Source organism: Gopherus flavomarginatus, chromosome 5, assembly GCF_025201925.1.
Source record: "Gopherus flavomarginatus isolate rGopFla2 chromosome 5, rGopFla2.mat.asm, whole genome shotgun sequence".
Classification (NCBI taxonomy): Eukaryota; Metazoa; Chordata; order Testudines; family Testudinidae; genus Gopherus; species Gopherus flavomarginatus.
Window position 1 is genome coordinate 98,906,581 of NC_066621.1, and position 288,358 is coordinate 99,194,938.

At 44.8% G+C, this 288,358-nt stretch overlaps 8 protein-coding genes across 13 annotated transcripts; 4 read left to right on the forward strand and 4 right to left on the reverse strand.

Annotated features, from left to right (window-relative positions):
• The first annotated feature begins 1,242 nt into the window (after positions 1-1,242).
• Positions 1,243-16,779, forward strand: PPP1R14D (protein phosphatase 1 regulatory inhibitor subunit 14D). The gene is made up of 4 exons (XM_050954909.1): positions 1,243-1,648; positions 9,867-9,962; positions 13,446-13,478; positions 15,965-16,779. The coding sequence occupies exons 1-4, from the start codon at positions 1,466-1,468 to the stop codon at positions 16,025-16,027; spliced, it is 375 nt and encodes a 124-aa protein (XP_050810866.1). The 5' UTR covers positions 1,243-1,465; the 3' UTR covers positions 16,028-16,779.
• A 4,530-nt stretch (positions 16,780-21,309) lies between these two features.
• On the reverse strand, positions 21,310-43,300 carry ZFYVE19 (zinc finger FYVE-type containing 19). 5 transcript variants are annotated; one of them, XM_050954847.1, is made up of 12 exons: positions 43,166-43,300; positions 42,031-42,345; positions 41,023-41,144; positions 36,943-36,996; positions 36,258-36,418; positions 35,047-35,192; positions 32,487-32,601; positions 29,594-29,803; positions 27,989-28,068; positions 27,243-27,353; positions 24,478-24,641; positions 21,310-22,421 (listed from the first exon to the last, which is right to left on the reverse strand). In XM_050954847.1, the coding sequence occupies exons 2-12, from the start codon at positions 42,082-42,084 to the stop codon at positions 22,349-22,351; spliced, it is 1,290 nt and encodes a 429-aa protein (XP_050810804.1). In that variant the 5' UTR covers positions 42,085-42,345; positions 43,166-43,300; the 3' UTR covers positions 21,310-22,348. The 5 variants fall into 5 exon arrangements, with proteins under 5 accessions (XP_050810804.1, XP_050810807.1, XP_050810806.1 ...); XM_050954850.1 differs by having other exon boundaries at positions 43,160-43,300; XM_050954849.1 differs by having other exon boundaries at positions 43,010-43,300.
• A 293-nt stretch (positions 43,301-43,593) lies between these two features.
• On the forward strand, positions 43,594-77,830 carry DNAJC17 (DnaJ heat shock protein family (Hsp40) member C17). Its single transcript, XM_050954869.1, has 11 exons — positions 43,594-43,737; positions 48,220-48,289; positions 49,772-49,830; positions 51,721-51,808; positions 52,194-52,276; positions 58,392-58,488; positions 63,645-63,694; positions 64,266-64,343; positions 65,090-65,170; positions 65,751-65,879; positions 77,622-77,830. Exons 1-11 carry the CDS (start codon positions 43,660-43,662, stop codon positions 77,742-77,744), a joined length of 936 nt encoding a protein of 311 aa, XP_050810826.1. The 5' UTR covers positions 43,594-43,659; the 3' UTR covers positions 77,745-77,830.
• On the forward strand, positions 53,486-55,930 carry LOC127051910 (uncharacterized). The gene is made up of 2 exons (XM_050954887.1): positions 53,486-54,139; positions 55,342-55,930. The coding sequence occupies exons 1-2, from the start codon at positions 53,947-53,949 to the stop codon at positions 55,833-55,835; spliced, it is 687 nt and encodes a 228-aa protein (XP_050810844.1). The 5' UTR covers positions 53,486-53,946; the 3' UTR covers positions 55,836-55,930.
• C5H15orf62 (chromosome 5 C15orf62 homolog) lies at positions 71,177-76,895 on the reverse strand. Its single transcript, XM_050954907.1, has 2 exons — positions 73,147-76,895; positions 71,177-72,698 (listed from the first exon to the last, which is right to left on the reverse strand). Exon 2 carries the CDS (start codon positions 72,608-72,610, stop codon positions 72,101-72,103), a length of 510 nt encoding a protein of 169 aa, XP_050810864.1. The 5' UTR covers positions 72,611-72,698; positions 73,147-76,895; the 3' UTR covers positions 71,177-72,100.
• A 313-nt stretch (positions 77,831-78,143) lies between the features above and the next one.
• GCHFR (GTP cyclohydrolase I feedback regulator) lies at positions 78,144-100,707 on the reverse strand. Its single transcript, XM_050954913.1, has 3 exons — positions 100,395-100,707; positions 87,894-87,988; positions 78,144-79,069 (listed from the first exon to the last, which is right to left on the reverse strand). Exons 1-3 carry the CDS (start codon positions 100,428-100,430, stop codon positions 78,946-78,948), a joined length of 255 nt encoding a protein of 84 aa, XP_050810870.1. The 5' UTR covers positions 100,431-100,707; the 3' UTR covers positions 78,144-78,945.
• Positions 100,708-114,163: 13,456 nt separating this feature from the next.
• Positions 114,164-188,171, forward strand: RMDN3 (regulator of microtubule dynamics 3). Of its 2 annotated transcripts, none has more exons than XM_050954841.1 (13): positions 114,164-114,252; positions 114,789-114,997; positions 120,753-120,948; positions 122,411-122,557; positions 136,673-136,940; positions 137,500-137,602; positions 138,545-138,605; positions 165,467-165,542; positions 166,145-166,222; positions 170,460-170,558; positions 172,236-172,289; positions 183,659-183,739; positions 186,571-188,171. In XM_050954841.1, exons 1-13 carry the CDS (start codon positions 114,245-114,247, stop codon positions 186,622-186,624), a joined length of 1,434 nt encoding a protein of 477 aa, XP_050810798.1. In that variant the 5' UTR covers positions 114,164-114,244; the 3' UTR covers positions 186,625-188,171. The 2 variants fall into 2 exon arrangements, with proteins under 2 accessions (XP_050810798.1, XP_050810799.1); XM_050954842.1 differs by having other exon boundaries at positions 114,185-114,202.
• A 27,239-nt stretch (positions 188,172-215,410) lies between these two features.
• LOC127051881 (cytochrome P450 1B1-like) lies at positions 215,411-218,558 on the reverse strand. The gene has a single exon (XM_050954834.1). It carries the CDS (start codon positions 218,556-218,558, stop codon positions 216,969-216,971), a length of 1,590 nt encoding a protein of 529 aa, XP_050810791.1. The 3' UTR covers positions 215,411-216,968.
• Positions 218,559-288,358: the final 69,800 nt, after the last annotated feature.

Consider the following 288,358-nt stretch of genomic DNA (forward strand, 5'->3'; position numbering starts at 1 on the left):
CAGTTAAATCTGTGTACAGATCTGTTCAAATGTACAAAGGAGTTTTTTCTGGCTCATCACGGCAATTCAAACCACATTGTGCAGCTAACGTTTACCCTAAGGAAATTTTTCCAATATTGCTTCTCCAAAGGGGCAACAACTGCTGGACAGCAGTTGAGATTAGTCCCAAGCAGGTCCTGTTAGTTTGGGGAGTGACAGGAACTGAGTTTGAGCCCCAGGGATACTATAACTTTTTTTTAAAAAAATCATAAAATGTTGATGTCAAATTATTTTTAAGGGTCTCGTGGGAACCCCTGGCTTAAATGACTTCAAATTTGGACTAGTAACTCTAGCCTAGACCTCTATGAGGCCCAGTAATTTTCAAGACAATCTGAATTAACATGTGAACTTTAGAGCATAGAAAAATGGGCTAGCTCAGGGGTTCGCAACCTCTGCCACATGGCTCGCCAGGGTAAGCACCCTGGCAGGCCAGGCCAGTTTGTTTACCTGCTGCATCGGCAGTTTTGGCCGATCGCGACTCCCACTGGCTGCAGTTTGCTGTCCCAGGCCAATGCGGGTGTTGGGAAGCCGCGGCCAGCACATCCCTCGCCCATGCCACTTCCTGCCAGCCCCATTGGCCTGGGATGGTGAACCACGGCCAGTGGGAGCCGCGATCGGGCGAACCTGCCGATGCGGCAGGTAAACAGACTGACCCGGTTCACCAGAGTGCTTACCCTGGCGACCCACATGCCAGAGGTTGCCAACCCCTGGGCTAGACAGTAAAGTAGTCTCAGCCTTACAGTGGTGTTACATCGTGCTATAATCCAGGACTTCTGTCTCCAGCAGAAGCTAATTCATCACTGCTGGATTCACTTTTAAAAAAGAAAAACATAAGATATAGTGTTTCAGCATCAGCTATCCATATAGGAACTGGGGTAGACTAAAGAGATCAATGCACTTTAAACACTATAGGAATCAATGTATTATGTAGGGACAAGTCCTGTGGAACTGTACATGAGGTATGTGCTCATCTACATACATATGTAGAGAAACTGTCATTTAAAACCTGCTTCTCTCACCCTCCCACCTGCTGGAACGGGCTTGTATTAAATATTAACAAACTTTGTCCATCAGTTCCCTGGGCCTCTTTTAACAACAGACTTATTACAACAGCTTTTCTCCCTCCCACATTGCTTTTCTCAGCACTGCCAATTCTGAAACCTAAGATTCTCTTTCCTGTAACTCTGTCTGCACTACCTTATCGCTGCTCTTGCTGTGCAGTTGCTCTTTACCTTTCTCACTCTCTCACTGGGACCACTGATGCTGCCTATCTGCCTTTGGCCATTGTAGGCAGCTTTTTCTGCCACAATTGCCCAATGGAAATATAGTAAAGGGGAGGGAGAAGAGAGTGAAACAAAAATACGAAGCCAGAGAGCCCCTGCAGTAGGAGTGGAAGACAGAAGAGCAGGTGGAAGGGGTGACGAGCATGGCCAGTAAGTCCAGAGATTTGCCTCGAGTAACCTTCCAGGCTCCAGAGAAGTCTGGGGAGGAATCATCCCACAAGAGACTGGGCAAGCTAACAGTTAAGTACAACCGCAAAGACCTTCAACGCTGGCTAGACCTGGAGGAATGGATTGATGCCCAGTTGCAGGAGCTGTACCAATACCAGGTAAATAACTGGGCTGGATCAAACTTTCCTTCTTAGGTATAGGGGAGCCTAGACCCTGTGGGCTATAAAATGTTATCTTTAATTTATTGGGGACAAGTTGAGCAACAACCCAGGTTGTGACGACTGGGGACTCTGTTCTCTATCAAACTTCTTCTTATCACATACTAGAGCTCTCTCTCTAAGTGACGCTGCTGTGTTAGCGCTCAGACTATGGGTAATGGCACGTCTGTCAGGGAAGATAATGGGCACTACAGGCAGAGAGGAAAGAAAGGGGAAGTGGGGATTCAGGCATTGTAGGTAAAGATTTTGTTTCCACCTCCCAGGCCTCCAAAGTTCTGTCCACAACATTTTCCATAGCAGCAATGTTACTTGGTGGGAGTGTATGTGAGCACATACCTATATAGATGGTAGTAAGAACAGGAGTACTTGTGGCACCTTAGAGCCTAACAAATTTATTTGAGCATAAGCTTTCATGGGCTACAGCCCACTTCATCGGATGTATGGAGTGGAAAATACAGTAGGAAGATATATATATGTATATATATATATATACACACACACAGAGAAAATGAAACAATGGGTGTTATCATGCACACTATAAGGAGAGTGAACACTAACCCAGGAACTTATCTTTGCAACAAAGCCCATTGCCAACTCTGTCCACATATAAATTCAGGGGATACCATCATAGGACCTAAATCACATCAGCCACACTATCAGAGGCTCATTCACCTGCACATCTACCAATGTGATATATGCCATCATGTGCCAGCAATGCCCCTCTGCCATGTATATTGGCCAAACCAGACAGTCTCTATGTAAAAGAATAAATGGACACAAATCAGATGTCAAGAATTATAACATTCAAAAACCAGTCAGAGAACACTTCAATCTCCCTGGCCACTCAATTACAGACCTAAAAGTCACAATACTACAACAAAAAAACTTCAAAAACAGACTCCAAAGAGAGACTGCTGAATTGGAATTAATCTGCAAATTGGGCACCATTAAATTAGGCTTGAATAAAGACTGGGAGTGGATGGGCCATTACACAAAGTAAAACTATTTCCCCATGCTTATTTTTCCCCCACTACAGTTCCTCACATCATCTTGTCAATTGCTGGAAATGAGCCATTTTCATTACCACTACAAACAGTTCTTTTTCTCTCCTGCTGATAATAGCCCACCTTAACTGATCACTCTCCTTATAGTGTGTATGGTAACACCCATTGTTTCATGTTCTCTGTGTGTGTATATATATCTTCCTACTGTATTTTCCACTGCATGATCCAATGAAGTGGGCTGTAGCCCACGAAAGCTTATGCTCAAATAAATTTGTTAGTCTCTAAAGTGCCACAAGTACTCCTGTTTTTTTGTGGATACAGACTAACACGGCTGCTACTCTGAAACCTGTCATAGATGACAATGTTTATCCTGAACTGTCTTAGAGCCATGGTACTTAATTCTGGCTGTGTCATTTGGGGTTTAAACCAGGATTTTTCATTGCCTTTGTACAAAAGTTTCCAGTACAGATTGAACACTGAAACATTAAACTGATGTCCCTGAGTCCATTCATACTTTGAACTTACGTGGCACGTTTGTTGGTGAATCTCAAAGTACTTTGACAAAATGGGTGAATATGTTTTAGTTTCCCTAAATGGGGCTAATACTAGAGAAGTTACAGGATTTGCCCTGATCCAAAGCCCATTGAAATGACTGGATCAGGCCCCAAGTCACTAGCAGACACAGGAGCAGAACCCAGCTCTCATAAGTCCCCTATCCAGTAGACCACTGTTGCCTTCAACAGAAAGTGTGGATGTGTTTAACCATTTGTACAAAATAAGACACACATCGTCACCCCACACATCTTGATTTAGTTGGGGATTGGTCCTGCTTTGAGCAGGGAGTTGTACTGGATGACCTCCTGAGGTCCCTTCCAACCCTGATATTCTATTCTTCTAAAAAAATTGGTTAACTCTTGAATTTCACAGTCTTCCATTTTTGAGCATCGTTGCATTTTCAGATAGGATTGAAAATGGACATGCCACAATATCCCTGTGGTAATTTCTAGGATCACTGGCTTTTCTATGTGCACTGGAATTTATTAGGTAAACTATTCACTATTTGAAATGAGAAGACAGCTCCTCTTGTATTCACACCATCCACAAAAGACAATTGAAAGAAAAGAGTATATATAGGCACTCTGTTTTGCAGTAAATGTGGCACCTCTAAGAAGGAATGTCTGGTTTCCTGCATTATTATTTCTGTATTTTTATTAAGAATGGTTTTAATCTTCTTGAAGTTAGTAAAACAACTATTAGTTAGACTAGTAAAACGATCACTAGCTAGGCTAGATGATCATAATTGTCCCTTCACCCCTTAATTTCTATGAATTTCCATTTGAAATTCAGTCATTTTATTGTTTATAAAATATTAATGGAAGCTCATCCCATGCCCTGGGTCCCTTATAATATATTAAAATGTACAACAGCACATTCAGTGTAAGTACATTCAAATACACTGCCTAAACCCACCCATCAGTAAAATCTGAGTCACCGTATCCTGAACGGAGCCATTAATGTAATGTTTACGAAAGGTACCAGATCGACGGCCCTGGTGAGCGAAGTCAGTTTATCCATGGAATAGGCACAGCAGCAGTGCCAGCTTCCCTGCCAATTTTCCTGTCCTGGCTTTAGGGGATGGGACTGTCTCTAGAGGTCATTGGTTAGTTCAGTATCCAGACCCTTTCTGTCCTGCACCTCTCTGCTGAGATTGCCAACAAGAATGATGATTCTTTCTGATAATTTTTGTGATATGGAAACTGGACCAGGACCAACAGACATCAAATGGTAACCATTTTTGGTCATGACTCTCTACCAACCAGAGCTGGATCTAACCCAGCAACCTAGAGATAAAAGGCTCTTCAGTCCATTAGCCATCTAGTTCCCCAATACTGACCTTCCTAGCAAGTCTATCCCTAGAACTTACTCTTTTCTGTTTCCATTTGCCAGAGATGTGCTGATTGGTTCCTTCTTGATCATGTGGCTTGAAGAGGTATTGAAGCTGGACACTTTTTGGCTTCATCCTATCATCTAAAATAATAATGAAACACCCCTATGTATGTGGTTTTACTTTCTTTGGCTTTAGTCAAGTCTTTGTTCAATGCTTCTTTGGCATTCAAGACCAGCAGTTCCAGGCTCATGTGACAATCCCATCATGAGAAACATGTAGAGCATGTCTATGCACGTGCCCAGTAGGTACAGCAATGTAGAACTGACAGTGGCACCAAGATGTCACTGTGCTCATGTGACAAGATCAGTGACATTTGATATCATTGGGCTCCTGAGAGCCAACACCTACGGTGGAGAAGGATGAAAGGAACCCACTTCCAGCCTAGAATATATAGACCCTTTCTGTACCTGGTATTTGTGGAACTGGTAAAAGTAGAGTTACAGATGGAACTGACAAGAGTATTTTTATGAAGGAGTTTGATGTAATGGGCAGGGCTGGCTCTAACATTTTTGCCACCCCAAGCAAAAAAAAGAGCACTGCCCCGCACCTAAGAGCGCCACGGCACCGAACCCCCCCTCCCCGAGCGCTGCGTCGGGCTGCCCAAGTCTCCCCCCCGAGCGCCGTGCCGCTGAAGCCAGCCTTCACGGAGCACCGCGCCGCCCAAGCCTCCCCCCCCCCCCCGAGCACCACACCCGGACGAACCAAAAACAAACAAACCTGAGCGCCGCCCCACCCCAAGGTGCTGCCCCAAGCACATGCTTTGTAGGCTGGTGTCTGGAGCCAGCTCTGGTAATGGGGTACTACTGTAAGGAAGCTCGCACCCTGGAGGATTAAGTGGAGGTGACAGGAGACATCGCTGAGAAAGACAGAACAATTGTTGGCTTCTTTAAAGAGTAAGGGTTTTTTACTACTCAGAGGAGCTAGTAACATTTAAAGCACCTGTTTAAAAAAAAATCACAAGTGGCCTACTGGCAGTTCTTGGTGGGACCATGTGCAAGACCAAGGTGTAATTCCCTCTCAACGTTGGGCCCACAGAAGAGCATTTTTAAAGGAGCCATAAAGGCAATACTAAAGTCCCTTTTTCACCTATGATCTCCTGAGAGTTTGCATTATGTAATCAGAGTCTGAAATCATTAACATTGCTGGTGGGTCACCATGTTCAAAGGTACAGATTCAGAGACTTGTTTTCCTTTCATTACTGCAAAGTCTTAGCAGGAAGAAGGTATTTCTGGAAGGTGTTGCCAGCTGAATGGGGCCTGTGCTGCTGGCTCCTCTCTTGCACAGGAAATTCCCTAGAATTTAGACATGCATTTCAGGATCCATAATCTCAGGCTAAGCATCCAAATTTCCATCCCTAGTTCTAACAAATTTTGATACCTGGTCCAAACACGCTTGGAACCAGGGCCGGTGCAAGGATATTTTGCACCCTAGGTGAAACTTCCACCTTGCGCCCTCTGCCCCCACCCCTCCCCCCAGATCATTGCTTATTATAAACTTTCAAAAATGAATACTGCATAATGTGGCATTGTTCATTAGAATTAATACATATTTGGCTTGAAAATTTATTAATTTCATTATCTAGCCTACATATTTAATGAAAATAATTGAATAACCTGACAGGGTGTGGGGCTGGCTGGCTCTGGGCAGGGCAGGGGCTGCAGCAGGGGCTGGATGGAGACAGGTGGTGTGGGGCTGGCTATGGACAGGGCAAGGAGTGCAGCAGGGGCTAGCTGCATGCAGGGCAGGGAGTGAGGGGCTGGCTGTGGGCAGGGCAGGGGGTGTGGGGTGGCTGGAGACAGGAGGTATGGGGCTGGCTGTGGGCAGGGCAAGAGGTGTGGGGCTGGCTGCAGGCAGGGCAGGAGGTGCAGCAGGAGCTGGCTGCGGGCAGGGCAGGGGGTGCGGGGCTGGTTGAGGCAGGGAAGGGGGTGCGGGGCTGGCTGCGGGCAGGGGGTGAGGGGCTGGCTGGATACAGGGGTGTGGGGCTGGCTAGAGACAGGGCACGGGGTGTGAGGCTGGCTGTGGGCAGGGCAAGGGGTGTGGGGCTGACTGGAGGCAGGGCAGGGGATGAGGGGTTGGCTGCAGTCAGGACAGGGGGTTCAGCTGCCATGGATGGAGCTGGAGCACAAAGAGCAGCTGCAGAAGGAAGAGCTGTTGGACAGAAGCTTCTGTGAGGAACCGGCTCTGTCCCATGGAGAGGTACCGCTGTGGGATCTGCATTTTAAATAGCAGTGGGGACGCCCCTGCAGCCCCTTGCCCTCTCAGCCTCCTGGGCACTGGCTCTCTGCGGCTCACTCCCTAGGGGCTCAGCCCTGCTCCTCTTGCCCCCAGTCCCTCATTAGGCCTGTGTGCACGGAAAGCATGCAGCATATCTTTGTACTGTGTTAATGACTCCTGAACTGGTGGGGGCTATGCCTAACTGCTGCCACTATCTCTTTCTTTGCTGGGCAATTAGATGACAATTAACTTGGAATAGCCCAGAGGGGTCAGAGTAGAGAAGGAGGGAGGAGAGACCTTTAGGTTTCAGGCCACGTCTACACTACAACATAAAATCGAAATTATTAAAACCGGTTTTATAAAACTGGTTTTATAAAATCGATTTTACGCGTCCACACTAGGGCACATTAATTCAGTGGTGTGCGTCCATGGTCCTAGGCTACCATCGATTTCCGGAGCGGTGCACTCTGGGTAGCTCAGTAAAAGAATGAGACCAATAACTTCGATTTCCGTCCACACTAACCCTAAATCGATATAGTAATATCGATTTTAGGGTTACTCCTCTCGTTGGGGAGGAGTACAGAAATCGATTTTAAGAGCCCTTAAAATTGATTTAAAGTGCCTTGTAGTGTGGACGAGTACAGCGTTAAATCGATTTAACGCTGTTTAAATCGATTTAACGCTGTAGTGTGGACCAGGCCTCAGTTCTGTGCAAAGCCAGTTAACTTTTCTTTTCAGCTGCCTATAAACAAACCTAGTAGAGAAAAGAGTTTCTTCCCCACATCCCCTCTCCCAAAAAATCGGTTATGATTTTAATGGATCCAGAAGCAAAATAATTCTGTAATCAAAAAGACAAGTTTCCTGCTTTCCCTTCCACAAAGATCTATTTCCAACCCAGGTAACTTATTATTTATTATCTGTAGTAACTTTGTTCTCTCGTTTGAATGATACACTGTAGTGGTGTCGGAGTTCTTTGGAAATCCCTCAGCTCTTTTGCGGTGTTGGGAGTGAATGCTAGACCCTCGGTTAATTACTTTTACCTTACTTCACATGCCTATCTTTTGGTCATTAATTTTTGAAGTTAAATTAGATTTTCAAAACCCAGCTTTAAAATGATGTTCATGCCGACAATTGCAATTTAATTGTCTAAACGGGGAAATCGTTGCCTTGAAATTATGGGATCTAATTTTAAAATTGTATTAAAAATGTGTCATTATAAAGGGGAAATATTTTAAAAGTTTTATCCAGCATCCCCATTACTGTTACCCAGGATTCTGCTTCAAGCAGTAACACAGGAGAGAGGGGGCAATGGACAGATTAGTGTTCAGTGGTACTTCAAAGAAAAAGACATTTACTCTTAAATTATCTCGTTGATGCCTAATTGACGATCTAATAGCATGCATCAAGTATATCAAAACTTCGCTGAATAAGCTTGTTGGCATTTCTAAGGGAGACACTGAATATTCCAAACAGTGATAAGTGGTGCCTGCGGGCGGTTGTGCAGGCATGACTGCAGCAGCTCAGACTCCCTCTCTGTCCCAGCAGCAACGGCTGCTCAACCATTTAAAAAAAAATTTGAGGGCGCTTTTTGGCGCCCTCAAATCTCGGCGCCCTAGGCAACCACCTAGTCTGCCTAAATGGTTGCACCGGCCCTGCTTGGAAGTACCACATCACAGTATTTGCAAGTTTAGAGATTGTTGGCACTGGTACAGCAGTTTCTTGTAAATGTTTTATGAAGGATTTAAAACACAACAACCTACCAGACAAATCCTAGAATCACTTGGGTCTGAAGGAGTCTCTAGTGGGCCATCCCATTCCGCTCCCAGCATCAAGGCAGTACTATCTTTGTTAGCCCTGATAGTTGTCAAAGTTAGACTCAGGACTCACAGTTTGTCAGACCACTCTGTTTTATTAGCACAGCGCTCTGCTAATAACATCCAGATAATGTGAGCACCATGCAAGACACAAACTATCTTTTTATACAGATAAAAGGGCGAGTACTTAACAAGATAACAAAGGAAGCAGAATCTGATAAGTTTACCTGGGCTAGGCACGCCTATCTTATTTCCTTACTAACTATTACCGATCTTCTGTTAATGTTTTGCCGTTAGCACCCTTGTTTATGCCTAATGTTTCTTTTCCTGGAACCTGTATTTCAACATTTCTTATTTCTGCTTAAAGGTACATACAACATTTCGTTAATCCATTCTTATTTTTACAATATAATTCATTTTACTTTCACATAGTCTAGTCTTCAATAGCTCATTCCACAGCCTCATTGGCAACTTGTTCCATTGCTCTGAATGTCCTTAGCATTATTCAGTTTCCTAATATATCTTAGAAGTCTAAGCATCAGGGCTGAAACAACCATGCTCCATAAAATCACCGGTTCAGATTTTAGCAGGATCAAGTCAGACAGTCATTTCTACTATGGGCAAATGGAGTGCTGCAGACTTTGTGTTTAGATCTTTCAAAGGAGAACTTAAAGAGTTCCATGTTGACATGGCCCTTTGGGACCCAACTCCCCTGACCTTTTGGGAAGGCCTAATTATTACTCATTCCATTTTGTAAAACATGGTTTACCCCAGCTGGGGTTCATCCTATTTCAGCTGCATTAGGTCCTTCCATAGGGTCTTCTCACAATAGCATCATGCTCCATGGGCAGGTATTTGGTGTTGTGGTGGGACTGTTTGACACCTCCGGGAGCTAAATCTGGAAGAGCTGAGAGATGTTGCTTGTGGCAAGCCACAGTCCGCGTGCTGGGATGTGGTGCTGCTAGAGATGAGCCTGAATCAGAACCCTTGTTCTAAATACCCTCATATTTCAGGAAGATTCATATATTAATTCAGTCTTTGCCACGTGGGCCTCTCTAACTAGAAATGAATCCTTCCTCCACCTCACTTTCATCCCCCCTGCAGTTCTCCACACAAAGTCCTCTTGAATGCTTATCAGTTGACAGGACAGGTTTATTTACTATGTATTTCTGCTCTAGCTGCAGGAGGAAGCAGATAGAGCAACTCCTGAACCAGAAATTGACATTGAAGATCTTCTAGAGGTCTCCAACGAGGAACAGAAATCAAAACTACAGGTCAGACAGACTGTCCGTTCTTATTTATATTAAATATGGGAGCTAAGACCTTTTTACACTCAAAAATTGACCTATTACTGAAAAAACGAGTCAACAGTAGGTCGCTCTGCATTGGTGTAAATGCTTATGTGGATAATACAAAACTATCAACTCCATTCCAGAAGCCAGGATTAAGGGCTGCTTTATACTCTGCTTTTGCACTGATTTAATCAAACTGGTAGAGAAAATGATTTAGTTCAATCCTAATGTGGTTGCCATAATGCTGATATAAATCACGTATACCCATATAGCCACATCCGCACTAAGGGGTTGCACTGATTGAACTAACTTGTTTGTTTTTTTTCTACCAAGTTAGTTAAATTGGTGCACAAACTGAGTGTAGAGCAGCACTAAGACTCAAGTTTGACTGCACAGAAACTTATCAGTTCATTCCACCAGGTGTCAATCTGTAATAGTTTGGAAAACAATTTTGTTCCTGTAAGGTAGAGAACTCATCACCACAGCACCTCTGGTGTCAGGGTGCAATGCTGCAAGGGTCATTATCTCCTGTGCCATCTGCCACTTGTCAAGTCTTCCACAGCTCAGCCCTCTGGCCCAGTCACATGAAGTTCAGTCCCCTTCCTGGTTAAAAAAACCCACAACCAAATAGTCTTACAACAAGAGAGCATTCAGCCACCTCTTGAGCTATTCCTCAACCTGTCCATTGGGCTGAGTCTCAGGGCCGCCCAGAGGATTCTGGGGGCCTGGGGCCATCGGCGGCAGGCGGCTCTGGTGGACCTCCCGCAGGCGTGCCTGCGGAGGGTCCGCTGGTCCCGCGGCTCCAGTGGAGCATCCGCAGGCACGCCTGTGGGAGGTCCACTGGAGCCGCGGGACCAGCGGACCCTCCGCAGCCATGCCTGCGGGAGGTTCACTGGAGCCGTGGGACAGACAGGGGGCCCCCCGCGCGGCGAAATATCTAGAGCCAGCCCTGTTCTGCGGTGGGGGGCCCTTCCGTTCTGGGACCTGCTGCTGAAGTACCCCGAAGACTCACGGCGGGGGCCCCCCGCCGGCGAATTACCGCCGAAGCGGGATCCGCCGCCGAAGTACAGCCCGCTCTTCCACGGTAATTCGGTGGCGGGGGGCCCCCGCCGCCGGTCTTTGGGGCACTTTGGCGGCGGGTCCCTGAACGGAAGGGCTCCCGGCCGCCGAATTACCGCCGAAGACCAGGTTGCACTTTGGCGGCAGGTCCCGCTTTGGCGGTAGTGCGATGGCGGGGGGTCCTTCCGCCCTGGAGCAGAAGGACTCCCCCGCCAGCGAAGACCAGGAGCGGAAGAAGCTCCGGGGCCCGGCCCCACAAGAGTTTTCTGGGGCCCCCGAGCGAGTGAAGGACCCTGCTTCAGGGCCCCCGAAAAACTCTCGTGGGGGCCCCTGCGGAGCCCGGGGCCTGGGGCAAATTGCCCCGCTTGCCCCCCCCCGAGTGGCCCTGCTGAGTCTTTGGCCCCATCTGGGCTCAATATTCCTTCTGTTTGGCTTGCATACCCCTTCCTCAGCAGCTGGTAGGGGAAGAGAGGCCCTCTCAGTTCTGGGTTCTGGTCCAAGGACCCTGTATTAAGAAGAACAGGAGTACTTGTGGCACCTTAGAGACTAACAAATTTATTTTGAGCATAATAATATGCTTAATTATTAGTCTCTAAGGTGCCACAAGTACTTCTATTCTTTTTGCTGATACAGACTAACACAGCTGCTACTCTGAAACCTGTATTAAGAAGCTAGGTCTAATCCATCAAACATGCTGCAATTTCCCTGGGCAGCTTCCTATCTCCAAGCTACATGTGCTGCTTCTCCACAGCTTGTATTTAACACAGCATCCCTTTGGTTCCGAGGCCTCTCACTTCTCCCTATATCCTCCCAACTCCTTCTTTGCTGATTTATTAGCTTCTCTGCCCCCCTTGGGTTCCGCTAAAGTGTTTTTTACTGACCCTACCAATAGGCCTCCCCTACAGGAGCATGATCTGCTCCTGCAGAGTTCTTCCTCTGCTCCTTCTGGTTTTAACAGGTTTCCCTCACTGCTGCCCTTCCTCAGGGACTCTGGCAATTTCCCCAAGGCTCTTCCTGCTCCTTTTAGGCCTTTGCTCAGGGTTTCCCTCCAAAGTAACTTGTGCTTCCTGTGGGTCCTCCTCCCTGACTTCTTGCCTGTTTAAGACATCTCTCAGGGCTCCTACCCTTGAGAGCCAAAGAATGACCCCTCCTCCTACCTACAGGATAATCCTGCCTTTTCTGCAGTCTCTGCCCTCAACTGAGTGCTTTGACTCTGTGTTGTCTTTTCCTAACCCTTTCACAGTTGGGATCACTAACTAGTCTCAAACTGCCTTGTCACCATCAGGTATGGGATAGCTGGTAGATCACAGGCAGGGCTGATCCTGGCTTATCTTAAAGGGCCAGCCAGCCTCTGAGTCCCATTCACACTCATTGTCAGCAACAAGTCCCTATCCCATTGTACGCAAGGCCAAAGTGTCCTATTTTTACGGCTTATACACTTCTCCCATTTAATATGTGAACTGAAAAATTTCTTATCCACACTAACTGTCCCCAGTGATTTGTTAGGGATGAGTGAGCTACTCAGAAGTAACTCAAACTTTCACACAAAGTTTGAACTAAACCTATTCTGAGATTAGAAAAATGCTGGTTACCTTTTAACGCAGTGGTTCTCATTCTCTCAGAAGGCTCTGTACTTCTGTGTTCCTGGCAGCAGCCAATGCAGAAAGGCCAGAAAAACCCAAACAGAACAGCTGTTCTTGAAGTATTTCTTGCCCAGACAGAAGTCTGAAGTAACTTAAAACACATGAGATTATGAGGCCTGTTCTTATGGGGTTTTGCAGCCCAGTTTTGCAGATACTCAAGACTAGGTTACGCCTCCAAATGCTTATGAGCTGATCCAAAATAACTCCTGAGAGTTTTGCAGTAATAGTTAGCTCTTATAGGGTTTGATACAAAGCCCATGGAAGTTAATGGAAAGAGCCATGCTGACTTCAGTGGGCTTTGGATCAGGGCCACACAGTGTTCTTCAGATGTAGGCCTCAGAATGAAAGTATCATTACTAAAAAACATACTGGCAGCAGACTCTCTACACATCAGACACCGTATACACTGTGATAGCTTCCGGAGCCCTCTGGGGTGACGCGATTGAAATACAGAACTGCTAATGCGATCCAGTACTGTGGAACAGGAACAAAGTACAGAGCTCTACATTGTACATAACAGTGTTTTGGTGACTGTGAGTCCTGGGATCTCCTGTGGCATTCAGTACAGAACAGCGGTGATGAGTATGGATTGAAGTCCCTGAATGGTGTGGCATGATGCAGGTGATGGTGATCTCAGGCTCTGGAACATCATTGGATCATGTAGCACACTAGATATGGCAGTCTTACATACTCTTCCTGTATCTTAAAAAGGAAAAACAAATAGACAAACTCCTAAGGAACTAACATGAGTTTTGCCTTCCAGGAAATTCTTCATGAGTGTTCCAGACCTACAGAGGTGAGTGAAGCATCATCAATGAGCATTTAGTCTCAGTCTCATACTGTGCTGTGGCAGTGTGGCTTGGCTCCATCTGGTTAAATAGCTGGTATGCTCTGCAGATAGTTGAAGCTTGAGTTACCAAGCTTGTTTACTCTCAGGAGGTTTTTTATACTTTATTCCACACGGCTATAAAAACTAATATATAGGAGTGAATGGAGAGCAGTGACCAATGAGGTTAATTTCAGATGTGTGTTTCCTATGGTGTTCTCAGTCTATTTCCTAGTTATGGAGTCAAAGGAAATATCAGAAGCAATAATGATCTCTGAAAGAATAGACCAAGTAGGCAATGTGGTACTGTTAGTACATAATTGTAACTTGCCTCTGTAGTGTATCTCCATTGTATCTTGTCCAGTCCTTGTAAATGGCTGCACAAAGTTTAATGTACAGAAAATAGGGCTGGTGAATGATTCACATGGAAATTAAACTTAACCAAACTAGTCTGCAGAAACCGAGCCAGAATCCTGCTAACTCAGGATTAGCAGGCTGGCAGCCCCACCATCAAGGCTGGCTGTGGGGCTCTAAGGGTCCATCTCCAAATCACAGGCAAGAGCACAAGGCTAATTGTGCCCACATGGATAACCAACAGGAGTTTGTGCAGTTCATGGGCTTAATGAATGTAATCACATGGCTGTTTAGTGGCTGACCTTAGCAAGTAGGACAGCCACCTAACAAGTAACTGAATTAGTGTTTTCCTACCCCAAGAGTCTGTGTTAAAGGTCTTGTTCAATCCTCTCTGCTGACCCCGGTGTCTGTAATCTATGCAGCCTTGTGTCCATTACATTCACATTTCAGGAGTCCATGTACCTAGCGAGCAGATAGAGGAAAGCAGCAGAAACATGGGAAATGGGCTGACTACGTGCTAGCTTCAGATGCCTAACTGCCACTTTAAGCACTACTGGTATTCACAAAACCATCGTTCAACTGCTGCCTAACTCTGTAGGCACATACATTTCTGCTCGTGGGATGCACAAAGCTACCCAACCCAAGCTGCTCATTGCCTAATTCATGCCTAACCCCTGAAGGCTTTGCAAACTAGACCTTCCCCTCCCTATTTTGCCTGTGGGGCTCGATCCTGTAGGCATGCTTGGAGCACGGATAGGCCCCACAAAACACAGCAAGGAGGAAGATATGGTGCTAGTGCCACCTCCCAATAGCCCAGTGGTTAGTACACTCACCCCTAAGCTAGGTGACCACGGTTCAAATCCACCTCTGCAGGATTCAGGGTAGCAATTTGGACCCAAGTTACTTACTTTCCAGGAGAGTTCCCTGTGTGTTAAATGGTCATTGGGCCAGAGTGTGTGAGAATGACTCTATTGGTTGGCTAGGTATCTCAGGGTGCTGGCTTCTGTGAATCCCTTTTTTTAGGCACCTCATTCTCCTCAGACAATGCATGAGGAGCCTGGGCACCTAACTCAGAGTTGTGAATTCCACTAGGCAGCAAGTCACCTAAGACCCCTCTGGTGAATCTAACCTTACGATATAGTTCTGCAAATTCACTGGGAACATGCAGCAGTAGATTAAGCTCAGCTCTGCGAAGTCAGGCCTCCAATACACCAGCCTGATTTAAGCAGGAGCCTTATCAGTCCACTGTGCGCACAGTGGTTTCTGCAGAATGCAAAGACCTTAGAGTGACCTGTTAGACAGGAGAGGAGTTTAGGTTACCTGATCTATTTTGGTCATGTTGGTTGTTATGAAGAGGGTGGAATTTGTGCTACTTACAGTGGCAGCCATGCAGAATGACCAGATGCCTCGGTTTTAAGGGATAGTCCTCGACAGTTTGGGTGAAACCTGAGTTTTCTTTCAGTGTTACTAGAACTGGTCAGGTAACTTCCCTTCCACCTCGTCAGCCCATCCTCACCCCCTCCTAATGTTTGTCCTCAAACACACAAATGTGTTATTCCCTCCCCGCCCCCCCCCCCGACTACTTCCTCACTGAAGCAAGCCAGCTATTATGGGTCACAATGTGGGATGCCCTGTAATCCACTACATAGTAGTATGGCCATTTCAGTGAGGAAGCAGCAAGCATATTATGGCCTAGATGAGAGCAGCAGGACATGGATGGGAGGTTGTGGTGGAAGTAGGGGACTCTGTGCAAAAACGATAGGAGCAGCTGTACCCTGAAGTCATCTAATGGTGGGAACAAACAGGCTCCATGGAGAGGAAGGGGTGGGCTGCCTGGGAAAGAGAGACAAAACGTGTGTGACTGCCCTGAAGAGAGCTGGAAGAGGGGGGAGGCTGCCCCTCCCTCGCTGACAAAAATATCCCCCTCCTCTCCCCTCTCCAAACAAAAGAACAGGATCTGTTCTGCATTCCAACATTTTGGTCACTGGACCGCTGCTAAATATGAAGGGCAGTAAGAGGGAATGCAGCAGGCATGTGACTCTTAGAACTAAGGCTGAGCACAATAAGCATTAAAGCCTTCTTCTGACTGACTCTCATTCCAGGACTTCATTACGGAACTGCTCAGTCGACTGCAAGGTCTCAGGAAAATCCCTCAAAGGAAATGATCCTATCCATCATGAGAGACACCCCCCTTCCATCCCGTATCGCTCACATGGAAGCGGGTGTCTCCCCAGGACAGAGAATCACATCGGAAGATCATTTTACAGTTTTTCTAGGACTTGGTGTTCTGAGAAGCATCTTAGATACTTTTAGCATCACATTCCAGCTTCATGTTCACAGGGAGGGGGCTTGTGTGTATCTTGCTGATATTTAAAGAGCTGTTACGTTAAGGGAGAGGGCAGATCCCCTTCTTTTTCATTCATTTTCTTTTTGAAGGAACCTCTCCTTTGGCTGAGGAAGCGTTGGACACAGCTCCCTTTGCAGCCATTCAGGGCTGCTCCTGCTGCCCGGTGACAGAAGGGAGAAAGAAGGCATTGGCTGTTATCCATCCTTCACCAGGGACAGGGATTTGCTAGTCCACTGCTCCCAGCCCCTGCCTGTGAACAGACCTCCTAGCTCTAGGCCAGCACATAGACAAAGGGTCACTTCTTATATTTTTTTAGTCACAGTTTTTATTAATCATCCCTCCCTGGTGGAAAGCTGGGCAGAAAATACACTCCCTGGAGCTTTTCCTTCCATCCTACTGCATGTCCCACAGCTTGATTAATATTTGTGGGGCACGGGACTTTTTAATGATCTAGCAGCACCTCAAACAAATACGAGGACCTGCAAGGGATTTTTAAAGAACTGCACAACTGCCTGTGTAAGGACATTTTGAAAGACACTCAGTTTGTGTATTAAAATGCATAGAAATCCAGACCTGCTTGTGATGTGAGGGTTTTTGTTCTGCATTCAAAGAGGAAATTCAGAGAGGGAAGAAAAATCTAATTAAAAGCCCATCAATCCAGGGCTGGCTAAGTGTACTCTTCGTGGGGAGTATTGAGGAAGGGAGAGGCTCAGCAACCCAAACGGGATGTAGCAGCTGGAGCCTTGTGCCTCTGTACCACCTCTTCTAGGTGTAGCAGGAGTGAGTCTCATAAACCACATTCAGAGAGACAGTAACGTGGCAAGAGTGGGATGGAAATAAGATAATAAATGAAGGAGGAACACTTAGACTCAGACAACTCCCATATGGTAGAAGAGACTTTTGGTTCCCCCCCACACACACAACTAACGCACATACACTCTCCTAAACAGAGGTGAAGCTAAGTCTCTGTGGGAGAGAAAGGCCCATGTCCCATTATGCTAGTGATCAGGCTACTAGGTTTGTCCTTGTGTTCCGATTTGTCATACAGTGTTACAAAATGAGGGACCAGGGCCTACAACGCAAAGGAGCCCTGCAGCGTTAAGGTCAGTGCTTCTGACAGCTAACAATAGAAACTGACTGAAAGTCTTGGGCTGGATCAGAAATTTCTACACATTTTGAGTCTTAAATTACATCAGTCCCCCGTCCTAGTTAATGACAGGGTGCAGACTGGTACATTTGTCCCCCACCCTAGAGTTCAGAGCACAACACTAGAGGGCCAGAGAAAATGGCTGTCTCCTGGCTGAGAGAAGCATGTGTCCCTGGGTTGGTTGGTTGGTTCTTGCATTTACACCCTTTTTGAAGCCGATGTGCCATATACAGGGCCGGTGCAAGGATGTTTCGTGCCCTAGGCGAAACTTCCACCTTGCGCCCGTCCCCGAGCCCCTGTGGCAACTCCCCACCTCCGCCCTGAGGTGCCCCTCTGCGCAGCTCCCCATCCCCCACCCTGAGGCACCCCCCCCCCGCCCCAGCTCACCCCTGCTCCACCTCCACCCTGAGCACGCTGTCGCTGATTCACTTCTCCTGCCTCCCAGGCTTGCGGTGCCTAAGCTGATTGGCGCCGCAAGCCTGGGAGGCGGGAGAAGTGAAGCATCTCACCCCTGCCCTGCCTCCTCCCCGAGCACGCCATCACTGCTTCACTTCTCCTGCCTCCCAGGCTTGTGGTGCCAATTAGCTTAGGCCCCCCCCTTTACTTGCTGCAGGCAGCCCTCCCCACGCCCCACTGTCCCAGCTCCCTCCGCCTAAATGCTGGAGGCAACTGGGGCGGCCGAAGATGCGGCCACCATGGTTGCTGCCGAAGAAAACGCTGCTCCCCAAATCCTAGTGCCCTAGGCAACCGCCTACGTCGCCTAAATGGTTGCACCGGCCCTGGCCAGTCTTGGGAGACTTATCCCACCAAGTTCATACCGAACTCTAAAGATACTTCAAGCCTCACCTGCAGTGTAATGAAAGCGTGGCTGTGCCACATTCACTATGTGCCAGCTGTATGCCCATCAGTATGCCCACGTGGGAGTGTTGGGTCATGGGTATGTCCTTCCTGTGCCAGTGTTGGGACCTTGACACATGCTTGGCAGGCCATCGTTTGGCCTTGGTGCACAGAATAATCTTGAAAACTTCCCTTCAAAGCTCAATTCTACAAACTAAATAAGTTAAAATGCTGAAAAGATCAGAGGTGATGCTGGGCCACAGCCTTAGCTGGTGTAAATTGGCATAGTTGCCTTGAAGCCGATAGATCTACACTGATTTACACCAGTTCTGTGTAAAGGTTCTGACCTTTACCATTTCACTGCCACTCAGAGAGCAGGGCAGAGGCTAGCCCAGCCAAAGAGTTCATTAATCCACTGAGAGCTGATAAAAATGTTGGAAGTTTTCCTGACAAAGCCAATTATGATCTTTCTTGCCCAACACCTGTTTTACAAGCTAGTCTGGTCTCTGCCAGGCCAGGAGCTTAGTCAAAAATAGCAAAGGATCAAACTGAGGTGAAGGTGGAAGATCCAGTTTTGACAAGGGATAGGCAATAAGCTGGGCGGACTGAACTAGAGTTACGACAATCCCCAGAGGTTCACATAGCTGCCATGGGAACAGAGATGTGCACTTGGGCAAGCCTTCGCTTGTATTCTACTGGCCATGGGTTCTGCTTGTTGAACCATATTTGACTAGGGAGAGCATGAAGGATCTGAAATGCCTCTCCCCTTGCACCATCCTGGATGTTATCCTTGTGGCTGGACCCACAACCCACCTCCTACCCCCTGCCTTTACTCTGGGTGCCATGAAGGGACTTGGGCCATGCTGTGGGTCAGGGATTGTTATAAACAGGTTCAGGAAGGTTTTTTAAAAATAACCCGTGTGTGTGTGTGTCCTGTTTACTTTGCCTTCGCATGCTCTCCTTAGCAGACACAGTCCAAGTGGGGAGAAGCAGTCAAGGCCTCCGTGCTGTAGTGCTGGTGCACCAGCCCCAAACACGGTAATTCTTGAGACCCAAAGTCTGAATGAAACCCCACACAACAATTCAGGGCAAGCCCTAGCATGAATATGGGGTTTGAAAAACCTCAGGGACTTGGCTAAGTAATGTTAAAATTTTGTCTCAAAATATATTTGCCTATCAGCCAGGAACTGCTCCAAAAATCCATTCTGATCTCCCAGATCAATACAAGAGAGAGGGAAAATTAAGAGGATCTGTTAAGTTCAAAAAATCATATTAAAAAAAATGTACAAAATTGCAAGTCTTTTTTTCAGTGGAAAGAATTCTTTAAATATAGTATGTTGTTGTTTATTGTTTGGATTTATTTTGGCCTGGACCTTGAAAATAGACTAGCCAATTTTCCTGTTGTTTACAATCAGTTTCTAGTTACTTTTATTATCCTGGTTCTCGGGCACTAGCTCAAGCCTGCCAGGGGTGAGTTGCAAGTACTGCATGGGAATGTTTGTATATCTTAGCCCATGCACATGAAATAAAGATTTCCCCCTGAACCATGCTCCTAATAACATCTCTGAGCTCCTCTCTCAAATATTCAGGTTTTAAACTCTTCTGATGTCATAATCATTCTCGATTCTCCAGCCAAAAAGGGCAAGATCTGATATTTCAAATGCAGAAAATCAACATGCTGGGGGGAGAAAACCCTCTCAGGCCCTTTCTATCCTTCATCAAGAAGCAAAAAAGGGCACAAGCCCAATTTTGTTTCTTTTGCAGATACAGTGCTCGCACCTTCATCTGCACAGCTTGGGATTTCATAGCTTTTGCTGAGTATTTTCAAAGCACTGGCCAAGGCTATAACCACACCAGTCCATGGGAAGCTGTTCAGGGCTTTAGCCATACGACTCTTTAAAAGCATGCTTCTTAAATAAGGGTCACATTATTTGTCTTTCCCAAAGAGAAAACCAAAAGGTTAGTCTGTCTACCCTGCTGCAAACAGCCCTCTTTCCCCACACTATAGAAGTTGATCAGCTAGTGATGGAGTTTAATGCATTTCAAGGGGAGGGTCACAGAAAAGGCCCATTATCACACAGCATCCACAAAAGTTCACTTTCTGTGGAGAGGGGAGGATCAGTCTGTGTGACGAAAGCAAGTAAAGAGAAGCTCCCACACGTGACTAGGTATTAAACGTCAGTTCCAGGACATGTCTTTCTGGGTTCAATGAGATGAGCCCACAGAAACCAGTTTGGAACCCTGGGCAAGCCAGCAGGCTGGCTCCAGCTGTAACCTACCCATTGTTTTCCTCATGAGATTCACTTGTTAGGGCTCACAGGGTCCCCCTGGCTGTATAAATAGCTACCCATTGTTTTCCTCATGAGATTCACTTGTTAGGGCTCACAGGGTCCCCCTGACTGTATAAATAGCTACAAGTTCAACTGTGGCTGAGGAATCCAGGAAGTTCAATGGGATGGTGCTGAGACTCACCTAGGCGTAATTAACCCACAGGTCAGGGTCAGGTGTTTAAGAGAAGTAGCTGTGAAGCAAATAATTGAATGCATATAGTCTGAATGTCTGGAGGGGAGTCAGGATTAAGACTTACTGCTGGAGCAGTTTGGACAAATACTACACAGAGACGCCTCTTAAAAATCAAACAGACAGCAGACATTTGAACAGCAGTAACTCCCCTCGCCCCCTGAAAATACTGAGCCACAAAGGGAACAAGGCAGAGCCTTTCTGTAAGTGTAGGTCGTTAGCTATCTGAGTAATCATTCCAGTCCAATAATTATGAAATGGCTCCCACTCCTATGCAGTAAAACCCAGAAATGAATCTTGGTTTTCCTCTTTTAGACTAACCTCCTCAGACCAGGAACTGTTTATTATCATCTTGTGAGTGCTGGGCTTTTTGTCAGCATTACATCATAATAATCCAAAACCTTTCCTACTCAGCTATCCCAAAGCTCTGTACTAAGGAGATAGGCACGGCCACTGTTAATATAAACAGAACTTCAGCCACCTATGGCTTACTCAGAACTGTATTAGAGAGAGTGAATTTTGCCAGGTCAGTGCATAACCCCAATGACTTTGGTCTTAGGGATCTGTGATTTGCACCAGGACAGGCACCAGAGATGGGCAAGAATAGAGTTCCATTTAATGTATTCATTCATAGGAACAGAAATATGTGGGGGCAGTGGAGGTAGCAGCGGGTAGTATCTTTAGTCTACCAGTGATTCTAATAATTGCATCAGGCCAAATTCTGCTCTTAGACAAATGTGTACAACTCTCATTGACTTCAACAGAATTCTCACATACCTATTTGACAACAGAATTCAGCTCATTATTAGTATTTTACATTTATAAAGCACCTTCCATCCTGACGGACTCCAGAATGCGTTTCAGATACAGGAATGACATCATCCACCAATAAAATGCAGCCACTACTGGGGAAGAACACAGCTGCTGTTTAGCAAGCCCCCAGCAACGCTATACTACAGTTTTAGGTCACCTCATGTCCTCTCACATCCAGCCAGAGTATGTCAAAAAACAGCAAGGCCTTTCATTTCATTTTTTGATCCATCTGGCATTAGAACTGAGGTCACAGGGCATGACTGCAGGATGACACCCTGTAAAATAATTTCAGAAATTCTCAAGAGCTTTCCCTACACACATTCCTTTATTACACTTCAGAGATCTTATCACCTATCTGATCAAGCCATGAAGAATTTTATCTTTTCTTAATTTAACTTGCCTTGTCATCTTTTTTGAACAAAATGTGTAAATTATTAGCAAAAGCAGGAAATTATTCATCATGCAGCCTCACAATGGCTTAAATTCATGCTCTTTCCCTAGCTTTACCATCATCCAAATGCCCCCTGTTTTAAATTCACACTATTTACATTTATATCAACTAATCCATTTTCTAACGTTCCACTGGCTTAAACTCTCATGTATGCAGAGCGTGCACTTCATTCCCAGCCATGTTTCCCTGGCTATGCTTGGGGAGGGGAGTCACATTTCGCCAAGCTTCTCTGGAATTACAGAAGTTCCTCAAATTGTTCAAAAGATCCTCTGTTTTGGTAGCAAGCACATGCCCTTGTGGACTCTTCCCAACTTGACAACTCCCTCTGTATCTCTGTTTTGCATCTTCTTCTCTTTTCACAGCTCAAGGACTCATTTCTGCTTACAAGGAGGACGATAGCTAGATGTGCAGTGCTCCTTCCGGTCAAACTCATCATGGCCTTCCCTGAAAGGCAAACAAGAATTGAAGATAGGTTGTGCAGACCAGCCTACCCAGCAGTAGCAGCTGCACAGAGCCTCATCCAGCTAATGCAAGCAAGAGACAATCCCCACCGATACTTTTGACTAACTATTGGCTTTATCAAGACTGACAGCTGAGTTTTTTTTAAAATTGCCCTGGAAAGTTCTTTATGAAGAGGAAGACTGCCTGCTAATTCAGAAAACTTCATTCTGTCCTCTGACTTCTGGAGAGAAAAATGACAAAGGGTCTCTCTGAAATATTCATGTTCATATAATTAGTGATACATTCTCAGGACAAGTTTCAGAGGGGTAGCCGTGTTAGTCTGGATCTGTAAAAGCTGCAAAGAGTCCTGTGGCACCTTATAGACTAACAGACATATTAGAGCATGAGCTTTCATGGGTGAATACTCACTTCATCAGATGGCTCATGCTCCAATACGTCTGTTAGTCTATAAGGTGCCACAAGACTCTTTGCTGCATTCTCAGGACAGTGGGTAAGAGGCATGTAATAAGAGCTGTGATTATAATCTGTTGCACATGGCACTGCAAATGAATTGCAGAGGGCAAAATCCCTGCTCAATTAATTTCTGCTCAATTTCAGGCAGGAAGGGTTATTTATTGACTGAAGACACAAACCTTGATCTTCAGCGTACAGCTGACTTAATGTAATACCCTGCCACTCTGCTGCTTTTCTCATCTCTGCCTCTTACTGCTCCGTTATCTGGCTGATGTGTTTCTCCTTAAACTTATTTAGTATTACCAGTTAGGTATGTCCTTATTATTTTAATATATTCACTCTCACCACCCCCTCCATTGCATTGGTTTCTGCAGAACCATCAATAGGCCATGAAATGACAGAATGAACATCAGAGATCATCTCAATCTACCATCTGGTTTCTGTTTCACACTTCAAGTTAGTCAGTGTCCATACAACACTACCCTCGGAAATCAAGAAACTCCAGTGCTTTAGAAAGAGAAATAATGATGAAAATAAAATTAGAAGCCAAGACAGAACAGTCTTGCACTGAAGGGAAATAAGTTCTTAAACCAGAGATTTATAACATGCTGACAGAATGCAAAAGCCTTAAGTGTTTAGAAGTTAAAATTGCAAATATTGCATTGCTCAACTGAGAGCTAGAAGCCTTTGGTACATAAAATATAAAAACTCTCCAATTTCAAGTGCTTCAGGAATCACCAAATTCAGGGAAAAAAAGGAAATTTTACATAGTCTAAGGCCACGGTTCTTTCCTTGTAGATCCCACACTTTCCTCCTAGCTGATCTCTCAGCCAGTGAGTCTGTTCTGACCCATTCTTCAAGGTCATTAACAAACCACAGTAATCTCCAAACCTGAACATTGGTCTCGCACATCTTGTCTTCAGCAATGGCTAGTGTAACTGCTTCAGAAAAAGGCATAACGTCCTCACCATGATACACCTAGAGCATGCACTACCATAGTATGAAAGGAACATTGTTTCCTGATCCCAGTTTATGCCCTGAAGCATGATGATAGTGCTTGTACTTCCATGCTAGCTAGTCTAAATTAATGGTGCTATAAAACTATTTCCTGAAAGAGTGAGGTAACAATCTGACTCTTGAGCATCTCAAATTTCTCCTTCTCTTCCATTTAGTAGAAGAAACATCCACTAAACCATGCAACATAAAGGATTGTTACAAGGAGGAGGGAGAAAAATTGTTCTCCTTAACCTCTGAGGATAGGACAAGAAGCAATGGGCTTAAATTGCAGCAAGGGCAGTTTAGGTTGGACATGAGGTAAAATTAACTATCCGGGTGGTTAAGCACTGGAATAAATTGCCTAGAGAGGTTGTGGAATCTCAATCATTGGAGTTTTAAGAACAGGTTAGACGAACACCTGTCAGAAATGGTCTAGATAATACTTAGTCCTGCCATGAGTGCAGTGGACTGGACTAGATGACTTCTTGAGGTCCCTTCTAGTTCTACACTTCTGTAATTCTAACTTGGCATGGAGAACTAGGTTTCATCTTGATGGGTATCTCTAGCCAAAAGGCGTTATCACAGTTACCGGAAGCATCGCTGGCAGTAGAGATCATCATCGCAGTCATGGCAGCGCAATGTGGCATTTTCGTTGCAGATACAGCACCATGGTAACTCCTCCTCATCACTGTCTTCTGCCTTAGCAATTGGGATGGGTTTCTTAGCACTAGCTGTGGCAGTTGGAGCTTGGATCTAATACAGGAATAAATCAGATAAATAAAAATCAGGGGTCAGATTGGGATAATTTAGGATAATTAGACTGAACTGTGCTGGGTGAGGATCATCTCACCTGGGACAGCAACTGGGGAGGGTTTTTACAGTGTGGTTCTGTCCAGAACAGAGACATACAGCACTTACATTCTAATACTGGGGTCAGCAACCTTTCAGAAGTGGTGTGCCGAGTCTTCATTTATTCACTCTGATTTAAGGTTTCGCGTGCCAGTAATACATTTTAATGTTTTTAGAAGGTCTCTTTCTATAAGTCCATAATATATAACTAAACTATTGTTGTATGTAAAGTAAATAAGGATTTTAAAATGTTTAAGAAGCATCATTTAAAATTAAATTAAAATGCAGAGTCCCTCAGACCCGTGGCCAGGACCTGGGCAGTGTGAGTGCCACTGAAAATCACCTCGCATGCCACCTTCGGCACCTGTGCCATAGGTTGCCTACCCCTGTTCTAATATATGCTGGTCATAATTACACATATACTACTTCTGTGTCTTTACATCAAGGATGTCCAACCTTTGCAGACGCCAAACTCTGCACAGCAAGCTTGCCTGGAGTCCAAGCACTTGTTTGCACACACATTTTCCTAATTCCCTAACTAAAAAATAAATGCTCCCACCCAGATTGCACATGCTTTTATCTTTGTGATAGGCAGATAGCTTCTCCTGCTTGTTTGATGTCACCAATATCCACCTACAGTTATTATCTGTGTTGTGGCAAATGGCAATGCTTAGAGGCCCCAGTCAGGATCTCACTGGGCAAGGCACTGTACAGGCAAGAAGAGACAATCCCTGCTGCAAAGAGCTTACAATCTTAACAGTCCAGACAGACAAGGGTTGGGGGAAAGGAAGTATTACTCTCTCTCCACTTTGTAGACGGGGAATCGAGACAGAGAGAGGCTCTGTGACTTACCCAGGGTCACACAGGAATTCTATGGTAGCGCTCTGAATGGAACTCAAAATCTCCCAAGTGCAATGCCTTAACTACAAGACCATTGGTCTCCTTAGATTTATACTGCCCTTGCTGTGACAACAGTGTTGTTGTAGCCATGTTGTTCCCAGGATATGAGAGAGACAAGGTGGATGAGGTAATATCTTATATCGGACCAACTTCTGTTCGTGAGAGACACCTGAAGAAGAGCTCTGCGGAGCTTGAAAGCTTCTCTCTTTCACCAACAGAAGTTGGTTCGATAAAAGATATTACCTCACTTACCCTGTCTCTTTTATGGTGATAAAAGAGTCACAGGTAGAAGCTTAGCACTCCAGAAGCCACATATCTATTTGGAGAAAGTGTCAGAACATTCTTCAAAGATTTCAAAAACTGTTTCCCAGCAAAACAATAAATGGACCTGGGTGAATAACTGATTTTTCTGTTTGGTGGCAGTTCCGAATTTATTTATTCTTTTAAATTGTATCAGGCTGATCCAAAGTGAAATTCTTTTGAACATTTTAGCAAAACCAAAACATTGAAAACAATCTTGTTTCAGGTTGAGTTAAATGTTTAATTTTACCTGAAACAAAAACTTTGGTTTAGATTTAGAGGTTTAAATGTTTTTATTTTTCTTAATAAAATTGAAAGGAAATTTCTAATAAAAAAATTGTTTTGAATCAAAAAAAATCAAAGCATTTCATTTTGAAAGTGTCAGAAAACTAAACTTTTCAATTTTCTGAGCTTTTTTCTTTTTTCCCCAACCAAAACTATTTGGCACATGAGACAAATCTGCAAAATCTTTTGGTCAAAAAAATTTGGCCCAGCCCTAATGATGTTTGTTTTTATAATAATATAATTACATTCACACTAATGATCGTGAAAGGTCAGGGTCAGAAAGCTTTAACACTGACGCATTGATAACATCTGTAATTAAAGATGTTTTCTCACTGAGGACAGACATTTCAATTACATGGAGATCACAGATTCATTTGATTCTTCTGACATGTAACAGAGATCGTGTACATGCTGCTATGTGACAGGCTGGAATAGCCATCAATATATGGCATCCTTTAACTAATTCCATGCACTGACATTATAAAAGAACATAGGCACTTGATTACCTACTGTTCTTTACAGACCTGATCCTATACACATTGGAGCCAGTGGAAAAGCTCCTATTGACCTCAGCAGTGCAGGATCAGGCTCTCTAGACTGTAGCTTATGTTCTGTGTAATTACACTGATGGGTTAGGAATCCCTTCTTTTGTATCTTCCTCGCTGACCAGGTCCTCTGATTGCAGAGGGTGCCATCCAGTCCTGCTGATGGCTGGTTTTCAAGGAGCCATGCTCCAGATAGAGAGCTCTGTTAAAGCTGGCCAGCAGGGGGGAGACGCAAAGTACAGTCAGTGTTGGATGGCCTTGGAAAAGCCGGTTGAGCCATTCACCTCCTCAGCCTGCCAACCCAGGGAAAGCAGGTTGGTAGCTCTTCGCTATGCTCTGGTTTTGGGAACTTACAGTACAGTAAGTACCACTGTAAGGCAGCCTCAGAGCAGGACTGAGATTTGAGTTACACAGAGCTGTGTTGTATCAGGAACTGGAACAAGTCATTTCAAGAGGGCTTGACTGGCTCACAGACCTTTAGCTTTGCTTTCTTGGCTGTGTTCTGCTGTGAGGTTGCTGGGTGGGTGGCCTGATCGGCAGGGATGTTGAAGCCGCTTGCTTCATCCAGAGCTGCTTCCTCAGTGAGCTGGGAACAAAAGAAAGTAAGAAGTCTTTTGTTTCAAACTCCTACGTGAGCCTCTCTCCTGGAGCAAAACTTCTTTCCCCTCCCTTAATCACCAAATTCTCTAGAGAAGCCCAAATGTTATAGCTGAGAGGTCTGCAGGGAGGGAGAACTGCCTTTATAAAGCGAGCTGCACTACATCATCTCCTGCCTAGGGGCAGGGATGTCAGATGTGCAGCAATCAAGAGAGAAAAGGGATGAGAGAGAGAGAGAGAGAAAGAAAGAATGTGTGCATGAAAGAGAAAAAACACAAGAGACTGTGTACTCCATGGCTGTCAGGACCTACGTTCTGTGGCAAACTCCAGAGATACATGGGGCTCTCGAGACAGGGAAGTCACATATCCACACAGGAAGGAACCAAGAAAGGGCAAGTCAGATGCACACAATGACAGAACATAGTCTGCAACCTTAGCCAGCTGGGCTACAGAACTGCTCTGCTAATCACTTTGAGGTGGAGTTAGCTTTAGATGTGAAAGATCTGAGAGAGCAAGACCCTGGCCCAGGGACAGACGACAGGGTCATTGCACACTAAATAGGTAATAAAAATGCTAGGATTATTTAAGAGGAAAGCAAGCGGAGTCCCAACAGCTGTTCCTGACCTGTTTTAGGACTCGCTGAATGGCTTCTTCCTCCGTCAGCTCCTCATCACTGTCAGGGAGCTTATAGTCTTCCAAAGTAACTGCAAGAGGAGTGGAAAGTTATGAGGCTACAGTGAGCTACACCAGAATAGCATCTGTTGCCATTTCACATCTCAAGGGACACTGTCTGTGCTCGGCATGGGGAGTTGAATTTGATCTTGCATCACAACCCTCAACCCAGTACTGGGTTTTGCAAAGTAAATGGTACACTGGAGGGAACGCACACCGGCATCTCCTTTTGGGATGGGTCTGGTTGGAAGAGAGAGAACATTTTTTTTCCAAAAGTTGGGGGTGAAGGAAGGAAAAAAATGCATTTAAAGGGGCATAATTAAACAAGTCTTGGCACGTTAGAATTAGCTGTTGGGTTGGGTATGGGGCAAAGGGAGTTCATCCACACAGCTTCACCCCTAGTGGGCCTTGTCATAACCTAGTCCCAGATTTGGACCTTAGCGTCCAAAATATGGGGGTTAGCATGAAAACCTCCAAGCTTAGTTACCAGCTTGGACCTGGTAAAGCTTCCACCACCCAAAAAATTAGAGTGTTTTGGGGCACTCTGGTCCCCCTAAAAACCTTTCCTGGGGACCCCAAGACCCAAATCCCTTGAGTCTCACAACAAAGGGAAATAAACCTTTTCCCTTCCCCCCTCCAGGTGTTCCTGGAGAGATACACAGAAGCAAGCTCCGTGAATCTAAACAGAGGGATTCCACCCTATTTCCAGTCCTGGAAACAGAAGTACTTCCCTCTTCACCCAGAGGGTATGCAAAGTCAGGCTAGTAAATCTAACACACACAGATTTCCCCCTGACTTCTTCCTCCCACCAATTCCCTGGTGAGCACAGATTCAGTTCCCTGGAGTTCCCCACTAAAGAAAAACTCCAACAGGTCTTAAAAAGAAAGCTTTATGTAAAAAGAAAGAAAAATATATCAAAATGGTCTCTCTGTATTAAGGTGACAAATACAGGGTCAATTGCTTAAAAGAAATATGAATAAACAGCCTTATTCAAAAAGAATACAATTCAAAGCACTCCAGCAACTATACCATGTAAATACAAAAGAAAAAAACAATAACCCCTATTGTTTTATGATCTCTGTACTCACAACTTGGAAACGGAAGATTAGAAAGCAGGAAACAGAAATCCTCCCATAGCCGAGAGAGAGACAGGCAGAAGACAAAGAACTCAGACATAAACTTCCCTGCACCCAGATTTGAAAAAGTCTTGTTTCCTGATTGGTCCTCTGGTCAGGTGTTTCAGGTTACTTCTTTCCAGGTGAAAGAGACATTAACCCTTAGCTATCTGTTTATGACAGGCCTCAACCCCTAGTTTTCATAATCCTGGACTACTCCATACAGCTTAACAACTGGACCCCAAATCCTGTCATCAAAGGACAGTCCAATTCTAGTAAAGATGTGATTCCCTCCAGCTGTAACATCTTCCCATTGCTAAATGGAGGTTAATCTTCATGTAAAAGCTCCAACTTCTCCCAGCATGACAAAGAGACGCTACCACCAAGCTAACACTGTCCTGTTCTTCTTCAGCACAACCTAGTGTTTCTTCCTATTACTCACCTTTCTCAGGGTCCTGGCCTCTGAGTGCTGCCAGTTTCTTTGCAACTTCTAGGATTTTCTCCTCCCTAGTGTTCTCCTCCCTCAGCTCAGCAGCGGCCTCTGCCAGAAGTTTATTCTTCTCCTCCTCCAGCTGTTTTGGGTCCAGATCAGCAGTGCTGCTGCCGCCCTCACTTCTCCGATTGAGATTATTCAGGGTCTGGGTATTAACAGCTGGAACACAGCCAGACAGAGCATGTAGGTGTTACAATGGCAACCCTCTCCAGGCATAGCCCATGCCATTAAAAGAATGGACTAAGAGTAACAGAACTCTTGACTCTTACTGTGGAGATGTCTGCTGTTCTGCTGCACAGCTGTCTCTTTTCCATAGCTAAAAGTACTGATGAGTTTCAAGGTAAATGAGTCACAGAGTAGAAGGACCCTTGTATGTGGGCATAGTAACGGAGTCACAGTGCAGTTTTTACTGGGGTCCCATGGAAGAAGACACCCTTTTCAGAATTACACATTACAGCAATCAAAAGAGTTTTAAGAAAACCACAGGGGATGCTGGGCACGGCTCTGGCCAGACTAGTGTCCCAAGATCTTACTACTACCATGTGAACCATCTAACAGAACATGGAAGGACTGGAAATTCTAAAAATTGTTCCTCCCCAGACTGGGCTACCATAAAAAATAGAGAAAAATAATCCAACAATATTACCATTGAAAAGGGAAACGTAACCACACAGGCTGGGACAGTGGCAAATCAACATAGGTCTGGGCTGCTGCTCTTGGTCAACATTGTGTGTTGGTAAGGGGGAGGTAGGGATAAGGCAGGATACTTGGCACACTTTTAATTCTGGTGTTTTGGGAGGTACCTACTTCCTTCTCATTATAACACACATAAGAACATAAAAATGGCCCTACTGGGTCAGACCAAAGGTCCATCTAGCCAGTACCCTGTCTTCCGACAGTGGCCAGTACCAGGTGCCCTAGGGGGAATGAACAGAACAGGTAATCATCAAGTGATCCATCCCCTGTTGCTCATTCCCAGCTTCTGGCAAACAGAGACTAGAGACACCCTTTCTGCCCATCCTGGCTAAAAGCCATTGATGGACCTATCCTCCATTAATTTATCTAGCTCTTTTTTGAACCCTGTTATGGTCTTGGCCTTCACAATATCCTCTGGCAAGGAGTTCCATAGGTTGACTGGGCATTGTGTGAAGAAATACTTCCTTTTATTTGTTTTAAACCTGCTGTCTATTAATTTCATTTGGTGACCTCTAGTTCTTGTGTTATGAGAAGTAGTAAACCATACTTCCTTATCTACTTTCTCTACACACGTCATGATTTTATAGACCTCAACCATATCTCCCCTTAGCCAGCTGTTTTCCAAGCTGAAAAGTCCCAGTCTTATTAATCTCTCCTAATATGGAAGCCGTTCCATACCCCTAATAATTTTTGTTGCCCTTTTCTGAACCCTTTCCAATTCCAATATATCTTCATTGAGATGGAGCGACCACATCTACACACAGTATTCAAGATGCGGGTGTACCTGGATTTATATAGAGGCAACATGATATTTTCTGTCTTATTATGTATCACTTTCTTAATTATTCCCAGCATTCTGTTTGCTTTTTTGACTGCCGCTGCACATTGAGTGGATGTTTTCAGAGAACAATCCACAATGACTCCAAGATCTCTTTCTTGAGTGGTAACAGCTAATTTAGACCCCATCATTTCATATGAATAGTTGGGATTATGCTTTCCAATGTGCATTACTTTGTTTTTAATCAACATTAAATTTAATCTGCCATTTTGTTGCCCAGTCACCCAGTTTTGAAACATTCTTTTGTAGCTCTTCGCAGTCTGCCTGAGTCTTAACTATCTTTAGTAATTTTGTATCATCTGCAAATTTTGCCACCTCACTGTTTACCCCTTTTTCCAAATCATTTATGAATATGTTGAATAGTACTGGGCCCAGTGCACACCCCTGGGGGACACCTCTATTTACCTCTCGCCATTCTGAAAACTGACCATTTATACCTACCCTTTGTTTCCTATCTTTTAACCAGTTACCAGTCCATGAAAGCACCTTCCCTCTTATCCCATGGCAGCTTACTTTGCATAAGAGCCTTTGGTGAGGGACCTTCTCAAAGGCTTTCTGAACATCTAAGTACACTATATCCACTGGATCCCCTTGGTCTACATGCTTCTTGACCCCCCTCAAATAATTCTAGTAGATTGGTGAGGCATGGTTTCTCTTTATTAAAACCATGTTGACTCTTCCTCAACAAATTATGTTCATCTATATGTCTGACAATATTTGTCTTTATAATATGTCTTTATTATAGTTTCAATCAGTTTGCCCGGTACTGAAGTCAGGCTTGCGGGCCTGTAATTGCCGGGATCACCTCTGGAGCACTTTTTAAAAATTGGGGTCACATTAGCTATCCTCCAGTCATCTGGTACAGAAGCTGATTTAAATGACAGGTTACAGACTACAATTAGTAGTTCTGCAATTTCACATTTGAATTCCTTCAGAACTCTTGGGTGAATACTAGCTGGTCCTGGTGACTTATTGCTGTTTAATTTATCAATTTGTTCCAAAACCTCCTCTGATGATATCTCAGTCTGGGACAGTTCCTCAGATCTGTCATCTAAAAAGAATGGCTCAGGTTTGGGAATCTCTCCCACATCCTCAGCCATGAAGACCGATGCAAAGAATTCATTTAGTTTCTCTGCAATGGCCTTATCATCTTTGAGTGCTCCTTTAGCACCTTGATCGTCCAGTGGCCCCACTGGTGATTTAGCAGGCTGCCTGCTTCTGATGTACTTAAAAAAAAAATTTGCTATTATATTATGGTGTATGTAGTGTCCTTAAGAAAAACTGTTTGAAGCCAATGATAACAAATACCTTGAGGCTGGGCTCCTGGACTATAACTCTCATCAATGGCAACTTCCTCAGCCAGCTGGGTCAACAGGTCATCAGACTGTTGAACTTGGGTTCTGGTATCAGGGGGCTGGTGCACCTGGAAAAACAGAGAGGGTGCATGGGAGAAAGCTGTAAGAGAGTGTTAAACAGGCGATGGAAGGAAACAAATTGAAAAATCTGAAAAATTGTGTAACCAATTATGAGACTATCCTAATTGAGACCAACATTTCCAAAAGCATCCACTAATGCTAGGTGCCTCAATTTCTGGGTGCCCAACTTGAGGTGCTCTGGGCCTGATTTTCAGAGAAGTTGAGCATGCACAGTTTCTACTGAAGTCAACCAGCTAATCCAAGCACAGAACTGGGAGCCAGGAACGGATGCAATCTAATTCCAGCTCTGATACTGATTCTTACTGTGACACTGGGCCCAACACTTAGGCACCAGAATAAGTGGTCCAGTTTTCACAGCTGTTTGGAAACCATGCAGCAGCTCCCATATAAGTCAGTGGAAATTGTTTTGAAAAAGGAGAGAGTGTGGCTAGGACCTAAACTGAGATTTAGAAAGATGGGTTCAGTTCCCCTGCTCCACCACAGACTTCCTGTGTGACCATGAGCAAGTCACTTATGCCTGGTCTACCCTAGAAAATTAGTGCAGCATAACTATATCGCTCAAGGGTGTGAAAAAACCACACCCCTGGGAGGGACAGTGAAGCCAATCTAAATCCCAGTATAGATGGTGCTAGGCTGACAGAAGAATTCTTCCATCAACCTAGCTACTACTTCTCAGGAGCCAGATTACCTGTGCCAAAAGGAGAATCCCTCATCAGTTTAGGTAGTGTCTACAATGAAAAGTTGCAGCGGCAAAGCTATACTGCCTTTGTGTTTTACGTGTTGACAAGCCTTTAATCTCTCTGAGCCTTTGTTTCCCCTGTAAAATGAGGATAATCACACTTCCCTTCCTCCCAGGGGTGCTGTGAGGATAAACACATCAAAGAAACTGCAGTGATAGAGGACCTATAAGTGCCTAAGATAAATAGATAGCTTTGAAAAATCAGGCCACTTACAGCTAGATATGGATTTAGAAGCCTAAAGTTAGTACCAATTTTTAGAAAATCTTGGCCGTAAAATGTAAATATCCTATATAGTGAAATAGTCCACTACAATTTATGTGGATCATCAAGGGGAACCTGTCCAGTTAAAAATAAGGTTTCTTTTTAAAAATGCCCATATTTATGTTTTAAAGAACACTTGACATTGTTAATAATCTATTTTGCATTTCTCTCAGTAGGCAATGAACATTTGCGATGAATGCTAACCAGTTGCACTTTAATTCCTGCTCAGTTTCACTTTCAAGTGTGTGTGTCCTATCACTAGGCTACAACATTTGAGCTGTCAATATTGTAGAGGAGTGTTTATTTTTATTCTGGTTAAGTTATGGAAACTTTTGCAAATGTCCTATTTCAGTTTTGGATTATTTTTTTTTTAAACATACAAACAACCACCACCTAAATTTGGGGTTAAACATGACCCAGCTGTGTCTCAATGTAAATACTGTTTTAAACATTTGGCGCTCTGTTCACTGTTTGGGATGTTGTGCCACACTCTTGGAAGGCATTTCTGACATCTCTCTATACAGAAGCCATGTTTTATCTTCATTGATGAGTTCATAAAAGTTAGTTTTCTTTTGACAGGTGAACTTCTAGCATAGTCTCGTATTCACAGTTCAAGAGGAAATATTTTCTTATCTCACTCCAAATTAGTTATTATTAATCTGTTTTTTTTAAGTTGCCATTCATTTGATCACTTCATTATTTAATAAGAATCCCTTGAGCTGATATGTCATCTTTCAAGCAAGAATCTAAAAGCACTAGTGAACATCACATCAACCTTCAGAAGTAGGCAAGTATTATCACCTTTTTTCATAGATGGAAAAAATACAGCAGAGAGAGGTTAATAGCTCGATATTCAGAGGTGGGGAGCACCCCCAGATCTCACTGACTTCAATGAGAGTTGTGTGTTCTCAGCACTTCTGAAAATCAGGCCACAGATTTCTTCTCAAAGTTACAAAGCAAGCTGATGGCAGAGCTGGGACTAGAAACCTGGACTCTTGACTCCCAGTGCCAAGTTTTAACCTCCAGACAATGCTCCCCCTCAAGCCAGGTCCACCCACATAAAACAGCTAACAGCCTAACCGTTAAAGTCTCACCTGAATCTCAGGGAGGGAGGCTCCTTTTCCAACAGTTTCTAGCACTAAACTAACAATCATTTGGTGGGCCATTTGTGGCACTGCCTCACATCTCTGAGTCCTCATCAAGCTGAAGAATACGTACCCTTAGTTCAATTCTGGAGCGTGACAATGGACTCTTACACCACAACCTGGCAGCTAATAAGGATATTTCTGAAGCAGCCAGGTGGACATGAATCAATGAAGCAGGAGGAAGGGCCTGATATGCCTCTGAAATCTCTTGGGACACTACAACTGCTGGGAGAGCTCAGATAGAGAAACTGGCAAGAACTGACACAAGGAGACCAGGGGATCTTACCGGTCTGGGAGTTTTGGATGGAAGGGCTCTTCCCTGCAGGGCAGCCAGACGGTCTTCCATTTCCCGTATGGATGGAATGGGTTTGCTGGGGTCATCCTTCAGTGCTGCAAGCCTAGATTCTATCTCAGCTTGAGACGGGATAGACTCTGCAATTCAGACTAACTCTGTTTGTTTACAGCAAGCAAATGACTTTTATAGTTTTGGTGTCTTGGAATATTTTTTTTTTTTTTGAGAATGGGGCCCTGGACAGCTAAGAAAAGCCTCCCTCACTTCACTGATCACAGCCAGGAATAATTGGCCAGAGCCATAACCAACATCCCCTGTGGTTTGCTTAAAACTCTCTTGATTGCTGTAATGTGTTCTTCCAAAAAGGAGGTCTCTTCCAATAAAAACTGTTACTATGTCCACATACAAGGGTCCTGCTACTGTGTGACTCATGTATCTTGAAATGATTAGGGCACTGGTCTAATGCTATCATCCACCACTTAATTCTAGCCACTGCCTCCTCCCCTGTACATCTCCCAGCCATGAAGTTTGCAGCACTAACCTAACTGGGAGTGAAAGCGAAAAGCATGTTACACTTCTCACTTTGAAGCCAGACAGTCCATTGCTGCCATTTCCCATTCAAGCATCCTAGAACTGCCTACTGAAGTCAGCTTTCCTTTGTTTGCTCCTGGAAGCAGGAATGGGCAAAGTGTAGTCCCATGGAGCCCTGCACTGGCCTTGGCAAGACCCAGTACTTCAGTCAAAGCATTCCCACGTGTGACCTCTGCACAACAGTTTGGCCACACAGTAACAGCACCGTGCGCAGTCCCCTGTTTCACTTTGTTCCTATCATTACCATGTTATCCTCCACAGGGACATGCCCAGGACAGATGTAAACATGCAGCTTATTTCACTGTGTCAAGACATGCAAGATAATGACTGCACTAGGCAAACCAGTGAGAAAGCAGAGGTCCAGGGCAGCAAAATGTGTGCGCTGGAGAGGAGCAGCCCAGGGAATGGGGCCCAGGTATCCACTGCTCTGACAGCATGGGCAGGACCTGGCTTCCATAGGCAGCTTTCTCCCACCAGCTTCCATGACTGGAGGCTAGTCTATAATGCACCGACTGTTGTGACTGTGCAGTCACCCTTGATATTTGTACAGCTCATCAGCAGCAACGGAACCTCTGCTCAGATGCAGGAAGCCTCCACCGTACTAGGAAACTCACTGGGCTTTGTTTCCTCCTTAAGCCTCTCCAGCCTCTCTGCAATAGCTCGATCCTCCTTTGACAGCCCCTGATATCTGGAGCCTGCCCCACCTTGGGGTTTCACAGGGCCTTTCTGCAGACCCGTCGGCTGGTTCTGCTTGGCCTCAAGAGCTGCTACACGCCTGTGACAAGGAAAAAACAAGCATAACTTGGAGCAGGTGCTTAGAACAAGAATTAGGAAGGCATCTTCTGCAAGCTACTCTACAAACATGCTATTTAGGGAAAGATGATATAGGACAGAATATGGAAAACTCCTTTATTCCTGCTCCTGACTTTGCTAGGATGGATTAGGGACTGGGGAAGCAGAGATCCTCCCAAGGACTAAGGAAAACCATTCCTCTCACAGCAGCACCAATATAAAATGGTCAAAAAGTAGACTGGATGACTAGTAAAGAAACATGGAACCTTTCAGTTCCAGATTACAGGTCTGAATTCAGCCATGGTCTATAGCAGCCAAAAGTTATTACCATGAGGTGGCTGTTTGGTGACCTAACTGAAAGAGCTGCTGTTCTCAGTCCAGTTCCAAGCAGAGACGGGTCCATGTCAAAAGCCCACCTTCTTTCTGGCAGTCTCAACACAGAGGCCAAGAACCAAAAGAATATCCATCTAAAGATTCAAATAGGCTGGACTAATTAGCAAAACTCACTTTTTGTAGTTCTCTGGTGGAGACCATCTAGCTGTACTAGTCTGAGACACTCCTCTGGAAAGCAAAAACATAAACATCTCAACTGTAAAACACAGACCTCAGACAGATGTCCAGATAATACTACAACCGCACATCCTCTGTCTTTCAAATCTAGAGAAATTATGATGCACTTTGCTAAGGCACTCATCGTCATAGTACCTGGGCAAAATTTACTTCGTTTAAAATGTGTCATCAGTATTTCACAATAAGAGGAGCACAGACACCACTCTCTGTGGCAGCTTGCAGTTAGAAAGAGGCAACGAATGGAGAGAGACTTGGAGATGAAGACTCTGGGTTCTCCTAGCTCACAATCAGTGGGAAGCCTTGGGAAAGAGATGTGCCTTACATCACTTTCAAAATACAAAATTATATGACGTAAATGTTTTAAAATGCAAACAATGATTATACATTATAATATATTACAGAAATGGTTATAGAATACAAACTATTATAATTATATTTTACAACATATTGAGTTAGAGATCTATGATACCTGATTATATGCTAATCTTAACTCTGCATGTCCTGATTTGTGTGCTTAACTATGCAACCTGCAGCTATGCATCTGAGGCTTTCAAAGCTGGAAGACTGTGAATATTTTTTCTCTTACAACAAAATCAATCCCACAAACCTTAAATCTTCAGATTATACATGACATCTAGGCCTCTGAAACAGTGAAGGTGGATTATTTTTGTTTTTTTTTTGAATTAGTGGCAACACTTCCAATCACCTTATCACCAAGCTGCTCAGATACTATACCAGGGGTGTCAAGTATCAGAGGGGTAGCCGTGTTAGTCTGTATCTGTAAAAGCAGCAAAGAATCCTGTGGCACCTTATAGACTAACAGATGTTTTGGAGCATGAGCTTTCGTGGGTGAATACCCACTTCGTCAGATGCATGTAGTGGAAATTTCCAGGGGCAGGTATATATATGCAGGCAAGCTAAAGATAATGAGGTAGTTCAATCAGGGAGGATGAGGCCCTGTTCTAGCCGTTGAGGTGTGAAAACCAAGGGAGGAGAAACTGGTTTTGTAGTTGGCAAGCCATTCACAGTCTTTGTTTAATCCTGAGCTGATGGTGTCAAATTTGCAGATGAACTGAAGCTCAGCAGTTTCTCTTTGAAGTCTGGTCCTGAAGTTTTTTTGCTGCAGGATGGCCACCTTAAGGTCTGCTATAGTGTGGCCGGGGAGGTTGAAGTGTTCTCCTACAGGTTTTTGTATATTGCCATTCCTAATATCTGATTTGTGTCTGTTTATCCTTTTCCGTAGCGACTGTCCAGTTTGGCCGATGTACATAGCAGAGGGGCATTACTGGCATATGATGGCGTATATTACATTGGTGGACATGCAGATGAATGAACCAGTGATGGTGTGGCTGATCTGGTTAGGTCCTGTGATGGTGTCGCTGGTGTAGATATGTGGGCAGAGTTGGCATCGAGGTTTGTTGCATGGATTGGTTCCTGAGCTAGAGTTACTATGGTGCAGTGTGCAGTTACTGGTGAGAATATGTTTCAGGTTGCCAGGTCGCCTGTGGGTGAGGACTGGCCTGCCACCCAAGGCCTGTGAAAGTGTGGGATTATTGTCCAGGATGGGTTGTAGATCCCTGATGATGCGTTGGAGAGGTTTTAGCTGGGGACTGTATGTGATGGCCAGTGGAGTCCTGTTGGTTTCTTTTTGGGGTTTGTCTTGCAGTAGGAGGCTTCTGGGGACACGTCTGGCTCTGTTGATCTGTTTCCTTGTTTCCTCGTGCGGGTATCGTAGTTTTGAGACTGCTTGGTGGAGATTTTGTAGGTGTTGGTCTCTGCCTGAGGGGTTAGAGCAGATGCGGTTGTACCTCAGTGCTTGGCTGTAGACAATGGATCACGTGATGTGCCCGGGATGGAAGCATGGCCCCATAATATGCCAATATTTTTATGGCCGACCTGGAACAACGCTTCCTCAGCTCTCATCCACTCATGCCCCTTCTCTACCTACGCTACATTGATGACATCTTCATCATCTGGACCCATGGGAAGGAGACTCTGGAAAAATTCCACCATGATTTCAACAGCTGCCACTCCACCATCAACCTCAGCCTGGACCAATCTACATGGGAGGTCCACTTCCTAGACACCACAGTGCAAATAAGTGATGGTCACATTACCACCACCCTATACCGAAAACCTACCGACCGCTATGCCTACCTTCATGCCTCCAGCTTCCATCCCGGGCACATCACACGATCCATTGTCTACAGCCAAGCACTGAGGTACAACCGTATCTGCTCTAACTCCTCAGACAGAGACCAACACCTACAAAATCTCCACCAAGCAGTCTCAAAACTACAATACCCACACGAGGAAATAAGGAAACAGATCAACAGAGCCAGACATGTTCCCAGAAGCCTCCTACTGCAAGACAAACCCCAAAAAGAAACCAACAGGACTCCACTGGCCATCACATACAGTCCCCAGCTAAAACCTCTCCAACGCATCATCAGGGATCTACAACCCATCCTGGACAATGATCCCACACTTTCACAGGCCTTGGGTGGCAGGCCAGTCCTCACCCACAGGCGACCTGGCAACCTGAAACATATTCTCACCAGTAACTGCACACCGCACCATAGTAACTCTAGCTCAGGAACCAATCCATGCAACAAACCTCGATGCCAACTCTGCCCACATATCTACACCAGCGACACCATCACAGGGCCTAACCAGATCAGCCACACCATCACCGGTTCATTCATCTGCACGTCCACCAATGTAATATACGCCATCATATGCCAGCAATGCCCCTCTGCTATGTACATCGGCCAAACTGGACAGTCGCTACGGAAAAGGATAAACAGACACAAATCAGATATTAGGAATGGCAATGTACAAAAACCTGTAGGAGAACACTTCAACCTCCCTGGCCACACTATAGTAGACCTTAAGGTGGCCATCCTGCAGCAAAAAAACTTCAGGACCAGACTTCAAAGAGAAACTGCTGAGCTTCAGTTCATCTGCAAATTTGACACCATCAGCTCAGGATTAAACAAAGACTGTGAATGGCTTGCCAACTACAAAACCAGTTTCTTTGCTGCTTTTACCAGGGGTGGGCAAACTACAGCCTGTGGGCTGCATCCAGCCCACCAGTCATTTTAATCCAGCCCTTGAGCTCCCTCTGTGGAGGGGGGTCTGGGGCTTGCCCTGCTCCGGTGCTCCAGCTGGGGAGCAGGGTTGGGGGCTGCTCCGAGTGGCTCCTGAAAGCAGCAGCATGTCCCCCTTCCAGTTCCTATGCTGAGGCGTGACGAAGGGGCTCTGCTCCACATACTGCCCGCACCCCAAACATCACCCCTGCTGCTCCCATTGGCTGGGAACTGTGGCCAATGGGAGCTGCAGGGGTGGTGCCTGCAGACAGCCACGCCTCCTTGTAGGAGCCAAAGGGGGGACATGCCGCTGCTTCCAGGAGCCATTTGAGGTAAGTGCTGCCCGAAGCCTGCACCCCTGAGCCATCCCCCTGCACCCCAACCTCCTGCCCCAGCCCTGATCCCCCTCCTGCCCTCCAAAACCCTTGGTCCCAGCCTGGAACACTCTCCTACACGCCAAACGCCTCATCTCCAGCCCCACCCCAGAGCCTACATCCCTAGCACAGCCCTCACCCCCACCCTGCGCCCCAGCTGGAGCCCCCTCCTGCACCCTGAATGCCTCATTTCTGGCCCCCCTCTGGAGCCCACATGCCCAGCCAGAGCCCTCACCTCCTCCTGCACCCCAACCTCAATTTCATGAGCATTCATGGCCCGCCATACAATTTCTAGATGTGGCCCTCGGGACAAAACATTTGCTCACCCCTGTACTATACAGTTGTATGGATACTTGGAACTGAAACCCACATGGTAACAGCTCAGTAAAGGACTAGTTTGGCATGTTAGTTTATGGACGGCATACAAGTGGCTATGTAAAGTGGAGTTATAAAAAGGGAAGTGGATCAAAATCTGCATTGTGACACCAGAGGCTGAAACAAAAAAACAACAGAGTATATAAACACACAGACTGTGCCCAAGTCTCCCATCTTACCTGCTTAGCTCTCCATGACACTGCTTGCACACCTTCTGCTGAGTATTCCCATAACGGGGAACAAGGGCGCTGAACCCAAGGCAGCCTGAGCAGAATGCCCTCCCACAGTTCTTGCACCCACACTGAGAAGAAGCAAGGAAGCACAAGGGTTTCACTGGCTGGCTGCAACAACTCTGTAAAATATAAACTCAGCAAAGAGTCCTGTGGCACCTTGAAGACTAACAGACGTATTGGAGCATGAGCTTTCGTGGGTGAATACCCACTTCATCTCTCTGGATATGCACCAGGCAGGAGCAACTTCCACATCAAAAGTACTTCAGAGATAAGATATGTGCTTGTTTGTAAGTTTAAAAAGAGAATTAAATATTTGTAAGAATAAGAATAGTAGTTGCAGCTACACTAGTTAGAATAAACAGCATAAGAGTATCAGCCTTTAGGACATAAGCTGATTACCTGCTGGAGTCAGGAATATCATCTCCTTCCATAGTATAGTAAGGGAGGGGGGGCAAAGCCCAAGGGCTTCAGCCCTGGACAGCGGGCCTGTGGCCTGAGCCCCACCACCCAGGGCTGAAGCCAAAGCCCAAGTCCCATCGCCCGGGACAATGAGGCTCGGGCTTTAGCTTCAGCCCCAGTTCCCAGCAAGTTTAATGTGAGCCTGCCGATCCCATTAAAATGGGGTCACAACCCCCAGTTTCAGAAACGCTGTGTTATAGCAATTCCTACATGTTTTAAACACAGAGAGGTTAACGTGTCTGTGTCATTAATATACAATTAAGGAAAACACAGACACACACACAAAAACACGTGCTTAGAGCCAAGGAAGCGCAGCAGGTTTGAACTATAGAATGTAAAGTGGAGAGTGGGAGGTGGGGTTACTATAAGGGGCCTCAAACTGTTGGAGTTTCAGATGGCATTGATCAAACATTGCCACGGGGAATCTCACTCAGCTGCCTGCCTAACTGGCTTTTTAGGGCCAGATCTTGTATCTAGTGTTCAAGAGAGACTTGCCTCTTTTCTGAAGAGAGTAAACTTGGATGCACAGCCATAACACCTTCTATCCATAGTGCTAATGGAGAACGCACGCTCACTCTCTCACAGATATACAAAAAGAAATAATTTATCTCCTGAAGCTGTCTATTTGACCAGACAGAGCCGTCCTTGAATATTCTTCTCCTTCAGAGGCAGGAGCGTGTTGGGGGAGATGATGAATTATGGCATTTCAGTTTACTTGCTGCACAGCTGGTTATAGAAATGATGGTCCCAGAGTCTTTCAGCAGAGAGAGAAGAAAGGATCTGATCCTTGTTTAACTTTTACAGACAATCCTTTAATGAAAGCATTATTGTTAACAATAAATAACATTATAATTTGCTGTTATCTTACATGACTGTTCTGACAGCTTAAGGCTAGGATAAGACACACCAAGTGCTCCCCCTTTCCTCCAAATCACCACCAGTCTAACTTGCCTTGTTCTGCAAAGCCAATCAGCAATAACAACATTTACTGTCTTTGTACTGAGTATCAGAGGGGTAGCTGTGTTAGTCTGGATCTGTAAAAGAGGCAAAGAGTTCTGTGGCACCTTATAGACTAACATCCAACAAAGTGGGTATTCACCCACGAAAGCTCATGCTCCAATACGTCTGTTAGTCTATAAGGTGCGACACAACTCTTTGTCTTTGTAGTGTACAAGTTTGCATATTTAGGATGCCACCTCTCCAAAGCAGAAATTTAAGTCCTGCTTTAGCATATTTTGCCATAAAACTATTATGTATTTGGCAGCATAGACTGCTCCACACCATACAAATGCACAAAATGACAAAAATCCCAGGTCCCAGAAGCTCCCAATCCAAATCAGTGTCATGGAAAGCTGCAATACTACACACATACTGTACCAATAGTAATCACAGCGAGAGTCTGGACTCAAGAGGCCTAGTCAGTGCAAACCCCACACAAATCAGCGCACGACTCCCAAACCACAAGGCTTTTCACCTATAGAGCCACTTTTGCCCCAGCACCTGCATGGGGTGACCAGATGTCCCAATTTCATAGTGATAGTCTTGATTTTTGGGGCTTTTTCTTATATAGGCTCCTACTACCCCCCACCCCCGTCCTGATTTTTCAAACTTGCTGTGTGGTCACCCTAACCTGCTGAGACCCTCGCATCACCGACTCTAGCGGAAAGGGGTTAATACACCCACTCCAGTTCACGGCTCGGAGACTTTGCTGCCCACATCCCATCAGAACCCGAGATAGCCAAGAACACAGCAATGGCAGCGCACGGCCCGATGGAAGTTGTAGTCCTTACACCCATCCAATCCCCTTCCGCAGAACGATATGGTTTAATAAAAAAACTACACTTCCCAGATAATGCGCACCCCCCTGCTGCGCAGAGCCTGCCGGGAGCGGTGATTTGCCGGTTGGCCAGAGAGAGCCCTTCCTGGTGGGCCGTGGGAGGCATTGTGGTAGTTGTAGTTCCGCTTCCCCGAAGGGCTCTAAGAACCAGCGGTCAGTCGGAGGCTGGAGAGACTACATATCCCATCAGCCAGTGGTGCAGGGTCGAGGGGGCGGGGATAACCAGGGCCAGCGGCGCAAAGGGTACCTGGCGGCCGGAGGCCCCGGGCTGTAGGGGTGTAGTGGAGATGGCGGTCGATAAGGAGCTGTTGCAGCTGGACCTCTACGCCCTGCTGGGGGTCGGGGAGAAGTCTTCGGACAAGGAGGTCAGGGCCTGACCGGGGAGGGGTCATAGGGCGCCGGGCTCCCGGCCCCCCCGCCCAGTTGGCGGACGCTCCCTGCAGCGCGTGGCCGCCCCGGGGTCTGACACCACGGTGACGGCGGCTGTGCGCTACCAGAAATACAGGGCGGCCTGGGCGCTCTCCCTGCCCCCAGTATGGGAAAGCACCTGTGGGGCTGCCCCTGGTGCGGGGTCAGCGGTAGAAAAGTGGCAGCCTCTGTAGTGACTCGTGTTCATTGCCACCATGAACACTGACCAGAGATGTTAGTCACATGTTGTGTGTGGGATGCTAAACCCTGGAGCACCTTTACGGGTTAAATAACATGGGGAGGGAACAAATTTCTCTCTGCTTCTGCTGATGTTTAAGAAGTGACAGTATGGGACTGGGGAAGATGTTTTGAGATGAGCTCTTGAGGCAGAGAGGTACTGTGGTGTGCCATATGGCAACAGCTACTGACGAGAAAGCTCTTAGAATGATAGAATATCAGGGCTGAAAGGGGCCTCAGGAGATCATCTAGTCCAGCCCCCTGCTCAGAGCAGGACAAATCCCCAAACAGTTTTTTTTGTGTGGACGGTGACAAGATGATAGGAAGGGCAAAGAAAATGCAGGTTGATACATGTAACTTGTTTAAAAAACCTTATAAAACATCTAGCTTGTCATAATTCTCTTTATGATGTCCGTAAAAATCTCATGAATGTTTGTAAGCTTCTGTCATTATACCTTCATCATGGGCCACTGGCTTTTCATGCATCTGTTCCATTCACAGCTGTATCTGGATTGCACTCATTCAGCAGAGCCACAACACTTGGTTCTAATGTCATGACACTCATCCCCGTGCTCCAAGATAGATACCATTTTCTCCCTCTCACAAGAGGTCGGAAGGCTGACTTAGTTACTGGATCACGTGTTAACATTTGTTTTAGTCATAGGCTGTTGAAATGTTCTAAAACAAAGATTAAGAATAGAGAAATAAATAGGATTAAAACAAAAGAAACCTACTGTATCTAGTCAGACTCACAAGAGTTAAACTCAGTAGATACATTTGGGCCCCATTTGGCATTCCACATAAAGCTGCTCAGTTCAGAGAGGGAACAAGGACTGCTTTCTGGTATCTTTGCATTCTGGGGCTGTCTGGGGGCCTGCTTGGACCCTGGTGTAGATTAGAGCTGCCTCAGGTCTTTGCTGATGATTGTGTAACTTCTTTATTTCCCAGTTTAACCCAGTATTCCTTGTTGTGTTCTCACTCAGTGAAAATAACAGGAACCTGTCATATAACATTTTTTTACCTATTTATAGGGAGTTGCTGTGCCTGCCTTTGCTCCTTTCTCTAGAGTGAACATTATTCTGTTATATTCCACATTTTTTATAATCTTCATTATTCACCTGTGAACTCTTCATTTGCCTCTCTTGAAACATGGTGAACACAATGATTGCATTTCCCCCTTATGAAGCCTAGTTAGTACCGTGGTTTATTATTTATGTAGAAAGGGTCCCAACTTGCAAGGTACTTTACAGATGGACTAAAACAGATCCCTGCCCTAAAGAACTTGCAGTCTAAATGTACAACACACATACAGAGAATGGGGGAAGGAAACCTTGAATTTAGGGGGATGGAGGGGGGAAGGGTGGAGAGGTGAGAGAAAAGAATATACAGACTAGGCCTGGTATGAGCTCTAATTTGGAACACTATGTAACGCATTGGTTCCTTGAGTTTTAAAGTTACATTTAAAGAATCACAGAATATCAGGGTTGGAAGGGACCTCAGGAGGTCATCTAGTCCAACCCCCTGCTCAAAGCAGGACCAATTCCCAATTAAATCATCCTAGCTAACTTTATGGGGAAGTCAGCTGATTGTTAATCGTGTGGACTAATCTTGCATGGGATACTCCTATTAATACCTAGTATGGTAATTGTTTTATTATACTGTTGCATTGTAATTCTTAGTCATGTTGCTGGTATTTGATAGGACAGACAATATTTGCTAGTTCACTGATCACCATCTCTACTATAGTCACTGTACTATATTTTCTGGCTTCTTGTCTTAAATATGTGGCATGAAATCCTGGCCCCAGTTTCAAAAAAGAGTTAAAAGTAGTTTCTGGTACTAAATCTGCATGAGTCTCCTTAAACCTCTGTGGTTTTGCAATTACGTTTCCCTTTTTTTCCCCCCTCATCCTGTTTTTTCTCTCTTGTTTTATAGACCCACACAAACAATAGGGGAAAGAGGAACAATGAAATTGACTAAATACCAAGTGTTGTCAATTAAACAAAATTTAACTTAACATAAAATAACTTTTTTCCTGTAATTTTCAGTTACAGTAACATTAGTAGGTAAAGTTTTAGCTGGATTATGATGTTTAAGTTGAAAGGGTCCTTTTAATTAGATAGGAGCAAAATTTAACACCAGGATAAGGAGGCAGAGCTCCATTGTCTTCAGTGGAGTTGCACCCAACTTCTCCAGGGCTGACTATGGTCATGAATTTCAATTTTATTGAAAGGAAGGATATGAACACCTTCTAAATAGTTTTGAATTATATTTCTTGAACTTAATGGTGAGGTCCTGTTGTTATATCATGTGATTTCCTTGTGTAGTCAGTAGATTATTTATGAGGAATGTGTATAGGAAACTTCATGGACATCATTGATGCTTTCGTATTTATAAAGGGTGGGGGTTAAAACCTTTAAGAAGGAAATCTATTAAGATGTTCCTATAAATAATATTCTTCAAAGGTTTGTGGAATGCTCTTCTTTATTTTTGTCATATATGCTTATCTTATCTAACCTATATCATTAACAGCTCAGGATTTCCACAGGGAATTCATTCCCAATCTATTATTTGAAACTTCTCAGGTCATCACAAATGTATTCATGATTTCTCACAAATTCGCTGCAATTCTCAGTTACCTGCAATAGGGAAACAGAAAGCTTAAGGATTTGTGTGAAGAGCAGATGCTAGTACCCTGAAAACTTCCATCATATTCTTTTGATGGAAGCTGTTTTCTGAGACTCTGGGCTTGCCATTGGATCCATGCAGGTAGCACTATTGGAATCTGTGCTTCCACGCAAGCACGAGACACAACCTGCATGGATCAAGGCTTATATTTACCAATTTGGCATAAACTAACCATTTGACTTGCCAGTTTGTATTACCAGTTGAAAATTTGATTATATTGAAGGTGCAGCACAGAAATGTGGCAAATCTGCAGGTGACATGAGCAACCTGGAGAGCAATGTCTTTACATAAAGTATTTGAAGCATTCCAGAGAACTGGGCAATCTTTGTACAGTGGAGCCAGCTAAGCATCACCATAAACTGTGACTGAGGGGGGAATTATTTTTCCCTGGGTCAGTTGTTCGGACGCCCTAACAGATGTCATCACATTGGAGAGTTCCTCTGACAGTTATCTATGTTGTGGATGATGTATGCCTTGAGAAGACGTCACTTTATTTTTAGTGGAGTCTCATTTACGGAAGTGCATGATTTAGGTTTGTTATGTTTTAGCTCTGGTTGCCTTTACTGTTACTTATATATGTCCACCAGGTGGTGTCTGAATACCACAGGTTCCCTCTAGCCAATTAATAAAATGATTCTTTGGCAGATGGATGGAAGTCACTCTTCTTGATTTTATACTTGCATATGAAGATTTCCTATGATAGAGAGAACTCAGATTTTAAAATCCTATTCAGTGGCTTGTAAAATTTTTGTTGACTTCTCTTTGAAGGGTAAGAAATACTGTATGTACATGATCTCTATAGCAGCATATCTATAGTTGAAAAAAACCAAACCCTAAAACTAACATGGATCTCTGAGACAATTACTAAAATCGTATAGTCTTTGGTCAAAATTTCCTCTCCTTGCCAATACCACTTGTTCAGTGTGCTGTACAACCTCCGTTCCAAGTAATTACATCTGCAGAGAACACCCCTTCCACTTCTGACTTGCTGAAGATTGTGCCTCATTATATTAAAGTTGGCCTTGGCTGTAGTGATCTACTCATTTGTGACTTTAAGGGTTTATTACTGCAACATGCTGTATCTAGGAGTGAAACCTCTGGCTTTAAAAAAAAAAGTCAAATTGAGTGAATTTGAGTGGTTGCTGATCTACTTGGCTAGAATGTTTTCTTGTTGCAGTGCAATTTAATTATAAAGTGAGACCACTGTAGAAAAGTTGGGAGTTGAGCTTTAAACAGCCTCCTGCAGTTACAGTAGGATAGTTTAATTTATCTAGCCAGCTGCCAGTGGTGCCATCAGTGTCCTAGTCTTCCTTTATTTGCTCAGTTGCCTGCGGCACTTCCAGTCTTGCCAGTGTGTGCTGGTGCCTAACCTTATGTCATTTTTTACACATATGCTCCTTAAATATTCAGTCGTACATTTCTTGAGTTTCCTATGTGATGTTTTTGTCCTGAAGGCCTTTCATTGTATGTGGAGAGCTGCACTCATTGGTGAATCTCTGTTCTGATTCTTACAGGTTAAGAAAGCATACAGGCAGAAGGCCCTGACTTGCCATCCGGATAAGAACCCAGACAATCCCAGAGCAGGTAAGATCAGTCTGTGTAGAAACAAGCAGGTTTTCCCTGTCAGTTCCAGCTGCATGGACACCTGGGAGTGGCTATGTTTGTCTACTGTTGCAGAGCTCTGTTTTTGCAAGTAATTATGGAAGTTCCTGTGTTATGCAGTGTGTGCACATATCTCTGAGGTCTTGTCTACACAGTGAGCTAATGAGCACTTACAGGGGATGTGATTTCTAAAGTGCATTAACACATGCATTAATTGGTCCATGTAGATCCAGCTGGTGTGCATGAAAGGTTCCCTAGCATGTGTTAAGATGGTAGTAAAAGACACTTTAGTATGCACCTGCAGGCACATTAGTGCACTTTAGAAATCACACCTCCGTAAGCGCACACTACTCCATCATGTAGACAAGCCCTGAGACACATTCATAGCTACTAGGTAACTGAGTTATAAGCCTAAATGCACAGATAGTGGATCATGGGGCGGTTTTACCTTGGCACAAATGTCAGTTGGGTGCTTAACTCCTATTTCTGCCTTTGAAAATCTTCTCCTTAATGGTAATTCTCAGAGGGAATCCTCCACCTTTGGCCATTATATCCCACTGGCTGGCAGGTCACGCTTCTAATCTACAGTTCTAAGAGTCTTTAGCCTTTAATATAAAACTTGTATATCATTAGTTATTTATATATGGGTAGTGCCCATTGTGAGAAAATAATGTGTCTGCTATAGGCAAGTCTCCATACACTGTGAAGTGAAATGGACCTAAATTATGGACAAGGTCCTTCAATTCTGCAGCTGTTTAATTTACATGTTAATGAATTAAATATGAAAATGAATAATACCATCCATATGGTGGAGCCACTGATGTTCATTTTGATATTAAGTTCAGTTTATTTTGTGATGTCCTCATGTTTGTCAGTTTGATATTCCATAGATTTGTATACTGATCTTATATAAATGCACTGTAGCAACTTTCAGAGGGAAGCTGGTCCTTACGACACTTTGGGAGGCATGGAAGACAGTTGGGGACCGTGGGATAAGCATGTGAGATGAATCCTAAAATGATTAGCAGTGAAACAGTTAACATTATTGACATTCCAATTGTCATTTGAAGGTTTCAGAATTAATTGCCCATTGAGATGAAAGGGAGAGTTCATACTTAGCCTGAAAAAACAGTCGTGTTATCTGCAGGCTCAGGAACACTTTACTGCATTGGTTACATATGATTCACATTTTCAAGATTTCCTTCAGAACCTGAAGGTCCAGTAACTGTGGGTTTTTTTCTATTTACATGAAAGCTTAGATAATAGAGCATAGTTTTGTGAGTGACTTCCAGAGCCGTGAGCTATAGGCTGGCTTACAAATACTGTAGAAATGTTATTCTTCTATCTAGAATTCTATAGGTATCTTCCATAAGGGAATTACGTCCTCTGATATATATCCAGAAACTCTGTGAATGGCTTACTTGGTGTTTTGTGTTTTACCCCTCTTTCCTTTCTAATCCCCAGAGGAACTCTTCCACCAGCTATCTCAGGCCTTAGCAGTACTAACAGATGCAGCAGCAAGGGTAAGGATGACCATCCCTTGGACATGGTGGCAGTGTATGTTACCTATATCTGCCAATACACTTATATAAGTGGAGAGGAAAGTATGCTAAAGTAGTGAAAGTTGCCTTCCTTTCTTTCCCATTCCCCACCCTCCACTCCCATTGCGCCTTGCATTTTATGGATCTTTTCTGTAAGAGGTTTACATGTTCTAATGTGTATCTCTAGGCTTTGTGAACTCAGATGGGGATAGGCACTGTATAAGAACCTAGAAAGATATTCTTGGTCCCACCTGATACGTTGTGGGAATGACTGAGTTAGAGACCTTGGCTGAGACTGTTTACACCAACATGTGTTTACATGTTCCAAGTTTAAAAAAAAAAAAAAAAAAAAAAAAGTTAGGGCCTGGTTTGGAGAGAGACTGAGTACTGCAACTCCTCTTGAGCACCAACAATATGCTCTGAAATCAGATCAGGCCTGTAAAAAATAAATAGGCACGTGGACCCCTTAATTTTATGTGACTGATGTCATGTTTAGAAAATAGTAAGTATCTTGTTGAATTTATAAAGACAAGAATGTCTGACAGAAGTAAGATCATGTTGCTTTTATTCTAAGTAATATCTGCTAATACAAAGTAAAACTTTCAATACATGAGAGATCTCTTGTTCAAAATTTGTGTCACAGGTAGCATATCTGAAATGGGTGGGGGGAGATAAACTTATAAACAGGAACCCCAATTAATGCAACTGATGTCTGTCCTTTTATTAAGGCAACTCCACAGGCTACCAACTGCAGCCCTGTAAATAATCCAGAAATGTAAAGTGCGAATTAAGACAAAAAGTTGACCACAAGCCAATAACAGTGTCTAGTTAAGATAACCAGAAAAGGCTGATCAAAATACCAGAAGATAAGGTTTTAAAACAATAAATAAATCTCTATGAAAGACTGGCCAAATTTTTAATCTGTTCTCCCTTGAATGGTGGTGGTCTTGATTCCAAGAACAACTTATCTTCCATTTTTAAAGTGTGTGTGTGGGAGTAACAGCAGGAGGAATTCCACTTAGAAAACCCAAATATTCATGAAGTAAAACACCACCAGCTTTTCCGCCAGTATTTAAAATAAAGATACTTACATACATACCTAACTTTATGCACTGTGAATGGTCCCACTACTCTCAAAGCGTCAAGTTAAGCATGTACATAAATCTGTTCAGGATCAGGGCCTTGCTAGCACACAGCAGTGTTGTGAAGATCAGTGGGCCAGATACTCAACTAGTGTAAAGCAGCATACCTCCACTGGCCTCAGTGAAACTATGCTAGTTTACACCAGCTGAGGATCTGGCCCTAAGGTGCTATATAAATGCTGAATTATTATTATTTATTACAATTAGTATAGAATCTGCCTTGAAGTAGAAGATTGTGTCTGATCAATTAAAGTCAAGCTACACATTCTGCATGTAAAGAGTTTCCTAGAAAAAATTTTTTATTTTAAACTTCACTTTAAGGCAAACCTGATTTCTCTCACCAACAGGTTACTATTCTGCACCACTCAGAAAATGACCATCCTCACCAATAGTATCAATGCCATAAGTGGCTACTCATGGCTGGCCCATGAATCTAAAACACACTTCCTGCCACTGAAGATGGGTCAAACTTTGTCTTAAAAACACTTTACAGTAGCTCCTGGACTCCATGCCTCTAGACCCTTCCATGCTGCATCTTGAGGCTCTCGCGTTGTCATAATTTCAAAATGGTTTGTAACATCTTGTGTTTTTATGAATGCCACCAGCAGTGGCTAGAAAACTCTCCACCTCTAGTTTCAATATGTATCAATAACAATCTCTACTCTGTTCATAACCCCTTATTTTCCCTCTTTATTTTGTATTCATTCATATTCTGTTGTTTCTTTCATAGGCGGCATATGACAAAGTGAGAAAAGCCAAGAAGCAGGCAGCAGAAAGGACTCAAAAACTTGATGAGAGAAGAAAGAAAGTAAAGCTTGGTATGGCAATCAAGATCATTCCCTTTTGCCCTGGGGGAAACATTTGAGGTGCTGTGGTGCTTATTTCTTCCACCTGTGTAATTCTCTGAGTTAAACTGCTGTCCATCCATAATGGCTGAACTTTCTTACATCATTCTTTATGAAACAGTGATTGTGTGAAACCCCACATGCTGTTAGTAGAGTCTGATCCTGCTGAGGAAAGCATTGCAGCTGGCTCAGCACTCCACCCAAATATAAGGGAGGCAGGAGAGGCCATCAGGCAGAGAACTGAGGGAAGGAACCCTAGGAGCAGCCAGGTCTGGGAAAGGGATCTCTAGTTTCTGGTGTCATCCAGCCTGGCTGTTTAGACAATAATGGCAATAACTGGGGTTTGGGGTTTTTGCAGACCTTGAAGCCCGGGAAAGAGAAGCCCAAGCTCATGTGAGCGAAGAGGAAGAGATCCGAATAACCAGGACACTAGAACAAGAGGTAATAAAGATTTGCATGTCATGTTATTTTCTGGCAGGAAAGTGGTTGAAAACCTTTTAACATGTAGCCATGGTGGTGAGCTGAGACCCAAGAAATTCCTGAGAACCATAGCAGCTCATCAGCCTTTTGGAATAAATGGTTCCTGTGGAATAATCCCAGCCTCATGGTTAAGTCACTACCAAATTCATTGTCCATTTTGGTCAGTTTCATGGCCAGAGGATTTTAAAATTGGTCAGTTTCATGATTTCAGATGTTTACATCTGAAATTTCATGGTGGTGTAACCCTGAGGGGTCCTGACCCAAAAAGGAATCGTGGGGGAAGCTGGGCTCTGAAGGCAGCAGCCACAGAGCTTCCTGCAGCTGGAGGAGGCTCTTGGAGGTGAGTCTGATCTCCCTTTGCTGCTGGGATCGCCCCAGCCACGAGCTCCTAGCTGCTAGTCCTGGCCAGCTAGGGGGGAACAGACTTGTTCTTCCCCTGCACGGCCTCTCTAGAGGGGAGATCAGACCCACCTCCGAGTACCTCCCTTGGCTGCAGGAAACTCTGCAGTTGGGCAGCAGTGCCGGAGTTTCCTGCAGCTGGAAGAGGTTCCCAAAGGTGGCCGGTCTGATCTCTGCAGTGCTGCTGGGAGTGTCCTAGCCAGGAGCTCCTAATTGCTAGTCCCAGCCAATGGACTCCAGCTAATTTGCCCCCTACTCCTGGAAAAATGAGCACCCTGAGCTTTGGCAGAAGCTGTAGGGGTGGAAGCTCTGGCAGGCGCCATGGGGGGTGAATGCCATGATCCATGGCAGGACTTGCGGTAGGTAGGCTCCCCAGGCCCAGCTCCGTGGCTGCTGTACCCCCCTCACTGGCTGCGTTTGGAGTTGGGTTTGATCTCACCACTGAGAGCAGCCATACAGGGGAAGGACAAGTCATGTCCCCAGCGGCGTAGAATCGCCTAGGCTGACTCTGGGCTTGGCTACACTACACTGTTGCAGCGCTGGTGAGGGGGTTACAACGCTGCAACTTAGGATGTGGCCACACTTGCAAAGCACGGCCAGCGCTGCAACTCCCTGGTTGCAGCGCTGGCTGTACACCCGGTCGAGACTCGGGTGTAGGGATTCCAGCGCTAGTGATCCAGCGCTGGTCAGCAAGTGTGGATGCCCACCAGCGCTTTTATTGACCTCCGGGGTATAAGGAGGTATCCCTGCATACCTTAGAAGCCTCTCTGGTAATCATGCAAACTCCACTGCCCTGGGCTCACCTGACCCCTCCTTTAAATGCCCCGGGAATTTTAAAAATCCCCTTCCTGTTTGCTCAGCCAGGTGTGGAGTGCAATCAATCATTCAATCAATCAGCGACCATGCCTCCACGCCCCAAATGAGCCCCAGCATGGAACAATTCCGAGCTGCAGGACCTCATCAGTGTTTGGGGTGAGGAAGCTGTGCAAGCACAGCTGCGCTCCAGAAGGAGAAATTATGATACCTATGGGCAGATATCGCGGTCCTTGCTGAGAAGGGGCCATGAACAGAACGCGTTGCAGTGCAGGGTCAAAATAAAAGAGCTGAGGAGTGCTTACTGCAAAGCCCGTGAGGGAAATCGCCGCTCAGGAGCTGCCCCCACAACCTGCCGTTTTTACAAGGAGCTGGATGCCATACTTGGGTGTGACCCCACTGCCAATCCGAGGACCACGATGGAGAGTTCAGAGCAGGGAGAAGTGGGGGAGGGTGTAGAGGAAGCCGACAGTGAGGCTACTGGCGTGGAGGGAGACACCCCGGAGTCCCAGGAGGCCTGCAGCCAGGAGCTCTTCTCAAGCCAGGAGGAGGCTAGCCAGTCGCAGCAGCTGGAAGTTGCTGGTGAGGAAGAAACTGAGGAGCGTGCTCGGGGTAAGCAGATTTTTATGTTTTGGGAGAGGAGGGTTTGGGTTATGGCTGCCTGCATGCATGCCTAAACGTGGAATTGCCCATTGATTTGCTCTATCACGTCTCTGTAATCTGCCTCGGTAATCTCTTGAAAAGTTGCAGCCAGAGCGTGCGCAATGTGCTTTCTCAAGTTTATCGGGAGAGCCACCGTGGTCCTTGTCCCGGTCAGGCTAACTTGTCCGATCCACTGTGCAGCCAGGGGTGGGGGGACCATGGCTGCACACAGGCAAGCTGCATAGGGGCCAGGGCGGAATCCACATTGCTGTAGAAGACCCTCCCTCTCTTCCCAGGTAACAGGCAGCAGTGATATATCTGGCAGTAGGAAACCCTGTTGAGAATTTAGGGATACTTGAGTGCAGGGCGCCAGGTTCGCGTTCCCCCCCCAGCCCCGCGGTGCGTTCCGGTCTCCACACCCCCTTCCCAGCAGGCAGCCAGTCCCGCGGTGCACTCCGGTCTCCCCCCCTCCCCCTTCCCAGCACGTAGCCAGCCCCGCGGTGCGCTCTGGTCTCCCCCCCCCCAGCATGTAGCTAGCCCCGCGGTGCGCTCTGGTCTCCCCCCCCCTCCCAGCAGGCAGCCAGCCCCGCGGTGCGCTCCGGTCTCCCCCCCCCTCTTCCCAGCAGGCAGCCAGCCCCGCGGTGCGCTCTGGTCTCCCCACCCCCTTCCCAGCAGGCAGCCAGCCCCGCGGTGCGCTCCTTCCCACACGTAGCTAGCCCCGTGGTGCGCTCCGGTCTCCCCACCCCCTTCCCAGCAGGCAGCCAGCCCCGCGGTGCCCTCCAGTTTTTCCCCACCCTTCCCAGCAGGCAGCCAGCACAGCTGTGCGTTCCCCCCCCCCCCACCAGCAGGCCGGCAGTTACGCGGACCCCTCCCCCCCCCGCCAGCAGCTCGCCACCTTCCTGTTCACTACTGTCCCCTGTGCAGGACACCAGCTACCTCCTGTACCCAGTGCAGATAAACCCCAGTGACCCATCGGTCAATTCCCCCTCCCAGGTGCACTCGGGGCAGAAACACTCACCCCATTGCTCGCCATGCCTTAGCTTCCCTGGCCTCTCTGTGTTATGTGAGGTATGTGGGAAGGATGCTACAAAAAGTCTAAAAACTCCTTCACTGTGTGATAATAAACAATGTAGCCTCTGTGTATTACATGTTTCTATCTATGTTTTTTTTAGTGACCTTGACTAATGCAGCCGGATCACCGGCCTCACGTCGGTTGCAGAACTTGAGAAAAAATCCGCGAAAATCAAAAGAAGAATTGATCAAAGCAGTTAAGATTCACTACAACAGAGAAAGTAGGAAGACGCAGGAATGGAGAGAGAAAATGTATGACTGGAGGCAAACAGAAAGCAGGAGAAAGGAATTGGCTATCAAAAAAACCTCAAAGCAGATGATAAGCCTCCTGGGTCGCCAAACTGAGTCTTTCGAGTCTCTCGTAGCCATGCAGGCAGATCTGTACCGTGGTAACCCACACCCCTCCCAAAGCTCTCTTTCTTGTTCCCCAGCATTTGCACAAAACACCTTTCTCCAGCAGCCAGTTTCTTATTACCCCCGCTGCCCCCAACATCTGTACGATCACCTACCAGCCCTGATAACTATAATTCTTACCCTGTGCACTCCACCCCCATTACCCTGCAGCACAGTAATCCTGAAGTGCAGCAGACATTGAACAGTAATCAAAACAGGACATATTCAAACCTCTGAATGTACAGTCCACCACCCTAACCCCCCTGGCCTTTTATGTACTGTACTTTGAATAAAGGATTTTATGGCTTTTACAATACGTTTTATTATAGCAGGAAGTGGTAAATATTGTACCCCAAGGTAGAACAAAGCACAGCAAAGGCACCAAACATTACTGTTGGCTCTCAGCATCAAATTGCTCCCTTAAAGCATCCCTAATCCTTGAAGCCCTTTCCTGGGCCTCCCTAGTAGCCCTGCTCTCTGGCTGTGCAAATTCATCCTCTAGGCGTCGAACCTCGGAGGTCCATTCCTCACTGAATCTTTCACCCTTCCCTTCACAAATATTATGGAGGGTACAGCACGCGGATATAACAGCGGAGATGCTGCTTTCCCCCAAATCTAGCTTCCCATAAAGACACCTCCAGCGGGCTTTCAAACGGCCAAAAGCACACTCCACAGTCATTCTGCACCGGCTCAGCCTGTAGTTGAACCGGTCCTTGCTCCTGTCAAGCTTCCCTGTATACGGTTTCATGAGCCATGGCATTAAGGGGTAAGCGGGGTCTCCAAGGATCACAGTGGGCATTTCGACGTCACCTACTGTGATCTTGCGGTCTGGGAAAAAAGTCCCGGCCCTCAGCCTCCTGAACAGGGAACTGTTCCGAAAGATGCATGCATCGTGCACCTTTCCAGGCCATCCTGAGTAAATGTCAGTGAAACGCCCACGGTGATCCACAAGCGCTTGCAGAACCACGGAGAAATACCCCTTGCGATTAACGTACTCTGATGCCAGGTGGGGTGGTGACAGAATAGGAATATGCGTCCCATCTATTGCCCCTCCACAGTTAGGGAAACCCATTTCTGCAAAGCCATCCACAATGTCCTGCACGTTCCCAGAGTCACAGTTCTTCTTAACAGGGTGCGATTAATGGCTGTGCAAACTTGCATCAGCACCATTCCAACGGTGGACTTTCCCACTCCAAACTGGTTCGCCACCGATCGGTAGCTGTCTGGAGTTGCCAGCTTCCAGATTGCAATGGCCACCCGCTTCTCCACTGGCAGGGCAGCTCTCAATCTCGTGTCCCTGCGCCGCAGAGTAGGGGCGAGCTCAGCACACAGTGCCATGAAAGTGGCTTTTCTCATCCGAAAGTTCTGCAGCCACTGCTCGTCATCCCAGGCTTGCAGGACGATGTGATCCCACCACTGAGTGCTGGTTTCCCGAGCCCAAAGGCGCCGTTCCACGGTGCTGAGCACGTCTGTTACTGCCACAAGCAATTGAGTGTCTTGAGCGTCAGGCGTTTCAATATCATCGTCTGACTCCTCACTGTCACTTTGCAGCTGAAGGAATAGCTCCACTGCCATGCGTGATGTGCTGCCAACATTCATCAGCAAGGTCCTCAGCAGCTCAGGCTCCATTTGTAACAGAAATCTCAGAAATCGCGCTGCAGACTCACAATGCCGCCAAACTGCTGGGAATGTGTAGCAAAGCACCACGGGGCGTTGGAACAGGAAGCGGAACCCGCACACTTCCTTCCCCTTCCCCTTCCCACAAGCCACAGCGCCAAAATGGGACGAGGTGCTCTGTGGGATAGCTGCCCACAATGCACCACTCCCAACAGCGCTGCAAGTGCTGTAAATGTGGCCACACTGCAGCGCTGGTAGCTGTCAGTGTGGCCACACTGCAGCGCTGGCCCTACACAGCTGTACGAACACAGCTGTAACTACCAGCGCTGCAAAACTGTAAGTGTAGCCATACCCCGACAAATTTGCAGGGGCGGCAAATTTATAATAGCAGCATTTTTGTAATCGTGGCATAAGTGATGCCGTGATTCTACCAATCATAGCGCATATTGAAACCACTAATGGTGGCGTGACGCCATTTAGTAAACATACTCGTGAGAATCCTAAACGTTAATAATATGACCAGAAGGAAGAAATTAAGCGGTTCTCAATTTTGGATCCATGCATGGTCCCGCGCTATAAGTGAAATCGCGCTATACAGACGCGCATTCAAGCAAGAGTCCGCTGTACTTGTAATTTTATTTATAATAAAACTTGTAAATGTTCAATTATTTTAATGAGATTTAGATTCATTTTAGGTCAAACAAATTTGTTGAAAAACTAAAACAAGTTCATATGGGGCCGGGGACGGCACTTATTTCAGGGCCTACGGACGGCAAAATCATTAATCTGCCACTGCCTGTCCCTCTCCAGCCCAGCCGAGACTAGCAACTAGGAGCTCCGGGCTGGGGCACTCCCGACAGCACAGGAGGGATTGGATTTCAGAGGGAAAGGTTTATTTCACGATCCATGCCATGTTTTTCACAGCTGTGAAATTTGTAGAGCCCTACTCATGGTTGTTTTTGGGGGGGAGGAGTTCTTTTTAAACTTTCCTCCTTTCTTTCTCTCCCTTTCCATCCTCTGCTTAATGGTGAAAGGGTTAAATGGATGCAAGTATGATGGGATTGCTGTTGATTACATACCAATTAGCAAACTTTCTTGGTGACATAATTGTGGTATTTGTTCTCTCCTGCCTCCATTGTAGATACTACGCCTGCGGGAAGAGGGCTCCCGGCAGCTAGAAGAGCAGCAGAAACTCATGCGGGACCAGATCCGACTTGAGAGAGAGCAACGAGTCCAAGGTAAGGGCAGATGAGATTGGAGCCTTCATCCAAGCTACAAGTTTACCGAGTCCCAAATCTTTCATGAACTAACTTACATGGGTACCACACTGAATAGGGAGATGGCCAATGTGACAGGTTCCTCCCTGGGGTGCCACCTGGAACTGGGGTACCACTGAGTCCTCTGACCCACCAGCGAGGGCTCCCTCTCACCCTGCGCTGCTGTGACAAGTTGCAAAGCCCTCCAAGTGTGCACTTTCACCAGCATTCACACAGATAGGGACGCACCCAGCTGCAGTTACATGCAGGCTATCTAACGACCAGCCTAGGACCTAATTTCCTTTAAGCTGCACGGCCGCCCAGCAAGCTATCATCTTCCTTCTGCCTTGGAGTCCCTGGCCATCTGCTTCTGGGAGTCTCCTGCTTGCTGTGCAGAGCTGAGGAGAGGTAGGGAGGGCGCTGATGTCAGAGTGTCCTTCTCCCCGTACCCCATCTCCACAGAGCAGATGCGGGGACACGACAGGGCTCAGGACAGGGCTCAGGATGGAGGGAGCTTGCTGGCGGTTGTTGCTATATGTGAACAAGCAGGCTTCAGACTGCTGAGTGCCGTCCTACTTAAAAGGGCAGCGTACTTAAAGGGGCCAGTGTGTGTGTGTGTGTCTCTCTCTCTCTCTCTCTCTCTCTGAAAGGCACATGCATGCACACATACAATCTCTCTCTCTCTCTCTCTCTCTGACACACTCACCTCCCAACACATACTTCTGTTGTTGTTGTTACTTGACACTTCTTTCGAAGTGTGTTTTAGTTTTTTGACTGGTCTAGGCATTTCATAATTTTTATTTCTCTCGTACGGTTAAATTTAATTCTTTGAGTAGTGAGTTCTAAAATGTCTAACCTCTCCTGGCTGGAGTAATTATCCCTATGGTAACTTTTTAAAAATACATATTATATCTAGGTTTTTTGTTTCTTCTAGTGGTGCACATCCGCACATTACCTCACTATGGTGCTTATAACAAAATTAATTCCACATATGGATGAAAAAAATTAGAGGGAGCACTGCCTCGGACCCCAGAGCAATACCATCCTGCCCTGGTCAAATCTGGCCATTATGTGGGTTTAGCACCCGGTCCACCTCTCCCTCAATGTGAAGAGGACTATGCACACTTGTGGTAACCAAGCTGAGATTTTCCCCAGACACCTTAGTCAAATGCACATTGGTTTGGATTAAAACACGGAATAAATTTAACTACAAAAGGATAGATTTAAAGTGATTATAAGTGATATCAAACAGATCACCTAGTAAATAAACAAAACCACAAACCGAGTTTAACATGCTAGATAGGTAGGATATGAATTAACAAATTCTCACCCTGAGTGATCAACAGGCTGGCAGATTCTTAAGGCACAAGCTGCCTTGACTTTGCAGCTCGGGTTTCCCAGGTTTTCATAGGCAAGCTAGAAATCCCTTTCGCCTGGGACTATCACTCCCCCTTATCCCCCATTCAATCTTTATTCCTCAGGTGTTTCCAGGGTGGTGGTGTAGGGAGAGTGAGGTCTCCTCATGATGTCATTTCCCCCCTTTTATATCTTCTTCCCACTTGCTGGAAAGCTCTTGTGCTGTGACCTGGGTCAAACAGTTCCCATTGTGTAGTGCTATCTCTGAGATGTTTCTATTGTACACAGTTCCTGAGGTAATCCTTGCACTTGTTTGCATTGCCTCAATAAACCATTAACATTGTTTGACCTTTTTACTGTTGTACCTGAAAGGCTGCTTGTGAGTGCTTTCAACCTCACAACATGTTTCAGTAACACATGCATAGCCTAACTTCACATACAACGGTAGCGCATACAATCCAACGAGATATTACTGTCTAGCAGATCAAGACTTTTAGAATGATATCTCACAAGGCATATTTTGTACAAAACATATCCTAATACATGACAGCGGTGAATATTGGGGTGCCAGGGTGTCACAGTCAGTATGGCTGTACTCCCTCATCTTGGCCTCTTCCTACACACCCATGTCCGTGGCTTGCTGCTGGAGGCAGGCAGTGCTCAGATTCCTGCTGAAATCCTTCCCATAGGAAGGAGGGTAGTGAATCAGTGCACTGGATGATGGAAACAGGGTCATTCAAACCTTTCCTGCACTGATCCCACTCCTTTCCTTTTCTGGGAATATGGATACCTTCTGAAGCTTAGAGCCTGGACATCCCCAAAGGGATTCTCCACAGTAGAGCTAGAAGGATATGAATGACAATCGCAGTCAGATGTGTTCAGTTTATGCTTGCTGGCCCCACAGTATTTAACTACTGATAGAGAGCAATTCTGGCTTTCCCGAGGGTCACTAATTCTGCATGTTATCCCCTGTGCTCTGCTGAAAGTGACTTGGTATCTATCGCTTACAAAGGCTCAACATGTGGAAATTCTTTCTCTGCACAGATTGGAGCTCTCTTGTGCTTTGTTCCTGGAACTCGCATTTCTGGTCTCTCCCCCATGCCTGTGTACACACACGCTTCATACCAGTTTTGTGCAGAACCAGGAAATCGGTAGATTCTTGAACTGTGTGACACACAGCTCCTAAACTCCCTTCCCTCCTCCTGTGTTGCTATCTGAGAAAAAGTTAACATATTTAAGGTTCTCAGCCCCTAAATTCTCCCAGCCCCTAAATTCTCCCAGCACCTCAGGTCCTATAGCCAGTTCTCCTCAGACACTTGTAACTGAGCTTCCTCCCAGACTCTTTCACTTGCACTCTCAACCTACCACACCACACACATCTCTGCATACAGATTCTTCCCTTGGTTCTATAATACTCTGTTACCTACCTGGACTCAAAATATATTCCCATTCTTGAGATAATACTGCTCTGCTTCTGGAAAAAAGTTAAGGCGTTCCTTGTTTAAAATTGCTCTGTCCCTTGCTTTGTATCTCTTCCGCTCTGGCAGAGGCGACAGTGGCTAAATCAATCTCTCTCCTTAATCTCTTAAGGAAGAGCGATCTTGTGGATAAAGAATCGAACTGTAAGTCAGGAGATCTGATGTCTCATCTGGGGTCTGCCACTGACTTCCAGTGTGACCATAGGCAAGTCATTTAATCTCCCTGTATTTTGCCATTCCCATTTTACTGATGATGAATTGAGGTTGTTGAGGATTAATTTAAGGAATGCTTGTGAAGCTCTATGAGATCCTTGGATAGAAGATGCAATGGAAGGGAAAAGTATAATAATCCCTTGTCAGCACAGACTGGCATACAGGATTAATTCTGCCGTCTACACTAGCCTTATTTTGTTTTCCTTGTTTTCTCTGCTGCTGGGAGCAAGAGTAGACAGGTTTCTCACACTACCTTCAGTTTTACTATGGTGTTGTCTCACTCTGATCAGGGCAAGTCTAGACAACAGGGTAGCAAAAATGCTGGCAGTCACCGGCATCTTGTCTATGCTAAGGTGCTGAACCATAGTCAGCAACAGTGGGAAACCTTAGTGGGGAAGAAACCCAGAAGGCAGAATTGCCACTGCCTTGTACATATGCACTAACAAACTGTGTGGTGTTACTGTTTATAGACTCATATACTCTAGGACTGGAAGGGACCTCGAGAGGTCATTGAGTCCAGCCTCCTGCCTTCATGTCAGGACCAAATACTGTCTAGACCATCCCTGATAGACATTTATCTAGCCTACTCTTAAATATCTCCAGAGATGGAGATTCCACAGCCTCCCTAGGCAATTTATTCCAGCGTTTAACTACCCTGACAGTTAGGAACTTTTTCCTAATGTCCAACCTAAATCTCCCTTGCTGCAGTTTAAGCCCCTTGCTTCTTTTTCTATCATTAGAGGCTAAGGTGAACAAGTTTTCTCCCTCCTCCTGATGACACTCTTTTAGATACCTGAAAACTGCTATCATGTCCCCTCTGTCTTCTCTTTTCCAAACTAAATAAACCCAATTCTTTCAGCCTTCCTTCATAGGTCATGTTCTCTAGACCTTTAATCATTCTTGTTGCTCTTCTCTGGACCCTCTCCAATTTCTCCACATCTTTCTTGAAATGCAGTGCCCAGAACTGGACACAATACTCCAGTTGAGGCCTAACCAGCGCAGAGTAGAGCGGAAGAATGACTTCTCATGTCTTGTTTACAACACACCTATTAATGCATCCCAGAATCACTTTTGCTTTTTTTGCAACAGTATCACACTGTTGACTCATATTTAGCTTGTGGTCCATTATGACCCCAAGATCTCTTTCTGCCATACTCCTTCCTAGACAGTCTCTTCCCATTCTATATGTGTGAAACTGATTGTTCCTTCCTAAGTGGAACACTTTGCATTTGTCTTTATTGAACTTCATCCGGTTTACCTCAGACCATTTCTCCAATTTGTCCAGATCATTTTGAATTTTGACCCTGTCCTCCAAAGCAGTTGCAATCCCTCCCAGTTTGGTATCGTCCGCAAACTTAATAAGCGTACTTTCTATGCCAACATCTAAATCGTTGATGAAGATATTGAACAGAGCCGGTCCCAAAACAGACCCCTGTGGAACCCCACTTGTTATATCTTTCCAGCAGGATTGGGAGCCATTAATAACTACTCTCTGAGTACGGTTATCCAGCCAGTTATGCACCCACGTTATAGTAGCCCCATCTAAATTGTATTTGCCTAGTTTATCGATAAGGATATCATGCGAGACCGTATCAAATGCCTTACTAAAGTCTAGGTATACCACATCCACTGCTTCTCCCTTATCCACAAGACTTGTTATCCTATCAAAGAAAGCTATCAGATTGGTTTGACACGATTTGTTCTTTACAAATCCATGCTGGCTATTCCCTATCACTTTACCACCTTCCAAATGTTTGCAGATGATTTCTTTAATTACTTGCTCCATTATCTTCCCTGGCACAGAAGTTAAACTAATGGTCTGTAGTTTCCTGGGTTGTTTTTATTTCCCTTTTTATAGATGGGCACTATATTTGCACTTTTCCAGTCTTCTGGAATCTCTCCCATCTCCCATGACTTTCCAAAGATAATAGCTAGAGGCTCAGATACCTCCTCTATTAACTCCTTGAGTATTCTAGGACGCATTCCATCAGGCCCTGGTGACTTGCAGGCATCTAACTTTTCTAAGTGATTTTTAACTTGCTGTTGGGTTTTCCCCCTTGTGCTTTCACTTTCTCTTCTTTCTCTTCCTAGGCAAACAAGATGGGAATGGAGTAGAGGGCAAAGGAACTCCCAAGCTCAAAGTAAGACATCCCTAAAAATCAGACTCTGTGAGAAGACTGGCTACTAACCTTTTCAGCATTGGTAACTGCTTGGCACTCACTTGCAGAAGGCGCATCTCTGTTTGCACCCAGACTCAGAGCACCTCCAGTTTAGGAGAAAGCTGAAACTCCGTCCATCACGCTCAATGCTTGTTGAAGCTCTCCACCCCTGCCTTAAAATATCCCTTCCCCTCTTTTTTTTCCTCTCTTGTAGTCTGATCTCAAAACCAGTAGCCCTAAGCTTGGAATTCATATGTGTGTGCCTAAAACACTGGGAACATCTGGTTATTACCTTGATACATTCATTTATTTACTTTAAGGTGCTTTACAATGTTTTTTTCATTCTGCTGAGGACTGTTTATCCCTGTGCCTCTGTATAACTTGTTCTCTTTAGTCTGTCTGCCCATGGTGGTATTAAAATCCCTGTCTTGGCAGTGTTGCAGATGTAACTGTAAATGTCAGACGTGTGTTATTTTGTAGCTGTCAAGAACCATCTTCAGCACAGCTATGTGAGTTGAAGTGGACAAAACTAACTTGCAGTTTTTTTTTGTAGCTAAGATGGAAATGCAAGAAGGATGATGAAACAAAAGGGGGATACTCAAAAGAAGTTCTCCTGCAAATCCTGCAGAAGGTCCTGTTCTGAGATGCTCTTTCCTACCACTTGATATCCCCCAACCTTGATGCTGTAAGAAAGGGCGGAGAATTGTGGTGGAGCTACATATAAAGCAAAGTGGCTCTTATTCTTCATTGTATAGCTTTCTCACTCCCTCATGCCAATTTTAAAGGTGGCCATCATGGATTCATCAACCATGAACTGTCCCATTCCCTACAGTGACTCTTGTTGGAAGAAGAGTAGCTGTCAACTCTTCCCTCAGAACAGAAGCTCGTTTAATAACCCCTACAAAGATTAGGCAGGCTGTGTGCATTATTGTGGACTTTCCCCTTCACTTAAAGCGTTAAATACTAGCTGCTGTTGGGATGGTTTGCTGGACTAGATGGACCTCTGATCTGATTTATTATGGCATATATTTTCCCCTGAGTCTTCATGGGAGAGGCAGTTTTGTAAGTAGCTGTTAGTTCTCAGGCAGACAGTGTTCCTATAGTGACTCCTGCTGGGAGCAGTGACAGTAACTATTAGCTACTGCAGAGCTGACACTCCTATATCATTCCTTGGAGTGACTGTTGATGGGAGAGGAGCAGCCGTGATCTCATCCTGCCCCCTTTCCCCTCACAGCTAGAGCTCCTCCACCATTCTGTGCTGGCACTAGATCTGCAGTAGCTTTCTCCCATGGCCAACGTTTCCATGTTTCACTGGGATATATTTTGCTTCTTGTCTGGTTCTGTATTTGACGTGTCTCTTCTCATTGATTCTGACAGTATGGTGAAGTGCTGAACTTGGTGATCTCAAGTAAGAAGACTGGGAGTGCAGTTGTGGAATTTGCTACAGTTAAAGCTGCTGTAAGTTTAGCAGAAGACCTCAGGTTTACTTTGTTGGGAAGTCTGGAGGTGGACGAGGGAACATTGACTGATGTTGCGGAGGAAGACTGCAAGTGACTGATAATGAATGATACTGGCGATAGTGAGGATGGTGACACTTGTGTATTTACTTGTAATCAGGGCAATGAAGAGAAATGTAACCGGAGTCTGGTCTGTATGGGAACAGAATTCTAGGGCCAGATCCTCAGCTAGCGTAAATTGCTATAGCTCTGTTAACTTTAACTGAGCTCTGACACGTTAACACAAGTTGAGGATCTTGCTCCTACTCTTTTACTCCTTATACTGAACCAAGTTATTCATGCTCCTTATACCAAATGCACTGAGAGTGGTAAGGCCTTTCTTTGTTTGATACCAGTGTGGGCTTCATAAAACGGTATTCTTCACTTGCAGTGGCTGGAAGTGAAGCCTGAAGTTTTGTGCCCTGTTTGGCCTGGATTTTGGATTAAGAGTGGGAAATCTTACATGCCAGTTTAAAGAGTGAGCTGGGGGTGGTGGTGGGGTTTGAATGAAGATAATGATGGGAGAATGTTCTCATTGATAGGAGATGGCAGTGAAGAATGAAGTTGGTTTGATAAATAATCCTCTAAAGATTTCCTGGTTAGAAGGCCAGCCACAGAACAATCCCAGCATGAAGTTCCCTGATAGCACTAGCCAGCCTAGAGCTTCTCAGGTAAGGAGAACACAGGCCCTTGGTTATTAAAAATTACTTGCATAGCAATCCTAGCACACATGCTAAGATATGTTCCTTCCCAAGTGGGTTTACTGAGAGGCTCCTCGCTAGACGCCTGCCTTCCTGTTCAGCCTTTGATATTTTGCACTGATCAAGTGGCCTTTTCAGAAGCAGCTCTACCATCAGAAAAAGCAAAATGAGACACAGGCTACTTGGATCATTTAATACTCCTCTCAGTCTTTCTCCTTCAGCTGAGAAACAGAGAAATTCTCTGCTCAGCTCTAAGGCTCTGTAAACTCCTCCCATGGATTTATTCTAATTGATATTAATATACGTTTTCCCTGACGCTGGAGATCCTTTGGTGGATTGCTGGTTAAAGGGTGTGAACTGAAATTCCTTCAAAGCTCACTTAAGGGGAAGTTGGGTCAGTCGGGAAATGCTTGGTTTGTGTGCTGGCCAAACTATGAGCAGGAGCAGATGTATATTAAGTATGAGGAAGGGAAAGGAGAGCAGCACCTGTCTGATACAGGTAGACAGGGTTCAAAGTAGGGATGATGCCTTTCTCCACTACACCTTTGGAAGTAGTCTCTTCCCCCCTGACCCCCCATATTATTAATGCAAATCAGTTGCTTAGCAGGCGCATTGGAGAACTGTCACAATACAGCAAAATGTCTGGTATAAAATGAGAAGATCATCATTAAATCTTAGCTACATCCTGGTTAGTTCACCAAATAATTCCCCAGGCTTGTTGTCACTCTCTGATAGCAATATTCCAAACTTGATACAATAGGAAGACTTGACTCTGTCACCGATTTGCTGCGTGACCTCGATGAGTCGCTTAACCTCTCTGAGTTATATTTCTGCCTCTGAAAAATAGGGATTATATCTACCTCTGTGAAGCACTCTGAGATTTTAAGATGAACAGTGCTAGATGAGGGCGAAGTACTCTGCTCTTTCAATTCACAGCATAGTCCTTAAACTTCCCAGACCCACCTCCCCACTGAAAGGTCAAAGCCAAACCCTGAAGAGCAGTCATTGCCAAAAGAGTGATCCTGCCTCGCGCTCTGCATGTGCTCTCGATCTTGTTTTAGTGAGTGTTTAGAAACTAAGTGTTGTGCATATGGAATAGATGGATATTTTTAGCTGCTTCAAAGGCTGTTTGATGTTCCTACTTTTATTTTCCTGACTCTTTGCTCAGTGGCATGTTCCAAGAGGAATTACCTGGCCACCATCCCAGGTTTTAGGGCTGGGTGTTTCCATTCAGTGCACACACCTGAGAAGAGTGGCTCTCCAATCTGACTGCAGGCTCAAGTGGTTATGATTGCAAACCCTCTCACCCTGGAAGCAGCAGGGAGCAGAGCTAACTGGATCTACACGTGCAGTATAGAGCTGACTTGAGTTCCATAAACAGTGCAGAGTCTTTAGGGTGGTTGGGGGAATCCGAATCCGAATTCAGCCTAGTGAACTTCAGTTTCCCTTTTTAAGGGCAGAAGAGGAACCCATTCAGACCTAAAACCCTGTATTTTTTGCAAATGTGAAATAACATGAAATAAACAAACAACCCCCCCCCCCAATAAAATGAAAACCTTACCACGCAGCGGTGGCTCCTGTCCCACAGGGTCAGGCCCATCTCCCCACTCCAGGCATTGCAACATGGTGCTTGGAGTTGCACTGCTGCTCTGATTTGGCCCAGCCACCCCTCCATCATGATGGGGGTGGCCAGATCAAATATGAGTGAGTAGCATTGTGACCTGAGCCAAACCTGAGCAGCACTGCAATGCCATGCACCAGGTTGCAACACCCAGGACAGGGAGGTGGGCCCAGCCGCATGGGACAGGAACTGCTGCTGCATAGAATGCATAAGGTGGGTTATGCAACTCCCCCCATCCCTGGGGCATGACCCAACCTCCCCCCAGGTTATCTGATCACCTCAGGGCCTCTAGAGCCACCCCCTGGGGGCAGGACCTGACACCCTCACCCTTGGGCCTCCAAACCCACCCCCCCAGGGTCAGGACCCAACCTCTCCCCAGGGTCTCTCACCCCTGAGCCTCCAAAGCTGCTCCCCCAGGGATAGGACCCAATCACTCCCCGGGGTCTCTCATCCCTGGACCTCCAAAGCTGCCCCCCAGGGGTAGGAACCAATCTCTCCTTAGGGCCTCTGACTCCCTAGGGTAAGAACTGACCCACTCACCTCCAGGGCCTCCCACGACTCCATGAAATAAAATGAAATTGCCGCCAAATAAAGCAAAACGATAAAAAAAAACTAAAAAACATTTTCCTGGGCTCTGTTCATACCTAAGGGGTCACTAATGCAGTTGGAACTTGGTGATGGATTTGTGCAGTTTGCGTGTGAGTGCTCTAGCTTGTGTCTAGGTTTGTCTTGGCTCATTTCCATGGTAAAAGATTGTTAGCTTCTGCCTGCTGTGAGTCATTAGTGTGGCTGAGCAGACAGGGAGGGCAGGCCAAAGCAGTCAATGGTATTTCTGCTGGACGGTGGTGGGAGAGTCATTGCTATTGAACAGAGGCCCTCTGATCTGGTGGGGCTGCCAGTCACCTGTTAGAATGGTGAGGATTTATGACCTACAACTGAAAGGAAGATCATCAGCTGGAAAGTTACACTTTTGCCTGACAGTAGTAATTACCACTGCTGTTACAAGTAACATCTACCATTCCTATGATAGTAACCTCCCAATCCTCCTGTTCCCCAGGCTCAGAACTGTGGGGTCCTCTTTTATTCTTATCTTCCCTTCTCTCCTCTTACCCAGGATTTCCCCAAATCCTGCTGCTACTTTCCATACATGTCCAAAATTTATCCCTACTGCCAAAATATGAATCCTTGCTCTCATAAGTTCTTGTCTTGGCTGCATTCCTCTGTGCCATCAACTCTTCTCTCCAGTCCGTCCAAAATGAACTGCTAAGAGACTTTGCCTTTCCACTATTCTGACTACCTCTGCCTCATGCGTTAGTATCCTCTCTGGCTTCCCTTCTATATTAAGTTCAAGGTTCTTACTTTTAAGCTATCCTTCAGCTCAGCTCTCATCCCATCATTTTGGTCTGCACTCATTTCTCTTCTGCTCCCTTTGGATACCTCATGCTTTTTTTCATGCCATCCCACTGTCACGGAGTTCCCGGGTGATGCTCTGGAACTGCCCCCCACCAAGCCAGTCAGGACTTTGGGGAGCCTCCTCTCCCTTGGAGCAGACTGTCTCCAGGGCAAGGAGTTCACACGGCTTCACCTCCTGGGTCTCTCCTTGGAGCATTCAGCATCCTCTGCCCCTCCGTGCGCTTCCCACAGCAAGTCCACCCATGCGGGGTCCTGGGGAAGCCAGAGGGTCCCGCACCCCCACTTCGCAATCAGACGTAACTCTCAGCCAGCCAGTAAAACAGAGGTTTATTAGATGACAGGAACACAGTCTAAAACAGAGCTTGTAGGTACAGCGAACGGGATCCCTCGGCTGGGTCCATTCTAGGAGGGCAGTGAGCCAGACCCCCACGTCTGCACTTCATTCCTTGTCCCCAGCTAGCTCCAGACTGAAAACCCCCTCCAGCCCCTTCTCCTCTGCTCAGTTCCTTTCCTGGGCCAGGAGGTCACCTGACCTCTTTGTCTCCAACACCTTCAGCTGGCACCTTTGCAGAGGAGGGGCCCAGGCCATCACTTGCTAGGAGACAGATTGTCAGGCATTTATGTACACTGGTCCTTTTGCTCTGCAGCAACCATACATCCTTACCCCATCACCTAAATACTTAAGAACTGCATAGGAGACACTGAGGCACCAACACAGTATTCAGAGAAAACATTAAGAACATTCCCAGTTCGTCACACCCACATACCTAGATTAGCCTCCTACTTCATGTAAATTGAGCTCCCTCCCTGCTCTACTTCTGGAAATTGCTATAGAGCCACAATGTTCTGACTACAGTGCACTAACTATTGTACCTGCTTTTTTTTCTGTAGACTATAACTAGAGCCCTACCAAATTCACAGTCCATTTTGGTCAATTTCACAGTCAGGCTTTTTAAAAATCGTAAATTTCATTATTTCATCTATTTAAATCTGAAATTTCATGGTGGTGTAAATGTTGGGGTCCTGACCCAAAAAGGAGTTGTGGAGGGGTCACAAGGGTTACTGTGGGGGGGATAGGGGTTGCGGTACTGGTACGCTTACTTCTGCACTGCTGCTGGCAGCAGCGCTGCCTTCAGAGCTGGGCAGTTGGAGAATGGTGCTGCTGGCTGGGAGCCCAGCTCTGAAGGCAGAGCCAACACCAGCGCAGAGTAAGGATGGCATGGTATGGTGTTGCCACCCTTACTTCTGCGCTGCTGCCTGCAGAACTGTGCCCTCAGTCAGAAGCCACCACTCTCCAGCTGCTCGGCTCTGAAGGCAGCAGTACAGAAGTAAGGATGGCATGGTATGGTATTGTCACCCTTACTTCTGTGCTGTTGCTGGCAGGGCGCTGCCTTCAGAGCTGGGTGCCTGGCAAACAGCTGCCACTCTCTGGCCACCCAGCTCTGAAAGCGGCACAGAAGTAAGGGTGGCAATACCACAACCCCCCTAAAATAACCTTGTGACCCCCCCCACACACACACACCCCTCCCTTTTGGGTCAGGACCCACAATTTGAGAAACACTGGTCTCACCCATGAAATCTGTATAGTATAGGGTGGATGCACACAAAGACCAAATTTCATGGGGGCGACTAGGTTTCATGGTCCGTGACGTGTTTTTCATGGCTGTGAATTTCGTAGGGCCCTAAATATAGCCTCCTAGGGGTAGCGAGCTTTTTGTCTGACATGCTGCAGCTGTTGTACAGTGTTGAGTACACCAGCACCATGCAAATTATTCACAACACTCTGTTACCGGTACTAGTACGGTCTTCTCTGGGAGCTTCTTACCAGCACTGCCCCTTTAGTATTAGCCAGGGATCCAGCAATGTTGTCCTACAGTTGCTGAAAGCAGCTTTCTCTCTGGCACTGTCCTGGGCATTTTCTAAGCTACTTTAAGATTGCAGTAAGACTTAATATTGCTTTCTTGGTCTAATGTGAAGCTAGTGGGATAGCAGCCATCTGCACCTTCTTAGACATGGTTCACCCAAATGCTAAACGCACCAGATGCCTCTATTCAGCAACCCCTAGAGAAAAAGACACGATTTTCTAACCCAGCACTAGTAATTGCTAAGAATTGTTGCCACAGTACTAGTGCAGAATCACTTTAGTAAAGCCAGGGACTGACCCCAAGTGTTCTTAGCCTTGACATTAGTGGTGGTAGTGCCTGGTGTCTTAGATGATCAGCATCTGCTTGTGGAAGCATGTCCCAGTGACTGCAGTTCTAGCCTTTCCCACTAGGAGCAGCAGAAGGGATTGGAGCCAAGCAGTAACCTCACTGCCCTCAACACCCTTGTCGTAAAAAGATGAGGGACCAAGAAGGACAGGACCCCAGTGAATATTTACCTTACAGATCAAGGGAGCTGTGATCTTGGCATCTTTATTGTTGTGGCTTGATAAAAGTGAAATGAGGCAAGGACAGTCTTGTAATGACAGATACATTTATTCTCACCTATATTTATTTACAGCAGATTATTCAGAGCATGCTCTAAGAAGCAATATCTACAGAAACTGTTCCACTTGCTAATAGGCTGGAGAATTCGCTGTTGCTATATTGTGAGCCTTTTCGGACGCTTACCTTTTTCCAATTAGAGGGTAGATGGGAATGCCCATCTAACAGAGTTGGGGGAAAGAAACCCACTGGAAAAGGAACATCCTGAATCATCATCATCCATTGTCTCTGCTCCACTTGGCTTGGAAATATTGGAGCTGCCATCTCATCCAAACTGTCCAGTTACCCAGGAATCCTGTTTTTGTGCCCTCCTTTTTCCCCATGCCTTTTATAGTCACAGCGGTGTTCCAAAAATAACAGGTCTCTGTTACTAAACGTGGCCTTTTTTTCATCAGGATGAGGTACAGTGTCAGCAGTAGAGAGGAATTCCTCGTCCAGTGTAGAGAATGGAAATGCATCAGACTAGATTCCAGCATGTCGCTCTCACATAGTGGTGTACTGACAGCTCAATAGGAAGGGAGCCTGGACAAGAACAGCTTATGGTGGGCAAGACCGGACAATGAGACAGGCAGTCCAGGGTAGGGACACTCCAGTGTTTCCTCTTCTCCTGTGAGGGCTAAGGAAACTACTAATGCTGATAATTAACTCAATAACTTAAATGATAAACATTTTCAAGCTGCGTAATCTCTTGGATTCTGTTTCCTGAGAGTCTGCAGAACATCCTCAAGGAGTGATAGCCCCAAGTCCACTTTGAAGGAAAGGAAGAGATCAGAGCCTGTTTCAGAGGTCCCACAGTCTGTAGCCTGGACTGTGTAGGAGTTAGTCCCGTGTGTTTGCGTCGCCTTATGGTACTGAGGGGAGACACTGGAAAAGGAGATGGCTGTCGAGTGAGACTCCGTGTGGTCAATTATGTTGGGGCAGCTGGAACTGTCCAGATACAGCCGGGGTGGCTTAGGAGGTGCCTGTGCCTGAGCTAGATTTTGCTCACTCTTACATAACAGGTACTCTGATTTATCCTTCAGGTCTCTTAGTGGTTCCCTCTTGTACTGTTCATTGTTCTCAAGTGTCTGGCTGTTCTGATTCAAAATAATGACTTGATTACCCAGCTTTTTATGCCTCCTGAACGAAAGACGCTTGAAGAACGTTGTGGATTTAATGGATCCTCTCCGCCAAGTATCCATGCTAGGCAGCAAAAGGAGGGGAGTTGTTCACTGCACTGTGTAGGAGGCCACTGGACCCAGTCTCGAGTTCAACAAAGAGCCACAGCTCCTGTAAGGGAGAAAACAGGCTGGTATCATAGGAAGTGCAAACTCATTCCTATTACCTCCCTGAGTTCATGGAGCTACTAGATCTTTTGCCCATTTTGTACAGGAGGGAATCTCCCTCTTCAGTATAGAAAGGGTTGAGGTATGTGCCTGCTTATGCTGCAGAAAGGAACTGGTGAACAGCAGCAATGGCATGTAGACACAATGAGAACAGATTAATCCAGCATCTAGAACAGAAGATCATGTCGGTACCATGGTAACCAGGCACCTTCATGGTGAAGGGCACAGCACAAAAGCCTCACTGAGTAGGTAGAAGGGGAGCCATTATCTCTGTCAGACTGAGGCACACAAAAGAAATACAGTCCTAGAGGAATTTTAAATGAGGCAAGTAGTAGAGACTGCATAGGAAATGAGCAAACATTAGGAAAATTGATTTTAGAATAAAGACTTACTCTGTGGTGGAGCAGCAGCTCAGTTCTGCAGGCAGAGGGGAGACAGCAGAATTCAGTAATGAGAACCACGACCACCACCGTAGACAATGTACTTGTGTGTCGCAATCAGCAGCTCAAGGCAAAATTCTGCTGGTTTGGAAGCAGCTGGTAAATCCTACAGTGCCTCGTTCTCTTCTGCTCTCTTCCACCTCTCGTCATCTGTCTCTTGTCACTGCTTCCCAGGCTCTGATTCCTTGTGCGTATGTGTTTGTTTTGCCAAGCCCTTGCTGAGTCAGCCACGTCAGAAACTGGGTTTTGCACTATTGGTAATTGCCAAGATTTCAGGAAGTAGGTATGTGGAGAGTAGAGAAGCATCAGCCCACGCTCTGCCTGAGGAGAAGGCAAGATTCCTGAGGGGCACTTAAACTGATTTCAGGAGATTCATCAATATGACCTCTTGTTTTGTGACACAGCTTGGGAAAACTTGGATTCTCCCTGGAGAGCTCTAACTACAGTGATTTCTGACTGGCTCACTGTATTTGGTGAGATCCACAGATGGAAGGAGGGGGCGGTTCTTTTCTCCTTTAGATTTTAAAGCTTGAAGTGTCAGGGGGTGATGCATACATTCTGCTGGTGGTGACTCACGTGCAGGAGCCTCATGCTGGCTAATTAAACAACCCAGGCAGATGGCAGTGGGAATCTGTTCGTTGGGTAGGAGCTCCAGATTAGCAATGAAGGGACCTAGTTCATCTGTTGAAGACTGAGATTTGCTTTGGCACAAGTGCTGACTTTCTCTGATATTACCTGTATCCATGCTCGTGTCTCATGGTATCAAAAGCTTGTTAATATAGATGCTAAAATATCAGTTGTAGCATAAGATTCTTCCATCTTTCCACTTTGAGAGTTCAGTTAATCATGTGCTTCTGTATCCCTCTCAGATCTATTTCAGCTCTGCACTAGCGGAAGCTCTTTCCTGGGGTGTGATGGAGAATTCATGCCTGCCCCATTTTCCTGCAAGAGCCCCCTTTTGTTCTAAGAGATGGCTTTTCTTGCTCTTTCATATTCACAGAATTCTGTTTCAATCAGCATGGAACATGACTATTTCCCAGAAATATGGAACACTTCTATTGATTCTCAGCATTATTTTGTTAAGGTGGCTTTTTTTACCTGTAGGTGTCAAGAGAACAAGACTAAAAGTATTGCTATACCTTGGGGAAATCTTGACGTTATGGGACCATGTACTATAACTGCCACTTTTCAAATACCATTGCCACAAAAAGCAGCTGGGCTCTGTTTTCTGCGACTTGCCTCATTGGCAAGGCAGCGTAGCTACATTGGCTCCTCGGTGCTACCACTAATTTGTATTGCCATAGTGCCTACGAGCTGACCATGTTGTGCTAGGGTACTGCACAAATACAGAACAGAAAGAGTCCCTGCCACAGAGAGCTTACAATCCAAGTATAAGACAAGAGACAACAGGTGGATACAGACAGACAGTACAAGGAAACAATGAGACAATATGGGTCAGCATGGAAAGCAGCGGTCTCAGTATGACCTAACCATTGATTTAGTCAGTAAAGCAAATGATTCTCAAATAGGTGGGAGCAGATCTGAGGCCTGGTCTACACTACAACTTTATGTCAAATTTAACAGCATTACCTCGATTTAAGCCTGGATCTGTCCACACGACAAAGTCCTTTTTTCCGACTTAAAGGGCTCTTTAAATCTATTTCTTTACTCCACCTCCGACGAGGGGATTAGTGCTGAAATCGGCCTTGCCGGGTCGAATTTGGGATAGCGTGGACACAATTCGATGGTGTTGGCCTCCAGGAGCTATCTCAGAGTGCTCCATTGTGACTGCTCTGGACAGCTCTCTCAACTCAGATACACTGGCCAGGTAGACAGGAAAAGGCCTGTGAACTTTTGAATTTCATTTCCTGTTTGGCCAGCGTGTATGCAGAGCTCATCAGCATGATGTGCACATTGCCTGGTCCGTACTTTGTGAGAAGTCTATGACCATGTCTCTCTTGTCACCGCGCTGCCGTCGCCTCCTCGCCTGGTTTTGCGTGAAACAATTGTCTGCCGTTGCTCTGATGGAGGGAGGGGCGACTGACAACATGGCTTACAGGGAATTAAAATCAACAAAAGGGGTGGCTTTGCATCAAGGAGAAACACAATCTGTCACACAGAATGGCTCCCTCAAGGATTGAACTCAAAACCCTGGGTTTAGCAGGCCGTTGATTTCACAGAACAAATTGGGTCAATTTCTTGTTTTGATCCATCTATCTTTTACATCTTAGGCTGGCAGCAGACGGTGCAGTACGACTGGAAGCCATCATCATCCCCTGGGTGCTCGGCAGAAGACGGTGCAGTATGACTGCTAGCCATCGTCATCTCCTGGGTGCTCAGCAGAAGATGGGAATGACCTGGCTGAGTCACTCCCATGTCTGCCTAGGCGCCCCGACCGATCTCACCGAGGTCGGCTAAAAGAGCACCCAGGAATACGATGACAATGGCAACCAATTGTAATGCACGTCTGCTGCCAAAAGGCAATGAGCTGCTGCTGTGTAGCAATGCAGTCCCACATCTGCCAGCACCCAGGAGACGTATGGTGATGGTGAGCTGAGCAGGCTCCATGTTTGCTGTGGTATGGTGTCTGCTCAGGTAACCCAGGAAAAGAGGCGCGAAACGATTGTGTGCGGTTGCTTTCACGCAGGGAGGGAGGGAGACGGGGGCCTGATGACATGTACCCAGAACCACCTGTGACACTGTTTTTGCCCCATCAGGCATTGGGATCTCAATCCAGAATCCCAATGGGCAGTGGAGACTGCAGGAACTGTGGGATAGCTACTCACAGCTACCCACAGTGCAATGCTCTGGAAGTTGACACTAGCCTCGGTACTGTGGACGCAGTCCAACGACTTAATGCACTTAGAGCATTTTATGTGGAGACACACACAATCGACTGTATAAAAACGATTTCTAAAAAAACCCACTTCTATAAATTCGACCTAATTTTGTAGTGTAGACATACCCTGAGTCAGAAGATGCTATTTTTATACAATCACTTGAGTACACTTTAGAGAGGTTTAATTTTACAGCAAGTGTGGTTTTGTATCTGACAATATATATATTTGACTGTTTACTGTTGTAGTGTTTTAATTACACAGCACAACTCATATCTGATATAACAGTACTGAGTGACAGGTTTCAGAGTAGCAGCCATGTTAGTCTGTATCCGCAAAAAGAACAGGAGTACTTTTGGCACCTTAGAGATTAACAAATTTATTTGAGCATAAGCTTTTGTGGGCTATAGCCCACTTCATTGGATGCATAGACTGGAACATACAGCAAGAAGATATTTATACATACAGAGAAATGAAAAGGTGGAAGTAGCCATACGAACTGTAAAAGGCCAATCAATTGAGATGAGCGATCAGCCGTGTTAATCTGAGTTTATTGCTTATGTAGTTTGCGTATATTGTTGTGCTATTTGAAACATCAGTAGTTTTTTATTCTTGAGGGAAGGCTGTTTTAGAAAGAAAGCAAGGGAGAGTCATCTTTAGTTATTGCAGATCACTCTTGTGATGTTGATTTGAGAAGGAACATTAAATGAACTTTAATGGTAAAAACTTGAATGAAGAACAGAAAACAACAAATACCAGAAAACCAGTAACTTAGATCAGTTATTGCTGAATTATTTTTCTCTAGCCTCATTAAAACTCTGGAGATTCTAGAACTGAACACTCAGAAAAACTTTTATTTGATTATTTTGTTCATTTGACAATACGTTGTGGACGGTCATTTTCCCCTGTTGTTCGTATGGATTGTACACAGAGAGAGAGCAACACACAAAAAAGGATTGTAAAATCACAGAAACTGACACAAGGGGACCGAGGGGCCAGTGTAAACACTGATTAGATTAAGTTGACAGTGCCTCTGTAATAACCTAGAATAATCTGCCAGTCTGAGAACAAAGTTATATTTACTCAAGCAAAGCACATTGTTTAATTCTACTGTTTGCTTATGGAAATGAGTTTTAGTGGAAATGGAAGTTGCCGAGTTTTAGTGTATTTGAGAATTCTCTCCTTAGCTGTAGCAGGATTAGGAGTAGTGCAAGCTTCGAGGGGTGACCTCACCAACCCTTCACATAGCCTTTTGGGACCAGCTGGAGGAGCAGTGGGTAAGTCAGTCTTCTGATCCCATTCTGTCTCTGTCCTCTCTGCTGAGACGGCCCATAAGGGTGTTCATTCTGATACAGGCACTTGTCTGTTGGCTACTTTATGTAGGCCAAACAGCCATCACATAGTAACAAATGTCATTGCTAACCTGACCAGCTGGGTATCTCTAACCTGCTGACATGCCAGGTGCAGCACCCATCCTTTCTGCCACTGTGGTGTTTTTGTTCAGTTCATAACAAGTGGAGATTTCTGGGAGTTTGGAAACTGGGGTGTAGGCTGTTCTTTACAAGTCCAGTTCTGTCATTTGTTCCCTAGGATTCCGTGGTCTCTGAGCGGGATTATGAAAGTTTGGTTATGATGCGGATGCGCCAAGCGGCTGAGCGACAGCAGCTGATTGAGCAGCTCAAACGGGAAGACGAGGAAGAGTCACATACATAGCATGGTGGAATACATATTCTCTCCCCTATCTTTCAGCTAAAAACTTGTTTTCTTAAATTAAGTCAATAAACCTCCTTTTTTAAAAACCTTGCGGGAATATTTTCTTGGAAAGTGGACAGAGCTAACACTCAGCATCCACACATTCCTTTAATGGAAGGGAGAGATGGCTGTCACCTAATCTAGACTTTAAAACAGTAGCTGCCCTGTAACTGAGGACCTTTTTCTGAGAGGTGCTAACAAAATGCAGCTCCCACAGATTTAAGAGTGGTAGCTGCTCAACATCTGTCAGGATTAGGTCTTGAATTTTTTACACAGGAGCAGAAGTTTCATATAGCTTCTCCAGTCACACACATCTGACTGCTGCTGAAAGTAGCCCATGGACGGAAATCACACAGTCTCTTTATATTAATTCTTTATTATCAGCTACAGTAGGAACTGATCAGTACAAATCAATCCAGGAATTATATGCTGCTGGTGAGATTACGCAGCCAATACCTGAAATATTCACAGGACCTTTCTCCAGTGATGAAATATCTTTAGAGAATTACAAAGACCATGTTTTACACTGAAATGGCAGTCTCAGGTCTGACCAGGACAGTGTCTGCTCACGCCAACCATAATCCCACTTGAGAGTCAATGTTCAAACTGTTCTCAATGCTAAGGGGGGCTTGTTCAAATAGCAAGGACTGGGTCAGTGTCTGGCAGCCTATTCTTACCGTTCCAGGGAGATTGCAACAAGTAGTCTATGTTTGACCTACTCTGAGGACTGAGCAGGGGCTGCATTTAAATGGTGGCCTCATGAGCAAGAAGATCAGTGCTTAACTTCTCCAGGGGCAAAATCAGGCTAATGCTTGACTTCACTCAAATACTTACTGAATGGGCAAGATTAACACTTAAAGTGCTGGCATTTCCCAGACTGCCATTCAGACAAATACTTAGGAGGAGCCATCCAATCTCCAAAGGATTCATGCATGATTTACCCTTAGAATTGAGTGGGCACCTCTGCCTCCCCTTAGAGTTCATCTAATGGCATTGATGGTAGTTTTCCATTATGTGAAGTTTTGACTATACAGCACTTCCCCTGTGTGTGCCTGGAAACTGGGACAAAAGTGGATTAATTAATGGGGAAGCTCAATGCCAGTCCTGTGCTAGATGATCCACAGCAATGTCTTGTCCAGGTGGAACACTACAATCTTCCATGCTACTCCTTGTGCAGACACCAAACCAGGGTCTGGCCCACCCCTGTCATGCTGACCACTCGGTAGCCATATTTCTCCAGCTTGTCCAACACGATACGGGGTGCATCATTCACGTAGTACTCCCAGCTGCAGCCAAGAAAGAAGAAAGGAAACAAGATGGGAAGGTCACAATGGATGGAAGAGGCACAGCTTCCCTTGCTAAAGAGACCTTGTGTCTCCAGCAAAATCAAGTTAATTCTGTGCAAGACACTGCTGTCACCACTCTGGGATAGAGCCCACCAATGTCCAGCTATACTACACTGAGACTAACAACCAAAATTTTCAAACTCTGTGAAGCAAATTTGCCCAGAATTAAAGAGCCACCTAAAATTGGAGTGTAATTGTCCAAAACCACAGTCTCATTGTGTGCCTCAGCCTTTTAGAAGATTGAGCTGTTGAACCAACTCCCACCTGTGCACCTTTAGGGCCTCATCAAAATGAGGAGAATCCCTTTACTGATCTGAAAGAGGAAGCAGCATTTTATGTCTCTTTGAAGGTCTGTTGCAAGGGACTGAAGTAGGTATTGGTTGAAGGCTCCAAAATTGAGTTTCTTAGGCAGCCAGAGTGCAGAAACACTCATAGCCACACCACCAAAAGGAGAGAAGAGTCCTGTTTGAAGGTGAATACATTCTAGGCAGAACTGGTAGTTAAGGTTGCCTGCCCTTTACCATTCTAAGAGCCTATTTTCAGTTGCTCGTAACTTTGACCATTCAGGCTGAAGCTTTCTATGCTGGGTGTCTGCCTCCGGCTGAATTGCATTGGCAAGTTTTAGCAAAAAGTATTCGGACATTGCTAAGAAGGAGATGAGAAATATATACTGTTTGCTCATGTTAAAAAAAATCTTAGTTTATGTGAGAAGCTCTGGTGCCCCCATCGTTTGCAACCAGGGCTTGAAATTTGTCAGAGGGGAGCCTTTTTCTGTTCTCATGAAGATTCCCAACTTTGGCCCAAGTTATGAGCCTATGAAAAATCTGAGTTCACACTGGCTCAGTAGACATACTAGAGTTTTGCAGCTAAATTCTCTGAAGATTGTCTGTACTGAGCATGTTCCAACCCAGAACAGAGCAGGACTATCCTTACAGTTGATTCTCCAAGTTGGTCAGGGTAACAGAAACAAGGAGACTGTGCTCTCGAATGCAGAGGGGACAAGGACCAGAATGGGGTGGGCGGTGACAGGAGTAGGTTGGGATAAGGAGCCTGTGGGGTGGAGACTGGGAATGAGAAGGGATGTGTGGGGAAAGAGACTGGACAAGGACCCAGTGGAGACTAGCTTGTTCATCCAAACGCTACACTGAATGAGGTAGGTATTCTTGGGGGGAGGGGAAGAGTATGATACTGTAATTAGACTGTATCATAATGTATATGCACAAGGGGCTTAATAAAGGTTGGCCAGACAACCATAATTCTGGCCTTTCCTAACAAGTACTTGACTTCACACCCTTAATAATGTTCTTTTACTATAGTTTTTTTTGGGTGTGATACATATATACACTGATTGGAAAAGCTACCTAGTTATCTGCCAGAAAATGACCATACCAGCCAATATGCTGATAATGACGAGCTATGGGGTCAGAGTTAAAGCTGTTTGTGGAATCTTAATTATACATTTCCTGACTTCTAGACACTAAAAAAAACCCCAAATAAATCCCCAAAGTTGCCAAAGTTGAGGTTGTAAAATATTACTGGAGTGCAGGGGGTGGGGGGGGAGGTATTTTCAAAGTATAATAATGGTGAGATGTGAGAGCTTGCTGAAGACCTCTATTTTCTTTCTTCTGACACACTACACTTTGTTATAATTATAGGTGCGGTGTAAAGATACGTATTACAACTGCTTTTGAACTTAATACTTCCCATAAGAGGCTTTCAGCATGCTTTTTAAGTGTCAATTTAGGCTCTCATGTTGAGGTGAGTAAATAATATTCCCATTATGCAAGTGAAGGGACTAAGGCAGGGAAGTTTTGTACTTGAGCAAGTTGGTGGTGAGCCAGGATGAGAACCCCAGTTGGAATCCTTGTCCTGTGCCTTAGTCACAAGACCACTAGTTGTTCAGACAAAAGACATGTTGTATATGACTTAAGGATTTAGTCATCAGTGTTTGTAACCTGTCTGAAACAGTGTGGATTGGCTGTCAGAATTTACAGATTCCTCCCTTTCAGATAAGAACGGCCGTACCGGGTCAGACCAAAGGTCCATCTAGCCCAGTATCTGTCTACCGACAGTGGCCAATGCCAGGTGCCCCAGAGCGAGTGAAGCTAACAGGCAATGATCAAGTGATCTCTCTCCTGCCATCCATCTCCAACCTCTGATGAACAGAGGCAAGGGACACCATTCTTTACCCTTCCTGGCTAATAGCCATTTATGGACTTAGCCACCATGAATTTATCCAGTTCCCTTTTAAACACAGTTATAGTCCCAGCCTTCACAACCTCCTCAGGTAAGGAGTTCCACAAGTTGACTGTGTGCTGTGTGAAGAAGAACTTCCTTTTATTTGTTTTAAACCTTCTACCTATTAATTTCATTTGGTGACCCCTAGTTCTTGTATTATGGGAATAAGTAAATAACTTTTCCTTATCCACTTTCTCCACATCACTCATGATTTTATATACCTCTATCATATCCCCCCTTAGTCTCCTCTTTTCCAAGCTGAAGAGGCCTAGCCTCTTTAATCTTTCCTCCTATGGGACCCTCTCCAAACCCCTAATCATTTTAGTTGCCCTTTTCTGAACCTTTTCTAGTGCTAGAATATCTTTTTTGAGGTAAGGAGACCACATCTGTACACAGTATTCAAGATGTGGGCGTACCATGGATTTATATAAAGGCAATAATATATTCTCAGTCTTATTCTCTATCCCCTTTTTAATGATTCCTAACATTGTTTGCTTTTTTGACTGCCTCTGCACACTATGTGGACATCTTCAGAGAACTATCCACGATGACGCCAAGATCTTTTTCCTGACTCGTTGTAGCTAAATTAGCCCCCATCATATTGTATGTACAGCTGGGGTTGTTTTTTCCAATGTGCATTACTTTACATTTATCCACATTAAATTTCATTTGCCATTTTGTTGCCCAATCACTTAGTTTTGTGAGATCTTTTTGAAGTTCTTCACAATCTGCTTTGGTCTTAACTATCTTGAGTAGTTTAGTATCATCTGCAAACTTTGCCACCTCACTGTTTACCCCTTTCTCCAGATAATTTATGAATAAATTGAATAGGATTGGTCCTAGGACTGACCCTTGGGGAACACCACTAGTTCCCCCTCTCCATTCTAAGAATTTACCATTAATTCCTACCCTTTGTTCCCTGTCTTTTAGCCAGTTCTCAATCTATGAAAGACCTTCCCTTTTATCCCATGACAGCTTAATTTACATAAGAGCCTTTGGTGAGGGACCTTGTCAAAGGCTTTCTGGAAATCTAAGTACACTATGTCCACTGGATCCCCCTTGTCCATATGTTTGTTGACCCCTTCAAAGAACTCTAATAGATTAGTAAGACACAATTTCCCTTTACAGAAACCATGTTCACTATTGCTCAACAGTTTATGTTTTTCTATGTGTGACAATTTTATTCTTAACTATTGTTTCGACTAATTTGCCCGGTACCGATGTTAGACTTACCGGTCTGTAATTGCTGGGATCACCTCTAGAGCCCTTTTTAAATATTGGTGTTACGTTAGCTAACTTCCAGTCATTGGGTAACGAAGCCGATTTAAAGGACAGGTTACAAACCTTAGTTAATAATTCCGCAACTTCACATTTGAGTTCTTTCAGAACTCTTGGGTGAATGCCATCTGGTCCCGGTGACTTGTTAATGTTGAGTTTATCAATTAATTCCAAAACCTCCTCTAGTGACACTTCAATCTGTGACAGTTCCTCAGATTTGTCACCTACAAAAGCCAGTTCAGGTTTGGGAATCTCCCTAACATCCTCAGCCGTGAAGACTGAAGCAAAGAATCCATTTAGTTTCTCCACAATAACTTTATCTTTAAGCACACCTTTTGTATTTCGATCGTCAAAAAGCCAGTAGAGAGAAATATAACTTCAGCAGACATCATGAAGAGCTTAAACCTTGAGCTTACCAAGTTCCAGTAACCTCTGATGCATCTTGAAGAATTCACATTAACCACTAAGCCTTCCAACTAGTGACAGGCACTGCAATATGGCATGAATGTGCCAAATTGGGAACTTCTAACCTAAATGATCTGAAGGCTCGAGCTGGAAAAAATTAGTTGTGGTGCTCTCCCAAGCTCAGCCTGCTGGGGACACCAAAATGAAACTCACAGGCGCCTATGCAGATGTTCAAAATAGGATCACATGCTCAGTTGGGCTCCTCCAGTTTGGGATTTGGATAAAACCTGGAGCAGGACCAGATTAAAAAATAGGCACAATAGACACATGCTTTGGACTCAGCCTCCCAGCGCTGTGGTGAAGGCAGAATCTAAGCTCTTATTTATTTATTAAAAAAAAAAAAAGTGCTATCCTTCGTAGTTACAAGAAAAGCCTGGACATGTGACCCACCTGTAACTGATGCAGTGACATCTGCTTGAGTCTGCAGGCTGCCTCCAGCAGCACAGCAGTCACAAGAAGGAAAGCTGGCCCTACACCTACCCCTAAAGATGACCAGACCCCCCCGCTGGCTGGGAAAGTGGCTTAGATGCCCTGCTGGCAGTACAGTATTGGCTCTCCCCTTACTGGGGCTCAGATCTCTCAGCTCCACTCGGTGGGTCAGACTGAGGGTGGGAAAAGGTGAAATGCCACTCAGTAGATTGTGCAGCTCTGTACAATGTGATCATCCCTCTTTCTTATAGGCAGTGAAATAGTTAATTTTAATGTTATAATTAGGCACCTGAGTTAACATGAATTCAGGCACAATTCACCTCCCTTAGAGCTTTTATTTCAGGCTCTCTGCAAACTCAGACCTAAATGCATTGGTTTGTGAGTGAGTTTTGGGCTTTTAATAAAATGCTGGTTATACAACTTAATTATGGAATCACTACTGTGGACCCAGAACACAGTGAAATCCAACCATTGTGAAGCTTCATTTACAATGAGGTAGACAGAAAATCCTGAGTTGCTGGGAGTTAAGCTTTGCTCTTCCTATAGTAAATGTTTCATGTCATTCTAAACAGGTTCTGCTGGGCTATTGCCCTTGGAATGCAGCAACTGTCCTCAGCGGGAGTGAGCTGCTGCATTCCAAGGGGGTTATTTTCTTCACACTCCCTGTCTCCTCTTGCTCAACCCCAGCAGTGGGAGGAGGCAGCAGGGAGCTGCTTCTCTTTACTGTGGCCATCAAGGACTATCCTGTACCCAAGCCATCCTAGCAAATGGGTGGGGTGATAATTAGCTTGCACTATTTTCAAAACACCTACTAGCCTGAAGCAGATACAAAATATGAGGGGCAGGAGGTAGATCCTGGGGCCAACTCTCTGGTGGGAAGCCCAGCCTCCCACTGTGGGACAGGAATAGATTCTGGGATTGCTATCAGATACTGTACCTCAGTCATTATTTGCTTTTGCAACAGGTTCTGACTAGGAGGTGTCTTACAAATTTGAAGCTCCTCTCCTGGGAGTTTCTGGTGTTATTCCTTCTTTAAAAACAAACAAAAAACCTGGTGGTGACTGCAGCAGTGAGGTAAGGATACATCCACTGCTTTACCGTAAGCCTCCCTTTTTCTGGGGTCCTCTTCCCCCATGCATTACGCGACTGTGTTCCCCTGTTCATAATCCCCTCGCTGCAGCACAAAAAACTGTCAAGAAATTCAATGTCATTGCCACCTTGTGGTTTTGAATAGCAGCATGAAACTGATCAGAGACTTGTAAATTCCACCCTGTCACCACTAATTAGGCTAAACTATGGGGCAGAAGAGGCACTAGAACTGTGTCTTCAAATGCAGGAAGACAACACTGCACTGATTTATGTTTGGAAGACTCTCTTCAACCACAAGGACTAGAACTTTTTCTTCCCCAGCTGAGAATTTAAGTTCTGTAGGGGTAGATAATTTAGGCCTCCATTTGCCAGGGTGATGAGTGAGCAAGGAGTTTTGCAAAGCTCTGATAACTAAAGTTTCAGGATACAGGGGGAAAATGAGTAGGGCTCCTTCTGTGTAATTAATGCTGTGGGTTTTTTTCTCCTCTACCACTCAAAGATGGAGCTGGACTCCAGTCAGAAGAGAGATGTAATAGCTTCTCCTCCACTGTTTTAATGATTTTTTTCAAAGAGAAATAAGCAGATCAAGTAAGAATGGATTTTGGATGCAAACGACATGTCAAAAACACTTACAAGTTTTATACTAAAGTGGAAGGTGGTGTCAAAATCAATGCAAGCAGCAAAATAATATGCAGGGATCTAGAGGAACTAGAACTATGGACAGAAAACAACATTAAAAATTCCAGTTGGAAAAATACAAACTAATGTGTGTGGGGGGAGGGGGAATTGGAAATTCGCTGCCCACTGAAGTCAATGGAAAGGCTCCTATTGATTTCCATGGTCACTGGTTCAGGCACTCAAAAGGGACACCTGGACAACAGCAATGCAGAGAGTGGCTAAATGGTGTCAGCTTGCAGTGGACTCTAGCAGCGAAAGAGGCCAGGAACCAAATATGGGAGCCAGGAAGTGAGTCATTCTTGATGCATCTCTGGTGAAACTGCACCTGAATTATTGTGTTCAGTGCTGGGCACCTGAGTACCAGAAATATTAATGGCTGCAGGAGTTCAAATAACAGCAACAAAATGATTAGGGGGCTGGATAAGGGATTGAATCATGAGGAAAGATTAAAAAGCAAACTCTGTCTAGCTTGGTTGACCTAGGAGAAGGAAGGTGGGCACCATGATAAGCGACATGTGTCTGATGAAGTGGGTATTCACCCATGAAAGCTTATGCTCCAGTACGTCTGTTAGTCTATAAATTGCCACAGGACTCTTTGTCGCTTTTTAAAGATATTTGGAGACTGTAAACAGCAGGGACATTAGGGTGGTAAAATGGGAACATCCCTACAGAAAAAGGAAAGACGTAAGCTTAGCATCAAGAAATGCTTCCTGGCAATGAGATATAGTAGTATTATAGATGGTGACTTGCTGCTGCAGCATCCTAGGCAAGTCACTTCGCTCCTCTGTGCCTCAATTTCTACCACTTACATCCTGGGGACAGAGACACTATGGCTATGTCTACACTGCAATAAAATACCTACGGCTGACCTGTGTCAGCTGACTTGGGATTGCAGGACACAGGCAGCAGAGTTGTAAAACTGCAGTTCAGAGATTTAGGCTCAGGGTAGAGCCAAGCTCTGAGACCCTCCCCCATTGTAGGGTCCCAGAGCCCAGTTTCCAGCCCAAGCCCAAATTTCTTCACTGCAGTTTTTATAGCCCAGGAGCCCGAGTCAGCTGACATGGGCCAGCTGCAGGTGTTTTATTGCAGTGTAGACATAGCCTTGCTGATCTTTGAGGATGACAGATGAAAAATGCAATATAAATATTATTTGCAGTGTAGCTGTAGCCGTGTTGATCCCAGGATATTAGAGAGACGAAGTGGGTGAGGTCATATATTTTATTGGACCAACTTCTGTTGGTGGAAGGGACAAGCTTTTGAGCTTCACAGAGCTCTTCTCTGTTGTGGGCCCTTTCCACCAATAAAAGGTATTACATCACTACCCTGCCTCTCTCTCATAATTATTGTTTTTGTTGCTGTTTGTTTTAAACAGGAAACTAAGAGGCAGTGCAAACTTTATACAGGGCTAACAGCTAAGAAGAGTTCCCAAGTTCTAATCCGAACTCTGCTGCTAGGTGGCCTTTGGTAAGTCACTTAGGCCTGGTCCACACTACAGCGTTAAATCGATTTAAACAGCGTTAAATCGATTTAACGCTGTACCCGTCCACACTACAAAGCACTTAAAATCGATTTTAAGAGGTCTTAAAATCGATTTCTGTACTCCTGCTCAACGAGAGGAGTAACCCTAAAATCGATATTACTAAATCGATTTAGGGTTAGTGTGGACGGAAATCGAAGTTATTGGTCCCATTCTTTTACTGAGCTACCCAGAGTGCACCGCTCCGGAAATCGATGGTAGCCTGGGACCATGGACGCACACCACCGAAGTAATGTGCCCTAGTGTGGACGCGTAAAATCGATTTTATAAAACCTGTTTTATAAAATCGATTTTATTAATTTAGATTTTACTCTGTAGTGTGGACGTGGCCTTAGGTGCCTACACACCTTTAAAAATCTGACCCTAAATCCCAATGATTTCAGTGGAAGTTAGGTACCTAAATACATTAAAAATACTTGACACTTAACCCTATGTGCCTCAGTTTCTCCATCTGCAAAGAGCAGGTCAAATTAACTGGAAAGCTTTGCAAAGCAGTCCCATTATGGATAAAGTCTATTAACTGAGAGTCATGCTGATGACCCTGTTCTTTTGAGGAAAGAAACGACATAAACGGATCTCTGGATCCACTGCAATGGTTGTTGAAAGACAGGCTTCAGGGTAGCAGCCTCATTGACAGAAACACCAGTTTCATTACAGTACATTGCTACATCTGTCTTAATGAGACAGACTGGAGGGGTATAATGGGCCATTTCACTTCAGGCCACTTCACCTTGAATGGTCCCTTGAAATATGTGTTTACTTCTGCTAAACAATCTGTGCCACCTTGCATTTAGCTCTGACACTCTGAGTATGTTTCCCAGACCCGAAGAGGAGCTCTGTGTAAGCTCGAAAACTTGTCTCTATCACCAAGAGAAGATGGTCCAGTAAAAAAATATTACCTCACCCACCTTGTCTCTTCAATGAGAAACTTCAGGAGTGAGAAAAGAAAACTGCCCATGCTAGATGTGGGGGGCAGAGGGGGTAAATGACAAAGGATTGGAGATGGTGAGGAGGAGGAAGCGGAGAGAGAAGTAGCACAGAAATACTTACAAATGGTTCCCCAGCACGTTCCTCTTAATGGCACCGAGGTAGTCCATCAGATGTTGATCAGAATGTTCATCTCCAACCATTGTGGGTCCAACTTCCTGCAGAAGGAAATTTAAAATTCAGCAGATTGAAAAAAAAAATACCATAGTCCATGCATTTCTTCATCCCAACTTTCAAAGGACAGGTTAAACAGAAGAAATAAAAAGCCCAAAGAGCAAACCCTTGCAGTGTGAGGGAGGGTATGTTGCCCACCCACATCCACGAGAAATGTGAGACTTTGGGGGGAAGCTTATTTCTTGCACTTGTTTGCCAAGTTACACTCTTGCTACCAAGATCACAAGCAGCACATCTAGGAAGGAGAACTACTGTGAAGGAGATGGAGAGGAGAATCTATTGTAGGTAAGCAGAAGAGTTCATGTTTACTGGAAACCTCTTTGTTCTCTAAAGCCTGATCTACATTACAAAGTTTGGTCAACATAAGCCACATTGTGTTGACCTAATAATGTACGTGTCTACACTTAAATTTGTCTCCCACCAATGTAAGTGCCCCCTTATAGCGACACAGTAACATCACTTCCCTGAGTGGCATTGAGCCATGGTTGATGTACTGAGATCAATGCACTGCCAGTGACGACATTGCATTACTATGTCGACCTTAACAGTCCTCCAGCAGCTGTCGCAGAATGCCCAACACTGACTGCTGTGGTCATAATTGTGAGATCCACTGCCTGGGGGTCACAGAGACTAGAAGGCCCCCGCCCCCTTTTAAAGCCCTGCAAATTTTTGAAATGCCTTTTCCTGATTGTCCTGCTTGGTGAGCACACCTCTAGTTGCTCTCCATTGTTGTGTGCAACCATCTAGATGACCATACCAGCTACGCGCTCCAGCTTGGAGTAAACAGGAGATATTGGATCTTCGAGGCTTGTGGGAAGAGTTTGTGTGTGCAAGCACAGCTATGGATCAGCTGTAGAAATGTGGACATCTACGAGCAGATTGCACGAGAGATGCAGAAGGGTACAGCAGGGATCAGTAGCAGTGCTGTGGGAAAGAGAAGGGACTGTGGCAGGAGTATCGGAAGGCTAGGGAGGCTAGCAGTCGATCCAGTGGAGAGCCTCAGACTTGCTGCTTTTACAAAGATTGCATGACATGCTTGGCAGAGACCCCACCACAACCTTACCACCATGGAAACCTCTGAGAAGCTCAAGTCACAGTCCCTGGCATGAACAGCAAGGATGAGTAGAAGGTGGAGGAGGATGAGGGACATGCGACCAGAGGGATCCAGCACCTGTTTGAGACTCCATTGCAGCCCAGTCAATCCTGGCGGTTGAACATGGGCAAGCCCAATGCAGGGGAAGGAACCTCAGGTAAATGTAATTGTATTTCCCCTCACAATGATGTACTGATGGCACCCCAAACTTAACAGGACACAACTATCAACTGTTCACTAATTTACTCATACTAGAAGAAGTATAAGTACAACAGAGGTAGAGTTATCTGCTTGTCATTCCCCTGTAGTGTCCCTTGCTTATGTCCCTTGAATCCTCCTGAGAGATCTCAATGAAACTTCCATGGAGGTACTCTGCAATCCTCTGCCAAAGGTTTCCAGAGATGGCAACCTTATTGCTCCCTCTGTGGTAGGACACTTTCCCACGCCAGTCAGTGCTAATTTCGGCAGGCACCATTACAGCATGCAGGCCAACGGCATGTGGGCCTGGACAGCTTCCGGACATCTGCAGCAGCTGTGCCCTCTGTGACTTTGTTACCCTCAGGAGTGAGATCTCAGCTAAAATCATCACCGCCTGTGGAAAATGGTGCCAGTATTCAAGTGCTCTTGGCCTACACTCAGTTTCGTGCAACCAAGCAATTGGCACCTCATTTCCCTCACTTCTAGCAAGCCATAGTCAATATCGCTGGCACTCTGAGTGGCACTGTGCACAAGCATTCCAAAGCAGAAATGTCAGCAAGTATGTCTGGTTTAATGCTTTAGGGGATCAAAAGAAGGGAGTTCTGAACCTTACCTTTTACCTTCCATTGTGACTATACTGACACCAGTGCCTTTTGTGTTTTATCAGCAGCTGCACATATTGCAGACTGTATGGAGAAGGCAGGCCCAGGAGTCCCAGCAGGAAAAGGAGAGGGAGATGCACCAGGATATAACAGGGCTTCTCCAGCAGCAAGCCCAAATGCTGCAAACTCTTGTGGACCTACAGGTTTACCAATCCTGAGCTCCCCTCCTTTTGCAGTCCCTGGAGAGCTCCATTGCAGCACCTCCCTATTCCCCCCTTGACACATGGCATCAGGGGGGCCACGTCCCTATTCTACCCCGGGGGACATTAAGGACAACTACAGCTTCACACCTACTGATCTGTGAGAGCCACAGCTGCTGTATTTATAGGTAAAATGGACATTGCAGTTCTTTCCCCTTGTTAAGTTCTGTTCCATTAATTTATTTTATTAAGTTTTCAATGTATTTGCTTTTAAATTGCACAGATTTTTCTTTGCACTGATTTTGTTACTGAATAAAATTTATTATTTGGAAAACAATTCATCTTTTTTGGTTCACAATATATGCTGCAGAGTGCCTAGCACCCCCTTACTTGATACTCATAGGCTCAGTAACAGTATAATAATCATAAATGTACAGCAAACACCACAAAATTACTCGATGCATTGTCAGTGTTATATTTACAGATGCACACCAAGCACCACACAATTCCTAACAGGCCCCAAAACAGCAGGCCAGGTAGAGCACAGTACATCACAGCCCATTACTGTGTCTCACTGTTAAAGTGCCATTTCAATGCCTCCCTGAGCCATAAAGCTCCATATTGAGCTCTTCTAATAGCCCTTGTGTCTGGCTGTTCAAACTTGGCAAATGGCTGCTCCATCTCCACCCCAGCAACTTTTCCCCCTTTGCTTCACAAATATTATACAGGATGCAGAAGGCAGCTATAGTCATTGGGATGCTTTTTTCACTGAGATCTAATCTTACGAATAAAAAGCGCCAGCATCCCTTCAGTCTGCCAAAAGTTTATTCAACTGTCATTCTGCATCTGCTGAGCTGGTAGCTGAATCTTTTCCTGGTGCTGCCGAGGTGGCTGGTGTACAACTTCATGAGCCAGAGGTAGGCCAGGTCCCCCAGGACCACTATTGGAATTTCAACATTGTCAATAATAATCCACCAGTCAAGAAAGAAAGTCCCTGCTTGTAGCTTTCTGAACAGTCCTGTCTTCTTAAAGATGGGAGCCTCATGCACCTTCCCTGACCAGCCAACACTGATGTTGGTGAAGCATCCCCAGTGATCCACCTACACTTGCATAACCATAGAAAAGTAGCTCTTTCTCTTTTTTATGTATTCTGTGGCAAGGTGGTCTGGTGCTAAAATAGGGAAGTGTGTGTCGTCTACTGCTCTACTGCAGTTTGGGAACCCCACAGCTGCAAATCCATCCACTATGTCCTGCACATTGCCAAGAGTCACAGTCCTGCATAGCAGGAGATGATTAATGGCCCTGCACACTCGCATGACAATAGCCCCCACAGTGAATTTTCTAATTCCAAAATGATTTCCCACTGACTGGTAGCAGTTGAGCATTGCAAGCTTCTACAGTGTGATCGCCACTCATTTCTCCAGTGCAGCTCCCATTTCAGTGTCCCTGAGCTGGAGGGCTGGGGCGAGCTCAACATACAGATCCAGGAATGTGGAACTGTGCAACCAAAAGTTCTGCAGTCAGTGCTTGTCATCCCAAGCCTACATTACAATGTGATCTCACCAGTCAGTGCTCATTTCTCGGGCTAAGAACGGGCACTCCCCTAGCTGCAGCTGCTTTGTGAATGCCACCAACAACCTTGAATTGGTTCTTGCTACGTCCCACAGCAATCTGACCTCCAGGCAATCATCATGTTCCCTGCTGATTTGGTTATTCTTGCAGCTCTGCTAATACCGGAGGATCGTGCATCCTATGCTTGCAACATGTATAACAATAGTGCAGAGCTGTGCAGACTCCATGCTTCTGTCCAAGACGGTGGACAGCAAGGAGCATGGTGCAGGTTCCTGGAATTTTTTAAAAAGGTATGAAAATTTTGGGATATAGATGACATTATGAGATGGAGACAGTTGCATGCTGGGAAGTTGACCCCTGGTCCCCAGTCACCCCTTTGTGACTTTTTTCTGCCCCACCACACATTGCCAAAACTGCCCAAAAAACTGTGCACTGGACGGTGGCAGGATGCATACTGGGATACCTATCCATGGTGCAGCGCACTGTGTATTGATAAAAGCCCTCCTGGTGAGTACATGCACCGCCAACACAAGGAGCCAAGGATGCATGCGATATACTAACTGTGGAGGCTTTATGCCAAAGTAACTTATGTTGACCGAAGTTTGTAGTGTAGACACTCCGGGTATGCCTACACTGCAATTAAAAACCCGTGGCTGCCCCATGCCAGCTGACTCGGGCTTGCAGGACTCAGGCAATTTAATTGCAGTGTAGATGTTTGAGCTCAGGCTGGTGCCAGACTCTAAGACCCTGCGAAGTGGAAGGGTCCCAGAGCTCAGGCTGCAGCCCTCGCCCAAACACCTACACCACAATTAAAAAGCCCCTTAGCACGAGCTCTGAGAGGCAAGGGTCAGCCAGCATTTGGCTACTGATTTGTTTGCCCACTTAAGCACTTCCTACAGGACACAGGATCTGCCTCCTCTCACAATGGGAGTGTGTGCCTTAGGCATATTGCTCTAGCAGAGCCCTCTGCTGGCTGAGCAAGGAGAGGTGCTGATGAGGTTCCAAAAAGATCCTTCTTCCAGAGGAATTCTCTAGCAGATAAATGTGGTTTCATGAAATGAGAGGAAAATGCTGGTGACCATCTCTGGGAATAACCAGGTACAGAGAAATGCCAATGAAATGTAAAGTGATTGTTGGCATGTACCCTTTAAAGCGAAGAAAAGCAAATGAGATGGAGGTAGGAAGACAGAGGTGCAAGTCATCTGAGTGTTTACATTGTGCCATGTATATCCCAACTGCTTGTATTAAAGAGCATTTACACAGTGCTACAAATGTGTCATTTTACAGAACATTCTCTGCCCCAAAGAACTTCCAAACCCAAGGTCCTAATTATACTGTAATGTATAAGGTTGAGGGGCTAGGTTAAAACATGGTAGCCTTGGATACGATCAGAACACGGGTCAGCTTTACAACATGGATGAGACCACACCATGTTTTACCTTGTTCCTGAATTATACTGTGGCTCTGCGCTTTTGCATGGCCGTTACCAGACTATATTGATTACGGTTAAAACAATTAGTTGAGATTTACAGTTAAGAATGAACTGTGTTTTAACTATGTCTGGGGACAACAGTCTTGTAACAGAGTCCTCCAACATAATAGAAATTACAGGGCTAACAGGAACTAAAGACAACACGCAGGACAACAGTACAGGTAAGGGGGAGAGGAGAGTGCATTTGATGAGGAAAGGAGGACTTGAGAACAAGGCCTCTCAAACACTTAATACTCTGCCTGTCTATAGCACTTCCAGACACAGAACTCAGAATGCTTTACGGCCATTAATTTTTTAATCTTCACAACACGTGTGAAGTAGTCAATTATCACCCCTACTCAGACTGGATTGATTTAAATCAAGGCAATTTAAATAAGTGATTTAAATCAAGTGGAAAGCCTTGATTTAAATAACTGATTTTAATAAACTCTTCCATTTGTGCTTCAGTTCTTTTCTAAAGAAAGATGCATTGTCATTCATTGCTATAACCATTAAAACATAAAATCATAGGACTGGAAGGAACCTTGAGAGGTCATCTTGCCCAGTCCCTTGCACTCATGGCAGGACAAGCATTATCTAGAGACTATCCCTGACAGGTGTTTGTCTAACCTGCTCTGAAAAATCTCCAAATCTCACATGTTGATTTATAACTAAATAGAGCCTTTACACTGGATTTGTTACATCTTTTTGCTACCTTGGAGGGTACACTATAACTACAGACATTTATATAAGCAGTTATATACCTTAATATTTTCAGATTCTTATTTATTAATTGTGCATTTTTAGTATGTTTGAAAATGGTGAATGACGTTTTTTTATTTACAAGATAATTAACTTTTTGCTCATGATTTGTGTCACCCTGCATTAGTGTGGTAACTGGAATTTAAACACACAAAACAGCATATGCCATTTATTTTTATTAAGCAAAATAAGCCCTTAATACAGTATATGAACTATTGTGCCATACTTATGAAGCTTGATCGCAAAAGTTGGATGTTTTCTGCTGATTCTTTATATTAAAAAACAATATTTTACTGAAGGTTTCTGATATAAGCTCATGGATTCAGCACATTTATTTAACTTTTATGTAAATATGAGACACTATTGTAAGTTTTGTATTTTGTATTAAATTCAGATTTCATTTTAAACTGATTTATTTTTAAAAATAAAATTATTTAAAGTTAAAAAATCCAATTTAAGTTTAAAAAAATTCTATTTATTTTTTCAACAAAAAAATATATATTTTTATCCAGCTTGGCCCTATTTTTATAAAAACTGAGGTACAGTGTCTAAGTGACATGTGTGAAGCCACAGAGTGAGAATCTAGTAATCCTGGCTCCTTATCCCTTATTTAACAGAGCATTATCAACTGCTACAACTGGGCATGGAGGTTGGGTGCTGTATCCAAGAGGGGTCTCCCCCACATGTTCTGGAACCTAGTACAGCCATCACCAGACCATAGGCACCAAAATGCAATAGTTAAAAACTCATTTTAACTACTTAGACTTAGTTAAGAAGAGCATGAGGATTTTACTGCCCCAGGCAAATAGGAAATGTTTGCTCTTCCTTATCACGGGTCAATTACATTTCTGGCTGACTGTATGGTAGACAGGGCCAGCTTAGCAAGCAGGTTGTTGAGGCGGCCACTCCAGAGAGGGGCAGCACGTCCAGCTATTCGGCGGCAATTCGGCGGAGTGTCCCTCACTCCCAGTCGGAGTGAAGGACCTCCCACTGAATTGCTGCAGATTGCAATCGTGGCTTTTTTTTTTTTGGCTGCTTGGGGCGGCAAAACCCCTGGAGCCGGCCCTGATGGTAGAGCTGGCAGTGGATAGAAAGTAGCAGCAGAAAGTAATCTTCTCTGGAGCCAGCAAGGTTGAAGGCGCAAGAAAATATGATGATTTTGTTTTTTACAAGAAAGATGAATGTTGGAACCCAGAAGTTCCATGGAATTTCAGAAGGGGAGAACCAGGGGTGTGCCCATAGGGGATGAAACAACCCCAAACAGTTTAGAACGGCCGTACCTGGTCAGACCAAAGGTCCATCCAGCCCAGTATCCTGTCTGCCGACAGTGGCCAATGCCAGGTGCCCCAGAGGGCGTGAACCTAACAGGCAAAGATCAAGTGATCTCTCTCCTGTAATCCATCTCCATCCTCTGACAAACAGAGGCTAGGGACACCATTCCTTATCCATCCTGTCTAATAGCCATTAATGGACTTAACCTCCATGAATGTATCCAGTTCTCTTTTAAACGCTGTTGTAGTCTTAGCCTTCACAACCTCCTCAGGCAAGGAGTTCCACAAGCTGACTGTGCGCTGTGTGAAGAAGAACTTCCTTTTATTTGTTTTAAACCTTCTGCTCATTAATTTCATTTGGTGACCCCTAGTTCTTGTATTATGGGAATAAGTAAATATCTTTTCCTTATCTACTTTCTCCACATCACTCAATTTTATATACCTCTATCATATTCCCCCTTAGTCTCCTCTTTTCCAAGCTGAAAAGTACAAACTTAGGGCCTGATCTTGCTTCTACTGAAGTCAATGGCAGTTTTTCCATTTTTCCCTTGACTTCATAGATGGCAAGTTATATGGGCCCGTGCACCATCAATATTCAGGAAGGTGGGCCTGGCTCCACCAATGTTTAGGCTTATATTTTCAGAGCTCTCCCGTCCATAGGATGGACCAGGGCAACCGCCTCAGGCCCCATGCTTTGGGGGGCCCTGCGCTTCAGGGGGATGTGGGGTCCAGGGCAGCCTGGGGAGTTAGCAGTGGGTCTGGCTTTGGCAGCAGCAAGTTACTCAGACAGCTCCGCTCCGCCTCGCCTCTTCCCATCCCTGCTCTGCCCTGCTCCCATTCCAACCCTTCCCCCAAAGCCCCCGCCCCCTCTTCCTGCCCCTGCTCCACTCCTATCCCACCCCTTCCCCCAAGGCCCCACCCCACCTCTTTCTGGCTTCCGCCCCCTCCCCCGAGCAACGCCAGGAGCAGGCAGGGCAGATCAGGGTGGGGCTGGGTCACTTGCTGCTGCTGCCAGCGCCAGGTCCCCTGCTTACCACCCAGGCCACCCAGGACCCACTTCCCCCTGAAGCGTGGTGCCCCCAAAGCGCAGGGCCCAGGGCGATTGTCCCCATCTGTCCTATGTATGGGACGGCTCTGCTTGGACCCATTCTGGACACCACCAAAAATTATACAAACCTGGCGCCCTAGGGAGGAGCTCTGTCTCAGGTCTAGTCTACACTAGAAAAGGTTTGCTGATATAGCTATACTGATATACCCTCCAAGCGTAGATGCAGCTTGTAGCTGGCAAAAGAGTGCTTTGGCTGCTATCACTTATACCTCTGCTCTGAATGGGATAAGCTATAGTGCCAAAAGCACTTGTTTGCCAGTATAACTGCCTCTACACTAGGATATAAAAGTATTGTAAAAAAAACACACACCCCTCTCTAATAGACATTACGGTACTTGCAAGTTTTAAGTGTAGACCTGGCCTTAGTGCCAGAGAAAAGAGGGGTTATGCCAGGGAAATAGCAAGGCCTGTGACCAGGAAAGGAACAGAGCTTGGAGACCCTGTATTGATTTCCACTAACTAACCTTAGAGACAAATCACATACATGCTGTTCCTGGAATGTGCGCTCAGGGTGATGGTGGGCAAGGGCACGATTATGCGAGCCTATGTTACAGAAGCAAACAAACTAGCAGCCCAAAGCAGTGCACCTTGACCCACTACTGGCTTAGCAATGAAATTACTGGACAGTAGAGGCAGCTAAGTCCAGCGCAGTGGCAGCATGACTTACATACAGGACTATGGGAACACAGCACAGCAATGATAGCAGAGGACTTGTGCATAGCCAGCCAGGTCAATGTAACCTCTGGCAGGGAGGTCAGTCCTCTGCCCCATAGTCCTCATCCATTAACACAGCAACTGTGTTTAAGAAACAATGCATGTTTCTTAAATCAGCAAAGCCTCTATAGTATCAGAGGGGTAGCCGTGTTAGTCTGGATCTGTAAAAGCAGCAAAGAGCCCTGTGGCACATTATAGACTAACAAAAGTTTTGGAGCATGATGTTTGCCAGAATAACTGCATCTACACTAGGATATAAAAGTATTGTAAACCTCTATAATAAGAACAGAGCTCTAGCACTAGAGAGTACACCTCTACCTCGATATAACGCTGTCCTCGGGAGCCAAAAATTCTTACCGTGTTATAGGTGAAACTGCATGATATCGAACTTGCTTTGATTCACCAGAGTGCGCAGCCCCCTCCCACCCCCCGATTGCTGCTTTACCACGTTATATCCAAATTTGTGTTATATTGGCTCACGTTATATCAAGGTAGAGGTGTACTTAAAGCAATTTACTAACTGTTCTGTTCACTAATAATTAAAAAACAAATCACACATTTTAGACAGTTGTGTGACACACAGAGTCATTCTATCCATGGCAGGGAATCCTTAGTTCTGCAACCACGGAATAAACTGCATTTTTTAAATATACATTATTTTGAGCACCTCACCTACATCCTGCTCAGTCATCTCAGCTGGACCTATTTTCCAACATTCCAAACCAGCAGCTTCCAAAAAGCTACTGCACAAAGAACAAAAATCTGGCACAGCAAAGGCAGCAATGCCCCCCTCCTTCTGGCCATTGCCAATGTGGACCAGGTGAAAGCAGGATTTATTTATTTTTTAAACGTACATTAGCCCACTACTGATTTCAGTTGTTTCACTTGTGGACCAATGACAACTTTAAGCTCTTTCTATAACATTTACTATATCCCACTGAAGTGCTGAGATCCCAAACTCTCCAATGACACACCGGAGGACCCAATCCTGCAATTAGATCAACTGGAGTGGACTTCTGTGCCATGCAGAGACGCATTAATTCCAAGGGAACTCTAAGACGGGACAGGAGTTTGCCCACAGCAATCCAACTACAGGACTGAGGCCAGTATTTGTAACTAGCTCTGAGGATTTATGAACCGTAGACATGACCACTGTGAGTATGTGACACACACATATTCATTTTCCTACCATCCAGAGCTTATCTGTGGTAACTACGGCAACCTGACCATGCAGACACAGAGATATGAAAATCTATACCAAAAAAACCTTTAAAAGCACTGGAAATAGCAAGTATTATATTGAATTATAAATAAGATGAGATGGTGTGTGGCTATTTGGGATCATTTACATAACCTGTGAAGGGTTAAAGCATCTACCCCAAATCCATTACAGTAAACAGGAAAGTCTTTATTCCACTACACACCATCATGTTTTCTCGCTCTATATAACATACACGCACAGTTTCAGGAAGGTGTATAATAGGAGCAGTTCTTCCACTACCTGAGTTTGTATTTTTTTACAGAACTCCTAACTGTGGGTTAATTTGTTTGTTTCACAGTCGAGTTCTTCCTATTGCAAAAATCACATCCTCATATTCTGGACTTCAGTCAAAATTTACAAGTCTCCCCTTTAAAAAATAAAGAAAACAAAATAACTTTTGCCCGCTTTTTAGACTTTATGCAGACAGCACCTGAAACTCTGTTTGCAATCACTGTGTTTCCTGACCTGTGTGAACCAATGTTTTTGTCCTGCACATGACTAGATTAGACAAGCAGGCTATAGGCTAGTTGGGAGTGCCCAGAGCACAATTCTCAGAAAAACATCCTGTTCCACAGTAACTATGCTAGCAACCATATTTAAACATGGTTTCAACTGTACTGTTGCATGTTCAACATGCGTAACCTGGTCAGACTTCCTATTTCCCTCGGTAGGACCATCAAGCAGAGGAGCGGAGGCAGGACTATTTGCAGGGAATGGTGAAAATCGATGGTGAAGGCAGCCACACGTGCTGGTTTGTTAGATGGCAGGACAATTCCTTCTCAGACACACTCAGGCTCTTACCACTAGTTTCCTTTTGCCTCCATAAATTATCTCTGAGCTATGGACTATGTTTCTTCCTATTCAGTCAGAGCCCTCTAAGGCCTTGCCAACACTAGACTTTTGTAACTGATTGCCAGTTAACTCAGGGTACAGAAGTCTAACATAGACATACTCTGAATGATGCCCATATGAGACACCCAGGAAAGGGAGAGGACAGTCCGTTGAGCTTTTTCCTCTCCACATTCCAGTCAGTGCCCCAGAGACAGTTATCTGGCTAAGTGCAAGACTCTTTGAGTGTAAACCATGTATCATGGGAAAGGAGAGGGAATTTATCAAGCCCGGTACAAGTGTCAAAACACAACCATGTAACACATGCCAGGATCTACCTGACAGCAAAGAGAAGAGTCAAGGACTATATTAGCTGCACAAGCAGGCAACAGTATAGCACACTTCTACTGGAGGATGGAAAGTCAGCTGTTACCCAGCTCTTTGCAGAAGGTACCTACACAGCTGGACAACAGTACTGTACATTGCACTCCTGGAATGGGGGGTAAGAAGGGAATCAGCTGCCATCCAGCTGTTTGCAACCACACTATTTACCTCCAAAGCTGGGCAGTAGTATCTCAATACTACAGAAGCAATTCAAGTATCATCCAGCTGTTTTTAAAATGCACTAAAATCTCTGTACAGCTAAGCAATGGTACTATACATGGCACTTGGGAATTAAATTGGGGGGAAGGAATTAGCTGTCACCCAGATGTTTGCAAAGGTACTAAGTTACCTGCACAGCTGGACAGTAGTACCTCGCACGCCTAGAGAGGGGAAATCAAGTGTCATCCAGCTGTTTGTAAATTCAAACACAAACAAATCGTCAAGCCTGGATTTTATACCCACCGCCAGCACCAGACATAAACAAAACCATGCACTGGAAATAAACCAGGCAGCGTGTCAGAAACATCAGTGCACGTTAACGAGAAGCAGCTGCCACCAGGGACAAGAGTAGGATCAGTAGCGAGCGAGAGCCCCGCGATCTCCTCCGGAGTGCAGCTTGCGCCCGGCGGAGCCCGCTTGGTGCTGCCACAAACCCCGAGTGAAGCCAGAACTCGCCCTGCTGCCATGATTCAAACCACGGAAGTCGTTCCGGGCCCTGCCCCTCTCCGCCTGTATTTCTCAATAATCTCCAGCTCCCTCCCTTCCTGGGGACTGGAGAACTGCTACAGGCTGGGCTTCTCTGGAGGGGGAAGGAAGGGCTCGGTCCGGATCCTGTTAAGCCAGGCACTCGCATGCCCGCTAGGAAGGCGGAACAACGGCCCCAGTGGGAGAGGGTCCTGCGACATGCACCCGCCGCGCACACTCACCATGCGGATCTGCGTGCTGATGAGAACGTAGGGCATGATCCCGGCACCAAGGCGGAGTCTGTTGCCCACCGCTCCTGCTCTGAGTCTGGCTCTGCCTCCAGCCCCAGCTTAGCCTCCCACACGTGACATCCTGGCCAGACGCGACCACACCCCCGCCGGGGGCAGCCTATGGCCCGAGGGGACTGGGTGCACCTTAGCGGTGGAAGCAGCGTAGGCCCGTTACCTTTCCCCGCGTGCTGCCGGGGATTCTCCCAGCGCTTGCTGAGCTCAGTGCCTGGCTGCAAAGGCAGCGGGCGGTCCCTGCAGCGTACCTGAGCCAGCCTCGCTAGGGCGTTGGCGAGGAGGGCTGCGTAGTGTGTTGCTGCCAAGCTGGGGCACTGTACACGGCGGAGCTCTCCAAAGGGCATGGGAGAGCCTAGTCGCGTCTGCGAAGAAGGCCTGAAAGCAGAGGGCAGGCTGGATGGCAGGCCAGAGAGGTCACGTGGGGTCAGTCCATGGAAAGTTTTGAAACTCGGGGGGGGGCTGTCTTGCATTGGATACAGAGCTAGTTAGGGAGCTGATGTAGGTAGAGGCAGGGGCCCTGCTTGGGGAGGCTTGATTTATTGTATTTTCCCCCTTTCTATTTGTATCCACCAAAGGGAACCAGAAAAAAACAACAACACTCATCCAACAAATCACTGTACTTGGTGCAAATGTCAACCTGCCAAGGCTGCCTCCCTTCAACTCCCATCAACCTCTAGGCACACTGTCAACGGGACTGTAACAGGACCCTTCCCTCTCTTTGCTCTAAACTGGGCCATAACACTAGTTCTAAAGGAGGAATTAAATCTTGACTCAAAAGCACGTATAGACCTGAACACCAGACAGTCTCAGGAGTTGTTCAAGTGCCTCCTGCTAACAGCCCCAATGGACTTAGGAGAACTTAACTGCAACACTCCTCTGGAAAATAAAAGGAAGGGAAGCAAAAGATGGAGCTAAAATATTCACTTCTGTGTAAGTCGGGAAATCATGATTTCCCTAGCAAAGAAGCTGGGAAATGGAGTGATATTGCATCCAGTGCAACCTTAGAAGTGTGTAGTGCTGGTTAAGGAGTGAGTATAAGCAGGGGCCCCTGGAGATGCAAGAATATTAATAATAATTGATTGATTTGAGAAGATGATTAGAATGCAGGCTCAGAGCCAGGATACCTGGGTTCTATTTCTAACTGCCATTGCCTCATCATGCTGCTTTTAGGTCAGTCACTCCACCTCTCTTTGTCCAGCTGTTTAAAAAAAAAAAAAAGCTAATATTTACCCACCTCAGAGGATTTTCATTTACTTCAGTTTTGTAAACTTTGGAATCTCCAGCTGAAACTAAGCAAATGTCCGTTAAACACCTACAAAGTCAGCAGTTTGGTCTTTCTGGTGTTTAAATGTAAACTGTTTTGCTAAGTAATAGGTCCTGAGTGTGTTAAATCAATAGTCCAAATTCACTCTGGATATACACCAGGATTTAATTTGAGCCAATAGGTTTCTCCCCAACTCCAAAAATTGTAAAATTCCAGGGGGTGGGGAGGGATGAAAGGAGACTCAGGAAACAAATGGAATTAGTGGGAGAGGCTGGGCATATTATAGTCTTGTATCCCATGGTGCAGGTGAAGTCATTAACCTTCAACACCCAGCCTAACACTTTAAAAGTTTGGGACAGTAATACACAGAACCACTGAACTCAGCAGAAAAGTATCCTGGGGAATGGATGAACTGGTTATGGAAGAGGGCACAGTGGTAACTAGATATGTAAATATATGGCTTTATTTTAAGCACACCTGTATCCCACTTGAGGCCCTGATCCAGAACAGTACTTAAGTACAAGACAGTGGGACTTAAGCATATGCTTGAGTGCTTTCCTGAATCAGGGTTGAAATGTGCACAACCAATACTTCAACATAGGGTGACCAGACAGCAAATGTGAAAAATCGGGGCAGGGGTGGGGGGTAATAAGAGCCTATATAAGAAGACCCAAAAATAGGGACTGTCCCTATAAAATCAGGACATCTAGTCACCCTACTTCAGCATGAGGCTAGGGAAAGGGATGCTGCTGGAAGTAGTGTGTTTGGATGAAATTTTAAATAGAAGCCTTGATTACTTGCAGTTATGAACAACCTCATGACCCTGTTTGCAAGAACAGGGATGTAAGCCTTGGCCACTTTCTGATTTGGTCAGTAGTGCTTTGAAACATACAGTCTGAAGAGAAACCAGAGGAAGGATGGCTCAGTGATTGATGCACTAGCCTGGAACTCTGGAGAACAGGGTTCCATTTGCTGTGTGACCTTGGGCAAGTCACCTAACATCTCTGTGCCCCAGTTCCCCATCTGTAAAATGGGGATAGTAGCACTTCCGTACCTGCCAAGGCTGCTCCCAGGAAGTGTATATTGTCTTCTTTGTGTATGTAACTGCCTATTCATTCTTTAAGTAGTGTGTTGCTTGTTTGGGGGCTTTTCTGGGGGGTGGGGGTTTCTGATTTTTGGGGGGAGGGTTGAATTTCCCACTGGAAAGTGCGCAATTGGGAGCCAATCACAATCTGCCAGAAAAAAAAGGCTTGAAAAGGCTGCTTACTACATCCTTTTTTTTCCTTTGGTTTTTGGGTTCCTCCTGGCTCACCTAAGATTAGATAGACAATATTTTGTCCTTCCAATATTCCCACTGCAATTCCAACGAAGGTAGTTATTTTCTGGTGCACTGTCTCAAGTTTTTGTGTAGTGTCATTGGTTAAGAATGGCTACTGCATTCTCCCTCAGAGGTGACTGCATTTCTGTGCTGGGTGAGTGATCCCACTATCAACAATCCCAAGAGTATTTTAGGAGATCACTCTGTTTGAAAGGTGCCCTAAACCTTGCACTAACCTTCTTTGATTTCTGCAGGAGCTTCAACATACACATTTCCGTTGACTTTGATCTATGACTGCATCGTCTCCTGGTGACCTCTCTCCAATATTAGCTCAGCTGCAGAATGTAATAGACATTTGAAATCCATGTCCAGCTTCCAAACCCAGATCTTTAACAAACATTAATAAAAATCTAGGCAAGGATTCTTATTATATGGCAGGCTACCAAGTTCTAACTAGTTATCTTGGCTCATGTAATTCTCTCTTTTTTTATTATTATTATTTTGTAAAGAGAATTACATGCTGGATTTTCATATTTAGTTTCCTGTTCAGATCCTGAATCTGTAAGGGAGTCCAAGTTCTCCACACATTGGTAGCGTGAGAGTCAGCTGTAAACCTCAGTGTGCTATATCTCAGGGGTACCATTCATCACCAGAAAGCAACTCATTGGTATTACCATTTGACACTACTTCCAAGTGCACTTAGTCATTGTCAAACATAGAACTGCTTGCCCAGGATAGAAACAGGGCCCGCTGGGGGCTATTTGCTTTGGGTCTTTCCATGTAATTCATGTAAAATATGGATAAAGGTTATTTGGCTCTGTTATAGATCACAGCTTTGTTGCTCACAATACAACAGGCAAGGAGCATATGAATAGGTTCTTTTTTCTATTCTAGCTGTAGCAGCTTTCTCTAAATAATGCTTTCTTCTCTCTATAGCACCCACTTAAATTCCTTGCCTGCAGCATTATTAATTGGATGTAGGGCAACACCTTACAGTAAATGCCCCATGAATCTGGCTTTTGCTTCTTAAAGGCAAATTGCACTGTAAAATATTATCAGCTATTCTAAATACAGCAGCTGATTGCAAAGAGTAAATCACAAAATGTTTCTGTTTAAAAACTATCAAATATTTTAATAGCTTGCTTAACAAACAAGAAGCTACCATCTAGAGTCTGAGGATGAAGAGCAGAACAAGGGCAATGTTGCTCTGTTAGTTTGCATGGAAAGCAGGGGATTTTCAAAGCTGTTGTAAGAAATTCTAGTATTGTTAAATTAGTGTTTCTATCATCTATCAATCTTACTTTAAAAAATGCAGCCCTTATCTTACAACTTTGAACATTTTCTGATTCCCCATACTTTCAGATAGGAGCTATATTCTTTGTGTGCTATTCTGTACAGTGCCAGTTTTAGGGAAAATGGCACCCTGGGTGAACTTGCATTTTGGTGCCCTTGGCCCCCATTGGCTCCTCACCCTCCCTTCCCCCCAATGCCTGCACTGCACTACCTTTTGCCCCTAACCTCTTCACTGTGCCCCTTCACTCCTACTCCTTGCACCTCCCTCCTGCGCCCCTAACCCCTGCATCCCCCTCCTGCACCCACGTAGGGGAAACTGACCCACCTGGGTGCACAAAGCAGCTAGCATAGCTGCTTGCTCTCCCAGTGGACTACTGCTCCTCTGCCCCATGCACCCCTTGGGCTGCGTAAGGAGAGGGCACGAGAGCAGCAGCTGTTGATGCCTCAGCACAGCCCAGGTGGGGAAATGACCTGAATGCAGGGAGCCCTGGTGTTTAGGATATGAGAGAGAGAGAGAGAGAGAGGTGTTAAGGGGAATTTGTGTGTGCCTGAGTGTATGAGTGCACTGGCTCTTTAAGAAAGCACTCAAGGTCAGGAGCCTGAAGGCTTGTGTTCAAACACAAGTAGCCACCAGCAGCTCTGGACCCAGAGAGGCAGCTGTACACACACAGATTCGCCCTGTCTTATCACACCAGCTCAGTGGAATTCAGGTGCACAGGTGAGGAGGACACCCCAACACCAGTCCTTGCCCCCCAGCAGACAGGAGTATGCTCCCAGTCTGGAGTGGCCAGGGGCAGCTCTGGATAGGAGGGGTGGGGATGGTAACAGCAGCAGCTGCACATGTGGAGTAACGGGGAGGAGAACTGCTGCTCTAGAGGAGTCACCTGGCTCCCACAGCTGGTTGTCCAACTGCCCCCTGCAGCTTGGGTCTCTCACCCCTGTCTCCTCTCCAGCACTGCTGCTTGCCTGCCTGCCTGTACCTCCCTCCACCCAGCTGACCCTCAGCAGGTCAGGTTGGAATCCAAACCCTGTGCACAATGCCCTCTTTGGTGGGTTGCCCTGGGTAGGCGCCCAGACAGCCCACCCCAAAGGCCGGCCCTGACTCTGTCTCTCAGTAAGAGGGCCCAGTCTGATGAAACAATCTGCCCAATTTATAGATAATAAAAAGGTTGTGTATTTACAAAAACGTTTGCAAAATTCTTTGTTCAAGATCTCTTTATTCAGTCATATTAATGATCTAAGATATGAAATGAATCACTGTGTAGTTTCCTTTAGTTATTCTGGGATAATGCAATTTTGTATGAATTTTTCAGTTTCAAGGCTGGTTTAAACCAGCATTTTTCAAAGTTTGGGTTGCGACCCAGTACTGGGTTGTGGCATGTAAGGCACTGGGTCATGTTGGTCAGCACCACCGACAAGGAAGCTAAAAGTCCCGTCAGCGGTACTGTCCAATTATGGCAGGCTAGTGCCTACCTGCTCTGACACCGTGCTGTGCCCTGGAAGCATCCAGCAGTGGGTCCAGCTTCTAGGCAGGGGGGCCATGGGGTTCCGCATGCTGTCCCTGTCCTGATTTCCCCTTCCCAGCACTTCAATCTCCCCCAAGCCCCCCGCCCTGCCTTTTCCCACATCCACCCCGGAGTGTGCCTGGCCCCTGCTGCTCCACTGCTGCTGCCTCCTCCTTCTCCCTCCCCACACCCAGGGCCGGCACTATCATTTAGGCAGCCTCGGCAATCGCCTAGGGCACCAGGATTATTCGGGGGGCGGCATTTTGCCGGGGGGGCAGCAGGCGGCTCCGGTTGATCTGCTGCAGGCATGCCTGCGGAGGGTCCGCTGGTCCACGGCTCCGGTGGAGCTGCTGCAGTCATGTCTGTGGACGGTCGGCTGCTCGCGTGGCTCTGGTGGACCACCCGCAGGCATGCCTGCGGCAACTCCACCAGAGCCACAGACCAACGGACCCTCCGCAGGAATGACTGTGGCAGCTCCACCGGAGCTGCGGGATCTGTGCGGGGGGCGGCGAAATGGCCATGTGCCTAGGGCACGAGAAACCCTAGCGCCGGTCCTGCCCACACCTCCTGCACGCTGTGGAACATCTGATTGTGGTGGGTGGAAGGTGCTGGGAGGGAGGGGGAAGAGTTGATCAGCAGGGCGGCCAGTGGGCAGGAGGCCTAGGGGTTGGGGTGGGGTCTGACTGCTGGTGGGTGCTCAATACCCACCATTTTTTTTTCCCATTGTGCTCCAGTCCTGGAGTACCCACAGAGTGGAGTGGAGTGCTCCAGTCCTGGAGTACCCACAGAGTCTGCACCTATTATAGCAGTAGCTATGTCAGCAGGAGAAACTCTCCTGCTGAGATAGTGCTGTCTACACCAGCGCTTAAATCAGTATAAGTCATATTGCTCCTGGGGTGGCTAATTTATGTGAACATAACTTATGTCAACTTAAGCTGTAGTGTAGCCATAACATCTGTCTCTGCTGCACAGGTTGAGACATTCCATCTGCTTTAGAACTGTTGCAGATGATAGTGTCGTGCTCCCTGAATGCTGACCCATATAACAAGGCACATTTCCAGCCACAACAGTTTAAACAGAGGTGACGCAGGTAACTTTCTTGGGCCAGAAGACCAGAGATGGATAGAAACTTCAGTAACAAGCAATCAGCAAGCATATTAACTTGGGAATAACTAGCCCCTACTGCATTAAAGGGATAGTTAGTTCAAAAACATCCTACTTAATGAAAACTTGCTGTATATTAAAAGTAATTACATTTCCTTCTAAATATTTCTAATTGCTAAAGATGCCTTTAGTCTGGAACATTAGTTCTTTACAGCCTAGCTTCTTTGATCCTGCTCCATTTAATGAAGTCAGAGTTGTTTTTATGATGGAGCAATGATATCCATCCACACAAATTTTGATGTCACAAGAAAAGAATGAAGGACTTTATTCCATGGAGCTGGAGAAAGAAAATTATGAAATAGAAAACACTTAGGAGCTAAGTAGCTTGCTTTTCATATAGCACTTTACAAGCAACTAATTTATCTTCATAACACCCATGTGCATCAGGTATTATTAGCCTCATGTGTACACATGGGTAAACTGAGCCACGGAGAGGATAAGAGACTTGCCTAAAGCCACAAAGCAAGTCACTGGCAGAGATAGGAATACAACTCCACTCCTGATGCTTAGTCTCATGTTCATTCCACTAGACCTGTCTCATCTTGCTTTTTATTTCTGGAAGCATGAATTCAAATCCCAGTTTAGGGGCTCCAGAGAAACAGGTTCAAATTCTGGCTTAGGTCACAAGTGAAAAATGAAGTGTTTTTTTTTTTTCCAGTCTAGATGTGGGGCATGTTTTTCCATGTCATGTGGATGTTTGGAAGACAGATTAACATAATTTTCAGTGTCTCATTGAAAGATGCTCAGGACTGAGTACTGGCAGAATTGTGTGTGGAAGTTTTTGAGGGCATGTCTGCTCTTAAACTCTCACTTCAACAATAGGGGCTTGTCTACACTTGGAATGCTACAGCAGTGCAGCAACACCACTGTGGTGCTTCAGTGTAGACACTACTTAACGTAACACAAGGGGTTCTCCCATCTAGGTAATCCACCTCCCCAAATGGCGATAGCTAGGTCAACAGAATCCTTCCATCAACCTAGCACCATCTACACATTTCACCCCCCCCGAGAGATGTAACTATACTGATGTAGGTTCTCATCGTAGACTGTCCCTACAATGGAAAACAAGCAAAATGTCTATTTCAAAAGGCAGTCTAGAAAATAGCTCTCAAACATAGACTGTGAGATTAATGTTAAACATTTGAAATGCAGCTATTAATCATCAAACAATCTTTGTGCTTTTAATGGGCCATTTTTTTTAAAACAGTTTACTGAGAGCCCACAAAGCCTTAATGTGTGCAAAGCTAACTGGAGAAAACTGGTTTGGAAAATGAGGGGCAGCTTCCCTGAATCAAGGAGGGACTTGTCCGGACATACAAGCTGACCCAGAGACATGGTTTAGTAAACTGTTGGAGTGAGGGGTGGTGTCACTGATCTCTCTCTGGGTACAGCAGCAGGAGCTGGTTCTGAAAAGGGGATGTAAGAGCAAGGATTTGCTTTTTAGACATGCAAGATCTTTTTTTTCGTCTGTAACTGAGCTCAAAATGCCATATCTAGTTTAGCTAATGAGACGTGTACATCTCGATACATTAATCAGTTTCTCTTAATTATGGTATATTTAGAGCCTTGTGTGGATACAAAATTTGTATCCGCATCCGATCTGTAAACATGGTCCATGGATATCTGCATCTGCACACAGACTTGCAGGGCTCTCTATATAAAATTTGGATGTGCATCTATTCATGATCCACAAACATGGTCTGTGGATATCCACTGTTTGCAGGGCTCTAATTATATTATCTAGTTTTAATAAATTACTGTTTGGCTAATTTCACATAAACATCCCCAAAGAGAACCATAACTTATAAAGAAAGGTGAGGAAGGGTAAGGGAATCTCTCTTCCTCTCTCCATCAAGGAGTACAGACAGAGAGGTGTGGTTCCAGCAAGTTGTGTTATCATCAAACTATGATATTTGTACACAAGGGAGAAGCCACACACACACACAATAGCAAGGAGGAGACAAGAAATGTTGTTGATGTTTGTCATGGATACAGGACTAGCTGCACCTCTTTCCCCTCTGATTAGACCCCCTCGAGTGTCTAGCCTCTTGCCTTTACCTCTCCTAGGGTAAATCCATAATTATTCTCCCACGCTTAGGGCTTGGCTACACTTGCAAGTTAGAGCACATTATAGTAGCCCCAGGGGCCCTAACTCATGACCCATCCACACTGGCAAGGCACTTAGAGCGCCTCAACTCTGCAGCTGGATTGCTCCTGGTAATCCACCTCCACGAGAAGCATTACAGATGCTGTGCCTCAGCTGAAACGCCCCAGCATCAATGTGAACAAGGTGCTGCATTACTGCACTCTGAGCGGCCTCCAGAAATGTCCCATAATCTCCTTAATTCAAGTGGCCACTCTTGTCATTGTTTTGGGATCAGCTGTAGGAATGCGGATATGCCCTTTCAAAGCTCCGTTTCTGACAGCAGGCATGCTTATCTGCTCTGGGACAAAGCAACCATTATGGTGGAATGTTGCTTGCTGTAAGTGTGTGAAAGAGAGAGTCGTGGGGGGAGAGTCTGCTGCTCTCTGAACTTACAAGACAGCATGCTGACATGCTCAGCCCCGCCCAATCCCTCTCTCTTCCCCCCCACATACACTCCACTCCACCCCCATTTGAAAAGCACGTTGCAGCCACTTGCATGCTGGGATGGCTACCACAATGCACTGGTCTCTGTGACATTGCAAGACCTGCTAATGTGGCCACGCCACTGCACTTGAATCTGACAGTGTGGACACACTGCAGTGCTTTCCCTACTGCACTCTCGGAGGGCTGGTTTAACTCACAGCGCTCTACAGCATGCCCTTAGACAGAGCCCTGGGCTTACCCAGTAGGTTTGACTGAATTTGGAGATCTGAAGTTCTTCCCTTTGAGAGTCTGATCAGTGGTGTATATAGTGACCAAATAGCCTTCATAAAGCAAAGCATTGTTTGTTTTTAACAGTAGGAAAAATACTTGGGAGAGAAAAAGGATTTTAAAACAATAGTCTGTGAGCATGTCTGTGTTATCTAAAGACTTACTATCCCCTGATGGTAAACTAGGCAGGCCTAATTCTTCAGATGCCCCAGTGAGCATCTGTGTCTGACCCTTGGTCTTCCAAACAACTCCCTCCCATCTCTTGAAGCAGAGTCAATTTTTAAACTGCTGTGGTCATTTTGATTTCTGGTGTGCACAAGCCTTTTCCTGTAATGCCATTTTTCTCTTAACAGCCCTCAAGTGTGTGCAGAGAAGAGGCTCACCTTGAGCCATTCTTTCCCCTTCCTCTGCTTGTTTTTCCTCACAGTCCCATATTAAACTAAACCAATATATTAATACAGTACACCTCCCAATAACCAGGCCAACATATGGTATTTATAAATTATTATAGAGTGGCTCCAATTCCATCACAGTGCAACCTTTCAACTGCAGGTCACTGCTTCACATCTTACATAGGTAGGGAGTAACCAACAATTGTTATCCTCTGTTGTTCAGTTGCCAGTTGAAATGAATTGGCAATCTCCATCCATTTCTGGGGAGCAGTTGATTATTATCTTGTATTGCGTGTAGGAACTAAATGTCCCGCATCAGGACTGGCATCCTTTTGTGCTCCATGTCCAGATCACATAAAATCACTCCAAGCTTGGCAAAGATTTAAACCCTTATACACGATCGCAGCAGAAAAAACAAGGATTTAATAGCAATGAGACTGCAGTCCCCTCGCCCCTTGTAAGACACAAGTTTGCAATGCTACGTGACTAAGGAAAAAAGAAACCAAAGTAGTCTGGATGTTCATTCACAAAATTAGCATGTCGTTGAGCAGGTAGGTCACACTGCCTGTCTATATAGCTCTGGTGAGACAGGATCTGAAATATTGTGACAGTTGGGGCATCATATTACCAGGAAGTTGGTCATAAACTGGAAGAAGCTTAGAAAAGAGCAACTGGCAACTAAAGGAACTGATCTGTAGAAAGCTTAAAAGGAGATATATGTATGTTTCCCATAAAATCACGCTCCTGCCTTGATATTTACCTCCTTCAAATATGTGTAGATTAATAGTGACTAAAGGGGTACATGATAGGGGTACACAATACTACAAATATTTGAAGACTGTAATTACCAAGAAGGGAAAATTGTGCGTGAAAGAAAGATGTATTTCAGGAAAAACTTCCTGTTAATGAGAATTACTAAATTGCAGAATAGTCTTCCAAGAGAATTGGTAGAGGCCTCATTGCTTAGAACTTTTAAAACTAGACCACACAGGACATACTATAGTGTACAGTAGGGGAGCAACTGTGCAGTGGCAGGGAGCTAGATTGGATGATTGAATAGGTCTTTTCTATCACTATCTTCTATGATTCAGTACCCTACCTGCCAAAATAACACAGCTTTCCATTGGAGTAAAGAGTTAAAGGGAAGAAACAAAGGGGTTAAGGTAGCATCTACCACATTCAGAGATTGTTTCTTTCAAGATGACTCATTTTATTGCATTCATAAAAGTTGATATCTAAAGCATAAGACAGAGTTACAAGCAAAGCTGTGGTGTGGTGCTACTCAGATATCATCTTTAATATGCATGGGGATATGAATTCAAACTCATGCTGCCTTGAGCCTGTTATTGCTTTCCTGATAACAACAAGACTGCAAATAATAATGAGACTTTGAGGAAATGGAGTGACCTTTTTCCATTCAATGTCAGGGTTTTATCAGAACAAATGTGTTTCAGCTGCCTTCACCGAAAGATTCTACGTCACCAATGCAGTCTGAAAGGCTAACAGCAGATTCCCAGCACAAGATAGTGAGGCAACTCAGAGCCTCAAGAAGCATCTTTTCTTCACCTGCTATCACCTGTATACAGTGCCAAGCCAAAACTTGTTTTAAGGAAGAAGAGTTGAATTTAAATAAATAAGTTTAGTGCCTGAATGTTCCAAACTTGTATCAGAGAAGGCTTTGAAATCCTGGGTCCTCTGGTACTGTTCTCTGGCTTTCTGACATAATCAATATTAAACGATCATCAGTCCAAATTTTACCTTGGTGATCACTACAAAAGGAAATGATGTAAGGGTGTTCCTGCTTGGGGAAAAAACTGAGTGTTCCTCCACTGCTTTTTTTTGTGGGGGGGTCAAGCGTCTCTATAACAAAGAGGATTAGACACTTGGCTGTGAAGCCACACCGGGCCCTGTGTTCTGGGGGCTCCACACTTTAGACCTCATCCTTGAGCCTACAAAACAGTTGAGTTAGAAGACCTGAAATTCCCTTGGGCTCTAGGGCCCAGATTCTCAAAGGTAGTTAAGTGCCTGTCTTCCATGGAAATCAATAGCAGTTAAGAGCCTAAATACCTCTGGGCCTCATCTTTGTGAGTGTAACCAGCTACAGGGACAGCAACCCAACTAAAAGGGTTGATAGGAACAAGGCTAGAGCTTGGAAGAAGAGGCTCCCCAACCCCTGCACTATGTTCCCATCCGATGATCAGAACCTGTCCCTTCTAACGCCTCCTGACACTCTGACTTCTGTTTTTTCTTATGTAAGCAGAGTCAGGATGAGCTCTACCCTGACATCTGGTGGAAAGAATTTCAGAGAGTGTATTTGCATAGGCACGCCTACCCCACCCCAGGCTGCCGAGCTGTGGGACTGCTTTGTGACAGAAATGACTCAACCTCAGTTGGGTGGTACTTGCTAGACAAGGGACATGGGTTCCAATTCCCAGTGAATTGAGAGAGGCTGGGGACAGCTATCTGTGCCTGGTGGTGCAGTCCCCTTGTGGAGCCAGAAGCACCAGTTCCACCCCCTCCTCTCTCCACTGTGGAATGTCAGAGTTGATTTTTTTATTTCCTTAAGAATCTAGATACAGGTGACTGAGCTGAACTCACTTTGGGCTAATGGTGCACTAGCAGTGGGGCTCCCCTACTAAGAGCTGAAATCACTAAAGAGCTGAAATTACTGAGCTGAGAGCACTGAGTACTGTGCTAACTAGTGGGGGAGCCTGAAGCTATACTGTGGAATAGAGCAGCTGATGGAGTGGAGCATGGGACAGCTGGTGGAGCGGAGCAACTGGCAGAGCGGAGTAGCTGTGGGACGGGTGGAGCAGCCCACAGAGTGAGCAGAGCCAAGCAGTTTGCAGAGAGAACTGGAGCAGCTCATGGAGCAGAGCAGCTGGTGGAGCGGAGCAGTTTGTGGAGAAGGCAGAAGCAGAACCCACGGAGAGGCAGGGCAGTTGGCCCCGGACCATGTAAGGTGCCAGGCTGGGGGGAGGGACCTCTACAGATAAACTCTCGAACTCTGGGGTGTCATTGACCAGAGACTTTTGGGTTGTTGGACTTTGGGGTGATTGGACTTAAAACCCAAAGGAGAAAAAGGACAGTGCCAAACATACTTGGAGGTGGGTTTTGTTTATGGTTTGTGTTATAACCCTGTTTGTGGTGTTTCTCAATGGGATGCAGCATTGATTCCTTCATTAAAAAGATTTTGCTACACTCAGAGTCCGTGCTTGCGAGAGGGGAAGTATTGCCTCCTAGAGGCGCCCGGGGGGTGTGTGGTATGTAAGTGTCCCAGGTCACTGAGTGGGGGCTCGAGCCGGTTATGCATTGTGTTACTGAAACGGAACCCCTGGATACTGAACCCGGCCCTTGTTGCTGCCAACTCAGAGGGGCAGAAGGCTTACACTTACAAGTGCCCTGACTCCTCGGCTACTGAACCCCGCCCACCTAATGACAAGCGCTCCCTAGATGAAGGTACCCAGTACACCAGCTCCCTGCACTGCACATTCCCGGTTCAGCATAGCACTAGGCAAAGCCTGGGGCAAGGCCTTGCAAAGAACAGGCAGTGGCACGCAGGGGACCAGGGAGCAGAGAAGCTGCCCAATGACAGAACACCCCGCAATGAAGCATTGGGCTACAAAATGACCCCAAAGACCAGACCAGACCAGCAGCCTTCAGCGCCTCCATTCACTCTCCACGGTACTCCCCACACCTCCACCTGCCCAACCCCATCGCCATAGACGCACCCACCTCCTCACCCACGCTCATTGGCTCCCCGAAGTCACGTGCCCTTAGCCCACGGGAAGACACACGTGATGTGGTCTCAGCTAGCGTTTCTAGCCCAGTAAGGCGGGGCTGATGACATCATCCTACCGCCGGCACTTTGGGCGGGGCTGAGGGCTGGCAGGGGCAGCGGTTCTCGCTACGTCATCTCTATGCGCCGGTGGTAGGGCGACTCCTGGGCAGAGTGAGGTGCGCGTGTGGCGGTAGGACGGTGGTCGCGCGGGGCATGGTGGTGTGAGTAGCTCTGAGTGCCCCCCGTGGGGCCTGGTGCGCGTATCACCGCGCAGCGCCGGCCACCGGTTCCGCTCCCGCGGGCTGCTGCGGGCAGCGCCCCGCTCCCTGCGGCGCCAGTCTCTGGCTGGCAGCGTTGTCCCAGCTCAGCCGCCCCGGCCTGGGGCGAGCCGGGTATAACTGCCCGGCCTGCGGGGTGATAAACGACCGGCCCCGCCCCGGCTCTTCCCCGGGCCCTAGCTGCGCCGCGTGCCCGGGTGACAGGCGGGCCCTAGAGCGGCCGTGTCCGCGCCGGGCTGGTGCGTGGCTGGCTGCCGCAGGACTGCGAAGAACGCTCCCACCTCGGCAGGCTCACACGCGGGGGCTGCTCGCTTGCTTGCAGAGGTCAGGGCTGGCTCGAGAGGTTTTGGGCTGGAGCACTGCTCCCCCTGGGGAAGGCCAGCGTGACGGGGGCTCGCCGCACTGCCCTCCGAGGTGCTGAAGTGGGGAGAGGTGGTGACTGGCATTCATGTGACTTGTATCCTGTCTGCTTCTTTCAGGCACATCATGTCCAAACTGAGGGTGTCCCGTGTGGGGCTTGGGATGCTGCTGGGTGCGGCTGCAGGGATCGGGGTCTTCTATGTGTTCTACAAACAGAGGCGGAAAAGGCCCTGGTGGGGACGCAGCTCCAGGCACTCTGGGGTTCAGTACATGCAGAACTCTGTGGGGCCCCATGAAAATGCAGAGACTCGAGGGAACCATAACCAGGGTATGGTAATTATTTCTGTTTCTTCTTTTTTTCTTCTGTGTTATCTGCAAAACTGGTCTCTCACTGGCAAGGGTGGATTTGTCCTTCATGCCTGAACTTTGGTTCAGTGCTACCGCTACTGCTTTTTCCATTTGTAGCTCAGAAATGGTTAGTATATAATTGGGATATTACCATTTCAGGAGGTAAACTGCCCACTTGCTCACCCAAAAGATGATACATAAGACACTTCAGTAGATCATCTTAAAATAACTGACCTAAATTAAAAATAATCCACTTGTTACTGGAAAAATTAAATGCACACTTTCATCAAATTAATATAACTTAAAAAATCTGACTGGCTGCTAATAACCTGTTAGTTAATTAAAAAATTGTAAAGATCCAAGATAGGCAGCCTTCTTCCAAGCAGTTGCTAAGTGCTGAACAAACCCCAATTCATATCAGTGGAGAACTGAACAGAATAAATTATTATTAAACACTTTAAAGAACACATCATAAACAAGCAGGATGCTAAACATCACTGTTACACAATGCAAAATGGTTGAACATCACATTCTCCAGTCTTTAGCCCTAATTTTGGATGGAGCTCTTTGTTATGGACCCCCCATTGAAGTCAGGGAGGCACCATGCAAATTTAGGGGACTGCCCACATGCCGCCAGTTGCAGGGTCGTGCCCTGAATGATTACCATAATTTAGTTTTCACCATTTATGAGCTTTCATTTCTTTTAGAATGCATTTAGCTTGGATACTAAATAGCAGCTTTCACTTTCTTCTTTAGTTGGTTTCCATTCACTTTCACTTTTGCACAAGGCTATTCTGCAGATTTGCAAATCTGTAGAAGGGAAACCTCAAGGGACATAGACTTGAAGGTCAGAAGGGAACATCATGATCATCTAGTCTGACCTCCTGCGTATTGCAGGGCACAAAATTTTACCCCCCCCCTCCTCCTGTGACAGACCTGTAACCTCTGGCTGAGTTACTGAAGTCCTCAAATCATGACTTTAAAGACTTCAAGTTACAGAAAATCCACCATTTACATTAGTTTAAACTGCGAGTGACCCAGGCCCCATTCTGCAGAGGAAGGTGAAAAACCTGCAGGGTCTCTGCCAATCTGACCTGGGGGGAAATTCCTTCCTGACCCCAAATGTGGTGATCACTTAGACCCTGAGCATGTGGGCAAGATCCACCAGCCAGACACCTGGGAAAGACATAGTCAACTTACCAAAATAACTTTTTAAATGAAAAAAGTTATTTGCTACATGTGTTATAAATAATACGGAAGACTAAAAAGAGATTTTTTTCTCTGCTTTTTCTGATTTGTTTGCTTTGCATACAGTCAGTGTCATTGTTTTCCTCTATATAGTTTGGGGTGGATCCTGCAACTGACTCCACCTGGATTTGCTCTGGTGTTCGTGCAGAGCCATATCAACTTGAATAGGGCTTACTTTACAGGAGCTAGACCAGTGGTTCTCAGCTGGGAGTCTGTGGCCCCCTGGGTGTCTGCGAGCCCTTTTGGGGAGCTGCGAGGCTGAAACCCTGAGCCCCAGCATTCCCCTGCTGCGGGGCTGAAACCCTGAGCCCTAGTGCCCACCTGCCACAGAGCTGAAACATCAAGAACTGGTCGTCTGTCCCCCCCCCCATGCAGTGCCAGAGCAGGACAGTCACGGGGGTAGCTCCACCCCGCCCCTTCCTCCTCTCCCTGTCCCTGAAGCTGGAGTTGGGCAGTGCAGCATTCACCAGGGTGTATCATGGAGCAGGCAACCATAGCATTCCTCCGTCCGCTACTGGTGCCCGGGGGTTGCGGCTGCTCCTCAGCTCAAGCAGTCAGTAAGAGCTGTCCAGGCAGTGGGACCCCCCATTTATGGCCGGCATAGCCCTTGGGGAGCAGTGACCACAGGGGAGCCCTCCTGGCACACAGCCCCTGGCTGCCCCTTCCCAGTATCCTGAGCTACCCCCCCATACCTGCACACAGCCCCTAGCTAACCCTTCCCTGTACCCTGAGCAGTTATTAAACTTCTTGAGCACAACCCAAACAGGCTGGGTGGCCTGCTGAGGTGTGTCAGTGGGTGGAGGTGGCATTGCCTTCCTAGACTCTGATGTGTGGAGCTGGCCCAAGCCCTGACGGCTTCTGTTCCGCTCCCTGCTCAAAAAAAATAGATATCAACTACACCTATCCCTGAGGGCCCACTCCTGGCTCATAGCCCCGAGCTCCCCACCGTTCCTCAACTGGGCCCTGTTGTTTTTATAGCATGTTGAGAGGTGCCTCAGAAGAAAAAAGGTTGAGAACCTCTGAGCTAGACCATAGTAAGTTTCTAAATGTTTTTTTTTTTTTTTTGGTGAGTTTTTCATAAGCAAATGGGGGACAAAATATTTTATTTAAAGAGAACCAGGACCCCAGTGTGCTAGGTGCTGTACAAACACAAAATAAAAATACATTCTCTACCCCAAAGAGCTTACATCTAACTGATGTTAATTTTCTTTGTACCATTTTACTTCTCTTAAATCATTTGTTTCAGTTCATCTGCAAATTTGACACCATCAGCTCAGGATTAAACAAAGGCTGTGAATGGCTTGCCAATTACAGAACCAGTTTCTCCTCCCTTGGTTTTCACACCTCAACTGCTAGAACAGGGCCTCATCCTCCCTGATTGAACTACCTCATTATCTCTAGCTTGCCTGCGTATATATACCTGCCCCTGGAAATTTCCACTACATGCATCTGAAGAAGTGGGTATTCACCCACGAAAGCTCATGCTCCAAACCGTTTGTTAGTCTATAAGGTGCCACAGGACTCTTTGCTGCTTTTACAGATCCAGACTAACACGGCTAACCCTCTGATACTTGTTTAAAAGTAGTGATGTGGACAAGGATGTGGAACTGAATAATTAGATCATTACAACAACTAGATTGTGTTCAACTGCATAAAAGTAAGGACATAAGAATGGCCATAGTGGGATAGGCTATGAGCCATCTAGCTTAATATGCTGTCTTCCAACAGTAGCCCGTGCCAGGTGCTTCAGAGGGAAGGAACAGAACAGGTCATTTATCAAATGATCCATGTCCTTTCATCCACTCCCAGCTTCTAGCAGTTACAGACTTAGGGAGACCCAGAGCATGGGGTTGCATCCCTGAGCATCTTGGTTAATAACCATTGATGGATGTATCCTCCATGAACTTATCTAATTATTTTCTGAACTCAATTATAGTTTTGGCCTTCACAACATCCTCTGGCAACAAGTTCCACGGGTTGACTGTGTGTTGTGTGAAGTTCTTCCATTCGTTTGTTTCAAGATGTAACTGTAGTGTGTAGGTTGTATGGGACAAGTGCACTGAACCACTTTTCTAAGTGGCTTTTTCCCAAGTTCATTCTCTATTAACAGTATTCTAAAACACATTATTTTTCTGCAAAGAAATTTCTTTCAGGTCCTTTACTTTCCCTTTTTGTTAGCTTTTGCATTGTTTTTCATTAACTTTACTGTGCCGTTTACAGGCTAATACAGATTCAGTTGTGTGGAGAGTTGTTTTTCGTGTTGTATTTTTCGGGTTTGTTTGAAGTAAAACATAAAGGGACACTTACAATTTTCTTAAAACTAAGACCAATGAAATTGTAATATTTTTTTTACAAAAATTAAAAAAAATCCAGTTAAAACATAGTAAAAAATGGTATCCCCATACTTGTCCATAACCAAACTTTTTTACAGCTAAGAATTTGAAAGTGTAACTAACTTGATTGATAATTGACCAAGCTGAAAAATGGAACAGGTAAACAATGATCCTAAATAGAGAGAAACAAATAGGAGTGTTAAATGTTTCACTTTCAATAAATCATGATGGTGGTAGTAACATAGATAAAGAACCTTGTTTACACCAGAAGATTTTTTTTTTCAGTTGTATCCCTCTAAATATATTGAAAGAAGTTAGTGATTTCAGTGTAGAAGATAGTCTTGTAATTCAGGATATGCAATACATCAGTTTAACTAGGTTTACAGCATAAGCAGCAAGCTTTCACTCAGTTTGGGTTTTTATTTTTGTATTTTACAATATGTTCTATTATATCTTAAAAGGGACTGCCAGCTATTATGCCCAACATTTAATTTATTCTTTTTTTGGGGGAGGATGGGGGGCGGGCGGGAAGGGAGTATGACTTGTTACCAGGGTGCTGGGTGTGCTTTGGAAGAAAATTACACTGAAATAATAAGAAATTTGATTTTTTTTAAAATTTACACAGCACTGCAGAAGAATGCTGCCATCCCAGCAAAGTAGCATTTTGCAAACCAGAAAGTGAAATCTAGAAGTCTAACTTTGTTTGTTGTTTATGTTGTTAATGTCTAAATCAAAAACATAAGTAATGAGAAGCAAGATACTTATCATTTTTCAGTTTTAATAATCTGAAGGGTTGACAGACTGTTTTATTTAAGATTCCTTCCTTTGAAGTCCTGTCACCTATTCCCAGCTTCTGGCAAATAGAGGCTATGGACACGATCCCTGCCTATCTTGACCAATAGCCATTGATGGACCTATCTTCCAGGAACTTATCCAGTTCTTTTTTGAACCCTTCATATTTTCTGGCAAAAAGTTCCACAAGTTGACTGTGTGTTGTGTGAAGAAATACTTGCTTCTCTTTTGTTTTAAATCTGCTACCTATTAATTTCATTTGGTGACCCTTAGTTCTTGCGTGATGAGACGGAGTAAATAACACTTCTTCATTTACTTTCTCCACACAAATCATGATTTTATAGACCCTCTATTATCCCTTAGTCATTTCTTGAGTGGTAACAACTAATTTAGACCCGATCATTTTATATGTATAGTTGGGATTATGTTTTTTAATATGCATTACTTTGCATTTATCAACATTGAATTTCATCTGCCATTTTGTTGCCAAGTCACCCAGTTTTGTGAGATTCTTTTGCAGCTCTTTGCAGTCTGCTTTGGATTTAACTGTCTTGAGGAGTTTTGTATCATCTGCAAATTTTGCCACCTCAGTGTTTGCTCCTTTTTTTTTTTCTGCTTATTTACAAATATGTTGAAGTACCTGTCCCAACACAGACCCCTGGAGGACACCACTATTTACCTCTCTCCATTCTGAAAACTGACCATTTATTCCTACCCTTTGTTTCCTATCTTTTAACCAGTTACTGATCAATGAGGACCTTCCTTCTTATCCCATGAGAGCTTACTTTTTTTTACGAGCCTTTGGTGAGGGATCTTGTTAAAGGCTTTCTGAAAATCTAAGTACACTATATCCACTGGATTACGCTTGTCCACATGCTTGTTGACTCCCTCAAAGAAATCTAGTAGATTGATGAGACATGATTTCCCTTTACAAAAATCATGTTGAGTCTTCTCAAACAAATCATGTTCATCTATGTGTCTGATAGTTCTGTTCTTTACTATAGTTTCAGCCAGTTTTCCCAGTACTGAAGTCAGGCTTATTGGCCTGTAATTGCTGGGATTACCTCTGGAGCCTTTCTTAAAAATTGCTGTCACCTTAGGCTTAGTGGGAATATACCTTTAAAACCTGCCTGTGACAGACAAATAGTGTTAACTAAGGAAAAGAAAGGAATTAATGCTTAAAAATAAGCAACCTCCTTGATTGCAGTGGTCACTGATGTATTCATTTTTTTCCCCTGCAGTGCGCTATTACATTGTTTTATTCCCCTCTTTGAATGTCCAGAAACAAGCATCTGGCAATGTTTTCCTGTTTCTATTCTTTGCCACTCATCTCTGTATAACTTTTTTTTCTCACTCTTTTAGTTCTGCTTATAAGACAAGCACCAATGGAGGCTGGTGATGGCACTGCATACACAACTCTTTTAACACAAGAAGAGCAGGTGGAAGTGCTGAACCGTCTGGACTTTGTGCTGAAAAACATAACAGAGCTACGAAAAGAAGTGGAGGAGCTGAAGAACAGCCTGCAGAGTTTAGCTGGCGAGATCATTGAAGAAGTCAAGTACGTACAAAACCACCCTCTTTTGTCAATCAGAGAGAATTAGAAAACCATCTCTCTATATGCTTTGAAAGAGCTCACAGATCAACAGGTTTTACGTAAAAACAATTTTGTCCTCTCTGTCTTCTCTAACAAAGATATCAACCGAAGTATTGTGTATAAATGGGGATCAGGATAAGTCTCTCAGGCACAGTGCATATTCACCCTTCGTTACAATGCTCTAAAAATGGGCGAGGTTGTAAGCTACTGTTTTCTAAAATTTGTCCCATCTTCCCCCACCTAACTCACCCAAACAGAGTCAATGCCAGCCAAGGAAATTTGAAATCCGATGTATGCTCGATATTCTACAGTCTGGATAATCTGAACGTGCACAGATGTGTTTACAATCTCATTTTGTGTAAATCCCACTAAAGAGTAGGATTGTTTAAACTGGAAAGGAGAAGAACTGGAAGGAATAGGCTTTAAGTTGTCAAAATTGTGACAAGAATAGTGAAAACTAATCATTCAGTCCTTTTCGATTTGTTCGTAACACAAGAACAAGGAGGTATTCGGTGGAATTAAAAGCCCAGTAAATCTAGAATCAATAAATGGAAATACTTGTCTTATAAGGTTTTCTTGTTCACTAGATGTGAAATTCTGGCCCTACTCAAGTCAAAACTTCTTTTCACTTCACTGAGGTCAGTATTTCACCCTAGGTGTACACTTACTCAAAGGTCAGTGGAACAGTTACTCTGGACTCTTAGGACTGTAACTTGGACAATTAATACTTATAGTTGTACAAAACAATGACAGTATAAGAAGTCATATCTATGCTTCAGGATGTGTGATCATCTCCCTATTTCAGGAATTAAGTTTTCTTGTCATGTACAACACTGTCCATAAGATTAGGTGCATGGTGGGTGTTTTCCTTCCTCTAAGCATTGAGTGCTCCCGGCTGTCTTAGACAGATGCTGAACCAGATGGACTTGTGGTCTGTACATTTCTGGCTCTTTTCTTGTCTCTGTAGCAATGTTTGTCCAATTAATATCTACTGTAGATTACCTAGTGAAAAGAATATCCTGTAAAACCTGAGCTCTTTGGGGGCAGGGGCTGTCTTTTTGTTTTGTGTTCGTAGAATACCTAGCACAGTGAGGTCCTTGTCTGAGTAGGGCCTTTAGGCACTGTGATAATATGATTGATAAATAACGTTCCTTCATCTTTCTTCACTGGAAGGATGATTTATTTACACTTTTTCTGTTTGCATACGAGTTTGTTTGATCTCATTTTACAGTGTAGCCCACAGTATTTTAAACTTGGCAATTTGTGACTTCACCCACAGGGAGCAGGAACAAGTAGCCATTTTAATTGTTGCTCCTTTGATATGGAGTGGATGTAATAGACTGGGGGATTAGAAGGAAAGAAATTGACACAGACTGAAATAGACACTTCTTCTCTCGTCATCACTGTGTTTCTGTCTGTCTTTCAGGTCCCACCTGGAAGAAACCCAGAAGGTAACTCGGCGGAGGCGGTACCCATTTCCTAGAGAAAGGAGTGATTCCACAGGGTCTAGCTCTATTTATTTCACAGCCAGCTCAAGAGGGGCCAATACAGATGATGGTGAAAGTGAAGGAGGGTAAGCGGAACATCAGTCAAGAACTGTTCTTGGTCTCTGAAACTCAACAGCCACTTACTTCATTGTATTCTGTATCATAGATGGGATGTTTCAATAGATGCATTTTTTTCCCTGTCCTTCTTGCATGAAACCTAGCTGTTTTCTTTAAAAAGCTAGAAGTTTCAGATACTACACCTGGCCCTGAGTCCTCCTACCAAGAATTGTAATTTTGCTATGATGTTTTATAATTTAAAAAACAAAAAATTATCCCCTTCAGTTCCTGTTTGATAAACAGTCAGAGTGAGATGTGACAGTTTATATGCCATTGCAGGCAAACTAGCAAGGAAATTATGACAGGGCTGGAGGGAAATAAAGAAATATTCCAGTTGGCTCTAGTTATAATTGTGGAGTATGGTGTTCTTTGAATTGTAATTCAAGAGAGGTGCTCTAGTTAGGGGCAGGCAACTTTCACTGAGAGTTTGAGCAGTAGGGCTCCATTAACGCAAACCTATGAAATCTACTGTAGTTTGAATCAGAACAGGCAGTTAGGTACAGCTGGGAGCAAGAACCCACTGTTGAGGATGAAGCTGACCTCACTGACTAAAGGGTGATTGGAATAAGCCTTTGGCTAGGAGATGGGTACTCTAATTCTAAATGTGACATTCTGGGAGAGATTATGTAAATCTGGTTTACACTTACCATAACCTTAGTCCCAGATTTGGACCTTAGCGTCCAAAATATGGGGGTTAGCATGAAAACCTCCAAGCTTAGTTACCAGCTTGGACCTGGTACCTGCTGCCACCACCCAAAAAATTAGAGTGTTTTGGGGCACTCTGGTCCCCCTGAAAAACCTTCCCTGGGACCCCAAGACCCAAATCCCTTGAGTCTCACAACAAAGGGAAATAATCCTTTTTCCCTTCCCCCCTCCAGGTGCTCCTGGAGAGATACACAGACACAAGCTCTGTGAAACTACACAGAGAGACTCCCCCTCTCTGTTCCCAATCCTGGAAACAAAAAGTACTTTCCTATTCCCCCAGAGGGAATGCAAAATCAGGCTAGCAATCCAACACACAGATCTCCCCTTGATTTCTTCCTCCCACCAATTCCCTGGTGAGTACAGACTCAATTTCCCTGAAGTAAAGAAAAACTCCAACAGGTCTTAAAAGAAAGCTTTATATAAAAAGAAAGAAAAATACATACAAATGTTCTCTCTGTATTAAGATGATATAATACAGGGTTGATTGCTTAAAAGAATATTGAATAAACAGCCTTATTCAAAAAGAATACAAATCAAAGCACTCCAGCACTTATATTCATGCAAATACCAAAGAAAAGAAACCATATAACTTACTATCTGATCTCTTTGTCCTTACACTTAGAAACAGAAGACTAGAAAGTAGAAACTGCTTCTCCAAAGCTCAGAGAAAGCAGGCAGGCAGACAAAAGACTCAGACACACAATTCCCTCCACCCAAAGTTGAAAAAATCCGGTTTCCTGATTGGTCCTCTGGTCAGGTGCTTCAGGTGAAGAGACATTAACCCTTAGCTATCTGTTTATGACAACACTAACAAATCATTTGGGGTCAGAGTGGCAAAGAGCAACAGCAACTGTCAGGCCATAAACCAAAATTACTTTTGAAGTAGTGTTTTCTAAAAAATTCTGAAATTAGAAGGAAGTTAAACAGAATACAACATCTCTAATTCTAATTCTACATTATGAAATTAGGTCAATTTAATAGAAGTCGATTTCTTTTAGAAATTGATTAGATACAATCGATTTGTTTGTACCCACTAAGCGCATTAAATCGGCGGTGTGCGTCCACAGTACTGACGCGAGCGTCAAATTTCATAGCGTTGCACTGTGATAGCTATCCCACAGTTCCTGCAGTCTCTGCCTCCCATTGGAATTTTGGGTTGAGCTCCCAGTGCCTGATGAGGCAAAAACATTGTCACGGGTGGTTCTGGGTACATGCCGTCAGACCCCCCTTTCTCCGTGAAAGCAATGGCAAAAAATCATTTCTCGCCTTTTTTCCTGGGTGACCTGTGCAGAGAACATACCATGGCAAGCATGGAGCCCGCTCAGCTCACTGTCACCGTATGTCTCCTGGGTGCTGCTGACAGACGCAATAAGTGCAGTCCTATACAGCAGCATCCCCTTGCCTTACCTTGTGGATGGCAGATGGTGCAATATGACTGCTAGCTGTCGTCGTCATCCCGTGGGTGCTCCTGGCCGACCTCAGTTAGGTTGGTCGGGAGCACCTGAGCAGACATGGGTGCTTCTGGCCGGCCTCGGTGAGGTCGATCAGGGGCGCCTGGACAAAAATTGGAATGACTCCAGGTCATTCTCTTCTTTAAGTTTCGTTTAATGAAAATTCAGTCCTGCCTGGAATTTCATGCCAGCTAGAGGCTTCTGCCTCAGGTTGCTCTCCCAGTCGGCAGCACCGTGCAGTCGCACCTACCCCAGCTTATCCCTTGCTCCCATGGCTCATGATGCCTGGACAGTAGTAAGGAGCAGTTCAACTATAAGATGAGCAAGTGCATAATGGTGGTAGAATGTGCCTTTGGATGTTTAAAAGCTCGCTAGCGCAGTTTACTGTCTCAATTAGACCTCAGTGAAACCAATATTCCCATTGTTGTTACTGCTTGCTCAGTGCTCCACAATATCTGTGAGAGTAAGGGGGAGACATTTATGGCGGAGTGGGAGGTTGAGGCAAATCGCCTGGCTGCTGATTACACGCAGCCTGACACCAGGGTGGTTAGAAGAGCACAGCAGGGCATGGGGTGCATTAGAGAAGCTTTGAAAACCAATTTCATGACTGGCCAGGATACGGTGTGAAAGTTCTGTTTGTTTCTCCTTGATAAAAACCCGCCTGCTTGGTTCACTGTACTTCCCTGTAAACCAACCGCCCTCCCCTCCCCCCTTTGATCTCCAGTTGCAGAGGTAATAGTCATTGTTGTTTCAAATTCATATGTTCTTTATTAATTCGTCACACAAATAGGGGGATAACTGCCAAGTTAGCCCGGGAGGGGTGGGGGAGGAGGGAAGCACAGGGGTGGGGTAGTTGTAGGGGCACCCCCTAGAATGGCATGCAGCTCATCATAGAAGCGGCATGTCTGGGGTTCTGACCCGGAGCGGCCGTTTGTCTCTCAGGTTCTTTGGTAGGCTTCACGCGGCACTGCTGAGGGTCCCTGTTATAACCTCAGTCCTTCATGCCCTTGGAGATTTCTTTTTCAAATATTCTGGCATTTCGTCTTTTGGAACAGAGTTCAGATAGCACGGATTTGTCTCCCCATACAGCGATCAGATGCTGTACCTCCCATTTGGTCCATGCTGGAGCTCTTTTGTGATTCTGGGACTCCATGGTCACCTGTGTGGATGAGCTCTGCATGGTCACCTGTGCTGATCAGCTTGCTAGGCTGGCCAAATAGGAAATTAAATTCGAAAGTTCACGGGGCTCTTCCTGTCTACCTGGCCAGTGCATCAGAGTTGAGAGTTCTGTCCAGAGTAGTCACGATGGAGCACTCTGGGATAGCTCCCCGAGTCAAATACTGTCGAATTGCATCCCCACTACCCCAAATTCGACCAAGCAGGGTCGATTTCAGCGTTAATCCCCTCGTCAGGGAGGAGTACAGAAATCGATTTTAATAGCCCTTTAAGTTGACAAAAATGGCTTCATTGTGTGGACGGCTGCAGGGTTAAATTGATCTAATGCTGCTAAATTCGACCTAAACTCGTAGTGTAGACCAGGGCTAAGACTATGTAAAACCTCATTTTGTTAGGGTCATGCTTACGCGTTTGTCATTTTATTTAGGTTCTTACCATACCTATCCTGGTACTATCTGAGTACCATAAGTCACCTGATACTTTATAAGTAGGATGCCTACTGGGTGCACATGCCTCTGGTCAAGAGGAGAACAGTCTTCTCTTTCCTGCCTTTTTTCTTTTTTCTTAAAGTCGATAGATTGACAGGCATGAAGCGGATTCCTGAGCATAAAATTCTGTCAGTCAGTATTTTCTCATGGAAGGGTAAATGAGATGTCTTTTAGACTGAGGATTCCAAATTACCGTTTGTTTTCTCTGTTTCATTTGTGGGTCTTACTGAATCTTCAAATAATTATGCCAGTGCATATAACTAGCATGTTGCCTCTGCCTGCTGATAATGGGTGGGCCAACTTGTAAAGTGTGTGTGGCTGCATGGAGGAAGAAAACTGAAAGTTTCTCTCTCTTCCTACAGTGTTTGTCTTAAGCTGATGGTAAAATTCTTACAGGTTCTCCATATTTTGTGAGATCTTTCCTTAGAGGAGGAATTTGAGCTAATCTCATTGTCGTTTTTTAACCCTCTACAAATGATATGTGATAACTAATGTGCTTCAAAGTGACTAAAGAATAGTTCCACAATAATTCTGTTTTATTTAAGAAAAAAGGCAATTGTTTACCTAACAGGATGTTGTTTACAGCATCTTGGAATTTGGAAAATACTTTCTTGGGATTCTCATGCTTATTCTACAGAGGTGTAAGATTTGTTTGGGCTTTTTGGCTTTGGCAAAACAGAAAACATAACTCCTAAGAGACATTGAGGAATGTATTAAAATAACAAAGCAAGAAAAGCTATCTGAACAGAACAGAGAATCGTTTGTAGGACATGGAAATGACAGAGATGTTTCCAGCTGCAGATATATTGAGAGCATTTTACAGCTTGTCCTCTCAATCTTGTTTTGATGGTATTCCTTTCAGATAAAACATGTAAGCTTATAGTTTTTTTACTTGTAAGGCTGTTCAGGGTGATTAAAATCCAGTTATAAATACTTCCACAGGTTTGATCATCCTTCTAGTAAGGCCACTTCTAATTATTCTCAGCAAAAGAACAATTGCTATCCGTATACTGTTGTAACACCATCCTCACCATGATGCTAATTACTGAACCATTTTTTTGATCACTTTTGACTGTACTCTCTTGATTACTAGTTTGAGAGGGAAGGTTTTAAATTAATCTTATGTGCTCTCTCACCTTGATTGACACAGCACAGTTAGTTATAACTGAATTGCTGTCTCCAAGTGTTTGAAATGCCCTGTTTTTTCTTTAATACTGAAAGCTAAGAGGTTTTACTGAACAGCTTGCATATGTTGTTTAATGGGTTTTTTAGGATGATTTGTAACTTTTTGAAACAAGTCACGTCTGTTTTTTCTGAAGTGAAAGGTGGTCAGTAAGTGCCAAATATTTGTGGCTAATTCCTGTTAGTTGTAGGCTATGTACTGGATCCTAACTGCAAGGGAAATGTAATTGTTTGTTTTTGTGTGAGAATGACATTATGGAATTTAAGGGGACAGATTAAAAAAATTCCTTATTATACAGATAATACTTTAATATAAATAAAATAAAGTATTGCACCAGTTATGCTCATCACTTCTTACATTTTTCTTGACGCTGGTCGATGACGAGACTAGTCAGTTTCATTTTAGTCTACTTCACTTTGTGAATTTCAAGGGCTTTGTTTGCAGGATACTGTGTAAGACACTTATCTGCACTCACAGCTTGCATTGTTGGCAGCATACTGGTAGACCATGTCACTTAACCATCCGCTCTACAGCACAGAGAAATGTTCAGTCCTTCCCACTATAGAGAAATCTGTACAGTCTTCAGTCCCACTTACAAAAGTGTGTGTAAAAGTTAAAGAATGCTTCTACTTAATTAAAAATGGAAATATTTACTCCATTTGTTTTAACAAAAGTCTTCAAAGTTTATAAAACGTAAACTTTGGGACACATTTGACCTTACAGCATTTTTCTGAAGCTGACCTAAACAAATAATGTGTTTTTTAAGATTTCAGGTTAACAAAGTGTATAGACTTAAAATTACAACTTTAAAACAAAAGTGTCTATCTCATCCATTTATGAACAAGAATATGAAAAGGTGCCAGCTCCTCCTGAAACCATTGACTTAGGGCTGGTCCACACTAGGGGAGGGAAATCGATCTTAGATACGCAACTTCAGCTACGTGAATAACGTAGCTGAAGTCGAATATCTAAGATCGGATTACTCACCCGTCCACACCGCGTGGGATCGATGTTCACGGCTCTCCGTGTCGATTCCGGAACTCCGTTGAGGTTGATGGAGTTCCGGAATCGATATAAGCGCGCTCGGGGATCGATATATCGCGTCGAGATTAGACGCGATATATCGATCCCCGAGCAATCGATTTTAACCCGCCGATACGGCGGGTAGTCTGGACATGGCCTTAGAGTAAAGGGCAGCAGGTACAGGACTATGGTAGTAATATTTCCACAGGAAGAAAACCAACATCTACCATCTTACCTACCAATCAAAGTATTTTCAAAAGGCTTTGTTTGACTGTCAGACATGTCAGGTATTCCTTTATATGCGCATTCTACTCCCCTTGCATACTACCATTTTAATTTATAACCATCTGCGTCCACGTTTGCCCTAAAATGTCAATGATTCTAGAACAAAGTTGAGTATCATACCTATTTTTTGCTTGCCAGTTAGGAACTGAATTCAAGGTCCTGCAATATTTCTCTGCAATAGCTGGGAGTACCTACAGCAGGATGGAGTATTAATTTTTCTCTTTATTTGTGGGAAGGATCTTCAACTGTCACAGAAAAAAATCAGCCCTAAATCTGGATATTGAAATGCTGAAAGCTTTTCAGTTCATCTCATAAAACAGTAGAACAAGACATTGACAAGACAGATTACACAACCACTTCATTTGCTTGACAATAGTTTGAAAACATTAAAAACATTTGGCTAATGGGGGAGTTACTGAGTAACTGATTCATGGAGGGTCAAAACTGAGATTCTGGTAAGAAGAAGATTTAGATTAAAGGAATTTGGCTAAACAACATTTTACTCTGTGTAACTGATTGTGAAAAAGTTCTTGTGATAAAGAAGTTCTGTATGTAATAACAGATGTATTAAGTCTTCATTGTCACAAGTTATTGGCATCTTTTAGAAGATGTAAAAGTCAATTCCAGAACCCAACAAGCACAGTAGATAGTGGATTTTTTGAGATGTTGGTCTAGTGCTGTTAAAGAGGCATTAACTAATAAAGAGAATTGCAGTGGATTAAAAGGTAGAGCTCCTAGTATTTACAGGTTGCAGAAAAGAGATCCTCTGATAGAGGAAACAGCTTGATGTCATTGGGCTGCCTCAGCCAGCAATATTCTGTTACCATGAGATAGGGCAGTACAGACTTGTTGCAGGACTGTTGGGCTTACTCCTGTCTTTCATGGTGGCTTTTAAATTACTAATTAGTATTCAGTTGAACCTTCTTGGTGATTGACTGTAGTACTGATCTAATAACAAATTCTTGCAGCTGGATAAAATCTGGGGATAGCTGAGGGTATGTCTACATCTACAATTTTGCAGCGCTGGTTGGTACAGCTGTATAGGGCCAGCGCTGCAGAGTGGCCACACTTACAGCAACCAGCGCTGCAAGTGGTGTTAGATGTGGCCACACTGCAGCGCTGTTGGGCGGCTTCAAGGGGGGTTCGGGGAACGCGAGAGCAAACCGCAGGGAAGGAGACCTGCTTGCACGGGGGTTTGGGGAACCCGAGAGCAAACCGCGGGGAAGGAGACCTGCTTCCCCGCGGTTTGCTCTCGCGTTCCCCGAACCCCCCTGCAAACCGCAGGGAAAGAAAACCTGCTTGCTCGGGGGTTCGGGGAACGCGAGAGCAAACCGCAGGGAAGGAGACCTGCTTGCTCGGGGGTTCGGGGAACGCGAGAGCAAACCGGGGAAGGAGACCTGCTTGATTACCAGAGAGGCTTCCTCAGGTATGCTGGGATACCTGCTTATTCCACGGAGGTCAAGAAAAGCGCTGGTAAGTGTCTACACTTGATTACCAGCGCTGGATCGCCAGCGCTGGATCCTCTACACCCGAGACAAAACGGGAGTACGGCCAGCGCTGCAAACAGGGAGTTGCAGCGCTGGTGATGCCCTGCAGATGTGTACACCTCCTAAGTTGCAGCGCTGTAACCCCCTCACCAGCGCTGCAACTTTGTGATGTAGACAAGCCGTCAGTGGTTTGAGCATTGGCCTGCTAAACCCATGGTTGTGAGTTCAGTCCTTGAGAGGGCCACTTAAGGATCTGGGGCAAAAATCAGTACTTGGTCCTGCTAGTGAAGCCAGGGGGCTGGACTCAATGACCTTTTAAGGTTCCTTCCAGTTCTAGGAGATAGGATAACATATCAAACAGAGGAAGACTAGCGAAAGGGGATAAGTGTCAGGATAAGACTTTTTTAAACTTGAGAATCATCATAGCAAGTTAAAACCTTTTAACTTGGGTAACCTACTTTCTCAATTATCTTCAAGCTTTTTCCTCATTTGTATTACATTTCCATAGTGAAGGTTGAAACTAGCTTTCCATTATAAACTTGTTTTGTCTCTCCTTTCTTCCTCACTCCCTCACTTCCTTTTTAAAATCCAAAATCTATAGTTTAGATGTAAGTTAGGGAATGACTTTAATGCGACACCTTAAAAATAGGTGTTCAGGAGAGTTCAGAAAGTTGAGACTTTTTGCCTTTTTAGAACAGGTAATAAAATTTAGTTTACTGGGTCCCCTAGCTGAAAATAGCACCCAAGACCAAAACATATATTTGATTACAAATTTAAGTCAATTAGCTTTACATGTTGTTGTGAAATGTATGTTTTAGCACGCTTAATATAAGACAGGGGTCAGCAGCCTTTCAGCAGTGATGTGCTGAGTCTTCATGTATATGCTCTAATTTAAGGATTCGCATGCCGGTAATACATTTTAACGTGTTTTAGAAGGTCTCTCTATAATCTATAATATATAATCAAACTACAGTTATATGTAAAGTAAACAAGATTTTCAAAATGTTTCAGAAGCTTTATTTAAAATTAAATTAAAATGCAGATCTTATCAGTTTAGTGTGATCCTTGCCCTTGCTTTCCCTTGCTGAGTTTTCCAATGTCTGGCATGTATTTGGATACTTTAAGCTGCACACAGGCTTCTGAGTGATCAGTTGTTAACCGGCTGGAACCCCAGATCGACAGCTGAGGTGAGTGGAGCTGGTGGCTGGTAGGGCTGAGCAAAGCCACCGGAGGCCTGGACCCTGTCTGGCAGGGGGCCTGCGCTGGAACTCCAACTGGAAGCAAGGTGAGTGGGGCTGTGGTGCAAACCCCGGCTGGCAGGGAGCCAGAGCCGGAACCCCAGAGCAGCAGCAGGCTGAGCGGGTCAGCCCTCTCAGCTCTGGGGTTTTGGCAGTGGGCTCCTGCCAGCCAGGGTCTCAGCCTGCTGCCAGCGGTGGGAGCTGAGTGGGACCAGCGGTGGGACCCTGGCTGGCAAGGGGCCAGCAGCGGGAACCCCAGAGCAGGTTCAGCCCACCCCCCTCTGGGGTTTTGGCTGACGTCTCCTGCCAGCCGGGGTCTCAGACTGCGGCCAGCCTGGGGTTTCTTCACCCAGGCCAGCAGCAGGCGCTGAGTGGGACCGATGGTGGGACCCCGCGTGCCATCAAAAATCGGCTTGCATGCCACCTTTGGCACACAAACTATGGGTTGCCAACCCCTGATATATCAAAGGGATGCTGAGAAAGTAAATTTTAAGCTTTTTCTCCAATAGAGTTCATAATGTCTCTTGATTATTAGAGAGTAAAGATGATTTTTCAGCCAAAAGTTTGAGAGACGCCTGCAAGCCTCCAAAGACTTAGCCGTGATGCTCCTCTACAGCAGACCTTAAGAGGGCCACCAAGTGAGGAGAGGCCCCTATGATCTTCAGTATTGCTAACACTTGTGATTTTATTGTGAGTCTTATGTTTAATAGGTGTTTTTTGTAATTCCCCAGGTCCTGAAATCATATTGTGATAATCACAGCTTTTGTTTAGCCTCTCCACCTAAGTTTCTAGCCCTCACGGTTGCAGAGAGAAGTTTGAAAATGTGAAGCTCAAAGCAGATTTTTTTTTTTAAATTTAATTTGACTGTTCAGCTAGTCTCATGATTTTGGGGGGCAGGACTCTTGGCATTGGCAGTAGTGTACCTTCACACTGCCAACTGTCATCCAGTTCCCACTTGCTGTGTCCCTTCTGACATCTGTGGGAAGGGAGCACTGCTCCTGCAAGGCAGACTGTAACAGGTATGCCAATGGGAGAGGGGTGTAGCTGGGAGAGTAGGGAGTTTGTGTGAGAGGATAAGAAATTGGGGCATTATCTATATTCTCATTTGCACTCCCTCCCTGTGAACCAGTTATAAGGATTTGGAAGTAAGCTTCTGTGTTTCATTGCTTCTTTGCAATTCCTTAGTTTGTTTAAAATATATTTAAACAGTTCAGACCAGCAGCCGGTCAGTAATTTAAAACTTTGCAGACAGCTTTAAGAGTCACTGTGGTGAATTAATGGATAAGCAGTCCTGGCCTAATATAAAACAAGTTTGTTGTACTAAACTGAAGATTCCAATTACTTGTGCCTCCAGTATTAATCCTGTATAGCAGAGGTAGGCAACCTATGGCACAGGTGCCAAAGGCGACACGCAAGCTGATTTTCAGTGGCACTCACGCTGCCTGGGTCCTGGCCACTGGTTTGGGGCCTCTGCATTTTAATTTAATTTTAAATGAAGCTACTGAAACATTTAAAAAAGCTTATTTACTTTACATACAATAGTTTAGTTATATATTATAGACTTGTAGAAAGAGACCTTTTAAAAATGTTAAAATGTATTACTGGCACACGGAACCTTAAATTAGAGTGAATAAATGAACACTTGGCATACCACTTCTGAAAGGCTGCCAACCCCTGCTATATAGCTTTGTATGGTAGCCACTCTGGAACTGACTTGTAACTTTCTGCATTAGCACACGTTATCCTCAGATTCCTGCAATAATTTTTTTTTTTTTTTTGGTGGCAATTGCTTTCTTTTGCCTTTTGATGAAATCTTACAAAACTACTCCTGCTGCTACTTATAATCCAAACAGGCGTCAGTAGCTCCTCATGGTTCACTTCCAGATAACCCAAATTGTTCCATGCTATCAGCAGCAAGAAATCTTGAATTGTGGTGTGGAAGTTAATTGTCTTGCATTGCTTTGGCACTGTGAGGGACAGACAAGTCCACTTTCTTTTTTTGCATGCGTATTAGCACCAAATAGCTTGTTGGTAATTTAGAAAATGTCCCAGCTAGGGACTTTCACATATTAATGCGTTTAAGAACTGACTGTCTTCTATCCTACAACAGGATAAAAACACTTAAATCTCTCAGTCTTTTTGAATACTTTTGGTTTTTATTGAATTACATTGAGCGCCATTTCTTTTTTAAACTCATACATGAGCCATCTCAGTAGAGCGAGTGTATCTGGGTGAGAGGAAAATGTGTATGTCATGAGCCAACACTGAATGGTAATTATCTTTTTATAAAAACAAGAACAGAAATTGACACAGCGTTTTGAAATGATGATTTTTAGACCTTGTACTTTGATTGTGCTTCAGGATAAAAAGTCTTTTTCAATTTAGATACACAAATCATTGAGTCCAGACTGGCAGCATTTTAAAGGTAATGTGGCATGGCAGCTATTTTTCTGCCCACACCAATGCTGCACAGCAGTGTAGGACAGAGAATGAAGAAGAGCATGCTAAATTGAAATTGCAGCATTAATTAAGGGAGACTGAGCAGTTCCATTTTAACAGGATTTGATTAGGGAACCAAAGTTTGTATCGTTATTCTTATGAAAGTGCCACAAGATGTTTAATAACAAGTGGTCAATACCTTAGGTTTTACAGCTTGCATGAAATATGGCAACATCTCTAGTACAGCATGTCCTGCACCATGCTGATTCGTTGCTTCACTATGGATTCAGAGGGAAGAATGTCTACAGAATCTGCAACATAATGACTAGGTGTTTTTAGAGGCCTCTCAGCCACATAATGACCAGACAACGTTGCTTAGCTAGAGATTTGGTTTGAGTACCTGGTAGTGTACAGTTCATGATGATCTAGAGAGAGTGATGGGGCTGGTGTGGTGTCTGCCCTCCGAGTTGACAGTATTTGTTGGCTCTCTCTCAAGGAGAGAGTGAGTTCAGGGATCCAACTGTACTCCTCATGACTCCTGGAGAAACAGTACTTTGGTAGTCGGGAGCACTTCTTTTCATCTGTATTTGGCACAATTGCTATCCACATTTGTCTTAGATGTATGTGTTGGCACATGCCTTCAGGCTCTAGATTTGATAACACTAACGTTCCCTGTTTGAGGCTGTCCTTGGAGAACACTTGGACACTTAGCTTGTGCAAAATGTGATGATCTGATTGCTTAACATAACTGACCGTACGTAAAGGTACGTTTTAGTCATGGCTATTTTTAGTAAAAGTCATGGACAGGTCACTGGCAGTAAACAAAAATTCGCAGTCTGTGGCTTGTCCATGACTTTTATTATATACTCCTAACTAAAACTTGGGGTGTGGGGGGGAGGGAACAGGGGACAGGCGGTCTGAGGGTACCATAGGTGCTGGGGAAGTTGGTCCAGGACCCCTACTGGTGTTGGGTGTGGGAGTGTTGGCAGGGGCTCCCTATCCGTTTCCATGTGCCCCTGCAGCTCCTAGGGTGGGAACTGCAGCCAATGGGAGCTGCAAGGGCAGGGCCTGTGGATGTGGGCAGCGTGCATGAGTCCCCTGGCCCCTCTGCCTAAGAGCTGCAATGCCATGCCAGTGGGAGCCAGGGAGCCCCCCCAATTCTGAGTCCAGCTGACCCTAGCCCTGAGCCCCCTCCCACATACCCAAACTGCTGCTGCTGTTGGCCCAGTGGCTGCCTGTCTCAACTTCCATGACAGATTCGCAGCCTTAACCATAGAGAGCATGTTACGCTTGTGTCCCATAGGCTGCAGTGGTTTCCTGCTTGCTTCTAGTACAATTCAAGCATTGAGCTTTTAAAATTATACATGGTTTGGGTCTTAGTTACATCTGGTTAATCTTCCTTTTCATTGCTGTAACAATTGCAGTCAGAGTCTGTAGTTAAATGTCATGGGGCTCATGGCAGGCTGCTTGCAGCAGAGGGCCCTCTCCTTTGGAACTTGCTTCCCTCATTAGTCCAATGAAGCCTGAAATTAAAACAGAACATTCTTAAACAATGAGGTCTAACTTAGTTCTTCCTCCTTCATTCAGAGCTCCCATGTAAGTTAAAGAAGGGGCACTTTAGGCTAAGCTTTTTTTTTTTTTTTTTTTTTTTTTTGAAGGGGGATGTTTCTAAAGTTAAGCTTCAAAACGCATATTTCATACCTTAGTAAGTGACCTGACTTCAATGAGAGCTGCTGGGTGTTTAGCTTTTTTTTTTTAAACCAGGCCACCTATTTAGGTGCCTGAACATAATTTTGCAAATTTAACTTTAGACAATCCCTTATGGAAAATCTTGGTCTGAGTCGTACCCTGTCTAATCTGAGCCACTTTATTGTTAATTATTGTCTGCTTTTACATAGATATCATGTCTTTACATGGCTCAGCTGCTACTCCTTAATTTCTTTTTATACATGTGCAGTGTTTTTGATCACTCGCCCACTGTTTTCACACCTTCCCCCCCCCTTAGCTCGAGCAAGCTGTTTCATATTTAGTGCTCAGACAGTCTTGATCAAAATATAATCTTGCCAAGAAAGCGATCTGTGTTTGAAATTCTCTAGAACAGACCAAAAACCTCAAGCTGTACCTCCCACCTAGATGAGTCTGTTAAACTTCCTACTGCAGTATCTGATGTATAATCTGTAATTTCCCAAGTGTCTTGCCCTACTGGTTCTGTTCTGTGTATGCTTTTGTAGGCTTTAAAGCTGAATGGTCTAAAAAGGCTCTCACGAGGCCAGCTGGATGCAAACTCCTGCGTCTTGACTTCCATGCTACCTTTCTTTTGAATTTATTTTCTTCACCCCTTTTGTATTTGTCTGTACTACATGGAAATAATTGAAAGATGCATAACTGAAGAGATTTAAAACTAGACTGCACAAAATTCCGGAGAATACAGCGTAGAGAAAACACTTGTGCACTAGAGAAGTTTGGGCCTAGGACATCTATTAGTCCAACTCCTGTCTCTCTGATTTTTTTTTAAAATATTTTCTCTTGGTTTGTAAACTGTTTGCCCGGCATCTTGTTTTGAGTACATGTGATGTCATTTAATTCTATATTTTAATTTTTACTGAAAGGTACACAACAGCCAATGCAGAGTCTGACTATGACCAAGAGTCAGGGAGAGAGAGTGAGGAAGGGGAAGATGAAGTGAGCTGTGAGACAGTGAAGACTGCACGGAGGGATTCACTGGACCTAGTCAATGAGGATGAAACTGTTTTGGTCTTTGACTCTACAGTGGAGGAGGAATTTGACCAGCTGCTGCAGCAGGCTGACCAGCTGCATAGTGGGAATAACCAGGAGAAGAGGGATGGATTCCAGCTGCTGCTTAACAAAAAACTGGTGGTAAAGTTCGTTGTAATTTCCCAGCAAAATTGTGTGTTCGGCTAACAGGGAAAGATGAAACTGGGCTTTTAGTTATTCTGTGAGACCTAGTCCATGCTACAAATGTAATGGAGTCAATGGACCTGGACATAATATGGCTTAGAAGTATAATGTAGATAGTACCTAACAAAACTGAACCCCGGACAATCCAATGACTTGACTTTCTTAAGTGTACCCTCTTGCATCCTATCAGTAGTACAAATCTAAACAGTGTTGTAAATGGTGATGTGATAAGTTAGACTTCTTCTAATCATCTTTGAATTGTGGGCTTAGTTGCAAATTTGGACTTTCCTTTTACTCTTTTTGTACTTCTGCTGGAGTTCTTGTTGGTTTGGGCCCATTTAAGTTTTTTCGAAGGGTTTTTTTTATATATGTACTCTATGTAGCTAGAGATATATAAATAAATAACATATTGCCTGTTACTGCTGCCATTTGACGGTCCTCTTCCTTATATCTTTGTACCAGTGCAAGAAAGGGGCCCTCTAATAGGTGATCTGAAATACTTATGTTCTGTCTGCAGTATGGAGACCGGCAAGATTTCCTTTGGCGCCTGGCTCGAGCATACAGTGACCTGTATGAAATCACAGAGGATGCAGATGAAAAGAAATCATATGCTTCTGATGGTAAGAAAAAGTGTGTGTTTGTGAGGCAGCTCAGTGTAGTATTTTTATTGGATAAACATGTTTTTTTACTGTATCTTGTTTAAAAGTTCTCATATTACTAATGCAAATTTTAAAAATACAATTTTCCTGTTTGTTTACTTGATCAGTTTCACTACTTCTCATTCACTAGTTCAGATGCAGTTTGTTTTGGGTTGTAGCATTATAAAGGACTTGAAATAAAACCAGGAGACTTTAACACTTCTGCTCCTATCAGCTTTTGGAAATCACATCCCCTTTTTAATTTAACCTAAGCTTTAAGGCTGAATTGCCCGAGTAGTCCCTTTCAGAAATGTAAAGCAGTCATTTAAGGCAATCATTTTCAGAACGTTTGAATGTATATAGTCCTTTCTGATGGCTTGCAAAGTTTCCACATTTTGAGAACACAAACACATGGAGCAGAGAGAGCGCCATTAAATTGTGTGTGTGTGTGGGGGGGGGTATGTGCCCAGCATCACTGCAAGATATGAAGCCGGTAGTGAGTGGAAGAGCAACTGTCCATCTCAACAGACAGTGGTGTAAGCACAAAAGCACCCTTGAGGCCTTTTGCTCTTTCTTTCTTGCTCTCTGCTTTTCGCTCTCTCTCAGCCACCTCTTTTTAGCCTCTTTGACTCCCTGGTGCAGTGTAGCCTGTTGCTAGCTGCAAGCTCTCAGCTTACAGTGTCGATGCTGAAAATGTCCTTGAACCTGATCTTAGGTCAGCCCTGCGGCCTTGGAGCATCCGTGAGGTCTCCATACAGGCGATCTTTTGGAATGTGTTTCAAGCTAAATATACCAAGTGACTAACAAATGTTTAACTTCTTTACACTTTCCTGTCACTGTAGAGACCCTAGCACGTTGTGAGGTAGGTATTCAGAGAAATTCAATAACTTTCACTCTTGCTAAATCAATGCTTTCTGTCTGCAGGAAAAGAAGAGGCAGAGGCAGCTCTACAGAAAGGGGATCAAAGTGCTGAGGGTCACCAGTGGTATGAAACTTTCTACTGTATGGGAGAAGAATAAGGGGGTTAAAGGTCATATTAAGAATTCGGCTTTATCACAGTCTACTCAGTAGACAAGTTTGTTTCTTACCTTAAATATACATTATTGCAGGCCTGCACAACATACAGCCCGGGGGCCGCACGTGGCCCGCAGAGGTTCACTGTGCGGCCTGCGGCAGGATTCAAAAGGCTCTGAGTTGTCCGCAGCGGCGGGGAGCTCAGAGCTCTTTAAATCTCCAGCCGCGGCCGGGATTCAAAAGGCTCTGGGCTGCCTGCAGCAGCGGGGAGCTCAGAGCTCTTTAAATCTGAGCCGTGGCCGGGATTCAAAAGGCTCTGAGGTGCAGGCATCCGTGAGCTCAGAGCTCTTTAAATCTCAGCCGCAGCTGGGATTCAAAGGGCTCTGGGCTGCCCGCAGCCACAGAGAACCCAAAGCCCTTTAAATCTCAGTCGCCAGGGCTGGCTTTGGGCCAATTCATCCAATTCCCCTGAATCAGCCCGCCCCTAAGAGGACCACTTGCCCAAGCCCGAGTACAGTGTACTGGCAAAAGCCAGTGCACTGTAGCGGGGTGGCCCAGCTTCCCCAGGGGGCAATTTAAAAGGCCTGTGGCTCCCAGGCCTTTAAATTGCCACCAGAGCACCACTGCTGGAGCCCTGGGGCAGGGCTGTGGGGCTCTGGGGGCTATTTAAAAAGTCCGGGGTTCCCATCGCTTCTACCGCCCCGGCCCTTTAAATAGCCACCAGAGCCCCACCACTTCCCCAGGGTTCCTGTAGCTATTTAAAGGGCTGGGGCAGTAGAAGAAGGGGAGCCCCGCGCCCTTTAAATATCCCCAGAGCCCTGGAGTGGCGGGGGGCTCTGGGGGCTATTTAAAGGGCCGGGGCTCCAGCTGCCTCTGCCGCCCCAGTCCTTAAATAGTCGCTGAAGCCACACTACTTCCCCAGGGCTCCCTCGTCTAGTTACAGGGCTGAGGCGATAGAAGCAGGGGAGCCACAGGCTCTTTAAATAGCCCCCAGAGCCCTGGGGTAGCAGGGGGGGGTCTCCAGATGCCTTTGCTGCCCTGGTCCTTTAAATAGCCCCTGGAGCCCCACCACTTCCCCAGGGCTTCTGCAGCTATTTACAGGGCTGGGGAAGTGGAAGCAGGGGAGCCCCAGGCCCTTTAAATAGCTCCTGAGCCACGGGCTGCTACTGCTACCCTGGTGGGGGAGGCAGGAGGAGGGGGCACTCTCCATACAGGATGGGCTGTGCCCCCTGTATCTGCATCAGTTGCCCGCAGCCAACCCCTGCCACACCTCCTGCCCTGCCTGCACCAGTTCCTATCTGCAGCCAGCCCTGCACCCGCTGCCCACAGCCAGCCCATCTCCAGCCAGCCCCTCACCCCCTGCCTTGCCTTCAGCCCTGCACCAACCCGTCTCCAGCCAGCCCTGCACCCCCCTGCCTGAAACCAGCCAGTCCTGCACTCCTTTGTCTCCACCCTGCCAACCCATCCCGCACCCCCCCGTGGCCCTGCCTGAAGCCAGCCAGCCCATCCCACACGCCGTCTCCAGCCTGCCCCACACCCCTTGCCCAGCCTGCAGCCAGACCCTACCTCCAGCCACCTCCCCCCCCACCTCCAGCCAGCCTCATGTGCACTGGTGCCCTGTAGTTCCCAGGGAAGTAACCCTGCACACTTGCTTCAATGAGGTGGACAGGGAGCAGCTGGGACCCACACATGCACCCTAGCACACCCTCAGGGAGTGGCGGAGCTCATTTCTAGTTCAGACACATCTTTTTAAAAAAGAACTTTAGGTAGGGTTAACATACATCTGTACTTTCCCGGACATGTCAGGCTTTTTGGATCTTAAATCGCCATCCAGGAGGAAAATACGGACGAATGGTAACCCTACTGGTACAAAAAATACATACTTTGGCCAGGACCGGTGCTAGGGGTTTGAGCGCCCTAGGCGCACGGCAATTTCGCCGCCCCGCATGCTGGTCGTGCGGCTCCACTGGAGCTGCCGCAGTCATGCCTGCGGGAGGTCCACCAGAGGCGCGCGAGCAGCTGACCGTCCGCAGGCAGGATTGCGGCAGCTCCACCGGAGCTGCCTGCCGCCCCCTCCGGCAAAATAGTGCCCACCAATTATTCTGGCGCCCTAGGCTATTGCCTAGGCTGCCTAAATGATAGCACCAGCCCTGACTGTGGCAGAACTTTTTATAGGGAACCGGTTGCTAAGAAATGAAAGGCTTTTTTTTTACGTGTGTGTGTGTTTTTGTTTTGTTTTGTTTTTTTTTAGTCATCCCTGCCGGGGCTCCGCTGAAAATGTTCGAATTGGGCCCCGCACTTCCTAAAGCCAGCCCTGCCAGCTGCGGATGGGATTCAAAGGCTCTGGGCTGCCCACAGCCGTGGGGAGCCCAGAGCCCTTTAAATCTCAGCCGCGGCCGGGATTCAAAGGACTCTGAGCTGCCTGCAGAGATTCTCGGCCGCGGTTGAGATTTAAAGGGCTCAGGGCTCCCCACCGCCACGGGCAGCCAAGAGCCCTTTGAATCCCGGCGGCAGTTCCAGCGGATGCGCTGGGGCTGGGATTTAAAGGGCTCGGGCTCCCCTCAGCAGCAGGAGCTCTTGGCCTTTAAATCACTACCCCAGCCCCACAAAGTTCCGGGTTCCCGCAGCCGCTGGAGCCCCGGGCCCTTTAATTTGACCCTGAGGGTTCCCAGCCAGCTCTTCAGCTTCCCCTAACCTTCCTTTTTGTCCCACAGCTGTTTTGGTGGGTGGCACTGGGAAAGGAGGGTTTGTTTCTGCAGGGCTGGGCGGTGCTGGGGCGGAGTGTTTCCGCTAGGCCGGGGTGGGGTGGGGGCGGTATTTCCGCAGGGCCGGGGGGTTTCGGCCCTCAGCTGTTTCCTTTGGAGTAATGTGGTCCTCGCCGCTTTACAAGTTGTGCAGGCCTGCATTATTGAATCTATGCTTTTTCTAACATACTTTATTTTAGTTTCTTTTCCTTGTTAGTAAACATGAATAAGCGACAGACAATACTGGTTAAAATTATCAAGATAATTTTTTTTAATTTGGTTCATGACAACTAATTAAGAACTTGGTTCTGAGGGGAGATGACCTGGAGGAATTCTTGAACAGAAGATGGCGGTAGCTATGATGATGTGTGTTCTTTAGTTTCTGAGAAACTGATTGTATCAAGCTCTTATGAGCCTGCATCTCATAGCTTAATGAGCTTCATCAAGAATGGTAAAAGATCAGCTTATAGATGAGTCTTGCAGAAAGGGGCTTCTAGCAAGGAGAAATTGAGATGCAGAGTTCAGTGCATTCGGGTAGTTATTAAGCATTTTAAATTTGGGGACTAAAACTGTGTTCTAAAAGGATTACCTTTGAGTTATTAAACTGATCTCTGGAAATCCTAATTATATCTTGTAACTGTGTGTATTGTGAGAACATGAGGGTGAAATGGAGGAAAGTTTGTTCTAGCATTGAGTGTTTTTTTTCTTAGGTCAGCTGAAGTTTTTCTTTTCAAACAACAAGAAAACAAGGAATTTGTAAATTTCTCTGCCAAAACATATTATATTCTATTAATGGAGCAATCTTTCTTGCTGTATCTGATGTCTCCTCAGCGTAATTTCTCTCCTGTGGCCAGTGAGATATATTGTGGTTGGTGATCTCACACTCACTGGGTCATAGTCCCACAAGCAGTTCTTTCAGTTAATAACAATGAATGATGTTCATGTAAGAACGATGATCGAGTGGTTAGTACATTAGTCTGAGGTTTGGGAGTCCTGGCTGAATTCCCTGCTTGCCCAAGGTCACACAAGAAGTCCGTGGAAGGTCACTTCTGTCTCTGTGCCTTAGTTCTCCAACTGTAAAATGGGGATAATGGTACTTCTCTTCCTTACAGCGATGTTGTATGGATAAGTACATTAAGGATTGTGAGATGCTCAGATACTGTGGTAACAGGGGCTGGATTGAAGTAGCTAGGAGAGACCTCCATGAAAGATCTTGGCTCAGAAATGAGCTGAACTTTATTGATGATCCTTTTTTGTTTTCTGTGTGCCCTGGGAAAATGTCTCCTTATGTATCCTGCTGTTCGATGCCAGATTTACTATAGCGCCAGGCCCACGCTTCAAAGGGGCACTGGCACAGCCTCTCTTCTCTGCAAAGCTTGGGGCTGCTGTGTCCGGGGCTCTGTCCTGCTGTTGCACTGCATCTGGGAGCAAAGCTCCGTCCTCCCCTGCCTCTTCCCCCCACTGTGTTGTATACTTGCCCCTCCTCCTCTCACTCTCTCCCTGCTCCTGATCAGCTGTTTGGCGGGATTGGGGGGAAAGCAGCAGTCACCGCCTGGACCCTGGGCAGGGTGAGTCTTCTTCTCCGGAAGGAAACGATATTTTTACACGCTGCCCCCTTTCCCCAGATCATCTTCACTGTCGTCCTCCCGCTGCGACCCCTGCCCGGCCTGGGGCCCCCTTTCCCCCTCAGCTCCCCCCTTCCACTTCCTCACTCCTTGCCCCTGGTGCCCCCTCCTTGCTCCCACTCCTAACGGGGGCGAGGGACCTTGCACAGCAGCACCTGTGTCCTTCCTCTCAGCTCCAGCCTAGGCTAGAGTAGCAGCCACGCTATCCCTCCAAGTCCTGGTGGCTTAACACTAGTGAGGGAAATGCACATTCCAACAGCAGCTGCTGTCCCATCAAGTGTTCAGGTACTTACCACTGCAGCCCCACCTTTACTCCTCTCCCACCACTATAACGGGGAGAGTGGTAAAGAGATATTGCATCACCAGCACTCACAAGTTTTCTTTAGCTGAAAGAGGTCACAGGACTTTGCAAAAAGAGAGGAGTGCCCAGTTTTCCCCTCAAAAGGATAATTACTAAAGGCAAAGTGGTGCTATATTTTGAGAGGGAGGCTGTGGAAAATTCAGTCCTCTACTCCATCTGTTCCTTGGCATTGAACATTTAATAACTTTCGGGAGAGAGGAGGAAGTGGAGAGGAGGTGAGGGCAGGGCCTTGGGAAAGGAGGTTGGAATCAGAGCATACCCTCTCCAGCCCCCTGCTGTGAACTGCTTAGGGCAGGGGGCTGGGAGCAGCTCCAGCCCAACCCCCAGCCCTGACCCCTGCACCCTCCTCACAAACTCACAGCCACCTGGCCTGACTCCTGCACCCCCCTATGACCCCAGCCCTGACTCCTGTACCTCCACACATACCCCGCCCCCCACACCCCATGTCCTGACTCCTTCACCCCCCTCACACATACCCAGCCTCCCCATACCCAATGCCCTGACTCCTGCACCTCCCCCACATCCCGACCCTGAGCACCAAATAGGTGCTCCTGCACCCCTCGCACTGAATGGGAGCTGCCCCAGGTAAGCGCTCCACACCCCAACCTTCTGCCCCAACCCTGAGCCCCCTCCCTCATTCTAGTTCCTGGCCAGACCCCACACCCCAACCCCCAGCCTGCTCCTGCACCCTAACTCCCTCCCAGACCCTGCACCCCCACTCTCAGCTCAGTGCAGAGAGAGGCTAAGAGAATGGGCTAGAATCAGGGAGAAGATATGTACCTGCTCTATGTGGGCAGGGTGGGGGTTGGGGGGGATCCTGTTTACCCCCCTCCCCAGCCCTGCTATGCTAGCAGTTTACTCCCGGCCCCTCCCTTGCTCCAACAACCAACCCTAGCTCCCACCCCACTGTGTTTTTGCCCCCAGCCCCGGCCTTGCTCCAGTCAGCAGGGACTAATCCTCCCCCATACCCCACTGTGCTCATCTCGCCGCGGCCCCTCCCTCGCTCCAGCTGGGGACCAATCCTTCCCTGCCCATTATGTCTAGCTGTCAGGGTGGATAAAAATCAATGACTTTAAATTAAAAAACAGTTTTTTTTTTAAATAGATTTTTTCCCTCTAAAAAATCCAATTAAAGATAGTTTTAATTAAGATTACATTATATCGTAGAATAGGGATTATAAATTCTGATTCTATAGTATGAGATGATATATTCATGTAATGTTTATTGTTTCAGGGGGCAAGGCAAAGATGCCACATTTATTATAACAATTTGATCTATAACCACTAGCTAATACCTTAATTCTCTCTCTCACTCACACTCACACGTTCTTGGTTTGTAGCTTGTGGCGGCTAACTGGCCAGGAAAGCCAGGCACAAGGAAGGGCTGGGTCTGCCCTCCCATGTTGGCAGCAAAATGTGAGAGAGTTTTCCTTCTCACCCATCCTTCTTTGTAGGCTTTAGTCTGAATCCAGAGTCTATAGGTCTTGCTGTGTCGTGCTGCCTCTGGGTTCGGTGTGATTGATCATCCATCAATTGCAGATGTGACTTTCAGCCTTGAACCTGGCTTTGATCTTCCTTCTATTGTACCTTTGTTGTTTTCTTTTTAGGGTGGATTCTTCTTTCTTTGTTAGGGCTGTTTGCATCTTTAGCAGTTGGTGTTTGAACTCTGTTTCATCAGGACAGGCTGGTGCTGAAGATTGATTCCATTATCCATACATACCTCATTTACACATCTAAACTAATAAGATTACAGCAGGGTTTTGCAAAAATGAAGGTTGCATCAAGCTTACAAAATGGCGTTTGAATTACAATATGGCAAACAGTGAACAGAAGTAGGCAAGTGTAATGAATGGCAAACAATGAACAGAAGTTACAATACTGAAACAATGTAAGTCTCAGTGATTTAAGCAGGAATTGGATTTACAGTGAAATTTACAAGGGCAACTGGCTGAACAGTTATGGCTTTTAACGAGCATCTTAATCGTCAATTAGCCAGTTATTGGGGTAACTTGTTTTATAAATGACTGTTTCATTTGTAAAACTTTACCTATGAAGTTACATTAATAAAGTGAACAATTAAACAATTACATTCATCAGTTCTACAGGCTTAGGGACCCATTCTTATGGGATTCCACAAACTTCTGTATAGATTATTTAGGTTAATTTTTCTGTCTATCCAATGGGATTCAGTGCTCAGTCTAGAAGATACCATCAGAGATGCTTAGTTTTGCAGTTCTCAAACTGTGGATTTGTCTCCCCAGAGGTAACATGCTTGTTAACAGCAAAAATGTTTTTAAATAAATAATTAAGGTATAGAGGTGAGAAATAAGACCTCAACTCTGTCACTCTGCAAATTGTGTACACAGGGTCAACCCCTTACCTTTCTCTAAAAATGCAAAGTTTCAAAAAGTTCAGTGATTAGAAAATTGTTGAGGCTGAATAGATCTGGACAAGGAGAAGTCTGGGTATAAATGTGAGAAGTGAGGGACATATTTTTGTTGTTAAAATATTATGTTTACTGTTGAAGAAAAAAATCCAGAATTTTTACATTATTGTTTTAGTTAATTAAAACAATTTAAATGTCTGGTGGTGATCTCCTAATACAGCATGGCAAGAAAATCCTCCAAATATTAATGATTAACCTCTTGAATTGGAGATAGTTCACCTCCCAATGACTTCATAAATATCTGCTTCAGTTATCTTTGGTAAATGAAATAACCAAACATTCATTTTCTGATATAACTGTAGAACTCATCTGAAAAGTGTTTTTCAAAATAAATCAGTTTAAAAATGTATAGTGTGTACCTTCTAGAAACGAAACCTAAATCTGAGTTGTGAAGAATATGTTTTAAGGTTATAACAACCAGCAAGAATGGACTTTTATGTAGAAACCCATGATTAAATCAAGTCTTCCTAACTAGTGATTTAAATCATGATTTAAATCAAATCCACCCTGCCCGCTGTGCTCTTGCTCCTGGCCTCTTCATTCCCCAGGGGAGCCCACAAATATGTTTGGCACTGGGCCCACAAAAAATTAATCCGACCCTGCTGCTGTTATGTGCTGGAAATTAATCTGGTAGGTGAGGGTTAGGAAGCCCATTTCACAGAGCTGATTTACAGAAAATTGTAATTCCTTTTTCAAGAACTGGAACTAGGGTGGCCTCTCATTTTCTTTCTCATCTGCTCTGTTTCTGTTGGCCCCTCTTTAATCCCCTACAGAGCAACCTCTTATGTCATTGAAAGCCAAACTAACAGCCAGCTGCTCAAGCTATGGGGGAAGTAACTTGAGAGCTAGATGGTTAATGATGACCTGACATTCTTTCTTTTTTATTTTACTGGGGTTAGTTGCTTTTCTTATTTTTTTATTATTGACATTCCAAAAGCTTATACAATGCCAAGTAAAGCAGAATATCTATTATAAGAAAGGTTAACCCCTTGGTTCTAGGGTTTGGAGAGAAAGCATCTGTATTTTTGGGGTGGAGGGAATAAGGGAGAGGTTTGACCGCTGCAGTTGTCACTGAGGTATTGGGCAATTTGTCTCTTGTGTCTTCAGAACAAGATGTCCCTTGCAACATGAGACTTCCATAATTCTGAAATCTGTCATCTGGGCTTGAAATGTGTGGATTGTTGGAGTTTGTGTTCATGGTCAAAAGGAAAAGAATTTCTGGTTACTCTGTGTGGCAGGTTCCCCTTGGCCACATCCAAAGGAGGGCTAAGATAGAGGTTGTCTCTCTGTAGCGGAGGGTAAGCATTCTGCTACCATTACAATTTTGCTTTAAATTGATGGCAGTGACCGACTATATGAAAACATTATCTAAATAGCTTATGTTATATGTCACAACTATACTAATACAAAATAAAGTTTTTTGCCTTCAAAAAAACAGGAAATGCTAAATTAACATTGAACATGTTATCTTAAATTGGTGCATTAAGTATTTATTTTACAGTAGATTTAAGTTGTCATCACATGCTATTTCCTCAAACAATACAACTTTTTCTTCAGCTTCCCATACATACATGTAACTAAGGTAACTTCATCACAAACGATTATTTTGAAATCTAGTTAATTTCAAAAATACATTAAGTATTTTCAGGTACTTTACCTGGCCCTGAGTTGCCCTCTCAGTTTAAGTGGTATTAGCTGAACTTGTTCCACTTTGTTTACTTAGCTGCTGTGTAAAAGTCCTATGTACATGAAAAACTGCTTATCTACAAGGGAAACAGTAAAACTGACTACACTATTACACAATTTTTCTCATCTTGACCTTGTTCATTTTTAATTTTATCATGGCCATTGCTAGAGGTCTGCAAAATCCTTGGCTTTTTGTATTTGTGAGATGTCTTAATCTAGGTAACCTTTTATACAGGGTCTTCCATAGAAACCAGTGCCATGCCAGAAGACAATCTTCCAATCCTACGCTCTTCATTTGATTCAGTTGTTTTACATAACTGAATGGCTCTGAAAAACTCTAACAAGCATAAGTAGTAGTATTGGCATACAGCTTTCCACATAGACAAAGTTTTTATTTTTCTTCGTGATTTAAACTATAATTATCTGTAATAAATTCCTTTTTTTTCATTGCTATTTTTGAACAAGTGCTGTGGCTGGCTAGAAGTGAGGAGTTTCTCATTTTCCCTACCACCCTCAGTGGCTTGAGTAGCTAACAGGCTCTTGTAGAAACTTGTGTATGGAGCTGATGGTTGCTGATTCTGCTGCTATGATTAAACTAAAGCTGTTAATTGTGAGGTAGCCTATTTAGTACAAATGTTGGTTATAGAGAAAAGAGAAAATTCCTCTCTGATTTTGGAGTTAACTGCTTGATAAACTGTGTTGATTTCTGATGTGACTGACCTCCTTACTGCTGGCAGGTGGGATTTTTGAAGGTGGAATGTTAAACTCATTAACATTCAGTGTTAGGAGCTCTGGATTGTCAAGGGCATGGAAGTGAAAACTTGTTAGGGAATAATCTCTCTTCTTCTGCTTTCCGAAGATCTGCTTGGACCATTACTTCATAGGATAAATACCTTGTGGCCTGGAAATTGATTTTAAGGTTTGGAGAAAAAATGCTTTTCATATTCATAATTAGATGCCTTTGGTCACTAACATGTTTGTCATGTTGGCGTGAGGCAAAAATTGGGAAGAAACCAGAAAGACTTGATCTCTGTCATGGAATCAGTTGTTTGTCTCTTTCTGCCGATTTAACTACTGGAATGTTGGTGAACCACCAAGTTGCCTGTTAAAGTTTTAAACAGTTTTGGCACTTGAGCTTTGCTTATTTGACAGAGTGTGATTCTGCTTCTGAGCTAAAGATTGATGGATTAGCTTAATGATTCAGAGTTTTATTGTGTGCAAAAGTAACTAACTGATCCAAAGAAACGTCTGAGCAGTGTTGAATTCTGGAAATGGAATGAAATCTGATCAGCCACGGATTATCTGCATGACACTTCTAGTACTGTGGTTACATGCTGTCAAAAAAGGCAGATAGTGCAAGTCACTCTCTCTCCTCTCATCTTTTCTGAGAGATCTTGATTAGGCTCCTATAGATGCAGAATGTTCATGTCATGATAGTTCTGTGGTAACATGTTGCTTAATCATTTGTCTCCAGTGCAGTATCCCCTTGTGCTGAAGCAGTCTTGGCATGTGCTAGGCGCATGTGTTGTAGTCTGTGCCCACCTCTTCCAAGAACAGCATCATTGGAAAGGTGCACAGACGTAAATTCTGTCTCTGTAGACTTGCCCTTTTGCTGAGTGGGGGCATGCACTTCTGTGTCTTGCTTTTATTTCTTCAGAACAGCTGCAGAAAGGCAAGAGGGCAGCCATAGAAAGTAAATAGCAGAACAGCATGTGGGAGGCATGGGATTTATGGGAAATGGATAATTACCTTTATTAGTAGAAAGACATAATTACACTTTCATGAATATATAACTGGAAATGTTCTCTTTCCAGCACCATCTGGGTCGTGGGACAGTTGCAAGCTGTTTTAATCACAGCCTGTTTGTTTATGTTTAATTAGCCCTCCTGAGAAAAAGCTTCTAATTCACCATGAAAAAACAATGAGGAGTCCTTGTGGCACCATAGAGACTAACACATTTATTCGGGCGTAAGTTTTCGTGGGCTGAAACCCACTTCATCAGATGCATGGAGTGAAAAATACAGTGAGCAGAATATATATCATAGCACATGAAAAGATGGGAGTTGCCTTACCAGGTGGGGGTCAGTGCTAACAAGCCAATTCAATTAAGGTGAGTTCTCAACAGTTGACAAGAAGAGGGTGAATACCAACGGAGGGAAAATTATTTTTGTAGTGCTAATGAGGCCAATGTAATCAGGGTGGTCCATTTCCAACAGTTGACAAGAAGGTGTGAGTATCAGCAGAGGGATAATTACTTTTTGTAATCTGTAAAAATGTGTTCCCCCGACTTTATTTTTGTATACTGGGGAACACAACATAATGACAAAGTATTGTGCATCCTAAGATCTTCCACTTACTCACAGCTTAATATCTCTGCATTATCTAGGATGTAGTTGTGCTGCTTTCCCTCCCCTTGTTTGTTTCATTGTATGCTGCTATCTTACTACTGCACATGTCACCCCAGCCCTCTCTTTTCCTCTCCTAATTCTGGAGCGTGATGATGACCTGCCAGAGGGTAGAATTGTTCCTGCGTAGTGTGAAGTTAAGTGTGTACTATGGTAGTGGTCTCCTCTTTGTAGAGATGTGCAGTCTGACTACAGTTGCAGGCAAGTCTGCTACTTTTCCCTGCTTTGGTCTCTGGCATTTACTGTGGTGTTGGATGTGGTTTAAAAAACAACTAAGCCTTTGTAGACTAGAACAGAAGCATAGGGGCTAGCTGAAAACACTGAGCAGGAACTGACTGACTAGCCACAGCTCTATAGCGTGCCTTTGACTAGATGGCTTGGATGGCAGCATGATCACAGATGGTTTCTCAAGAACGATTAGCGAAAGGGAGTGTGTGTGGTACCCGGACTGGACTGACAATGAGGCCAGAACCAAGTAGGAAGGGGAACCTGTGCATTGATCCCTAGAGTCTTTACAACACAATAACGCAAGTGGCAATTTGCTGCAGTTTACACTCGAATCTTCAGAAATCCCAAGCGACCTCTCCATGTGGAGGTAACAGAACTGTGATCGGATCCCAGTGCTGAATAGAATATTCATCCTTTGTACAGCAGAGCAACTTCCATGGCTGTAGTTTTTAGGTAGGCACTGCTTTAGGAATACATGGGGATGGGTAAGATGTGGTCTCTTGTATTAGATGCTGCTTCCAAATGATTCTGGAGCAAATTCGTACTTCACGTAAAGCCATTTGGGGCACGAATCTGGCATTCTCTTACTACTTTCATGGGCCTGTCTGATACATTTTGAGATTTGATTCTTAGTTCTACAGCTCTTACAAGTGTAGCCTGTGCCCTAACATGAAATCTCTGAAACCAATAGGGACATGCTTTGAAGAAATTATGGAAAAGGAGAAAACAGGCACATGATTGGGGAGTTTTTTTGTTTAACAAAAACCATAACCTGGAGCATTGCATGTGGGACAGGCATGTGTATTAAGCTGCTGAGGCCTGAATAAACAGACTTCTCAATAATTGAGAGAGAGAAAAACAAATGATTCCTTATCCATTTCAGTGTCTGTACGCTGTGCAATTCTAAGCGCACAGCACCAGCCTTAGGGATCAGGAAGAGAGGGAGCTGTATGTTTGCCTTGGCTTCAGCCCTGGTGTTAAAAGAAATATTGGAAGTACAACTAGAGTAGCAGGGGATTTCAGGGGTCCATCTAGGGAGGATTTTGCAGGTGCAGCATTATCCGCCTTAATTGTCAAGGGGAGAAATAGTCAAGTTGAAGAAAATGGTATTTACTGATTGCTGAGAGCTCTCATTGCAGATGAAGTAATAAGTTTTTGTTGCCTGTCTTTGAAATGTGATCATTCCATGTTTGTTATGAGAAGTGAAATAGTCTTCTGGATTGAATGAGACTCTCTGAAACAGTCTCCTTTCTTTAAAGGAAAATCACTTTGTTCAGTGTAGCATCTTGAAAGTTCACAAGAGAACCGCTTTTACACAAATGTATTTAAATACTTTTTAATTTTACTTGGTGTGTCTGGTATTCTTGAGTTGGACACTTTTGTCTTATTGTAAAGTAGACAGTATTCTGGACACAGCCCAGAGCCGATGAGCAGAAGCCAGTTCTAATTAGACAATCAGCAGGACATTGGTGATTAACTCTTCATAGAGTACTGCATGGAACTCATGAATTTTGAGCTAAATCTAGGCTTATGCTGAATGCTCCCTATTAATTATGTGGATTAAACAAAAAGAGCGTTAGAACATAAGTCAGGAGCCAAAGAAATGGTAGCCAGTAGGAGCCGGCACAGAAGCAGCCTCAGGAAAACATTGCAATATGGGGAGGGGAGAAAAGCTCCTAGCCAGGATCATCCCTGCACCTTTTGGACCAAGAACTGCACACTCCACTCTGGGAGCTCTAGCATCCATGAAGTGCCCCTTACCCTTGAACCGTGTGGGCTTGGGGAGAAGGAGATTCCAGGGAGGAGCCAGCCCTAGGCCAAAGAAACTGAAAGAACAGGCATGAAAGTAACCTCAACAAGATAACAGTGGACACTGATGTGAGATCATTTTTTACTGTTTTGACTGGATATTATCTCCCTTTTGTTGATTAATTGTTTGCTCCAACCCTCTTGTTCCCCATCGATCTCAGTCTCTGCACCTCAGCCTCACTCTGTACCTTTCGTGCCCTCTTCTTCCTGGTCTCTCAATTCTTCCTTTCAGTGTTCCCTCTCCTTTCTGTCTAGCTAGTCTCCTTCTAGTAATACCCCTTCCCTAAAATTAAAAAAACACCACAGAAACTTAGACCAAACAAGTCATTGCAAGTATCACATTGTTTGCTGTGCTTGTATGTTCTGTTCCTTTGTTTTTATCTGTTTAGGTTGTCATCTCTTTGGGGTAGGCGGGCTGTCTACCGTTTATACAGTGTCTAGAACATTGTGACCACATGTGTGGCTGGTCCTTAAGCACTACTCTAATAAGTGTTGTGTGGGGTGAGGTGAGAGGGAAAGGCATTTTGTCAGGAAAATAAGTTTTCAATTGCCTTAAAATTTCTCTTGCCCCTCAGTTCGTCTTCTGCTAAAGGGTGCTCCGGAAGGTGGCAGGAATCTTCTGTTAAAACTGAAGGCCTGGAAATATGGAGACTGAATGAACATGATGTAATGCCTTAACTTGAATATTTCAATATGCATCACTTCATTTGCATATCAGGCTTTAAAATGAAAAACACTTTATTTCTACTGTCATCTCAGTTGCTTTGCTACAGTGATGGGCATGCCATAAGTAAATATAAACTAACTTTAATAGACATTTAAGTGCTTAATGAGACTAAAGCATATATACAAACTGAGGCTAAACATTTAGTGTTCTGATTTTAAAAGTAGTGTTTGATGACAATCTGATGGGAGAGGTCGTCTGTTAGAAACTCCAACAATCTCTAAGGGAGGGAGAGGGAGGAGCCCAGGCACCAAGGAAAATACCATGGTAACTCCATTAATGTTAGATGTCCAGGCTGTTGGCGCATTTGAGATGGCAGAGTGCAGGGAGAGGCTTTCTCTGGAGATGAGGAGGGAATTGTATCAGACCCGCTTATCCGGCTCACTGAAAACTGGGGTTGTAATCCCAGAAATTATCTCTAGGCCCTACCATTCCATGCCATTGATGGTGGCTGTACGCTGCTCCTGCTGCTCCTCCCCTGCAGTTGGAGCTGTTGCTCTGAAAAGCACTTCATGCATAAAGGAGGTGTACAAAGTTCTACATCACACAGTGTTTATGCTGTGAGACTTTCTGAGAGATACCAGAATGTAAATAGTAAAGGTGTGAGTCAGTAGTACTCAGGTTATTTCTCACCTCTATTTATTTATTTTATTTAAAAACATTTTTGCTGTTAACCAGCATGTGATCCCTGGAGACACAAATCCACAGTTTGAGAACTGCAAAACTAAGCATTTCTGATGGTATCTTCTAGACTGAGTCCCATTGGGTAGATAGAAAGATTAACTTAAATCTATGCAGAAGCCCCTGGAACCCTATAAGATTGGGTCCCTAATCCATGAACTATTGGGACTCATTTACAAAACTTTTCTTAAACAACACCTGAATATATTCTCATACTATAGAAATAGAATTTATAATCCCTATTCCATGATGAGATATCTTTGAACTATAATGTGTCTTAATTAAAACTATCTTTTGATTGGATTTTTTTTATAAAAAGCTTTGAGGGAAAAAAACCTATTAAAATGTTTATTTTTTAAAAAAATATTGATTTTTATCCACTCTGGTTTTTGGTCTCTGGTGTTTCACATTCACCTTGGTGGCATATCCAGAACTCCATTTTTCAGCAGTAAGAAGCTCATACAATTTCAACCCATCTTTTATTACTGGTAGTTCTACAGCTAGTAAGAAGTGCTGCTTTACTCATGAACTTTCTAAAGATGAACTGAGTGAGGGATGCGGGGGAGACAGCATTGTGTTCAACCACTAACAGAATTTACCTCTGCTCCTGGTATATCAGCTGCTTGTTTCACTAGGAGAGGCATACAATTGTAGACAGTGCTTTAGTTTGTGCCAGGGCTGAGCCCCAGCACCTCTAGGCTTGCTCGTTTAGTTATGAAAGTTAAAAAATTACTGGAGCCCCAGCACCTCTTTCATTACAGTTTAAGCACTGGTTGTAGGTGTTGTCAATTCCTAAACAACAGGAATGCCTGTGTGTTCTGTTATGGGAGGGAGAAGAGGCTGCACTGTCCGCTCCAAGGCGCTTTCAGATCTTATTGTGTGATTTTTTTGATAGCATTCAGCAAGTAAACTAATACATATGAAACCCAAGTGCTCTAGGCCACTTCTCAGTCACGCTTGTGTCCCTGTCCTCCTATATGTCCCTATTGATGCTACTATACTGCAAAAAAGATGTAAGAGAACAAACTTGTACCCTGAGGAAAATCCTCTGCGCATGCCTGCTTGGTGGCAAAGGATTATGGAGTGTGCACTTATTCTTCACATAGCGTTAATGGAAAAGAGAGCTGCATACGTTTTGTTCCACTGATGCAGTAAATGTCAGTTTGTTTTCCTTCACCGCCACCCTCAAATCCCAAATGTCTCATGAAATTTGCTAGTGCCTTGATTCCAGTTACTCATCAGTTGCTCTCTGGGACAAGAGCCCTCTCTTGTGGAGAGGGAGGGAGCTAAGCTTTCAGGAGGACAGTAAGAGTCTCCAGCACGCCCTCATCCTGGTTGTCTCCTAACTTGTGAGCGCTCTGCCTGCTCACTTCTGCAGAGGGAGCGGACTGCAGTTGGCAGACAGGTATATTCAGAACACAGACTCTGAAGGGTTGCCATCACAAGGGGATATGGTTTGTGGTTAAGTTTTTGCTTCGGGTATTGAAGGGGAAATCGATGTGCTTAATCATATTTTTAAAAGTAATGTAAATAATTTTATATAAACAAAAGAACAATGATGGGTATAAGTAAATGGGTGGATGTGAAATGGCTTAAAAATAGGTCCATAATAAATAGTAATTTTCTTCAGAAAGATAAAGTCTGAGCAACTTTTAGGTGTTGATCAAGAAGCCAAGGGAGAAGATTTGTATTATATTCTTACTTTGTATGTGTATGAGGAAGGAATCACCAAAACATGTATAGCAAATATAAGTGATCGGATGACCTTGTAATCCATCCTCCCTTCCCTCATTCCCCCTACTGTATGTAGTTCTCACTTATGTTTGTTTACCATTAGATTATAAACCCTTCTGGCAAGGAATGTCTGTCTATATGTTCTGCTTTGTATACTCTAGGCATTGTGAATAAATAATAGCAGTCGAGGGGCATGTTGGAAGCTTCTGGACAGTGAGAAAATGTTGCCTCTGCATTTCTTCATTTCATAAACACATTTCTGATGGAAAATGCCCTTTTTTCGGAGTCGAAATTTAACTTTGCCAAAAAAAAGTCTTCAGTGTTTCATCCGGAAAATCATAATAAAAATCCAGCAGCTCATCTGGAAGGATCTTAATCTCGCTTTCTGCCTGCAAGCAGCCAACCAGCAAGATGAAAAGTTTATTTTGATTCTCCCAAAATCGAACTTTTCTGGAAATTTCTTCATGTGAAAAATTTAGCATTTGTCTTTTCATCTATTTGGAATGAAAATGTTAAAAATTTGACATTTTTGAATAGGAATGGATTTCCATTTGCCAGCCGTGTCTCTGTTCTAGACAAATGTAGTGAACAAACTATAAACTGCCATGCAGTGGCTATGTTCTTTGTGATTATTCTGTTCTTCCATTTCATGGAACAGTGTACTAATCCTGGAATATGGGATCGATAGTGTAGTAGCCAGGAGTAAAATATTAAATCCATTCCTCCATCACTAAATTTTTACTCATGTAAAGGTTGGCAGAGTTTTTTCTTACGTGTCCACAAGATTTAATGCATACATGAATAAAATCAACTCATCAGCACCTCTCAATGAGCAAAACCACTTTATTTTCATACCAAAATCAAGCATGTACTATCTCCCACACAGGAGGATAGGGCAGATTCATAAGTAAATAAATGGACTAGTATACCATTCCTTCCTCAACTGTGCTTTCTGGACTATGAAAAGAACCAATAATCTCTCCTAATTCCATTTCACTCCTTTGATATGACTATATTGCAGACAGTGTGCCTGCATATGAAGAGCACTGCTGAAACCTTAGGGTGTTTCCTGCCAGGTGAGATTGGAAATCGTTGTTTTGCTGTCCCTTAGCCACCATGCCAAGACTGTTTCTTAGGGAGCCTGCTGTAAACATATGGGGACTGGAGTCTGATGTGATGGGTGAAATTTCCCATTTCAGTTAATCAAAACTCTTCCTTTCCTCATGCTCAATAGAATTAGCTTTATGCTATGCTAATGTAATTGGGAAAATGGAAGATTGAGGACACTGATAAGCAGAAGTGCTAGTTCAGGGGTAGGCAACCTATGGCACTGGTGCCAAAGGGGGCACGTGAGCTGATATTCAGTGGCACTCACACTGCCTGGGTGCTGGTCACCAGTCCGGGGGGGCTCTGCATTTTAATTTAATTTTAAATGAAGCTTCTTAAACATTTTAAAAGCCTTATTTTGTTTACATACAACAATAGTTTATATATTATAGACTTACAGAAAGAGACCTTCTAAAAACATTAAAATGTATTACTGGCATGTGAAACCTTAAATTAGAGTGAATAAATGAAGACTCGACACATCACTTCTGAAAGGTCGCTGATCCCTGTGCTAGTTGAATATTAACCTGCAACAAAATGTTGCTCAATGCAGTGTTTGCCTTACTCAAATATCCATACTGAGGTGCTTACAACTGCTTTGTTCTTATCTTCTGAATTGAGAGACTTATCCTTTTCAGCAGTAATTCTCCACAGCAAGCCTTTAATGTAGCCAAAGAATTGTTGTTCTTCCTCTTTATGGGATTTTTGGGGGGTTGTTGTTTTAATCTTTGTAGCTCTTGATCAAATGAAGCATTTCCCTGATTTCCGTCTTATCCAGATGGGAGCCTTTTGGAAAGGAGTAGGCTTTGCTTATACACAGCAAGCTTCCACTGCTCATTCCTGAGGAAGAGGTTCACTTTCAGGTCATCTTGAATTGCTGCTTTGATTGAGTAAACTTGGTGGCTCCATCAGCATGAAGATGAAAAGCTTGCTTTTTTGGCACTGTAGACCTTGGTCTGCACCAAATGTTCAACGGGGGAAAATAGTGTTGTCTTTGTCTTTATTTTTTAAAAAAATATTTCTGTGAAAAGTTGGAGTTGTATGGGCTGGAAATAGAATGCTATTGGTAGGCTTGGAAAGATTAGATTTTTATTGTTAGATGTCCCTAATTATTGCTTTCACCACACACACACACACACACACACACACACACACACACACACACACTCTGTCAACAATAATCAAAACTTACAGATAGGCAAAGCAAGAAAAATTCTACTTGAGAATTTACTAGAGTTTAAATTAAGAATACTTACTTTGTATATTTTGATACGGGATGTTGACTCACTTCCCCCCCCCCCCAATTTCATGCAACTGTGAAAATTTTAATTAATAAGTATATTTATAATTGAGTTAAAAATAAATATTCTGTTACTTTTTGATGGAAGCAAGAGATCCCCTCTGTTAAGAGCTTGATAAGTTTATGGAAGGGATGATATGATGATACTGCCTACAATGGTGTATGGCCCATTGGCAACTGCCAGTAGCAAAAAATCCCTGGCTGCTGGAGATGGGACACTAGATGGGGATGTCTGAGTTACTACAGAGAATTCTTTCCTAGCTGTTTGGCTAGTGGGTCTGGTCTACATCCTCAGAGTCAACTGATCTCCATATTTGAGGTCAGGAAGGAATTTCCTCCACGTTAGATTGCTAGAGACTCTGGGTTTTTTTGCCTTCCTCTGCAGCATGGGGCCTGGGTCACTTGCTGGTTTAAACTAGTGTAAATGGTGGATTATCTGTAACTTGAAGTCTTTAAATCATGATTTGAGGACTTCAGTAATTTAGCCAGAGGTGTTAGGCCTATTACAGAAATGGGTTGGTGAGGTTTTGTGGCCTGCAATGTGCAGGAGGCCCAACTAGATTATCATGATTGTCCCTTCTGACCTTAAAGTCTATGATGTGGACCACTTCACAAACCACTGGATGTAACTGTTATCTAAGGAGTTGTCTAAACACACAAATTGTACCACATTAGTTGTACTAGTATAGTTAGTAAAATAACCCCACACCATTCCCAGTGTGGATGCAGTTATACTGATTTACTTCCATACAGGAAAGGGAGTAATATATTTTGCTATATGTGTAGCATAGGCCTGGCCTACACTTAAAAGTTAAATTGACATAGCTACAACACTCAGGGGTGTGAAAAATGCTGACCTAACCCCCAGAATAGTTGTGGCTAGGTTGATGGAAGAATTCTTTGTTGACCAAGCTTCTCCTGTTCGGAGTGGTGGATTATCTGCAGCAGTAGAAAAATTATTTCCGTTGCTGTAGGAAGTGTCTAAGCATAACTATAGCTCCACAGCTGTTCTGCTTGTAGCACCCATAGTATAGATAGACATGGCTTCATACTGATACAACTGTGTTTACTCTAGGGGTTGTGGTGTGACTGTGTGTATGTGTGTGTGTCTGTGAAATCTAACTGAAATAGCTATAGCAGTATGGAGAGTGAATAGACTAGGCTTTGGCTCTGTCGAGATGTCGGAGGAGGGAGGCGGGCATATTTTGTCTTTTGTAAAATATGTTGGTTAACACGTTTTAATATGATTTCCTTAATTACCACAAGGGTCAGAACTTTTCATGCTAAAGCTAGCACCTTTGGCACCCATCATGCTAGTTACAATATTTAATCAGGAGGACTAGTACCACCCACTGAATTATCACCACCATTTTTAAAAACACATCTGGTTGTTCAGTTCCTATCCAAGAACTGACCTGTTTGCCTCATTTGTGTGAACTGAAAAGACCACTGCACAAGGTAGTATGGCTGCAAGTCCTTTTATGATAACATAATTGTGCTTGGCGAAATGAGAGAGGCACAGGAGAGCAGAGCCATACTTGTTCACAGTAATGCTTCCTTTAGTGATACGAAAAACAAGTGTGTCTTATGGTGGTGGTTAGAAGGTGAAATGAACCTAGAGAATGGGCAAGGGTGGCAGGGTGTACATTAAAATATGAAGTCTGTATAAAACTTACTCTTTTAATTGAAATAATACCTAAGCATGAAACTTGCTTCAGCTGCAAACAGCTATCCAATTACTGTGTTGTGACTCCTTATCAAAGTACCAGGTTGTGAAGTCATTGTTTCAATAACCCTCTTGCTTGTTGTTTTGCTGCAGTTGTGGCAGCAGTATTGAGTCATGATTTGATGGATGAGAAGCAGCCTTGCTTTTTTTAATCAGCAGACATGGAATACACCTAATTGCTCTGAGCAGAAATCCTGCCAGTGGAGATAAGGTGCATAATTACTAGTATCTGAAATGTTTTCCTGGAGAAAATCTTCAAGTAAGCTGGAGACTGCTGGATGACCATACATACAGTCTAGTGAATTTTGAATTCTTCTTATATGATTATCAGGGTCTATAAAAGATCCTGGATGCACTTCTTAGTCTCTGTAAAAGCAGCAAAGAGTCCTGTGGCACCTTATAGACTAACAGACGTTTTGGAGCATGAGCTTTCGTGGGTGAATACCCACTTCGTCAGATGCATCCGATGAAGTGGGTATTCACCCACGAAAGCTCATGCTCCAAAACGTCTGTTAGTCTATAAGGTGCCACAGGACTCTTAGTCTGGATCTGTAAAAGCAGCAAACACGGCTACCCCTCTGATTCTTAGTCTCTGGAGGTTCCCAGACCTCTTATCTCTACATGCCTTTACCCCAGCATGTGTACAGGGTCTGTTCTAATTTACACTTTGTTTCTCATGACCCCCTATAGGTTGAGGAAGGCTAAGAATACCCAGAATACACTTGCATACCAGTCAGAGCTCCTTCATTGCAGGGCTTGGGAGCTGCAGAGGCCACTCTCCACTATCGAGGGGAGCTTCCTTTTTGCAAAGGGTGCTCCATGTGGACAGTTTCTTTACCTTTCATGGCCCTTTTGTGCTGTTTTTTGGGGGTAATGGACATGGTATCCTTGACTGATATATTGTGTTTAGGTTCAATGTGGTACCTCACATACAAAAGTAAAACTCAGTCATGGTGTCTCTTGCATCAAGATGTCTGAAATGCATGTCTATCTCCCTACAGACTTTGACTGGTCCTATTTCCTCAACTGTTCAAGGCTATAAAAGATTTTGTAGAAAATGACAGCTCAGCTCATGGAGCAGTGATGTGGATCTGAAACAATTTTACCTTGTGGTGTAGCCATAGTCTCTTCCCTGCAGAGGGTGAGCACAGTAAATAGGTGAGACAAATAGATATAGCTCTAAAAGTCTGATTTGCTTTACAAAAAGTAAAGCACTTGCACAGCCAAAGGGATAGCTGCTCCATATTCCATTTCTCACCACACTCTTGGCTGATTCATTTTCCTATGATTCTATGATTTTCCTGCCTTTGGCAATCTCCAGTGGTGCTGAAGAGCATGTGATCTTCCACAAAGTTGGCAGTGTTCCAGTACTATAATTCTTTCTTTCCTCCTTGTTTTACCTGGCCAGTGCAGCAACTTGTGAGAGATAGAAAGTGAGCGTTTTCTTTAACTGGAATCAGACTTGCAAAGTCACCACTAATTACTAGCTGTTCAAATTCTTCTTGTAACTAGTGGTACTGGGAACTCCCAGTGCAGTCTCCCAAGTGTGGTAGGATTTACAAGCAGTCATGCTGAGCAATAGAACACCTCTCTAGGGTTTCTTTCTCAAACATCCATTTGAGTTCAAGTGGGGTTTATATGGCTGGTTGTTAATGTTATAAAACTGCATTTTAAATCACAATTTTCAACCCCATTGTAATTTATCCTAATTGTGTCAGCTTCTCGTAACACTGATGTAGGCTTTGTCCATCCCTATTGAGTTCCTGAACTTTCTCTTCCCTTGCCCTTTCATAATCTTCACTCTTAAACATTTGTGTTGCTGCCATTACTCTTCCATCCTAGGAAGAATGATTGTAGCTCTCCTTAAAATCTGAGGGATTCAGAACATGCCCATCTCAATTTCCTTCCCCAAAGCCCTGCCTCCAGAGTACTCCTGAAACTCATCAGCCTGGGAAATGGCAGGGATCCAAAGATTGTTCTAGGAGGATTTATAATCCATAAAAAAAATTGCACTTCTGAATTACTGTACTGTAGCCTGTGAGTTAGATGAGGAATATAATACTGCTCATTTTTCCATAGCTATATTGACTCGTGCAATATTAACAGGAATAAAAGGATTTGTTGATTCTTGAAAGTACATAGAGCAGTTCTTTTAGTTCAAATAAATCAAAGGAAAGTTCTTTCCCATTGTTGTAATGGTCACCTATCTGAGTTTCTGACTTCAAGCCTCACTTGGCAAATAAAATGACCTACTCTGTTCCACTTTATTATCATTTTGATTAGAAACAGTTTTCCCACTTCACATTTCCCCTCCCCCATTTAGTTTTTTACATTTACTGTCTGCACTGTGTTGAAAGGAACTGCCAACACAGTGTAGGCATTTCAAAGACCTATCAGTTGAGGAAGATAAGGGGGTTGTTTGGTTGGCATGACCCACTAAATGCTACTTTGGAGGTGCTGGGCTGTGAAGAACTGTATATTTTACATTTTGTCAGCCTACAAGGGCAAAAGTCCTGCTTAAACTAGAGTCTGCCAAAGGGCAGTGTTGGAAGTGAGGTCTTAAGGCAGCCATGTGACCTGAACTCTGGAACTTGAGTAGAAAGGGCAGCTGTATATGTGTGTGTGTGTGTGTGTCTCCTGCCTATGGTATCAGTCACTCCTGATTCCCGGAGTTCATTTCCCGGCAAATGGAGAACCCATTATTGTGCTGAGACCCCTGTGGAAACTTGTGGCTTGACCTAGGTCAATAGCTTAATGAACAGTTCTGGTTAATAATTAGTGCTGCAAGTGACATACTGCAAAATTTCAGGAATTGCTTTGACGGCTGTCTGAAATGGGACTTTCTCATTCATGCTGTATTTCAGATATTACCTAATATCTACAGGAGATGAAAATCCCCTCTTTTAACTCTTTATTTTTTTTTGGTCTCTTATCACACTTAGTCAATCCTCTTATTATTCTGTAGGGCCTGTCAAAGTGCATCCCAAGGCACTTTGCAAAATGAATTAAAATGAATAGCTCATCTATTGAAGAACAAGCCAAATTAAACAAATGAAAGAGATGAAGTAGAAACCATATTGGCATTGCAAACTGACTGAGGAGGGGAATTCCAGATTTAAAAGGCACAATGAGAAGACTCTGAAATAGCCTTACAGATCATTAAGAATCACCAACAGGCTGACACCCCTGGAACTCAAGGCACAACTTGGAACAGTAGGTTCCAGTATAAAGCAAGGTTTGGCCTATTGTCTTTAATACTGGGATCATAATCAAGAGCTAGTTTAACGATCTCTTAATACATAGTTTTTAATTCTCTATTCTCTGTTAATTTTATTGACATAAGCAATATTATAGCAACACAGTTTACAGATTTCTTAGATCAGGTGAATCATAGAATTGTAGGACTGGAAGGGGCCTTGAGAGGTCATCTAGTCCAGTCCCCTGACATGTATTGACAACACATGGTATAGGTGGTAATACTAGCAGCTGAATACAGCACAAGTTGAAATCTGTGTAGCTGTCTAACAGAGTTCACCTAGGGCTCTAATTGGACTGGATTAGTGACCGGGGTGGGGTAGGTGGGTGTTTTCAGGTTGTCATCTTGTTCAACATGTCGTACTTCATTTTTAAAAAAATGAAGTAATTCTTAGCTTCTATGGTTGCTAATAAAACCTTTAAAATCTGACCTGGGTGTAGTCAGTGCAGCAATGTCTACCCAAGTGTTTCAGGTTCTCTGCAAAATCTCTAAGAAGGATGAGTTTCCCCCACTCATCTCAGCAGAATGATCACTCAGTTGTCCAATGGTGATTTAAATGTCAAACATTAACTATTTCACTATGTTCATCAAAACATGTGAGAAGGAGAGGGACAGCCATACTATGAAGTTCTGCACAGTCTGTTTTGGTGCCATGAGTGGGTGGCACTGGGGGGAGTACCACAATTTTTTCTTTTCTTCCTCATTATGATCCATGAAGTCGAAAGACCAGAGGGGATCAATGGATCTCAGTGTGTCAAGATCCGAAGAAGGGCAGTCAGGCCAAGGGTCAGTGCAGGGGAAAAACAGAGGCTGGGAGCAGCAGTGGAGTTTGTAGTCTGGTCCAGGCCAGGGTCAATACCAAGAGTCAGAGTCAGGAGGCAAAGTCCAAATCAAGCTGAGATCAAGCCAGAAGTTCAAGAGCAAGGAGCAGGAACAGTCATGATAGCTACAGAAGATTCACACTGTTGACTGCACAGTTTCTGGAATGCTTGTGGGTTTATATAGGGCAGAGTGCGAATCAGGCGCTATGGGCCTGCTGTATGTCAAACCCTTGACGTGGAGTTTTACATGATGTGTGTTCACAGCAGGTCATGGGGAGTGGAGTGCAAGTTGATTACAGCTGCCACTGAGTAGCAGCCTGGAGATATCAGCTGCGTGGTAGCTCTACAGGCCTAGGCCTGGGCTCTAGAAGTATCCAATTCCCTCACCTCCAAAACCTTTGTGGAGTATGGTCTGTTCTGGTGGTGGTTGTAGGGCCAAATGGCTTCCACTGGCTCTAGTAGCTCTTGCTCCTCCCTTTGCTGGAAGCTATCTGCAAGCTCAGGCAGACATGCCTGCATAGTTACACTTTGCGGTCACATTTCAGAGCTTTTCTTCACAACCGCTAGAGCTAGAATTTTTATTTTGTTTATTTTTTTAAGGGGGGGGGGGCTCTGATTCTGATGCCCTAGGCATGTGCCTCTTGTTCCTAAATTATAATCCAGCCCTGTTCATGGGTGTATCCATATGCCGCTGAGTAGGAGCCAAACCCAAGGAGCCCAGCAGATTATGCGCAATCATATTTCAAACATCTGCAAGTGGCATCTCCATTGGGTGGAGTGTGTCAGAGTGCTACTACTTCTAGTTTGGACCGGGAATCCATCCAATAAGGCATTACTCTACTGATGTCTGGAATTAGCAATGGAAATCAGAACTTCAGTATTGGACCAGAGTATGGAAACATCTTCATTCTAATTTATACATTTATCATTATGATGTTCAAAGTACAAAATTGGGTCATGCCTTACACTCAGGTTCTGTAAAACAGATATTGTATCATATTGGGAACAATCCTGTATTCTGAATATGCAGTCCTTCTCTTGACTAATCCCTATACTAACACTGAAGGAGCCTGGCATGCTCTCCTAGTTGGGAATTGATGTTACTAGCAGTAGATGTACAAGTGCTATCAGTCAGATGTGTGTTGCTGGGAGTGGCTGAAAGGAATTTGAAAAAGGAAGAAGCAGAAGAGAAGACAGAACTTACTTTGCATCATAGTTGGCACCTTGAAAAGTTAGTTCAAGCATTTGGAAGTGGCAGGTGCAATAGGGGAAGCAAAGCTTTGTGACCTAAATTCGTCATGACTTTAAACAGAGATTCAAAAGATTTTTATGACGCAGCATTATGAACAACTGCCAGGGTCAACAGCACCAAGGCTAGTTCAAGGAACTCGGACAGTAAGGTGAGAGGGCAGAGTATCTATCAGCATAGTTGAGCGGATAGAACTTTAGCTATTGAAAAATGGCTGCCAATGACATTGTAATCTTGTTTCCATCTTTTTTGTTACTTTGTTTCTAAGAGGAGTCTAAAATTACTAGCTTCTATACTGGACAGTTTTGGGGCATAAACTAAATGCCTTCATGTTAGCTGTTAACTACACTAGCCTGAGCTTGGATCATTGAAAATGCTTGTTATCTTTGTTTTCCAGGGGTGGAGGTGCTCTTGGACTAAGGGAGGTGGGCATACTTTAAGAATATCTTTTTACTCAAAGTAGGATTCCATACCTCCTCCAGCAAGCTCCATGTCTTCGCTTGTGCATGGATAGTCATCCACCTAATAACCTGTTAATGTTGCTATTCACTCTTCAGTTACCCTAGTGCCAGTATTTTGACACCATTTAGTTGACAAGGGAAGAGGGAGCATGTTGTAAAATAAGTATGCTATTCTTTCTTACATAGAGGAAATGTTGTCTGGTGATTGAGAAGAGGACTCAAGTCAGGACTCCTGAGATCTAGTCACTGTTCTGCTATTGAGTTGTTTGCACACCTTGGACAAGTCACTGATTCTCTCATGCTTTTATTCTCAATCTGGAAAACGTGTCATACTTCCCTTTTTTAAAGAAAAGTTATGAGGCTTAACTGATGTTTGTAAAGCCCTTTAAGATCTTTGGAAGGAAGTGTAAACCATTATTGGGAATTGTGACAGTATGTGACTTTTTTGTTGTGGGCTTGTTTCTATGTAGGTATGCTATTCTTTGTGGCCAGTTCTCGGAACATGAAAGTATTCAGAAGCGTATTCAAGCTGGGTATGTTTTTAAGGTGAGTAAAGAGCAGCTGCTTCATATATGAAAGTTATTCAGAACTTGCTTCTAGCGTGGGAAGCAAGGAAGATTGGTTTAGAATTTTATGTGCTAAATTATAAGAATCCAATGGAGGGATTCAAAAGGTAGGTGGCCTGAATTGTGGAAGAAAACAACAGTCCAGTCTTAGAGTTAGCCTGTGTGAAATGAGTGAGTTGTTTCAGTCCAGTTTTTACTCTGCAGAATCTCAACACCACCACCACTTTGCGAAGAAGTTAAGGATTGAATGGGCACGGAAAAAGAAATATCCTTTCACCCTTGGTAGCAGCTCCTCTGCTTTCAGGCTAGGAGATGTTGACAGAATAATGAACAGGAGGCCTGCACTGTTGATGCCCATGCTGATAGACAAATACATAACTTCAGTTTTTGAAGGCTGTGAAAACAGCATTTTTTGAGTTTACTATATTTGCTTAAAATAGAACTTTTCCAACCATGATTTTTATTGAGCAGTGGCACTTACATCACTGATTCTCCCCCCCCCACACACACCCCTCATCTGTTTATGGACTACAATGATTTTATCATAAGTTAATTCTGTATCTTGGCTCTGGTTTTCTTTAGGAACATGTTGATAAAGCAATTGCCCTGAAACCAGATGACCCCAAGTCTTACTATCTTCTGGGCAGGTGGTGTTACCAGGTAAATAGCTTTCTTCAGTCTGTACTCCTGATTTCCTGGATGTTCTAAATCGTATTACCTTTTTCTTCTCTGGAAGATGATCTTCCATTTGCATGAAAATGATGGGGAATTCAATCCAACAGCCATAAGTCTTAGGGGAATTCTATTCAGCTGTTGAATTTGCACACTGCATTAGAAAACCCTAATACACCCTCATAGAAATGGACTAGTTTCCTAAGCTCTCTGTTTATACATATAGATTGAAAATTATCCTTATAAGAGGTCCAGGGCTTCCTATATTCAGTCCTGGAACAGTGCTTAAAAAACACTGTAACTCAAGTGTGAAATACTTGAAGTTCAGAAATCTTTCATACTGCAAGGACTATAAATGAATGTTCTCATATGATTGGCAACCCAGCTTGCAAATGAGATAATGCATTAATGTTTAAGGCCTGCCAGGGCACAATGTACTTAACCATAGAATTTGTCATGCAGATTCCCATCTGAGTTATTCTTCCACTTGAATACCTGTGACTTAAGCAATCTTTCTCTCAACTGCTAGCGCTATAAATCAATGCCTTCTACTATCTTACCACTTGGAATCCAAGCTTTTAATTGCTAAATCAAAGTAGTTTCAAGGAGTGCATGAGAGCTCAGTTACCACAATCGTGGGAGGGAATGTTGAGTGCAAATGCTTTCAAGACCAGTAGATATACCTGAGAGAATTCTGTGCCCCTCCAAAAAATTCTGTGCACAATAATTTAAAATTTTGCAAATTTTATTTGTCAATAAATAAATGTGGATGCTCCAGCATGGCAGTGGGGAACACAGGCCACTGGCTGCACGGAGGTGGGAGATCCCCTTGCAACCTCCCCAGACACAGACTGTGCAGTGGGGCTGTGCCTGACCCTGCGTCCCTGCCCCAAAGGTCTATGTCCCAGAATGGGGGAGGAGGGCTGCAGGATGATCTCCAACCTCCTGTGTTCCTCACTGCCATGCTAGAGCCTCAACATTTGTTTATTGACAAAATTTGCAAGATTTTAAAATGTGCACAGAATTTTTATTTTTTTGGTGCAGAATTCCCCTCAGGAGTAGCAAGTGAAGCAATTCACCAGGATTAGCAACCCTGTGCTGGGCGCACCAGGTGTGGAGGGGCTTATTGTGGTGAGAGGGTTCTGTGTGGGGTAACCTGGGTGCAGGCAGCTCAGCGAGAGAGTACTGGGGGGGGAATCTGGACACACACGGGCTGGTCGGGGGGGTTCTAGGTGCAGTGGCAATGAGACTCTGCAGGGGGGTCCAGGCAAATGTGGTTGGGGCTCAGTGGAGGGGGGAGCTAGGAGAAGGGAGTTTGGTGGGGTGGGGGTCCATGTGCAGCTGGTTGGGGTTCAGCAGGGGGTGGGGTGGAATCCAGGTGTGGGGGGCTGTGGGATAGTCCAGGAGCATGGAGGTTGGGATTGTTGGGGTTTGAGTACAGAGGGGCTCAGTGGGGGGTGGTCTGGGTGCAGGGGGTTGGGGCTTGTCGGGGCGGGGGTGGGTCCGGATGCAGGGGGTAGTCTGCAAGGGGTGTGGATCTGCATGTTGGGAGATGGGAGAGCAGCTCCCTGCATACTGACCCCTCCTCCTGCTGCTGAGGAGCAATGGGGGCAGGAAGCAGGGTCTGAGGGGTGCAGATTCATGGAGGGTTCTGGAAGTGGGCCTGACCCAGCCCTGGCCGCTCCCATGCAGAGAAAGTACGCTCCTCATCCTCTCCCAGCCCAGTCAGGACTAGCAACTGAGCCTGGCGCAGGATAGGAGGCGCAGGATAGGAGCCACCGGCTGGAGTGAGGCTGGAAAGGTCTGGGTTTGGGGGCTGCAGCTCAGTGGGGTCTCTGGGTGCATGGGGGCTCCAGATGCAAGAGTGAGGCTTGCTGAGGTGGGGGTTTGGGTGCATGGGGACTCCAGATGCAAGGGTGAGGCTTGCTGAGGCTCAACGTGGGGGTCTGGGTATCAGGGTGTACTTTACTTCCCCTTCTCTTCCCCCCCCGCCTCCCCCCAGCTGCTACTGCTGCAGTGATTTACACCTCTGCCAGCTGCTCCAGGCTCCCAAAATGACACGCCTGTGCTGCCAGGGGGGACCGGGGGGGCGGAGTGTGTGACCGCTTTCAGGGCTTCCCTTTGCTTCCCCATCAAAGTCATTTTTCTGATGGAAAGCAAAGAAATCTGCATGAATATAAATTCTGCACACACGCAGTGGTGCAGAATTCCTCCAGGAGTAAGTAGACCTTTTCCATGTACTGGTCCAGGACTAGTGATCAAAAGTGGGGAGTAGGATCCATGATATTAGAATGCAATTGGCTAGATTACTTTTTAAAATAGAGCTTGGGGAATGGTGGCTGGCTCACTTTGGCAAGGCCAGTTGTTCCTGCTGTTAGAATACTTGTCCTTTGCATCAGTAAAGAGCTTTTAAAGTATTTTCTGTACCTCTTCTTTCTTACCATTAATGTTGAGTGAAAGCTACTGACTTTCTTGCCTCTAAGCTTTGGTGGTAATGATTACATAATTCTGCTCCCCTCTTTTTCCTCTCTATCTTTGCCAGTTGGCAGATAAACACAATCACTTTGCTAAAAATAGTGCTTTCACACTGAAAAAAATCAGAATTTTGGAGAGTTTCCTGCCCCTGAATCAGCTCTTTAATCATTGCAGGGGCCCTGGGAAGTGGAAGAGAAAATAGTCCAAGTAAAGCACTGGTTGCAGACTAGCTCATGTTCTTCCTTTTTCCCATGCTTTACTCCAGTAAAAACAAACCACCTCCGATCTCTTAAGCACACATAGATGTGAGCAAGGATATTCTGGGGCTGGCCAAGGCTCCTGCATACAGTACATCTGTGCATGTGTTTCCTCTACCTCTGCTAGAAAGTGTTGCAAGTATTAGATGCATATTGGTTGCTTTATAATTCTCAAGAAGGCAAAGCTTGGAGTCAGATACTATCATTCAGTTTTAGTATCTATAAAAAGAAATAAGAGTTTGTTGTGACCATCCAATCCTTCATTTTATGAGTTGGAAATACTTTGCTATTAAAAGTGAAATCACATTGGCAATTCTAGCTGAGATAATTGGCGTACTTACTGCAAATGAGCTGCTGAAGTGTGGCTAACCTAGTTTGATTTTTGATATCCAGAAGGACACTCTGCTCTAAGTCCCTTACTCTGCCTATACTGACATTCACACTCAGCCATATTACTACTCCTTGTTCTGTCCCCATCTGAAGGCTTGATCCCACTACCCGCTGTCTGTACTGTCAGTATTTCAAACGAGGCCCCTTTCTGTCTATTTATCTGAGCATCCTGTCTCATTGTCCTTCTTGTTGTCTAACCCAGGTCCTGTGTCATTTAGCTCTAGTCTGTCTCGCTGCCTGTGCATTTAGGACAGAAGCTTTGGTTACAAAGATTTTGATCCTTTGGCACCAAGTTAATTACCTCTTCTGCTGGAGTTGCAAAAACATTTTTCCCCCTCCACAACATTCCCTTAATAGTCTTGATCTCTGCATATTGTGAGTGTCTTATAGTGGGGAAGATGTTCTGAGATGTTTTCTGAAATAGCAGTTCCTTGTTCCTTGGAATTATAGTAAAGAGTTGTATGGCTATTGTAGGCTTATTTCAGGTGGATAAGAGAGTTGGGAGCAGGACAATGAGATTTCAGGGAGTAAGTACTGTAACGGTACTGCTGCCTGCTTTTCAGAGAGCGTTTGGTGGTGGAAAGACTTGAGCTTGCCTCTCGAGGTCTGTGTGTATGGTAAAGGCATACTCAGGTACAAGACTTAATCCCCCCATTTTTTTCTTTTTGGAGGGGGAGTACATGGGTCTGCTCTGGTGTGCAGGTGAGTCCACCAGAAACAAATGTGGTTATAATAAGGTGATGATCAGATTTTAAACAGTCCAGAGAGCTTCTTAGCCATAGAAATCCAGTTATGGGGACAACTTTTATTCTGAGCCATATTTGTATCACTGTTAATCGGCCAAAACTGTAAAATGGTGGTAGAGGCTGGGGTGGGAGGGAGCGGGGGGAAGAAATGCAAGTTCTGCAGATGGATTGATTTATGTACCTGGGCAGAGTCAGCTGATGTTAGCAAAAAGGTTTTGATGTGACTGTGATGTTGCAGCAGATACTGTGGATATGAAAGTGTCCCTGTATGCTTTGCATATGCTATGTGAATTCCTAGGGATGCATACTGGGTATTGACTTCCTTGCTGATAGTTTCATGTTACTATTTCTGTGCAGATCGCTCATCTGGGATGGCTTGAAAGAAAGACTGCTTCTGCCTTGTATGAGGCACCCCCTACAGCCACTGTCCATGATGCACTGCAGAACCTTTTAAAGGTACTGAAATCTGGGGGGCAAGGAAACTCTTAAATTTATAGCTCTAATACTTAACTGTTGCTGGAGACTGTTGATATGAATCAGTTAAACATACTATCCTAATTTGGACTCTGCTGGTATAGAGTGCTTTTGAATACGCTAAAGAAGTATGTTACAGAAATGCATGCACCTGTTACTCTACAGTTTATAGGTGGGGCTGGCAGCACTGCCTATTAAGGTTGCCCAACACTTCCTATTACATCTCTACCCTACTTCCTATTACACCTCTACCCTAATAACGCTGTTCTTGGGAGCCAAAAAATCTTACCGTGTTATAGGTGAAACCGCGTTATATCGAACTTGCTTTGATCTGCTGGAGCATGCAGCCCGCCCCCCCCCCCCCCCCCGGAGCCCTGCTTTACTGTGTTATATCTGAATTCATGTTATATTGGGTCATGTTATATCGGGCTAGAGGTGTATAAGATCCTGTTTTTCAGTTGTTTATAACTCTGCTGGACTGTATCTTTTCAGGCTGAAATTTTTCATGCTGGGTGTCTGCCTCAGGATGAATTTAAAAAAAAAAAAAGTCATCCAAATATGGTCCACTAATTTCTGAGAACAAGGCTAGGGGAAAATGTATTTGCCCATTTAAAAAAAAATCTGATGATTTGTGTTTGACAAGCCATCACACCGCCATGTTTTGGAACAGGTAATTGCAATTCGGCAAGGGGTGGCCTTTTGCCATCCCTTTAAAAATCTGTCCAAATTTATGTTCTAAGCCTTTTAAAAAATCACAATTTTGCACAGGCTCAGACTTACTGAAGCTTCATAGCTAAAAACTTAAGACTCCATCCACTACCCTGAGGTTGTTCCAGTTTGGGGCTGAGCAGGACTTCCTGCAGTTGCAGATCTGGGCTGCTGCAGGCTGGGTCAGTTCCGGGTCCAGCTACCAGAACTGAGCAAGGCAGACTGCCTCTTTTGTGCTTTCATTATCATCCATTGTCCCCCTCACTCCCCAGCTTAAGTGGCATGGAAGAGGAAGCTGCTTCATTTGAATGAAGAAGGGACAGGGGCTTGAACTGGTGGGCTGAGTGATAAATAGTTTGGAACCACGAGCCTGGGGGATGGAGACTGGAACTGGAAGCTGGCAGGATAGAGGGAAAAAGTGAGAGAGAGATTGGGACCCGGGAGTGGGAGATTGGGACCCATGAGGGAGGAGGAGACAGATCTGATGAGGAGTCAAAAAACTGAATTTTTATCTTGTAATGCTTAAGCGCAAGGGGTATGAAATAGGCCTCCACAGGCAATCTTAATTTTGGCATTTCCTAACTTTTGAGCATATGACTTTGCAACCTTATTGTTCTTTTTAATGTAGTTTTTTAGTGTGTAATATTAGAGTAGGACATAAATGTTGCTCATTAACTCTCAGACACTTTGTAGAATTCTGAGGGGTGATCTGTTCCTAATTAAGCTAAATTGATATAAAGTACTCTTGGGGGGATTGCACCAATTTAACTCCATCTGTTTCTAAACAGATAAGCTAAATTGATGCACAAACTGTGTATAAGTCAGCCCCATGTCGTAAAGGCAACATTTCTGTTTGAGTTGTAATAAAAAACTGTTCAAATTGGGTCTTTCTGATATCCTATTTGAATCCTTCTCTCTCTTCCCCTCCTCTTCCCCCCACTTCCTTTGTAGGCTGAAGAGCTGAGCCCAGGATTTTCCAAAGCAGGAAGGGTTTACATTTCTAAGGTAACCAGTCATTTATTACACTAGAGCAGTTAATTTTGTTCTCTTCAGTCTATATGATTGTATGGCAAGGCGGTTATGTAAAGCATTTGGAGGTCCATGGATGATAGATGCTGTAGAAATGCAAAGTGTTGTATATAAATATAGTCACTTATAAGTTAATATTGTGTGGGGTTTTTTTTACAAATGGGCAAGGAGATAGTCTCCTACCCCACATGAATTGCTATGGAACTCTAAGCTCCTCTTTGGTTATTTTGCCTTTATAGATCTTCCAAGGGGCACCCAGGATACTTTACTCAGAATTTTTTCTGTTAAAAATTAATGCTGTTAACTTCTGAGCTGCATCTGTTTACTGATCCTCACATTTAAGCTATGTGCATGGAGAGTGTCAGGGAAAGAGTGAAATACCCAGTTTGACCCTCCTTTTGCCAGCACGGATGGTAGTGATTAAACAGACCATAAATGTGCTGGCCTGAAGCAGAGGATCTGCTGATTTTGTTGTTGTTGTTTGTGTTGAGGGAAATAACTGTTTTTGACTCTTAAATGCTAAAACTGATGCTTAGTTCCTTTGGCCTCCTGTTGGAGTCTAGGAAATATTTAAAGCCCAAACAGCTTTAGTAACAGCAGCCAGAGTGGGCGTAGCAAAGTGTAGCTGTAGTCATTTTCTGTGAAATCACTGTATTCCCAGTTCCCAAAGAATGTAAATTTTATCTGGGTAGCATGCAAGTTTAAGATTCGTTTCCCAGACTGGAATTTATTAGCATTTGAAATTAGGTGAAGAGTTTATTTGACAAGAAAAGTCTATTTTATGAAACATAGAAAGTGATCTCAAACCAGGAAGGGAGCTAATAGGTGTTAAACAGTTCTGCCTTTGACATACCATGTCTGGCTATATGTGCCTGTGTAGGAATGGAAATTATTATGTATCCCATTAGATTAAATTTTCTACCCGCAAATGAGCATCACCTTCAGTTTCCAAATCCTTTTAATATTTACTAAAGTGAAAATCCTTGTAGGTATTTTTTCCCATTTGCTGCCACACCAAGCCTGTATCTGTACATATTCAAAATCCTCATCTTTTCTGCATGCCCCTTTTAAGAATAATAACCACCACCACACTACTACTTCCATGCTTAATAGAAGGGGGCAGCAACTTTTGCACAGTCCCATAATTGGAAAATCTTATGCTTTTACCTTAATTATTCAGCTAACATTTTAAGAGTTACAGGAAAATTTCTCATTTAGGGCTTTAATGTGGTTAAATTGTAACCTCCCGTCGCAGATCCACAGGATCTGTAGTATGCCCCAGCTTTTAAATAGTCTCTTGGAGGAAACCCTCCAGTGTGCCAGATCTCAAGGAGTCCCACTTTTCCTTCAGGATAGGCTCTGCAACCTCACTGCTTCCTAGATTGAGCCTCTGGCTTCCAGAACTTCTGCTTCACACGGTGAGCTCTGTTCAGTGAATCCAACTGCGAGGGCATGTCTACACTACAAAATAGGTCGACTTACAGCCACCACAGTAATTACTTCACTTTTAGTGTCGACACCACCCCTCTTCTGTCGGTGGTGCACGTCCTCACCAGGAGCACTTCCAGCAACTTGAGGGGAAATGTGGGGGCTGATATCTTGGGCTCTTGGCTCCCCCTATAGCTCCCTGCCAGGAGCCTGGCTGCTGCTGAGTTTCTCAGCTCCCCATGGAGGTGGAGGAGGGAAAGCGCTGGGAGCCCAACCTGGGCACCAGCTAATTAGCTCTGCAGGGAGTTGAGAGCCCCCCACCGACTCCAGGGTGACAGCACAGCTGTGAGTCTGGTGGGGGAGGGGATGGGTGTTACACAGAAGGGAACCTACCAGCGTTCCTTGTCAATTTCACGGCCATGAAGCCATGAAATTGACAAGAATAACAGCCAACAGCTGATGTAAGTAATGGAGTGCCTACACAGACACTGTATGACCCTAACTACACCGGCATAAGCCAGATGCCTTTTGTGGAGGTGGAGTTATGTTGATGTAGTGGGGCACTTATATTGGTGGAGCAAGGCTGTAGTGTAGATGCTGACATAGGTCGACGTAAACTGGCTTACCTCAACCTAACTCTGTAGTGTAGACCAGGCCCAAGATAAACACCTGGTAGAGACTTGTACAATCTTCAGGGATGAATGCACCTCAGCAGGTTTTTACAGTGACACCCAAGCGGTGAACTGGAACTCAGCATTGGATGTCCTTAAGGTAGCACAGAGAAAGATTAAAACATAGTTCATTCTAGTCAAGCTGGAGCAATTCACCAGCCAAGTTGCATTGAACTTCATTTTCAGGTTCTGTCTCCTTGGACTTCCTTAGTCAGTCCCAACCTCTCCCAGAAACCAGCTCTCTCTTCTCTCACCTGACACATCTGTCCTTTGTTCCCAAGCTGGGGTCTCTGCTCAGCTTCCCTGCTGAGGGGCAGGGAAATCCTCCTCCCTCTAGGTTGTTGGTGGTTAGGTGCCAGTGTTATGGTGATTGGAGTTTTCCATTGTTCTGTTGGATTGTCTACTGATATGGGTAGTCCTGGGCCAGTCCTTTTAATGACCCATGCAGTCTGCTCAAACCACACACAGACATTCCCCCCCTCCCCCATGTCTCGTAATCTGCCCTGAGAACAAATTTAATCCTTTTCCCCCACCACCACTGAGTAGCCGTGCAAAGTATAGGAGGAAATTGTGGCACACATAGGATTCATAAAAATATTACAGAAAATTCCCACTTTGTCACACCTCCCCATAATGACTAGATTAACTGTTATCCTAATAAAACACACATGATGTTTCTGACAGAAGTACTTGAGTTTTAGAAGATGGAATATTCTGAAGACACAACCTGCCAGATAATTTGGTAGGGGTCCCAATGTGCTTTGTCTCTTTCCCCAAATCCCACAATGTCTTCTTGAGTTGAATGTCTGATCATGGTATTTCTAAATTCACTTGATATTTAATTACTTTGAATGAAGTAGAATTTAACTGAGGGATCAAAATGCAGAAGAGGAAAAGAAACCTGCTGTGCAGTTGCTTTCTGAGACTCTGAACCTAATGCTGAGAACTGGAGCATTTTGGACAAGTATCAAACATAATACTTCCTGAATTCATAACTATGTAGCAGAATCTATTAGGGTGACCAAATGTCCTGATTTTTATAGGGACAGTCCCGATTTTTGGGTCTTTTTCTTATATAGGCTCCTATTACCCCCGACCCCCGTCCCAATTTTTCATGTTTGCTGTCTGGTCACCCTAGAATCTATTCATTGACAGTTTATGTTCCTGAATCCAAGCTTAAAAAAAAAAAATTTAACTTAACTATTTAAAAATGTGAACTATATTTAAAGATGCCATTAAGTTTAAGAGCCTGAAACAGTAGCTCTGAGAGGTGTGAACTGACCCTGTAATAACCTTAGTCCCAGATTTGGACCTTAGCGTCCAAAATATGGGGGTTAGCATGAAAACCTCCAAGCTTAGTTACCTGCTTGGACCTGGTACCTGCTGCCACCACCCAAAAAATTAGAGTGTTTTGGGGCACTCTGGTCCCCCTGAAAAACCTTCCCTGGGGACCCCAAGACCCAAATCCCTTGAGTCTCACAACAAAGGGAAATAATCCTTTTTCCCTTCCCCCCTCCAGGTGCTCCTGGAGAGATACACAGACACAAGCTCTGTGAATCCAAACAGAGTGAATCTCCCTCTCTGTTCCCAATCCTGGAAACAAAAAGTACTTTCCTCTTCACCCAGAGGGAATGCAAAATCAGGCTAGCCACTTCAACACACACAGATCTCCCCTGATTTCTTCCTCCCACCAATTCCCTGGTGAGTACAGACTCAATTTCCCTGCAGTAAAGAAAAACTCCAACAGGTCTTAAAAGAAAGCTTTATATAAAAAAGAAAGAAAAAATACAAATAGTCTCTCTGTATTAAGATGACACAATACAGGGCAATTTCTTAAAAGAATATTGAATAAACAGCCTTATTCCAAAAGAATACAAATCAAAGCACTCCAGCACTTATATTCATGCAAATACCAAAGAAAAGAAACCATAGAACTTACTATCTGATCTCTTAGTCCTTACACTTAGAAACAGAAGACTAGAAAGTAGAACTACTTCTCCAAAGCTCAGAGAAAAGCAGGCAGCCAGAAAAACAAAGACAAAGACACTCAATTCCCTCCACCCAAAGTTGAAAAAATCCGGTTTCCTGATTGGTCCTCTGGTCAGGTGCTTCAGGTGAAAGAGACATTAACCCTTAGCTATCTGTTTATGACACGCCCCCCAAATTGCAGACAGTGGGGAAGCTCACTGGCGGCGATTTCCTTCTAGAACTTGAAAATAAACAGATTAATACAACACATACACCTTTACATATACTACTAAGTATATAACTAACAGACTTCTACATTTTAAGAACACTTTTTAACTACTGAATTATAGGAAACTCTCACGGGAGAGTGCATCAGCAACTTTATTAGAAGCTCCTGTGATGTGTTGAATTTCAAAATCAAAATCTTGGAGAGCTAAACTCCAACGAAGAAGTTTCTTGTTGTTCCCCTTGGCAGTATGAAGCCACTTTAGTGCAGCATGGTCAGTTTGTAGTTGGAACCGCCGTCCCCAAACATATGGGCGTAGCTTTTCCAGGGCGTACACAATGTCATAGCATTCCTTTTCACTGACTGACCAGTGACTTTCCCTCTCAGACAGTTTCTTACTGAGAAACACGACAGGATGGAAGTTGTGATCTGTTGCTTCCTGCATGAGCACTGCTCCTATACCACGCTCAGATGCATCTGTGGTTACTAGGAATGGCTTGTCAAAGTCCGGGGCCCTGAGCACAGGGTCAGACATGAGCGTTGCCTTAAGTTGGGTAAAGGCCTTTTGACACTCATCAGTCCACTTAACTGCATTTGGCTGGGTCTTTTTGGTCAGGTCGGTCAGTGGGGCAGCGATTTGGCTGTAGTGGGGTACAAATCGCCTGTAGTATCCGGCCAAGCCTAAGAAGGATTGGACCTGCTTCTTGGACCGTGGGACAGGCCACTTTGGATAGCATCTACCTTGGCCTGTAGGGGGTTTATGGTTCCTCGACCCACCTGGTGCCCCAGGTAAGTCACTCTGTTTTGGCCTATTTGACACTTTTTGGCCTTAACAGTTAGTCCTGCCTGCCTGATGCGCTCAAAGACCTTTTCCAGGTGTAGTAGGTGTTCGGGCCAGGAGTCTGAAAAAATGGCCACATCATCGAGGTAGGCAACTGCAAATTCTCCCAGTCCAGCTAGTAGACCATCTACCAGCCTCTGGAAGGTGGCGGGTGCATTTCGAAGGCCGAAAGGAAGGACATTGAGTTCATACACCCCCGCATGGGTGACGAATGCTGACCTCTCCTTGGCAGGTTCATCTAGCGGTACTTGCCAGTACCCCTTGGTTAAGTCTATTGTAGAGATGAACTGGGCACGTCCCAACTTTTCCAATAGCTCATCGGTACGTGGCATTGGATAGTTGTCCGGACGAGTTACAGCATTGAGCTTACGGTAGTCCACGCAAAAGCGTATTTCCCCATCTGGTTTGGGTACCAGAACCACTGGAGATGCCCATGCACTGGTAGATGAGCGGATTATACCCATCTGTAGCATGTTCTGGATCTCCCGTTCTATAGCAGCTTGGGCATGAGGAGACACTCGGTAGGGTGGGGTTCTGATTGGGTGAGCATTACCTGTATCAATGGAGTGGTATGCCCGTTCAGTCCGTCCTGGGGTGGCTGAGAACAATGGGGCGAAGCTAGTGCACAGCTCCTTGATTTGTTGCCGCTGCAGACGTTCCAGGGTGGTTGAGAGGTTCACCTCTTCCACGCCACCGTCTTTTTTCCCGTCGTAGTAGACACCGTCAGGCCACTCAGCATCATCTCCCTGGACTGTAAACTGACAAACCTGTAAATCTCTGGAATAGAAAGGCTTGAGAGAATTAACATGGTACACTTTAGGCTTTAGTGAGGAATTGGGAAATGCTATGAGGTAGTTTACAGCTCCCAGGCGCTCTTGGACCGTGAATGGCCCTTCCCATGATGCTTCCATCTTATGGGCCTGTTGCGCCTTCAAGACCATAACCTGGTCTCCTACCTTGAAGGACCGATCTCTGGCATGTCTGTCATACCAGGCCTTTTGCTCTTCCTGAGCATCCTTTAGATTCTCTCTAGCAAGGGCTAAAGAGTGTCGGAGGGTGCTTTGTAGGTTGCTTACAAAGTCCAGAATGTTAGTTCCTGGAGAAGGCGTAAACCCCTCCCATTGCTGCTTTACCAACTGTAATGGCCCCTTAACCTCGTGACCATACACAAGTTCAAATGGTGAAAACCCTAAACTGGGATGTGGTACAGCCCTGTAGGCAAACAGCAACTGCTGCAACACTAGGTCCCAATTATTGGAGAATTCGTTGATGAATTTTCGTATCATGGCCCCCAAAGTTCCATTGAACCTTTCAACCAGGCCATTGGTTTGATGGTGGTACGGGGTGGCAACCAAGTGATTCACCCCATGAGTTTCCCACAGTTTTTCCATGGTCCCTGCCAGGAAATTAGACCCTGAATCTGTAAGGATGTCGGAGGGCCAACCTACCCTGGCAAAGATGTCTGTTAGGGCCAGGCACACAGTGTTAGCCCTGGTGTTGCCTAGAGCGACTGCTTCTGGCCATCGGGTAGCAAAGTCCACTAAAGTCAGTACGTACTGCTTTCCTCTGGGCGTCTTTTTTGGGAAAGGGCCCAGAATATCCACAGCTACTCGCTGAAATGGGACCTCAATTATGGGGAGTGGCTGGAGAGGGGCCTTGACCTGGTCTTGAGGCTTTCCCACTCTTTGGCATACCTCACAAGACCGGACATACTTGGCAACGTCCTTGCCCATCCCCTCCCAGTGGAAGGACTTCCCCAACCGGTCTTTGGTTCTGTTCACCCCAGCATGCCCACTGGGATGATCATGGGCTAAGCTTAAGAGCTTCCCCCGGTACTTAGTTGGAACCACCAACTGTTTTTGCGGCTGCCATTCTTCCCGGTGTCCACCAGAAAGAATTTCCTTGTATAGAAGTCCTTGGTCTATAACAAACCGGGATCGATTAGAAGAGGTGAGAGGCGGTGGGGTGCTCCGTGCCGCTGCCCAAGCTTTCTGAAGGCTGTCATCCGCTTCCTGCTCAGCCTGGAACTGTTCCCTTGAGGCTGGGGTCACCAGTTCTTCCTCAGACTGTGGACTTGGGCTTGGTCCCTCTGGAAGCGATGTAGGTGATGGGGTTGTTTCCGTTGCTGGTGTACCGCTCTCCGCTGGTGCACCTGAGGGTATTTCAGGCTCTGGCTGAGCCTTTTGGGTATGGCTGTCTTGTGCTTCTGCCAGTTTTGGCTCGCTGGCGCCCTCTGGCGTTGAGTTTGAAGATGTAGTTGCACTTGCTGGTGCTGGTTGTTGTTCCAGTTCCGGGCCTGGGACTGGAGATGCTGTGGCTGTTTCAGTGGTAGGCATGGAATCCGGGTCCACTACCTCTGTCTGGGTCTCTGGTAACACAGACGGGGCCTCTGTGGACGGCTCAGGAACAGGAATGGGTCTGGAAGCTTGCCTGGTTTGGCTACGTGTAACCATTCCCACTCTCTTGGCCCGCCTCACCTGGTTGGCCAAGTCTTCCCCCAGTAGCATGGGGATAGGATAATTGTCATAGACTGCAAAAGTCCACATTCCTGACCAGCCTTTGTACTGGACAGGCAGTTGAGCTGTAGGCAAGTCTACAGCTTGTGACATGAAGGGGTAAATTGTCACTTTGGCCTTTGGGTTGATGAATTTGGGGTCAACGAAGGATTGGTGGATAGCTGACACTTGTGCCCCCCGTGTCTCTCCACGCAGTAACCTTCTTTCCGCCCACTCTCAAATTTTCCCTTCGCTCCAAGGGTATTTGAGAGGCATCCGGGCCTGGGGATCTTTGGTGTGATGGTGGTGTAATGAATTGCACTCGCATGGTGTTCTTGGGACACTTGGCCTTGATATGTCCCAGTTCATTACACTTAAAGCATCTTCCATCTGATGGGTCACTGGGCCGAGGTGAGTTACTGGAGACTGGTGAGGTTGAAGGGTAGGGTATCTGTGGCTTTACTTGGGTGGTATGTGGGGTCTTTGGCTGTCCTCGGTGGTAGGGTTTATGGTCTGTGTGCCCCCTGGGGTAATCGTTCCCCTTGACAGTAGCTTTTTTGCTTTCTGCCAGTTCCATCCATTTGGCTCCAATCTCCCCCGCCTCAGCGATATTCTTGGGGTGTCCATCTTGTATGTACCGTGTGATGTCTTCAGGAACACCATCCAAGAACTGCTCCATTTGTATGAGGAGGTTCAGTTCTTCCAAGGTTTGAATGTTGTTTCCTGTTAGCCAGGCCTCATAGTTTTTTGCAATGTAGTAGGCGTGTTTGGGAAATGACTCCTCTGGTTTCCACTTTTGGTTTCTGAAACGCCGACGGGCATGATCTGGGGTTATCCCCATCCTGTATCTGGCCTTGGTTAGAAAAAGTTTATAGTCATTCATTTGGTGCTTAGGCATTTCAGCTGCCACCTCTGCTAAAGGTCCACTGAGCTGTGACCTCAATTCTACCATGTACTGGTCTTCGGGAATGCTGTACCCAAGACAGGCTCTTTCAAAATTTTCCAAGAAGGCCTCGGTGTCATCACCTGCCTTGTAGGTGGGAAATTTCCTGTGCTGTGGAGCAATATTTGGCGCCGGGTTGTTAGGGTTGGCTGGCACATGCAGCCCAGCTTTTGCCAACTCCAGTTCATGTTTTCTCTGTTTTTCCTTCTCTTCATTCTCTTTTTGTTGTTTTTCCATTTCTTTTTGGTGCTTTTCCATTTCTCGGCGGTGGGCCGCCTCTCTTTCTCTTTCTCTTATTTCCATCTCTGTTTGTTTTATTTCCAGTTGTCGCCTGTGTTCAGCTTCTCTGACTTGCTCTTGGGCCTCAATTTTTGCCTTAGAAGTCATGATTCCTGTTTTCTTGTGTTGGGGTGCCCTCCGGTGTTTATCTTCTGAACTGCAGGTTCTCTGTTGCCTCCTGAAGTCTGCCTAGCAACAGTGTTTTTTGTCCTTTTCTCTCTCTAGCTAATGTTCAATGAAGGGAAACCAGAAAAACCACTTTATTTGCATGCCTATAAGTGCTGCTACTTGCCTCCTAATGGGAGGGCTATTGCATGACAAAAGACCCTTAACATGCAAGCCACAAACTGCGAGAGAGAGCAGAAAAAAAAATTCTCTCTGGTTCCCTTTTAAAACCAACTGCTTCTCTCTGCTAAAAAGCCCTTAGCAGAGAAAAGAAAAATATAATATTCCTACTGGCTTCTGGATTCTGTCTATCTCCCACCAGCTGCACACCATGTAATAACCTTAGTCCCAGATTTGGACCTTAGCGTCCAAAATATGGGGGTTAGCATGAAAACCTCCAAGCTTAGTTACCTGCTTGGACCTGGTACCTGCTGCCACCACCCAAAAAATTAGAGTGTTTTGGGGCACTCTGGTCCCCCTGAAAAACCTTCCCTGGGGACCCCAAGACCCAAATCCCTTGAGTCTCACAACAAAGGGAAATAATCCTTTTTCCCTTCCCCCCTCCAGGTGCTCCTGGAGAGATACACAGACACAAGCTCTGTGAATCCAAACAGAGTGAATCTCCCTCTCTGTTCCCAATCCTGGAAACAAAAAGTACTTTCCTCTTCACCCAGAGGGAATGCAAAATCAGGCTAGCCACTTCAACACACACAGATCTCCCCTGATTTCTTCCTCCCACCAATTCCCTGGTGAGTACAGACTCAATTTCCCTGCAGTAAAGAAAAACTCCAACAGGTCTTAAAAGAAAGCTTTATATAAAAAAGAAAGAAAAAATACAAATAGTCTCTCTGTATTAAGATGACACAATACAGGGCAATTTCTTAAAAGAATATTGAATAAACAGCCTTATTCCAAAAGAATACAAATCAAAGCACTCCAGCACTTATATTCATGCAAATACCAAAGAAAAGAAACCATAGAACTTACTATCTGATCTCTTAGTCCTTACACTTAGAAACAGAAGACTAGAAAGTAGAACTACTTCTCCAAAGCTCAGAGAAAAGCAGGCAGCCAGAAAAACAAAGACAAAGACACTCAATTCCCTCCACCCAAAGTTGAAAAAATCCGGTTTCCTGATTGGTCCTCTGGTCAGGTGCTTCAGGTGAAAGAGACATTAACCCTTAGCTATCTGTTTATGACAGACCCATCAATCCCAATGGAGCATCAGCTCTTGAAACTAATAACAAACATCAGCATTGCTACCTTTCACTGCTGATCCCTTGTAGCAACAATCTCTTTAGATAACATGCATCTCCCACAATCTCAAACTGCCTCCCATTACTCTCTGGGAACTAGAAGTTCAAATGTCGCTATTCAGCTGCCAAAGCCTCCAGCTTTCCTCCATGACAATTTCTACAAGGCAGTTAAGAGTTATGGGCATAAATATGTAGCACGAGAAAAATGAAAATTATGGAGCAGTGTAAAAATAACTGAATTTAATTGAGAACTAAAATCAGAAGGAATTGTATACTAAGTGCATTAGTCACCTATTAAAAATTTGAAATTTTTATTAAAATTACCTGAAGCTTCTCCAGTATATGTTGTAAACTAATCTAGAGCACTACAGAACCTCGAGGGCTCTGCTACAGAATTTAATTCCAGCTTGCTACATAATACAGAGGGTCTAGAATATGGCTTCTCTTGCAGTCAGCATTGGAAAGAGTTGTCCCACTTGCTCAGATGGGGTAGAGTTCATATTAAGAATAACGTGGGCCTGCTTATGACAATGGGGTAACTGTTTTTGGTGCTGTTGAAGGTGGGGGAAGGAGATTTAGAAAGTCTGTCTAATTTGAAGTCTGTCAGGTTTGACAGTAGGTGTCAGAGCTTTACTCTTGTTTCCAGGCTGTTGAAGACGAAGGCATGTGATAAAATGACACACTTACTCTGTAGGTATGGGAGTCCATACTGCACACTAGCTATCTAGGTGACTCAAGGAATAGTGAGAACAGTGAGAAAAATAGATGGTATATTTCTAGATAAGAACAAGGTTAGGGAAATGGTGCCCCTATTGGGGGAGGAATAAGGGACTGTAAAACCACCTATCAAAAATAAATTAATTATTTTGTGACATGGTATCGTTTATAGTGCTTTGTACAAAGAGGTCTACAGGAAAGACGGCAGAGCTGAATTGCTGAATGTAGGTGTTTAGGAGATGTGAAGAGCCCTTTTCATCAATTACAAGCTGGCTTCTCCAGTCCCTCCGAGTTGCTGAGTGACATCTGTTTTCCTGTTTCTTGACACTTCTTGCTATTGCCATTTTTCTTTACAGTGCTACAGAGACCTGGGGAATAGCTCTGCAGCTGTTCACTGGATGCATCTGGCTTCCGAGCTGCCAGTTATCACAAATGAGGTAGCAATTTCTGCTCTTTATGTCGCTGACACTCCAATATGATTATGTAACAAAAAACCCTTTAAAACTTAATTTTAGATACATCTATAGACTTTTATATGCATTTGACCTCTGGGATCAGATGAGTGATATTGAATAAATGTTCTATCCATCTGTGAAATTGGTAATTTGGTAAAATTAGTCACTGGGCAATTTTATGAGACACCCAAATCAGGTAATGTGATGGCCAAGTGTTTATATGGAAATATTGTTTTGAATATTTATTGCATAAGCCCTTCAAAATGTTATGATGGACCCCCATTAAAATCAGCATTTAAACTAACAATTTGGGTGGTAGTACTTATTAAAAATTTGTAGGTGGTTTGTAATACTATAAAATAAGAATTATGTTTAAGCAGGCTTAGACATAAACTTCCTCAAACCCTATCTTTGAGCACTTCTTATTTAAGTGTATGGCAAACTTTAATCTATGCTAAAACTTCACACACTGTAGTCCACTAGTGAACTTTCTCTTTAGATTGTATGCTTTTGTGAATTTACTGCTGGTAAGAGTTGATGGGTTGAGAGCCCTGGAGACTGAAGTTCACAGAAAGATACAGCAAAAGTTCCTTGTGCGTGTGTATACCTCAACGCTGATTTGGAGAGTTGGGAGAGAGGTCTCTGAGCTCGCTCATTTTGTCTTCACCTTCAAAGATGTTCTATCTTATCACTTTATAGTTGTCTGTTCCTTAGCACAGACACTTGCCTTTTCATTGCACATAGTTTCAGAATTCCCCAAGTGATCAAGTAACATAATGAAAGCCACTGAGTGGTTGATACTGTATCCATGTATGGCTGTCCTAGTAGCTTTAGCAAACTAAAAACTACCAGAAAGAGCAGTTGGCAAAAAAAGGTGGAAATACAACTTAGTAACTTTAGATAAGCTTCCATGACTATTAATATTGTCTGACATATGGAACATGTTAAATACCTCAGACATGGGAAGACATCTGTATCTTTTTAAATTTTAGCATATGGCATAGTAGGAGAAATATATCACACTGTATTTACTTATATAATATAAATATATATATGTAAAAAAATTTCAGGTCTTTATAACTTTGATTGTGTCTCAACCTTCTCTGTCAAATGTGGCTAGTCTCTGAAAAAAGGACTATGTGAGAATGGCATGGTGGGGCTCCATTTTCCACATGAATCTTTCCAGGTTACAAGTTTAAAAAACAAGCAAAAAAAAAAAAGGTCCAAAACCTGTTGGTCGAACTACTGCTAATTCAACTTGGAATTCAAAAATTAAACAGATTTTTTTTCTCTTTATGTTGGGAAATGATACATTCCATTTGGAGGATCTTGCTATAATTGTTTTGATGATACACAAACAATATAGCTGTCTCTGTTGACTTTGCGGTGCTAGCAGCTGTAAAAATGTATTTTTGTCATTAAAGTAGATATGACTGAATACTACAACAACAACAAAAAAGCAGATCTGAATAACATGGTGCCTTTTTATATAGCTTTCTCATTAGAGCCATAATTCCAGTATCACTTGATTGCCATGCATTTGAGACAACAGATGAAACTGAACTGGTAGGCTAATATCCTCCCTTACACTGGCTTGACAGCAAGTTCACCTTGCCTACTGTGTGGTGAAATACAGTTATGGGAGGGTATTGCCAATTTATGACTGTTAGTCAAGGACTGATCAGAAACCCCCCAAATTACTTGTAATCAGATGTTGTTTACATCATAATTATCAAAAATGCAAGTAAAGTAATCTAGACAAGTCAGCCAGATCTTACTCCTTCATTCTCTGTATTACTGAATAACCACTGACATGTAAGGCAGCATTATAGAAATATGTAACTTTTGTTATGACACACACAGTATTTTAAAATCTGTCATTAGACTGTGTTGCTGTAGCCACATTATTCAGCTGGGGTTCAGGCCGCAGGTAGGCAGGGAGTCTCAGCTAACCATCTGCAACTTGCTAATTTGACAGTGCTGCCACCTCCAGAGCATTATCCATTACTGCATGAAGGTACTTAGCTGCTAAATGTTGCCAAACTGAAGGAAACCAGGGTATCAAACTGGTGAATTCCAGAATGTGAACAGGAAATGGCCATATTCTGCCAAATGAGTAGCTTCTTCTGCTCAAGTTCCTTTTGACAGAACTAGGATGAAATATTAGTTAACTGGAAACAGGAGATATTCCAAAAGAATAAGCAGTATATTGGAGGAATAAAACTTAAGAAAAGCAGGGGGGGTTCAGGAAAGAGACTAAATCAAGGACTTGTGAGCATTTACTTCCCTTTTCTGAGATGGCATAAAGAAAAGAGCAGCATCCCATAAACAGGAAAACAAAGGTCTAGTAAGGTGGTCCAAATAATATTTATATAGTGGCTTTCATTTTTAATGTAATTGCACACATTCATCCTCGTCGCCCCATAAAGTAGATAGGTAACTTGATCATACTGATGGAAAAAACAGAGGCAAAGAGGTGAAGTGGCTTGCCCAGTTCAACAAGGGGTCTGCATGAAAGCCAAGGTTAGAACCCCAGAGTTCCTGGTTCACAATTCTGTGCTTTCAGAAGTGAAAAAGAAATAAGAAGGAAGACTTCCTCTTACTGCTTGGAAAACCTGAATAGAATTTTTTAAAAACAACTATAAAGACGCGTATAAGGTAGGAGGAGGGATATGAGAAGTTTGTTCTTAAAAAAACAAAATAGTTGAATAAGAAAATGAAACCAAATGAGTAACCTTTTAATTTGGTAAATGGGACTGGATTAAACCCACTGGCCATTGTGATGTTTATCATTTCTTTCTTTGCTGTCTCAGGATGAAAAAATCAAGAGGGAGATGGAGGAGATGCAAGGAATCTCAGAAGAATAAGTATTTTTTTTTTTAAGAGCCCAGTCCTCTGATAACTGTGGTGTGAACAGGACAAATTCCAGTCTAAAGGATTTCACAATCCGGACAACCTTGGATTGGGCTTCTTGAGCAAACCACAGATCTTACAAAGAACAAACTAAACTGCAGTTTCAACAGCACTTCCCTGAGGAGTTAAATCTTGGCAGAGACTCACAGGATTAAACTCTAATTCTGTTCATCTGCCTGCCTGTTGCACCAGATATAGTCTAATGAATCAAGCACTTGACCTGTTCAGTGCAGCAGCCATCAACTTGATTTGATTTTAGTTTTCCTCTATGCCTTTGATTTTCATTCATCCACCTACACTTCCCAAGAAGTATTTATTGCTCAACTTCTACCGGGAAAGGACATAAACATGTGAAGTTCAAGATGTGATGGGATCCTGTGCTCTATTTAATAAAATGTCACAGGCATGGTTCTAGTGTGTCACGAAGGCAGGGAATCAACAGCCACCCTTAGCTATGCCTATATTTCTTGATAGTTAGTGACAACCATTGCTAATAGGCAGAGCAGAGAGTGTCAGTCTTTCCTTATGCTGAGCTCTTTGATTGCTCATGGCTTTTTCAGCAAAGGTTTCTTTAGTTGAGAATTCAGAGTGGGCATGGCAACCCACTTTCACTTTTACTACTTAAACAATATTAACAGTCTGAGGTCACACGTTGGACATTGGCATAGCTGATAAAATACAGGCCTGACATTTGCACAGAGGCTTCAGCAAGGTACAGGGTAAAGCCATTGTGCTTGTTTTATTTTCCATTGGTTCTAGTTGCCTGCTGTACTGAAGACAGTGAGGCATTCTTATTTTCCATTAAACCTATGGCTTGAAGTGGGGAGTGACATCAGATCATAAGGAAGGGCAGTTACAAAGAAACCATAATACCAAAGGCAAGAGTTCTGCTCAGACCCTCCTCACCTGCCTCTGAAAACATCAGCGATGCCCGGAGCCCACTCCTGTTGTCTCTGCAAGTTCATCTGGCTAGTTGCTGGTTTTACCTTGATGACTAAAGCCATTAATACTCATCAGCATACATGTAGGAGATTAACATCATGGGACCAATGCATCTGCTTTCAGAGATGTTCTTCAGAAATAAGAATTCATGTTAAAGAAATGTGTCACTGCCGTAAGAGACCAAGTGGTAAAATCTTAAACTTGGAACACAAACTGGATTTTCTTCACTCACCAAAAATGCTAATCTTCTAATCCAAATGGATGCTTTCAGATTCCTTAATTATGAAAGTTCAATGTTTTTTCTGCACTCATCTAAACCTTGCCTACCTGATGTAAAGTTTAGGAGTTGCAGAGGCTGTTCATTATCTTTATGAAGCACTTGCTGCAGAAAGAGAGGAACCACGTGGCAAAATTGACAGTTTGGCACAAATGCTTTCCACCTCATTCTGCTAGATAACAAATTCAAAGTATAATCAAAATGACACTTTGGGCTGGGGGGCTGTGTCAAGCTAACCACTAATATTTGTTCCAGTCAGTTCCAAATAGCAGAAAGTTGGGAGTTTTTTGTTTGTTTTTTTTTTTTCTCCTCTAACACTTTTTTTTTCCAGAAGACAACACAACTCACCTTGTTCTATGCACAGCAATTTCTCCCAGGAATCTAACTGGGCTTCCTCATACCTTTTAAAAAAATTTCTATTTTAGCTGGCAGCTATCTGTGTGTGGGCATTAAACACTTTATTACGTGTTATATAATATCATGTCTGATTTGCTGTAGAGTGGGATTACAAAACCAAACATTTAAGCTAATTACACACCATCTAATAGAAAATGAGGTCTGATTGCCTTTCTTAACCACTTTTACATACGTATTAGGGGGACATTTCTCAGGGAGGGTGGACCTTGGCTGAGTTTTCCCTGGTCCTGAGAGGAATCAGAGCCTGACAATTCACCATCCTCTGTGGAGGAGGAATCGGAAGACTTCTAGATCTTTTAAGTTTTTTCTTCTCCTTTTTAGCATTTGCTTTTTTATTTGCTTAGAGTATGTACCAGCTCCATCACAGCTTTAGTGAGGCATTTTGCAGCTAGCTTTCCCAAGGGCCTGAAGTCCCCTCTCCAGATTTTTGATTCCTCGCCTGCTGGGTTGCATTCCCTCAGGGAGGGGAAATGCTTCCAGAGTCCTGTTTGAGCCCTGCTGCTTTTTCCAGGCTACTCAGGACCCATTTTAAGATTGGGGGTAGGGGGAATTTTGATCTTGTAAGTCTCACTTCCCTGTTCTCCAGGCGTCCCGTGGGCCTTACCCCTAAGTCAGCTGATTGCGGTCCTCTTCATCCTACCCAGAGACACCTGGTCCATTGTTCCCGTGTTTGTTGCAGTTGCTGTGGTGGGTAGGTTCCTCATGCCTGATTGACTCAGGGCAACTCCTGAGGGGGACTGTCCCAGATCACAGCTGGAGCACTGTTTGGATATCATACTGTGCCTTTTTTTAGGCTGCTTTGTCATTCCTAAAAGGTGCTGAGGAGCTAGCAGGGAGGCACTGCAGTGGAGGTTCTGGGTGGGTTCTAACATCGGAGTAAAAACTGGCCCAGGGAGAGGAGGGGGATTGGGAGGGAGAACACTGCTCACTGCTGCCATCAAAAATTAGTTTAACAAAAAACAAACAAAAAAAAACCCTTTTAGGCAGATAAAAGGCAGGAGCACTGAAGCTGCTGTCCACACGCTGCCATGAAGGCAGAGTCTGGGCAGAAGTGTAAGTCTTCAGCAAATCTCTAAAAGTTAAATGTTATGACAAATTCTAGAAGAGAAGACTTTAGAATTATTTAGGTTTTGAAGGCATGGACCCACCAAGAGAATATTTTAGTTCAGATGATGTCTACTTGTTTCTAAATAGACATGAGAATACAATTAAAATTGGAAACTGCCAGTTGAGCTGATGAAGTGAGATTAATGAGCACCTAATTAACTGCCCCTTTCTCCATTCTACTCTGAGCATCCATTCTGGATGGATGGTATTTGAATGTATGTGCAATTGGGCCCCAGTCATGCTTCCGCTCAAAACTGATGGCAAAACTATTAAATAAGAGTAGGATTGGGTGACAAATCTGAGGAATTGTCACAGATTGAAGTGTCATTAGAGGAGGTTTTTGGAATTAATTGATAAACTTAACAGTAACAAGTCACCGGGACCAGATGGCATTTACCCAAGAGTTCTGAAAGAACTCAGTTATGCAATTTCCCATTTATTAACTGTTTTTTAACCTGTCCTTTAAATCAGCTTCTGTATCCAATGACTGGAAGATAGCTAATGTAACGCCAATATTTAAAAGGGGCTCTAGAGGTGATCTTGGCAATTACAGACCGGTAAGTCTAACATCAGTACTGGTCAAATTAGTTGAAACAATAGTAAAGAATAAAATTGTCAGACACACAAAAGAACATAAATTGTTTGGGAAAAGTCAACATGGTTTCTGTAAAGGGAAATCATGTCTTACTAATCTATTAAAGTTCTTTGAAGGGGTCAACAAACGTGGACAAAGGGGATCCAGTGGACATAGTGTACCTAGATTTCCAGAAAGCCTTGGACAAGGTCCCTCACCAAAGGCTCTTACGTAAATTAAGTTGTCATGGGATAAGAGGGAAGATTCTTTCATGGATTGAGAGCTGGTTAAAAGACAGGGAACAAAGGGTAGGAATAAATGGTAAATTTTCAGAATGGAGAGGGTCAGAATTTTCAGAGTGTTCCCCAAGGGTCAGTCCTAGGACCAATCCTATTTAACTTATTCATAAATGATCTGGAAAAAGGGGTAAACAGTGAGGTGGCAAAGTTTGCAGATGATACTAAACTGCTCAAGATAGTTAAGACCAAAGCATACTGTGAAGAACTTCAAAAAGATCTCACAAAACTAAGTGATTGGGGGGCAACAAAATGACAAATGAAATTTACTATGGATAAATGTAAAGTAATGCACATTGGAAAAAATAACCCCAACTATACATACAATATGATGAGGACTAATTTAGCTACAACTAATCAGGAAAGAGATCTTAGAGTCATCATGGATAGTTCTCTGAAGACATCCGTGCAGTGGCAGTCAAAACAAACAGGATGTTAGGAATAATTAAAAAAGGGATGGAGAATATTTTATTGCCCTTATATAAATCCATGGTAGGCCCACATGCTCAAATAAATTTGTTAGTCTCTGAGGTGCTACAAGTACTCTTGTTCATCTTGAATACTGCGTACAGATGTGGTCTACTCATCTCAAAAAAGATATACTGCCATTAGAAAAGGTTCAGAGAAGGGCAACTAAAATGATTAGGGGTTTGGAACGGGTCCCATATGAGAAGAGATTAAAGAGGCTAGGACTTTTCTGTTTGGATAATAGGAGACTGGCAGGGGATATGATAGAGGTATATAAAATCATGAGTGGTGTGGAGAAAGTGAATAAGGAAAAGTTATTTGCTTGTTCCCGTAATATAAGAACTAGGGACCACCAAATGAAATTAATAGGCAGCGGGTTTAAAACAAATAAAAGGAAGTTCTTCACACAGTGCACAATCAACCTTGCCTGAAGATGTTGTGAAGGCTAGGGCTGTAACAGGGTTTAAAAGAGAACTAGATAAATTCATAGAGGTTAAGTCCATTAATGACTACTAGCCAGGATTGGTAAGGAATGGTGTCCCTAGCCACTGTTTGTCAGAGGATAGAGATGGATGGCAGGAGAGACGTTACTTGGTCATTACCTGTTAGGTTCACTCCCTCTGGGGCACCTGGCATTGGCCACTGTCAGCAGACAGGATACTGGGCTGGATGGACCTTTGGTCTGACTCAGTATGGCTATTCTTGTGTTCTCTGTTATGTAGAATAGATCTTCAAGTAACCAAGGAGTAGATCAGCTCCTTGTATGCCCCTGTGATATGCTATAGTTCATGAGGAGACTTGCACAAATGTAGCTGTCTCATGAGGAGACTTGCACAAATGTAGCTGTGAGTTAAAGGTTAGGTAGGCAGGGATTGATGTTAGTACCAAAATCTGAGAGGTTTTCTTTTCCTCCATTGGTTGAATGTTGAGTTGGGTCTTGTGGGGTATTGGATAGAATGCGCTGAAAAAATACATTAAAGTCTTTAATAAGGCTAATGAGGAGCTTAGAGATAATGGAAGGATGACGAACAGGAATGAGGATATGGAGGTGGATATTACCACATCTGAGGTAGAAGCCAAACTTGAACAGCTTAATGGGACAAAATTGGAGGGCACAGACAATCTTCATCCAAGAATATTAAAGGAACTGGTGCATGAAATTGCAAGCCCATTAGTGAGAATTTTTAATGAATCGGTAAAATCAGAGGTTGTACCGTACAACTGGAGAATTGCTAACATAGTTCCTATCTTTAAGAAAGGGGAAAAAAAGTGATCCGAGTAACTATAGGCCTGTTAGTTTGACATGTGTAGTATGTAAGGTCTTGGAAAAAATTTTGAAGGAGAAAGTAGTTAAGGACATTGAGGTCAATGGTAATTGGGACAAATTACAACATAGTTTTACTAAAGGTAGATCGTGCCAAACCAACCTGATCTCCTTCTTTGAGAAGGTGACAGATTATTTAGACAAAGGAAATGCAGTAGACCTAATTTACCTCGATGTCAGTAAGGCATTTGACACGGTTCCACATGGGGAATTATTAGTCAAATTGGAAAAGATGGGGATCAATATGAAAATTGAAAGGTGGATAAGGAACTAGTTAAAGGGGAGACTACAACGGGTCGTACTGAAGGGTGAACTGTCAGGCTGGAAGGAGGTTACTAGTGGAGTTCCTCAAGGATTGGTTTTGGGACCAATCTTATTTAACCTTTTTATTACTGATCTTGGCACAAAAAGCGGCAATATGTTAATAAAGTTTGCGGATGACACAAAGCTGGGGGGTATTGCTAACATGGAGAAGGACCGGGGATATCATACAGGAAGATCTGGATGACCTTGTAAACTGGAGTAATAGTAATAGGATGAAATTTAATAGTGAAAATTGCAAGGTCATGCACTTAGGGATTAATAATAAGAATTTTAGATATACATTGGGGACACATCAGTTGGAAGCAACAGAGGAGGAGAAGGACCTTGGAGTATTGGTTGATTACAGGATGACTATGAGCCGCCAATGTGATATGGCCGTTAAAAAAGCTAATGCGGTTTTAGGATGCATCAGGCGAGGTATTTCCAGCAAAGATAAGGAGGTGTTAGTACCGTTATATAAGGCACTGGTGAGACCTCACCTGGAATACTGTGTGCAGTTCTGGTCTCCCATGTTTGAGGATGAATTCAAACTGGAACAATTTTAGAGACGGGCTACTAGTATGATCTGAGGAATGGGAAACTTGTCATATGAAAGGAGACTCAAAGAGCTTGGCTTGTTCAGTCTAGCCAAAAGAAGGCTGAGGGGGGATATGCTTGTTCTTTATAAATATATCAGAGGGATTAATATTAGGGAGGGAGAGGAATTATTTAAGCTTAGTACCAATGTAGACACAAGAACGAATGGGTATAAACTGGACACTAGGAAGTTTAGACTTGAAATTAGACGAATGTTTCTAACCATTAGAGGAGTGAAGTTCTGGAACAGCCTTCCAAGGGGAGTAGTGGGGGCAAAAGACATATATCTGGCTTTAAGACTAAGCTTGATAAGTTTATGGAAGGGATGGTGTGATGGGATAGCTTAATTTTGGCAATTGATCTTTGATTACCAGCAGATAAGTATGCCCAGTGGTCGGTGATGGGATGTTGGATGGGATGGGATCTGAGTTACTTCAGAGAATTCTTTCCTGAGTGCTGGCTGGTGAGTCTTGCCCACATGCTCAGGGTTTAGCTGATTGCCATATTTGGGGTCGGGAAGGAATTTTCCTCCAGGGCAGATTGGCAGAGGCCCTGGAGGTTTTTCGCCTTCCTTTGCAGCGTGGGGCAAGGGTCACTTGCTGGTGGATTCTCTGCAGCTTGAGGTCTTCAAACCACAATTTGAAGACTTCAATAACTCGGACGTAGGTTGGGGTTTGTTATAGAAGTGGATGGGTAGGGTTCTGTGGCCTGCTTTGTGCAGGAGGTCAGACTAGATGATCACATTGGTCCCTTCTGACCCTAAAGTCTATAAAGGAATATTGGGCTGTGTGACTAAAATCCTATTTTACCTTTGAGAAAGCTTAAATGTCTTCATTGAATCAGGAGAGGGCAGTAATGAAGTTAAGGTAAGAGGTGTTCTTTCCTCTTTCTGACATTTTAGTGGGATCTCTAGTTTTTAGATTACTTCAAATGATGAGTCGTGTCTTCTCTTTACACTTTATTTCATCCCTCCATTTTTTGTTTGTGAACATTTACTCTAGCCTTTCTATGTATTTGGTTCCCTGCTTCAATTGCATTTGTTTCTTTTTTAAAAAATAATAATCTTGGGGTCTGGAATTTCATTTTAATTTTACCCATTGTGCTTTTTCATTGGGAACTTGAAGTTCAGGGCTGCGATATTCAGGTGCATGTACAGGGAAGATTTCCATTGGCAGCTCCACTTCTGGCTTAAGAACTGAATGGAGACTTAAATTCAACAGACACTATTTTCTAGTCAGATATGTTTGCTGAAAACTAATTAAAGTGGCTTTAAGAACACGAGGGCCTTGGCTACACTGGCACTTTACAGCGCTGCAACTTTCTCACTCAGGGGTGTGAAAAAACACCCCCCTGAGCGCAGCAAGTTACAGCGCTGCAAAGCACCAGTGTAAACAGTGCCCCAGCACTTTAAGCTAATCCCCATGGGGAGATGAAGTACCTGCAGCGGTGGGAGAGCTCTCTCCCAGCACTGGCACTGCGACCACACTCACACTTCAAAGCGCTGCCGCGGGAGCGCTCCCGCAGCAGCGCTGTACACTTGCAAGTGTAGACATACCCGAGGAAAGGAGATGGTAAAGTCTGCAGTTCTTTTCAAGAGCAGAGGCTCTATTTTTGCTGTTTTCATCCTGACCATCTATCGCGATGATCCTTAGTATGCTATGTTGGGGATCAAATGAATATTTTTAAACATTCTAGCTTTCTGTGTTTCTTGCTGGTTACAAATAAAATAAATCTGATGGAGGAATACAGTTTCAATTCTAATGAACAGCATAGCTTTCAGATTGATGTGGTGAATCATGAAAGTTTAATTAAAAACACACGTAACAATGCTGTTCGGGATTTTTGGTTTAAGCAACTAAATTTTAAATTGTCTTTTGAGAGGATAAACCTAAAATAATCCAACAAATTGGTTTTTATATGCATGCAGGGAAAGGCAGGCAGCAGGGTTTATTCCTCCTGTTAGAAAGGGGGATGCACTTTAACAGCCTCAGGTAAACACAGCTTGTTTTGCGTTTCTTTGATTTTTACGTTTGCACATGTTTTACTGCCCAGTCCTGGATGTTACTGTTAATTTTATGACGTTGACTGCACTGTGAGCATTCCAAGGCCATAAGAGACAGGAGATTTGGATGAGTAAAAGTTAATTGAAAGACACTTCACCCTGCTGACTTTAGAAGCCTTTTTCCAAGATTTATTACAGGGATCAGAGATGAGAATTATTTTTCCTGCAACTCGTTTTGTGTTATTTTTATGGCATATCTGTCTGTGGTTAATTAATATTGTGTTAAAGAATAACTGTGAAATGACCAAACTGCTTTTAACTTCACTGTGTTGTCTTGTTTGAAATAAAACACTTCAAGTGTCTAAGGAGAAAATTTCCCCTTTTTAATTGTAGTGTTGGCATCTTATTCTTTACAGTAATGATTTAGGTAATTGAGCAAGTCCACTGACAGAAATACATCATTCTATTAAAAAGTCATTGAATACATATGCGTGCATAATACTGACAATACCATAATGAACATATGGGAATATATGTCACTGTTTTGTGGCCAGGGGTTGGTGGGGAGGGGAGAATGTGTTACACTTGTAAATGATATAGTGTGTGTATATATACATAGCTGCTGATATTTTCACTGTAATACATATGTACACTTCCTTTTTTTTAAAAAAAGGAATGTTACTTACATATGCAGAACTTGATTTAAAGTTAATTTGTCTTGTTAATCATTTGTACTGATGGGGATTTTAATAATCTAAGTCTCTAGCCTCTCTTGCCCAAATGACCAGCTCTTTCCCCTTCAGAAAGCATGACAAGTGTTAAATCGTGTTAGTTTTAGCATTTAAACTCTTTAGAATCTTACATGTTATAGCTCCTTGTATTCCAAAGCATTACACAATTCCAGCAAACAAATATACCAACTATACAGAGCAGTCACTTCCACCTTTGCTGAAATTCAACTGCCCTCTTGAGTGCAATGCACAAGCTATTTAACAGTGCAGAGTAATAACATCTGTCGAAAGCAAAGAATACTGTATCTAAATGAAGCTACAGGAGGAATTTAGGTATAAAGTAATTATCCAAGGCTGAATTTTAATCATATTCCTGGTCTAATACCCCACTCTTGGAAGAGTGCCATTGAACCATCAGTTACGATAAGTGCTGGGGAAATTGGTTTTATATCTCATATCAGAAGATACAATCTTAAGCATCACTGAATTCTTCCTAACATTCTGGGTAAATTCTGACTGGGGGCTGATCTACACTAGAAAATAAAGTTAACCCAGCTACCTCAGTCGAGTGTGAAAAAGCACGCCACTGAGTGACATAGCTAAGCCACACTAAGTCCCCAGGGTAGACAGTGCTAGGTATCCTACCACCTCTCGGGGAGGTGGAGTACCTATGCCGTTGGGAGAACCTATTGGCATATGCAGTGTCTACGCTGAAGTGCTACAGCAACACAATAGCATTGTAATTGTAGACGAGCCTGTATGCGTTCTGTATTGCAGACCTGCTTAATCATAAAACAAGCTATATTTGTCAGATCTGCTTTCTCTAGTGGGTTGGTTGTGCCATCACAGTTCATACTTTTCTCCACTCATTTCCCAACCTCTTAGGTCCTTAATGTTTCCTATGGAACTAGTTTATTCTGCATCCACTGCAAGGTTAGTGTCAAGTCTGCAGAGCTTCAAGGCTTGAAATCATTATGAGCCATTTGCAAATAATGCTGTAATCTTGGATGATTTCTCTGCCTCTTTCCTGCTTCCCAACAAAATCTCAGTTCTTGGGAATCTCTCTTCCGCTCTGCCCTCCACCCCCACCTCCGCTTCCCCTCTCCTCCATCCTCCCTGCACTTGTGAAATGATCTGGTCAACAAAGCAGTGCAAAATTGTTCAAATAACTGCCTTTAGCAGTTTTTCCCCTGTGGAAAAGAGCTATAGCTAACCTGCTTTGCAACAGCATGCTGCCAACTGGCACAGTGAAGGAAGGATTTACTGTTATAGAATACCAGGATTGAAAGAGACCTCAGGAGATAATCTAGTTCAACCCCTGCTCAAAGCAGGGCCAATTCCCAGTTGTTTTTTTTAAACCCCAGTTCCCTAAATGGCCCCCTCAAGGATTGAGCTCACAGCCCTGGGTTTAGCAGGCCAATATTCAAACCACTGAGCTATCCCTCCCCTGTTGCATACGAACATCTAGGCCTAAATCTTCAGAAGCTGATAGTGGCAGTGGGGGCCCCCAACTCGATATACTTCAAAAATTGGGGGAAAGCCACATGGACACTTAAGAAGGCTTTCTTCACATGAGCTAGAAATTAACCAAAACAGCACAGTTCTGCAAGCCAGTACTGAGTAAGCCTAAAGCCATTGAACTGTGCGTACACGTGGCTCTGTATGTATGGATTCCTAATGCATACCCAGCACTGTAGTATTGAAGGGCCAAATATGAATAGTAGTGGCATCATGGTTTTGGTTCAGCTGAGACCACTTTCCTCTCTCTCAGGGTGTTAGTTCTGCAAATGGCTCTGGACTGCTTAACCATTATTGTGTGGAGGCCTGAGCATGGAGGTGAATCTTGCATTGTGATCTCAACTCAGGCTCTTGCAGGGAGTTTCACAACCAAGAGCTGATGTCTCTAGCCTTCAACATTTTCATTCTAGGCTTTGTTGGTCACAGTTGGTTGACAGCGGCGGCGGCTCCAGGCACCAGTGCTCCAAGTGCATGCCTGGGGCGGTGCCCTGCCAGTCCTGTGAGGGCAGCAGTCAGGCAGCCTTCGGCGGCTTGCCTGTGGGAGGTCCGCCGGTCCCGCGGATTCGGTGGTAATTTGGCAGCAGGTACGCTGAAGTCCCGGGACCAGTGGAGCTGCCGTGGGCATGCTGCTGAATCCACAGGACCGGGGACCTCCTGCAGTTACGCCACCGAAGGCAGCCTGCCTGCCATGCTTGAGGCAGCAAAAAAGCTAGAGCTGCCCCTGCCTGTTGATGATAGTAATGTTGGAGGGGTACAGGGAGACATGGTCCTGGAGGTAACTGAGTCCTCATCCACACAATAATGGTTAAGCATTTGAAAATAAGGGCAGAAACATGAAAGATGTATCAGCAGTTCCCATGTTTGTCCCCTCCATGTTGTTTTCATAGGATCATAAAAATGTAGGGCTGGAAGAGAGCTCAATAAGTCATCAAGTCCTACTCCCTGTGCTGAGGCAGGACCAAGTAAACCTAGACCGTCTCTGAGAAGTTTTGTGACCCTGTATGCTTCATTCTAGGCTTTGTTGGCCAATGTTTACCAATTTTTATTTACCAATTTTTACCTCTCCGTCAAAAAGGCTGTTACTCAATCAAAGATGGTCCATCAGTCTACAATGCCAGCATCGTCCAGAGGATAGATTTAGATATCAAATAAGTCACCAGCTGGATTGTAAAACCAGAGATTGTCCACAGAGCTGAGGTAAATGGACTGTAAAACTCTGAGCTGTGCAATAAGCCGAGTGCTTGAATGCTGCGGTCTGGCATCTCTAGTGACATTTTGTGTGCCAGTAGTTCAGGCACATTTAAAGACCTGGGGTGAAGAGCAGGAGGAAAATGAGATTTAGGGCTTTAAAATTCTGCATTTTGAAACTGTTGCTGATTGCTGGCTTGTTTATGTACGTAGTTTTTATTTTAGTTTAACTAGAAAATAGCTTTGTCCCATTCATTGGGCAAAGTAAATCATTTCCTTCTTAAGTATGATGTCAGGCCTTGTGTTATTTGGTCCAATAATCATATGATATAATATTCTTTTGTGATTAAATATAAATTGTCCCTCTAAATGAGGCTATTTGGCAATTCTTGTGTAAAGGTGAAAAGATTTGTATGCCATGATTACAAAGGTTAAACAGCCACTCACTCACACCAGAAATAGCATGAGCAAACTTAAATCAGTTAGTCCTGATAATACACGTCTGCCGTTGGTCCAAAAGGCTGTCTGTCAACTGCACCATTCCACCTTCCTTTTGTGTTTTGACACCCTGCTCCTTCTCCTAGCCTAGATTCTAGTTTAGGCCCCAATTCTGTCAGCTACTCCATGCTGGTAGATCCCTATTGACTTCAGTAGGGCTCAATGGACATTCAGGGGGCTGTCTGCCTCCTCCCCCACCCCATTGCATTCTTTGCAGGATCAGGATCTAGGTGGGCACATTTCTTTCTTTCAAGTACTTCATACACATTTTGAAAATTGCCCCTGCCTGAAGAAATACAAAAGATGCTCAGCTTTAAAAGCAGAACTAACATTTGCAGACTGGAGAAGCAGCAGAAATATGCCCTTCATTTTCAGTGTGTCAGCTGCCACAAGCAGTCTTGGAAGCTGAAATACTTTGTAGTTGTTCCTGCTCATTTTTGCTTGCATTTGTGGGTTACTGTTGTGAAAGAAGCAGAGCAGTTCTTGTGCTACAGTCAATTTGCATTTGCTTCCCGCCTTATTACAGATGTAAGTCAGATGTGTTCTGCACTAATAAACATTCTCATTAATTCAAAAATCACCCCACTATAAATCAATATGTAACAGTATGCTGTAAAATATTGGTTTATCTTCACAGGAGGGGTGTGTGTGTGATGGTGACTTCCATGAATTATGACCTTTGTGCCCAAACAGGGATGTAAAACCTACCGTTCTATTTCTGCCCATATTCAATAATATCTTAGAATAAGCTTTTGTGTGTGATGATTTTGGGGACATCGTAGCAGTCACCTCTCTTTTGGATGAGGCAGGCAAAGGCAGATGAGCAGAAACAGTTTTTACGTGGATATTTTTTAAGCTGAATTCATAATTTACAGCAGTCTTAGGCCTGAAGCAACTATGCACAGAGGATATCTATAAGCCTGTGTAATCCTGGTGTTTCCTAAGTGGTGGTTGACTGTAACTCCCACACCCTAAATTACTTGGAAAGCATTGAAATACCAAAGTGCGCTCCTCTCAAATGGCTTCTTAAGATTTCTTGTACTCTTGACTGTGTTTCTGAGGAGGAAATAGCTTACTCAAATGAACAGCTGTGCAGTATCTTTCCAGCTACTCAAACAACTTGAACTGTTTTCTTAAGTCATTTGTACTCGTTGCCATTTAAATAATCTCATAAATATTGTAAACAAGAAAAAAATTGAAGGGTCTTTATAACAGCTTGCCACCAAGCTGAACACTCTCCCTGTGCACCCCACAATGGCGATCAGTACACTCAAAGCACCTGTGGGGGGGGGAGGGGATTTGCACCATCCAGTTGGTTAACAATTTCTTCTCCTCCCAAAGTGCTAGAAGCTGGGCTCATTCTCCCTCGGGCTTCCCGACAGTGGCTGTCCTCTGTCCCAGTCCCCACTTTTACTATTTATTAAAAGGAATTATTCAACATACAAATCTAGTCCAAGTTAAACATGTGGTTTATGGGCCTTTCTGTGGCAGGTAAAATGGCAATTAACAGAGCAGAGAGAGACTTGGAGGAGCAAATAGTCAAAAGAACAAATAAAGAAAAAGATGGGTGGCAGTGTGGACTGTTCAAACCTTCTGGGAAAAGATAGTATGATGACAAGAGGGAAGAGATGGTGATGAAAAGATTAGACACATGGAGAGGCTTTTGTATGAAGAGAGAGTGATAAGGTTGGGCCTGCTTAGTTTAGAGAGGAGACAAAAAAGGAAATACAGGCTGGTGATATATAAAGTACCACCTGGTTTCGAAAAGCTGAGCACTCCTGTTTGCCCTTCCCTATGGTACAAGAACAAAAAGACAGCCGATGAATTTAAAAAGCAACAAATCTTGAAGTAAGCTCATTAGTAGAAGATCTCATTGGGAGGGAGGGAGATAAAGCTCGGTAGGATTTAAAAAGGGATGAGAAGGGGTGAGATCCTCATCCCAGGTCTGGCTTCTTTATGCTGGATAAAAGGACCAAGGTGGTGTAAATGAGTCCTAAAAAACCCATCTCCTGCCAAAGGAGGATTCCTCCTGAGCAAGCACTACAGAAGCCAGCCTTAAGGCTGCCCTCCGAGGACCCTCTCAAAAGGTGTAGGAGGCATGGTGCTTGGGGCAGGGATGCAGGCCTGCAGAGATACTGGGTAGTGCCGAAGTCCAAGGAAGCTGATGTAATTTAGACAGACCCCCAGGATTGTCTGTATTAGTTTGGGGACCTCTCCAGACGCTCAAAAAAGCCCAGGATAGGGAGGTGCAAAGATGACATAAAACCACTTAATGAGACAACCTGTGCTGCGAGTTCTGGGCTGCACTTCTTCGAGGTGCAGCCCCAAGTCTCACCTCTGGTATTTATGTTGTTAAGATCATCCACAATTACAAAAAAAAATATGTGTAAGATATAACTCGGGGATGGGGGCATAAGCCAACTCCTCAGGCCAGTCAGGAAACTGAATTTCCACTATGTGAGAAATTTTGTTTTCATTCTGAATTGGAAGGAAAAATCAAAATTTTTTAATTTTTTCACGTAAACAAAATTCTGAAAAATTTAGAGTAGGAAACATTGAAACATTTAATTTTGGTAATGTTGAAACAAATATAAATATACGTAACTATAATGCAGTTAATAGAACATAGAGATATAACTAAATGAATTGAAAATATAAAGTTGAAATGAAATATTTCTGCCTTATCAAAATGAGTCTCTAACTGTGTCAAAACCAAAACATTTACCTTAAGTGCTTTGATTTTGATGAAACTGCATTTTCCATTGGAAAACTGTTCTGCCAAAAATCTTGACCAGATGTACCGACCACAAACTGTCTGGAGTTAGGTAGAAACTTCCTCTGCTGGCAGATTAATCCATCATTCTCCTTTTGGCATATTCTGCACCATGCTCTGAAGCACCTGGTTTCTAGATGGACCACGGGTCTAGTTTAGTATGATAATTTCTTATGTTATTCTTTTGGGACAAGAAGCTACGTAGGTTCTTGGATACTGTGATGAAGAGCACAGTATACAATCTTATATTAGATATATTATCTACCAATGTAATTAGTAATACACTTTAAAGTAGCACTGAAAAGTCTGGCATGAAGGAGTTAATAGCAGCAGAAGAAGAAAACAGTGATTTCTGAGTTATGCATTTATTAACTGCTCACTGCTTATGGGATTTTAATTCTTTGCACTAATGGGAAAGAACATTTCAAAAAAATGCATGTCACTTTGCCAGATTGAATTAAGAAGCTAAATGTTGGGGAAAGAACATAATATTAAGAGTTGTATTCCATGTAATTTCCCTCATGGCAGTTCTACAAAAGTTTTAAGATTCCAGTTCAGGCCTTCCAAAAAATGTTTTCCAGTTATGCTGGAGGCTTATAGTTCTGTGTTGGTTTCCACCCGAGATGTTTTCTTATTGCAGACAAAACAAGCAAAAAAGAGATCGACCAAACAAGCCCTCTGCTGCTAGAAAGCCCCATACAAAATTATATTCTGTCTGATGAACAGGCACCAGGACAGCACAATGAGAGGTACAGAGAGGATGCAAGTTTGAGAACTACTGTGTTCCATACATCTAATTCTAGAGGATATAATAGGTTTAGACAGCCTGGCAAATATTTGTCTTGCATTTCTATACAGTGCCTTCCATGTGAGGATCTCAAACCATTTTTACAAATATTTATTGTATCTTTATAGCACCCCTGTGAGGTATTATATGTTCTACCCAGACTTCAGGTGAGGAATCAAGCACAAAGAGCTGGAGTGATTAAGTGCAGGTGAGAGATCATCCAGCAAGTCAGTGCCAGAGCTAGAAATAAAATTCCTGCTCAATATAACAGTGCTTTACCTATTCTACAGTGCTTGCAAATACAGATGTTTAGTAAAATGAACAAAAAGTTGAATATGGAATAATGTACTTAATGGAGTTTAAATAGTGAAATGGTTATAAGATATTCTTGGGATTACATATAGCATGTGAGGGGTACGGTACATATGCCCCCCACATAGATCAGTAGTTTTTAAGAGCTCCAACAAGCAAGCTATAATTGGAATAATTCCAGCCCTTTGCTTTCATGGCAGATGGTCTTGGTCAAATTCTGAGCTCCTTCCCCATCCAGTGGAATAAACCACTTCAGCTGCATTAAACCCTTGCACGCGCTTTCAAGCTGACTTTGAGGAACTTTTTCTCAAAAGCCTTTGCAATAACTAGCATTTCAGATAAACAGAGCACATCTCTCAAGTGGCGAAAGGGCCAACAGATGTTCTCTCATGTGTATCTGTGTGGGATTGGCTGAGGAAATCGTTCATGGCTGAAGCACTGGGAGAACTTGCACCGGTGTGAGGTATCTGTCTCACTATAGATGGCTTGCTGAAAAGGAGCATTGGCTGGGTTGTTTCCCGATCTACAGACTTTATCTATAGAACATAAGAATGGCCCTACTGGGTTGGGGTAAAGGTCCATCTAGCCCAGTACCCTGCTTTTTACAATGGCTAATACCAGGTGCTTCTGGGGGAATGAACAGATCAGGTAATCATCAAGTGATCCATCCCCTGTTGCCCATGCTCAGCTTCTGGCAAACAGTTGTTAGGCTCATGGCAGGGTAGGTTGTACTACACTTTGCAAGTTTTTTTGCTCTTCCAGCCCACCTTCTGTTTCTCCCCTTTTAAAAAAAAAAAAAGAAAAAGTTGATCAATTATTAACCTATTGCTGCCCCCATTATGACTAGTGGAAGTTATGAACCTCACCCCATAAGCAATGATATCTGCATTCAGCAGATGCTGGCAGGAAGGAGCACTGGGAAAGCTTGCAAGTCACAATTGGGTGCAGTACTTTAATCAACAGAATCCAGTTCAGATGGGTTTTTATAGCATGAATTGATTGGGTTTTAGATGGTTTGGTATTTTAAAAACGTGTGCAAATGTATTCCACACAGTGTCAGATAGCCCTCGGTATGAAGTGTTCTACTTATCTAGAGAACTGCCTAGTAAAGGTTTGCAGGTATACCCACCTTTTTCCCCCAGTGCTCACAGTCATTGAAATTAGCAGGTCTGATTCAAAGATGCACAGGAAGTAGATAAGTTCATTAAGAAGGCGCTACTTTAGAAATCCTATTTCTGTCCATGGGTATGTCTACACTACAGGATTATTCCAATTTTACATAAACTGATTTTGTAAAACACATTGTATAAAGTCGAGTGCACGCGGCCACACAAAGCACAATAATTCGGTGGTGTGCGTCCATGTACTGAGGCTAGTGTCGATTTCCGGAGCATTGCACTGTGGGTAGCTATCCCATAGTTCCCGCAGTCTCCCTCGCCCATTGGAATTCTGGGTTGAGATCCCAATGCATGATGCTGCAAAAACAGTGTCGCGGGTGATTCTGGGTAAATGTCGTCACTCTCATTCCTTCCTCCGTGAAAGCAACGGCAGACAATCATTTTGCGCCCTTTTTCCCTGGATTGCCCTGGCAGAGGCCATAGCATGGCAACCATGGAGCCTGTTTTTCCTTTTTTTTTCTGTCACTGTATGTGTACTGGATGCTACTGACAGAGGCGGTACTGCAGTGCTATACAGCAGCATTCATTTGCCTTTGCAAGGTAGCAGAGACGGTTACCATTCCTATTGTACTGTCTGCCATGCTATTGTAAATTGGCGATGAGATGACGGTTTTCAGTCATTCTGTACCATCTGCTGCTGTCATGAGTGCTCCTGGCTGGCCTTCGCTGAGGTCGGCCAGGGGTGCAAAGACAAAAATGGGAATGACTCCTCGGGTCATGCCCTCCTTTATGTTTTATCTAAAAATAGTCAGTCCTCCCTAGAATATGGGGCATGTGTACTAGAGAACCAGTGTACCAGAGAACCAGAGAGCACAGGAATAAGAACACTGACTTTTTAGTGAGATAAAATGAGGGGCAGGGGTGGAAGCATCCAGCTGCTGTGATAGTCCAGGCAGTACAGAATCTTTTCTTTAGACATGAAAGCGGAGGGGCTGATGGAGCTCAGCCCCCAGCTGCTATGATGAAGATGGTTACCAGCCGTTCTGTACCATCTGCCAGGAATGACCGGGAGTCATTCCTATTTTTACCCAGGCACCCCAGCTGACCTCACCAAGGCCAGCCAGAAGCACTCACGGGCTGATGATGACAATGGATAGCAGTCATATTGTATCGTCTGCCACCGGGGAGGGGAGAGGATGCTGCTGTTCAGTGCCACAGCACCGCGTCTACCAGCAGCATGCAGTAGACATACGGTGACATTGAAAAAAAGTCAAGAAATGATTTTTTTCCCTTTTCTTTCACGGGGAGGAGGGGGTAAATTGACAAGATATACCCTGAACCACCCCGGACAATGTGTTTGACCCTACAGGCACTGGGAGCTCAGCCAAGAATGCAAATGCTTTTCGGAGACTGCAGGAACTGTGGGATAGCTGGAGTCCTCAGTACCCCCTCCCTCCATGAGCGTCCATTTGATTCTTTGGCTTTCCATTACGCTTGTCACACAGCACTGTGCTGTGGCCTCTGTCTATCATAGCCTGGAGATTTTTTCAAATGTTTTGTCATTTTGTCTTCTGTAACGGAGCTGTGATAGAACAGATTTGTCTCCCTATACAGTGATCAGATCCAGTATCTCCCGTACGGTCCATGCTGGAGCTCTTTTTGGATTTGGGACTGCATCGCCATCAGAGCTCTACGCTGGGCAAACAGAAAATGAAATTCAAAAGTTCGTGGGGCTTTTCCTGTCTACCTGGCCAGTGCATCCGAGTTCAGAGTGCTTTCCAGAGCAGTCACAATGGTGCACTGTGGGATACCACCCGGAGGCCAATACCATCTATTTGCAGCCACACTAACCCTAACCCAACATGGCAATACCGATTTCAGCGCTACTCCTCTCATCGGGGAGGAGTACAGAAACCAGTTTAAAGAGCCCTTTATATTGCGATAAAGGGCCTTGTTGTGTGGATGGGTGCAGGGTTAAATCAGTTTAACGCTGATAAATTCGGTTTAAAGGTGTAGTGTAGACCAGGCCCATATATGTATATTAACTTGTTTCTTTAAATACAGTTTGAAAATTTTTCTTTAGTGTTTATATGGAGAAGAGTTTATTTTGATTTACCAAATATTACAAACAATTTATTTTGATTGCCAAAGGTAAGCAGGTTTGCCTGCTGAGTTGTGAGATATTGAGCCTTAAACCCATACTGCTCCAGCACTGAATCTTGGCTATCCTGAGTCTTAAGTATGTGTGATTTTTTTTTTTTTTTGAGAGAAGGAGGGAGAGTAACAGCCTATTAAACTGTATTATACCATTCAGCCACTACATGACAGTGTGTGTAAAATACGTATTTAAATGACCCTCAGCCATAGCTGGCAGAGCATTAAAAGATCTTGTGATGAACACATCTGATGTGTATAAGCAAGCTCGGTGACCAATCCACATCTGTACAGGATCCTGACATGGTGTTAGCTGTGGAATTAATAATAGAAACAGAAGAAAAACAGCAATAAAGTTGCAAACAGAGCAACAGAAGTTGCAGACACAAAGAACAGCAATAAAAGCTGCAGGATCTTATCAATATTCACTTTTCAATGCCCCAGAGAACATCAGCTTTGACAAACCTTCAGAATAGACAGGCTGGAAACGATATTTTGCAAGCTTTCGCATTGCTACCAAGCTGCACAAAGAAACTGGAGATATGCAGGTATCATCTTTAAATTATGCTATGGGGAAGCAAGCAAAGCATACCTTTACATCCTTGGACTTCATTGAAGACAGTCACAAAGATGACTATGAAAGGGTTCTGATTATGTTTGATGCATACTTTATACCTCAGAGAAATATGGTTCATGAAAGAGCATGTTTTCACCAGGGAATTCAAGAACCAGGGGGAAACTTTGAATGGTTTATAAGAGCTCTGCTTACATTGGCTGAAAACTGTGATGTTGGGAATGCAAAACATGAAAATATCAGATACTGTTTGGTTACTGTGTTAAACAGCAGCTACAATTGGAGAGATTTAGTCCTAGCCACAGCTATACAGATAGAAAAGCAGTCAGAATTACTCAAACTGCAAAACAAAAGGCAGAGAGAACTCTGTGGCTTAGAGGGTCATTTTCCAGCCTACATGCACAAAGTGTGGAAAAAGTCAGATCCCAAGAGATGATGCATTGCAGTCTGAGGCAAATGGTGTAATACATGCATGAAATATGGAAATTTTGCAGCTGTTTGCTGCATCAAAGCAGTCAGGGAGCTCACTTTATTACAATCAAGAGCCTTGTTTCTGGGATCTGTCATGTGTGATGAAACAGAGTCTGCCTGGAGAGTGGAACTGAATATTCATAGCAAGACTATTGACTTTCAAATTGGGACATCAGCTCCTGAGTCAGTCCTCTCAGAAGGAATTTATCAGCTCTCAGGGGGGAGGTTGAAGGTGATGGCGTCACTAGATGCAGTTCTGACAAGCTCTGGAGGTATTCTGAGGGTATGGCTATACTTGAAATTTCAAAGCGCTGCCGCGGCAGCACTGCGGGAGCGCTGCCGTGGCAGCGCTTTGAAGTGTGAGTGTGGTCAGAGCGCCAGCGGTGGGAGAGAGCTGCGGCACTGATTACACTAAGGGCTTGTCTACATCAGAAAGTTGCAGCGCTGGTGAGGGAGTTACAGCGCTGCAACTTTGAAGGTGTACACATCTGCAGGGCACCACCAGCGCTGCAACTCCCTGTTTGCAGCGCTGGCCGTACTCCCGTTTTGTCTCGGGTGTAGAGGATCCAGCGCTGGTGATCCAGCGCTGGTAATCCAATGTAGACACTTACCAGCGCTTTTCTTGACCTCCGTGGAAGGAGGAAGCCTCTGGTAATCAAGCTGGTCTCCTTTCCCGGTTTGCTCTCTCGTTCCCGGAGCCCAGAGCAAGCAGATCTCCTTCCCTGCGGTTTGCTGGGTGGCTCCGGGAACGAGAGAGCAAACCGCGGCGAAGCGGGTCTCCTTTCCCGGTTTGCTCTCTCGTTCCCGGAGCCCAGAGCAAGCAGATCTCCTTCCCTGCGGTTTGCTGGGTGGCTCCGGGAACGAGAGAGCAAACCGCGGCGAAGCGGGTCTCCTTTCCCGGTTTGCTCTCTCGTTCCCGGAGCCCAGAGCAAGCAGGTCTCCTTCCCTGCGGTTTGCTGGGTGGCTCCGGGAACGAGAGAGCAAACCGCGGCGAAGCGGGTCTCCTTTCCCGGTTTGCTCTCGCGTTCCCGGAGCCCAGAGCAAGCAGGTCTCCTTCCCTGCGGTTTGCTGGGTGGCTCCGGGAACGAGAGAGCAAACCGCGGCGAAGCGGGTCTCCTTTCCCGGTTTGCTCTCGCGTTCCCGGAGCCCAGAGCAAGCAGGTCTCCTTCCCTGCGGTTTGCTGGGTGGCTCCGGGAACGAGAGAGCAAACCGCGGCGAAGCGGGTCTCCTTTCCCGGTTTGCTCTCTCGTTCCCGGAGCCCAGAGCAAGCAGATCTCCTTCCCTGCGGTTTGCTGGGTGGCTCCGGGAACGAGAGAGCAAACCGCGGCGAAGCGGGTCTCCTTTCCCGGTTTGCTCTCTCGTTCCCGGAGCCCAGAGCAAGCAGATCTCCTTCCCTGCGGTTTGCTGGGTGGCTCCGGGAACGAGAGAGCAAACCGCGGCGAAGCGGGTCTCCTTTCCCGGTTTGCTCTCGCGTTCCCGGAACCCCCCTTGAAGCCGCCCAACAGCGCTGCAGTGTGGCCACATCTAACACCACTTGCAGCGCTGGTTGCTGTAAGTGTGGCCACTCTGCAGCGCTGGCCCTATACAGCTGTACTAATACAGCTGTAACAACCAGCGCTGCAAAACTTTAGATGTAGACATGGCCTGAGGCTTTACAGTGCTGTATCTTGCAGCGCTCAGGGGGGTGTTTTTTCACACCCCTGAACGCAAAAGTTGCAGCACTGTAAAGTGCCAGTGTAGCCAAGCCCACAGCTACATGGGCCAGTTCACCACAGAAACGACTTACAAATGCTTTGCATTCAGAGTGCATGTGATCAGAGAATCAAAGACCAACAACCTTGTCAGCCACTGTATGGCAGCCATGAGGAGAAAGAAGGAAGATTTGATGATACTGGAGTTCTGAAAGGAGATCCAGTACAAATCAATTTAAGAGACAATGCTAGATTATGCAGTATATAAATCCCTCTGTCAGAGAGCTCTTAGAAGAGACTAGCTGCAGATTAAGAGGACATTACCACCTGGTCATTGTGGATTATTTTTCCAGGTATGTATAAACAATGTAATTGAAAGACATAACATGTTTCAGTGTTATTGAGAAACTGAAGTGCAGCTTTGCTGACTTCAGTATTTCAGAACAATTAGTGACAGGCAATGACCACAATTCACTGCAGCAGAGTTTGTCATTCTGAACGAAATATGATTTTGATTATATTACTAGCAGTCCCCATTACACACAAGTGAATGGAGAGGCTGAGAGCTGTACAGACAGTTAAGAAAATCCTGCAGCAGGAAGATCCATTCCTTTCTTTTGAGAGTTACAGATCAACACCAACAGCAGCTACTGGATATAGCCCAGCACAAATCCTGATGGGAAGACAACTTTGGAAAAGAATCTATCTTCATATGGGCCAGACCTGAAGAGAGTACCAAATTGGATAAAAGGCTAAAAGAGCTATAAACACTTTTACAACAGATGTCACTCAGGTCTAGAACCTGGTGACTCTGTGTCAAATTGGATGGAGAAAAGGGATGCATGACTCCATTTGTCATGAAGAAAAATAATTAGTTACCTGGATCATATGCAGTTGAGACTGATAGTGGAGAGTTCATTTGCATTGTGGTTGCCTAAAAATGAATGCCCTTCCACTTTTTACGAGCCATAAGGGCAAGCAATGGGGGAGATGACAGAGGAGCGAGTAGCGGGCAGGGTCTTGGGGGAAAGAGGCAGTGTGGGAGCAAGGCCTCCGGGGAAGAGGCTGTGTGGGTGTGGGATCTTGGGGGGGGGGGGACTTGGGGCAGGGCCATGGTTCAGGCACCTGTCATCCCCTACTTTTAGGGTGCTTCTGTCAGTCCTGCTTAATGGCCAGAAGGGACCATCATGATCACCTAGTCTGACCACCTGCACATTGCAGGCCACAGAACCTCACCCACTCACTTCTGTAATAGATTCATAACCTCTGGCTGAGTTACTGAAGTCCTCAAATCTTGATTTAAAGACTTCAAGTTACAGAGAATCTCAGATTTTCCTTCTAGCTCTGCTCTCTTCCTTCTCTCCTCCATTTGGTATTTAGAGGTTTAGTTTCATAAGGGAATAGAGGGAGCAGAAGGCACTAAGTTCTGACTTCCTCACTTCCCTGGGCTCCTCGTTTTCTTGTCAGCTCCTTCTAGTACCTGGCAGGGGAAGAAGGATCAGCATCAGCAGCCATATCCTCCTGGACAGCTGGAAAGGATGAAGACATCTTATGGGAGGGTGGGAAGCTACATGCCCCAGCAAGAAGCTGGAAGGTAGGCACGTCTGCCTGGGGGTTTCAGTCATTTACAGTGTTGGAGAATGAGGATCATCACATCTAGCACACAGGATCAACAGCGGGAAGGGCCTAAGCATCTGACTTTAACACAATGACACTTACACATAGAAAAAGCTATTTTAGGTCCTTTTTTGAGGTTTTTATGATTTCTTCTAAACTTTATACTTAAAATGTAAGTTCCTGGGACTGTCTTTTTGATCTGTGTTTATACAGCGCCTAGCAGACTAGGTGGAGTGAGTATTAAAAAACACAAAAGGTAAAACGGTTACTAGATCTTTTCTGAAGTCTGTAGCAGATACAGAACAAGTGGGAAGACTGAGCTAAAGTTTTTACAGACACTGGGGTGGGTTGAACAAGGTGAGTCACTTGTGTAGCCCCTACTTCTCACTAATGTAGCCACCCCAGCCTCAGTAAGGAGTTGCCTACTCAAAGCTCATTCTCTTTCACTCTGCGAGAGGGAGATCCTGCAGGAAATCAGATTGTAGGGCTGGGTCATACCACCACCATCTCAGATGAACTAGAGTAACAGTCATGCTACTTGTTCGGGGTTAGAACAGACACCTGCATGTTCAACAAATGGCCACTTTAAACAGGGTAAGTTCTATAAACTAGAGTTTTAAAATAAGTAAGAGGTGTTTTTCAGAAATGTGTTAGCAAACACAAATGAACCTAGTCTGGACATATTCCTAGTGGGTGGAATCAAGGAGAGCCAATAGCAGGGGGACTGCGGGCTCCCTGCAGCATTCACAAGTTCTTAAAGGGCTGGAGTTGCTGGGATACAGAGCTGGGGCTAGGCATAATTAAACTAAACAATTGCTTAGGACCCAGGCAGCTCAAGGGGACCCCTACTTGCTTTTTATTATTAAAAACTTGCCTGTTTTAGTATGGAGCAGGAATATACCTGCTTGGGGCCCCCACTGGGCTAACACTGGCACTGCTGGGATGTATAATAATGAGCTCAAGTATCAGAGGGGTAGCTGTGCTAGTCTGGATCTGTAAAAGCAGCTAAGAATCCTGTGGCACCTTATAGACTAACAGACGTTTGGAGCATGAGCTTTCATGGGTGAATACCCACTTCATCAGATGCATCTGACAAAGTGGGTATTCACCCACAAAAGCTCATGCTCCAAAATGTCTGTTAGTCTATAAGATGCCACAGGATTCTTTGCTGCTTTTATAATAATGAGCTGTATGTGTATAGATTTGTTTCTCCTGCTGAGGCTTCTTTCTGTCTTGAGGTGTGTAGGTTCTAGTAGGCAGCCCCTTGATGACTAGCACAACAGTGCTATTATAACTTTCTCAAGTAGCAAATTACTCTAAGTATCCATAAGTAAGACACTGTCACTTTAATCACAAATGTTCTGGTTAACAGGATAACCTCCTATTTCTTTTAAAGAGAACCTTGATTTTCCCCACTTCAAGAGCAGTAAGTTCAGCCCTCACTGTGAGGAATGGAAGCCATATGCTAGGGCAGTGATACGCAGACCTCAGTGGTTCAAGAGCCAAATTAGCAATTACCCAAAAGAGCCACAGTTGTGAATTCATAGTTTAGTTTACTATATATATTGTGACAAAGTTCCTCCTCTACCTTAGTGGGTCCTGCACTTATTGGCAGATTTGTTCACCTCAGTGATCTTCCCTCTGGTGGAGCCCACAGTCTGGGTCAGCTCCTCCTGTGTCTGATCAGGAGTTGGGAAGTTTGGGGGGAACCCGGGCCTGCCCTCTACTCCAGGTTCCAGCCCAGGGCCCTGTGGATCGCCGCTGTCTATAGTGCCTCCTGTACCAGCTGCATGACAGCTATAACTGCCTGGGCTACTTCCCCAGGGCCTCCTCCAAACACCTTCTTTATCCTCACCACAGGACCTTCCTCCTGGTGTCTGATAACACTTGTCCTCCTCAATCCTCCAGCAGTTCACTCTCAGCTTCTTGCTCCCAGCTCCTCACACATGCTCCTTCTCCTGTGGCTCCTCCATGCCTGACTGGAGTGAGCTCCTTTTTAAACCCAGGTGCCCTGATTAGCCTGCCTTGATTGGCTGCAGGTGTTCTAATTAAAGTAGCTATCTCTATTGCCTTCTAGAAAGATCTTAATTGGCCCCAGGTGCCTTGATTAACCTGGAGCAACTGCCATTTGGTTACCAGGGTCCTAGGGATTTGTTTAGCCTGGGGCTAACATACCTGTTTCTCAGTACTTTACTGTAGCCATCTGGCCTTGCCCCATCACAATATGTATAATTCTCACAGCAGCTGTTAATAACATAGTGCAAGTTGATAACTTAATTAGTTAATAACATAGGAAAAGCATCCTGACTGGTTAATAACTTAGATTGGTTAATAATTAAATCACAGTGTTTTAGTATCGTGTACTACAAAGAGCCAGGAGACAAATTACAGAACCACTTATAGCTCCTGAGCCTTCATCAGTATCACTGTGCTAATGGGTCATTTCCCCCTCTACCTGCCACTTTCTAGTCTCCCACTTTACACATGTGCCTTCTTCAGTGCTGCCCTGTGAACTCAGAAAAGCCACTCTTCTTCTGCACCTACCAGCCCCTTGTCTCCTTCATATCCTTAAAAGGGATTGATTGTGTGCATCCTGACAAGTGTTTGCTACACAATTTCCCTCCTCCACAAACATGGGCCCTCACATAGTTCTGTCTATGTCTGAGCGAGATCACAACCCCTGGAGCAGAGACCCTGTCTTCTTAGCTTTGTGCAATGCCACCTGCTCACTGTAGGTGCTCCACAAATAGGACCCTACCAGCTTCACAGCTGTGAAAAATGCATCATGGATGGTGAAATCTGGGCTCCAGTGTGAAATCTGCTGGGAAGGGGCAGGCATGGACAGCGGGTATAAGAGGCCGGGGGAAGCTAAGCCTACCCAAATAGGATGTGGCACATCTCCGTTTGGAGGCGCACAAGCCTGTCACCTTTAGAGCGTCGCTGCTGCTGAAAGGATGCCTGGGCAGTAGTTCTACCCACACTCCACCCTGACGCCACACTCCTGCTTGTCCTCTTTCTCTGTGGCCCTGCCCACGCTGCTCCTCTTCCTGCCCCTTCTCTGCCTCTGCCCCCAAGATCCTGCCCTCACTCCACCTCTTCCCTCACCCCCCCCCACTCCACATGTTGCTCCTTGGCAGGCAGGGGGCGGCCTCAGGGAGGGGGCAGAGTGGCATGAGTGGTGGGCAGTGGGGTCCTTGGGGGAGGCAGTGAAAAGGTGTGAGCAGCAGGTGTCCTTGGGGGAGGAGGGGAAGAGGCACAAATGGCAGGGGCGGAGCAGGGGCAGGCCTTGGGATGAAGCCATGGTCCAGGTGCCAGTGTCCCTTCCCACTTCTAGGGAGTTTCCAAATGTGGGAGTCATGCTGGGCTGCCCATGGGGGCGTGGCAGGGGGCACCTCAGTCGGGGTTCCTATCACGTGCTGGGCTATAGCTGCTAGTCCTGGGAGGAATGGGACTTCCTCTTCTCCTGGAGGAGCTGTTTCCGGGGCTGGATCAGACCCACCTCTGGGAACCTCCCCCATCTTCAGGAAGGTCAGCACCCCACCCCACTTCCTGCCCCCATTGCTTTGCAGTCATGGGGGGGAGGGAGTCAGCCACAGAGCTGCTTGATGCTGGCAGAGGTTCCCAAAGGTGGGTCTGACCTGGTCTGGGAGTGGCCCATCTGGGGGAAATAGAAGTCCTGTCCAGTCCCTCCCTAGCCTGGTTGGGACTAATATCTGGAACCTGGTAGGAGCCCCCAGCTGGGGTGCCCCTAGCCAATGGTGCAGGAACAGGGGGGAGGCAGGGGCCCTACTCGTCACTTTTTAACATGGCATAGTTCAGTGGGGGCAGGTAGGGGTTGCTCTTCATGGCAGAGGAGCTGATAACGGTGATCAGCTCCCCCACTGTGAAGTTCAGCCCCTGCCAGTGCTGCTCCAAACCTGTTCAAGGCTTGCAGTTTTGGGGGTCAATGCCACCACGAAGCACAGCCCCTGCTGCTGCTCCAAACCTGTTCAAGGCCTGCAGTTTTGGGGGTCAATGCTACCACGAAGCACAGCCCCTGCTGCTGCTCCAAACCTGCCTGAGGCTTGCAGTTTTGGGGGGCAATGCTGCCTCTGCCCCCAAACTACACTCATATTAGAGAGGGGGGACCTGGCCCCCAGTCATCCCAGTTCCAGCACCAACGCCCCTCCCCTACTTTTACAAAATTTCTGGTGTCCTTGCCCTCAGCCAGGCCCTTCCCAGCTTTGGGCCCAGCACTCAAGGGATAAAGGGACCTTTGGCTCTGGGGGTGGGGGGGGCACAGCACCCCACTGACCGGGGGCCCTGGGCAGTCACCCATGGGTAAGGCTGGCCTTGTCCCCCCCAAAAAAGTGATGACCCCCCCATACCATGGGACCCTCAAGTCTGTGCTGCTCAGCTCTGAAGGAAGTGCCTGTCAGCAGCAGCACAGAAGTAAGGGTGGCAATACTGCAAAAAAAAAAAACCCCAACCCTCTTTTGGATCGGGGCCCACTGGTTATCAACACTGTGAAATGTCAGATATAAATATTTGAAACCACGAAATTGAGGATTTAAAAAAGCCTATGACCATGAAATTGACCAAAATGGATGGTGAATTTGGTAGTGCCCTATCCATAAATAATAAATGGAGTGCACACTCTTGCCCTCACTCTGCCCCCAGGCTATGATCGCCATTGATTACACACACCCATAGGATCCCTGCTATTTCAATGGGCAAGAGGGTTTGGAAAACATTGTCCCCTGCTAATATCCTTGTCCCTTGGGATAATGATTTCAGGCCAGGAGCATGCACACATGCACCCCCGGCAATGGAGACTCATATGCTACTTGCTGGAAGATTTTTCTGCTCGCTATCTTTATGGCCAAGTTTAGGGTGGCTATGCAGAGCAGGGAAACTCAGTCTAGGAACAAATTACACTTCCCGGCTTCCCTCCCCCAACCAACCAAAACCAGCAATGCAATACTACATTTGTGCCAAAGATATTTTATTGAGAAGGGACAGTCACATTTTGTTATTCCATGAATTAAAATGGAAATGATTCATATTACAAAAGAATAACTCAGAGAAGCACCATAGACAAATGTATTTGTGTCCAAAGCTTAATCGTAGGGAGGGAGAGAATGCTGGGTTTAAAATATCATCAGAGAGTATGCAGCGCTATCTAGATAAGCTAAAGGCTCTCCAAGCTCTGGGTTTGCCAGGCAGAGGGGGAAGCTGCCGGGAAGGAAGTGCTACTCAGCTTGAAATCGCCTCCTGCTCAGAGAATAGCTCAGGACAAGCTAGACACACACTTGTTCCCCAAGGATTGACTCAGGGGAAGGCAAAACCTGGCAGTCTGCTGTGGCGTTCAACAAGGATGACTTTCATCTCCTTGCATTCGTTAGTAAAGCGTTTAAAACCCCGACAGGCTCTGCCAAATTTACTTTATCCGCTCCTCAGGAAACAATCAAGACACTCATTGTACGGCGAGGGTGCAATCTGAAGGCAACCCACGCTAGTGGTGGGGCTGTTTATATGCATAATGGAGATGCTGATCTCGTTCCAAAGTTAATGTCATAGTGTCAACTCCTGAACACAACTTCTTGCAAAGCTCCCGGTAAATCGTATTAACCATTTAATACCCGGTCGAATTAAAATTTAGACTCCGGGGACGGGAAAATGATACCTCATTGTCCGAATCGGAATGCAAATAATTAGGGCAGATGAATACCCCGACTGCCTGCTGGTAGGTTTGTTTATGCAGTTCTAGCGGGGCTAGTGTACATTTCACAGGTGGTTTACACTCCCATGGTCTGCTTTACGTGGAATAAATCATTATTGATCTAGATCCCTTCACTTATTGCCATGAGCTGTCGTAAAGCTCTGAAGTTTTAATAAGGGGCACTGCGAATACGCCGACCCTTTTATGTCAACAATAATTCAGGGAAGTTAGCAAAGACAGCGCTTCTTTTCTCAATCCTCCTTGCCTTCAGGCTGAGCTTGCTGCTCAAACCTCTGCCACATACAGAAGCCAGGTTGAAGGACTTTCCCCTATGCAGCCAGAGATCGGAAACGTCTGATCTCTAGAAAGGGAAAATCGCTGAGATTCCGGACCTGCAAAAAGGCATCATCAAGGTAACTACAACTCACTTGGCAGTAGATGCTGTGTTAAGATCGCCTCTGGCTCCACATGCTGCCACTGCCAATCGGAAATGGAATGAAACTGCATCGGAGTCAGAGCTGATCTAACACGGAGCAGACAGAAGACTACCGAGCAAGAAGGCTGGTGGGGAGCAGCGGCCAGAAAGGATCGCTCGCTGCTGGGGGCTTTCTGTTCTCTCCTTACCGGCTGGAGGCTTTCAAAGGGGAGAGTACAAAAATTCACCGTGAAGGGCTTCTGACTTTCCTGGGAAAGGGAGTAACTGCGCGGGGGAGAAAACCTCTCATACAAGCAATGATCTTACCTAAAGCTATACAGAGAGCGTTCCCATTGGGAGATATCTGCTCTTGAGTGTAGGCAAGGCGAGCTGGCATGCCCAGCGCAGTGGTGCACCCAGAGGGCTCGGAGTAGGGTGGTTCTTCACTGGGCATCCCCAGCCCGGCAGCCCAGAGGAGTGTCTCTCATTTTCACCGAGACGGTGAAGGGCAGAGGTTTGAGGGCCAGCCCGTGGATGCAGTCCATGGTGAGCCGCTCGGCCGGGTTGGCCTCGAAGGTGCACTGGTGCAGGAGGATGGCGGTGAAGAGGAAGATCTGCAGCTTGGAGAGATGGTCGCCGATGCACCTCCTCTTGCCCATGGAGAAGATCATGACGCTGCAGGTGAGGTCTCTGTCCAGCTTCTGCTCTCCGTCCAGAAACCTGCCCGGGTCGAAGAGGTGGGGGTCCTTCCACTTGTGCCGGTCGTGATTGACCGACCACTGGTTGACGAAGACCACCGTGTCCTTGGGGATGCGGAAGCCCTGGAGCACCACGTCGGCGGTGGTGGCGTGCGGGATGGTGACCGGCACGAAGCTGCTGAAGCGGAGCGTCTCGTAGATGAAGGCTTCCACGCAGGGCAGGCAGCCGCGGTCCTCAGCCGTGGGCAGCCGGTCCCGGCCCACCACGCGGTCCAGCTCCGCCTGCAGCTGGCGCTGGAGGTGCGGGTGCTTGAGCAGCAGCAGCAGGACCCAGCACAAGGCGGTGGAGGTGGTGTCCTGGCCGGCCCCGAAGATGTCGGTCATGGTGCCCTCCACGTAGTCCCGGCTGAGCCCCTCCTGCGCCCCGCCGCCGCCATGCTCGATCTTGCCGAGGACGGCGTCGCTGATGTCCCGGGTGAGCCGCGGGTCGTAGGTGCGCCGGTGCTGGGCGACCTTGGCCCTGACGAAGTCGTGCAGCTCCTGGTTGAGCGCCTGGAAGTCGCGGAAGACGCTGCGCACGGGGTTGGGGAAGGCCTGGAGCCAGGGCAGCACGTCCACCAGGCTGCCCGCGCCCACCGTCTGCCCGAACTTGTCGTTGCGGCCCAGCAGCGCCCGGAACTCGCCGTCGTCGTGGCTGTAGCGCTGGCCGAAGCACAGGGCGCAGATCACGTTGGCGTTGGCCACCGTGAAGAGCGGGCACGGGTCGAAGTAGGCGCCGCCGGCGCCCCGCCGCAGGAAGCCCCGGATGAGTTCCCGCGCTTCCGCCGCCACGTGCTGCTCGAGGAGCTGCCGGCTGCGGCCGCTGGCGGTGGAGAAGGCCCGCAGGCTGGCGTGGGCCAGGCGGCGGTGGGCTCGCCACAGCTCGCTGTAGCGCCCGAACGCCATGCTCCGGCCGCCGGACACCAGGCGGAAGGAGGGGAAGTCGGGCCGGCCGGCGAACTGCCCGCCCTGCCGCACCAGGGCCTGGCGGATGGCGGCCTCGCCGTTGAGCACCACCACGGCCCGCCGGCCCAGGCGCAGCTGGAAGACGTCGCCGTACCGCTGGGCCATCTTGCAGAAGGTGAGGTGGGGCAGGCGGCCCAGCTGCAGGACGTTACCCACCAGGGGCCAGGCGAAGGGACCGGGCGGGCTCCCGCTCGGCGGCCTCAGGCGCCTCCTCGCCCACAGGCAGAGGAAGAAGGCGCTGGCGAGGAGCAGGGCGGGCCGGGCTGTGTCCTTGAACCAGGGGGTTGGATCCCCAGCGCTGCCGCCGCTGCCCTCCCCTCCCGTGGCCATAGCGCGGATCCCGCCCAGACTCTGGGTGACGGTCCCGGCCTGGGGAAAAGTCTCGGGAGCCTCTCGTGACCCCAAACTATCTGGGGGGGGGGAATCTCCTCCGTCCAGCCAGTCACTAGTTCAGCACCTGAACCGCCTAGGGACCTCCCTTGTGCGCTCCCCGGGGGATGGCTCCTTATTGAGCTGGGACACCCAGTAAATCTTCTCCCAGCCTATAGATCCCTCTGCAGTTTCCAGGGTCTCATCATCTCATCCTGAGTTCCTATCGTTTTTGCTTGAGAGAATGAGCTTCTTCAAATTGCCTTGTCAGGTTGATCCTTGAGACTCTATACCAGAGAGCGCCCCACCCCCCCGCCTCTGTCTTTGTCTAGTAATTTCAGTCCGGTCCTGTGTTAACCTTCTCTAAGATCCCTCTCTCGGCTCTGCTCTGGTGATTTGGAAGGGTGCATGCCCTGGCTTTATAGCTGCCTTGAAAGGGGCTGAGCCTCTCTCCTCCCATTGTGGTGGTCCCAGAGTCCCCCGAAAAGTCCGTGCGAAGCGGTTACGTGATTTCATCCCGGGGAGAGTTGAAACAACAGATTCATCCATCAAAAGAGGAAAGTCTGCAGCTTTCCAAACTCTTCCCTGTGCCAAAGGCAACACGGTTCCCGCAGCAGCAGCAGCAGGAGAAGAGCTTTTACCACGGATCTCCCTGAGGCTCCTTAACAGGCTTTCCCCACTGGGAGACTTCAGCACAGGGAAGGGGTATTCTTTTGTGCTTTGAAAGAGTCGCTTTCTAACTTCCAAGTTTGTTGATTTCAGTAGAAGCTGCAGTATAGAGCTGCCCCTCCCTCTCTTCCCAGAGGATGCTGCTGTGTGGATGCCAAACGGTTGACAGCCTATGAAGAAGTACCTGCATCTCACCTGCAGGACCAGGTATCCCTCCAGCATTCTGTCACCCTTACCAAGCATCTCATGTAGTTAATATCCAAGTAGTCTACCATGAGATAGGAGCCAGGACACCTAGGTTCTAACAATAACTGGCTGTAAGTTAACTTAAGCAAGTCACATCCTCTCTGTGCCTTTCTCCATCTATAAAATGGGGCTGGAATGTTTGTGAAGGGCTTTGAGATCCCCCAGATGGAAGGAGTTACAAAAGTGCAAAGTATTTTGATAGCACATCTGCAGAAGTTGCCTGTAGAATACATTGTAAGTTCATGATTTTCTTAAGACCAGGTATAGAACATGGAGGAGTCAGCCTGAGCAGGGTGATGGGGAAAAGTAAAGGTACAGTATTCTGTTATGTTCTCAGCTTTGCCAAGGACTTGCTGTGTGATTCTGGGTACATCATAAAGCTGCCCCATCTCTCAGTTTCTCTGTCAATAAATAAAGGGTTTTATTGTCTGTGGATGAAATGAAAAGCCAGATATATGAGCTAAGTATTGCTACCTCTTACTATTCAGTGTTGAATTATGGATACAGTTGTGCCCATACAAAATATTCAGACCAGGAGGTATAAAGAGGCAAATAAAAACAAAACAAAATATAAGATAAAAACATACATCGTCCTCTCATGCCACAGGTGGCTTTCAGAATTCATTCCCTTACTAAGTATGTCTCCTTAGTGGTGCATGAGTTATGACCATATGATATCTGTGTTATTCATGTCTCAGCTTGGTCTGTGAAGAGTATCTGAGAATGTCCTTAACAGGGTTGGGAATCAAAAATTATTAGCACAGTGTGTTGGGGAAAGAGCAGCTGTGAGATGAGTACTAGTGAAGAGGGTCAGAACTGATCCTGTGCAGTGTAATCACCTCCACAGCTTTCTATGGTGTATGGTAAAAAAAAAATCAAGTAGATTTTTTGTCATATCCTGTGGTGATGATACCATCACATCTTCAAAGGGTTTTACAGCCATTACCTACTGAATCCTCATAATACTCTGAGAGGGAGAGAGGTAGAATCATCTAATAAATTTCACCCCCAGCTGTTAGAATCTTGTTTATAACTGCACAGGCAAACTGAACAGTTCTGTTGCCCAACCTCTTTCATAGGTATGCTTTCAGAATGTGCTTTAATCAACTAGTTAGAAAAATAAATTGACTTGATCAGATCTGGGCTCATCTGCAGACTTGATCAAAAAGCTTAAAGTTAACCCTTTAGAGCCTAGCCTCCAGGTATTTGTCAACTGGGAGTTTGCAGTGTTATGGCAAGGAAAAGGGAAGGTTTCTGGGTATCTGGGAGACAGGTCTCTTCTCACAGTGGCTCAGCTCACCCTGCTGCCACTTCTAGAAACTACCCTTGGTCTGAGTAAGAGATAGGCCACATTAGGAATTGAGGCCAGGAACGGGATAATTGGCAAGGAATGGCAACTGATCCAGACAGAGAGCTGGAGCCAATAGCTGAGAATGCTAGGCCACTGGCCAGGTAGGATGGGGCAGGCAGCCTTTCCAGTGCACAGTGGGGGCAGGGACCTAGAAGACTATGCAGGGGTGGGTGTCATTTTACTGACTGTTAGCCCAGTCATATGGGCCTAGATCTACAGAGGCATTCAGGCTTCTCCGATCCATGAAAGTGAGGAACTTAAATACCTTTGTGGATCTGAGCCATGGGGAATATGAGCTTACTGCTAGCTTATAGGGCAAGCGAAGAAGAGAAACATTTTCAATATAAAAAAATCATTGTTCTGATTTTGATAGTTTAAAAGAAACTCTTACTAGATGTCACAGGGTCCGCACAGGTTTCCACCTTCTCGCCTTGTACTGAGGCTGGTAAAATAAGAGTTCTCACACCTTCTTCTGGTGTTTCACCCTTGTGCTTTATTTTACAGTGCCAGCATGAGTCCCCTTTATCCCCTTTCAAACCCGTTCTAGGGTTTCTTAGCCCTTGAGGCTCCCTTCCTGTGGTGAGGAGACAGAGCTGTAACCTCCTGTCTCCTCCCAGGTTAGCCTCCTGACTGAGTTTTGTTCAGGGCTTCTATAGCCCTCTCAGCCTTCAGCCCAGCTGTCACTGCTTAGCTCAGTCTGTTGCAGTGAGCCAGCCCTCGTTAGGGCCCACGGCTGGGCTCCCTGCTGACTGCTTTGCACCTCTGCCCCTGGCCTCTCTGCCCAAAATCAGGGCTTAGCCAGCATTTTAGCAGGGCATTCAAGGGTTTTCACCCCTGCCCTGCCACACTGGACTAGAAAGTGTTGTTTTGACTAGAGAACAATGACAAAAGGAGAAGCCCTATGTGAATATATTTAGGAAATTTGTTTCCTATCTTCTTTTAAAAGAACTTCAGTTAAGCTGGCAATTTTCCCTTGTTTTCAGGTTTCCCACTCCTTCCTTTTGTGCAGGAAGATGGCTCATCCTCCTGGAAGGACAGGGTTGTACCTCCTCAGCTAAGGGCAGTCCGGGGTGGGGTGTGGGTGAGTGTAAAAGGAGGAGAACAATGTGGTCTGAGCTCAGGGCTAGATATTCCTGAATTCTAATCATAGAATTGTGGGACTGGAAGGGACCTCGAGAAGTCATCTAGGCCAGTTCCCTGTACCCATGGCAGGGCTAAGTGGTATCTAGACCAGGGGTTCTCAACCTTTTTTTTCTGAGGCCCCCAGCAACATGCTTAAAAGCTCCATTTCCCGCTTGTGCCAAAACAACTGGTTTTCTGCATATAAAGCCAGGGCCAGCGTTAGGGGTTAGCAAGCAGAGCAGTTGCCCAGGGCCTCGTGTCACAGGGGTTCCCATAAAGCTACATTGCTCAGGCTTCGGCTTCAGCCATGGGTTGCAGGACTTGGGGCTCTGGGCTTCAGTCCCATGCAGTGAGGCTTTGGCTTTCTGTCTTGGACCCCAGCAAGTCTAACACTGGCCCTACTTGGCAGCCCCCTTGAAACTTGCTCACGGCCCTCTCCAGGGGACCCTGAACTCCTGGGTGAGAACCACTGATCTAGACCATTCCTGACAGGTGTTTGTCTAACTTGCTCTTAAAAATCTCCAATGATGGCAATTCCACAACGTTCCTAGACAATTTATTCCAGTGCTTAACTACCCTGACAGGAAGTTTTTCCTATTGTCCAACCTAAATTGCCCTTGCTGCTATTTAAGCCCATTGCTTCTTGTCCTAACAGGAGGGAGCGTGGGCTATAATGGCAGTGAGGAAGGAGGGTCAGGGCAAAGCTGGGAGGCAAGATCAAACCAGTATCTTAGATGCCTATATACAAATGCAAGAAGTATGGGTAATAAGCAGGAAGAACTGGAAGTGCTAATAAATAAATACAACTATGACATTGTTGACATCACTGAAACTTGGTGGGATAATACACACGACTGGAATGTTGGTGTGGATGGGTATAGTTTGCTCAGGAAGGATAGACAGGGGAAAAAGGGAGGAGGTGTTGCCTTATATATTAAAAATATACACACTTGGCCTGAGGTGGAGATGGACATAGGAGATGGAAGTGTTGAGAGCCTCTGGGTTAGGCTAAAAGGGGTAAAAAACACGGATGATGTCGTGCTGGGAGTCTACTACAGGCCACCTAATCAGGTGGAAGAGGTGGATGAGGCTTTTTTCAAACAACTAACAAAATCATCCAAAGCCCAAGATTTGGTGGTGATGGGGGGACTTCAACTATCCAGATATATGTTGGGAAAATAACACCGTAGGGCACCGACTATCCAATAAGTTCCTGGACTGCATTGCAGACAACTTTTTATTTCAGAAAGTTGAAAAAGCTGCTAGGGGGGAAGCTGTTCTAGACTTGATTTTAACAAATAGGGAGGAACTTGTTGAGAATTTAAAAGTAGAAGGAAGCTTGGGTGAAAGTGATCATGAAATCATAGAGTTTGCAATTCTAAGGAAGGGTAGAAGAGAGTACAGCAAAATAGAGACAATGGATTTCAGGAAGACTGATTTTGGTAAGCTCAGAGAGCTGATAGATAAGGTCCCATGGGAATCAAGACTGAGGGGAAAAACAACTGAGGAGAGTTGGCAGTTTTTCAAAGAGATGCTATTAAGGGCCCAAAAGCAAGCTATTCCGATGGTTAGGAAAGATAGAAAATGTGGCAAAAGACCACCTTGGCTTACCCTTGAGATCTTGCGTGACCTACAAAATAAAAAGGCATCGTATAAAAAATGGAAACTAGGTCAGATTACAAAGGATGAATATAGGCAAATAACACAGGAATGCAGAGGCAAGATTAGAAAGGCAAAGGCACAAAATGAACTCAAACTAGCTATGGGAATAAAGAGAAACAAGAAGACTTTTTATCAATACATTAGAAGCAAGAGGAAGACCAAGGACAGGGTAGGCCCACTGCTCAGTAAGGAGGGGGAAACAGTAACAGGAGACTTGGAAATGGCAGAGATGCTTAATGACTTCTTTGTTTCGGTCTTCACTGAGAAGTCTGAAGGAATGTCTAATGTAGTGAATGCTTACGGGAAGAGGGTAGGTTTAGAAGATAAAATAAAAAAAGAGCAAGTAAAAAATCACTTAGAAAAGTTAGATGCCTGCAAGTCACCAGGGCCTGATGAAATGCATCCTAGAATACTCAAGGAGTTAATAGAGGAGGTATCTGAGCCTCTAGCTATTATCTTTGGGAAATCATGGGACACGAGGGAGATTCCAGAAGACTGGAAGGGGGCAAATATAGTGCCAATCTATAAAAGGGGAAATAAAAACAACCCAGGAAACTACAGACCAGTTAGTTTAACTTCTGTGCCAGGGAAGATAATGGAGCAGGTAATTAAAGAAATCATCTGCAAACACTTGGAAGGTGGTAAGGTGATAGGGAATAGCCAGCATGGATTTGTAAAGAACAAATCGTGTCAAACTAATCTGATAGCGTTCTTTGATAGGATAACGAGCCTTGTGGATAAGGGAGAAGCGGTGGATGTGATATACCTAGACTTTAGTAAGGCATTTGATACGGTCTCGCATGATATTCTTATAGATAAACTAGGAGAGTACAATTTAGATGGGGCTACTATAAGGTGGGTGCATAACTGGCTGGATAACCGTACTCAGAGAGTAGTTGTTAATGGCTCCCAATCCTGCTGGAAAGGTATAACAAGTGGGGTTCCGCAGGGGTCTGTTTTGGGACCGGTTCTGTTCAATATCTTCATCAACGATTTAGATGTTGGCATAGAAAGTACGCTTATTAAGTTTGCGGACGATACCAAACTGGGAGGGATTGCAACTGCTTTGGAGGACAGGGTCAAAATTCAAAATGATCTGGACAAATTGGAGAAATGGTCTGAGGTAAACGGGATTAAGTTCAATAAAGATAAATGCAAAGTGCTCCACTTAGGAAGGAACAATCAGTTTCACACATACAGAATGGGAAGAGACTGTCTAGGAAGGAGTATGGCAGAAAGAGATCTAGGGGTCATAGTAGATCACAAGCTTAATATGAGTCAACAGTGTGATACTGTTGCAAAAAAAGCAAACATGATTCTGGGATGCATTAACAGGTGTGTTGTAAACAAGACACGAGAAGTCATTCTTCCGCTTTACTCTGCACTGGTCAGGCCTCAGCTGGATTATTGTGTCCAGTTCTGGGCACCGCATTTCAAGAAAGATGTGGAAAAATTGGAGAGGGTCCAGAGAAGAGCAACAAGAATGATTAAAGGTCTTGAGAACATGACCTATGAAGGAAGGCTGAAGGAATTGGGTTTGTTTAGTTTGGAAAAGAGAAGACTGAGAGGGGACATGATAGCAGTTTTCAGGTATCTAAAAGGGTGTCATCAAGAGGAGGGAAAAAACTTGTTCACCTTAGCCTCCAATGATAGAACAAGAAGCAATGGGCTTAAACTGCAGCAAGGGAGATTTAGGTTGGACATTAGGAAAAAAAGTTCCTAACTGTCAGGGTAGTTAAGCACCGGAATAGATTGCCTAGGGAAGTTGTGGAATCTCCATCTCTGGAGATATTTAAGAGTAGGTTAGATAAATGTCTATTAGGGATGGTCTAGACAGTATTTGGTCCTGCCATGAGGGCAGGGGACTGGACTCGATGACCTCTCGAGGTCCCTTCCAGTCCTGGAGTCTATGAGTCTATCAGAGGTTAAGAAGAAGAATTTTTCTCCCTCCTCCTTGTAACAACCTTTTATGTACTTGAAAACTGTTATGTCCCCTCTCAGTCTTCTCTTCTCCAGATTAAACAAACCCACTTCTTTTGATTGTCCCTCTTAGGACATGTTTTCTAATCCTTTAGCCTTGTTGCTCCTCTCTGGACTTTCTCCAATTGGTCCACATCTTTCTTGAAATGTGGTGCCCAGAACTGGACACAGTACTCCAGTTGTGGCGTAACCAGTGTTAATTCTGGCTATGAAACTGACTAGCAGGGTGATGGTTCCTAGGGTCCTGCATAGAAATTAAGGCTTCTCAGTTGTTGCCTCAACTCAGGTGCTATGACTAGGATGACCAGACAGCAAATATGAAAAATCAGGACGGGGGTGAGGGGTAATAGGAGCCTATATAAGAAAAAGACCCAAAAATCAGGACTGTCCCTATAAAATCGGGACATCTGGTCACCCTAGCTATGACCCTGCATAAACAAGCAGTGTAAATTATTGCTTAATCATTTAAACAGGTAGATTCATATAGCTGCAACCAGGATATAAATGGGAATGGAAACCCTTTCTGAAACATTAGGACCTAGGGTCTGGAATTGAAAGGGCCTGAATGGAAACTGTAGGAGGAGTCAAATATGGACAGAAAACTTAGGCTAAAGCTTATTGTGATGGGTTGGATCACAGAAACCCCCTTGGGACTGCCATCTGATGTACTGAGACTACCTCTAAGCCCATTTTCTCTGGCAGCTTGTGACTTCAGTGCCCTGCCTGGTTGTGCCAGACACGCTAGCCTGCTACAGACACAGACCCAGGTCTAACCACGTCCCCCAAAAGCTGCAGGCTTAACTGAAAACAGCTTGAGAAGTGCTCATGTCTCCAACAGAGACACCCAGTTCTCAATGGGGTCCAAACTCCAAATAAATCCGTTTCACTCTGCATAAAGCTTATACAGGGTAAACTCATAAATTGTTTGCCCTCTATAACAGTGATAGAGAGAGATGCACAACTGTTTGCTCCCCCAGGTATTAATACTTGATCTGGGTTAATTAATAAGTAAAAAAAAATGATTTTATTAAATATATAAAGTAGGATTTAAGTGGTTCTAAGTAATAACAGACAGAACGAAGTAAATTGCTAAGCAAAATAAAACGAAACCACACAAGTCTAAGCCTAATACAGTAGGAAACTAAATGCAGGTAAATCTCACCCTCAGAGATGTTCCAATAAGCTTCTTTCACAGACTGGACTTCTTTCTAGTCTGGGCCCAATCCTTTCCCATGGTACAATCCTTGTTCCAGCTCAGGTGGTAGCTAGGGGATTTCTCATTACTGCGGCCCCCTTTGTTCTGTTCCACCCCCTTATATAGCTTTGGCACAGGGCAGGAATCTTTTGTCTCTTTGGGTCCCCACCCCTCTATCTAAATGGTAAAACCCCAGGTTTAAGATGGATTCCAGTACCAGGTGACATGGTCACGTGTCCTGTGAGACCCCCCAAGCCTTCATTCTTCCCAGCCTGACTCACAGGAAGGCTTGCAAGTAAACAGAGTTATCTACAGTCAATTGTCCTAGTTGATAGGAGCCATCAAGATTCCAAATCACCACTAATGGCCCACACTTTGCATAATTACAATAGGACCTCAGAGTTATATTTCATATTTCTAGTTTCAGTTACAAGAATGATACATTTTTACAAGTAGAATGATCACACTCAGGGTATGGCTACACTTGCAGCTGTACAGCGCTCCCGCGGTAGCACTTTGCAGTGCGAGTGTGGTCATGGCGCCAGCACTGGGAGAGAGCTCTCCCAGCGCTGCAGGTACTCCATCTCCCCATGGGGATTAGTTTACTGCGCTGGGGCACTGTTTACAGTGGTGCTTTACAGCGCTGTAACTTGCTGCGCTCAGGGGGCGTGTTTTTTCACACCCCTGAGCGAGAAAGTTGCAGTGCTGTAAAGCGCCAGTGTAGCCAAGGCCTCAGTAGATCAGGGGTTGGCAGCCTTTCAGAAGTGGTGTGCCGAGTCTTCATTTATTCACTCTAATTTAAAAAGTTTTGCATGCCAGTAATATATTTTAACGTTTTTAGAAGATCTCTAGTTATATATTATAGACTTACAGAAAAACTATTGTTGTATGTAAAGTAAATAAGGTTTTAAAAATGTTTAGGAAGCTTCATTTAAAATTAAATTAAAATGCAGAGCCCCCCGACCGGTGGCCGGGACCTGGGCAGTGTGAGTGCCACTGAAAATTAGCTCGCGTGCCGCAGGTTGCCTACCCCTGCAGTAGATTATAAGCTTTGTGATGATATCTTACAAGAGACCTTTTGCATGAAGCATATTCCAGTTACATTATATTAGCATATTTTCATAAAATCATATGGAGTGCAATGTCACACTTATGTTATGATTTTAAATTTACCGATAAAGTTTAATGCCAGGAAAGAGATCAGTTTGGATTGTGTGAAGAAGTGTGTATCTTCTGTGAAGGTGGACAGCATTAACTATTAAGTATTAATATGAAGTTGAAGTAAAAAGCCATAAGGGCTGATGTTTAGCTTTTGTAAATTGGCACAGATCCTGGCACTTGGGTCCCAATTCCTGTGTAGATACCATTATGGGAACAAGCATTCCAAACATCCTGCCTCATGTGTATTCTGCACTGTCCCTTCCCAAAGTAAGAATGCTTTCTGGTTTATATTATTATCTTTATTGAAAGGGTTTCAATATTTGGGAATATGTTAATTTTACAGGAATGTTTCAAAGGTGCTGTTCACCTGCAGCTCCCACTGATTTCAGCTAGACTTGCGGGTGCTCAGCCCCTCTGAAAAGTCAGGCCTTGAAAGTCTAAAGTTAGGAATGCCAAAGGAGAGGCCACTGGGGCTTACTCTGTCTCTGCCTTAGTTGTTCCATCTGTAAAATGGAAATACCTACCCACCTTTGTAAAGCATTTTGATATCGGTGATTGAAAAGTGGTATGATGATTATTTTATAAAAAGGAAAAAAAACTTCACTTAGAATTCTTTATAGATCCAAGATGCGGTCTTTAGTACTTGTTCATATGTTCTGTTAATTAATAAGGACATCTTTAGTCACATACTAAGTAAGTAATTGCCTAATGTGCAACATATAACGGGGCATAATCAGAATAATAAGGGGACCTCCATGGTTAATCACCAACAGGACAGATCCAAATCATTCTCTGTAAGCAAACTTTCTGTCCACCAGATCCTCTTAAACGTTTTCCTTGTTTCTGCTCAATGACGTACAGATTAAACATGTCCCTGAAACCTCTGCACTCTTTTCAACTCCACCTTCTTTGAACTGCAGAGGAATCTGGGGTACATTGGGGGACTAAAGAGGCACACAGAGCAGAAACAGGGATGCCTTTTCAAAAGATGAAATTACAGAGACAAAGGACTGCTAAGCGAAATAAGTTGGTAAAAAAAAGAGAGGAGAATGTGATGGTGAGAAGGTATTAAATCCTTTAACCCCCTAGCTTGCAGCTAGAGGTTCATGGCTGACTGTAGCTAAACAAACACATTTTACTTTTAAAATGTTCTATACAGGCTGGATTGTTTTTGTCAAAGAAGAGAAACAAAGAAGTTAAATGTCTGATATTTAAAACAACCCTAACATTTTATTAAAGCAGCCACATACTCTCAATCCATATGTTAAACTGGCATTTCTGCACTTAGGCCCAGATCCTCAAGGGCATTTATGTGCCTAAGTCCCATTGAAATTTATGGGAGTTAGTTGCCTAAATACCAGTGAGGATCTGGGCTTTGCTTTCAGCAAACCCTTGGTCATGTCACTATATCATCTGCCTGTCATATTTTATTTTTTCCATGTGCTGTGTTGCTTTCCCAGACACATTCTACTGGGTGTAACTAGCTGTATCAGACTAGATCGAAGTGGGCAAACTTTTTGGCCCAAGGGCCACATCTGGGTGAGGAAACTGTATGTAGGGCTGGGGCAGGGGTTTGGGGAGTGGGAGGGAGTGTGGGGTGTGGGAGGGGGTCAGTTTGTAGGAAGGGGCTCAGGGCAAGGGGTTGGGGTGCAGGAGGGGTGTGTCAGGGGGCTCAGGGCAGGGGATTAGGGGCTTGGCAGGGGGTTGGGGTGCAGCAGGGGGCAGAAGGCAGGGGGTAATGGGGCTCAGGGCTAGGGGTTGGGGTGCAGGAGGGGGTGTGGAGTGTGGGAGGAGGGCTCGGAAGGGGGTTGGGGTGCAGGAGGGGTGTGGCAGGGGCTCCAGGCAAAGGGTTAGGGGGCTCAAGGCAGGGGGTTAGGGGGCTCAGGGCCGCAGGGACATGGTGCAGCCCACTTCCGGGAGCGGCACAGGGCTAGGGCAGGCAGGGAACCTGCCTTAGTCCTGCTGCGTTATGGGGCTGGCAATCCCACGGGCCGGATTGAAAGCCCTGATGGGCCGGATCCGGCCTGCGGGACGTAGTTTGCTCTCCCTTGGACTATATAGAGGCCTGATGTCAAGTTCATTGTTACTGGTTTCCATGCTAAAATGACCACTAAAGAGATTAAGTACAAGCGGTGCTTGCCACCCACCATTCCTGCATGATATAAAAGATCATACTGCAAGAGTACTTAAGCACCACAGATGATTGTGCTTTATTTGTTATCTCAACTAGCAGTGCTCGATTTAGCCACGTAAGCAGCAGAGAACATCAACCCAAATATATATTTGCAAGGAAGATTACAGTCGGACATGAAGCTGAAAAGGTAGTTTATCCTGTCAGATAAAGTGAATGTCATCATTTTTGAAGTTGGAGAGGCCTTGCATGCGATGCTTCAGTACCTAACAATATCCAGTCAGAGCTTGTGCTATAGAAGCTGCACACAGTTTATCGAAGTGCAGTTTCTCTTTCAAATGTGATTCATGTTACAACTGAATAGCTCCGAAAGAAACTGATACCAGTGTTAATGCCCTCTGAACACAAATTGCATGTCTCTGTATGATCTTGCAGAGAAGGATTTCAAAAACCATAAGTTAATAAAAACAAATAACTCTCCAAGTCAATTAGTCAGAGTTATTCCACTGTAGACAAGGATCTGAAATGTTCACAAGCCCATTGCATTCATTTTTGAGGTTGGTGTTAGCAGAACTAGTTGCAGGATTTTTGGGGTCCCGTTCAAAGTTAGTGTTGGGTTTAGCCCTCTAAATACAATCAATTCCGAGTTGTGATGTTTGGGTCTAATCCCTATAGGTTTCTTCAGTCTGACAGTTGTGATGCAATCAAATCACTTATTAATACAACATCAGGACAATGTGATGTTACATTGCCAAGTGTTCAGTTTGGATTTTGTAATAACTCAGCAGATTAGACTATCCTGTGAAAACTGATTGTTCTGCACATTTTGTGTTGCGTGACAAAGCTTCCATGACTGTAGGGGGCCATGAGTGCGATGTGGTTTCTAAAAGCAACTTGTACATTAGAAGAGAAGGATAACTTAGGTTTTGGTTTCCTGACAGATACTAACTATTCTTCCAAAATGTGATACAGCAAAGTCAAATCATGAACAGTTACAAGAAATTGATGTGTACAGTACAGACTATCTCATATGCACATACCAAAATGGTCGCACACAGAAGCCTTTCCATATTTATGGGCTGCTGTACTGACAGAAAAGTGTTACTCATGCTCTGTGACTTGGTTACTGTCATAGCTATGCTGACATTAAAAGAACATCTTTGAAATGAAAGCCAGATTTTACTAGCTGAGGGGAAAGGGAAGTAACACCATACCTGGTGTATTTGTCCCAGTTACTGCAAGCAAAGATTAAATAAATTTAGAATGGAAAATAAATGATAGTGCTCAGAGATCAAAGACAAAGTGTACCAGTGGGTTTTAAACATCTGTTGTAAGCAGCTGACCTCTGATGCCCAGTGAGTTATTGCCCTGTCTCTAGTCTTGGAGTGTTTCACTTCACTCTTCACAAGAATGGAAACTGCATAGGTTTGGTGTATGCCTTTGGCCAAAGACATATTGTCATTGCATTTGATAGAGCACATAATTTGAACGCAAGAGAGAGTGGTTGTGACTAGCAGAATTCAAGGATAATGTACAGTCCTTAGTTTTGGCAGCTTTTACACAGCCTTCATCTTTGCATCTATGTTTTGGATGTCGCAGGCTGTGTTTCACATGTTCTAATGATGTAGTAATAAAGTTATAGCTTTCACCACTTCCATTATAAATCCAGATTTTCAGAGACTTTTAAATTAGTTGAACACAAGGTTTGCACTCTGCTCACAATGTCCAAAGTGTCGGCCTATAAGCAAGTTATAAAAAAAAAACTTTTCAAGGAAAAATAGAATTCATCTGATTGTATTATGAGTGCCAAACAATAGCAGTTTATTAAATTAAGATGCATTTTTCTGCTCCTATCATTCAAAACCAGTTTTGCTTTTTAGCCTACAATGATGCATGCATTTAGGCTGTTCTGGCTTTTGGTATTTATTTTAATTAAAAACACTGTAGTTACTAACTTTGAAAACTTCCTGTTGCATGTGTGTGACTGTTTTGAGAAGCTTTTCAGTAGCCCTATCTAGATGCTTTAGGTGAGATCATTCAGGACAAAAACAGTCTAATGCTAGGTGCTAAATATCTTAAAGGACCCACTTTTTAATTAATTTTAACTCCTAAACGAATTTACTGATTTATTTGTAAACTCTCAGAAAGTTAATTCAGTACGCAAAGAGCAATTGCTGTAATTTATTTAATTACTTAGTTCAGGGATAGGGGGAAGAATACAGAGTCTCTGCTTTTAGTGCAAAACTCAACTCAGCCTTAGCTATGGAGCTGTAAACAGTGCTTGCATGATTAACATTCAATGACTTGTTTGATACTCAATAAAGAGTTATAGGATCAGTGAGTCAGGTGGAGACTATACATAAAATAATCAATAAGCACTTGCCTTGTAGACCAGAATGACCTCTTGTTTCTTACTCTTCAGGGAAATATTCCTCTTAAAATATATATCAATATATTGTTTAATATGGTATGTTAACACTAAACTATATCAGCTGCTATCTGAGGAGTTAAAACCACATTGCTTTAATTTGTTAGGTCTTAACCACACTCATGTGAGGTAGATATTGTTAGAGCAATCACTTTATCATTGGAGTTTCCTTCTTTGACTTCCCCTTGACTTCTCTTCTTTCTTTTTTTGTTCTTAAGGAGTCACTGAAGATCAGTTTTTGCTCCATCCCATTCTGCAGAAGCTAAATAAATGCTACCACTTTCCTCATCCTCAGTTGGAGAGGGGGATGGAAAATGCCCAGAAGTCAGGGTGGATGGGGAGCAGCACTCTCTACCATTCATCTGCTTTCCTCTTTTCCTGCCTTGTGGTGGTAGGGGCATCAGCCAGTGAGTTTCTCCTTTCAGTCTTCTGCTGCTGTGCCTGGGGAGTATCGTGTCTGCTTTGTTGCTGCTAAACATACCAAGTAAGTGGGGATAACAGACATCTCCTGTACACATCACCTTTGAACTACTGTACTGGTATTCCAGTGGAATAGTCTCTTTTTGATACTAGAACTTGTGGTGTTCATTGTGGAAGCTCAAATGTTCTAATGGACTGCTATGTTCTGTTGCCATGCACTGAGCTATAACATGTTCTGGGGGCTAGGAGAGGTAGTTCTTTAGAGAGATATCACAAGCATTAGGGGAAAATTGTGTTTCTATATGTATGTGTAAATATGTTCTTTGAAAGAAGGGCTCATGTTTCTATAATTAGACATAGTTTTCTTTTGGGGGCGGGGAGGAGGGAGTATTGCTCCTATATGGTGATTCCAGGGCTGATCTGATAGTACCACCTGTCTTTTGTGAACAACTCAGTATAGCAGAATCTGCATATAGTGAACTTGGATATAGGCAAACTCTATTTATAGTGAAGTAGGAAGTCCTGAATTGTTTCATTGCCTCAAAGTATGAAAATTCAATTCTGGTAATAGTGAATTCAGGGTAAAGTTGCTTGTCGGGGGGAGTACTTAGCTATTTATGGGTTTCACTGTTTATGGACCATTTAGCAAGACAAGGTGGGTGTGGTAATATTTTTTTTATTGGACCAACTTCTGTTGGTGAAAGGGATAAACTTTCCAGCTTATACAGAGCTCTTCCTCAGATCTGGGAAACTACCTCAAAGTGTCGCTGTTAAATACAAGATTTGAACAGACTGTTTAGCATGAGTAGTTGGCATGTATTTAAAGGGACCATTCATCTTGTCTCTCTAATATCCTGGGACCAACATGGCTACAACAATACTGCATACAGACAATTTGTCAAATGTCTTCTTTGTATAGTTCTAAGCAGTAGGCAGTATTGAGTTGGGGGCGAGGGGTAGGGAAACTTAGTCAGGCACTAAAATCAAAGGCATGAAAAGTTCTTGGGTCTTTGGTGAGGTGCTCTCTATTACTACTTGGATACATGGGGACATGCTATAGTCATTGTGCTGCAGAGACTCCTTAGAAAGGGTCCTCTGTTCTTTGCAAACAACTTTCACCTGACAAACTCACTAAAACAAACATATCTCACAGGATATTTATCTATAAAAAGTAACATGAAAGCTCATCACACATCAAGATTCATAATAATTGTGAGATTTATGGATGGGTAATATTTGCAGAATAATGTATTTATATTGAAAGAATGTTTTATGGACAATGAATAGAAATTAGTTCCGGGGATAATGAGTCTTGATGATGGCCCATTCGGGCAGAGGGGAATTGTCACCTGGCTCTGTTTAGCCAGTGGTGCAAAGCAAGGCTCACTTGATTAGCTTTGATCAGTACCAAGACTTTCAATGGAAAACTACCAGAGGGAACTGCAAACAATCAAAATCACTTGAAGGTGTAAAAGAACCATTACAACAAGACAGGGATTTGCTCTGCTCTGAATAGAAACAAAGGACTGTTTCTGTATAACATGGGGGAGAGAGAGAGGTTCTCTGAATCCATTCACTGAAGAAACCCCTTGTGGAGCGGGAGTCTTCCCATGAACATTTGGATCCCCTTTCTTGGAAAAGTAGGTAGCTGTGCAACAGACTGAACTCTGTTGGTGGGGAACATACTTTATTAGCTAGGAAAGGTAACTACTGATAAGTGTAGAGCCAGGTTTGCACCTTATAATTTTGTTTTGTATGATAACTAGTTGTTCACATATTTCCTTCATTTCTAGTTAAATCTTTACCTTTTCTTAAATAAACCTACTTTTGTTTTATTATAAGTACTGACAAGTGTTGTGTGATTTACAGGAGTGGTGGCTTACAGTAAAACTGGTAAATTGGGGTATACTGCATGTTTGAGGGAGATGGTCTGGGATTTCTGTGAATTGCCAGTGTCGGGTTGGATATCGCGGGGGAATGATTCAAAGGGATTTGGGTGTGCCTATTGTTAAACTGCAAGGTGAAGACAGAGCTGGCATAGCCCAGAGGAGAGTGCTTGAACAGCTGAAAAACTGATGACGTAAAGCTGACACCCATTATCACGAGAGACTCCCTCTTGCTGGAGATGAGTGTCCTGGGTACATGGAGAACTATCACGATCATCTCTAGTGTAATTCCACTGTAGTTAATAGAGATACGCCAGTGATGATTTTGGGCCATGAGGAGTACATCCACAGACAGACTTCCCCCTAGAACATGTTTTGGGTCTATTGCCCTTAGTTAAAATTGATTTTCCAACATCTAATCAGAGAACAGTGTCTGTGGCCCAAATCCTGCAGTGGTCCTTAGTCAGAACTCTTATGGATTTTGCTGAATGTTCCAATGCATTTAGGAATGCAGAATTTGGCCTTGCATTTACTATTATGGATCTCAAGTAGATTTTAAGAATTTGCAAGGCCGAGGTATTTGTGGAACTTGTCAAAAACCTGTCTTGCTACATCACAGCTTTAGGAAGGAGTCAGGCATGTTACAGGATTGATGTAATCCTTTTCTGATGTTGAAGAGGAATCCAGAAAGACATGAATATTTCAAGCAATGGAGTTTGGGATGTTTGTGTTTGGTGGTTCAGATTTATGTTCCATGTCAACCAGTCACCAAACCTTGGGCAAAGCACATCAGCGCACCTTGCCGCTTGTCTCTGACAGCAGTATTGCACAATGATAGAACTAAGTCAATATGACTGTTCTCTGTTTTTTAGCAGCCAGTGACCGTTTTTGGAGGGGTGTGATTGAAGCCTCCCTTATCCTACACATGCACCCCACCACCACCACAATTGTCTGTGCTCTTGATTTCTTTTGTAGCTTGCTTGCCTCCCATAGAGGTATAATAATTCCCGTAATAGGGGAATGGTAGATAAGAAGCTCATTAATTATTTACCAGATGGCCCCTTTAAAATGTGGTGTTGGGCAGAAGGAGCTCTTGCTGCCATTCTAACAAGGAATTCCATGGCAAGATTAGCAACAGTGGGGCCCTTCCAACATAAAGATCTGATGCCCAGGCAGGCAGCAAGAAGTTCTGAGATTCCAACTTTGCAGCTTGCTTACAAGCTATATTTACTTCATCATCCTTTTGCTTTTATCATCAAGAATTGCTCCTGCTAGAAAGACTGCAGCATCAGCCATGCGGTAAGAGCTCCCTGAAACCTCCTTGCATCGAGTCCAAGCTGCAGCATCCTTCAGCTGCAGGCAGAAACCAGACTCCCTTCAGAGTACTGCTTCACACTTCAAAGTTCTCAGGTAAGAGGGCCACTGTGGCATTGTAAAGCACTTCCTCATCCCTGAAGTTGAAGGAATCACTCCCTGGATGTTCCCCCTTCCTACCAGTCTTGAGATGGCAAAACTGAGATTCTCACTCTGATCCCTCTGCTCAGCACATTGTCTTACCACTGGCTGCACCAGACCTGCTCAAGTGTTGGCTGTGCTGGTGTGTATTTGATCTGAACAGTCTCTAGAAGTGCTAAAGCTCTGTTGGCAAGGCCCACTAGGATCTTTTTATAGACAACCAGAAGAATAAATCTTTGATCCTCCTTCAGATGCCATTTATTTTCACATTTAGAATTTAGTGAAATCATCATGTAATGTGGAGGAAACTCTTTTTGCTATTACATTGGGGAAGCTCTTGTCAGCAGGCCTCCTTGATCTGGATAAGGCTGCAGTGGGACTGAAGGCTTGTCTACATCAGAAAGTTGCAGCGCTGGTGAGGGGGTTACAGCGCTGCAACTTAGGAGGTGTACACATCTGCAGGGCATCACCAGCGCTGCAAACTCCCTGTTTGCAGCGCTGGCCGTACTCCTGTTTTGTCTCGGGTGTAGAGGATCCAGCGCTGGTGATCCAGCGCTGGTAATCAAGTGTAGACACTTACCAGCGCTTTTCTTGACCTCCGTGGAATAAGCAGGTATCCCAGTATACCTGAGGAAGCCTCTGGTAATCAAGCTGGTCTCCTTCCCCGGTTTGCTCTCGCGTTCCCCGAACCCCCGAGCAAGCAGGTCTCCTTCCCTGCGGTTTGCTGGGTGGTTCCGGGAACGCGAGAGCAAACCGCGGCGAAGCTGGTCTCCTTCCCCGGTTTGCTCTCGCGTTCCCCGAACCCCCGAGCAAGCAGGTCTCCTTCCCTGCGGTTTGCTGGGTGGTTCTGGGAACGCGATAGCAAACCGCGGCGAAGCTGGTCTCCTTCCCCGGTTTGCTCTCGCGTTCCCCGAACCCCCGAGCAAGCAGGTCTCCTTCCCTGCGGTTTGCAGGGGGGTTCGGGGAACGCGAGAGCAAACCGCGGCGAAGCTGGTCTCCTTCCCCGGTTTGCTCTCGCGTTCCCCGAACCCCCCTTGAAGCCGCCCAACAGCGCTGCAGTGTGGCCACATCTAACACCACTTGCAGCGCTGGTTGCTGTAAGTGTGGCCACTCTGCAGCGCTGGCCCTATACAGCTGTACTAATACAGCTGTAACAACCAGCGCTGCAAAATTGTAGATGTAGACATACCCTGAAAGAGGAAGGCTGCTGGTCCTCATATAATATTGAAACTGATTTAGGTTGTATGTGTCCAGCCTCGCAGGTTGTGAAGCTGCAGTGTCGCATCATGCTGTGAACAGACCTTTGTGTCTGCGTGGGAGAAGCTCAAAGTTCTCCTCAGTTTCACTGACAGATAAAACATTGTTCTCAAATAACTGAGGAGGAGGAGACAGGACAGTACAATATTATCTGAGGTAATATATTGATCTGAGAACTTGGATAGATGGACAATAAGTAAAAAGTGATTGTTACTTTTTGTAATGCAAGTGGCCTGGACAGTCCCATAGGCTTTGCTGTTACACACATTTTCATGGGGGGATGGGTAGGAGGGGAGGACTCACCACAGGGACTGTGGTGAGTCAGAGGTGTAAGAAGTAGTACTACCACTTTAGGTTTATCTGGTAACTGTTCCCTATCAGAGTAAATAAGCATCACTGCTTCAGGGTGGCAGACACCATAAGATCTCTGTCTAGATTTTTTGGAGAGGTGGTATTTGGTAGCTCAATGTTTTTCCATTTTGGGGTTAGGTCCTCCTGGTGGCATGGGGTATCAGACTAGTTGTCAAGGTTTTTTCCCCCACTCTGAACTTATGGGTACAAATGTGGGGACCTGCATGGACCCTTCTAAGCTTAATTACTAGCTTAGATCCGGTAACACTGCCACCACCCAGAATTTCAGGGTCTGGGGCACTTTCTGTCCCCGCAAAACTTTCCCCTCCCTGGGTTGCCTTGAGAGGCTTCACCAATTCCCTGGTGAACACAGATCCAAACCCCTTGGATCTTAAAACAAGGAGAATTTAACCATCCCCCCCTTTCCCCCACCAATCTCTGGTGAGTCCAGATCCAGTCCCCCTTATATCTTAAAACAAGGAAAAATCACTCAGGTTCTTAAAGAGAGATGAAAATCATCTCTGTTAAATCAGGATGGAAAATGCTTTACAGGGTACTCAGATTCATATAGCCCAGAGGAAACCCCCTCTAGCCTTAGGTTCAAAGTTACAGCAAACAGAGGTAAAATCCTTCCAGCAAAAGAAACATTTACAAGTTGAGAAAACAAACATAAGACTAACATGCCTTGCCTGGCTAATTACTTACAAGTTTGAAACATGAGAGACTGATTCAGAAAGATTTGGAGAGCCTGGATTGACCTCTGGTCCCCCTTAGTCCCAAGAGCGAACAACAACAACACAAAGAGCACAAACAAAGACTTCCCTCCACCAAGATTTGAAAGTATCTTGTCCCCCTATTGGTCCTCTGGTGAGGTGTCAGCCAGGTTTACTGAGCTTCTTAACCCTTTACAGGTAAAAGAGACATTAACCCTTAACTATCTGTTTATGACACTAGTTTAGAAGAATAGGAGCAGAGGAGAAATCAATGTGAATGGGTAAAGCTGTAGGGGTCTAGATCCAACCTGCACATCAAAAGGGCTGTTGTGTCTGCAGGTAAAGCAGCAGGTGGTTCCTTTAAAACTGTCAAGCTCTCCTCCCTGCTCTTGTTGAGGTTTCTTAGGGCTTGTCTTCACTAAAAAAAGTGTGTTCTTTACCTCATCGTAACCAGCCTCTGTGAGCTTACTATGTGGTTAAAAGCAAAGTGAAGACCAGGTACTTTAGTTAACCGGCAGGCAAACTCACCAAAGTCAACTCCAGGAGGGAGTGCAGGACTGTTTACCTAATGATACAACTAAGGTTCCTGGCCTTCAGTGTGTTTTTTACTTCAGCATAGTTCATGCATGGTAGTTACCCTGAGGTTAAAAAAAAAAAAAAAAAAGCACCTTTTTAGCAGTGATAACAAGCCCTAAAGTAGCTGGCCTTCGAAGCAGCTCACAGATGCAGAGGCTGCAGGCTGAGGCAGGACCCACGAACCCAAGCTTCTCATCATCTTGCTTCCTGGGGAATGAGAAGAGGCGCTGAAGCTACCGGACAGGAGGAGGAGAAGAGTCACCAAAAACATGGGGGAACTCGGAGAAGGAGAGGGGAGGAGAAAGAGACATGTGAAGGAGCGAAAAGAGAGACAGCCAGGACATGATACAAGGTACCATGAGGAGGGACGTTCACTCTCCGAACTATCCTAAGACTGCATTGGTGCCAATTCACAATTTTTTTGTGGGTATGGGGCCTGCTAATTCATATCCAGACCCCCTCCAATACCCTCTCCCAGCTCCTGTGCAGGGACCTTATTCCAGTCCCTATTCATCCCCCATCTTCCTTCTTCCCTCCATGTCTCCCTCAGCTGGAGAGTGTCCCCTGTCTTGTACCCACATAGTGCTCAAGCCGGTGCGGCCAGGAGTCAAGTTCTCAGCAACTCGCCTGTGCTCTGCCATACAGGAACAGGCTCCCCAACACCATTTGTCTGGTCGCCCCTCCATCTGGGGAGAGCGGCAGCTGGGCCAAATTTGAATGGTATTGTGACCCCATGACCCAGGTCACATTGCCACTTGCTGAACCTTGGCCCGGGTGTCCCTCCATCTGTACAGAGGGGTGTCCAAGTCAGATTTCAATGGTGGTGTGACCGTGCAGCTGGAGTGACGCTCCAGACGTTTCTCGCAGCACCCATACTGATTTAGTATGGGGCCATTGCTTAAAAGTGGTTTGACCCTGCCTCCTTTCCCTCTCCCCCCATCTCCGTTCAGTGGCCTGTGGAATTTTGAGCAAGTGCAAAAGCCTTGCGGGGGGCGGGGAGGGTTGCTCCCCCTCACTACCCCAGCCTCCCCTAATTGGTGCCACTGCCTAACAGGGCTCCGTCAAATCAAAGTTGGGAGCAACTGCACTTGGTAGCTGTTCGCCAACTGTTTTGCAACTTCATTAAGGCCCAAATTTTCAAAAGTGGCCACTGATTTGGGCTGCTCTGAGGATCAAGCCAGAGGTGGCTCAAGTTAGAAGTGCTGAGCATCCACAAGTTTAATTGAAGTCGGTGGCAGCTGTGAGTGCTCAGCATCTCTGAAAAGCAGCCCCCGTGTTTCTTCAGTTGGGCAGCCAAAAATCAGTGGATGCTTCTGAAAAACGTTAGCCTCAGCCAGCAACTCCAAAGAGGGAGTTAGCACCACATCATGTGGTTTCATTGTTTCCTCAGTGTTCTGGGGCTTTGGCATGTGGACTTCAAGCCAACAACCGGGCTAACTGCTTATTTAATATAAATGTTCTGTTACAATCTAATGTAAATACAAGTGTTTGTTTTGTTTTTTGTTTTTTGCCATTTGTAGTTCTGCTGTCATCACACAGCAAGGCAAATCACAGATCTTGAAGGGCCTAGAACAGTTAGTTTATGTGTTTTCTTATGTAAAGGCAGTGAGATGAAAGAACACATATTGTTGCTGTCAGGTTTAAATTAAACAGCTGTCTTGAAGAAAGCTCCCTGTGGGCCTTTTATAGTGACTGTTCCAAGTTAATAGCTATCAGTTTTTATTCAAAGAAAGTAGCTACTGTATAGAAACTAATTACTATCCCTGAAATCAAAATCTACTAGAAAACTTTAACAGAAAAGAACTCAGACCTGTAACCCTTACTCAGGCCAAACTACTATTGAAGCCAATGGGAGCTTTGCCTACAATTAGGGCCCAGAGTCTGATGAACACCGATTAGTCCTGAGAGCCAGAGCTTTCCAGTGACCAATGAAAAATAATAGAAGTTCTACAGAGTTTTTCAATTTTGGCATGCTTTGAGTATGAACTAAGAACCAGAGCTAAGAGTTCCCGAGCGAGGTTCGACGGGGACAGGTGAGAAAACCCCACAGGTAAGTGGGGAACAAGACCTGGGAGATGGGTTGGAAACAGGAGGGAGCACGGGCTATAATGGCAGAGAGAAAGGAGGGTCAGGCAAAGCTGGGAGGCAAGATCAAACCAGTATCTTAGATGCCTATATACAAATGCAAGAAGTATGGGTAATAAGCAGGAAGAACTGGAAGTGCTAATAAATAAATACAACTATGACATTGTTGGCATTACTGAAACTTGGTGGGATAATACACACGACTGGAATGTTGGTGTGGATGGGTATAGTTTGCTCAGGAAGGATAGACAGGGGAAAAAGAGAGGAGGTGTTGCCTTATATATTAAAAATGTACACACTTGGACTGAGGTGGAGATGGACATAGGAGACGGAAGTGTTGAAAGTCTCTGGGTTAGGCTAAAAGGGTAAAAAACACGAGTGATGTCGTGCTGGGAGTCTACTACAGGCCACCTAATCAGGTGGAAGAGGTGGATGAGGCTTTTTTCAAACAACTAACAAAATCATCCAAAGCCCAAGATTTGGTGGTGATGGGGGACTTCAACTATCCAGATATATGTTGGGAAAATAACACCGCGGGGCACAGACTATCCAATAATTTCCTGGACTGCATTGCAGACAACTTTTTATTTCAGAAAGTTGAAAAAGCTACCTGGGGGAAGCTGTTCTAGGTTTGATTTTAACAAATAGGGAGGAACTTGTTGAGAATTTGAAAGTAGAAGGAAGCTTGGGTGAAAGTGATCATGAAATCATAGAGTTTGCAATTCTAAGGAAGGGTAGAAGGGAGCACAGCAAAATAGAGACAATGGATTTCAGGAAGGCGGATTTTGGTAAGCTCAGAGAGCTGATAGGTAAGGTCCCATGGGAATCAAGACTGAGGGGAAAAACAACTGAGGAGAGTTGGCAGTTTTTCAAAGAGACGCTATTAAGGGCCCAAAAGCAAGCTATTCCGATGGTTAGGAAAGATAGAAAATGTGGCAAAGGACCATCTTGGCTTAACCACGAGATCTTGCGTGACCTACAAAATAAAAAGGCGTCATATAAAAAATGGAAACTAGGTCAGATTACAAAGGACGAATATAGGCAAATAACACAGGAATGCAGAGGCAAGATTAGAAAGGCAAAGGCACAAAATGAGCTCAAACTAGCTATGGGAATAAAGGGAAACAAGAAGACTTTTTATCAATACATTAGAAGCAAGAGGAAGACCAAGGACAGGGTAGGCCCACTGCTCAGTAAGGAGGGGGAAACAGTAACGGGAGACTTGGAAATGGCAGAGATGCTTAATGACTTCTTTGTTTCGGTCTTCACTGAGAAGTCTGAAGGAATGTCTAATATAGTGAATGCTTACGGGAAGAGGGTAGGTTTAGAAGATAAAATAAAGAGCAAGTAAAAAATCACTTAGAAAAGTTAGATGCCTGCAAGTCACCAGGGCCTGATGAAATGCATCCTAGAATACTCAAGGAGTTAATAGAAGAGGTATCTGAGCCTCTAGCTATTATCTTTGGGAAATCATGGGAGACGAGGGAGATTCCAGAAGACTGGAAGGGGGCAAATATAGTGCCCATCTATAAAAAGGGAAATAAAAACAACCCAGGAAACTACAGACCAGTTAGTTTAACTTCTGTGCCAGGGAAGATAATGGAGCAGGTAATTAAAGAAATCATCAGCAAACGCTTGGAAGGTGGTAAGGTGATAGGGAATAGCCAGCATGGATTTGTAAAGAACAAATCGTGTCAAACTAATCTGATAGCGTTCTTTGATAGGATAACGAGCCTTGTGGATAAGGGAGAAGTGGTGGATGTGATATACCTAGACTTTAGTAAGGCATTTGATACGGTCTCGCATGATATTCTTATAGATAAACTAGGAAAGTACAATTTAGATGGGGCTACTATAAGGTGGGTGCATAACTGGCTGGATAACCGTACTCAGAGAGTAGTTGTTAATGGCTCCCAATCCTGCTGGAAAGGTATAACAAGTGGGGTTCCGCAGGGGTCTGTTTTGGGACCGGTTCTGTTCAATATCTTCATCAACGATTTAGATGTTGGCATAGGAAGTACGCTTATTAAGTTTGCGGACGATACCAAACTGGGAGGGATTGCAACTGCTCTGGAGGACAGGATCAAAATTCAAAATGATCTGGACAAATTGGAGAAATGATCTGAAGTAAACAGGATGAAGTTCAATAAAGATAAATGCAAAGTGCTCCACTTAGGAAGGAACAATCAGTTTCACACATACAGAATGGGAAGAGACTGTCTAGGAAGGAGTATGGCAGAAAGAGATCTAGGGGTCATAGTAGACCACAAGCTTAATATGAGTCAACAGTGTGATACTGTTGCAAAAAAAGCAAACATGATTCTGGGATGCATTAACAGGTGTGTTGTAAACAAGACACGAGAAGTCATTCTTCCGCTTTACTCTGCACTGGTCAGGCCTCAGCTGGATTATTGTGTCCAGTTCTGGGCACCGCATTTCAAGAAAGATGTGGAAAAATTGGAGAGGGTCCAGAGAAGAGCAATGAGAATGATTAAAGGTCTTGAGAACATGACCTATGAAGGAAGGCTGAAGGAATTGGGTTTGTTTAGTTTGGAAAAGAGAAGACTGAGAGGGGACATGATAGCAGTTTTCAGGTATCTAAAAGGGTGTCATCAGGAGAAGGGAGAGAACTTGTTCACCTTAGCCTCCCATGATAGAACAAGAAGCAATGGGCTTAAACTGCAGCAAGGGAGATTTAGGTTGGACATTAGGAAAAAGTTCCTAACTGTCAGGGTAGTTAAACTTTGGAATAGATTGCCTAGGGAAGTTGTGGAATCTGCATCTCTGGAGATATTTGAGAGTAGGTTAGATAAATGTCTATTAGGGATGGTCTAGACAGTATTTGGTCCTGCCATGAGGGCAGGGGACTGGACTCGATGACCTCTCGAGGTCCCTTCCAGTCCTAGAGTCTATGAGTCTTTGAGCTGATTTGGTGAAGGAGAAAAGAATGTCTCTTTCCCCTCCCCCCCCCCTTACATTTGTAGTGACTTTAGGATTTGATCCTGGATCATTGGAGACAACAGGAGTTTGTTGTTGGCATCAGTAGGTGCCTGACTCATCCCTAAGTGATCAGTGTAACTCCATGGATGTCTGTGGAACTACACTGTTTTACATGAGCTGAAGATCTGACCCAGATAGTATTCAAAATCCTGTTTACAAGATCTGTGTTTAAGTGTATTTTTCCATCTATCCACGCTAGGTATATGTATTGACTTGTGGGTTTTTGGTTGGTTTTGTATTCGTGGAGGTGATAGTGACACTTTTTTTTAATCTACATTTGCTGGGTGTTTGTTTGAGGCTGGATGGTAGGATGATCTGAGAAGTGTTACTGTTTTTGCTCCATTGGAAATGTAATTCTTTTACACGGTGTTTGTTTATTGAAAGAATACTTATCATCACAACATCTAGACAAGTCTGAGCAGCTCTTTCATTCTACACCTGCTAGCTGTCATTTTTAAAGCATCGCAGCCAAGTACTTGTAGGTTCAAACTTTGCGTTTTGAAAAATTAAGCACGGAAAGGGGATGGAGGGTAGAAAGGGAAGTCAGAATCTAATAGGATATAAATATTTCTCTGAAACATAATAAAAGTCCATGAAGGTTCTTTGTTTTCCTTTAAACGTTTTCTTACAGTACTGGAAACGCAACAGCATTGTGCTAAGCAAGCACAGGGGAACAGAGTGAAACTGACTAGCCTCCATTTCTGAGTGAAAAGGAAAAATAAAACCAAAGGACTTCTATGGTAAAAAGTAAACAGCTGTTTTGCAGCGCAAGTGCTGGGAGGGAGCCGGGAGAAGCAGAACACGGTGGCGCGCTCAGGGGAGGAGGCAGAGTAGAGACAAGCTGGGGTGGACGCCGTGGGGTGGGGAGCTGCCGGTGGGTGCAGAGCACCCATTAATTTTTCGCCATGGGTACTCCAGCTCCGGAGCACCCACGGAGTCGGCACCTATGAAAGGGTTGCACATCTGTAAGAACTTTCGTCCCAGAACACAGGAGTGTAACATCTGTTTGAGGGCCCTACTCTATCTGCTCTCCACCCAGCCTCAGATGTCCCGGCCGGACTCAGATCCCAGTACTTCGGCCTTAGTGTGCAGTGCACCCTTGGCACCAGGTTCTACCCAGCACTGCTCCCCTTCACCGATGCCCAAGAAGAAATCAAAGAAGTATGACCCAGCACTGAGCAAGAAAGACCAAGGGGCATCTGGTAAAGGACCATTCAGGCCACGGCCCACCCACACCAGAACCACAGGTGGGTTTCTCCCCTATGGGGCCTTCTAGCCACCAGAGGGATCCTCCACTGACTCCAGGGAACAGTAGGGGTCATAGAATCATAGAATATCAGGGTTGGAAGGGACCTCAGGAGGTCATCTAGTTCAACCCCCTGCTCAAAGCAGGACCAATTCCCAACTAAATCATCCCGGCCAGGGCTTTGTCAAGCCTGACCTTAAAAACCTCTAAGGAAGAATGTTCTACCACCTCCCTAGGTAACCCATTTCAGTGCTTCACCACCCTCCTAGTGAAAATTATTTTCCTAATATCCAACCTAAACCTCCTCCACTGCAACTTGGGACCATTACTCCTTGTTCTGTCATCTGATACCACTGAGAACAGTCTAGATCCATCCTCTTTGGAACCCCCTTTCAGATAATAGAAAGCAGCTATCAAATCCCCCCGCACTCCTCTCTTCTGCAGACTAAACAATCCCAGTTCCCTCAGCTTCTCCTCATAAGTCATGTGCTCCAGCCCCCTAATAATTTTTGTTGCCCTCTGCTGAACTCTTTCCACTTTTTCAACATCCTTCTTGTAGTATGGGGCCCAAAATTGGACACAATACTCCAGATGAGGCCTCACCAATGTCGAATAGAGAGGAATGATCACATCCCTCAATCTGCTGGCAATGCCCCTACTTATACAGCCCAAAATGCTGTTAGCCTTCTTAGCAACAAAGGCACACTGTTGACTCATATCCCACTTCTCGTCTACTGTAACCCCTAGGTCCTTTCCTGCAGAACTGCTGCCTAGCCATTCAGTCCCTAGTCTGTAGCAGTGCATGGGATTCTTCCGTCCTAAGTGCAGGACTCTGCACTTGTCCTTGTTGAACCTCATCAGGTTTCTTTAGGCCCAATCCTCTCCTTTGTCTAGGTCCCTCTGTATCCTATCCATATCCTCCAGCATATCTACCACTCCTCTCAGTTTAGTGTCATCTGCAAACTTGCTGAGAGTGCAGTCCACGCCATCCCCAGATCATTAATGAATACATTGAACAAAACTGGCCTCAGGACCGACCCTTGGAGCACTCCGCTTGATACCGTTGCCAACTAGACATGGAGCCATTGATCACTACCTGTTGAGCCCGACGATCTAGCCGGCTTTCTATCCCCCTTATAGTCCATTCATCCAGCCCATACTTCTTTAACTTGCCAGTGAGAGTGCTGTGGGAGACCTTATCAAAGGCTTTGCTAAAGTCAAGGAATAACATGTCCACTGCTTTCCCCTGCATCCACAGAGCCAGTTATCTGATGCCCAAATGGCATGGGATGCAGCTGATTCGGTGGCCAGAGTGGTCACTTCAGTGGTGGTTTTGAAGCGCAGTTCTTGGCTTCAGACCACGGGCCTCTCCCAGGAGATGCAGTCCTCAATCCAAGACCTCCTGTTTGAGGGGTTGGACTCTTTGCTAAGCAGACAGATGCAAGGCTGCATGGGCTGAAGGACACTCAGGCCACCCTCTGCTTGCTTGGTCTGCATACGCTGCAGTTGGAAAGGAAGCAGTTCTGGCTGCCCTCACCACCCAGGCCTTCACAGTCTTGACAGGGGTCTGCAAGGAGAAGGCATAGGGACATGAGTTTTAGTTGTTGCTGCCCTTTCTCCTCCCACTCACCTGTGCAACCCAGCCTGGCAAAACATCATGGAGGTCAGAAGCTCTCACTTTGAGGGTGCACCCAAAAGCAGCACCCAAGAGCAACACCCCAGTCAACTCCCTGGATCCGCCTCATTCTTTTCTCAGTTGTCTTTGTCCCTACCATTCGGTCTGTCTCAGGTCACCTCAGATCGTTGGGTGCTAGAAATTGTATCTCTGGGCTACACCCTGCAATTCTCAGCCACCTCCACTCCCTTTCCCCGTCCCTCTTCAGGGACCCTTCCCACAAGCAGCTCCTCATTCAGCATGTAGATAACCTCCTGCAGTTGGGGGCAGTGGAGAAGGTCCCTCAGGAAATGAGGGGGAAAGGGTTCTACTCCCACTATTTTCTAATCCCAAACACAAAAGGGGGCCTAAGACCCATTCTGGACCTGCGGTGACTCAACAAATATCTCAAAAAGTTGAAGTTCCTCATGGTCTTCCTGGATCCGGGAAACGGGTATGCCCCTCTTGACTTGAAAGACGCTTAATTTCTTATTTCCTGCCTGAGGTTGTTAGACCACAAGTACAAGCTGACATGTGACCTGTCATACCCGGCTCCATCTTTGGCCATTGCAAGCATGGCTGACATAGGTCTACACCCCCAAAAGGCATGATCTAGACCTGGTAATCAGGGTGCCACACCACATCTGGTTTTCACTGAAATGGTGGTTGGAGGGGTTTCCTTCGCGCCCCCGGCACTGACCCTCGTTTCTGTTGCCTTGGGCATGGGCTGAGGAGCCCACTTGGGCAAGCTCTGCGTGCAAGGCTATTGGTCATGGGATGGTCACTCCCTCCACATAAATGTCAGGGAACTCAGAGCAGTTTGTTTGGCCTGTCAGGCTTTCCAGTTCCACTTGAAGGGTGAGGCGGTACAAGTCCTGATGGACAACACCGCTGCAAATTTTTATATCAACAAGCAAGGTGGAGCCAGGTCGACAGCCCTTTGCCAGGAAGCTCTCTGGCTCTGGGATTTCTGTATGCAGCATGCCATTCATCTTGTGGCCATGCACCTCCTGAGCATCAGGAATGTACTGGCGATTGCCTCAGCAGAACCTTCTCATTCACCACGAGTGGTCTCTTCATCCCAAGGTGGTCAGCATGATCTTCCAAAGGTGGGGAATTCCCCAGGTGGACTTGTTTGAAGACTGTTGGAACAGGAAATGCTCCCAGTCAAACACCTTCTTATTCCTTTGGTCAGGGGCTCTGATGTACCATAGGCACTGACTCCATGGGTGCTCCAGCCCTAGAGCACCCATGGAAAAAAATTGGTGGGTGCTCAGCACCCACCGGCAGCTCCACTCCCTGCCCCCCACCGCTCCAGCTTACCTCCACCTCCACTAGGGTGACCAGACAGCAAGTGTGAAAAATTGGGACGAGGGTGGGGGGTAATAGGAGCCTATATAAGAAAAAGACCCAAAAATCAGGACCATCCCTGTAAAATTGGGACATCTGGTCACCCTAGCCTTCGCCTTCTCTGCCAGCACTACTTCTCCCCCCTCCCTCCCAGCGCTTGCGCCGTGAAACAGCTGATTCACAGGGCAGGGACGGAGGAGGGAGGAGGGAGAACACAGCACACTGGGGGAAGAGGTGGGGCCAGGGTGGGGATTTGGGGAAGGGATCCAATGGGGAGGAGTTAGGGCAGGGACTTTGGGGATGGGGTTGGAATGAGAGCAGGGTCAGAGGCAAGGAAAGAGGTGGGAGTGCACGGGCACCCACCGGCGCCAGAGAAAGTTGGCGCCTATGTGATGTACTCCTTCCCATTGGTGCCGATAATCCACAGAGTCATGAAGATCAAACAGGACAGGGTGAAGATAATCCTAATAGCCCCGGCTTGGCCTTGCCAGCATTGGTTCAGCATGCTGCTGGGTCTCTCGTTGGCAGCCCACTGCAGCTGCGCCTCTGGCCGGATGTTGCAGAGCCACGGCAGTCTTCTGCACTCGAACCTGGTGCCGCTGCACCTGATGGCTTGTCTGCTGCATGTTTAAGTGCTGAAGAGCAGGAGTGCTCGGTCGTTGGGCAGCAGGAAACTCTATCAGGGCAATCTACCTGGCCAAATGGAAATGGTTCATGTGCTGAGCCTTGGAACAGGGTATTAGGCTTGAGCAGGCCTCTCTGCAGTCAATCTTGGACCACCTTCTACATCTTAGGCTCCAGGGCTTGTCCCTTTCATAAGTTAGGGTCCACTTGGCCACTATATCAGTCTTTCACCCTCCTGTCCAGGGCAGGTCGGTCTTCACTCACAACACGATGGTCTGGTTCTTGAAGGGTCTGGAGCGACTCTTATCTCCATGTGCAGGACCCTCCTTGGGACCTGAATCTAGTGCTGGCACAGCTCATGGGGGGCCCCATTTGAGCCACTGGCTTCCTGTTCCCTTCTTCTGCTCTCCTGGAAGTGTCATTGCTGGTGGCAATAACGTCTGCCCATAAGATCTCTGAGATCAGGGCGCTTACCAGAGCGGCCCGATATAGTGTTTTTCAAGGACAAAGTCTGGCTGCGGCTGCACCCAGCTTTCCTGCCTAAGGTTGTTTCACATTTTCACCTGAGCAAGGACATATTCTTGCCATCTGTTTTTGCTATTAACAGGCAAAAATGCCTCCTCTGGCGATTGTAACTGCTCACTCGACTAGGGCATAAGCTGCTTTAGCGGCTTTCCTGGCCCAAGTATCTATTTTAGTCTATCTGCAGGGCTGCTACTTGGTCATCTGTTCACAAGTTCATGTCTCACTACACGCTTACACAGCAAGCTCGAGATAATGCTGGCTTCAGTATAGCAGTGTTGCAAACTGCACGACTGTGAACTCCAAGCCCACCTCCAGGGATACTGCTTGAGAGTCACCTAGAATGGAATTGACATGAGCAAGCGCTCAAAGAGGAAAAGACGGTTACCTACCTTTTATAACTGTTCTTCAAGATGTGTTGCTTATGTCCATTCCATTACTCACTCTCCTGCCCCTCTGTCAGAGTTGCTGGCAAAAAGGAACTGAGAGGGGGTAGGGCTGACAACGCTGACAATGCCTAATATATCGACACATGAGCGCCACAGCCTATGGATACTGCTAAGACAAAAATCTCAGATGACTGTGCATGTGGGCGCTCACACACCTAGAATGGAATGTACATGAGCAACACATTTTTTCTCCCATGCTGACCCGCATACGTAGGAGGAGCTCCACAGGAACATCTGGAAAACTAATTCCTTAGCCTCCTGCAAGCAAATCCCCCCTGAAAACTGTCCTACCTGCAGTGATACCTTTAAAAAACTTTGATAACAGGCTGCTGGTGTGCTAAGAGCACCCACCGCCCAAGTGCTGACCAGTATTGTCACATTGAGCTCCCCCGGTCAGTCTGTCTGTATCCATTTGTTGTCTTTTGCCTTACACTTAGACCATAAGGTCTTTAGAAAAGGACAGTCCCTGTTCTGTGTTTGTACAACACCTAGCACAGCGGGGTCCTAGTCCATCACTCGGGGCTCCTAGGAGCTGCAGCAATACAAATGATCAAATAATCCTTACCTGCCTCACAAGAGTCTTTTGGAAAGCTTAGTTTGTTACTGTTTGTGAAGAGCTTTGAGAAGGTCAGAGAATTATCAGAATGCAGTGGTACATTAGGATTTGAACTGATAGGGAAGTGACTGACCACACAAGGTTACAATTTCCATTTAAAAAAACCAATCTCATTCACTTCCAAGTGCTATAAATTACTGCCATGATCCATAAAAGTGTAGTGAGAGAGAATCAGAATTTGTTTTCATGCCACTTTTCCACTAACAGAGGAGATGGAGTGAGACTTTTGATGGTCTTTTCTTCACTAGGCTTGAAAGGTGTGATATTAGCCTTGAGGGTTGCCCATACTTTAACTAGACCAGCATTTGCTGAATTACAGCTTGCCGTGCCTAAAATTTTAGAAGGTGTTGGTTAGATCCTGTTAGCTAGCTAACAGCATTCATCTTGTTCATAATCAAGACAGGTCTTCTGATGCTGCTATTTTCCCCATTACTAACATGAAGTGGTTGCTCTGTCTCCTGCAAACTTGGACAATAGTATAATAATAATTGGAGATACGCCTATCTCCTAAAACTGGAAGGGACCTTGAAAGGTCATTGAGTCCAGCCCCCTGCCTTCACTAGCAGGACAAGTACTGATTTTTGCCCCAGATCCCTAAGTGGCCCCCTCAAGGATTGAGCTCATAACCCTGAGTTTAGCAGGCCAATGCTCAAGCCACTGAACTATCCCTCTGCCTCGTGCACAACTGGTCATTAAAATTACACAGAGAGAGATCACCTGGAACACTTGTTAAAACTATTTAAGAAGTTTTAGTAAGTTTATAAATCTTTGCCATGTAAATTTGAGAAACAAAACAATCATTACAACGGTCAGCTTTTGTTTAAAGAGACATTGTAAAGGGATATAGTTATTAGATCTTGTATTTAACAGGGAATTATCATATTACAGAGTGAGCATCATTACAATGCCACATCGTTTCTAGTGATTTTATTAAATTTGAGTGAAATCTCTCTGCACACATTTAATAGAGGACACTTGTCTATTAAATGTTAATATTAAAAAAAAATTGGACAAGTATGTTTTTTATTTTGCAGATGAATATACTTTGAGTATTGAATAAAAGGTATCTGTCTTCTGCCTATTTTGCTGGGTACATAAATGGTTTGTTTATTCTTTTGAACCATTCTTCTATGGTTGGGCTATTTTTTTTCCCCCAGTGAGGCTACCAATAGCCAAGTGGCTACTAGCAGATGCGAGTTGAATTATTCATTTACTTTTGTGTGACCATTTCTGGGTAGGAAGCCCTAGGAGGATTACCAGAGTGTCATTTGGTAATAAATATCCCAGAACTGCGATATTTTATACAGATTGCATCCCAGTACTCTCTAATGACTGGACATATCCACCAAATATGCATACAGTCTCTTTCACCACAATTTTTCCAACATTTATCCCCAATCAATCTCTCTATTCTTTAACCTAACTGGTATATGAGGTACCTTGGAACAGTATTGTAAAGAAACGTTCTTTTCTTGTGCTACAGACTAAGGGCTTGTCTACATCAGAAAGTTGCAGCGCTGGTGAGGGAGTTACAGCGCTGCAACTTTGAAGGTGTACACATCTGCAGGGCACCACCAGCGCTGCAACTCCCTGTTTGCAGCGCTGGCCGTACTCCCGTTTTGTCTCGGGTGTAGAGGATCCAGCGCTGGTGATCCAGCGCTGGTAATCCAATGTAGACACTTACCAGCGCTTTTCTTGACCTCCGTGGAAGGAGGAAGCCTCTGGTAATCAAGCTGGTCTCCTTTCCCGGTTTGCTCTCTCGTTCCCGGAGCCCAGAGCAAGCAGGTCTCCTTCCCTGCGGTTTGCTGGGTGGCTCCGGGAACGCGAGAGCAAACCGCGGCGAAGCGGGTCTCCTTTCCCGGTTTGCTCTCTCGTTCCCGGAGCCCAGAGCAAGCAGGTCTCCTTCCCTGCGGTTTGCTGGGTGGCTCCGGGAACGCGAGAGCAAACCGCGGCGAAGCGGGTCTCCTTTCCCGGTTTGCTCTCTCGTTCCCGGAGCCCAGAGCAAGCAGGTCTCCTTCCCTGCGGTTTGCTGGGTGGCTCCGGGAACGCGAGAGCAAACCGCGGCGAAGCGGGTCTCCTTTCCCGGTTTGCTCTCTCGTTCCCGGAGCCCAGAGCAAGCAGATCTCCTTCCCTGCGGTTTGCTGGGTGGCTCCGGGAACGAGAGAGCAAACCGCGGCGAAGCGGGTCTCCTTTCCCGGTTTGCTCTCTCGTTCCCGGAGCCCAGAGCAAGCAGGTCTCCTTCCCTGCGGTTTGCTGGGTGGCTCCGGGAACGCGAGAGCAAACCGCGGCGAAGCGGGTCTCCTTTCCCGGTTTGCTCTCTCGTTCCCGGAGCCCAGAGCAAGCAGATCTCCTTCCCTGCGGTTTGCTGGGTGGCTCCGGGAACGAGAGAGCAAACCGCGGCGAAGCGGGTCTCCTTTCCCGGTTTGCTCTCTCGTTCCCGGAGCCCAGAGCAAGCAGATCTCCTTCCCTGCGGTTTGCTGGGTAGCTCCGGGAACGAGAGAGCAAACCGCGGCGAAGCGGGTCTCCTTTCCCGGTTTGCTCTCGCGTTCCCGGAACCCCCCTTGAAGCCGCCCAACAGCGCTGCAGTGTGGCCACATCTAACACCACTTGCAGCGCTGGTTGCTGTAAGTGTGGCCACTCTGCAGCGCTGGCCCTATACAGCTGTACTAATACAGCTGTAACAACCAGCGCTGCAAAACTTTAGATGTAGACATGGCCTAAGTTTTTTCTGGTCCTCTTTTTCCAGATCAAATCCCATTCCTCTGGGGCAACTTGTCTATCCACATCCTTTTCCCAGCCTGTCAGATAGGGACACTTTTTTTTTTTTTGGGGGGGGGGGTGTTAGGGAAACTGTCTGTAGATATTGGTATATGTTGATTTATACTTTTTTGTTTCCTAATTGACCAGATGCCATTACTTCTATTAAAGTTAGATTTCTTTATAAAACAGGTTTCTAGAAAGTTAAGAAACAATTTCTGACTTGAAAGTACTGGTACCAGGAAAGAGTGGCCAGTTAAAGTTAGTTTTGATCTCTAAATAAGTAAGACAAGCTTATTTACTGAATAGCTGTCCAGCGTGTTTATTCCATGACTCTCCCAACCTTTGAAGATCTATGGTTTGCAGTTTGGGTTAAGATTTGGATTATTTGCAGTGGTGTCACTGGTGCGGGAGAAGAGTTTATCTCATCTCTAGTTCTATCTCAAACTCATAGAGTACTGTTGCTAAAGGATGTGTGTAAATTTCTAGTGGGTGTGACTTTTTATTAATCCATAGTATTTTATTAATCCTAGCTGCAATTTTCTTGTTCAATAAAGACCCAGTGTTTGGCTGGGTTAGAGCTCCCCTCTATCCACTACCACTTTTGAGCTGACTGGCTTGATAATAATATATAGAATATTTGGGACGGCTAGTCCACCTTATTTAATGGGTTGGTACAAAGTATCTGCTCTCACATTTGGTCTTTTCTTGTTCCATATAAATTCTAACATCATCCTCTATATTATTGCTAGTGTTATTTTTCTGGGATAATCACAGAAAGATTTTGAAATGAGAAACATATCCTTGGCAGAATAGTTATTTTTGACTGTGGCTGTTCTTCCCAACCAAGAAATTGCACACTTCTCCCAGCACGCCAGCAAATGAAAAAAGATCAGAAGTAGTGGTTTGGCATTTAAATAACAGAGCTCCTCTAAGTTGTTTGAGATTTAAATTCCCAGGTATCAGATAGATAGAATCTTTTGCCCATTTGTACCCAGATGTTTTCTGAAGGAGTGATTTTTCAGAGTCTGGCAAATGTATAGTTAGCATTTCAGGTTTAGCATAACTTACTTTAAATCCAGATGCTTTCCCAAAGTCCTGGATTTCTTTAGAAACTAATTTTAGGGCAGTTTTTGGGTTAGATAAAAATGTTACGTCATCTGCATATAATTCTATTTTCTGGCATGTTCCTGCAAGTCTTATTCCTGTGGTGGATCCATCATTCCTTATCCTCTGGTGACACTCCTTGTTTCCTAGAATAGAACATTCTGAGACTTGCAACAAAATGTATTCAGTACAGGCCCCGTTCCTAGAGTTTGTCTGAGAGTTCACTGGGGCTTAGCTGCTTTGAGGGCATAATATAAGGTTTATGTGTTTTAGCCAGACATTTGGCTGAGTATTTGTATTGCAATGAGATAGGGTTATCTGAGACATGACCAGCAGTGAGCTGTTATGGTAGCAGTTCTCTTGAGCATTACAGAAGGGAATTATGAAATTATGTAATCGTTTCTTTTTAATGAAACAAAGTCCCATGATACACCAGCCATAGAACATTTTGAGAGAGAGACTTGAGTTGCAAAATTCAGATGTGGGCCTGGAGCCAGCTGCAGACTTAGGATCTGATCCAGGTTCAGATTCCAAACACCATCTTAGTGTTCAGGGTGTGGTTTGGATCTGGAGTATGAGTTCTGGTCCATCTCTTAAAAATAAAATAAACTAAATCTCAAATATGAAGGTTAACCAGCTACCCTATCAACAAGAATGACTGAGTATAAGTTCTGCTGTGAGATACCATTTGTGGCAGTTAATCAAATTTGAAGTTGTAGTGCAGTCCATGTAGTTCAGGTTTAAACAATAAACTGGAATAATGTTCATGCAATTGAGATCAGCTCTCAAAAGCCATTTACCTCTGAATTTCCTTTGAAAAGCTCCTCCAAATACATCAGTCCCATAATGCATTCTATTTACAATGACCATGCATCACATTTGTTTCATTTGTATCATTCTTCCTGCCTTTTGCTCTATAAGGGACCTGATCCAAAGCCCATTGGAGAAAATGGAAAAACTTCACTGGGCTTTGGATTGGAGCGTGTGTTTTGGTGGGGCAAGAAATCAAGACACACTAAAGCTGTAGTCAGTATGATATATTCAAGATATTGTAAAGTGCCTGCCAGACCTGACGAGGCTATAGTGGTGTGTAAATAATAATAGATGTGTAACATTGCTTACAAATGAGATGATCTCATTATATAAGGGCAGGTCTACACTACCGCTTATGTCGATCTAACTTATGTCACTCCGGGGTGTGAAAAACTCCTTCTTCCACCCCCATGAGCATTGCAAGTTACATCGACCTAAGTCAGTGGTTCTCAAACTTCTGTACTGGTGACCCCTTTCACATAGCAAGCCTCTGAGTACGACCCCCCGCCTCCCGCTTATAAATGAAAAACACTTTTTTAAAAAATATATATTTAACAGCATTATAAATGCTGGAGGCAAAGCGGGGTTTGGGGTGGAGGCTGACATCTCGTGACACCCCCCCCCATGTAATAACCTTGTGACCCCCTGAGTGGTCCTGACCCCAAGTTTAAGAACCACTGACCTAAGTGCTGTCCAAACTGACACTATGTGGGTGGGAGACACTCTCCCACCGACATAGCTTCTGCCTCCCGGGGAGGTGGAGTAATTATGCGGACGGGAGCAGCAGTGCAGCTGCATCAGTGTAGTGCTTCCACTGCAGACCTGCCCAAAGAGACTTGTTGAACATAAAGTCAGCTGAATGGTTTTCCCCTTCCACTCTACTGGAGGCTTTTGGGTCTTAGTTATAAGTTTTTTGCTGTGCGTGCATCCAGCAATATTATGAAAAATGAAGACTCCTGACCAACAAAAACAGATGGAACTTGGCTGGCTGAGGACACGAATGCTCACCAGTTGCACTGTGGCCTCCAACTCCTTGCCAAATGGAGGCGTTGTGTCCTTTACTGGAATTCAGTGTCAAAGGGTCTGAGGCTGCAGCCCTTGACACAGGGAAAACTCCCATTTAAATGAATGGGCATTACCCTTTGTCAGGGTTATAGGACTAGGCCCACTGACAGTGAAATAGAAAATGTGTTAACTCAGTGAGTGCTGCAACAGCTGCAGTCAGGGAACTGGTCTATTTCTAAAGTAGTTTTATTAAACTGAACAGAAAGGGAGGATAATACTTGAATGATAATCATAATTTCTGTCTCTCTTAGATACTTAATTTGCACTAGCGCCTTTCGCCCAATGATCTCAAAGCCATTTGCAAACAGTTGTTTCATTTTCACAACACCCCTATAAAGAAAGTCTTTTACCAGATGGGCAAAATCAGATCCAGAGAGGTGACCTGCCCAGGTTCTCTGGGAAAGTCCGTGGGAGGGCTGGGGACCAAAGCCGGGAGGTCTGATTCCCAGTCCCCTACTCCAGCCATGTGAAGTGAGCACTGACAGACTCCATTTTGGAGGATGTATGTCAAATGGTCCTCAATGCACCATGAAAAGGTTCACATACCAAAAAAGCCTTTTGATACTAGTTAAAGGAATTATCCTGTTAAAAGAAATGATATATGATGTAATGCACTGTGAACATTAGCTGGGCATAGCTGTTGACATAAATTATAAGTATATGATAAGATTTATTTAAATAGTTAAACTACATTTACCATGCATAACAGCTGCACGAAGCACCTGATCCAAAGCCCACTGCTCATTTGGGAGTCATTCTGTTGACTTTAGTGGGCTTTGGTTAGGCCTGTATTCCCTACAGGACTATCTGCCTTAGGTAATTATAGAGTCACCACAGTATCTGGGTTGTACTTCTAACATTCCTGCTCTCTGAGCAGCTTCAGACAGCTACTATTAACCAAAACAAACACTGCCAAAGTATCAGAGGGTTAGCCGTGTTAATCTGGAGCTATAAAAAGCGACAGTCCTGTGGCACCTGATAGACTAACAGACATACTGGAGCATAAGCTTTCGTGGATGAATGCAAAGTGGGTATTCACCCACAAAAGCTTATGCTCCAATACGTCTGTTAGTCTGTAAGGTGCCACAGGACTCTTTGTTGCTTTTTACTGCCAAAGAAGTGTCTCATTTTCTCCATTACATGTGAAATGTCGAGCCCCACCTACCCCTTCTACATTCCCCCCCCCCTTTCCAATTACATTGGCCATGGCCATGTTCAGGACAGGCAATATTCAGTAGTGACCAGCAGAAAGGATTAAAGTTCAATATGGGATAGTAACAGGACCTTTACCATTGGAAAGGGGGAGATTCTCAGCTTTTCAGTGGTATAGACAGCCCTTATCAGAGGCCTATATTCTTTTTGGGTTAGAGATGATCTCTTATTTTATGTATATACAATGCCTAACACAATGAGGCCCTGGTCTCACTTGGGATGCTATTGTAATAAATAGCAATATATATCATGATGTTTTGGGTAATTTTATAGCCCTTTGTAATAAATACTATTAGTTGTAATTTTTCTCTCCCTCTGAGGCTCAGACAAGTGGGCTCATTGCACGAAGGAACTGTCTTAACTTAACAGGGGAAAGATAATAAAAATATTAACAGTTTAAAAAAACTTCTAATTTCCCCCCCTCTAAACTGCATTATGGTGTGGGATGATGTACAGGGTTTATCAGCACTCACTGGCTAACTTACTCACAAGTAATACCTCCATCCCAAACTCCTATCAATAGAATCTCTCTGTACCAAACCACACAAACATCTCATATTATAAATGCAGGAGCCCATGTTGGAGGAGAAGCGCATAGCACGGAACCCATCTTTAACAGGCAAGTTTATTTGACACAGTCATACTAGTGCTGTAATCTCTTCCGTTGTTCTAACAAGTGTGATTTACAGATGTGGTTTTATGGTTCTCATTAAATTCCAAGGACAGAAGGCATCATTGCATTCCACGGGTGGTCTGGCAACATGCTTCCTCTGGGACCTGTCCAGCTCATTTCTAGTGACGGATTGTATAGTTGTCAAATCTTGTGAGCTTCTGCTAGTGTGCTAGGACTCCAGTATCAAACGCAGGCCCTCGGGGGTCCCTAGACAACATCCTTAGCTTCCATGCAACAGCAGTGATGCCAAACCACTACCCCTGACCAGCAGCTGTAGTGCTAAGGGTGTACAACCACACCCCAACTTCTGATTGGTTGGACAGACTGCATTTCCATTGGATACCTGGACTCTGTAATAGGAAGAGGAGCCTCTCTGAGCAACAGGCCTATTGGTTGCTGCATGGACTGCCTTGTCTTGTTGCCTTGTCCGACCTTGCTTACCTATCCTGCCAACCTGATCTGTTGGATTGGATCTCTTGGCTACTGCCTCCCTGCAAGAACTCTGACCATTGCTCCAGACTGCCTCTATACCAATAGACCTCTCAGCTACCAGGCTGCCCATGTACTCCTTGACCATGGCTTTGGACTGCTCCTTGCCAGCTTGAGCCACTGGGCACTATGTAGTGCCAATCAGCTCATGCAGCTTCTTGAAGAGCCATCCCACACTGCATTATGACAAACTTTAAATCAGAGGTATTCTCAAATCCCCATCATGCAGTTATACTTTTCTAGGGTTTCCTTTCCAAACACTGCTAATTTGTAAGGTATTTTGTGTACTTAGCTGGTGATCCCTAAGGAGAAAGCTTCTAACTCCTGCTGTCATACCCATTCAGTCATTCCCATCACAGTCCAATGTTAGTGACATGGCAGTTCCTTTCAATAATATACCAAATGGTGGTGTCTCAGATTGCTGTCTTTCCCACCAAACAGTTTAGTTACAAAAGAAAATATGATCTCAGAGCAATTAGTGGTTATTCAGAAGTCATGGGTGTCGGAATGGGATCAAGAAGAGACACAGATGCGGTTGAGCTGTGTTCAAGCAACATGTGTTTCAATGCAGACAAATATAAGGTCATATGTCTAGGAACAAAGAATGTAGGCTGTACTTACAGGATGGATGGGGGACTCGGAAAACGCTTTGGAGGTTGTGGTGGATAATCAATTGAACATAAGCTTCCAGTATAACACAGCAGCTAAAAGAACTAATGCAGTCGTGAAATGTATAAACAAGGGAATGTCAAGGAAGAGTGAGGAGGCGTTTTTCACTCTGGCACTCATTCAATCACTATTTAGAATACTGTGTCTAGTTCTGGTGCCAACAATTGAAGGATGTTGATAAATTGGAGTGGGTTCAGAGAAGAGCCAGGAGAATGATTAAAGGATTAGAAAACATTGCCTGTAATGAGAGACAAAGGTATAACAAGATCCAGTTGCTTGATGTTGTTGATGCTAGAAAAGCTCAAACCAGAAATAAGGCATACATTTTTAACAGCGGGGATAATTAACTACTGCAACAATTTACCAGCGGTTGTGATGGATTCTCCATCACTGGTAATTTTTAAATCGAGATAGGGAGATTTTTTGTAAAAGAGATGCTCTAGTTCAACCACACCGATTGGATTTGAAGCAGGAATTAACTCGGTGAAGTTCCATGGCCTATGTTATACAGGAGGTCAGACTAGATGATCACAATGGTCCTTCTGGCCTTAAAAATCTATCAATCTGTGTAATTTTGAGATGGTGCATTTTAAAATATTTAAATGCCTATTGTTGTGGTTTTTGCTTTTTTTTAAAATAAGCCTTGTGGATACGTATGATTCATAGATCCCATCTTTGGCCTTGTAGTTTTAAACAGAAGGGGAATGTATCCTTTTTTGTTTCTATTTTTGGCTCTGTCATTCTGTTTGATTTTTGGGTAACTTTTTAAGCTCTCAAAGCCACATCCTACTCACAGGTACTTGGATGTAAATCTGGAGTAACTCTTATGTTCCATGGAGTTATTCCAGGTTTTCACTGCTGTAAATGAGAGCATTATTTAGCTTTCTATGTCTCACTTTAGTATCTGTAAAATGGGCCACAGCTCTGACTTACCTCATGGGGGAATTGTGAGGATTAATTATACTGAATGTTTGTTAAATGATACCACACCTTTGGATGAAGGGAGCTATATAAGTACAAATAATACGAATGACCTTGGAAACTTGGTTATTACATCAGAAAAAGAATGGGTGACTTTAGTGCCACCCCTTAACTCTAGGAATATATATATACCACTTCTATGCTACTTAATTACAGTACAACTCTAGCCTGAGGTACCCTTACTAACGTTGTGTAGTCTTGTCTTTGTTAAATCCAGCATGTGTTCTCTCTCACACCATATTTAATACTCAGAATTCTTATTCTCTAAAGGAAGACAATTTATCAGGTAAGATTAAGGTTTACAGTGGTGGCACATTGTGTGCATCCACTGTGCATTACAGCGGTGTGTAGAGTACACAAATGGCACACCCGGCTAGCCTGGGTATAAATGTTAGTGTAGGCCATGAGGCACAGTTTAGGTGAGTAGAGTGCCCTACACCCCTGACTCATCAGGTGTATACTACCTGGGTTCTGTATGTGCTCAAACTGTGCCACATGCTTCTACACAGCTATTTTTAGCTGAATGGCATCCTGCTGCCTCTCTGCTGCCAGAGCTTTTCCCCACTGCCGGAGCCTTTCACTGCGATGTGTAGCTATCCATGTAGTACCTCTATTCTACATCCCACTGTAAGTGTAGACATAGCCATGGTATTAACTAGATTAATGTTTGAGCAGCCCATGGCTAGTGCTAGCCTTTTCCAGCAGGTGGCTCTCTGCAGAGCAGTCGGGCAACATTTGATTTCTTCGGAGCAAAGGCAGTAATGACACTTTGCAATAGTTAGCATGAGCTCTTCCTTTCAGTCATTAAAAACAAAAACAAAAAAACCCTTTTCTGTTTGGCAGAGGCCTTTTCTACAGTATACAATGAATGAATGTTTAATGGGAAAAGTATTGTGAAAAGTTGTAAAGGTAACTTCTAGTGATAAATATATTTAGATTACAGTATATGGTTCTATAAAGAGATCAGCACAATTTTATTTAAGATAAACAAAGTTACTTTCAACTATTTAGAATTGTGAATCTATGGGAAAAATACCAAGATAGAGGTTGTTTTTTAAAAGGTTTCAAATTTAAAAAATAGAAAAGCTTTACATTTAAAGGAGTTAAACAATAACGTAAAATAGGAAATGGTTGATAAATGCAAGAACAAGGGTTTGACTGAAGTCAGTGGAAAAGCTCATGTTAAGTTCTGTGGTCTTTGAATCTGATCCTGTATGAATAAAAACTGAGAAGATAGCAAAAAACAAAACAAATCTTTGGGTTAGGGCCAGAATAGACAAGGGCTGAAAGGGAATGAAAACAGAAATAGAAAAAACAAATATTCTGTAACGTCCCATTTCCTCTTCTCTTTTGGTCTGTATGTTGTCTGTTCAGATTATAAATGGTTGAGGTGAGGACCTGTCTTCCTACATATTTGTAAAGCACCTAGTATACTTTTGGGTGCAACATAAATAATAAAAATAAGCATGAGAAATGCAATGTGGTAAATGTGACATGCTGAGCCTAATGCTTCATTGCAGTACACCTGTTTTATGTTGATGTAAATCCTCGAAATCAGTGGTGTTGCACTGGAGTAAAATTTGCTTAATTGAGTGGAGGATTCAACCCAATACAATAGTTATACTAGTAAGAGCAGATGTAAGAATCTGCTACAGCATAGTTACATTGCTTTTCCCACTGGTCAGTAATTGATGTAACATGTCAACATTTTATCAAGCATGACATAAAGTAGTTTTAACTACTGTCAGATGGCTGCTGCCAAACAGAGTGTTGGATAAATGAAGTGTAATCGAGTCAGATTGTCAGTGGACCTCCTGAAAAATGTGAGCTCACCTGTCTCCTTGTGCAAAACCCCACAATTGTGCATACCCATTGTCTTCAGGTGCGTAGTAACTCAGCCAGCAGGCACGTTTGTGAAGCACTGTTGAAAACTTGAACCCAGATTTTTATCTGCATGCAATAATGCTTTTTCAGGACTGAAGTAACTGTGAATTAAAACATAAATCAAACCATCAAAAACCGCAGTAGGAGTGTGTGACAGAATGCACCCTGTGTTGGGATACCCTCTGAGACCTCTTTCTACTCCACTTCCAAGAACTCAGTTCAACTCCAACTTTTGTCACTCAGGTATCTTTATTTGGCATACAGCAATGCTATGCATGTCTTTTTAAAAAGATGCTATGGTAGAGATGCTTACTTCAGGCTGGGGTGGGGTGTTGCATGTTATTTATTATTTGCCACCAAAACAGCTTTATATACATGTCCACCAATCATTCTGGGCCCACTAAAGTACAGTTGTTTTGCCTTAGAAACCAATCTCAGGTTTTTCTATGCCATACCATTCAGCACTTTTTAAAGGTGTCTTTCTAAAAAAATATATTATAGACCCATAAACTCTCAAACTATACAATCCTGGCCCCAGTTGTCCATTATGGTCTGCAGATACCATCCAAACGCACCCGTTGTAGTTCTCCAACAGCCGCCAATACTACTGCAGTGTACAAACAAGACAAATTTTTCAGAAAGGTAGATTGCTTTCGTTTAGTTCTAGATGGTGGTTTGTAGATCATTTTTCCATCCATTCTTGTGATGCAGTTGGAGTCTTTTGTACTTCTGCGGTGGTATTGGGACAGGAGAATCACTCATTGGAGAGGTTCTAAACTTTGGGACCAACTCCACACCCTTCACATCAGGACACACAATGTTGTAAGCCTCCACCAGTTCATGATTTCAAATCTGTAAGACAAAAAGGGAAGAAACCATTTCTCACTTCTTTCTTTACTTTTTGTGAGCTTTGAGTGGCTTTTTTTTTTTAGCCCAGCTCTGCCCTTTACTTCCCAGGTCTAACAAGCATACAGGGGGGCCAAGTCAATCCAACACTAAGCACAGCCCATACCACTTTGCCTTTGGAAAAGGGTGGTAGGGAGCTTGTCCTTGGATCATGACTTTAGATCCCAGTTGATGCTCAGCTAGGTCTCCTTTGGCATTGAACCACACCTTGGTCTTCTGTACTTCTGCTTCATTTTCCTTTCCATGATCTTATTAACAGTGTTTGGTTCCTCCCCACTCCCCAATATGAATCAGGTGAGTTACTCCAGAAACTTCCTGAATTCTCCCTTGCTTTGTCTTTTCTGACAAATTGTCTGTTATAGTTATTGCTGCCCTGCTGTTGAGTAACATTTCCTTTACCTCCTCCCCCACACTATAGTGGTTTTTACCATGGGGCATCTCCAGCTGTCCTGTGAAAGGGGTGCTACGAAAGCTGTGGTGTGGGGGTCTTGAAGCTTTATCAGGAGTTTACCAACTGAGGCTGCTCACTGGGCTGTCCCCCTTGGAGTGCTTTTAATCTCTGCTCTTCTTCCTTCAGTTTCTTTCTTAAAATTCCTAAATGGCACCCCGGGTCTTCTGTGTTCCTGATCTGCCTGAGCCTTCCCCGAGAATCTCTTGCCCCTGGGGCCAGATTCCACCAAAGGAGGTGATTGTATTGCATGTACCTTAATTATCTCCTTTTTGCTCCTCCAGCCCTTTCTTTTCCTTTTCTAATTTATGGACCTTGATTTTTAAGTCACTTACTTGCTGATTCAGGGCTCCAATTCCCAAAATTAAGCCTTGTAACAATATACTCTTTTGCTTGTCCTTTTTGCATTTCTTATCCAGCATGATCTGTTGGAGTTCTTTATCCAATCAGTCCCAGTTTCCTCGTAATGCATCTCTGGGGAGTCCATAGGGGCATTCTTTGGATTTAACCCACTCCTCCAGTGCCCTGGAAACGTATTCAAATTAAAACTGTTCTAATGTCATTGCTGAGCTGCTGGGTTGTGAAACTTGATAGCCAAACTACACATATAATAAACAATGTGTTACCTGCTCTAGATTAATGGATCCGGGTTGAGTCATGGCACCACTTATGTTTGGATTTCCTCCGAGACCTCTTTCTGCTTGTTTTCCCAAGAACTCGGTTTGGCTCCAGACTTCGTCACTCAGGTATCTTGATGCGGCATACAGCAATGCTAGGCTGAGTTGATCAGACTCAAATGCAGGGGGTAGGTGTTGGATGCAGGGTACATCATAGCTCCAGAGTTACACAGAAACCCTCTCCCTTTATATACATCTCATTGCATGTAGTATATATTGCATCACACTTTTTGGACTGGCTTGGTTACTTTGCACAAAGTAACTGTCCCTGCATTGTCTGTTTTGACTTCCTCTTTACTTCATCTCTACAATCCTAACTTATTTTGTCCCTTGTTAGATAGTTCATAGTAAATATGGGTGTTCTGTCTCTTATCTTAGTTTGCTCAGCAATTAGATCAGACGACTAAGCAGGGATATGATAGAGGTCTATGACTGGTGTAAATAACACTTCCTTATTTAATCTCTCCACATCTTCTCTTAACACAAGAACAAGGGGTCACCAAATGAAATTAATGGGCAGCAGGTTTAAAACAAACAAAAGGAAGTATTTATTTTTTTCACACAACACAGTCAACCTGTGGAACTCCTTGCCAGAGGATGTTGTGAAGGCCAAGACAATAATAGGATTCAAAAAAAGAACTAGATAAATTCATGGAGGATAGGTCCATCAATGGCTATTAGTCAGGATGGACAGAGATGGTATCCCTAGCCTTTGTTTGCCAGAAGCTGGGAATGGGGGATGGATCACTTGGTGATTACCTGTTCTGTTCATTCCCCCGGGACACCTGGCATTGGCCACAGGATACTGGGCTATGTGTACCATTGGTCTGAGCCAGTATGGCCGTTCTTATGTCTTCTTAACTTACTTACTTTAACACAAATATTCTGTTTTCAACCTGATGGTTCAATTACGTCCCTAATTCTAACTTCCAAAAGTTGAGGCCTCCCTGCATATGTAAATTACTCATGGCTGGCCAGGCTTCCACTACACCCTGAGTCCATACCCTACACACTATTGTAATCATCCTTTATATAAAGTATGCCTTGTGAGGGTCTATGTAGTGCTGTGTGGACTGGTCAGCATGGTTGGGAGGCCATGGCTGGGTGGTTTATAGTGCAGTGTGGACGCTCGACCACGGGCTTGGAAACACCAAGTCAGCAGGCAAGGTCCCACAGATCCGAGTTTACTAAACAGTGTAGACATAGCATACACTGAAGCATAGCTGGAATGCAGTGCACGGCAGCCCACTGCTTCTGCCTCCCTGATGTACCTGTCCACCCTAACATGCTATTGGGCTGAGTTGTTGGGGAGTGGCACAGGGGCTGAGTATGCTGCCTCTGCCCCAGCTAAGAGCTCCCCAAACCCCAGGAAATGCTCAGCCAGTCACATCTGGCAGCTTACTGGGTCCTTTGTGGCACCTGAACAACAAATCTCCTAAAAATTGTAAGGCTCAAGGAGCTGCAACAGACCTCATAAAGCTTCCCCATAGGGCTGATGCACTTACACATACACAGAGCCCTACTACTGTGCAACTCCTAAGGGCCACAGGGGACAGGCTCCTTTCCAAAGGATCTTAATTAGTGACACTCCCCATCTGCAGACTTCAGGGAAGAAGGGGGAATTCCCCTGCCAAGTTTCCTTTTCTCCCCAGTCCTATGTTATGGCTATTGTAAAACTAAAGGCAATTCTCAAACAAAAAACTTTAAGGTTGCAACACATCAGTGGTTTCAGAGCATATCACTCTTCGAACAAGACACTCAAGCTATCTTATCTCTGCCCTGTGTAGTAATGCCTTGCCTCAACCCTGATCTTGAGGGACTTACTTTAGGGTTAATTGGGTAGTTTAGCCAAAGGATCATTTTTTTTCCCATCACCTCTCACAGCGACCTCCATCAAGGGTGCCAGTCAGTACCAACACTTGTGATTTTTTTGGGTTTGTCTGGTCCCTCCATATTTCACTGTGTTGGGGCTGGAACATCATTAAGGCTTTACAATGTGAGTCAGCTTCCCAGTTTTACAGCAGGATTTCAGCTTGCGCACCATCTGTCTGCCTGTGTGTAATTCAATCCATTCCAGTCTGCAGAGCACTGTCATTCATAATTATTCCCAGCTTGGCCGGTGTGAGTGAGGGAGAGAGACAGGGAGTGAGAGTGTGTTTTGGAGCGTGGCCTCTTGCATCTGTGTTTGGAGACTGCGTAGTCATTTTGGGAGCTCTCCTCCCCCTCTCCAAACATTACATGCAGAGTTGGCTGCAGAAAGGGAACCTGACCCAGGGGCAACTCCAGCTGAATTTTGCGTGTGAAAAAATTGGCCGTTGAGGAGTTGGGGACTGCAGTCACGAAGGCCAGGGCAGTAAATTCTGGATCTGATCACTGTTTACTGCTTTCATTTCCCTTTCCTCCCAGCTCCTGTCACGCACTCCCAGGGTGGCAGAGCCAGGGAAGGGAGTGAGGGAGTTGGACACGGGAGGGGAGAGTTTTAGACAGCAAATGGGATAAGAAATACAACTATATTCTTAGAGGAAGGAGAATTAGGTATTAACAGCCAAGTGTTGATTATGCACCAAGTCTGCAAGCCTGGGTGTTTAGAACAGTGTGGCCTGTAAAGGCACATGCATATGCCTCTAAGATTGTGCGTACAGTACAGATACACACTTATGTAGCCACACTTAAGATCAAGAATCTGTCAGATTGTCTAGAGAGGGGACTGATAGGGAGCGTAAAAGACAAGAGAAGCAGCAAGGCCATGTTAGGAGGGGCGAGAAAGGTACAGAGAACTACAGAAGGCAGGGAAAAGGGAAACAGAATGAAGAGTGGTGAAGAATAGCAGTGAGGAGGAGAAAGCTAGGAATGCAACAGAGGAAGGTGAAGAATGAAGGAAAGGGCAGAGCAGAAGAATGTACTAGAATCACTTCCATGAAAATGTGAGGTAAAACCGTGAGCTTGAACCAGCTAGGAGGCATCTCCCAAGCCATGCCCTTGAAAGGGCTGAGGAGGAAGCAGGACACTCCAGCAGCTTCCACACTGCTTCCCCTTTAGGTCAGACCCTTTATCTATTTGTTTGTTTATTGTTAGCCACATTTCTTAAAAACCAGCTTTGTGGTTGTGGTGATTTACACACTTTATAAACATGTGGAAGTCAATGGCTCTCACAGCTGCCTGCATTTCCTCCCCCGCTTGCTGTTGCAGAAGAAATGGGCATAAACTCTGCCATTCTCCCTACCCTCCTCTTTCAACCATTGTTGCGTGACCACACCTTGCCGAACCCCCCTCTGCCATTTACCAAGCCACGTAGACTCCTGTGCAGCTCTGTGCAGGACACGTGGCAACACGTTTCTTTTTCCTTGTAAAGATTTTATACAGTTATAGTTAATGTTTTGCATTTGTCAGTGATATGAAAAGGTTTGTGTTTAGTGTTTTTTCTCTTGAGGCATAATGAAGAAATAACAGCTGGATTTGATTATCTAGCTGACTATCTCTAGATAGGTACAGCTCATTATTTGTATTGTTGGAGCAGCCAGGAGCCCTAGTCCTGGACGAGGACTCCCATTGAGCTAGGTGCTGTGCAAAGACAGAACGAAAAGATGATCCCTGCCCCAAAGAATTTATTGCCTAACGCACACATTTAAAAATCATGAATCGTTTCCCGCTGCCATCATGAGATTTTGATGAATAATAACCTGGGAGTTCTTTTTATTTTCCTTCTGCATTTTGAGTCTGTAGGGATCCTGTTTTTCAAGCTTTCCTCTGCAGCTATAAGGATTAGACATTTTTTGTTTTTAAAATGAAAGGTAAGATTCTTGTGTACACGTGATTCTAGGAGCTTTAAGAACAACAACAAATCTCACAAGGCTTACAATAAAATTTGTGAGTTGACAATAGTCTGTCTGCTTCTGTGGCCTCTGTCACGAGTAATCTGAGTGCCAAGTGTTGAGAAGAGTGGGAACAAAGCGATCTTTGTCTCTCTTCCTCCCTCTACCTATTGGAGTAAACTTGAATAAGTTAGTCTGTTGGTATGAAGCGCTTACCGAGCGAAAGCTGAATCAGAGATGAAGTCTGTGTTAGTGCTGGACATGGGGAGATTAATGACTGCAGCATACTGGGAGATATAGCCTGTGGGCAGCAGGACTTCTGAAAGCGAGAGTTAAATTTAGATTTCCCTCGTAGTTTCAAGGCTGCCTCCTGTAAGGGTCTGGAACAGTTTGAGTCTAGGAAGATTTTGTTTTGTATTTTAAAACTTCAAGCTAATCTAAAGTGCTCAGGAGCTGAGTTTGGAGCTTTGGGCCTTTTGCTTTTCAGATCAGATCCTATGAGCAGCTCCCATGACATTGCAAGTGCCCTGGACTTCTATTGGACTTGGGGAGAATTGAGGGGTCTCAGAACTTTGCAAGATCTAACCCGTAGACAGTAGTTTAAAGAACCTAATAGGAAGCTGTGTGGTCCAGTGGATAGAGCCCTGAACTGGAGCTCAGGAGACCTGGCTTCTATTCATGGCTCAGTTGGTGAATGACCTTGGGCAAGTCCCTTCCCTTCCCTGAGTTTCAATTTCCTCATCTGCAAAATGGGGGTAATGCTAGTGACCTCGTGTGTAATGCACTTTGAGATCTTCTAATGAAAAGTTCTATACAGGAACTCGTTATTGTTATTACATATTGAAACTTAGCACCGTGACAGTCTCAAACAGTTGAAATGCTCAGAGTAGTAGGTGAGCTTAGCGAGGTTGTAATTTCCTTCATTTTGGGAGTGATGGGTTCACTTTTGCAGTCTGTGTCCTACAGTTTGTGTAAACTCTATGCAGTTGGTGGAGTATCTTAATAGTCTTTAGTGGTCGTGTGCAGTTTCCAGAGAGCAATGGAATGGCTGTGCCATAGCTTCCATTAGCATTCTGGTATTTTTTTTTCAACACCATGTAAACAACGTGTTCAGAAAAGGAGATAAATTTCTTCTGGTGCCTGAAGTTCCGCAGTATAATGTCTGGTGCATATATTCCAAACATTTTGGAATGGCTCTTGAGAAGCAGTGCTACCAGCCTTAGAGCAGTGATCCTCAAGAACAGGTAGCCTCTATTTCCAAGACTCTCTAAATGAATTGTGGGATATCTCATTGGTGATAGGCTAAGGAGCCTTCTAACTCAAAGTCAATAATTTAAATCCAGCACAGGCTGAAAATGATCAAAGTTGTTCCTTTCTGATGGGTGTTTCGTGAAATTAGTTGGCTGTCTCTATTCAGTTCCTGGTAGACAGGCATACACAGCACAAAACCCACCATAACAGCCTACACTGATGGTCATTTTTGCTGCTGAATGTCTCAAGCAGCAGGACTAAGGACTGAATGGGATGGAGATGGAAGTGTGATCTTTTACTTCTAGATGGAGCTCTGTCAAATCTCCTTTGAGACATATAGGCCAGATGGTGAGACTTGCACTACTGCTGCCTATTTTGTATCCGTTCTTTAGATACATTGAGGCCTCCAGGCCTGTCATTCTGGCACATTTAACCAATGCTGAATTTTAACACCTAATAATACTGGACTTTGAGACTGAATTCATGAGCGATGGGACAGTCCTGGGTCATTTCCAGGAATGAAACCTTCAGAATCCAGCCTTGCCAGCACAGTCCAGATGGCCTTAATTTGGGCTTGGACTATTTTGAAGGGAGAGGGGGTCTAGTATACTTTGTGTAAAATCTACCCCCGTGCCAGTCTCTAATTGCTGAAATGCTCATTACAAAGCAAAATTTTGGCCCCAATTTAGCTCCTAAAAGGAACTCTTAAATTCCTCTCCCAAACGAACTCCGTTGCTTGGTTTACTCAATGCTTGTGAAATGAAAGTCAAATTTAGGTTACAGGGTAAAAATAATTGCTTAACAATGGGGCAGTTAAGATGATCTCAGGCTTCTTTTGGCACCATCTCTAGAGGTGTTTAGAGGGATAATGTCAAATTTAGGTCCAAAATGTAGGACAGGGGGCTGATTCACCCTCTGTTTATACCAGTTTAAGTTGCAGTAATAGATTCATAGACTTTAAGGCCAGAAAGGACCATCATGATCATCTAGTCTGACCTGCACATTGCAGGCCACAAAACCTCACCCACCCACTTTGGCAATAGGCCCATAACATCTGGCCGAGTTACTGAAGTCCTCAAATCATGATTTAAAAACTTCAACTTAGAGAATCCGCCATTTACTCTAATTCAAACAGCAAGTGACCCAGGCCCCATTCTGCCGAGGAAAGTGAAAAACCTGCAGGGTCTCTGCCAATTTGACCTGGGGGAAAATTCCTTCATGACCCCAAATACAGTGATCAGTGAGACCCTGAGCATGTGGGCAAGACCCACCAGCCAGACACCTGGGAAAGAATTCTCTGTACAGTAACTCTGTAGTATAGAGCTCTCCCTTTCTCAAGTCCCATCTCTGGCTGTTGTAGATATTTGCTAAATGCAATCACAGGTGGGCCACATGCCATTGTAGGCAATCTCATCATATCATCCCCTCCATAAACTTATGAAGCTGAGTATTAAAACAAGTTTGATTTTTTTTTTAACACCCCCCGTCACCCCCACTGCTCCCTGTGGAAAGCTGTTTTAGAATTTCACCTCTCTGATGGTAAGAGAGCTTCATCTAATTTCAAGCCTAAAACTTGTTGATGGCCAACTTATATCCATTTGTTCTTGTGCCATCCTTGGCCCATAACTTAAATAACACCTCTCTTTCCCTGATGTATATCCCTTTGATGTATTTATAGAGAACAATCATATCTCCCCTCAGCCTTGGTTTGGTTAGGCTAAAAAAGCCAAGCTACTTAAGTCTCCTCTTGTAAGGAAGGTTTTCCATTCCTGTGATCATTCTAATAGCTCTTCTCTGCGCCTGTTCTACTTTGAATTCATCTTTCTTAAACATGGGAAATGAGAGTTGCTCACAGTATTCCAGACAAAGTTTCACCAGTACCTTCTATAATGGTGGTAACTATCTCTACTGGAAATACTTTGCCTGATGCATCCTAGGATTGCCATCAAAAGCCCTAATAGTTTTACTAAACAAGGGTGAATAGATTTTTTTTCATTATTTTTTGCAGCTGTTATTGAATACAAACTTCTTTTTAAAAAAAGTTGTATTTTTTCAATCCCCTGCAGTGCTAGAAACCCAAACAAAACAGCAGTATGCCAGGGCATGAGAACCTTGGGGTCAAATGAGTGAGCTATAGGGAGAAACTGAAACTGACTCAAGAGACCTGTCTGTGGTAGTGTCACAGTACAAGCTGAAGAAATTGCAAGAAATAAACAAGCTGCATACACGCTGAAAAATAAATGAGGATTTTGAAGGTTCTTTCTGTGTTAATAATAAAAATCATTAGTGTTAGTAATGCAGTAGGAACACTTAAAAAAAATCTCTCTTTTTGGACAGTAAATTAGATAAAACACCTGGGGGATTAGAGTGTAGAGAACAGTCCTGCTCCATGTTAGGTTTGGAAGTAGATAACCCAGAAAGTCCTTTTCCATGTCCTATTACTTAAAATTCTAGGTAGGTAGTCCTCCCATTGTAAAGCAATGCAGGTATGAGTTGACAGGTCAGGAGCCATTACTGTGAATGCCTCTAATGGGAGCCCGTGGAGGATGGGAACTTGTTAGATGGGAACAACAGGAGATCTGAAAATAGCTGTCCTGTCCTGGCCAGGTATGTCACAGTTAGCATCCATTGGCCAGATGAGGGCATGCAGTGTTAATGGGAGGGCTGGTGATGGAGCTGATGGGGGAAGAAGGTGCTTGGCTCTCTTCTGGCTCTGGGTGACTTTGGGCAAATTGGTTGTCCTTTCTGTAAAAAGGGGTAATAACAGTTACCTATTGGTGTAAAGTACTTTTTTCTACATAGCATTTTTCATTGGTAGATCTCACTCAGTAGCATTACTGATGTTAGTTTTGATGGAGGACTTTATTCTGTAGGGCCACCAGACTGGTAAGTTGCACTAGCACTAGCAGCACACACATTTTAAAAAGAAAGTTTAAAAAACCAATAACCCAGTAATAGCTAAAGCTGCCAGACCAGTTCAGCAGCACACAAATTTTAAAAAGAAAGTTTAAAAAACCAACAACAACCCAGTAATAGTTAAAGCTACCAGACTGTCTTATAACTGACAAGGCTTCTGGGCAGCAGGGTGGCCAGGGGAAAAGCACTAGTCATCAATTAAACTGGGAACTGGTCTCAGCTGCCCCAGAATCCAGGGTCACAAGGTGGTCTAGGCACCTTCACCTCCCCTTCTGAGCTGTGCAGAGTGTAGGTCAGCCACAAATCAAAGTGAGGGCCCATGAAACTATGATGGAGGAACTGAAAATCAGGTGAATGAAACTTCCCGGTTCTGGTCTCTCACCATGTTAGAAGGAGAGTCACTGTGCTGACAGATAACTTTTACAACTCGTTCAAATTACAACTCGTTCAAATCGCAGGCTAAGACTCTTGTCATTAGTGATCAGACTGTGATATCTTTACCTATGTGGATTTGTACTTTGCACTGGGAATAGTTCCACTGACGTCAGTGGAGCTACTTGTGGAGTAAGATACAACTCAATTGGTATGTCTACACTAGAGTGATCTCTAGTTGATTGCCAGTTAACTCGAGTTGCCTAACACACTTGTACGTACCAGTCTGGATGTTCCTGGAACAAACATTTGGGGACACTAATGATCATGGATTCCCTAGAGCATTCTGGGTTAGGATGTTTTACACCCACTTTGCACTGGTGTACCTGGTGCACGGCAGCAAGAGAATCAGGCCTATTGACTTCAGGGGACTACTGAAGTGAGTAAAGTTATGGCACGTGTGTTTTCAGGATCTGGTCCCATGTTGGGGTCTCTGAGGAAGCAAATATAGTCAGTTTTGACCTGAGATGTGGTGTGTTTTGTTCTAGTGATAAAGTCTGGGTCTGTCCTCTGCAGTGTTCCCGTTAAAGAATCTGAATATAATTGTTTTTTGGCTTGCTGCTGCTGCCCATAAATCAGTCTCAAAACAAATGATATTTCCAGAGAGGGCTTGAATAATTTATTAGGTGCCAAAAGTTCCCAGTGATGTGTCTCTGCATGGTCAGCTTAATTGGACAGAATTTTCATTAAAAATAGCAGTGGGAGCAGACATCAATATTTCTATCAACTGTCTTCCCCAGATGTGTTCTCTCCCTCTTGCTGCCCGTCTTTTACATGCTCGCAGATTGATGGCCTTTTTGTTTCAGAGGGCATGGAAATGTCCTCCTGGCCTCCTTCATTTACTTTGTCCAAATGCCTTGTTACGCTCATGGCAACAAACTGGGTGGCAAAGGGACATACTAGAAGATGAGAGCCAAAAAGGACAGGGTTGCGGGGGACAGGGCTTAGCAAGGTCTGTGACTACTACAGCACACTCCCTTCCAAAGCCTGGAATGGTACCCAAGAGTCCTGAGTCTCAAAATTCCTCTGCTGGCCGCAAATATCTGTGAAACCCACCGGCAACATGTGAGTCTCATCCTCTGTGACAAAGTTCCTCCTCTGCCTTGGTGAGTCCTGCGCTTATTGGCGGATTTTGCTAGCCTCAGAGATCTTCCTGTGTTGGATCAGGAGTTGGGAGGTTTTGGGGGAACCCGGGCCTGCCCTCTACCCCAGGTTCCAGCCCAGGGCCTGTGGACTGCGGCTGTCTAGAGTGCCTTCTGGAACAGCTACACAACAGCTACAATTCCCTGGGCTACTTCCCCATGGCCTCCTCCCAACACCTTCTTTGTCCTCACCACAGGACCTTCCTCCTGATGTCTGTTAATGCTTGTATTCCTCAGTCCTCCAGCAGCACATCCTCTGATTTCCAGCTTTTTACACACCCCCTCACTAACTGGAGTGAGAGACTTTTTATACCAGGTGTCCTGATTAGCCTTAATTCTAGTAACTTCCCAATTGGCTACAGGTGTCCTAATTAGCCTGCCTGTTCTAGAAAGTTCTAGAAAGTTTGAGTGTTCTGGAATAGTGCCTGTTACCTTACCCAGGGTAAAGGGATCTGCTTAACCTGGAGCTAATATATCTACCTTCCACCACTCTCTTGTAGCCATCTGGCCTGCCCCTGTCACACCTCCTATAGTGGGACCTGCTCTAGAGGTGAATTGGGGCTGTGTAGTGATGGAGACTGTTGGACAAGAATCCTACCTCATTTGTTGCAGAAGCTGAAAGATCTGTAAATAAATGATTGAGGCAGGGAACTGCAGGAATAGAAAGGGTGGTTTCGTGGTTCAAGCTGTTGAATGCTATCCTGGAGAATTGGATTCTATCCCTGCATCTGCCACAGAGTTCTTGTGCGATGCTGGGCAAGTCACTTAAACCAAACTTTTTACAGAGGGCCACTAATTGTGTTGCATGTTCCTCATTTTCTGGGTACCCAGTTTGACACCCTGAGATCTGATGTACAGGAATGCTGAGCACTCACAGCTGCAGATGGAGTTAGTGACAGGTGTGTTCTGAACATATAAAGAGCTACATAAGGCTAAGTACTCTGAAAAATCAGGATCTGGGAGTCTCATATTGGAGCCCAGAATTAGTGGACACTTCTGACATTAATAACTTTATGCCTCCGTTCCCCCTCTGTAAGCTGAGGATAATACTACCATGAGCACTATTGAAAAGCCCATGGGGGAAGTTAATTCTGTATTCAGTGCAGGGTTTAGAAAATGTGCAGTACATGTGGCATGGGTCCAAACACTGAATGATGAGGATAAAAATAAATATGAAATAGCTTGCTATTAAGTGAACACGATGCACCCTCTGCACTGAATGAGGCAGGAATCCTGTAGAAAAAATAGAATGTGATCACAAAATTAAAGACTGAATCATAATGTAATATGCACAAGGGGATCGAATTAAGGTTTCACAGGCAATTTTAATTCTAGCATTTCCTAACTTTTGAGGTGTCTATTTTTATAAGTATAAAATAAAAATGGAATTGGCATGAGCTAGAGGCTAAGTAAACACACCCTCATTTTCGGTAGGAAACACACAAACATCTTACTGTGCTCCCATGTGTACAAATAAAATAATAAAACATTGTGGTTCTAAGTAAATTTAAACATGCTTTCCCCCTGTCCCATCGCACAGGGCCAGTGAACGGAAACAGAGCCAAGCAGGGGTCTCTAACAGCTCTGGATTTAAGATTTCGTTCTGCCCTCAGTGTTTGGTACCTTTCAACAAAGTCGGTAGAGCTACACTAGTGTTTAACACTGTTTTAACAGTTAGTTCAGTATTTTGTAGGACTTGCCCTATTGTAAACAATAAACCAATATGTTTGGTGAAGTTAGTTTCAGATGGGGAGCACAGTATAAATGCAATAAGTGAAATGTTTGATCATTATCCAAGTTTGCAATTTACACTACAAATGAAACTGTTATGACTGTTGTTTTAAATAGTAAATTCTGTAACACTTGTTAAAACTGCAGTGACAATATGCTTACCCAGTGGACACGTTGAACAAATAGCCCAACAGTATTTTTTTTTTTGCAACTGGAAGAAACCTCAGACGGTCTCGTTAACCGCTGGGGCTGATCAGCACAAAACTAAAATTGGTGCTAGACAGCCTAATATTAACGTGATGCATTTATTCCACATTCTGTTGGTCATTCTTTGCATTTCATATTGCACAGATCGATAGGTCATACCCATAATTAGCCTCTCCATGGGGATCTCCCCATGCCCAAAGGAGCAGGGGTCAGCCATGTTCATGGTACCTTTCCTCTGCCTCCATTGATGTGGTCTCTGTGGTCCCCCCCCTTGGCATTACTGCATCCAGAATGCTCTGTTCTCTGTGCTTCAAAGGAATAGGAATACCTAGGAGAACATGTGTGCTTTCCTGCCCTATGCAAACCAGAACACTGGATTTCACTCGCATCCATCTCTTTGCTCCAGGCTGCTGGGCAGATCTCTCTGAACTTAGGCAGATCTATGCTTCAGGTCTATCTTCCTGCAGCTCAGATGCCGGTTGTGCACATTTCCCCCCCGCCCATTAATTGAGTGAGCAAGATGGCTTTATGATTACTTTAAATGGGCTGCATACGAAGACATTTGAAATGTGAATGGCCTGTGGTTCTCTAACACACTAATGTCCAAACACCTTGCAGATAAGAATCTCCCAAGGGAAATGGGAGAAGCCCTCTTAATTGATGGGTTTAACACAGGCTGGTTAAATTGCTAATAAATATACAACAGGGAAGGGTTCTGGACTGGAAGGGTCAGACTAGAAGACCTACTAGGGCTTTGCCATGGCTAGTGACTGTCAGTAGAAGTCACTATAGGCATATGCTGGAGCTCCCAGGCCCTTGCTGCAGGAGTAAAACTATGAGTGCTGGGGTGTGTGTGTGTTTTCTTTCTTACTCTCTTTGTTGTTCTCTTCCCGCAGGTCTTTCCTTCTCCCTTCCTGTTAGAGACGTACAGATCTCTGTCATACAGCCAGGATCATAACTGAACTGTGTCATTGGATGGTAAGTGTTCTGTGATTCTTTCAGCTCTCTCCTGGACAGATTTTCTGCTCCACCAGTGACCCAAACAGCAGCTGACATTTAACAAGCTAATGAAGCAGCTTCTACAGATCCAGACTAACACGGCTACCCCTCTGATACTTAACAAGCTAAGAACACAGAAGGCTCAGGTAGAGTTTGGGGGATTTTCTTGACCTTTTTACCAACAACTTATGCAGAGGTGGGCATCCCCTCCTACTATATGCCAGGGAGTGATGGTTTCAGTGAGGACTCTTTCCTCGCCAGGTACTTTTTAACAGGACTGTCCCTTCCCTGCAATTGCTTCTTGAGTTCCAGGTCCTCTGGAATCTTTTTGTTTTTGTTTTTGTTTTTTAGCCATATTCTCTTCCCTTTTTCCTAAACCCTTTTTGTGTCTCTCATTTATTTAAACACCTGGGGCCAAATCCATTCCTGATGTAACCCACCCAGAGGTCAATGGAGTTCCAGCAGAACGCAATCTGCCTGATCTCTGGTGTTCATACACATGGCTGCTGGTGTAAACCTGCATGTTTATAATAATGGCGTGTCTTGTGGGCCAGACCATGAAACCTCAGTGCCCATGGATGAACCGTTACTCCCATGACTAGTCCCATGAAAGTGTCAGTAACAGCATTTCACAATCTGGCCCTAGGCATTGTTTATTATTATTTTTAGTATTTATTATTGTGTGGTGTTTGAGCTGTCAGGATTTTGTGTCTGTCTTCGGTGGGCTTCCTAAGTATTCTGTTAACTATTGCAGTGCGCTTGAAGTGCTTTGGAGAGAGGGCACTAAATAATGGATTTATGATAACTATTTTATTGTTGGTATCACATTCATATGCCAGCAGACATACATTTAAACACACATCCATGGTCATGCACCCAGGCTTGTTTATATACCACCAGAGAAATACAGTGCACTCATGTTGGAAACACGTGAGTCAAATTCTCTCCTACTGGCTTGACTCCTCAACTCTAGTGGGAACAAAGAATGGTGAAACCTGCAGTAGGGAATATCTGAACTATTGGTATACCTTTCTTAGGCTTGTCATTTTCTTACTGACTGTAAAGTCAGATCTATACTAAAAGGGGTGTTGAGAAGAGTGGTGACATCTTTGCGAGTGCCACAGGTGACTGTCAAAGAGGTTTAGAGAACAAGTCCTTATCTGCCCATACCTCACATGCAGTTACATAAGAGTGGCCATGCTGGGTCAGACCAGTAGGCAATCTAGTCCAGTATCCTGTCTTCCGAAGGTGGCCAGTGCCAGATAATTCAGAGAGAATGTACAGAACAGGGTAATTGAGTGATTCCTCTCCTGTCGCCCATTCCCAGCTTCTGGCAGTCAGAGGTTTAGGGACACCCAGAGCATAGGGTTGCATCCCTGACCATCCAGAAACTTATCTTATTTTTTTCTGAACCCAGTTATACTTTTGGCCTTCATAACATTCTCTGGTAACGAGTTCCTCTGGCTGACTGTGTGTTGTGTGAAGAAATACTTCCTTTTGTTTGTTTTTAAACCTGTTGCCTATTAATTTCATGTGGTGACCCCCTAGCTCTTGCATTATGAAACAGGGTAAATAACACTTCCTTATTCACTTTCTCCACACCAGTCATGGTTCTGTAGACCTCATGATACAGTTTGAAAAACAGAAGGAAAGGGTGAATTGGAAGCTGCTCCTGAGTGCAATAATCTACAGAGATGGATTTATAGGGATTTTCTGGGCTTCAGAAACTCAGCCAGCCTGTAAAGAGAGGCCAGCATGCATGAGGATGATAAGAAAGCACAAAAGAACAGAACAAAGAGGATACTAACTGTTTGTAGATGGGCCTTTGGAGAGTGTGGTATTAAGGTATTTCTCTGAGCAGGACAGTGAAAATAAAATGTCAAAGAGCTGACGGATCCTACTCTTTCTCTTACCAGAGCAGGTTTGTTCTTATGGTGCATTTTCTGGTGTTCTTGCTAGTCCTATTTTAAATGTCAAAGTAATGGAGTTGCCCCAACCTCTTGCTCTAGGTGAATCATCTCACTGCCAGGAAACTTTCCTGCTATTCAGCCTAAATTTACCTTTTCTTAATTGCAGCCCATTACTTCTACTTATAGCCCCTTGGAGATCCCTAAATAATTTTTCCTACTCCTATGGGAAAAGCCAATCAAGGATAAAATAGTTTGTTTTATTGTGTGCTACAGTTTGAAGGAAGCTCACTCCAGCCCCCTCCCCCATCACACTAGGAGACTAAATATGGCTTGAATTATTCAGGCTGAATACTTAGACTTCAGGAAGCCATTCGTGCATTTCTAGCCAGCTTGGCTTCATGCAAAGTTGCTGTCACTAGTTAATCAAAGAGAGATTCCAGTTGTGTTCTCTGTTCTGGAATCAGGCTGCTTTGACCTGACATATCCATGAAAAAATAAGGTGCTGTTCTCCTCCCTCACATTCCCTCCTCTCCAGGAAAGGTCTTTCTCTCTAAATTAGGATTACCAGACATCCCGGTTTTATTGGGACCATCCTGATATTAGGGCCTTGTCTTATATAGAAAACTATGCACCGTTACCCCCAGGAGAAAAAAAAAAATCCTGATTTTCCCCATTTGCTATCTGGTCACCCTCGCCTAAATGGAATTCAGGTATAATGCAAGGAAACCCAAATAAACTAGATGAGCAATAAAATGTGTCAAGTATCAGGGGGGTAGCTGTGTTAGTGTGGATCGGTAAAAAGCAACAAAGAGTCCTGTACCACCTTATAGACTAACAGACGTATTGGAGCATAAGCTTTTGTGGGTGATGTGGCAAAATTCCTCCTCTACCTTGGTGGATCCTGCGCTTATTGGCAGATTTGCTTGCCTCACAGATTCAGCCTGTGGGTTGAGAAACAGCCCAGAGATCTTCCCCTCTGGTAGAAGCCACAGTCCAGGTCAATTCCTCCTGTGTTTGATCAGGAGTTGGGAGGTTTGGGGGTTCCAGCCCAGGGCCTGTGGATTGCAGCTGTCTAGAGTGCCTCCTGGTACAGTTGTGCAACAGCTACAAGGCCCTGAGCTACTTCCCCATGGCCTCCTCCCAACAACTTCTTTGTCCTTGCCACCAGACCTTCCTCCTGATGTCTGATAATGCTTGTACTTCTCAGTCCTCCAGTAGTATGCCTACTCACTCCAACTGTCTTGCTCCCAGTCCCTCACATGCACTTCCTCTGGCCTGACTGGAGTGAGGCCTTTTATAGCATCTTGGTAGTCCATCGATCCGATGATGACAAAGGGTATGATGATGATGTTTGATGATTTGCACAGGACCTGTGCATGAAAGCTTTTTAAGTGGTAGAGCCGTTGCACAGGAGTAATCCCACTCTCTCGACCTTAGAAGCCAGACACCAGTGGTACGAAAAATTGTCATGACTGGTAACTTCTTTGGTTGCAGTGGATGGCCTTGACGTCTTTCGTGCCTCGTCAAGCCCTTCGCTTTCCACAAATCATTGCAGAACCGCCCTCTTGGCCATTGGATCTTAGTGATCTCTTTCGCCCAGTCCGCCGGAGCTACTGTCACATGCAGGGTAGGCATATCCCTAAGTCACTGAGGGTTTGAGTCCCATCAGTTACACTCACTGGTTTGGCTGGCCTGTCAAAGCCATTCCCTGGGTGTGGCCGCTGCGCATGCTGCAGCTACTTGGAGCAACAGGTGAGAGCTGAGTGACAGGTGGGGACCAAAGTGGACGGACTACCCCCGAAGGGGTACAACAAGCCCACCCATCAGAAGTACTACCTCTCTCTGGGCACCCCATACACCCCTTTATAGCATCAGAGAGGCCTTAATTAGAGTCAGGTGCTTAACTGCTTCCAGGGCGGGTGCTTCCATTGAGGCAAACTAGGCAATCGCCTAGGGCGCCAGGATTTTCGGGGGGCGGCATTTTGCGGGGGGGAGGCGGCAGGCCACTCCGGTGGACCTGCCCCAGTCGTGCCTGCGGAGGGTCCGTTGGTCCGCGGCTCTGGTGGAGCTGCTGCAGGCGTGCCTGCGGAGGGTCCGTTGGTCCGCGGCTCTGGTGGAGCTGCTGCAGGCGTGCCTGCGGAGGGTCCGTTGGTCCGCGGCTCTGGTGGAGCTGCTGCAGGCGTGCCTGCGGAGGGTCCGCTGGTCCTGCGCGGATCCGGTGGACCTCCCGCAGGCACGGCTGCGGGAGCTCCACCGGAGCCGTGGACCAACGGACCTTCCACAGAAATGGCTGCGGCAGCTCCACCGGAGCCGCAGGAGCGGTGCGTGGCGGCAAAATGGCTGTGTGCCTAGGGTGCGAAAAACTCTAGTGCCAGTCCTGACTGCTTCACCTGACTCTTAGCAGGTTAGTTGGAGTCAGGTGTTCTCATTATCCTGGAGCAGCCCCTGCTCTGGTCACTCAGGGAACAGATGCCTGCTTCTCCAGTGGCCAGTATCTCCCTTCTACTACTCTGCTGTTCCCAGCTGGCCTGGGTCTATCACAGTGAATACCCACTTCGTCAGATGCATGTGGTGGAAATTTCCAGTGAGCGGTATAAATATGCAGGCAAGAATCAGTCTAGAGATAACGAGGTTAGTTCAATCAGGGAGGATGAGGCCCTCTTCTAGCAGTTGAGGTGTGAACACCAAGAGAAACTGCTTTTTGTAGTTGGCTAGCCATTCACAGTCTTTGTTTAATTCTGAGCTGATCCTATCAAATTTTGCAAAGGAACCAAAGTTGAGCAGTTTCTCTTTGGAGGCTGGTCCTGAAGTTTGTTTTTTTTTGCTGCAGGGTGGCTACCTTGCTATTGTGTGTCCAGGGACATTGAAGTGTTCTCCTATAGGTTTTTGTATATTGCCATTCCTGATATCTGACTTGTCCATTTATCCTTTTATGGAGGGATTTCCAGTTTGGCCAATGTACATAGCAGAGGGGCATTGCTGGCACATGATGCCGTATATTACATTGGTGGACGTGCAGGTGAATGAACCGGTGATGTTGTGGCTGATCTGGTTGGGTCCTGTGATGGTGTCGCAAGTGTAAATATATGGGCAGAGTTGGCATTGACGTTTGTTGCATGGATTGGCTCCTGAGTTAGTTACGATGCGATGGGGATTTCACAAATGCTGGGTTATGTGACTGCTGGTGAGAACATTCTTAAGATTGGCGAGTCGTTTGTGGGCGAGGACTGGCCTGCCTCCCAAGGCCTGTGAAAACAGCACATAAAATGTGGCGGCTGCTACTGTAATTTCATTACTGCAAGCTGGTACTTAAACTTGATTGCCAAATCTTTGCGCTACCCTTGTTGCAACCAAAACTGACAATGTTTTACATCTCAGGTGACTTCCTTTCCCTCTTGTTTCCTGGTATTACTCCTGTGCCTGAGTGGGGATGCTGGTTGCTATTGGTTTAGGTACAGTGCTCAGCAAGTTATGAATTGTGCCAGTCCAAATCTGTCATAAAATCCATGTCAGCGCTGGGGTGTCCTTAGGTTTAGTTGAGAGGATTTACCCTTCTCAAGTTTTCTTTTGTGCTCATTCCCTCTGGGGTTTACTTGATTGATAAGCAGCACTGTCAGCCCCACTCTCAGAGATGTGTCAAGAGTGAGGTGGGGGAATGAATTCTTTGACTCCCTGGTTAAAAAAGGGTAGGAAATGAAAGCCTGGGTCTCCTAGCACATTGTTTTTTGCACAGATGTAACTTCTTTGACTTGAGGGGCATGACGCCTGATTTACACAGAGGTGTGTGACAGGAGACTCAGGCCTTGTGCTTGGAAACCATGTTTAAAGTCCTGTAGCCTATTAGTCTGCAGGAATGGGTTCTAGCCCTGTTAAAAGTTGGCACTATGGACAGACGGTAACTGTGCCTCCATAATCATCTATAGATTTTGGCAGTGCAGGGTTTCAAAGGAGCTAGGCATCATGATTAGGGCCCTACCAAATTCATGGTCCATTTTGGTCAATTTCACAGCCATAGGCTTTTAAAAATCCTCAGTTTCATGGTTTCATATATTTACATCTGAAATTTCACGGTGTTATAACCACGGGGGTCCCGACCCAAAAGAAGGTTGTAGGGGGATGGGGTGCGATATTGCCACCCTTAGGTCTGTGCTGCTGCTGATGGAAGCACTGCCTTCAGAGCTGAGCAGCAGGCAGCACAGATTAGAGGGGAGCATGGTATGGGGAAGATCACTTTTTGGGCAGGGACACCTTTACAGGTGAGCAACTGTCCTGTGGTCCCCCCCTCCCCCACACAGCCGCCCAAGGCCTCTTCAACCCCCGAGCACTGGGCCCAGAGCTGAGGGGGGTAGAAGTGTGGTGGAGGGTGGCACTATAGGGACTAGCCACAGAGAATCTTGCAGCTAAGGGGAGGTTCCCAGAAAGCAGCCCCTGTAGGAGAAGAGGAAGTCCCATCCCTCCCCAACTCTGCCAGGACTAGTAGCTGGAGCCCAGCACATGGCTGGGGGACCCCCAGTCCTGCCTCTTCCCAGCAGATTTCACAGTGGAGACCAGATTTCATGGTCTGACACACGTTTTTCACAGCCATGAATTTGGTAGGTCCCTATTCATGATTAAGTCCCCTCTATATGACCATGTATGTTGTAACCAGGTACCCCGACTCAATTATAGCTGCAGCATAGCTGGTGCCAGTGAGATCTATTTCTAACAGGTTTGACTACTGCTGAGGCTAGCCCAGGTTTTGAAAACATGATTCTAACAGTCCAGCCCTACACACACTGAGTGAGCAAGCCATGCTGTAACCCAGTTTAGCTGAAACTATGTTTAAACACAACCTCCAGACATAGCTCACAGCCCAGTCTTGACAGGGCCTGTGTTTCATCTGCAGAACTCAGAATGCTCCAGCCTCATACGCTGGCCTGTGAACTTCAGCCGGCATTGGGCGTCAGTGGAGTCTCATGGAAAGAAATTCATCCCCCTGACTCTAAACAGTGTCTCCTATACCTGCTAGAGTGAGGTAACCTGGGTAGTGCACCCAGGGATGTTACCCACAGCCCGATGGGCTTTCCTTTCCATAATTATATCTGAGGAGAAGGGGTTGGGAGGAGTGTTTGGCAGAGAGAGGGAGTTGTCAGCATGTCCTGCCAGTGAAAAGAAGGGACTGAAATGAAAAAGTTCCTTCTGGCATGTGTAATCAAAAACGAATCACTGCAGTATATAACTTGCTGTTGTTTCTGTGCAAGTGAGAGCCAGGGGAGTACAGGCTGCTTGGCTAAAGGACCGAGCCCCCGCCCCCAACTGTCTCACACTGGGAGGGAAGTGTGTGGAGGGGAGGATTAATCCACTGTCGCTGTGGATTAATGCTGACAGGAGGGCTGGACTGCGACAAGATAGATGACAGGGTTACACGGCAATGCGTGAGAACCCTGCCCCTTTCAAGCTAGCACTGTTTTCCTTGCGTGACTGCTTTCCTTCTCTCCTCCAGCCGGTTCCACCTTGTGACCGGCTCCCTTAACTCATTCTTTTCCATCCATGGAAGAGAGTGTGCACGGAGACTGGAGGAGTCAGGGGGCAAGAGGGGAAATGTGGCCCAGGGTTTAGAAGTGAAACAAGATGCGAGACATCTGCTTTGTTCAGAGGGCAGCTTCTTTTATAAGTGGTTTGGTATGTTAGCACCACTGTGAGCATATTATAGAGCACTGGAAGGGAGAACAAACTCCCCGATCCTACCTTCCAGCTGCACAGCGCTCCCAGAGAGCAGGAGCTCCCATGATCTCAGCCATCAATCAGGGCCTCATCAGTTCATTAGGGTGGCCATATTACCCAAAGAGAAAATGGGACACCCTAAGGGCCCCCTCTCCCTGGATGCTATTGCCAGTTGCTGGAACCTGGCAGGCCCCCCTCAGGAAGCTTATGCCCATGGCTGGAACCATGTGCAGGGTACCCACCTGCTGGAATGCTGCCTCCCCCTAGCCCTGCCTCCCCACCTGCGGGGGGCTGGCATCTCTGCTTGAGCCTCCCCGCACCACACCTGACTTTTGACAAAAGTAGGCATTTGTCTAGTTTACTCTTATCAATTGATCAAGTCAGCAAGAGCAAATGAGACAAACGCCTCCTTTTGGAGGGGAGGGGGGAGAGTGGGGACAGCTGGAATAGAGCTTAAAAAAGGGACTGTCCCAGCCACAAATGGACATACGTTCACCCTAGTTCATGTACCCACACTGCTAATGGCAGCAATTCAGCACTCAGGCTTTTAGCCAGTCACTCTAAATACAAACCAGCTGTACAGGTGGCCTGCTGCTACTCCCTGCCCTGCTAAATTCTTCCACTTCAAAGCTTCAGTGTACTTCTAGCTTTCACCTTAAAAAATCCCCTGTGTGCTCCAAGTCCCCAAGCCCAGCTCTGCTCCTGCTGGGGCAGTCTCTCACAAACCACCCCACCACTTCCCCTGAGGCCGCACTTCAGACTGGCCTTCCCCCAAGCCCTCTACAGGGCCCTGGCTCACTCTTCCCTCCACAGTGACCCCACCCTTACTCCCCCTGCCCATCAGCGTGAAGCAACTGAGGGGGCAGTACAGTATGTGAGGAGTCAAATTACTTTTGTTCCACTTCCTGCTTGAAACCTTCAGGATTTGACAAATATATGAAAATAGTTGCTATGGTGGGAGATTTTGTTTAAGATGAACATTTGTTTTTAAAGAGGTGGACTAATGCAGTCACAATGGATAAATAGCTCTGCTGGGAACAAAGCTGCTCAGAGCACAGGCCAAATAAAGCAGATACATACCAACTGAAAGCCCTGTGGTAGTAATCAAATGTTGCCATTAGCTGATGGCTGGTGTGGGCTTGTGCGGGCTTGTGCTCTGACGCAATTTGGTTGTCTCAGTCCCGTTCCTAGTGGACACGTGAGCATATCACAGATTGGTAAAACCAATGCCATTCTCCACATAGAGCACAGAGGTAGAACAGCCGTACCTCCTCAGAGTTGATCCTCCACATCCATGCTAGGCCTGTTCCTTGGACAACTAAAGGACTGTGTCCAGGGCCAGCAATCTGCTAACTTTTAAGAGTAGTAAGTTCACTCTGTTTTTTTAAGGGTTACATTAAATGTAGAAAAAAGAGAGCGAGCCCTAAACATTAGTAACTACTTATTGGAGAATCTTGGACATGTTGCGATGGACTCCTGTTAACATAGGAATTTTGGTCACTGCCAAACTGAGATGGATTGGAACCTGCGACTGACAGGCTATTTCTCACCACTAACTATCTAAGGCTATGTCTACACTGGCACTTTTGTCGCTGAATGACACAAAGTTTTAGTGATGAGAAGTGCTGGTGCGGATGATGCTTTGTCAGCGGGAGCCACGCTCCTGGCGATGAAGCTGCCACCCCTCATTGGGGATGGTTTTATTTTGTCCCCAAGAGAGCTCTCTCCCAGTGTTAGAGAACGGCCACGCACCGCACGTTACAATGGTGAGGCCACAGCGGCACAGCCGTGGCATTGTACAAGGCACTATGTAGACATAGCCTAATTCATCATTAAGCTTCCAGGACTGATGGAGCTTTGTTACACTAGTGCATTCCTTCCTTCCCCAGCAAACTGCTGCCCAGTCCAGAGAGCAGCATTCCAACACTCTGGGGGGTCAGAGAAAAAACACTGTGAAATATTAAATGCTCTCATCCACCTGTTGTATAAAATTGTTCACATAGCACCCAAGACATACACTGCCTTGTACAACAGCTAAATAGCACCCAACAAAATCTAGAACAGCTGCTCCAAAACACTTACAAGGGAAAGTAGGTGGACAGGCCTAACTATTCAAAAGGGGCCTGGAATTTTAGGTACCTTTTTAAAAAAAATAAAAATAAATCTGAGGCTTAAGTTCCTGAGCAGCAGCAACTTCTGAAATAAATGGGAACTGAGGATGATAACACTAACAAATTGTTGCCTGCCTACCAAGCAGTGAGTTGTATTCACATTGCAACATGCTAATGTGGAAAGTGTTTCCTTTGTTTTCAGACAGGCACTGTGTCATGCCATTCCAGGCCAGGCTGCAGTGATGATGAGATCTGTTGCTACACCAGAAACCTTAGACACTACCTCACTAGTGACAAATAAGAACGTCTCTGGGCACTGGGAAACGTACTGAGACAGAGGTTAAACCCTTAGAACATCAGCATTAGCTAGTCTGTGAGCTAACTGAATGCTTAGGATGATGTGTGTACAAGTACAGTCTCCAGAAGGATCATCTTTTCAATAGTAACACAAAGAGTAGTGTAACTCAAGGCACAGATGATTGAGTATAGCTGCAGAAAGCTCTTTTACCTAGATTTATGACAATGTACTATACATGGTATTTTAACCAGTTTTGCCCCTAGCTCTGCATCTATTTTAGCTGCAGGTATTTTTGTGTTTACTTTTGCTCTAGAGTAGGCCATCACTTTAACCTCAGTGTTACGTCAATTATATTTGTTTTCTTCCCTCTCTTCCTTAATTTTTGGTAGCATCTACAATTTTTGACTTATTTAACTGTAGAGCTACTAGCTAATAATTACTTCGTATTTCAGTTAGTATCTTTCATTCCAGGATCTCTGTGTGCTCCACAAGTTCATCAACTAAGCTCCAAGTGACACGTGAGAGAGATGAAGGGATCTCTATATATCCTTTGCCTACCATGCAGTGTCAAGGAAGAAACATGGAATCAGTTGAACAGTAGAGAACTATCTTATATAACAGTTTAGGCAGGGAATAAAGAATAATGTAACCAGTTATCACTGTGGGGGGAATTTAGATAATCGACATCCTTCTTATCTCAGTGGGACATACTTTCTCTTAGGTGACTTAATGCCAATAGTTGTTACCAAAAACAAGGAAAAGATTGGTGGCCATCCATGGGGCTTCAGTGCCCCAAGTTCACTGTAATAATTAAACTATCTTCCCCTATTCCACTAAATAAAAGATTCTAGTGACTAAAGGTAATGGAAATACTGAAGCCAATTGCAGGTGGGGAAACAGATAACACATGGTCTTGTTAGCAGCTACAATTGTATCCCCTTCCTGTATCTATCAGCCATACAATCTCTCCACCAGCATCAACAATCAGTGTTTTACAAGTGGTAGCAATGACCATTATATTATAAACCCAGTAATACTCAAAGGATACAGCTTAATATCCACTATAAAAAAAAAAAAGTTAAACTCAATGACACATACTGCACTTGAGTGAGAAGACCAGCATCCAGGGTTATCCCTTGTGGATGAGACTAATGCTTCAACCTCACATTCTGGTGAGGAAACCTAGGAATGAGCAGCATTGAAATGAGATAACAGGGGTTCTCAAACTTCATTGGGGGACCAAAGGGCTTCAGCCCCAGGCAGGGGGCTGTAACCTGCACCCTGCTGCCTCAGGCTGAAGCCCTTTGGCTTTGGACCTGGGCCCCACTGAGTCTGAGCCAGTCTTGGTGACCCCATTAATATGAGGTTGTGACCTACGTTGGGGTCCTGACCCAGTCTGAGAACTGCTAAGATAACACA

Excerpts from the sequence above, each read along its gene's own strand:
- LOC127051881 (XM_050954834.1), bottom strand. The coding sequence starts at position 218,558 with ATGGCCACGGGAGGGGAGGGCAGCGGCGGCAGCGCTGGGGATCCAACC.
- RMDN3 (XM_050954841.1), top strand. Across the intron at positions 122,558-136,672 it reads GATGGTGAAAGTGAAGGAGG|GTACACAACAGCCAATGCAG; the intron begins GTAAGCGGAACA and ends TTTTACTGAAAG. Across the intron at positions 172,290-183,658 it reads GAAGGGTTTACATTTCTAAG|TGCTACAGAGACCTGGGGAA; the intron begins GTAACCAGTCAT and ends TTTTCTTTACAG.
- ZFYVE19 (XM_050954845.1), bottom strand. The coding sequence starts at position 43,258 with ATGGGATGTGGGCAGCAAAGTCTCCGAGCCGTGAACTGGAGTGGGTGT. Across the intron at positions 32,602-35,046 it reads CATCCAAAACTCCCAGACCG|GTGCACCAGCCCCCTGATAC; the intron begins GTAAGATCCCCT and ends CTGTTTTTCCAG. Across the intron at positions 28,069-29,593 it reads AGGCCAGGACCCTGAGAAAG|TTACTTTGGAAGACTATAAG; the intron begins GTGAGTAATAGG and ends CTCCTCTTGCAG.
- PPP1R14D (XM_050954909.1), top strand. The coding sequence starts at position 1,466 with ATGGCCAGTAAGTCCAGAGATTTGCCTCGAGTAACCTTCCAGGCTCCA. Across the intron at positions 1,649-9,866 it reads AGGAGCTGTACCAATACCAG|CTGCAGGAGGAAGCAGATAG; the intron begins GTAAATAACTGG and ends TTTCTGCTCTAG. Across the intron at positions 9,963-13,445 it reads AACAGAAATCAAAACTACAG|GAAATTCTTCATGAGTGTTC; the intron begins GTCAGACAGACT and ends TTTGCCTTCCAG.
- LOC127051910 (XM_050954887.1), top strand. The coding sequence starts at position 53,947 with ATGGAGAGTTCAGAGCAGGGAGAAGTGGGGGAGGGTGTAGAGGAAGCC. Across the intron at positions 54,140-55,341 it reads AACTGAGGAGCGTGCTCGGG|TGACCTTGACTAATGCAGCC; the intron begins GTAAGCAGATTT and ends TGTTTTTTTTAG.
- DNAJC17 (XM_050954869.1), top strand. The coding sequence starts at position 43,660 with ATGGCGGTCGATAAGGAGCTGTTGCAGCTGGACCTCTACGCCCTGCTG. Across the intron at positions 43,738-48,219 it reads AGAAGTCTTCGGACAAGGAG|GTTAAGAAAGCATACAGGCA; the intron begins GTCAGGGCCTGA and ends TGATTCTTACAG. Across the intron at positions 63,695-64,265 it reads AAGGAACTCCCAAGCTCAAA|CTAAGATGGAAATGCAAGAA; the intron begins GTAAGACATCCC and ends TTTTTTTTGTAG.
- GCHFR (XM_050954913.1), bottom strand. The coding sequence starts at position 100,430 with ATGCCCTACGTTCTCATCAGCACGCAGATCCGCATG. Across the intron at positions 87,989-100,394 it reads TCAGCACGCAGATCCGCATG|GAAGTTGGACCCACAATGGT; the intron begins GTGAGTGTGCGC and ends TTCCTTCTGCAG. Across the intron at positions 79,070-87,893 it reads AACGTGCTGGGGAACCATTT|CTGGGAGTACTACGTGAATG; the intron begins GTAAGTATTTCT and ends TCTTGGCTGCAG.
- C5H15orf62 (XM_050954907.1), bottom strand. The coding sequence starts at position 72,610 with ATGGATACTTGGCGGAGAGGATCCATTAAATCCACAACGTTCTTCAAG.